This window comes from Equus quagga, chromosome 16, assembly GCF_021613505.1.
Source record: "Equus quagga isolate Etosha38 chromosome 16, UCLA_HA_Equagga_1.0, whole genome shotgun sequence".
Taxonomy (NCBI): domain Eukaryota; kingdom Metazoa; phylum Chordata; class Mammalia; order Perissodactyla; family Equidae; genus Equus; species Equus quagga.
The window spans coordinates 57,385,132-57,673,489 of record NC_060282.1 but is presented as its reverse complement, the minus strand read 5'-3'; the positions used below and the strand labels follow the sequence as shown (position 1 = coordinate 57,673,489).

Here is a 288,358-nt window from a genome sequence, read left to right as displayed (position 1 = left end):
GTCACATTTTAACCAGTAGATAAGTAAGTGTTTCAGCATGATTCAGTACACTGTGTATGGTTGGAAATTTCTTTATTGCTCACTACCTTTTACACAAAGAAATTCAGTAATAAACAGACCTCCAACTAATGTAACCATGTGTGAGATTTCTCATTACAGAACGCCTCACACGGGTCTCTCTCCTCCTCCCCTGGGAAAGTCAGAATGACCTATTTATGGTCAGTGATATATCAGCTTTAAAAATTAAATAATGCCACAGGACCCAATTCATAGAAATGTGGTAGAGGCAAAGTGATTCATGATCAGTAAATCTTTTAAAGTATATGGGTCTATTATGTCAGTGCTAAGTGTTACTGTTGCCACTGTGAAGAGGTTATGAGTTACACAGTTGGAGTCTTCATTGCCCAGAGGAAGCAAAACCAATCCTCACCGCAAATGCACCTTTGTATATACATGGGCCATCAAGATAAGAGTTCTATTACCGTTAGCTTGTAAATGTCATGCACTGTTAGCCTGGAAAGGACACACTCATTCTTGATATCATAATCAGAGATATCAAACCAGTAACGTGTAGGCATATTGCCCCTTTCATTCCTGCAGGTAACCCAAGGATCTTTTTCTTTTCTGACACGTAAATAATTTATTTTTCACTTTTCTTTAAAAATAACACAACTTTCAAGATACCACCTAGGACTTTCAGACAGAACAGTGTTTTATCTATTCCATAGTGCTGAAGGGCACCAGTATATTTTAAATTATACCAGAAGGAATACAATGTGGAATTCATTTTTGATGTTATGTTTTATCCGATGGCTAATACACTACTAAAATAGTGCTACTACTATCAAGTTATGTTAGGCAATGTAGAGGGGAAAAATGAAAAATAAAGTCTGCTAAAATAGCTATTCTGTTTGTACAGTAGAGCAATGTGGCTTCAATTGAGGCAGGTGGATGTGGTGAAACTACAGAGATAACAATGCCTGAAGCACCATAGACCAGTACAGACATAAATAGCTGCTTATCTGCGCACACATCATTTTCTACCTTTGCTTTTGACAATCCTTTTAAGTTAGATACTAACTTTAGTGTTTTCTAATATTGCCTCAAAAATTGCTTTTATGTCATGTTCTTGTATCGTGAGGAAGCATCTTAGGAAACAAATTACAAGCAGGTTAAAAAAATCGACTTTGAAGAAGTTAGAATCAAATCTATATTACATCCTGTAGAACTCCCATTCTTTATTCTTCTAGGTTATTCAATTCTTCAGTATTAGCTAAGCTATGTTTTAGAAGTTTGAACATGTTGCCCTCTTGCCATTGTTAGATATGGCTTCCAGTTACCAGGAATATTGCTAGTAGACATTATTTTCACCCCAACTACAATCATGTGATAGCTTTTGAGCATAAAGCAATAAGTATTTGGTTCAGTTCAGTGATATTTGTCTTATACAATGAGACCTTAGGTAAAGGTAAACTAAGCTAAATAAGTCTTGCTCCTCATCCGCAAGGAACTCCCAGTCTGGTGTCAGTGCAAGACCAATATATGAATATTAACCACATGATCTGGTATGTACAATGATGGGTGTAAGCACAGACAACTGAGTGCAGAGGAGGGGACCTAAACCAGCATAGATTAAAATTATAAAGAACCTATAGCGAAGCATCCAACTATGAGTTTTTGTGTTCTATAACTCAACTCGTTAATGGTCATGATATCAATTTATTTGGTCACAAACTTTTTTTAATAAAGAAAAAATCAACTAGAAAATTTTTTCCTCCAGTCTCACCTTCCTCCAATCCATTCTCCACCATCTCTCTGAGATGCAAATTTGATGTGTACTTCTCTGACTAAATCCCTTCTGGGTCTCCCGTAGTCTGCCTGATGAGGTCTGAATTCCTCCTTCTGGTATCCTCCCTTCTCTGGCTCTCCTAACTTTCCAACTTCACGGCCTGTTACTCACCTTTCTTGTCCCAATTCTCCAGCTATACTCAGACTCTACATGTTTGCCAATTCATTCCCCCTAGAATGTTCCTTTGCTCTTGGTGATATCTTAATCATCTTACAAGACCCAGCTCAGAAGTCTTCCCCTTTGTGAAGTCTTTCCTCACCTCCCAAGCAAAGTGATCTCTCATCCTTTGTGCTATCACTGTAGCTTATTCATACCTCCTTATTGTAGCAAGAAGTGTGGGGTCTTGCAATTACTTATTTATACATCCACCTCCATACCTGGCCTCTAAGCACCTTGACAGCAAAGAAAATATCTTATTCATTTTTATTTGCTTGGCATACAGAAGGCACTAAAAAAGAAACTTGTGATGAATAACAAACAAATTACCCTCTTTGCTCTGTCACAGCAATTAATTCAGCATCTTGCAATTATTTATTTACATAATCCACTCTACTTCCAGTCTAAGTATCTTGAGGACAGAGAATCTGCCTTAAATATTTTTATCTGCCTAGCATATAAGATGAGTGAATAAACAAAGAGATGAGTTAATTTGGGAAACTGGAGTATCAATAATAAAATTTTATATCTGTAATGACCGTTAAATTTTCCTAATGAGAAGACTTACACATAAATACTGCATTACTTGAGAAAGGTATATCAAGGATGTTGTTTGCTGGAAATTATCAACTAAGGTGATTTTGCAAGAAAATAATAACCCTGTCTCTTTTCCCCCATATAGAATATTAGCAAATGATGATCTGGAAGAGATGTGGTACCAGATTCGCTGGAAGCAACCAACAAATGAATTAAAGTGAGAATTTAGGGCACACAGACTCTTGCAAAATGACTTCTCTTTGGCCATGCCATCACTCTCAGGGTTTGGGACAGATCTGAGTCCTGAGAGGTCAGCCCATCTTGCTGCTTGTAGCAATCTATAAAGGAGACTTACAAAACTCCAGGTGCCCTTGATTTGAGAGATGCTTTCAGAGCAGCGCTTGCTCTTGGTAAGACCTTCCTTCCCCTCACTAAGACTCAGCCCCAGAACATTTAGAGGATGCCTGCAAAGCTCCAAGGCCCCCAGGTTCCTGTCCTCATATGGCTCTTATCCAATGAAGGCAGCACCCCTAACAACTAGATGTCAAGCAGCAAACACTCTAAGCACTCACTTCTCTCTTTCCAGTTCATTTTCATTAGTACCCCTATTCCCACAGTTCGACCCCATCTAGATCTCCAAGCCATTTGCAATTCATCACATCCTCAGGTGTCCACTTCATACATGACCCAGCTTTGAGTCCATGGTTTATCACTGTAATAGGTCTCTTGGGTACACTCTCAATTCCCTAGACAATAGGTCAGTAAACTAAGGCCCTCGGGCCAAATCAACCCACTGACTTCTTTTATAAATAATGTTTCATTGGAACACAGCCACTCCCATTAATTTAGGTATTGTCTATGGCTACTTGTGCATTAAAATGGTGAGCTGAGTAGCTGTGAAAGAGACTATACGGCCCACAAAGAAAGTCTAAGATATTTACCATCTGGTTTGTTTGTTTGTTTGCTTTTTGAGGAAGATTAGCCCTAAGCTAACATCTGCTGCCAATCCTCCTCTTTTTGCTGAGGAAGACTGACCCTAAGCTAACATCCATACCCATCTTCCTCTACTTCATATTTGGGCCACAGCATGGCCTGACAAGCGGTGTGTATGTCCACATCCAGGATCCGAACTGGCAAACCCCAGGCTGCCGAAGTGGAATGTGCAAACCTAACCACTGCGCAACCAGGCTGGCCCCATGTCTAGTTTTTTATAGGAAAAAATTTTCTAATCTATGCCCAAGATCCTCTCTCCATCATCTTTACTTGGAAGAACACTAATTCTCCATCTACTCCTTACCCACCTGTGAACAGCAGAACGGGCTGAACAAAAACACGTGCCTAAGCCTAATGTGCTCAATTTAAATTTATGGCCCAAATTTTCAAGTAAACCTTCAATTATGCCCCAAAATTCAACTCTAATTCCCTAGTTTATTAATTCTTCCACTCTGTGAGAGTACTATTTCACGTCTTTTCTTTCCGCAAAACTCCAATTACCTCTTTTCTCTTCTCACTCTTAGATGATAACTTTACTTCTTATTTCACTTAAAAAATAATAATTATTAGGAAAAGAACTACCCTGTCTATCTTCATCAAATCTGCCGACCTATTGACATCTCTGCCCATTTGCTCTGTGTACCCTTCTCTTTTGATGCTTAAACTGCATCTACTTCTAACTGAGGCCAACCGCGTGATGTGTGTGTTGGATCTCATCCACTCAAGGACTGCCATTCTGTAATTATTCCCTCTCTTTCCTGTTTCGTCAATTTATCTCTCTGTACTAGCTCATGACCATCAACAAGCATGCTACAATAATTCCCCTAAAACTGAAAATACTCTCCCGCGAATCCTCACTCCCTTTGGCCTCAGCCCAACTTCTCTGTTGCCTTGTAGCCATCTATCTAGAAACATTGTATCTATAGCTCTCTCCACATCCTTATCTTGAATTCTCTCTTCAACTCACTCCCCTCCAGCTTTACCCATGCCTCCAGACTGAAACATAATTGTCAAGGTACAAAGTCTTTGTACTCAACCTCTTGGGAGCATATGATGTAGGAATCACTCTTTTCCTCCTGAAACATTTCCTTGTTTGGCTCTCAGAGCACTGTAACCTCCTAGTGTTCTTCCTACTTCCCTGTGCTGCCTCAGTGGTCACTGCTAGCTCCTCCTCTCCTCAATTGCTAAACTGAAAAGTCTCAGAGCTCTGTGCTCAGTCTTTAGACCTCTTCTTTATCTAGGCTCATTTCTCAGAGGGTCTTGCTCTGTCCCATGAATTTAAATAACATCTATATTCTGATGCTTACCAAATTCATATCTCCAGCCCAGATCACTTCTCTGAACTCTATGTTGACTTCTCTAAGGGGCCTCTCAAACTTAACGAGGCTGTATGAAGCCTCTCTCAAAAGATGCTCATTCCTCACTCTTTCCTGTTTCTGTAAATAATAACTCCATTCTTCTAGTTATGATCCTACAAACATCCTCATCTCTACTCTTAATCTCCCCCTTCATATCCAGCCCATCAGCTTTTCCTTTGGAATACAACCAAGTTTGACATCTTCTTGCCACTTCTGCCTTGATTGCCTCGTCTAAGTCTCCACCATCATCTCTTGCCTGGTCTTTTTTGCTTCTGCTCTGTCCCCTTGTCTCCTCTTTTTTCCTCCCCTCCTCCTACATTCAGTTCTTCCCATAGCAATCAGAGGGATTTAATTTTTAAATATAAATCTGCTAATGTCATTTCTATGCTGTAAACTTTCCAGTTGCTTTCCAATTGCTGAGAAGAGAATCCAAAGTCCTTCACATAATCTACATGCCCTCCATGATCCGACTTTGGTCAGTCTCTCTGACCCCATCTTGAAGTCAGCATCACTTGGTCCCTCAGCATTTTTACTAGTCCTTTCATGTCAAGGTTCTTTCATTCTCAAAGCTTTAGACTTGCTGTTCCTTTGCCTTGGGATGTCCCTCCTGAGACCTTCTTCATGTGGCTTGCTACCTTACCGTCATCAGCATACATTTGTGTTCAAATGTCACCTCCACAGAGAAGTCTTCCCTGACCACATACCTCTCTTCTCCCAGGTCATCCTCCACCACCACTACTACGCTTTGTTTTTCTTCAGAGCATTTGTAACTGTGACCATGGCATTACACATTTACTTTTTTATGGTCTGGATCTTCCCCTAGAACATAAACCGTACAAGGTCAGTGAGTTTGTCTAATCACCACTGCATCCTGGGGCCTAGAATAGTGCCTAACACATAGTAGGCTTACAGCAACTACTCTTTTGAATGAATAAACAAATTGTTTATACATAATTTTATGTCCTTGTAATCATTATAAGAAGAATGAACTTCTGCAAACTTAAAATAAAAATCAGCAGGGGAAGAAATGATTTCACTCTGTGAAACACTGAAATGCAGTTTTAATAATGACTTAATGATGTTCTATTAAAGGTTCATTAAATCTCTACATTTTACTTTTATTTTGGCTTCTCCATTGAGGCCCTTTGATGCCACAGAGATCCTTGTCTTGATTACGTTTGTAGATACCAGAGGATTCGACCAGGGCTTATGTTGGGAAGGGAAAAAGATGGGTGGTTAAAGGTTAAGTGAACTGACCTACATAAAGCAGTGGGGACAATGGGGATCTTACAGGATGTGTTTGGTTACCACAGGAGAGACTTTAATTTCATTAATTATCCTAGGTCTATGTGGCAGTCATATTTGCTATCAGTCTGTCACTTATGCAAGAATGCATATTTTCTCTCAAACATCCATTGAGGGAGAGAAAGGCTCCATAAAACTGCCAACTCCCACCAAGTTCTAATTCATGGAGGTAGACTTCCCTTCATAAGGGGCCTCCATAGTTCATACTTTGCCCGGTATAGAGCAGAAGTTCTAAATACTCTTCATCTTCTATTTCTGATAAACAATGACCTTTTAATAAATATTTATTGAGTTACAAAAAAGAAAAAGATAACATATTCAGAGGACAGAAAACTAACCATCTGAAGAAAAGCACATGCTAATTATGTACATTCAAGAATTTACTCTGAAAATACAGTGAAAGAAGCAGCACATGCATTTGATTATCTCATATTCCTATACTCTAGGCTGCCCTTTGCATTCTTTTCCTGCACAGATATTTTTCAGGATCATGATTCTGATAGACAAACAATCTCACTACTTCTGCATTAACAGTGTCACAGAGGCAGCCAATATAAGGCCAATCGGAAATGAATCACAGTTCTGATTTTATCCCAACAGGAAAGAAGATATGTTTATAATTTCCCAGTAGGAAATCAGATCTTTTCTCTGCATTGCTTGACAGGATGATGGTATGTCTTTTCCCCCTCTATTAACCTATATCAAAAAAAAAATGGTAACCAGAGGTAAACAGGAAGAGACTTCTAATGTCAATTAAAATACATGCCAACCTCACTTCTACTGTCAGTTGCCTGGAATTCAAGTTCATTACTGAAAATGCTTATAATTTTGTTTCTCATTATCTTAATTAGAGAGAAAAAATGCCAGGCTACAATTTTTGTCATATCATTTCATTTGAAGAATTATCTTATAATTTCCCCCAACTGTCCTCATCCAATGGAACCCCCATCCTCATTTTTAGCTGGAAGCTTACATATAAAATAGGTGATGTGCTGCTTGTATTTACTGAAAATGTGAGTATAAATCTATTTATGCAAAAGTGATTCCTTAAATCAAATTTTCAGACTCAGAAACCTCTTGTTTAATTTTCAGAAGTAGCCTCAGATTAATTTTTCCAGAGATACATTCTGTTGCTTTCCAAGTTAAAAACATATTCTAGATGACTAATGTTTCAGCGCTGTTTTTCCCTTAGCAACATAAAATGGACTTTACAATAGAAGGAGCCAGATTTACTAATAACAGCTCTCTCTCAGTGGGGGGGGGGGGGGGCATTGCTAAGTGCCTCCATATGTGCTGTATTTAAGATGCTCTTTCTAGGACATCAGCAACATAGTGGAGTGAACTGTTCCCTTTATCTCTCCTTTTTTGAACTACAACTAAATGGACATTCATTGACCAACAGAGGACACCCACACAGCTCAATAGGACACCTGAGAGATGAATGTAGCTATACACCTGAAGGTGGATAGACTGGTTCTCTGGGAAGTGGTGGAGACAGATGAGCACTCCCTTACTTTTCCCCAGCAGCCCTGTGCATATGCCCAAATACTTCCCTAGCTGGCACGAGAGCCCATAGTACTGTATCAGCCCCGCAAGTGGGAATACACTTTGGTGCAACTATGGGAAGAAGTGGTGGCAGCCCTGGGTCCACATGTGAATGCTTTCCTAGCAGATGGGAGAGACCATCCTGCTGCTGCAGTCCCCAATGTGTGGTCCAGGCTGGGAGACCACAAAGAAGCCCCACTCAGCAAGCACAGTGGCAGATGTGACCAGAAGAAGAGGAGGTGGCTGATATATATTTGCATGCAAATACTTTCCTGCCGGCATGAGCACCCATGGTACTGCTGCAACTCCACAGTGGGACTGTGCCTCAGTGCACAGGCAGCCTTGAGCCCACATGCAAACGTTTTCCCAGTTGGTGGAAGAACCCACCATACCTGCACAACTTCCAGTAAATGGGGTGGGATCATAAACATTGCTCCTGTTTCCCCTCAGCAGTAGCGGGTGGAATCTGTGACCTGATACTACCACAAATGTGTCAGCAAAAGATTACTTCATCAAAAACCATAAGAAACTATAGCAACAATTTCCTACAGCAGAAGGAAGATGAAAAATCTCACGAAACCAATGCTGAAGTCACAGAAATTTACGATCTAAATGACAGAGAATTCAAAACAGCTGTAAAGAAACTCAATGAATTAGAAGAAAACTCAGAAAAACAGTTCAATGAGCTCAGAAATAAAATTAATGAGAAGAAGGAATACTTCACCAAAGAGTTTGAAACTATAAAAGAAAACCAAGCAGAAATTCTGGATATGAAGAACACATTTAATGAGATAAAAAATAATCTAGAATCCTTAAAAAATAGAGCTGAGGTTATGGAGGAAAGAATTAGTGATTTAGAGGATAGAAATATAGAAATGCTACTGGTGGAGGAGGAGAAAGAATGAAGATTTTTAAAAACTCAAGGAATTCTTTGAGAAATATCTGACAATTAGAAAAGCAACATAAGGATTATAGGTATACCAGAGGGAGAAAGGAAGAGAGAGCTTGTTCAAAGAAATCATAGCTAAGAATTTCCCAAACCTAGAGAAAGAACCAGACTTAGAGATAAATGAAGCCAACATAACTCCTAATTACATCAACACATCAACACTAAAAGACCTTCTCCAAGGTATATAATAGTAAAACTGGCAAAAGTCACCAACAAAGAAAAAATGTTAGGGGCAGCAAGGCAGAAGAAAATAACCTACAATGAGAACCCCTATCAAGTTTTCAGTGGATTTCTCAGCAGAAACCTTACAGGTTAGAAAATGGAATGATATATTCAAAATACTGAAAGACAAAAATTTTCAGCCAAGAATACTCTATCCAGTGAAACTATCCTTCAGATGCAATGGAGAAATAAAAGCTTTCGCAGATAAACAAAAGCTGAGGGAGTGCATTGCCACTAGACGTCCCCAACAAGAATTGATTAAGGATGCCCTCACACCTGAAACAAAAAGGCAATGGTCTACAAAGCTTTGAGCAAGGAGATAACGAGACAGACAAATCAGAAAACTGTGGCTCTCTTTCAGAACAGGGTAGCAGAAACGTAATTATAACTTAGAAGATAAAGGGAAGGAAAGCATCAAAAGTAACTATAAATACTTCAATTTAGTCATAAATTTACAATACAGAATCATTTGTGACAGCAATAACTCAGAAGGAGAAGAGAAAAGTGATGGAAACCTGCTTAGGCTAACGGAGATAAGATGCTATCAGAAAATGGACTATATCATCTATGTGATCTTTTATACAAACATCACAGTAACCACTAAACAAAAATTCAGAGGAGAGCCACAATTCACAAAAAAAGAGAAAACTGAGGGGGCCAGTCCTGTGGCTGAGTGGTTAAAGTTCTGTGCATCCCACTTCAGTGGCCCACTTTCACTGGTTTGGATCTGGGCATGGACCTACTCCACTCATCAGCCATGCTGTGGAGTCATCCCACCTAGAAAATAGAGGAAGAGTGACACAGATGTTAGCTCAGGGCTAATCTTCCTGACCCAAAAAGTAAAAAAGAGAAAACTGAGAAAACCTCCACAGAACACCACCAAATTGAAATGGCAGTCAGAAATACAAAGGAAGAGAAACAATGGGAATATAGAACAACCAGAAAAGAAGAGATTAAAATGGCAATATTAAGCCCTCATATATCAATAATCTAAATGTAAATGGATTGAATTCTCCAAGCAAAGGACACAGACTGGCTGGATGGATTAGAAAACAAGACTCAACAAATGCTGCCTCCAAGAAATATATCTCAGCTCTAAAAACAAACACAGGCTCAGAGTGAAGGGATGGAAGACAATACTGCAAGCAAATGGCAAACAAAAGAAATCAAAAGAAAGCAAATGTACTTATATCAGACAAAGTAGACTTCAAGAAAAAAGACAATGAGAGGCAAAGGGGGGCAAGATATAATGATAAAAGGGACTTTCTACCAAGACGACATAAAATTTATAAATATATATGCACCTAACACAGGAGCACCAAAGTATATAAAGCAACTATTAACAGACCTAAAGGGAGAAATTAACAGCAATGCAATAATAGTAGGGGACCTCAACACCCCACTTACATCAATGGATAGATCATCTAGACAGAATGTCAACAAGAAAATAGTGGATTTAAATGAAACACTTGATCAAATGGACTTAATAGATATATACAGAGCATCCCATCCAAAAACAGCTGAATATAGATTCTTCTCAAGTGCACATGGAACATTCCCAAAGATAGACTATATGCTGGGAAACGAGGCAAGGTAAGAAGATTGAAATCATATCAAGCATCTTTTCTGACCACAATGCTATGAAACCAGAAATCAACTACAAGAAAAAAGCTGGGAAAGTCATAAATATGTGGAGATTAAACCACATGCTACTGAAGAACCACTGGATCAATGAAGAAATCAAAAGAAAAATTAAACAATACCTGGAGACAAATGAAAATGAAAATACAACATACAAACCCTAGTGGGATGCAGCAAAAGTGGTTATAGGAGGAAAATTTGTAGCAATACAGGCCCACCTCAACAAACAAGAAAAATATCAAATATGTAATCTTAAACTACACCTAAAAGAACTAGAAAAAGAAGAACAAATGAAACCCAAAGACAGCAGGAGGAGGGAAATAATAACAATTAGAGCAGAAATAAATGAAATAGAGACTGAAAAAACAGTGGAAAGGATCAATGAAACTAAGAGCTGGTTCTTTGAGAGATAAACAAAATTGACAAACTCTTAGCTAGACTCACTAAGAAAATAAGAGAGAAGCCTCAAATAAAGAAAGTTAGAAATGAAAGAGGAAAAACCACAATGGATACTACAGAAATGCTAAGAATTATAAGAGAATGCTATGAAAAACTATATGCCAACAAATTTGACAATCTAGAAGAAATGGATAAATTCTTAGACTTACACAACCTCCCAAAACTGAATGAAGAAGAAATAGAGAATCTGAATAGACCAATCACAAATAAAGAGATCGAAACAGTAATCACAAACCTCCCAAAAAATAGAAGCCTAGGACCAGATGGCTTCTCTGGAGAATTCTACCACACATTCAAAGAAGATTTAATACCTACCCTTTTCAAACTATCCCCCAAAATTGAAGAAGACAGAACACCTCCTAACTCATTCTATGAGGACATTACCCTGATATGAAGACCAGGCAAGGATAGCACAAAGAAGGAAAATTACAAGCCAATATTGCTGATAAATGTAGATGCAAAAATCCTCAAAAAAATATTGGCAAACTGAATACAGGAATACATTAAAAGGATCATACACTATGATCAAGTGGAATTTATACCAAGGACACAGTGATGGTTCAACATCTGCAAATCAACCAATGTGATACACCACATTAACAAAATGAGAAATAAAAATCACATGATCATCTAGATAGATGCAGAGAAAGCATTTGACAAGATCCAACATCTGTTTATGATAAAAATTCTCAATAAAATGAGCATAGAAGGAAAGTACCTCAACATAATAAAGGCCATATATGACAAACCCATAGCCAACATAAACTTAACAGTGAAAAAACAAAAGAGATGCCTTTGAGGATAGAAATGAGACAAAGGTGCCCACTCTTGCCACTCCTATTCAACATAGCACTGGAGGTTTTGGCCAGAGCAATTTGGCAAGAAAAAGAAATAAAAGGAATCCAAATTGGAAAGAAAGAAACGAAACACTTGCTGTTTGCAGATGACTTGATTCTTTATATAGAAAACCCTAAAGAATCCATCAGAAAACTATTAGAAATATACAACAACTACAGCAAAGTTGCAGGGTACAAACTCAACTTACAAAAATCAGTTGCATTTCTATACACTAAACGAACTAGCAGGAAGAGGTCAAGAATACAATCCCATTTATAATCATAACAAAAAGAATAAAATATCCAGGAATAAATTTAACCAAGGAGGCGAAAGATCTATACATTGAAAACTATAAGACATTGAAAGAAATTGAACAAGACACAAAGAAATGGAAATATATCCCCTGCACATGTATTGGAAGAATAGGTATAGTTAAAATGTCGATATTACCTAAAGCAATCTACAGATTCAATGCAATCCCCATCAAAGTTTCAAAAACATTTTTCACAGAAATAGAACAAAGAATCCTAAAGTTTATATGGAACAGCAAAAGACCTTAAATAGCCGAAGCAATCCTGAGAAAAAAGAACAATGCTGGAGGCATCAGAATCCCAGACTTCAAAATATACTACAAAGCTATAATAATCGAAATAGTATGGCACTGGTAGAAAGACAGACACACAGATCAATGGAACAGAATTGAAAGCCCAGAAGTGAAACCACAGATCTATGGACAGCCAATCTTCGACAAAGGAGCCAGAACATACAACAGAGAAAGGAAAGTCTCTTCAATAAATGCTGTTGGGAAAACTAGACAGCCACAAGCAAAACAATGAAAGTAGACCATTATCTTACACCATACACAAAAGTTAACTCAAAATGGATCGAAGACTTGAATGTAAGATCTGAAACCATAAAACTCCTAGAAGAAAATACAGGCGGTACACTCTCTGACATCAGTCTTAGCAGCATATTTTTGAATACCATGTGTACTCTGGCAAGGGAAAATAAAGAAAAAGTTAACAAATGAGACTACATCAGACTAAAGAGCTTCTGCAAGGTAAACGAAACCAGGAAGACAAAGAAAAGACAACCCACCAACTAGGAGAAAATATTTGTAAATCATATCTCCAACATGGGGTTAGTCTCAAAACATATAAAGAACTCATACAACTCAACAACAAAAAACAAACAATCTGACAATAAATGGGCAGAGGATATGAACAGACATTTCTCCAAAGAAGATATACAGATGGCCAACAGGCACATGAAAAGATGTTCAAAATCACTAATTATTAGGAAAATGCAAATCAAAACTACAATGAGTTATCACCTTACACCTGTCAGAATGGCTATAGTTATCAAGACAAAAAAATAACAAATGTTGGCGAGGATATGCAGAAAAGGGAATGCTCATACACTGCTAGTTGGAATGCAGACCAATGCAGCCACTATGGAAAACAGCATGGAGATTTGTCAAAAACTTAAAAATAGAAATATCATAAGATCCAGCTATCCCACTAGTAGGTATTTATCCAAAGAACTTGAAATCAATGATCCAAAGAGATGTATGCATACCTATTTTCACTACAGCATTATTCACAATAACCAAGACATGGAAGCAAGCCAAGTGCCCTTCTACTGATGAATGAATAAAGAAGATGTGTGAAATAAATACAATAGAATACTGCTCAGCCATAAAAAGACAAAATCATCCCATTTGCATCAACATGGATGGACCTTGAGGGTATGATGTTAAGTGAAATATGTCAGACAGAAAAAGACAAATACTGCATGGTTTCACTCATGTGTGGAAGATAAACCAACACATAAACAAAGAGAACAGATTAGTGGTTACCATAGGGGAAGGGGGTTGATGGATGGGTAAAAGGGGTAAAGTGGCACATATGTATGGTGACAGATAAAAATTAGACTACTGGTGGTGAGCACAATGCAATCTATACAGAAATTTATAAATAATAATATACCCCTGAAATTATACAATGTTATAGACGTTTATGACCTCAATAAAATAACTGGAAAAAAAAAAGATGTTCCTTCTAGGAGGCTTTATCCAAACAATGTGAGAAGCAGTGACGCTCCTGAGGCAGTTCCCAGAGAAAGAGAGAAAGCAGGAACTGATGCCCAAGGCTGGCCTGGGCTCCTATTAGGAGATCTGTGAATTCTTCAGATGAAACTTTCTGCATCCTGGGTAGGTGGTCATATGTTTGTGGTGAGTATGGAGCTGAAACTTAAAAATGGAGAGGAGTGAGGCTCAGCTTAGACACATGTTACACCTTGGACATTTATTCAATGGGCACAGAAGGACCCTGTGTTCCTCGATCCCATAGGGAACAGGCAAAGGGTGAAGGGAGAGAAATGGAGTTTGTTATGTATTTTCACATAAATGTGCCTGTCTGTCCCTATCTATTATCTATCTATCTATCTAATTATTTATCTATTAAAGACAGTATATACCCTTACTATTTATTGATTACAGAAATGTATTTGAAGAATACACTACCTAAAGAAAAAATTTCTCCACTCAGGGCTTGCACTTCTTAAATGTGTAACTATGCAGTTAGTTAGAGAATGACTTTGTTGCTTAAACTATAGCCAAGCACTTTTGAGCTCTAATGCTGAAAATATTTTTGGAGAAAAGATAAAGATTCAGTGGTTTTCTAAGTCCAATTGTCCTCCTGTTTTTACTGTGTTTTTGCATAACCCCTTGCTACATCCTCTAACCTTACACCCTTTCAGAAAGCCTTATGAAAGGCAAGAGGAACTCCGAACTTTGCCTAGTCCATCATGAATGATACAGCCATTAGCTACAGCTAGGGCTTAAATTAAATGGTAGAGTAAGATCTTCTAGAATCTCATATATGGATCTCTTCCTATGGGTGGCTCCTTGAAAGTGCCCACAGAGTTAACATGATGTTTTGGAAAAGTCGTTAGAATCATGTCTTCCTATTTGGTTCCATAAATCTAGGGAAGGATGAAGCCTACCAACTACAAATAATGGCTGTATTTAATGTATTATATTAAATTGCATCTTTTTCTTAAATAACACTACATCATAGACGCCTCACATAAATCAGTTTTCCTTTTGATTCTCTGAATTTGATATATTAAAACCTATTTTATGGTTTATTAATTAAAATGCACCTCTTGGGGCTGGCCTGGTGGCATAGTGGTTAAGTTCACGCACTCCGCTTTGGCGGCCCAGGATTCGCAGGTTTGGATCCTGGGCATGGACCCACACACTGCTCACCAAGCCATGCTGTGACAGCATCTGGCATACAAAATAGGGGAAGATTCTATTCCATTCTACCATAATTCTATTCCATTCTATCATATTTCTACTGCATGGGTACAAAAAGAAGGAAAGAACCTCAAGAGCATAGAGTATAGTAAAATGCAATAAAATAATCACAAAATTAGAGAAAATTAAACCAAACTTTTCAGTTATTGTCAGATCATCCAGTCTGATACAGGAGTCTCAGTGAAATCTACGCCAGCAAACAAAAGGAGCCACTGTAAAGTTATAATCAAAATCAGCTGATTATCAACTCCTTGAGATTCCATGTTTGGGAATGCAGATGGCCTTGGCTTTGTTCTCCTGGGGGCAATGTTTCTGGGGCGACTGCTATTTAAATCTGGTCTACATCCACTGGTCGGAAAAGTTCAATAACAAGTTAATTTAACAGCAGCACATAAACATGTCATGGCAAAACTACTGTGGTTAGAAACAAATTCATTTGGATTTTATAGGTAAGCTTTCTCTGTCAGGATGTTTTTATTAAGAAAAAAAATCACCAAAGTGATAAAGCAGTAAATACAAGTGTAAACATAATACATAGAATGTGAAAAGAGCCATGTCAGTCTGTGAATATGCAACTGAGTTAGGAAGAAGCCAGTTTCCAGAAAATTGAGATTTATTGCTTATAATCCAGAAATACAGAATAAAATCCACATTTTCTAATAAACAGTGGTGTCCAAGCTAAGATTCTGAGATTTTGTGAATATATGACTACTAGAGTAAAATTTTTCCCAGAGAAATATTGGTTTATAAGATGTTTTCAGTTAAAGGAAATGGTCTGGCTGTTCCTAAATAGTGTTTTTTTTGCAATGAGTGCTAATATGGTGCTGTCACTCTTGAGGGTTTAACCTCTAAAAAGGAGTCCTATAGACGCATTTAACAATCTGTCTGCCATATTTGCAATTAACAAGTCACACGACAACTGGTTTGTATTGTAGTTAATATTAAGTGCAATACCCTTAATCAATTTTTGTCATAAAAGGTACAGATAAAGTAATAGATACTATCTATATAAATATTTAATAACCAGTTCTTGAAGCTGAGGGTAGGAGCGTTGCTCTGATTTGTAGCGTTTACCTATATTTTGGGTGTAAATATACCCACCATGGCCAATTTCAAGCTACCAACCGGACGTCACAGATTGTGGAGCTGGGGAGAGACATACAGCAGCTGCCATTCTATCGCATTTCTACTGCATGGGTGCAAGAAGAAGGAAAGAACTTCAAGAGCATAGAGTACAGTAAAATGCAATAAAATAATTAGAAATTGTTGACTTTTAAGTGTTTATACATTTTTATATAATTCTGTAATATTGTATAATACATAACTTTTAATAAGGGCTGTGTTGGACAACCAGCTTGAAAAATTCCTGAACACTGAACAATTGAGCCTTGTGAACTAGTTTGAGCTGGCTCCAGTGCATCGTGGTAAGACTTTCAGAACTAAGTAATATTTTCCCTGAGAAAAAAACATTTCATTTTTAAAGGATGAAAATTTAAAGGGCCTTCAGGTAGTATTTATATTAGTGCTTTCAAGACATGCTATTTCATTCAGCAGCCCTTCCCAGTTCTTTACGTATCTTCTAACACACATCTTCAGTGAATGGGATCCAATGAGGAAATAAATGGTTCCTGTGGACAAATCCATTATCATTGATCCATGATGTTTCACAGTTACATTCTGTCCTTTGCAGGGTGTACCCATCACAGAAAAAGCATGTCCAGTCACTGCGCTTTTCCTTTTGCCCTCTCCCGTCCAGACCACAGCCCATAATGCTGCCCTAACTGGTCAGGGTAGGAGGGCCTCCACTTCCATCCCTGGACATGAAGATTGATAATCTTCCTCAAGTGAAAAAAAAAGAGGAAGATTGGCAACAGATGTTAGCTCAGAGCCAATCTTCCTCACACACACAAAAAGGTGTAATTTACCTATCTATCCCTTCTCCTCCTCCATTTGATTTTTTGTGGCAAACGGTAACTATAAAAATAGATTTCTAAAGATTAAATGGGGCATTTAACTCTAGGTGTGCAAAACCCTCTTATACAGCTTTGGAAAACTTCCCAGGATGTAACCTAACACAATGTCTCCTGAACCACAATTTAATGAAATATTTCATGGGGTAGATATGGCCATTCATTCGCTGCTCCTTTTTTCCACATTCTCCCTTAACAATTTGTCCTATCTTACAAAGTCATCTATGGAGATGATGTGGTTGATCATAACTAAGAATCACCATCCATCCTGGTTTGCCTGAGACAGCTCCAATTTATGTTTATTGTCCTGGTGTAGGTATTCATAGTGTCCAGCGCATTCTCAGAGGGGTCCTGGTTTGGATGATAAATTATATGGTCACTCTTTCCCTCGCCCAACGATGATTTCCTGCTCTAATTCCTGACACTCTTAGATATCTCAAAAGACCTCAAAGCTCAGTTCATCCCAATCTTAACCCAAATTTTTCTCCAAACACCTACACTTGCAGGATTCTGTTTGTGTCAATGGTATCTCAAATTTACTAATCAAATTACTGAGACCTTTTTTAAAATTTCCCCTTCTTGGGGCCAGCTCCGTGGCCGAGTGGTTAAGTTCGTGCCCTCCGCTGTGGCCCCCCAGGGTTCGGATCCTGGGTGTGGACATGCCACCACTTGTCAGGCCACGTTGAGGTGGCGTCCCACATCCCACAACTAGAAGGACCTGTAACTAAGATATACAACTATGTAAGGGGGGCGGGGGAGGGGTGTTTGGGGAGATAAAGCAGGAAAAAAAAAAAGAAGATTGGCAACGGTTGTTAGCTCAGGTGCCAATCTTAAGGAAAAATAATAAATTTCCCCTTCTTTTCCACATAAAATGATTTATTAACTTTATCAACTTTCCATAGTTTTATAACGCAAAGCCAGCGCAACTGCTCCATCCCCATTCCCACTGCCACTAACTTAGCTTAGGTTTTCTCTCCTGTACTGCTGAACATGTTCCCTAACTGCCCTCATTATCTTTCTTCTCTATTTTATCCAATATAGTCTTAGACTAACAAAATCTCTGAGGCAAAGGACCATACGACAGTCTTTTTGTGTTGCCAGCACTTAGGATGTATCTGGTACATTGTAGGAGTTCAGCAATATTTGTTGAATAAAAGAATGAAGAAACACATGTTAGAGTAATCTTCCTACACCAGTCACTGCTTATGCCTAAACCTATTGAAAAACCTTCTTTCAATAGCCCCCTCCGTTACCTACAATGCAAAGTCCTTCTTTCCCTGCATCCAAGAGCATCACGCCTGCGCACATTCTTCTACCCTTCAGGTCTGACCATCTGGGCTCCTGCGCCAGAGGCTCCTGCTGTAGGAAAACATATGCCCTTCCCACTATGTGCCCCTTGCTCTTCTGCCTTCATACTCTGGGTCCTGCCAGTACCTTCACGCCCATCATCTTCCTCCTTAACTTTCCCCACCCCCTCTTCCAAGAGTGTGATAAATCAATAAACAAAGGGAGTGATTATGGTGGCAAGCATTTCATGTTGATGCAAATCAGACTGTTCGCTCCTAGTTTGCTGGAGGCATGTTTTCTGTTTCCATAGGTAATCAACTGTGCCTGTGGAGGGGGGAGTGGTGAGCAGTGTTTTTACAAATAATGCATTTCATCTTTCTAAAGTGAAACTGGGCAAAAAATATGATATCCAAAGAAATGATTTATTACATCAGAATATCCCACTTCACAGCAGATTTTAGTCTTAAGATTAATATAAAATACTCCCATGATGTACTTTATGTATTTTTTATGGTTCCATTGCTATATTTCTTTCTCTGGTAGCTTTGTAATAGATACCATAAAAGTCATCACCAAAACATTAAAGTTAATATTCGTAGGTAAGGTTTCTAGTATTTGAAGGTAAGACAAAATTCAAGAGATCTTTTGTGTCTGGCTTTTTTGAATCAGGAGTCTACATAACAAAGAAGTAGAAACAAATATCAACAATATTTTAAACAAATAGAATACTAGCAAAGATAGAATTGCTTTACTTGTGTACTTAACTCATATTTTTTAGAGTTATTTAAGGAAAATTAAATTAATAATTTTGGTTCTATTTATAATTATTTAGTGAGTTTTGAGAGAGAGATTTTATTCCCAGTATTTTTTTCTGTAACTTTTTTTTACAAAAACTGGAATTTTAATAATTCGAGGAGTAAGTATAAACCAAACCTTGATGAAGTCAATCGTAGTTCAGGATTTGGAAGATTAAATGTTTAAATGAGTTTTGAGGTTAGTGTAACACACGTGCTTCTTTATCCTTTTTACAGTAATACCTCAGAGCAAATAAAACCAACTGTGCAAATGAAAAATTCAAATTAGATATGTTTAGAAGCAGCACCAGTACCAAAGAATCCGTTTGTAAATCTATTCTATTCCTTCTGTTACTGAATACAAGTAAAAACACTGTCACTAAAACTTCATGAGTACCTGAATCAGGACATCTCTGATTTGCGATATAAACTAATGTAACCCAAATGTTATTCTCTAGCAGAGCTAAAAGGTATCAGAAAACAAGATGATGATAGATAGATACATAGATAGATAGATAGATAGATAGATGATAGGTAGAAAGAAAGATATAGATGAGTAATGGGTTATGTGTCTAATATTATGAATATAAAACACTATCCTGAGAAATATAGTAAAATACAAAGAAATAAATGTGATATATTTATTGTTTATATATATATATCTATATGTGTATGTAAAGTATTTTGACAGTTCATTTAAAATTGGCCTAAGAAGTTTAGGAATTGTTTACTAGCTAAATTGCAAGTTTTATTCATTAATTCTAATGAAATGATCTGGCTATAACAAGTAAAGACACAGTTAAGTTAAGATTGGTACTGTAAACACAGAATGATGTCATTTTTCCACGAAACATAGAAGTTCTGAGAGATTAGTCTATATTCCCATCTTTGAGAAAGTCTGTATACAAAGTCATTCCTTAAAAGTAGATGACCTGTCTTGATAGAGATGTGGGTTACCTGGATGTTGCCATTTGTCAAAATTGGCTGTAGCACGGTGTGAGTCCCTATGCATCTCACACAAATGTACACTGAGCCAACTCAGGAGGAGCCCCAAGTTATTCCTCCCCATCACATCCTTTGAGGCCACAGGTATTAGCTAAGGGAGATGGCATACTTACGTATCTTACTTAGGCTCTCTCTATCTGCTCTGGCAAGATCCCCCACTGTTCCACTTCCATAGCACAGCAAATTGCTCCCAGACCTGCTATACCTTGACAAATCCCAGTCCCTGGTGGGCAGACTGGTCACACTGTCACTTGATATCCTATCATCAAGTGCCCAGTCTCTGCTAGGTCCAGTAGCATACGGGAGTTGTTGTTTAGTTTCCTGCTACAGAAGGCAGGATCTTACCCAGAACTCCAGGGATCTGAGCTGCAAATCTTTGACTGCCACACAAAGAATCCTCTAGCACTATGGGTCTGCTGGGCCATATGGCCTGAGTGGCAGGGTATAGGCCTACAACAGAAGTCTCCTTGCCTTGGGCTCCACTCAAAACAGGTAGCCTTCCAAGTCATCTGATAAATGTGTTGGCACAGTAGTCCCAAGTCTGTTATGTGCTGCCTACAAATCCAAGTGACAGGGGTACAAAATGCAATATCTTGTCCTTTGTCATAAAGGGGATGACCTGGTTTGCTCAGACCATTCTGCCCCTTACAACTTTACAGTGCAGAGGCCACTCTATATTTGTAAGGTGTATCTCCTACTCTTGGGCACTCTGTCGTTTACCAGGGCACCAGAGTACTTGCTCCTTCCTGTTTACCAGTTTCCATCAACACAATGTCATTGACATAGGGGGCCAGCATGATGTTCTGCAGGAAATTAGAATATCAAGGTCCCTGGAAGCTTAATTTTTTAAAGTATTACGTAACTCAAACAGAGAACAGTTTATGACATCTATGACATGTAGTGGTATATCTTTCGTTTTCACCCAGCACCATTCATAAACATTTTCTCATGTCATTTAATATTTTTTGAAAAATAAATTTTAAATTGCTATATAACATTTCACCATTTTGCTGTATCATATTCCTTAAACTATTCTCTGATTACTGGCCATTTAGATTTTTTAAATGTTTGTTTCAACAACAAATAAATAATGTTGTGATAAACTTTTTGCATATAACTTTGTTTCCATCTCTATTGCTTTAAAAGAAATTACCAGACATGAAATTAGTGAACTTGAGTATGAAGATGTTTAAGGCCCTGGACTCATACTGACGAGCTGTTCTTCAGAAATGGCGTAGTGATTAATATCCCACCAACCGTGCTTCACGGGGCTCCCTCCCCACATTCCGGCCTGCACTGATACTGGCATCTTTCTGAACCTTTGCAAATTTGAATGTTAAAATTTCTCATTATTATTGTTCTAATATATATTTTATTGTGATATAAAGTTGAATATTTTCATGAGCTTATTGGAAATGCTTATTTCCTATTTTTTTCCCAAAACTCCCAGAGAAGAAGATAGTATAATCCCCTTCCATATTACTCCATGTCCTTATAGGTGTTAACTCTTTCTCATCTTTAACTTGGTGTCATTCCCCATATAATTTAAGACTCTAGCCTGTTACCATGTTTTCAGCAGAAATGAGAATTACTCCCCCTTAGTCAACAAAATATTCAAGATACTCATTCAATTACTACTCTGTAAACTGTTTCACCATCCTAATCCTGTAGGATGAGTCCCTCCATCTCTTTCCTTCCTTACTCTTACACATCCAGCCTAGTGGGCACTGTCTGGTTTGACGTCTCTGAGGGGTTCATGGTTGATCATTCTGGAGATGTGAGAGCTATGAACAGTAAGGAGCTAAGCCCAGTGCTTTGCATTTGCAAATCTAGGACTTAAATGTGGATGCAAACCAATGCTTGACTAATCAAATTATAGTTATTATTTTATTCTTCTCTACACTCAAAGATTTCACTGTTTCTCTTCAATTACAGAGATAAAAATTGAATGGATGCTACATGCAACAACATGGATGAATCTCACACAGTGTTGAGTAAGAGAAGTTACTCACAAAAATGTACATACTACATTTATAAGAAGTCCCACTGATGTGAAGTTCAAGAATAGGCAAACCAGGGCCCGCCCGGTGGCACAGGGGTTAAGTGCACACGTTCTCCATCTGCAGCCCGGGGTTCACTGGCCCGGATCCCAGGTGCAAACACGGCACCGCTTGGCAACATGCTGTGGTAGGCGTCCCACATATAAAGTAGAGGAAGGTGGGCACGGATGTTAGCTCAGAGCCAGTCTTCCTCAGCAAAAAGAGGAGGATTGGCAGCAGATGTTAGCTCAGGGCTAATCTTCCTCCAAAAAAAAGAGAAGAAGAAGAAGAAGAATAGGCAAACTAATCTACAGCGATGGAAGTAAAAATAGTGGTTACCTTTTGCTGGGGGGATATTGGCTGCAAGGGGCACGAGAGAGCCTTCTGGGATGTCCTGTCATTTGATCAGGGGTGGGCGGCGTCATTCATGGTGTATACACATGTTAAAATTCATCAGTTCAGATTTGTGCACTTTACTGTGTATATACCTCAATACAAATGTAAATAAAAGGGAATAGTGTGCTCTAACATGAGTCTTCTAATACGTGCATAATAAGGAATTTTTTCTTTTTTCTTTCTTTACCTAGATGTCTCTGTAACTGAATAACCTTACACCTCTTTTGCATGACTTTCATTTTTGAGGTTATTATCTCCTTCCAGCTGAAGTTCAATAAACTCATTTCTAACTAGAGTCTTCAGGAGTCACAAGGATAAAGGCCTATATAGTAAGTTTTTGCAGATTTTTTTCTCCCACTAAAGCCCAATATTTTGCAGCAATTCTCATATGTATTTGCCCATCTTAGATCACTTTAGAATCAGTAATTTCTAATATGGAAATGCCACAGAAATGCACTTTAATATTAATTATTCTAGATGCTAATACAATTAAGATTTATAACCTCACCAAACAATTTATGAAGTAAGCTGTCTCAAGAGAATAAGAAAGCAAGACAGAATCTTATTACTGTAATTATAACTACATAACTAATTTACGGTTTTTAAGAACTCTGTATTTTTTAAAATGTGTTTCTCATCTACTACATATGTAGTTTTTTCCCACTCTCAAAAAATAAATGGTAATAACGTTTTGTTTACATCTTATTTCTCTTGCCAAGCAAGAGAAATGTTGCATATTACTTTTTTCTCAGAAACGGAATCCTAGCCTGTATCAATACAGCTGGCACACTGGAAAAGCTACTCACTTAAAATATAAGAAATATTTTAAAGGAATCATTTTGAAATGATCACTTACATAAGTCACATGAAGCTCCAAAGAGCATATGTGTGATTACAGTTCCCAGGCCTGGACGGAATCAACACATCAAAATATCCGCTTGATACTTTCTATGGAACGGCTGACAATTATTATACATTGTTCTTGAATTGTTCCTGTGAACAAATCTCAACAGCCATTTGGGAAGGCTTGATTCTATTTTCTTCCAGGAAATATTTGAAAACAGTGAATTTTATAATGCTTGTGAGGGGACCTATTATGATCCATTTACATGTGCCCGGTATTGAGTAAGCAGTGGGAAATTGTCTCAAGAATACCTTTACTACTTGGCCTGTCTAAGAATGCACCTTTTCCTCTATTGCCCTCATTAAATCCCAAATTAGTCTATAAATGCAATAGAAATTCTAATCAGAAGCCCTTTGGAGATTTTTGTAAACTGAAACAGAACTCTGAAATTGAACTAAAATAATACATGCTCAAGAAGTGAAGAATGTTTAGGGGGAAAGAAGTGTAAGATAGGAGCTTTTCTATCAGATCCTGAAATGTGAACTTGTAATCACCAGCCACCATTTATTGAACACTTACTAAGGTCAACTGGCTGCTGAACTGCAGCCGCAATGACTGCCATGAGTCCCAATAGAGTAACATATCTTGGGTGGACCAGCCAGTCACCTGGCAGCAGGGTGGCGTGCCTCTCATGGAGGATCAGCAATTTGTCCCCAGAGAAGTATATACAGATATTCTCTTCATGCCCCCATTCTGCCAGTATCGCTATCATTGATTTGCTGAAGACTTTATTCTCTATCATGGTGTTCCAGACAACATTATTTTTGATGAAGGAACTCACTTCAATAGATGTAAGATGATTTTTGAGGTTCATGTGATTTACCAGTCTTACTATCTACCTCGTGACCCAGAAGCATATTATTGATAGGATGACCATATGTCCTGACCATATGTTTGCCTAGGATGACCTTGGTTTATGCCTATTTTTCCAGAAGAATTATTCAATGTGCTCCCTTTTCCTCTCAAAATGGCCTGCTTTGGATGATAAATTATATGGTCATTCTACTTATTGACATTTCAGTTACAGCTTTAACTGGGAAACCACCCTTGCAAGGCTGTAATGCTGTCCTCTAGGATTCAGTATTAGGTCTGAACCCATCTTCATAATGGTGCTGTTCTTCCTATAAATAAAATACGATGGTCCAGGAACCAATGGATGTAAGGAGGAATGACATCTCTCACTATTTAACTTAATGACCCTCTTGCATAATTTTTTTGCTTCTCATATCCAAGACTTGGACTTCACTCATTGGAGATCTTATTGCTCAAGGGACGTGAATTAGTTACCTATTGTTATAGAAAAAGAATTCACTCCAACACTTAATGGTTTAAAACAGTAATCATCATTTATTATTTATCATGATTTCTTTGGGAAAAACTTGGGTATATTTGACCTAATAATTCTGGGTTGGGATTTCTCATGAGGCTGTAGTCAGATGGTAGCTGGGGCTGGGGTCCTCTCCAAGTCTTCACTCACAAGTCTAGTGCCTGGACTGGGAAGACTAGAACATCCAAGGGCCGGAACAGCTGGGGCTCCTTGAGCATCTCACTATGTGGTGTCTTCATGTGATCCTTCCGGCGGGGCAGTTTCAGGATAGCTCTGAGTTCCTCAGGATACCTCAGAAGGAGGAAAGGAGGGAAGGTGGGAAGTAGAGAGAGAGAGAGGGAGCACAGCATTATGTTGGTCAAACCAATTCCCCAGGTTCGAAGGGAAGGGATGGACATTGACCTCACTTCTCACTGGGGGAATGTTAATGGCACATTGAAAGATGAGCATGTGGAATGGAATATATATTGATGCAGCAACAAAATACAATCTACTGTAGGATACAATACTTGTTCCACTGAATTCAAACCTGAGACCCAGGGCCAGCTCAGGGACATGTAGCCACAGCAGTCACACAGGGCCCCAAGCTTAGAGGGGCCCCATGAGTGGTTTAATGCTCAACTGTTGCCATCTTGAAATTCTTAATACATTTCTAACAAGGGTCCTACATTGCATTTCACATTAGGCTCTGCAAATTACGTAGCTAGTCATGCTGAGATTGTTATCTGCCTATTTCAGACTCTTCATTCACTGGACAAACAGGTAAGAAAATAGGATTGCGGTTTACTGGGGTGATTAAGGAAACCAGGTTGCCAATAAACTACAGAGGTAGTTAGGAAATGTCTGCTACTACATGAAAAACTAAAGAAAGCCCATAAAAGAAGTGCCACCAATGGAACACAGCCCTTAGGAACAAAAATTGTCATCATCCCATAAAATGCTGGCTGCAGGCAAAAGGCCTGGGTAGGGCAAGAGGCAAGATATAACTATTAAATAAAGCCTGGGGACTTGTTGCAGAAACAAGAACAATAGCATGTAATTGCACTCTATTCCTTGTATTTGCATGCATAAATATATTAACTACCATTGTTCTTCTTTTTTCTCCTTTTATCTTTGTGTGTCTGTATGTATGTGTAGTTTTGTTATTGGTCATTGACTGGACCATTTAGTCCATAGGCTACAAAATAAAAAGACAGCATTATGACATAGCTAAAGAAAGAAGGTACACAATTTTGACATTCTGGCTCATGATGGCTGCAATAAATAACGAGAATTTGGATTGATCGCTTTTAGAAAGTGGTGAGCATATTTTTGTTGTGAGAAGGTTAATTGCATTGTATATTGCATTATAATTGCTGTGTGTGTGTGTGTGTGTGTGTGTGTGTATGTGTGTGTCTGTCTGTCTTAAGAGGTGAGCTGTAGTGGAAATTTGTCTTTTATTTTAGGCCCTTATCATCTATGAGGAGTTACATTGGGAGAATTTCTTATCATATGGACCCCAACTATAGAAGCTGAAAGTGCCAGATACTTGTTTTCCTGGCTCTCTTGCAGCTAAAGTGTGTGTGTGTATAACATAGGCCTTTGCCAGTCACGTATTGGATTGAAAGCTGGTGATGCAAAAAAATCCATTCTGGTGATGGATTGCATGAGTGGCAGTAGCTATATCCATTCTTTCCAATTTTGTGGTATCATTTTGGGTACTATTTTTGGCCATGGAGCTCCAGCCCTATTCTCCAGCCCTCTGGGTTAGTCTGTGAGCTACTCAGTATCCTTTTAATAAATTCTTTTTCTGCTAATTTCAGCCACAGTCAACTTCTGTTGCTTGCAAATAAGAACCCTGACTAATACATATGGAAAGATGATTGCAAAACATTAAGTGAAATTGGGAATTTACAAAAAAGTACAATGTAACTAAAGATGGGGACGGGAAATACCCATAGTAAAAAGACTGGATAGAATTCACAAAAATTCTAACTGATTATTTCTGGCTTGTGGGACCATAGGTGGTTCTTCTTTCTCTTCTTCCTCCTCCTCTTTTTTTTCTTCTCTTTCTCTCTCTCTCTCTCCTTATTCCTTCTTTTCTTATCTTTCTTTTCTTCTTCTTCTTCTTTTTTTTTGAGTAAGACTAGCCCTGAGCTAACATCCATGCCCATCTTCCTCTACTTTATATGTGGGATGCCTGCCACAGCATGGCGTGCCAAGCAGTGCCATGTCTGCACCCGGGACCCTCACCAGCGAACGCTGGGCCACCAAAGTGGAATGTGCACGCTTAATCGCTGTGCCACCAGGCCAGCCCCTCTCTTCTTCTTCTTAAAAGATCCTTTCTGGTATTTCTTTACTGTATGTAGAATAATTATTTGAAATGTCTTTAACGATTCTTAAAGAATAAGGCAGAATGAGCGTTTACATTTGCAGATTTAACAAATTGTAGAGATGGATAAGGACTTAGAAATTAAGTGCTCCAAGTTCTTTACTGATAGAGGGCAAAGTATTCAGGAGCAGAAAGGGGACGAACTCAAAGCCACTTAGCAAGTTAGAAGTGGGGTTAGCACTGGAACACAGATCCTCACTCATTCAACAAATACGTACATGTCAGGCACTGTTGTAGGCACTGGCGATAGAGTGAGGAATGAGACAGACGAGGTCCATGTTCTCCTGAAGCCTAAATTCTATTGGGAGAGCAAAACAATAACCAGGCAAACCAATAAATAATATAAGTTAAGTAGTGATAAATGTTATGAACAAAATAAAAGAATTATGCAATAGAAAGTGATTGGGTGTGCAGATATGAAGGTTAGGGGAGATTCTTTGTGGAGTTTACATTTCAGCTGAAAGCTGGATGATAAGAAAGTGGCAGATGGGGAAAAGTTGGGAAGAGTATTGAGGAATAATGGACAGTCAATGTGAGGCACTGAAGTAGATGTGTTGGCGTAATCAAGGAAGACAGAAGGCCAGTGAATGGAGCATTGGGGTGGGATGGAGCATGTGTTATGAGGTGTGATCAGAGACATAGAAAGGGATCAGAACAGGCAGAACTTTACGTGCTATGGTTAAAAAAAACTTAAAAATTATAAGTTGTAGCCATTGGAAGTTTTATTGCAAGACAGTATGATCTAAGACAAAATTTAAGCAGAAAGATGGGCCGGCCCTGGTGGCCTAGTGGTTAAATTTAGTGCACTCCACTTCGGTGGCCCAGGTTCAGTTCCCAGGCACAGACCTACACTGCTCTCTTAGTGGCCATGCTGAGCTGGTGGCCCACATACTAAAAAAAGTAGAATATTGGCACAGATGTTAGCTCAGGGAAAATCTTCCTCAGGAAAAAAAAAAAAATGAAAGAAAGAAAGAAAGAAAAAAAAAAGCAGAAAGACAAATTAGTCTTCTGGATTGTATCAGAATCACCAGGAGGGCTCGTTAAAACAGATTTCTGGGCACCACCCAGAGTTTCTAATTCAATATTTCAGAATTTGTATTTCTAGCAATTTCACAGATGATACTGATGCTGCTGGTCCAGGGACCCTTCTTTGAGAGCCCCTAGTCTGGTGCAGTATTCTTGGTGACAGACAATAATGTTTTAGACAAAGCTGGTAGCTGGGGGCGGGGGTGGGGGGGTGGTAGACAAGGGCAGTAGCTGGAAGGGTAGTGAAAAGAAGTACAGAGTTTGGCAATACATTTTGATGATGAAGCCCATAGGAGTTAGTGATTTGAAGTGGGCTTAGTGAAATGGCTTGAACTGCAAGGGGAGTAAGTGATGCCAATTACTGAGACAGGGCAGACTGCGGGGTGGGGAGGTAGGTTGGGAAGTTAAATCAATAATCAGGTGGTTTTCGTTGTTGCATATTTCATTTTTGGTTTTAAGTTATACAGGTGGAGAGAACAAGCAGAGAGTGAGTTTTTTAAGTCTGCAACTCAGGTGAGATGCTGGAACTGAAGAAACAAATCTGTAAGATATCAGCATACTGATAAGACTGAATGAGAACATGGGAAAAAGGAAGCACGGTAGGAAAATGGGCTCCAAAGGGAGCTCTGAAGCGCTCCACCATTTTTAAAGTTTTGGCAAAAGTGAGCAAAGGAAACCGAGAAAGAGCGGCCAGCAAAGCAGGAGGAAAACCAGGAGAGCGAGGTGCCATGAAACCAGAAACGCAAGGAGGGTGAGGGCAAGCCAAGAAGGAGGAGGCGCATGCAGGCGCCATTGCTGCTGCCAAGTGGTAAGAGGAAGGCCGGGCTGAGAAGCTCCGGTTTGATCTAAACACAGGGCCCACGAGGAACCCCGACAAGGGTAGTTTCAGTGACCTGGAAGTATCAGAAGGTTGACTGCCATGGGTTAAGAAGCGAAAGGGACATGAGAAAGTAGAAGCAGAGAATGTGGGCAAATCTGAGAAGTTTGACTTTGGATAGACAGAGAGAAATGAGGTACGGTAGCTGAAGGAGGAGATGGGTCACCCCAGGGAAGGGGGCTTTTTTGTTTGCTACTGTTTTTCACTTCAGGGATTCCACACCAGGATGAAGTGCTGAGAGCCATGACCACACAGCTGCACAGGACACAGGGTCACTGCAGGAACTGTGTCGTTGGCCAGTGGGAGAAGTCACTCCAGATCGGAGCTGGGAGGGCGCAGAGTGCCGCAGCACACAGCTTTCCTGCTACCCATGTCAGCAACAGCTACAGGCTCATTCCTCCCGACCTCCCCTTTGCAGTGACTGCAAAGTCACTGACTGCAATAGAGCACTAGTTAATTGCCAATATCTCTGTCAAATAATTTGAGAAGCCACAGGAAGAAATGGATTGGTTAGGAGGTAGAAGAGAGAATGGACTAGAATATTCATGATGAAAGGAGGTAAAGCCAATGAAACTTGGACACATCCAGTGATTTTTGGAACTTGTTTTAATGCACAATAAAATAAGAACATTTTGAGTGACAGGGAAGAAAACAAGATTCCTTTATAAGGTGTGTTATATGAATAATCAGGGTGGAAGGGGTTGGCATAAAATGTTTTACTTCCTCTATCCCAAGGAATAAAATATTTTTTAAAAATGCCCTATCATGCCTTAGTCTCTACTCTTCCATGATTTGTGGTTTCCTTAGTTAATCTCAGTACAGCATTTAAACATCTAATCAAGGGGGTAAGAATTATGCACTTTAATTTAAAACATTCAAATACTCAATTTGGTATTCAAAATAAACTAAATGGCCTGGGATTTAGATGTTTTAGTAAGTTCCAAGTTTTTATACTATTAGCCATCTGCTTATGCAGCAGCCAAATTGAAAACCCAGGAATATGTGTGCATCAAATATTCATAGAAATACATTCTTTAGAAAAAAGCTATACTTCTAGATGTACCACAACACACAAGTCTACTGCATTCTGTCGCTAGGTTTGCATCTGTTAAGGGTATGTCACATGCTTTTACTTTGTTTTCTATGTAAGCTACGTACGCTGATGATTTTGACTGATCTGTTCAAAATATTGTCTATTCTCCTTCTGTGAGAAGCCATTAGGAGAAAGAGGGCATTTACAGTTAAATATAATTTTCATTCATGAGCTCTCTCAGGCTTTCTTATTTGCTGGCTTTAGATCATTCCCTGTGTGACAGGTTCAGAGGTTCAGTCTTGATAAGCAAGCGAAAGTTTGGATGTTTATTTAAACCTCTTGCATCTGCAAAACTCTGGCCAGAATCTTTTGAGAGCAGCCTTTCTTGGCAGTTGGCTGGCACCTCCGGCTTTCTTTCACATTGGCAGTCCTATGCAAATGGTCTATCTCGTGGCATTTTGTCACTTCTGCTTTGAGCCCTGGTAGCAAAGGAGAGACACAGGTACTGAGTAAACACCCACACTTTGAGAGAGAAAGGAAGGATTGCATTTTTAGCGTTGGCTTTATGTGACATTATTGGGTGTACAGGGATGAAGGGATGGCTACGGCTATTTCAGATCTGAGACACTGAATTGCTATAAAATTTAAGGGACACTATGCTTTTAAGTTTGTAAATTTTACTATTAATAACTTTAATCCTTTAGATTAAAAAATTTATTCTAGCTCATATATATCACTTTATATTCATCTAATTTTTTGGTGTTCATTTATCTAACTGATGTTAGCCCCTTGTTTGGTGCTGGGCGCTGGGTGAAGCATTGGGGATCCATTCATGGATAAACTTTCATAAATAACCAACTCAAGGTTAAAAGGACTCCTTTCTTTCTCCTTCCACTGAGTCAGTACTTTCTCCATGCCCCCATTGCCTCAGATTCCTTATTCAACAAATATTTCTTGAACATTTTGTTATTGAAGTATTGTTGCAAAATGAACAATGATTTATGATATCTATGATCTTGGACAAGATTTTATATCCTCTCTGAGCCTTAATTTCCACATCTATAAATTGAAAGTGACAATAAGGTACCTATCCCTGGGGGTTCTTGTGGGGATTAAATACGTAACGCATGTAAAGTTTTAAATTGAGCATCTAGCACAATGGAAATGCTTAACAGATGGGCACTATCACCATTGACAGTAGACATCCCCAATGGCCAAGACGAGCAGCCTTACTTTGGAGGCGCTGGGAGTAAACCCGAGTAAGCTCTATCCTAGCATCCATCCAATTGGGTTACTTGAGTCGGTTGGGGGGGCTGTCTTCCCAATGGAACTGTGAGCTCCTCAAGGACAATATTTATCTCTCTTTCCTCGGCTGCTGGCACACAGCTGGCATCAATGGACGTTGATGATGAACCACTGAAATCCAGTCCCCTGCCCGCTGTGTTCTCCACAGCACTGCTGATAAACCTAGCTGCAGTCAAGGATCGCTTTGGGTTTTTGTTTTTGTTTGTTGTTGTTAATTTCACTTCCAATCTGTGGGAAATGACCAGTGTTTTTTTGTCTCCACTCTGTTCAGTGAGACAGATCCCTTGATCGTAAGCTTGAATGTTGCAGCCATGTCAAATTGCCATAAGAGCCTCTAAACTTTACTCGTTATTTCTGTACTTATTTCTTGGTGAATTAGTGACAATCAGAGAGCAGCACCGGTTCCCAGACCCCATTTTGAATACTGCTGCTCTACATTTTGTGAGTTTCCTCATTATACAGTTCGGTGGGAAATCCTTGCCAAGTAAAGTATGCAGAGAAGCAGGCGCACCCTTATAAGAGCCTTCCAGAAACTTAGGTCCAAGGGGCAAAACCATCACTTATCTTGTCAATACTCTTCTCTCAGATCATTTGTCTCCACTGCCTGCTTTTCCTGTAAAAACACAACAGAAGCTGCTACAGATGCAGGTCTGTGAGTCCAGTATTTGGCCCGCTCCAAAGAATTCTCCAGTGTGCAGTTCGGGGCCCCTGAGGACGCTTCAGACCCTCACACCTTTCCAGCAAGGGTCCATCACCACAGGGGAAGAGCTTGGCCTGTGCCAGAAACGTGTGAGTACTTTTTCAGAGGCTCCCAGGACCGTCTATAAAATTTGCTGAGAACCCAGACAAGAGCTACTGCCTGAGCATCAAGTGTTTATGGGGTTCACTCCTGTCTCCTTCTGGATTCTCCAGTAGCTCGCCACATGATCTAAGTGGATCTTCCCAGCTGTGACTTTATCATCAGCTCTTTCTAGCTAACCTTGGCATAGGGTGTGATCCAAGCTTCCCAAGGAATGCGGGGCTCCAGGCTTGGAACAGGGGTTCAAGACCCAGCAGAGGCAGAGCATGGAAACCCTTCCAGCTCACTCTGCTTCCAGGATCCGTTCAGATGGGAGGTTTACACTTCTGAGGCCATGGTCTGGACTCCAGTTCTCTTCCACTTTCCTGTATCATCCTTGCTAGGGGGCATTCCAAACATTGCAAAGTTTCTTCAGCCAGCATCATTTAAATAAATAAACAAGCAAACAAAACAACTCTTAAAGCATAGAACTTCTGCTAAAAAAGATCATCATCCTCAAGGAATCCTAAATGGCTGCAACCTAGAGTTCAAATTCCTTAACACTTAAGCTACCTTTCCCGCATTGTTGCCCGCAACTAATATTCATGTACTCTGACAGGAGACTGAACTGAATGACCAGGGGTTCTTTGTATAAGCCCAATACTTCCCACCTCTTATTCTTGCTTGTAGGGCCCCTAAGTACCATCTCCACATGCACAAGGTCTACCAATCCTTCATGCCCTCTTATTCAGGTCAATCAGTAAGCCTTCCTGGAGATCCCCAAGCATGAGGCCTTGCACATAATAGGTGTTCTTTAAATGTCTGCAGAATGAAGACATTTAGGCAAAAACTTTCCTCCTCAGGATGAGGGCAGCATCATTTTGTTGTTTGGTTCAGCCAATCAAGACTTAGGTTTCTAAGTTTTGGAGGATTTTTACATAATGAGGACTTTTTTGATAGAGATGTGGTTTTGGAAATTACTGTTCAGTGAAATGATTAAATGAATGAATGAATGATTTTGACCTGTTGTTGGGGAAGGCTGGGAGTTTTACTTCATTTTCTATTCTACCTGGAAGAGTTTTCCTAATGGGGCATGTTTCTCCTTTCTTTGTCCCTGTCTCAAATCTAAGATATTGTAGTCATTTCGTCAAAACATCTGACTCTGAAGGAAATTGCTTCTCTTAAAACATTCATAGCAAGTTTCCAAATCATACTGCAAAATGAATAGTTGCCAAGTCTATGAAATGAAAGTCTAGACAGGAAGATCTGCCTCTTAGAATCACAGGCAAAGCAGAAACCATCTTTTACAGAAAGGGAACCCGGGGCTGCAGAAGATCCTTCACCTGCATTCCCTTTGATAGCTGGTGTGGGGGCAGGACAGGAGCTCAAGTCCGCAATGTCCTTCTCCATATGCTAATCACTAGGCCTCCCTCTCATTGTTGGAGCCACTCACTCACCTTTGTGGTGTGTTTGCAGCCCTGGGAGAGGCAGCAGAAAACGGAGGGAAGATTTAGGCTGGAGTTGGAAGTCCTCATTAGAGGTCCAGCTCTGACACATTCTAGCATTGATTGTTGGCCACGTCATCTAATTTCACTGAATCTACTTCCTTGTTTATAACATGGGAATGAGTCCTTCCTATAGCAAAGGGGATTGTCACTTCCTATGTCACTTGGGTTGTCATGAGAACCAAATAACAGTCTTTCTGCTCCTTCCACATTACAATTCCTCTTCCATATGGACTCCACATAGGTGATGCTCTGTCATTTTTGGTGCATCCCACTAGGAATCACATGACATTGGTTTGTCCCAACATTCGTGATGTTAACTTGGATCCGTTGGTTAAGGTGGCATTCACCAGGTTTCTCCACTATGAGGTCACTATTTGTCCCTTTCTAATAAACCAGTAATTTGTGGGAGGATTCTTTGAGGCTGTGTAAATATCCTTGTTCCTCATCAAACATGCATCCAAAGTTTTAGCATCCATTGATGATTCCTGCCTGCATCAATTATTGCCCTGTTGGTGGTAAAATGGTGAGATTCTAAAACCATCATTCCTTCCACATTCATTAGCTGCCTAAATAGAAGTCTGATGATATAACAGTGAAAAAGACAAAGACTTCACCTCAGGGAATGTACGTAGATTGTTTATTCCTTCAATACATATTTATTAGTAACCTTAGCTATGTCCCGGGGACTGTGGTTAAGCACTGTGGGTACAATGGACAAGACATCACTGTCCCTCTCCTCATGGAGCTTACTCTCTGATGCCTAAGATAACAATCAACACACCAGCAAACAATTAAAAGTAGACCAAATCTGCAAAAAGTGCTGTGGGATCATATGACCGGGGTGTCAAGGAAGGCTGTTTAATTTCCATAAATGTGTTTAATCTGAGACATGAAGAAGGAGCAGGCATTTCACAGTGAGGGGGCTGGAGGGTGACAAGCACATTTGAGACAAAGGGACCCTCATGGGCAGAGGCTGAGACAGGCAGCCTTTAGGGGTTGTTCAGCATTGCCCCTCTTACTGAGTGAGGGTCCCCCTCCCAACCTCTCCCAGCTGCCTACCTCCACTGGCACACCAAATTGAGGGTCACTGTGCCTGAACTCCTGGCACCATGAGGGAACACCCATGGGTCAGCTTCGCCTCTCTGGAGGGACACATTGCCAGACCTCCAGCCTCTGGTCCCAGACAGCCTCAGTCAGAGGGATGTGCTTGTGTCTTGGAGGGAGAAAAAAGAAAGATCTCCTTGGAAGTAGTGGGTGAGACCTCAACATCCCAAGGGTTTTACTCAGGGAACTCAAGTCCTAAGAGAATGCTCTAGATTGAGGATGCACAGCCAAAATCCTCCCTAGGTGGTCTGAGTCTCGGTTTCCTCAGCCACACAAAGGGGTGAATCAGACCTTCCCTTTCAAGGTTGTTGCGAGGATTAAGTGTGGTTATGCTTCGAGAGCCCTCAGCTCAGTGCCCGCACCTAACTAACAAGATGCACATACTTAGGGCTGGCCCCCTTTATCACTTGACTTTACTTTTTCTCATTTAGAGGCAGGGTGTATTTTGGTGATTATTATTCATATGGCATAACAAACCATCTATTAATATAATATGGTATGGCCTAAGATAGAATGCCACTAACATCTATAATATAGCATCACATAATATATTTTATATCAATGCAGTATTCATTAAAATTGCTTTTTGATGTACGTTTACATCATAAAGAAAGAAAACCAACACAGTTTTTGAACTCTACTTTACTTCTGAAAAAGAATTTGAAGAGCCATAGTGTGAACTTAGGTTTAGCCAATGATTTTTAAAAGTTGACAAATATCAAAGTTAAAGAGTGTCCTTGCCCTTAATTGCTCAGGATAATAGTTGGGCTGTTCATAAAAGCAGACATCTAAAAATTGTTCCTTGCAGTCCCTTCCACACCTGGGACCGAGCGAGGCTGAGCAGGGTCACCAGGCTCTGTTTGGGTCAGGGGCAGGCAAAACACATATTTATTGGCTCTGCACTACCAATGCTCTCTCAGACCATAAATTGATATGACAGTGAAGGGACTCAACTTGATACGAACAATACTTTCCATGTTCCCAAACCAAGATGACTGGGTACTTCTAAAATGGTGGCAGTTGTAAGGTATTACGATGAGGACATATGCTTTTCAATAAACTGGCTGGAACTCATACATCTAAATGAGGCTCACCCTTCAGAGTAGTTATTGTGGGAGAGGATATACGCATTCTCCCAGAGGTGTCATTTCTTAAAATATCCCGGAACTTTGTTTAGGGAATGGTTCTCAAGATACATTTTGAAAAATTGCATGAGAATGATCAATGTATCATTTACTCTAGAATTATATCTTATTCTAAAATAAAAATAAAATTTGATCACTCATATTATTCTCCTTTTGTAGTTTTCCAAACCGATCCAATTTCTAAATATGAGGATGATCTATCCCAAATGAAATGTATCCTATTTCAGGTCTTTGGGCCCAGGTGCAAGTTCACACACCAAGGAGGACACTCCCTGTGCTGGGACAAGGGCTAAGGACAGCTACTGTGCAGCTGGGCTTTGATCCTTTGGGTGGAAAGAAGAGTCATGTTTGGGGATCTTGGGAGAACGGAATCCAGAATATGAGATCATTGCATCCGACACTGATGGAAGCTCAAAAGCCTAGTAAGTCTCTGAGCCAAGGCTGAATGAGAGCCTGACTCCAGAGCCAGCTGCTGTGCAGAACTACACCTGAGCTTCACAAGACTGATCACGAGATGGGCCTGAGACGGGCAGCTAAGTAGGGCTCGGGCACCGAGGATCCCTAACTTTGTGTCTCCTGAGTGCCCAGAGTGCCTTGCAAATATGATTTGTCATGGGGACTTGGAAGGTTGGGAAGTACTGGGTGTGCTGTAGCATTTCATTTATTCACTCACTCACCCGCTATTTTAATGGATTAGGATGCTTATCATGAGGCACGCATAGTGCTAGATTTGGGATGATCATAGTAAACAAGACACAGCCCTGTCTGTGTGTTTAAAGTGCAACAGAGGGATAGACAAGAATTAGCAACATCTTCATCTACATGCATAGTGAGAATTGGGGAGAAATGATACTTTTTTCTTTTTATCATCAGTTTTTTCCAGTTTTTCTATAGCCACTATGTATTACTTGCATAACAAGAACAAACAAGTTTATGTTTGAAAGTGCCTGTAATTCAGAGGGAAGCTTATCTCTTGGTAGAGGGAGCCCCCTGACTTGGGGGGCTGAGTGGAGCTCTTTGTCCAGACCCTTCTTAACAGTCCACTGACCAGTCCCTCTGGCTCTGCTCTAGCGCTCTAATGAAGTCTCTGTTTGGACGAAGTTTCCAAGGAGAGCAAGAGTCTAAGAAACTGGCTCAAGCCCTGTGCGATTATTCATTGTCTTTAAACTAACAGACTCTCTCAAAGACACCATACATAGTGCATTAGTCAGAACGCTTTTTGTTGAAAGCGACAGAAAACCCAATTCAAACTGACTAATGCAAAAAAGTGAGGGGAGTTTCTTTTTCGGCTCATGGAACTGAAGTCGGATGTGCATGGCTGAACAGCCAGCATTGCCTTTGTTGGGGCCTCCCTCTGTGGTGTGGCCCCCAGAAGCTCCAGCATCACCCCCGCTGTCTTATTCTAGTGGGGCCTCTCCCCACTTCTCACTGGGAGGACCTCTGATTGGGCTGTGTGGCCCGGGAGATGGGCCCTCAATCATTGAGCCTGCCTGGGTCACAGGTAAACCTTCTGGTGAGAGCTGGATAGGGTGACGGGATGTGGTGGTTCAGGGGGTAGCCTTGGCAGGGGGTAGCCTTGGCACCTTAAGGAAATTAGGGGTATTGTTTCCAGAACAGGGGAGAGGAGAAGAGAAGTGGGAACAGCATAGATGAAACCAACAATGTCCACAAGCCTGAGCTCTGAGGACTGTGGCACTCAGAGGAAGATCTGAAATTAATGTGGTTTTTAACGGACCATTTATTATCCCCTCATAGTAAGTGAAACAGAAACAGTTAATGAAAAAAGGACATCAGTGAGCAGGCCCTGTGTGTGCACCTCCCTTTTATTGGCTATGTGGCCTAAGCTCCAGGGCTAAGTGCCAGGGATCCTGGTAGTTTCTGTAGGCTGGCTGAACCCCTTCTGTCGAGAATCCACTCAGTGTTGTCACACTGGAGCAATCAGACCTCATCAGCGACAGTGCTGCTTGACAAAATATTTAGGTATTTATTTTGAAAGAGAAGAATAGTTGTTAGAGCTTAACATACTCCGAGCTCTTACAAATCAAAACAACAACAACAACAAAATCAGGCCAGGATCATTACCTGAACTGGTTAGACTCAGTTCTGGAAGTGCCCTTGGCTTGCCTCTCTCCGCCAGCCCTGCCAGTAAATTTCTTGGGTGGATGTCCCTGAAACTTTCCTCTTTGTTCTGTGGAGAGCACGGGTGTCCCCTCGTTAGCTATGCATCTCCTCTACCAAACTGACAAACTGCTGTCATTTAAAAGAAATGCCACCTGGCGCAGAGGTCAGTGTGGGTGGAGTTTAACGAGTTGCGCTCTTTGGAGAGACAGGGCCATTGTTTTGGATGGTCTGCGACTGCCTGGTGTGTGGGGAACAGCCCCCGTGAGTGGTCTCTCAGCTGCCCCAGGTGCGGTGCCGTTTGTGTTCCAGCCTTGTGTGTTATCTGTGAAACATCCATTTTATCTGCAAGGTCTCCGAGTGGAAATGAGATCAGTGTGCTTAAAATACCAGCTCCGATGGAGTAAGAAACGGTAAACAAAACCCACATCGCAGACTCCTGTCCCCTCTATTCACCCTTTCAAATTCTGTAATTATAGAGTACAGTTTCTCTAACAAAAGTGTAAATACACACGCGCACACACACACATCTGTAAAAAAGCATTCACACAAAAAATCCTTTCGGTTTCAACACTTCTAAATCTTCCAAAGTGTTGCCTTTCCAATAGCATCTAGAGCATCCTTTAATCCCGTTTGATGGTCTTGCAGCTCCTCGGCCTTTCTGGGCCCGCGGTGGGAGACGTACGCGTAACTGATCTCAAACATGCTCTGCAAATATGGGTGTTTTCACTCAGGTGCCATTCTTGGTCTGTTTTCCAGCAAACTGCCTCTTTCTAATTCAAGTTCAGAGCCCTAACACAATTCTGCACAGCTCAGCCCTGAATGACTGTGAATAGGTATAAATACTTATCCACTAGGTACTACTACGTCGTTTCTAGCCCATGGAAAGTTGTTTGAAATAATGAGTTCTACAAAAAGCTTCAATTCAAAAAAGTTAAGCTCACAACAGAATATAAGCACTTAGGGAAATCTCTCTCCTCCTTGGTTCCCTGTCCCCCACTCTCAAGTTCAGGAAAGTTCCTTTTCCTGTAACAATGTAACAATGCAGCACAATGGAAAACCTAATTGCTTTAAATGCTACTGACTGCAGGCATTCACAATGAAAGGAAGAGCAATATTCAATTCGGAGCATGGATTGTCTATCTAGGTCTTCAATTAACTCCACCCATCTGCACATCTCTATACCCCATTTGAACCAAAATGAGTTCTAGAACTACAGCTAATTTTACAGATAAACCAAACCCAGAAAGTCTTACAAAGGAAATTCGAGTTTAGTTAATGCTAGGTAGGGCAGCGCGTGTGAAAAGCGGATTTTCCCAGATGAAGCCACAGTGGGAACATTTAGATGGGTGGGTTTTCCCATTGCTTTCTCAGCGGGAAACGTTAAATAGATCAACTTAAGATTTAGAAGACAATTTTTAACAACAATTAAACAATGGAAGACATGCCACTGGGCCACACATGATTTATCCTCAATGTTCTCTGCAATGAATGAATACTTGTCATAAGCATAGGCAGGAGGGAGGTTGAGTTCTGCTGGGAAGACGTTGCGGGGGGAGTATGGGGTGTGGCAGGAACGGGAAGGGTAGGAACGGAGGTAGTTTGACTTGGGTTTCAGAGGATTTGAGCTGGAACTGGAGGAGGGGAGGGGCCAGGAGATCCAGCAGGTGGGATGCCTCTGGGAGTCCTGTCCTCGCTTATGCTTCCTGACCTGTTTCACTTCTCTTTATGTTCCACAAAATCCAGGACTTGCTGGCCTGCAGCGGCCTGCAGCCCTAATGATAATTCTTATTTAAGTGAATGAAAGAAAGAGGTTTTCCAGTGGCTAATCATTTCCTAAAGCTCAGGTCCCATTTATGGTGACAATATGTTCTGCCCTTGACGAAATGAAAGAGTACAGAGAGGAGGAAGGGAGATAACGGCCCCACCACCGTGTGCTCCTGTGTACACACATTTACCCCTCACAAAAGCACTATCCTAGGACCACTGTGGAGGAGGGCACAGGGCCTGTAACATGGTGACTCCATTTTACCAATGGTGAAACTGAGGCTTAGCACATTTGAGCGAGTTGCTGAAGGCTCATAGCAGGAAGAGAAGGAACTGGGAGTTGAATCCTCAAATCCCCACGCAGGGGGCCAGCCCTGTGGCCAAGTGGTTAAGTTCATGCTCTCTGCTTTGTTGGCCCAGGGTGTCGCTGCTTTGGATCCTGGGTGCAGACCTAGCACAGCTCACCGAGCCATGCTGGGGTGGCGTCCCACATAGCAGAACTAGAAGGACCTACAACTAGAATATACAAGTTTGTACTGGGGGACTTTGGGGAGAAGGAAAAAAAAGAGGAAGATTGGCAACAGATGTTAGCTCAGGGCCAAGCTTTAAAAAAAAAAAAAATCCCACGCAGGTTTTCCCTCCCTCTGCAGCCCTCTGGCAGGTGTGGGGAGGCAGGGAGCCCTCTGGCACAGAGCTCTATAGCACATGGCTCTGGAGCAGATGGGAGAGTGTGAGATGGTGCCACTGGCTGGGCCGCTCAGCCTGGAATTTCAAGTTCTCAGAAAAGCCTCAGCCTCTGCGGTTGGCTCCAGTCTGGGTTCCTGATTTTTGTGGTTCCGGGAGACTGCACTCTGCGACTGTCTTTTGGTCTCCACTGTTCTGTTGGTTTCTGTTGTCTTTGTTCTCCAAGTGGGGCTGGGGGCTAACATTTTTCCAACTTACCACTGAAAACTGAGCTCTGAGCTCAAGCAGGGTGGCCAGGTTTTCATATACACGTATGAAAATACAGTATATGTATGTACATTATCTATGTGTACATAGAGTATATGTATGGTATATGTATATATATAGTTATGTATGTATGTTAATATGCGTATATAGCATACGCTTGTATGATATATATGTAATACATAGTGTGTGCATATGTACAGTACATGCATGTTATATATGTATATATGGTACATACTCACTATGTAGGTATATATATGTATATATAATTATACACGTGTCATTACTTTATTATAAACATACGAAATCTGTGTTCAATTGAAATCATATATTATTTTGTATTATTTACTTTTCTGTTCCATAAATGTTAATTAAACCTCATAAAAATAGGACTAGCTAACAGCAGCAATTGGTAGTAATTAATAGTAAGACTAAGTAAACAAATAATATGTGTACTGAAAACATAATGTTTCTATAACGTTCCTTCTGGTGTCGACACAGCAGGTCACTTTAGCCCTCCTTTTTCTCTCTCTGGGACATGTGAACGTTGTGGTCTTGGTTAGGATGCACTGGGGACACAGCTGGTGATGAGAGTGATGAGGGCCACAAGTCAGCCTCCACTGCCACCCACCCTCCTGGCCCCTCAGCTTGTTTCTAGGATCTTTAGAGACCCGAGTCCCCCCAAAAGTGGTTCCTGACTCAAGGACACTTAGGAAACAGTTTGCACTAAAACTGACTCTTGGAGATTAAAGGCTCCTCCAGTGAAGATGCCAGAACCCACTTAGGTTTGTTTAACCTGGATCTTCCCCTAAATGGCATTGGATCGATAGGACGGTTCTCTTTCTGAGACACTTATTACTAAATAGCTCAGGCCCTGCCCCCTGGCCCTTCCCCTTCAGTCCCACAGGCCTCCTGTGGTCTATTTGATGGGCCTTTGCCTGGATTGCTTTTCCCAGATATCCGCATGGTTCCTCCCTCACCTCCTTCCTTCTTTACCCAAAGGACATCCCCAGGAAGGCCACTTCCTATCTCTCATTCCTGTTTTACTCCTTTTTCCTAAGCATGTGTCATTGTCTAACATTCTGTTTCTCTGACTTATTTAGCTTATTTACCGTCTGTCTCACACGGAAGCGAGCTCTCCTTGTGGGTGGGCCCTCCATCTGCTGGGCTCACTGCTGCATCCCCAGGCCTATAGCAGGGGCTGGTACAGAGCAGCGACTCCTGGAGGAGAAATGAGATGGAGGCAGCCAAAGAGGAAGAACAAAGAGCTCGTGTGTCTGGGGAGCCCTGTGAGGGGACAGGACACAACTGGTGGGAAGCCGCCCCGCTAAGCCTTCCTGGCCTATCCCCTCAGATTAGGACTCCTACAGTGATCTTGGGTTCCCTCTACAGCATACTCATTTAGCAAAAATTAAGCACCCACACCCAATACATACCAGAGCATTAACTAGGCAGCAGCGACACAGTAGAGGGAAGAGAGTGCCTGTCTTCAGGGAGGTTACCTTCTAGTGGGCACACGAACGGGGCAGAAAGAGGAAAGTGGGGCAGAAAGAGGAAAGTCGGGCAGAACTACGACACAACATTAGCTGCAGTTTTGTCTTCTCACCGGGCAAGATGTCTGCTCTCCATCTTTTTCCTTGCCCCTAAACCTGAATTGTGAAAAAGCCACCCGATCACCAGGAAAAGAGGGTTATGAGCAGAGGAATGCTAAAGAAAAGAAGAAGCCTTCTATTTCCCTTTCAGCTTGAAATGAGCCAACTATCTGCTGGTCTGCAGAGCATTTCAAATACCCCTCAACAGACCCCCCAAAATCACCAGGAGTTAAATTTTAAAAATAACCATAGTGTAATTTGACCCTCAGCACATTTGTCTGGAATAAATTCTTTAAGAAATCTAACATGTGCATGCATATGAACACATAATCATTTAAGTGCAGAAGGCACAAAAATCCATTTCAACTATTAAACTGGATTTAAAAGGCATCAGGTGGTGAATTAAATGCTGAAAACAAAACCTTGGGAACCTGAAATGCTGTCCAGATCTTAAGTCACAGATTCCTTAAACCAACAAATTCTCAGCAGATGGAAGCAAACCCATAAACTCAAGCAAGGGGTCTTTGGCGGGGGGGGCAGGGGGGTTGGTTTTATATCAGATGCTTGTACACTGAGAGGCTCTGAGAAATTCAAAACATGGGTAAAACACTTCAAGCCTTTGTCCAGACCAAGTGGAGTAATTTTCCTGTAGCCACAGACATTAGCACCACATTCCTAAGCCATGTGCAGCTGTCAATTCATTGGGGGAAAACAGGAAAGGCCTTTAGTAAAATAACCACACGCCCATGAAGTTACTAAATGAAAGTTACAATATCTTCCTCCAACAGAACATGCTCAGTAGCTCAAGTCCTTAAAATGGTCTTGAACTCAATAGAGGAAAGCGATGTGATGGAAACATTTGGAGTGTCTATCTGCCAGAACTGCGCTTGCGATGCGCATAAATAACTCACCTGGCTGCTGTGCTCCATCTCTTATCAAAAAGAAGAAACAACCGGAAAAGATTAGGATGTCTGGAAATCCTCGAAAGCTTCAAACTTATTTACACTTGGGAAGGCAAAACATGCTAACCCAAGCATTTCAGGAGGTGATGTAATGAGAGTCCTCCTCTCGTGTTTCCTTCGCCCAGTTGAACTTCCATATGTTATCAATTATGAGCCACCACAGTGTTATTCAGTTGAGGGAGCAATCGCAATCATGCATGGCTTGCTTTTTTTTTTTCTTCCCCAGTTAGCAGAATTTTCAGAGAACAGGATGGTGAACCCGTGGTTGAGAGGTCAGTGTGCACACATTGAAAGGCTACCATGGGAGGTGTTTCTGAACCAGATTTGCCTTGGAGACAGTCTGCCAGGAGGGCACTTCGGTGGCTACTATCTACTAGTGTCACTTGGAGTATGTAGTTTCCCCTAAAGGGTGAGCTTTTGTATTCTGGCAAAGAGAAGGGATATGCTACTTGTTGACCTTTGAGACAAATATAAGAAGTCAGGATAAAAATCACGTCTGCAGTCTTGGATTGCTGCCCCTCCAACACACACTCCCCCACACACATACTATATAGCTTCTCACTGCTCTGAGTTATAGTTCATTGTGAACAGGAAGGACTGCCACCTCCTTTTAAAGTAGGTGCACAGTGAGTGAGAATACTTGCTTAAAAAATCCTTTTGTACTGAGAGGTTCATACTGTGGACTCCCATTACCTTAAAAATGTTGTTTTATTCATTTTCCAAGAACAAACTAGGGAAAGAAACTCTTAGATGCCAAGCCAGTTCCCATGTGTAGAATGATGGTGTCATTGACAGAGACACGAGGGGCAGCAGGACAAGCTGAAGGGCCTTGCTACAGCCAGGAGGGGGGATCAGATGAGGAATTGGGTTTGGATTGATCCATTCCTTCCTAAGACACATATTCACCAACGCTGTGCCAGGCACTGAACTAGGTAAAGGGGGTAAAAGGCTGCCCAAGATAGACAATAAGTTAGTTAGTAAGAGAATTTCAGGTTGTAGTAAGAACCAGGAAGGACATAAGCAAAGGATAGAGATTAACACAAGGAATCTACAGAAAGTGACAGGAAGGGCCGTCTGAGGAGATGACAACTGAATCGAATTCTAAGATTATGAGTCAGCAACATGAAGATGGACTGCGAAGGGGAAATGATCTATTAAGGAAGGGCAGCGTGATCCTGGACCGTCGGGGGCGGGGTGAGAAGAGCTGGTACGTTCTACAAACGCAGACTGAGAGTGGAAAGGACAGGGAGCCCCAGGGATCAGGGGGCATGGTAGGCAGGAGACACGCAAGGTCTTATGGCCTGAGGTACCACATTTTTTATTTTGTTATAAATGCAGTGAAAAACCGCTGAAAGGTTTTAAGCAGCGGAATGACATTACGTGATATTCGTTTTTCAAAGATCTCTTTTGGTTGCTTGATGGGAATACATTGAGGGACGTGAGAACAGAGTGGGGCACACACTCAGAGGCTTTGGCAGTAGTCCAGGTGAAAGGTCACGGAGGCCAGTGCAGGCTGGGCACCGGAAATGGACAGAGGTTGCTGCATGATTCCAATCTGCTGAGTCTGCTTATCACAGCTGGCAGGTAGTCTTGTATGTGTTTTTCATTTCACAAAATAAGACTTCAAAAGGCTAGTGCTTGTAATTATGATTCTAAAATGCATCAAAGTTCTTTTCTTTTTTTTTCCTTAGGGTTGGCACCTGCGCTAACATCTGTTGCCAATCTTTTTTTTTTTTCCTTCTTCTCCCTAAAGCACCCCAGTACATAGTTGTATATTCTAGTTGTGGGTGCCTCTGGTTGTGCTATGTGGCACGCCGCCTCCGCATGGCTTGAGGAGCGGTGCCATGTCTGCACCCGGGATCTGAACCGGCCAAACCCGGGGCCACTGAAGCGGAGCACGCAAACTTAACCACTCGGCCACGGGGCCAGCCCCCAAAATTATTTTCAAATATCTGGCAATTTTGTTTTCTAGTTAGTAATATTGAAAGCTAATTAACTATCTGAACGTAGAAGACGCTGGAATTGTAACACGCCTAAGAATCATTTGGAGGGCATTTATTAAAAATGCAGCTTCCTGGGCCCACTCCCACCAATTCTGACTCAGGGGGCCTGGAGTGGAGCTGGGGAATTTGCTTTGTATTGAGAACCTCAAGGAATTCAAATACAGTGTTTGGGGTACACTTTGGGAAACAATGCGTTAAAGCTGGCTCTTTGATCTTGCCTCTTGCTGGAATAACATGGTGGTCTCTATTGGTTATTTTTCAACTGAGGCAATAGCCAAGTTTTGTCTTGCAGTAAAAAATCATCCCCAAACTCCCAGTGATTTTACGAGGATAAAGTTCACCCCTGGGGCCTATATCCATTATGGGGTGAGGGCGGAGGGCTCTGTTCCACATTGTCCTCATTGAGGATCCCAACGGCAGCTCCACCCTCTGGAACTTTGCTGGCTGCCGTGTTTGGGAGATGAGGAGATGGAGCATAAGGGCTTGGCTCTTCTGTGCCTCCTCCCAACTGTAACATGCGTCACTTCCATTCGTGGTTCATTGGCCACACGTAAGGCCATGGGGTGTGAAAATGCAATCCTCTTGTGAGCCCAGAAGGAGACGGAAATGGATATCTGAACCAGTGGCAATGTCTGCCCCAGAGGATACAGGAGGGAGAGGAATCAGGCCTAGGAAAATGGTTCCTAAGCTCTTGAGGAATACTGGGCATCTATGGACAGTGGAGTTACGAAAATAATGTTAAAATAGTAGGAATTACTTCCAAAATTGCTAAAAACTGCCTTAGAGAAATTTCCTAATCTTTAGTATCTTATATCTGCTACAGTTAATTGGAAAACAGTTGCTGTATATTAATGGAAAATCTCCTAATTAAGTTTCTTTAAATATCTGAAAGATAGTTTTGAGACAGGAACAGTGCATAGGAATAATAGAGTGTATATTAATCAGGCTGCTCCTATGTTGAGTGATGGAATTGTTCGTGGTACATAGTCCCACTATTCTGACCCTGGTACTTAGTGAGGGTGACGGAGCACCAGTCTCCTCTGTTCTAGCCCCATCTGCCAGCTGCTCGACAGCCCTGGCTGAGTCCCACCATCCCATTTCTCTGCATCTGTTTTCTCCTCTGTAAAATACGATGAAGAGGGACAGTTGATCACTAATGTCCTTCTCAGAAGAACCAGAAGTTTCAGTCCTGATGTGATCAAAGGATGAATAGTTTTGAGTCACTCACTGGATGGAAGAATCACAAACTAGCACGTGCAATAGTGTTTTAAGCTTCTCAGAAGTGTTCTGCAGCACAAATTATTGCAAAGGAACAAAAATGGCTCGTATCATACTAGATGCTAAAAATTCATTGTGGAATGAATCTTAAGATGTGCCTTATTAACCTGGGTTTTCATTTCACTTTTTCCACTTATTGGATGTGTGACTTTGAGAAGTTGCTTCATCCTCAGATCCTTAATCAGCAAAATGGATCCTTATTTACTTCGAAGGTTCTTGTGAGAATAAAATGAGACAATGTGACAAAAGGCTTAGCATTGCATCTAAGACATACTGATAGTTGTTTCATGAATATGGAATGACTGAAATGCCAAAGTAGTGAAAGACTGTATCACTATTCCTATTATCCTCGTAGCTTTGTACATTGGTGCTTACCTGGACACATTCAATTCTGTCAGGTTCTGAAACCTTTCATTCAGATTCCTTTCGTTCAGAGAAGAATCCTTTTATAGATTTCATTTCTTTCGCCAACCAAAATTCTTGGGCAGCTGGTGCATAAAATGTTACTCAGTGAAGTATTCGGCCCCCATCACAGGCCTCGCCTGCCACCCCACTTGGCACAACGATATGAACCCAGGCTTCTCTGAATTTTCATAACCTCACACCTCATCCTAATGCTCCCAAAACAGCGCTCAGTGCTGTCACAAAGCCATGAGGCCAAGGGAACACACACATCAGATGGCTTTGCCCCCATTTCATACATGAGGGAATGGCAATGAAGACAAACTTTTAGGTAGATGGGTCTCAGTCATTGGAGGAAGGGGCTCCAAAAGATTGCTGAGGCCCATCTCCCTTGGGCTTTTCCTTTTGCTGTGTTTCTGCCAAAGCAAGGGGGTGTGAACTGAACACACGAGAGAAATCCTCCATGAAGGTGACTTGTTCAGAGCAGAACATGCAGCCACCAAGCCTGTGGTCCTTCCTAGCCTAGCTCTTCGATGGCACTGCAGAAGCTGATAGAACTCCCAGTCATCTTACAGGGCTAAGTGGACAACGCGGGTTTGACATTTTCAAAATCGTGGTGAGATCGGTCACCTTTTCTAAGAATCTACTCAGCTCCTCTGGAGCACACTTAGCCTTTTCTGTTCCTTCCCTAATACATCTTCTGGTTAGAATGCACCATGCCCATCCTCAAGGCTGGGAGAACGAGGGACGCTGATTCACCAAATCGTCCAAATGTGTTTTCTGATTATTGAACTGTGGGCGGACACTTTTCTCTATTGTTTACCCTTCTAAAGTCCTTGATCAAAAAAGACAGGATGTGGCTTCAGAACACAGTACACTCAAAACTGAAAGAACGTGATTCTAACAGCCTTGTCTCTTTGAACTCAGTGGGCTGTATGTTACTCATAATGGAACAGCTGAGGTCTTTTTCTAAATGTTATTGTTACCATTTAGGTAAGAGCGAAATTGTTGAAATTCTGTCTGTGGCATGTTATTATACACAGGTGGCAGATAAAATTATCAAGACGAATTTAAGGGCACTTTGGTTTTTAAGTATAACCCACTCAGTCTGCCTCTCATTGTCTTGAGCTGGGTTGCAGGGAGAGCAAAGCTGGAACCGAAGGGTTGAGTTCAACTTCCAATCTGCCACTTCCCGTGGGATCTTGGTTAAGGGGCTTAATCTCCATGGAATTCAGGATCTTAACCTCTAAAATGGGGCAATAACTACCACCTTGGGTAAACTGTGATAACACTTGTACTGTAACTAGCACAGGACTTAAATGTGATGGGTTAAAAAAGTCCAGGCAACATTTATGAAGCATTTGCTATATACTCTGGGCTGCTGTGTTGTGCACTGCCCAACTCTGGGGCCATCGTTCACATCATCATCATTGGAGATTTGTTAATTTATTAGGACAGGGTTTTTTCCTGGCCGGAAATATAATGTTTTGAGGAAAGCATACCATTTAAAAACTCACACACAGTCACTATTTAGGCCAGCAAAGGCTGGGCCCGTGGTCATGACAAAAATTACCAGTTAATGGGAAAAGGCAACATAAAAACTCAAAAAAGTCTCCCTGGTTGATAGTTGTGTTGAGTCTTAAAAGAGCAAAAGTCTGTGAGGTCGAGGAGGAGGAGACAGCATTCCTCACAGAATGAAGAGTACTGAACATCAGCAGTAGTGGTGATCCTAAACACAGTCGGCTCTCCCTACCTGTGGGTTCCGCGTCTGCAGATTCAGGATGGAAAGGCCTACAATGGTTGTGTCTGTACTGAATGTGCACAGACTTTTTTCTTGTCACTATTCCCTAAACAATACAGTATAACAACCATTTACATAGCATTTACATGGTATTAGGTATTGTCAGTCATCTAGAGATGATTTGAAGTATACGGAGGATGTGTGTAGATTATATGCAACTACTATGCCATTTTTTTCTTTTTTTGAGGAAGATTAGCCCTGAGCTAACTACTGCCAATCCTCCTCTTTTTTGCTGAGGAAGACTGGCCCTGAGCTAATATCCATGCCTGTCTTCCTCTACTTTTACGTGGGACGCCGACCACAGCATTGCCAAGTGGTGCCATGTCCACACCCAGGATCGAAACCGGCGAACCCTGGGCTGCCGAGAAGCAGAAGGTGCGAACTTAACCACTATGCCACCGGGCCGGCCCCACTATGCCATTTTATATAAGGGATTTGAGCATGGGCGGATTTTGGTATCCATGGGGTTCCTGGAACCAATTTCCCACAGATAGAGGGAGATTGTATGTCCATAAATTCCCTGATATTCTTTCCTTTAAAAGACAGGGCCTAACTCTCCTCTCCATGAGGGTGGGCTCTATTTAGTGACATGCTTCTGATGAATTGAATGTGTGGATGTGTGACTTAGGATACTGGACCATAAAATGTGTTATGCAGCAATGGATCACTAATGCAGTGGTGAAAAGTTCCCAAGGGAAACCTCCCGTTGGTTGGAGCCTGGAGGCCTAGTCTGGGTGGCTGAAATGGACACAGAAGATGGGGTCTGAGAGGTAAATGCCCAACATCCTCTCTTAAGCAGTTAGGATTTTTCCTATCGGCAGCATATTCAAGCTGAAGGATGTTTTTAGACAGAAAAGTGACATGATCAGTCGATTATGATTTCTTTGGCATGAAATGGGGTGGGAAGAGATTGGCTGGGGAGGGTTGTGGGGGGGACTTCCAGTTAGGAAGCTCTAGGAACAATGGTCCAGGTAAGATAAGATGAGAACCCAAGTAAGGCAATGGCAGAGGGAGTGGAAATGAGAGAAGTGTCTTACCATTTGCTGGTTTTCAGAGAGAACCCACCACTTTCCAGGGTCATCTAGTGCAAGTGTGCCTCACTCTGCATTGTGTGGGTGAAAAAAAGTGTGAACTATATGACAACCCTGTGTTTATACCAACATTATCATCATACACACATACACACGAGATACTTACTTCCATGAGCTAAGAGAATGAGCATTTTGCAAAAAGGACAAAAATGTCTCACTCTTAGGATTTAATATTAAGCATTTGAAATAGTCCTTTTTAGAAACACTAATTTCAAGAAGAAAAAGAAAATAATGAACTCCTATCTTCCGTAGGAACCAAAAACCTCACGTTTGTCCATTGTACAAATAAGGCCACAGAAGATTAGATTGAATTACAGTGGGGTGATTTATAGCTCTGATGAAATACAGATTAAATGTGGTTTTGAAATGCTGGAAGAGTCAAACAGAATCTATGACTAAAGCAGCATAAACAGTGATATTAAATTAGCTAAGAAATGTTCATCTCCCAAAAAAACTGGTTTCCTTAGGAAAATAACATCTATTTTTGGTATTTCAATAGTCCCAGAAAGAGATGGATATATCAATGCTAAGCTATGAATATTTTAAATGGTCACATTTCTACCCCAATGTGAGAGAGGAAAATGTGTGTATATACATATATACATTTAAACTTATTTTCATTCTATCATCTTGAATGCATTGTACCATCACCACTCATAGCTGCATTTCAAAATGCTTCTTCTGGGAAGCAGAGTTTTAGTTGAACTGGAAATTAATCAGAGAACCAGAAAGAACTCAAAACCAGTAGAGAGAGTCAAGAAACCAAATTTGATTTTCAGAAAAAAAATGTTTATGAAAACTAATAGTTGGGAATCATATCATTTCTGTTTCTGAAAACAATTTTAAATAATGCTTTCTTTTACATTTACATATTATTTGGAACTTTTGAGGAAATGTTAATCTTCAAATAACGTGATGCAGTGAGTACTCAGTGAATACTCAATGTCCTACACGTCCACTAAGAGGAATGATATTTCTCTTAAAATAAATGTGCAATCTCAGTTGCTCGAGGCAGAGACTGCGCCGGGGATGGCGGCAGTCCCGTGCCTACGTGAGGCTTGAACGAGAGGGCCTCTCAACAAATGACCCACAGAAAGAGAGATGAATCACTGAGTGGACAAATGTACGAACACGTGTCCTGTGAATGATGCTGGGCTTGTACAAATGAGAACAAGGCTATAAATTTCAAAGGTGTGTCTCCACTGAAAGAACTCATAAATATTTACACCTGAAGAGTCTTGGGGAAGGTGTGAAGAATTCTGATGTTTAAGAAAAGATAAAAATAACAGGAGTGTGAACTAAGTAAAGCTGCAGCAGCATATTTTAGGAACCTTGATGAAACCACTTTAGCAAAAGCACACTGCGATAGCTACAATTAAGAACAGTGCTGTTCAGAATAATTGGGATATGGTGAAAATAACAAGAAATCATGTCTCTTCAAGACTATCGAAAATCTGCTTCTGGCTCACAGTTCAAACTTAACCTTCGTGGAGGGAATGAAGGAAAGCACAAAGAGAAACCACCACCACGAGTGCCTGCACCAGAACGATTTATTAGTGTAACTTTTTCTTGTTTTTCCTTAAAGATTTCATAACAACCGAAGTATGTACAAAGTCTTACAGCATTTACACCATAAAAAGTTTCCTATCAGCTGATGAAGTCTAAGGTAGTGCTGCTGAGAACTCGAGAGCACGACTACAAGAGCAATGAAGCAGACCACTGCAGGTTCCCGCTCTGGGACCACACCACAACCGGCCGTCGGCTGGCAGCGGACTGCACCACCTGGAAGACAGGCTACCGGGGAGCGGGAACAAGGTGATACGCAGCACTAGGAGCTGCAGGGTGGACAAGCTACATAGTGTCGGGTTTCTACAGTTTCCTAGAGCTGCAACGAACGTCCACAGCCTGAGAGTAACGTATGCAAGACACCGCCACCACACTGCTCAGACAGGGCTCAGCTCCCAAAGGGATCCACTTTGAAGAGGAGGCTCTCTGCGGATATGGCTGCTATTTCCGTTTGTGTTCATGTCTTCGCATAGCCCAACAAGCCCAAACCCCACTCCGCTCTCCCAAAAAAAACAACAACAACAAAGGGAGGGAAGAGAATCAGCATGGAATTAGTTCTTGATCAAAAAACAAACTTTTTTTAAAAAAAGACATTCAGTATCAACTTTAGGGTGATCATTCCTGTCAAAAGATTAATATAGAAATTTCTCAATCAACCCAAACCAGAACATCAATAAAAGCCCCAAACACCCAACCTCCCAGATGTAATCACCTCCATTGTATCTGATTGTCTTTCCTTAGGGTCAGTATTACATAGAACCACCAACATTTATACACCGAATAGGACACAAAACGTAGCTTTGTTGCCCCAACCGTGACTTTAGTAAGCAGCAGGGCAGGAGAATTTCAATATGTAAATGACTAACATCCAGGCTCACCACTTTCTTCCTCAGAAACCCAGCCTGATTCTTCTACCCTAGGTCAGTCACTACATCTGTTTGGTAGCAGATCCCATGTATTTTCCCATTGTTTCCATCTCACATATAGGCAAATTAGCTTTTTATTTGAAAAAGATTCTACTCTCAACTTAAAAGCCAGTTGATAAAACTTTTAATTAAGACACAATAGCGTGGGATATAAAAACACAAGAACCACATAAATATTGAAGAAGTTGTATACTGTATCGTGTAAACAGTTTTGCTTAAGATTGAAGCCCTAATTAGATTCTGGCCTGAAACTTTTGGCAGATGACTGAGTCAAGCCAGGCTCGGCAGCGATGGTTGACGCGGAAGCCAGGTCAGTCCCCATGTTGACAGGCATGCAACTTTAAAACATTGCACAACAAGCAACACAAAGAGAGTGGAGAAGCTCACAACACTTCAAGGAGACCTCACAACCTTCACAACTGCGGATGCACAAACAGAGACCCACCCCTCCCTCCTCCGCACGCACTTTCTCTTACACGTGGGAGACCTTCTGTGACTCTCTAGCTTGTTTGATGCTATATAACCACTTGATGATCCTAGCATTTCTTTCGATCGCAGAAATGCCATATGGCACCCGGTCATTGGCACTGTCATCATTTCTAAGGTCACTGTTACTGTCCTGAGACTGTTCACAGTCTGAGCTGATCATGCTTGCGCTGCGGAAGTTGAGGGATATTATGTCAGAATTAGCCCTTGCAAAGTTTTCCATTCCGAGGTTTTCCAGCTCTTCGGGGTCCAGTCCGCAGTAGTTGAAGAACCTCTCCACGTCTGCGTCCACCCGGAAATATCTGTCACTCAAGTCTGACTTAGACCGCTGGAGGGAGGGTCTTCGGCTGACTCCACAAGCGGGTTCCACAGGGTCGGCTTCGGGAGACTTCATGGTGGCGATGGCGGCGACCTTGGGTTTGGGTGGCAGGGGAGGGGCGGAGCTACTGCAGGGGATCGCTTTTAAGGGCTTAACACTGGTCACTTTGCGGATGTCCGAGGAGCTGTGGGAGACGTGGAGGAAGGACTCGGCCGACTGGTCCAGCAGCCTCCTGCCCACGTGGGAGCTGCTTTCCTGCGGGCTGCCGCGGCCCTGCGTCGGGTAAACCTTCAGGGACTCAGCGAAGGAGTGCCGGTGCAGGTCGGTGGCGTCCGGCCTGTGGGGCGGCCAGTTTCGGGAGCTGTGCTTGTGCCCGGAGCCCGAGCTGGAGCCTTCGGAGCTGTTGATGATGTTTTTCAGGATCTCGAGCTTCAGATTCTCCCTCTGCACACCGCTCTCGGTCTTGGCGCTGCTGCCGAACACTTTGAGCGTGGGGCTGCCCAGGGCGCGCTTGGTGGCGGGGCACACCGGGGGCTTGGCCAGCACGGCCGGCTTCACGGGCTCCTGCTTGGCGTTGATGACCTCCTGACTCTTGACATACTTCGCCTTATCCGCTTCCAGCCTCTCCACGGCGCTGAGTCTTTTCGGGTTGGGCTCGGCCTGCCTGCGAAAGTAGTCGGGTCCTTTGTTGAGGATGCGCAGGGGGACCGCCGAGGTGAAGGTGCCGGCGGGGCTGACCGGCTTCACCATGCTACCTGTCTGTAGGGTCTCCGTGGGCATGGTGGGTGGTCTCTCCCCGGCAGCCGTGTTGGATTCTCTTCTGGGCGCCTCCGGATGCGCTGAATAGACACATGTACATGAAGCACAAAGGGCAGCAGACGGATCCTGGAATCTGAGTGTCAGCAGCAGCAGCAGCAGCGCCTCATCTCACAGCTCATTAACCGCCACTGTGGCTTTAATTTACTTTCCCCCTTACAGGCAGCCCCTGCACAAAAAGGCCACAAGCCACAAGTTCCTTTAATCTGCTTCGCTGCCTCCTTTCTTCTCCCCGAAGGATGTGGGAGTCTCCTCCAGGTCTTTGTGTTCAACTGCAGGCAGAGCTGAAACACAAAACAACCAACCGCGGGTTAGGATGGGCGAGTGACATCACGGCTGTAGCAACAGAGAAACCCCGCGGCGCCCCCGCCTCCGCCTGCCGACCGCAGCCCGAGGGCGCCCGGCCGTTCCAGGAGGCGATTCCCGGTTCAGAGGACGAGGAGCGCCCGGACCCGCGCCGAGCCTGCGCCCCAGCGCCCCAGCGCGCGGCAGTCAGATGCCGGCGTCCGGGAGGAAGAAAGGGGCTGAGATTTCCCACGCGTGAACTCTTCCAGCCGTCTCCCCATTGGTGAGAACCGTCTCCTGATCACGCCCGGTTGGCATTACTTATAGCAAAACCCAGGAAATACTAGATGATGTAGAAAGGCGGGTTTTGCAAAGCCCGGTTCCCAGTTCATTAAAGGCTGCCGGGTTCCGAAGAACCCCTCATCTGCTTTAGGCTATTAGAGGGATGAGTTATAATATGTCTCTTTTGCAATGAAGCAAAACTTCTGACTTCTTACTACCAATCTCTCAATAACACTGGAAACAAGCACTTTTTGAACTCTTCAAAAACGGAGTACAGCAAGAAATGGGACTGGCAGTAGAAATGAAAAAAGTTTTCAAAAGTCAAATGTTTGTTATCTTATTTTTGCCAACCAAGATATTTGAAACCACTTTCTCCTGAAAACCAAGACTGTTTGAAGTTCAGCCCATTAAATTCAAGCTTCTTTAATTTAAAAATCTAGAAATACTTCTATATTAACCATATGGGTAGATAATTTGATTATAAATGCTCCATCATTTCTTATACTTAGTAAGAAGAAATCAAAAATTTGTTTGTGGTATGTATTTTCCCCAATCCTCTAGGTACTGAGAACAAAATCTTAAAATGTCAATCATACCTAAATATGTTACTTTGTAGAAAACTTGTGTAATAGTTACGCCTTCATGGGACTTAGTCACGGGCATTCTGAATAACTTGACTAGCACCACCCCCCAACCAAAACCACTCTAAAGAAACACTTATCAATACTCCTAATATAAATCTACAAGGAGTCTGCCTACTTAATACACAATATAATGTAGCATTTCTCTCTGCAGCCGTGGGAACAACTCCTCTCTGCCTGTTACTGCTGGCAGAGAACATTTACTAACACATCAGCATTCTAAAGCAACTGGTTAAAGACCTTTTCAGCATCTTGGGTTATAATTAGGAATATTAAGAGAGTACTGTATTTAACTAACATGTCAACTAATTTACAAAATAAATAAAGTGATATTACCATAAAATCACGTGCTCTCATGGTCAGAAAATCAAGTATCTATTAATAACAAGCTTGGAAAGGAACTGATATTTCTCCTTATCATCTCTAAAACTCAATCTCTAAATACAACCCATTCCATGTTTTGTTAGAGACAATTTTGGTAATCTGCAAAAGGATTTGTTCTAATAAAAATATTTTCCTATGCAGCATTTGAGAAGCCCCAAGGCAATTCCCACATACGATTTCCTGTAATTGTGTGGTTCTATCATGATATTTCAATTTAGTTTAATAAACCACCTCCTCTCCTGAAGATTGAGATTGTTTCTTTGAACATATTTTGAATGAAATGGCAGAAGGGGAGTGGCGATTCCCCCTGGAGCCTCGAAATATGCTCATCCACTCTGGGTCCACCTCACGGGAAGATGAATGGACCCTGCTTGGGTCAACACACCGTCTCACCCTCCTCCACCTAGGGGGCTCAAGCCAGAGCAGGCTGCAGAGCCTGGGCTGGGAGGCAACCTCAGTGGATCACACCCAGGGCGCTTAAGAGGGGGCTGCCCCCAGGACAGGCCATGTTTCTCCCATGTGTGTGTAACGTCTCCACTGATTACCTCTGGAGCTTCCAAATGCATCCACGGAGGGACAGAGTGAAGGACAGGACTGAGATCTGCACTCATCAGCTTTGTGTCTAATGACCAAAGCAAATCTCCAGCAAGCGGGGAGATGGCCCACGGGCTGAAAGGAGCCAGAGCTTGTACCTCTGCTCCCGCGGCCCTGTCTCCTCATCTATGACGTGAGGTGCTTGGACGAGAGTCCCACTATCGCTTCTCCCCCTAAAATCACGTGATTCTGAGGAGCTAAGAATGAACGAATTATTTCCAATTTCAAAATGGCACATGGGAATATTGGCCTGTGACGGAACTTCCCTATGGTTCCTGCATTTGCTGTTTCAGGAAAAGGCTTCTTGAATGATGAGTTGTGGTTATCATATAATGTCCACTGGCGTTAAAGCTCATGCTGGCCTGCACACCTGTCTAATTCCATCACATCAGGACCAGAAGCCCCAAATCTCCATCAGTACTGCCCCGACTTTCCAGCATGCCCGTCTGTCTGTCAGGGCGGGCAGGTGCTGCTGGGAACACTAAATAAAAACCATTACTCTCAACTCACAAGCCTGAGGAATGCCAGTCTGTTTTCTAGGAAGCATTTCTCAGAAAGTTCACTGTCCTCCTTTCACACTTTCGTTCTCCATGGAAGAGGCATGGAAATGGGCAAACAGAGGCAGACACCCTCAAGATGGCTCCTCTAAGCACTCCACACCATACAAGCCTAGAAGCAATTACTAGACACAAAACCAGTGGGAAAGGATTCTGTTAGAAAAATAGTAACAAGTGGCAACTAGTTTACATTTCATTTCCTTTTCATTCTACCCCTCCCTCTTTCCTCTGTTATTCCCAATTTCCCTAATAATTACCAACACACTGATGATGTTTAGAAATGACCATAGTCAGAGTTTAAAAGTTTTAATTTGAACTCTTTGAGGACAAAAGAAAAAAATAGAAAAGCTTCTTACTAGAAGAACTGAAACAACGGAAAAAGCCGTACAAACTAGCTGGGTGCTACAGGATGATAAGGCATAGTCTAAGTTTTCTACCTGTTTTAGGCAACAAACTGAACCTACTTCACAAACAATGAAGGTGGCTTAGGCAGCTCCTTCTCCTAATACTTATGTGGTCCTTAGCTTCTGTTCTTTTACTTTTCGATGTATAGACAGTGTCGGCTCGGACAGAGCAGCACAGTCTCAGAGTCGTGTAGTGTAGGTTTCGTTATGTCGACCAGGCACATTCCAGACCACTCCAATGGCAAATGATGCACCAGGACACGTGGAGCCACATCTCGATGTCATAAACGTGATCACCATGGACTGTGCTCAGGGAGCGCTGTGGCACGTGACCCTCCGCTGACGGCAGCCCTGCTGCAGGCCCCTGACACCCGCTCAGCCACCTCGAGTGTGGCCGGGCCGTGATGGGAGCAGGCCAGGAGGGCCTTCTAACTCCTCTCCATCTTGTTTCAGAGAAGGAAAATTAGATTTCAGCTGTGTAGGGTTTCATAAACAAAAGTAATTATACAGCCTTGCTTGATCCCTAACTTACAGCTAAAGAAAGAGAATACAAGCCTGAGGGACAGAGAAACTTCCATTCATAAACCACTTTGGCTACGTTCTACCCTGTTTAATATCCACTTGAAAATTTCATGAAGGGATAAAAAAGATTGGAAAAAAAACTTGGCAGAGCCGAGGTACAAAATGGCCCACTGAACGAGGGCAGACGTGAACTCAACAGCAAGCTGGCCTGGGGCTGACCGTGGTTGGTGGGGCAGAGCCCCGCCAGCTCCTTCCCCGTGGAGAACCGGGGCCGGTGGGATCGCTTCATCTGTGTGGGCGTCCCGGTCTGTGGGGACGGCTGATGTGGCACAGAGGCAGCTGGGGGACAGAGGGCACAGGGACAAAGAAATGGTGACTCCCTCTCACTCTAGTGGTGCTTCTCAAACTTTAATGTGCCTGCGCATCCCTGGGGAAGTCTCTGAAACACGGAGTCTGACTCAGTAGATTTGGGGTGAGGCCCAGATGGTGCATTTCTCACAGATCCCAGGTGATGCCTAGAAGCTGCTCCAGCACTGAGCGGGGAGGGGAAGGGAATGAAGCCTTCTCCTGCACTCGTGAGCATCAGATTAGAACCCAGACGCCTCTGGCACAGGGGAAACTGCCAAGCTTTCTTGTCTCTTAAGTGAGTAAAAGTCTGGGGCTTTTTAGGCAGGGAATAGCAATCCCAGAGTATTCCAGGCTTTTAAAACCAAAGTGGCCTGAATCCTTCTAACTTCAAATTTGCCTGCTGCTCACAGGGGCAGTTAGGTAAAGACCAGGACCCTCAGCTGATGTGTAATGTTGGGGAGATCCAGCACACTGGGTCTAAGAACATTTGCACCCTGGAGGCAGTTAGGGATAGAAAATGAGCCTCAATACATGCAGTTTATATGAAAAATGCTTAAAGCCAATGTTCCTGTAATCCAGGCAATACATGCGTCAGAGCCTCTGAGGTCAGGCAGGTCACAGGGGACTGGCCTGTGTGAAGGGGCCTCTGGCTGAGGACTGCCATGGGGAGTGTGGTTCCCCATTGATGTAGCAGATCCAGATCACAGCATAAACTCTCCTGATTTTAAAATTCAATATTATAAAACACTGAGGGCTAAGTGCTTCTGGTAAGTAAAAAGGAAAAGAGAGCTAATGCCTAATTAGTCTTTAAATGTTAAGTAGGAAAAGAGCACTGCAGCCAGAGCACCAACAGTCACCCCAGATTCACCCACAGAGGTTTCCTGAGCCTGTGAAAGCTGGTCCCTGCTTGTGCGTGTTACAGGAGGAAAAGGCCCTAACATTGTTTTAAAGAGGGACCCTGGGGCCACCCCGGTGGCACAATGGTTAAGTGCCCACGTTCCACTTCTCGGTGTCCCGGGGTTCGCTGGTTCGGATCCTGGGTGCGGACATGGCACTGCTTGGCAAGGCATGCTGTGGCAGGCGTTCCACATATAAAGTAGAGGAAGATGGGCACAGATGTTAGCTTAGGGCCAGTCTTCCTCAGCAAAAAGAGGAGGATTGGCAGTAGTTAGCTCAGGGCTGATCTTTCTTAAAAAAAAAATGTAAAGTGAGTCACATGCATAATTAAAATAAAAAAAGAGGGAGCCTGATGAATTCAACTCTAAGCCACCTAACATTTCAGTGTCTTGATTTTTATCTATAAAAATCAGTGTGTTGAATTTGGTGAGCCTGAAATGTCTTCAGCTCAAACATACTTGGAGGCAAATAGCAAAGGAGGCAGTTTACCTTTGAGGTTGGTAAGACTTCTAGAAGAACTGATTCTTCTAGTTTCCTAACATGTCAGATCACAAACATTTTACAATATGAGTAAAATCATCCCATGTTGCCTTTTGATTCTTTGTGACAGTATTTGTGTTTACTGACTTTAAGCACAAGATTCCAACTTGACTGGGGTCACTCTTATAACCACATTCTTGGTTTTTCCCATTTAAGAACAGAGAATCGTCCTTGTCAGTGAAGTAAAAATGCAGTCTCACATGACAACGTTAACTTTTGAATTCCTTACAAATCTAAGAGAAATGCACTCAAAATCTAAGAGTGCTTACTGAATTACAGGCTGTGTTCAATCAACCAATTAGTACCTATTAACTGAGCAATTATGTGTAAGATGTAAAGAAACAGCAAAGTCATGACAATTTAAAGATTCAAAAATACATAGATGAATATTAGTTGACTAATGCTGATGAGAAATGTGGCAGGACTGTCACAGAGGACTTCCCCACAACCCACTTCTCAGCAGTCAGATGAGGGAACAGTGAGGAGGGGAGGAACCGGAGTAAAGGCACAGGGGACCGGCACCCATCAACAGAGCAGCTCTCTATGGAGCTCCTGGCACAGTCAAGAAACTTAAAAGACATCCAACGGCCGCAGCAGAGCGCCAGGGGGACAGAGGCAAGAGACTACTGGGGGAGTGGAGGAGGGGCAGAGGGACTTTGGATTTCACTAGTAATGGGAGTAAATTAAGGGTAATGGAAGAGCACTAACGGGTAACGAAGCATTAGTGCCAGGGTCAGATTTGTATTTTTCAGAAATCCCCCTGGCCGCAGTGAGGGGACAGGATGAGAGGGAGCAAGCACGGCTGCAGAGAGGCCAGTGAGAGCCGTCCAGGGGAGGGGAGATGGCAGCTGGGCTCTGAGGGGTTGCCCATCACAGCCCTGCCCTTGGGTTTGAATCCTGGCTCTGCCTTGTAATGGATGAGTAGCCTTGGGCAGGTTACTTCATGCCCTGTGCCTCAGGTTTCCCATCTCTAAAATGGGGACAATAATAGCTGCTACCTCTTTAGGGGATGTGAAAAGGTTAAATAAGGGCCCAAAGACACTTTCATTCATGTAACCCTTGGGAGGATGGTGTCTCTGGGGATGGAGAAAGTGTGAACGATTTCCAGAGATTTTCAAGAGGTGCACTAGGCTGGACTTGGAGATGGACTGGATGTGGAGGGTGAGAGGCTGTGTTGAGGACAATTCTGGGCTTCCAGGTTGACTACTGAGAAGTACTTTATGGGGAAGTCCACACTCTTGTCTAATCCTTTACCCCTTCCTCCTTTGCACCCCAGGCCTGAGCCCCAGAGAACTGGGGCAGCCCCTCCAAACCAGCCCTGTACATTCACACATCTGCCCTGCCTTCCGCTGGAGACGGTTTCTAACCAAGAGGATTTTGTAAAATTTGTCACCTCCTTAATATGTATCACAAATAGTGAGCAATACTGCAGTTATCACCAAAAATTACATTTAGAATCAAAATGTGTGCATAAGTAATCCTTAGGGTTGAAGGAAGCAATGCCATTGCATTTGGAAGACATTACTTTATCCATTTCAATTAATGTGCCATTTTTTCAACATCTTCCCTTTCCTTCTCTTCCTAATGCACAGCCACTTTTATTAACTCCTTTTATACTGAGAGAATAGCTCATAAAGAACGCAAAAGGAGAATAACAAAAGTGAAAAACTGAATGAGGGAGTAACAAAAAATAACAAACAAAACAAATCTTTTTTATGTGTCAAAAAAAAAGACTGAATTTGCACACTATAGACTGAACAGAAACTAAGAAATTGGAGGGCCAGCCATCTGGAAGCATGAAGTCCGTACCCCCACCTTTCAGGACTGCGCTTTTTCGGGTACTGAATGACCTGCCCCCTTTCTTATCGCCTGGTGGAACCCTCACCATCCATAATTCTGACGCCGAATCTTCTCTTTCCTGACCTCGGCGTTTAAGTCAGCAATCAGCTCCAAGCTGTAGGTGAAATAATCTTCTTGCCAACACCACCATCGCTTTGTCTATTCTTGGAAACCACAGACTATTTCCTAATAACAGTGAAACTTCTGATTCCAGGATCCTAGCCTTTTTGGCTAATTCTTTCAGTTGGCTAGAGTAGGTCTTCAAACGTTATTTAATAAAAAAATTCCTGACCTGGGTTTCCATTACTTTGTTTTAAATTTTCACATGTTGGGTAAACTATTTCCCCGCTTTTTCAGCAACCCCTGTAACCTTGTTTCTTTTGACACATTCATTCTATCCCACCAGAGGGTGGGAAACAAATGTTGGAATGAGTGCAGAGATGCTCCCACTGGGGAGACCAACTCTTACCTTCTAACGACTTAATGGATTCGGACCAGGGAATAGTGTCTGCTGTGGTGGCTCCTGCATGGTGTGCTGAGGCACGCTGGTGGAGCGGCACAAAGTTGCATAAGTGTTTTGATAAATGTGTGAAAATTATTCTGACTATTAAGTATGCACTGTGTTATGGCAATATCCTTTAGGTGGCCCTGTGAACTGAGCAAGGCTAGAGGGAAGAGCGGAGGGGGTACAATTTGGTACCTATCGAGATTTTTCCATGATGTCAGGTGGGCAAAAAAAGACAGCAATGGGAACAAGAGACAACTCGGCCTCAGGAGAGCAGTATCAGGGCTGTCTCCAGCTCTTCCCGCAGTGCTGTGGTGTGGACAGTGGCCATGTGTACCTACTCTTATCTCAGACAGGCTGAGGTTGGCCTCAGGGACCACCAAGAGAGTCCAACACAGGTCTCTTGGAGCTGAGGAGCATGGACTGGCTTGCAGCTTGCCTCTGAGAGGTCTAAAGGCAGAGTCTGCGCCGGATTGTCCAACCAGAGCGCACAGGCAAGAGGAAGCCGTGTTTCCAGGAGTACTAGGGCGAGGGTTTTCTGGGCCTACATGTGTACTTGGGGAAAGGTGGTCAGGGGTTATCTCAAGAGGAAATGCCCCCAAAACTTCTCCCGCAAAGGAAGCCAACAGCCCCGCACTGAAGGGAAGGCTGTGAGCACCCCCTCGCAGTGGGAGAGGGTCCCCAGGGAACCCCAAAGCTGCCAAAAAGAACCAGCTCTGAAATCCCCCAGGCCCAGGGGACACGAGATTACAGGTGTGGAAGTCCAGGAGAGGAACCTGTCACCTTCCTCTTAACACCCTGCCCGCCCATCACATTCATATGCCCACTTGGGGCCTGACCCGGAGAGGTTAGAAGTGATGCCTCATAACGAGTGGGAGTGGAGCTGCAGGGAAAAAGGGAAAAAACCCACAACATTCATTAAGTGCGCTCCTCCACAGAGATTTCCAAGCCAACAAAGTCCTGAGCTGGGAGAGGGAGAAGCTAATTTAAACTGATCGAGAAGTTGGAGTTTTGGTCATGACGTTGGACTGGGCTCTTTTATGCCTACAACTGATCTTTCAATTATTTAAGATGAACCAAAGAGGTTATGCGTCCTGTCTGAGATTTCATCCCAGGGACGGAAACGAGAATTCAGCAGGGTGAATTCTTAGGGCAGGGGAAAGAGTTCACTTTCTGTTTATCCCCTAATGAATCCAGGCCAGAAAATAAACCGGCTCCACGTGGTATCCTTCAGGCATTGTTTGTGTGTCGGCGGACGCCGTGCCCCTCCTCAGTTCAGAGCCAGGTCCAGGGGTCAAGGTCAACTGCGCTTACCATAACCAGATCTCTTATGGCTCTGCCACCCTGAGTAAGTTACTCAGTCTTGGTGTACCTCAGTTTCCTCATTTATGGGCCATTGGTAATAGCGACTCCTACATTCCATGGGGCTGATGTGAGAATTCCATGAGGTAACACACTGAAAGTGCTCGGCATGGAGCTCAGCACAAAATTGGTTCAGTAAATGTGAGCTGTTATTAAATTTCGTCCCCAGTGTCCCCAACTTGGCACTGATAATCACCATCATTAGATTTCAAGTTTTACGGTAACTGAACGATCTTTTGTCTTTAAATGATTCCATTACTCTCGAGTGATAGTGTGTGTGCTATTTCTGTCAAAGTGGATTGACTGCGTAGTTTCTGTCTAAAAGGTCACTCACATGACCCCATTTTTATTTGAGTTACAAAGAAAATATGTGGTTTCAAATTTCAAAGCAAACAGTTATGTGAGTGAAACAGGCTTAGAGTAAATAACAAAGCCATTATTAAAAATGAAATAAAACCTAAACTTGGTAGGCGAAAACAGCAGGTCAAGTCTCAATTCATGATGGATTACTTACTTTAATGTCATTCTCCAGGGTCATTTAGGAAACTTGTTCACATGCTTCATTTTCATTTGTAAGTAAATCCATTTTAAAAAATGTTATGAGTTTCCCTTAAAATGTCTTTCTCTTATTTAAGACAGTTAAAATGAAATAGATAATCAGAAAAAAATATCACATTTCTGGTTCAACATTCTTCCTTGGCCAAAAGTAAAGAAAGTGTTGCTGTAAGTGGGCCCCCAACTTGAATCAATGTGGGCCTTGCCTTTTACCTGAGATTACAGAAATCGATGCTGTGTATAGTCAGCACCAAAAATCATTTGGAAATATAATGACTTGCTCGATGAAAATAACTACAAGTAATTAAAAAGCAGGGTTACTAGAATTCTTAATGAATATCCAATAGACTGCTTGCCTTACGCAAACAAACACAAAACGATCCCACTTTCTGCCACTTTTGTCCCCTCCTGGAGAGAGCTGTATGCAGCTCTATGTTTGCTGTGAGAATGTGAGGCCATGGCCAAACTCTAAATAAAAGTGGAGTTCAAGGGGTCAATGTCCTTTTCTATAACCAGTACACCGAAATCACAGTTTCAGAACACTTGCGAGTTAACATGAGTCTAAGAGTTAGCTGGTTTCCCCAGTTAGATGGAGCAGGAGTACCTTCCAGCAGGAGCAATAACAACTCAACGAACTCAGTGATTATGAACTCTAGTAGCAATCTGTGGAGTTCATGGAGAGATGGTGCTCGGAGCTAGCACTCACCACCTCATCCATCCTCACAGTTACCCCCTTAACAGGTAGTTTGATCCCCTTTGTATAAGCCAGAGGGTAAGTACTTGCGAGCGGCACCTGGAGAGCCCCGGACCGGAATCCAGGGCTGTGTGGATCTGAGAATGCTGTACCCAGTTCTCCCACCAACATCTATCTTCAGCTTCTGCCCTTAGTATATGACTGCTTTTCCCTTTAGCTGCGTAAACCTGTACTCTACAGCAGCTGTAGCACATACACACAACAAGAACGATTAGGATGGCATACAGATAGAACACTTATTTCCAAAAATATTTTTAATCTCTAGTGAACAGCCTTGGAAATAAATAATTTCTAGTGAACAGCTCTGAAATAAATATTAAAATGTGGTAAGATAAAATTGTGAAACATTTAAACTTAAAGGGAGAAAAAGTAAAGCAGCATTTCTTTGGGAGTGGAACAAGTTCACTGTACATATATTAGGGAAATAGCTGTATAAATTATGTTTAAAAAGTGGCCAATAATAATTTCTTATTAAGCACATATGATGTCCCACAACTGAACTAAATGCATTTCGCAGGTTTTTGAATTCAATCCCACCAATATCTCTAAAGCATGTCTTGTTATCCCTGCTTTACAGATGAGGTAACTGTACGCAAAGACACTAAGAAAGCTGTCTAAGATACTCAGCTACCGAGTGCTGTGGGCTCCACACCCGGGTCTGGATAGGTACGCCTTGGCCCACCTCACCAGGTCACATTGTCGCTCCAGCTCTTAAAAATATAGATATGATGTATTTTAAAATGCTTTATATTTAAATAATAGAGCTCAAGAATCCAAACTAATGATATTTTAGTTCCTAAAATCTACTCTTTTGGCCATTCACTGCTGAATACCAGCTTCCCCCAGAACGTAGAGGAGGAAAAGAAATCTTTTTAATTTTTTGTTAAATCAAATAACCATGCTACTTGCTAACAGCTTAAATGCATAAGCAGAGGAAGTAAAATGTTTAAAATTTGGGTTCCATTAATTTAATTTTTTTTCTTGACATCACAGACTGTAGATCTATCAAAGTTAGCTGAACTTCGATGAAAATCATGAGAGATCCATTAAAAAGAACAGTAAGCAACATAAGTCTGTGGTTTCATTCCATCTTACTACACAGAGCATTTGGAGAGCAGGGATCACAGGCTCCTTATCGCTGTGTCTACCAACGCCCTCAGCCACGTGCATAGGAGGCACTCACTCAAACATTCGCTGAGTTGAACGCCAGGGCTCACCACTGGGAAGAGTATCTGGCACATCATTGTATAGACTGTAAAGGCTCAGTGAACATGTCAGATAAACAACTTGGGAAGTGAAATCTGAAATACACTGTTTACAAATCTGAAACAACACGAAGTACCTCCTCTTGACTGGAGAGCATGGTGCAACGCACACGAATGCAGAGACACTGTTTATTCATACCTGAATGAACACATTAGCACTGAATTGTGCTTAGAACACAAATATGGTGCAAAGGGAAATCAACACAAGGTAGAATTTTAAAGCAGAAGCAGTAGGTTCACTTACAAAAATAATGACTACTGTGGCTGTCATTTGCCAAGGAACACCTAGAGCTATTTTCCACCTCTTGAACAGCTCTTGGTACAGCGGTTGTTAGAACAACTAGTTCTTTTCAAGTGTACTCAGAAAAGACAAACAATATTTTTTCATTTTTAAGGATTCTTCGTCTTTGGGACAAATAATAATTTTCAAACTAAGACATGTAAGTCGACAGACACCTATTTTTGCAGCACATATTTTAATCTTTAGCACTCAACACATTTTACATAAATCATTTTCAAGCCTAGAATGGTACAAGGTAAGCCTTCACCACAATTTTCAGTTGAAATATTATTTTTGGGTCCAAGTGACAAGGCACTCGGGAATGACTAATAGGTCCACTCCACCCTGCCCGAGCTCTGCCGCGGAGCTCACTGCTCTGCTAGGCAGTGTGGTCTAGTTGCGTCTGGAGGCAGGCATGGCATTAGAAGGGTGGGGGAGACGCTGGTGACAGAGTGATGCATCTGGGTCTGCAGCCACAGGCCCTCTCGCGCCTGGCACCTGTCCACCCTCACCTGTCACCTGGAGCCCTCCTTCTGGTCCCACTCTCTGCAGCCTGCCTCCACATTTGGCTCCCTGTCCTGGATTCCCTCTGCCTCCTATGCCAGCCCTTGACTAGAGTGTTCCAAGCTGAAGAAACTGTCCGCTGTGGGAAGCTTTTTCTGACCTCTCATTCTGTGTCCGATCCTTGCCCTTGGCACTTCCTCTACTGAGTGGGGGTGGTACCCCCTCCCCCAACCACGGGCACTGAGGACAGGCTGCCTGGCTCTCATCTGCCCTACCCCAGCTCCTTTGCTGGAGGACAGCAGAGCCCAGAATCTCCTGTAGGGACCCTTGTCGGACATGTGTCCAGTTGAGGATGTCTTTGCCTCAGTGTAAAAGAACAAAAAGCTGAAACTATCAAAAAGGCTTTGCATACTTCCCCACCTCCCTACCCCTGCTGCCAAAACAGACAGACATGCACACAGGGCCAGCTCACCCACAGGCTCTCCAAGGAATACGACCATCCGAAATCTACGTTAAAAGTAATCTGATAAATATTTAAAAAACTAAAGACACTGCTGGATGGACAAAACCCATCTCTCATTTGATCTGAACACTCCACCTGCAATGTGCACTCAAACACAAGGCCCCTTCTTCCTCTCTTCCTTCCTGCTTTTACTTCAATGTGATACTATCTGCCTCCATCCTGACTGAGTTGAGGCTTCTCACTCCTGTTTACTAAAGAAAAATGACTCATCCAAAGTGAGAAGAAGGAGACGGATTTTAGAAATAGTTTTTCTTCCTCAGTCTCTTGTATTTTTGTTTGTTTAGCAAGAAATGGAGTTTTCTATTACTTTTTAACAAGAAAGAATTATTTTGCTTGTGGCAAAAGCTGGTTGTTGATGTTTAGTGCTTTATGATCTCTCAAGCTTTTTTTGCTTTTGTTTTTTGAGGAAGATCAGCCGTGAGCTGACAACATCTGCCGCCAATCCTCCTCGTTTTGCTGAAGACTGGCCCTGTGCCAACATCCGTGCCCACCTTCCTCCACTCTATATGTGGGATGCCTACCATAGCATGGCCTGACAAGTGGTGCGTGGGTCCACACCCATATCCGAACCCGTGAACCCCGGGCCGCTGAAGTGGAACACGAGAACTTAACCACTGCGCCACCTGGCTGGCCCCTATGATCTCTCAAGCTTTTGATTCTGGGCTTAATTAGTTAAGTTTATGAAGAGAAATACTGTAACAATCATTTGTTGAGTACCTTTCCTCTGGTGGATCTCATGGCAGACGAGCTGGAGGCCTTATATTTATGAGTCTTGCCCAAGGTAAGGTATCATTTGTCCACACAGCAGATAGGGAAACTGAGCCTCAGGAGGTGTAAGTGACTTGCCTGAAGCTGGTCAATTGAGGAGCCGGTTGTCAACCTCAGGTCTGTCTGTCGGTATCTAAACCTGTGCCCTCCTACTGCTCTGAATAGTCATGGAAACATCCTTGATGGCAAGAAGTGCAGAGGGACCAGGTGTGGATGTCAGCCAGGAAGGGGGCGAGGCAGGAACACTAGCTAGCACCCTCCTCACCAACCCCAAATCTGAGGCCAGGCCCCAGGCTGCTTTCAGAACCAAACCTCCTCCCTGCTGCGGTGGCAACATCTGTGCACCTCTGTAGGAGACGTCATGGTTAGCAGTGATTGCTGTGAAGGCGGATGGAACAGTGAGGGGGACCAAGAGGCAGGAAGATGTTCTGAAAACTGTGGAGAAGGCATTAATAAAATATAAAAAATAGGCCCAAATAACCAATTTGTAGCAGTGACAACAAAAGCTCTTTGGTTGCTAAGCTTCTCTAAGGGGCTCTCAAAATTTCACTACATCCTCCTCAGTGAAAAATAATTATTCTAATAGCTTGCTAAGGAAATGAGAATATCTTCTGAACAACAGAAAATAACAATCTAGTCATCACCGGATTAGATAAAAATCAGACTCCGTCTTGACGGAGCTTGAGCCCGCCTCTGGGCTTGCCTACAGAGGGGCATGAATCCTCCAGTCCTTCAATGTGACAACGACAACTTTCTATAATCCTCCTGCTCTCAAGGGAACAGACCCCTAAAGGGACATGTTTAAGCAAGTTTATACAGACAGAAGATCTAGAATGCAGGAAGCACCAGCAGCCTATTTGTTCATTCAGAAAATGTTTACTGAGCGTGTACTATACACTAGGCAGAGAACAAAATGAACAAGATATGGAGTTCACATACATGGCAATAAATAGGATAAATAAATAAACTATGTAGCATGATAAGTGTTAAAAAGAAACGGAGAGCAAGGATTTAGCAAGGTAGAAATTACTGTTGACATCAACAAGAATTTGGTAAAGTGATTGGGAGGGTGCCAGGAGAGAACCGAAAGAAAGAAAGAAAGGAGACGATGAGTGTTGAGGGCTTGTTTCAGGAGCTTTGAGATGAGGTGCTCGCTGGAGGGGTAAGCAGGATCAAGAGTCAGCAGAAATGACAGCATATTGGTATGCTGACAGGCATGATACAGTAGAAAGAGGAAAATGCACACGATGCAGAAGAGAGACTTCACACTAATGTACTGAGAACAGGAGAATATAAACGAGAACCAGGAACTTTAACAAAGGTGGTAAGTAATGGCTTAGAGGTGTCAGAAGCTTGTGTGAGACTTTTCATAAGTGGCCTGTGAGATCGGAGGAGACATTTTTCAATGATAACAGCTCTAAGGGAATGGCCAGGGATGGTGCTGCTGTGGGTCAAGGCAGTACTTATACAGACCCCCGGAGCCTGAGCGTGGGCACGGGGCAGAGCGCATCTGGCCGATGCTGACAGATGAAAAGAAAACCAGTGATACTGCTGTGGGAATGTTACTAGACCCCAGTGAGTCAGCAGTCACCTCTAGGACAGATTATAAACTGTCGCAGAGGCAAAACCTAACAGTGACGGGAAGTGGTAGCTCTCCATGTGCTTCCCGTTCTGCTAAAAGCAGATCCTCTGATGAACTATAATTTATCTCCTGTAAGACAGAAGACGGGATTGTTTCTGTGCATTTAAAGTCTACCAATGGGGAATCAGAAACCGTAGGGAAAAACAGTTCAGAATTCGTAGACTATAGAATGACTAAGGAAGGGAACTCAGTCATTCAACAAATACCAATCAAGTGCCACGATGTGCCAGGCACTGTTCTAGGAGATAGCGACACAAATGAAACAGACACAATGTGGCGTTCACAACATTCCAGCAAGCAGACTGCACAATCCAGAGTAAATGCGGTGAGATTCTAAGGTTGGATTCTAAGGAACAACGGCAGGGGAGCACCGAAGGTAAAAGTGAGAGAATACCTACCTCATAACCATTCCAACGGCGAGATGGGGAAAAGGCATCTGAGAGAAACAGATCACAGAGCGGGACGTAAACAACCAGGAAAGAAGGGGCCCAGAGAGCAGGTGTGACCCGGAGGGCAGCGCCCATAAGGAGAAGGGGCTATTGGGGTCAGACAACACAAGTTTCCACCCTGCTCTACTCTCTACCTCCGTGTGACCTCAGGTGTCTCTAACCTTCAGGTTCTGACTTGTGCCACAGGGATGACACTAGGGCCTATCTTAGCACAGGGGGCACTACATGTTAGCCACTGTTCTTTTAATGAGCTGGAGAAAAGAAAATACTATCCGATGAATGTCATAGACTGTAGACACAATTTGCCAATTGATTTAAGGGAGAATTTTGAACAATTAAAACTGCCCCAAACCAGAATTAACTCCTTTGTAAAGAGGGAGCTTTTCATCCCAGGAAGGGTTCGTGCAGATGCAGGCTTACCATCCGTCCCAGAAATTTTAGAGGGGATTCCTGTCACGGGTGGGAGGGGGTGACAGATGAATGCCAAGTTTCTTTCCAATAAGTTCTGTGTTTCTTTGAAACTCTTCTCACTGCCCAGACTCAAATGACTATGTTCAAAGCAAGAGGACAGGAACATGAGGACAGAGAAAACATGAAGACATAACATGAAGACAGAAGAATAGTTTGAAGATAAACTGTAATAAGTTATTAAGCACTGAAAGAATAACTGAATAGAACATATTAAGGAAGTGGTAAGACTGTTTTTGATAAGTGGATTAAGTGTCCCAAGATATAGACAGTAAAGGGCAGGAAGGAGTGAGCGAAGTGGGCTAGACGAATGTGAGACAGAGGAAGGAGAGGGAGCAGGACATCTCATCAGCTATGCCCACGGGGACCTGATTGGACCTTGGTAAACTTGCTTTCCATGCCGTTCTAGAAGTCCTGGATCTGCACCACAGTTGATCTCTTACATCCTTTATGTCCCTGAAATTCTCATACTCCTTATAAAGCATGTTTCTGTGTAAAGAGTATGTAGCATCCTTCCAGCAGTGCACGGCTTCTGAAACTGCGCCATGAGTTTACAGGGTGACCAAGGAAATCGCCATGTAGGCGCCTTTCACTGGGCTAAGAGATGGTCTGCAAAGGCAAGGAGGGGGTGGTTGATACCTGGAGGACAGAGGCAGCCTCTAATGTTACCAAGAGCTGGATGGCTACCATAGTAAACTGTGCTGACAGTAGTGCTCTATTTGCATGGAATGTGTCTGCTTATTTTTGAGATCATGTTATCTTAAATTCTTCAGAAAACATTTTGCCAGCAACTGCAGTTTAGTAATCGAGTTATTAAATCCTGCAGTCAGCACCTGGTAAACCTGCGACAGGAGGCCACCGTCTCCCATCTGAAACAGTGACAGAAACCACTTTGGATGCAATGCCTACATCTCCAAATGAACATTTTGATTCATGTAATTTCCTCCTCCATTAACTCAAAGGGAATCTAACTCTTCTGTGACATTCTCTTTTCTTTATTGATTTCTAGAGGGAGGGGATTGGATTTTTCTCTTTTGTTTAATAGCTTTAAAGATAGAAGCATTTCACTTTCTAAGGTACTCTAGGTCACCCCAATCCTTGTTTCTAGAACTCAAAGAGGTTAGAGCTTTCCTGTGTTTACAAGTATATCTAGAAAAACATTTCAATAAATGAAGCCAATATATATATGAAGACTAAATTACTTTTTTTATCAAGCTACAATTGACCATTAAAATAAAATTTATCTCAGGGAGACACTGGAAAAAAGAAACTACCAAAAAAGCTATTGTCTGTCTCAGAAAATAGTTCAGTAGTCCATTTGTAGTCTTTGGACAAAGAACTACTCAATATTCAACTTCTCATTTTCCAATGCCAGCTTTTTCAAACATTATGGTAAACACTAAAAAGTGACCTGCTTCTTCTGACACCTAAGAAAAGTGATGTGTCATTCCAAAATCCATTTCTCCCACTGCAGGGCAAAAGACAATATTTCTATAGTTATCCTTCTCTGACAGATAGGAAAGCCTCTTTTATTTATTTATTTATCTTGGTGAGAAAGATCGGCCCTGAACTAACATCTGTTGCCAATCTTCCTCTTTTTGCTTGAGGAAGACTGTCACTGAGGTAACATCTGTATCAATCTTCCTCTATATTGTATGTGGGTCACAGCCACAGCATGGCTTGATGAGCAGTGTGTAGGTCTGCTGCCAGGATCCGAACCCGTGAACCCGGGGCCGCCGAAGCAGACTGTGCGAACTTAACCACTACACCACTGGGTTAGCCCTGGGAAAGGCTCTTTTAAATGAAGATTAAGAAAAGAAAGTTTACTCTGAAAACTATCTATCAAATGTTCCCTCATAATTGGACAATTTAATATAATCCCTGGGTTCAGCTCTCTAGCTGGAAGAGGAATGTTACGGTAGAAAATACTGGGAATACTAAAAACAGAACCTTGCAGGGAATTAGGGAGTGAAGTGATATGAGGATTACAGTGATTTTCAAAAAGCAGAATTATATGAGAGAGTACTTGGTATGAGTTCCCTGCTGACAAAAGGAAGACACCAAGACCCCTAGAGGGGCAGTGACACTGAATGCAGAGCTGACTTTGGACTCAAGCTGGTCTACCTTTCAATCTTGCTTCTTGGGGAAGTAAACCCCTTCTGTGTGCTTCCATTGTCCCATCTGTTAATGGGGATGATGACAGCACTTTTTTCACAGGGTGGTTGTGAAGGTAACATGACACAAAGGATGGAAGGCACTTAGCATGGGACCTGGCAGACAGGAGGCATGCATTACATTTTCACAATTAAAGTGTTCTTTCTAATTGAAAGTTTTGAAACTACCTCATATTATGAGAAAATCATTTCCCTGGTCAATTCATCATTTTCAAAACACACAGAAATTCCAGATGTTCTTGTAAAAAAGAAACACATCAAAACAGAAAATGCATCTACAAAAAAATCTTCCTGGGATTTTGACAGGCATTGCATTTAACCTGTTTAAAGACTTGGGGAAAACTGACATCTTTACTAGGCTGAGTTTTCCAGTTCATTAACATGGTATGTCTCTCCATTTATTTAAATATTCTTTAATCTCTTTCATCAGAGTTTTATAGTTTTCAGCATACAAGTCCTATATGTGTTTTCTTAGATTTACACTTAAGTATTTCATTTTTTTTAGCCATTGTAAATAGCTCTGTATTTTTAATTTCAGCTTCCATGTGCCCATTACCAGTATATAGAAATAAAATTGACTTTTCTATGTTGATCTTGTATCATGTAACCTTGCTGAATCACTTTCTTAGTTTTAACAGCTTTTGTTGGTTCTTTGTTTTGTAGATCCTTTGATATTTTCTAAGTAGACAATCATGTTAGAGAAGATAGACAACCAAGAAGCAGCAGAAACGAGCAAAGTGAACTAAAAGAATGAGAGAGGAAGGAAGAGGGATTGCCAAGCAAAACTTCCCAGGAGTTACATGCAAACATACAGTGATTATTCTAAACTTTACATGGAAAGGCAAAGGAACTATAATAGCTAAAACAATTTTGAAAAAGAAGAATAAAAGTGGGAGGAATCACTATACTCAATTTTGAAACTTATTATATAGCTACAGTTATCAAGACTGTGTGCTATTGTGGAGGGAGAGACACAGATTAAGGGAACAGAATAGAGAACCCAAATATGGACCTATGCACAGACAGTTAACTTATTTTGACAAAGGTGCAAAAGTAATTCAACGAGTCCTTTGTCAGATATGCATTTTGCAAATATTTTCTCCCAGTCTGTAGCTCGTCTTTTCATCCTTGTGACATAGTCTTTCACAGAGCAAAAGTTTTTTGATTTTGATAAGTCAAATTTATCAATTTTTTTCTTTTATAGATCATGCTTTCAATGTCATATCTAAGAACCCTTCATCAAGTCCCAGATTCCAAAGATTTTCTCCTGTGTGATCTCCTAAAAATTCTATAGTTTTATGTTTTACAAGTAAATCTGTGATCCTTTCTGAGTTCATTTTTGCATAAAGTGTGAGATTTAGGTCAAAGTTCTTTTCAATGGTGCTGGAGCAACTGGACATCCATAGGCATAAACATGAAAGGACTCATATCTAGAATATACAAATAACTCTCAAAACTCAACTTTAAAAAACCAAACAATCCAATTAGAAAATGGGCAAAAGATATGAAGAGAGGTTTCAACAAAGAGGGCATACAAAGGGCAAAGAAACACATGAGAAAGATGTTCAATGTCTCCAGCCATTAAGACCACGATAGGCCATCACTACACGCCTGTTAGAGAACTAAGAAAAAAGTAACATCACCAAATAAGTGCTGGGGAGGATAGAGGGAAACTGGATCACTGTTCGCATTGATAGTGGGAATGTAACATGGTAGAGACACTCTGGAAATGAGTTTGGCAGTTTCTTAAGAAAGCTAGATGTAAACTTACCTAGAACCCAGAAATTGCACTCCTGGGCATTTATTCCAGAGAACGGGAAACTATATCCACACAAAAGCCTGTACAGACTTGTTCAAAGCAGCTTTATCTGTAATAGCTAAAAACTAGAAACAGCCAACATGTCCCTTAATAGGTGAATGCTTAAATAAACTGTGGCATATCCATACCATGGAACACTATTCAGCAATGAAAAGCAACTACTGATACATGCAGCAAGTTGGATATATCTCAGTGGTATTAAGCTGAGTAAAAAAAGCCAATTAAAAAAAAGTCACACACTGTATGATTCCAGTTACATTACATTCTCAAATTACAAAATTAAAGAGTTAGTTGGCAAACAGATAAATGGTTGTGAGGGGTTAGGGATGGGGGGTTGTATGTGTGTGTATAAAGGGGTCTGGAAAGAGAGATCTTCATACTTTGGAATAGTATGGATAGTATCCTGATTGTGGTGGCGGTTACATGAAGCTACACAAGTGACAAAGTGTCAGAACTAGACACAACACATTGTACCACTGTCAAATTCCTGGCTTTGACACTGCGCAATAATTATAAAAGATGGCACCATCATGGGGGATACTGGTGACAGTATATGGTACCTCTCTGCTCTCTTTGTAACTTCCTATGAATCTGTAATTTCAAAATAAGAAGTTAAAAAAAAAAGCCTGAGGAGGAGGAGGAACAGTTTTCTCCCAAAAGAAATGAACAATCACGATTTAAAAAATAACACAGAAGGCTAAATTACAATAGAATTTAATTTGTTGGTCAGATTGTAAGTCATTTTATATGGATAAATAGGCTTTAACATTTTTCTTTTTTTTTTTTAAGATTTTATTTTTCCTTTTTCTCCCCAAAGCCCCCTGGTACATAGTTGTATATTTCAGTTGTGGGTCCTTCCAGTTGTGGCATGTGGGATGCTGCCTCAACATGGCCCAATGAGCAGTGCCATGTCCGAGCCCAGGATCCGAGCCCTGGGCCGCCACAGTGGAGCGCGTGAAACCCTGGGCCGCCACAGTGGAGAGTGCGAACTTAACCACTCAGCCACAGGGCCGGCCCCCAACATTTTTCCTATCTTAATCTTGAGAAAACAACCTAAGGCTTAAACTTTGGCCTCGAAATCAGAAAGATGGGACCATGTTTCCTAAATTCCTGCAAAATTCTAAAACGAAACTTTGTTTTGAAAAAAGGCGTTTTTGCCTTTTTATGGTTCAGAATATGGCATGGATTGGAATGTGTTCCTTAAATAGTACCGGAGACAGTAAGGCCCTATCGTATGAACTTAGTCATGCCTATGAAGATACGAAGTTGAAAGTGTGTAAGAAGATGAGATTAGAAACGAAGGAAATTTAATACATTCATAGTGTTCTTTGAAATCATTTGTCAAAAATTATTTTCATGTAAAAATTTCTCATAATTCAAACAGAACAATTCAAGATTTCAATGATTTTCTACTCCGAACTAAGTGCTTTAAATTCGTTTTGATAAGACATTTTAAAAAACCCAGCATCAAAGAAAAAGGATTTTGGGCAGAACTGACTTTTGGTCTACGAAACTTACAAAGAATGCATCATTTTCTTTGAAATTCCTCAGTCTCTCTGCAATCTACTTAGAAGAACAAGATTCAGAGATATTACATTTGACATTTCCTAAGTCTTCTTCATTAATTCTATATTTTAAATGACCATTCTAATAGAGATGTGCATAAAGTGTTTGGCAAAGTTTTAAAACAATACCTGCTTTGCAAATTTAAGTTCCATTTAAACATGGAAATCTGTTCTAGAAATAGCAATGCCTATTTCTTACCCTCTACATATCTCCAAAATGCCCCAGGCCAGCTCTGGATGCGTCCTACTTCTTCTTGTCCACCTGCCTTTACACGCATCACTAGGGTGCGGCTATTACGGCATTTATGGGATTTAAAGACTATAAGCAATGACTAGAAAAAGGTCTAATGAAAAAAGTCACATGTGCAGTGTAACATGGAATTCCAATCTTTAACTATAACTGCCTATTAGATCTGTTTGGCTGTGAGGATGACATTTTTCTGGTAGACAGTGCAACCAAGAATAGATCCATTAGAACTTCTCTTAGCAGTGGTCCCCTATGTGCTGCTATCAAGAAGGCCCAGGATTTCAGTCAGACTTTATAGTCAGAAGAGACTTAAAAGATCCATCTAGTCCAATCCATTTTACTGCGGAATGAGCAGAGGATCCTAATTAATCCAGTACTGAAGGTTCTGCTAGTGTATGTGGCCTCTAATATGTAGAAGAGAGACCACTCCTAATTATTAGACCTAGTGGCCAAGATGTTACTCGGGAACCCAGTGTCCCCCTTTAGGGCTGAATATTTCTATTATCACTTTCTTTAGGCTAACACTTTTATTAACTAACCAGGGACCCCCTTACTCCAAATAAGAAACTGAAATAGATACATGAGAGAGAAAGGCAGATCAGCAGAGTTACAAAAGAGGATATAAAATTAAAAAGGCCTTTTGTCCTATAGTGTAGCATATCCTCCTCATTTGTAAAGAATCAGAAAAACACATTTCTATATAAATAGAACAAAATTGAATCCCTGTCACAAACACTATTAATTAACTTAGAAATCTGCTTTTATTCTGTCTTTTAGAGGAAGTCTGTATAGGAAGAAACTGCATCTCAGAATCTATAATCAGGACAGCTATGAAAACAAGTCTGGCACAACTGACAAATCCTTTCTCAATTAATCTTTATAAAGCATTAGTCATGTTAATCAAATAATTTATAATTACTAACAGTGTATAAAATCTTTACCATATGTTCACGTGTTACAGAATTTAGCATTTTCCGCACAATGGTTTCTAAAGATTGAAGCATCATATGGAGAATATTAGCTAAAAAACCAGACTGCCATATGAATAATGTGAAATATATATAAAGAAAGTGAAAAAAATCCGAAATGTTACTTTTGGTTCAAAACACTAACATGACTTCTTTTGTTTATCTCCTTTCATTCCCCAAATCTTGTTGAAATGAGAATAAAATAATAAAAAGCATAAGAGAGACACAAAGCAGAGGGACGGGTATTAAGTAACCTAGTGAGACGGTGGAAGTTATACTCTAAGTGTCTGGTGGAAGATTCCAGTGAAAAGCCAGTGGATTCTCCCGGCACCGCCTTCCGAAGAGGCAGGACCCTGGAGCAGGACAGGCCAGAATCCGGGCTGAAACAAACCAAGCTGAAAATATGGGGCCTGTGAAACTCCAGACACAGTACTGGTGGGCCCGAGACCCCATCATGACACAGCACAGAGGCAAGCCGCCCCCCATCCTGCCTCTGCCAGCACCCACAGGACTCCCAGCTGGGCAGGAATGGGCTGAAAGCAGGATTGAGTTAAAAGAAGGTGCCACGGGTGGAGCCTTCCACTGCTGCCTCTGCTGAGCTCTCACCACCGAGAAAGGAATTTTTTTCCCTCTGAAGAAACTGATCAGCCCGGGGTAGGTGTGTGTGTGTTATGCCTGGGTAGGGGGAACAGGGCACCTATGAAGTTTAGGGGTTCTAATTTGGAGAAGGCTGGCTCAGCATATGATTCTATACAGTGCATTCCGCCATCAACAACTCTCACCTTCACACGCCGAGATCCCAACTCCATTCTCAGCAACTCCCTTTTAAGTGCTAATGGCAGCCAAGTCTCTAACATGAAAGTCAGAGACCCACATAATCAAAGAAGAAAAAGGAACCAGGAGGAAAAGAGATATTCAAAGGACATTTGAAGGAAACTTCAAAAGGCCTAGGAAATCGTCTAGAGGAAAAAGTAGAGCTATTGCAGCCCTAAAATAAAAACCAAATGCTCTTAAAAAAAATCAATGAAAAGGCAAAAATAAGCGTTGGGAATTAAATATTTAATCGAAATAAGATTCCATTGGAGGATATGAAGGAAAACCTAGGAAATCTCCCAGAAAATAGAGCAAAAAACCCCAAAGTTAGAAAATAGGAAAGACAAGATGATAAAAATGAGAGCACTCATCCAGAGGGTTCAATACTCAAGAAATAAAAATTCTAGACAAAGCGAATAGAGAATGTGGAAGGGGAGAAATTATTTAAGAAATAATACTAAAAAGACAGTCAGATGGAAGGATACAGGCATCCAGAGCCAGAAATAGCAGTCCAAGTATAAAGAAACAAACAAAAAATCCACAGCAAGTCATGCCACTGTGAAATTTCAGAACATCAGGAAAAAGAGAAGACCTTAAAAAGCTTCAAGAGAAAAACAGGACACATACAGGAACCAGAATGTCACTGTACTTCTTAACAGCAGCACTAGATTCCAGAAAACAATGGTACAATGTCTTCAAAATACTTTTTAATAACCTCTGCCCAGGCAATCCTTCTTCAAGTACAAGAACGGAATAAAAACACTTTTCAGACATGCAGGGATTTAAAAATATGCCTCCCAGGCACTTTCCTTAGGAGGCTTAGAGAGGATGTGCTTTGTAAGATGGGAGAATAAACTTAGAAAGAACCGATCCCGGAATCTAAGAGAAGAGGGGATCCCCCTGCAAGGAGCAGCCAGGGGCAGTTCCAGCATTAGGCTGACGAGAAGTCACAGCACAGCAGCTGCTGAGCAGCTTAGAGAGCTACTGGCCCAGAAATGACCCCGAGGATAAAGAGCTCCTGCAAGGAGGCGTGTGTGAGTATTTGTGAAATAGTATTCAGAGGCATATGGCAGAAATGTTGGAACGTTTGGGAAAAAAATTGACTCTAGGTATATTAGAAAATAAGGCAAAAGACAAAAGGAGGCCATTAATAACTCTACAAAACAGGACAGTTTTCTGAAAAAAGGAGCTGTGGCTGAAGTACAACAACTAAAGAATGTGAAGCTATATTATATTTCTCATAATAAAATTAACTTAAAAATAAACTAATTATAACGACTCTAAACTTTATATAATCTCTGTTGTCTGGCATATTCCTGGGCAATTCAAGGGAAAAAGCAATAAAAAATTGGTTTAAAACATGACTCCATTGCATCTGCATACAGTGCAGATTAAAGTTTTTGGATTCAAAACTTTATATATGGAGCATTCTCAGATGGAATGTTTGGAATCTGAAAGCCTAATATTGACTAAAATCCAAACGACCTTTCCTTCGTTTGATGAATTCCACCAGGCTTCTCAGACCCACATTAGAATAAACCAAAGGCTTCACTACACTGTCAGTGAGACAGTTTAAGCTGTTGTGTACGTATATGGACAAAGGAGATCAGCGACCCTCTGGTTTCCCTCATTGGGCCTCTGCTTAGATGACACCTCCTCAGACCAGCCACCACACAGCATCTGGACTCCCATCACTTCCCATCCTATTACAATGTTTATTTTTCTGCATAAACTTGCCACTAACTGAAGTCTTATTCGTTTGTCTCCTGCACCAGAACATATAAGCTCCATGAGGACATGACAGCATCTATTACTACCCCTGTATCTCCAGGGAGCATCATTAACAGTCGAGTAATTGAATGAGCAAAGGGTAAGTAGAGGGGAGAAATATCTATCTGATATGCCTCCAAAGCAGCTTCTGCTGAGCATCCCCTACACTGGTGCTTCTCATGGGGGATGCTCCGAATCACTAACCCTCAGACTCCATCTCATGCAGATGGGATGTCTGCATGGGCCAGGTAGTGTCTGCTGAATGACTGTCTCGGCTGATTTCAATTCTAGCCAGCCCTCCAGTGTTTCCAATAACTACCACCTAGTCTTAGAGCCCAGTTACACCCATTCCTTTTTCCTCACCTTGGGAATTTCATGGATCCCATCGGCATGCACTTAAGTGCTAGATTCTTTATAACCCATCTCTTTGGTAGATAAATCAAAACCTCAACAATACAGACAGGTACTCTCTCCCTTTGAGTTCCTGAGCATTTATCCTTATCTATAGCGACGGGGCAGCCACTTCTGGGATGGGATCCAGCAGTAAGTAAGTGCATATTCTGACACAAAAATAAATTACAGAGAAAGAAGTTCACCTGTTGAAATACCAGAGATGCCTCCTGAGGTGCCCTTCCCGGAATTTCTCCTGGTAGGGAATGGGTATCGGTGGGGCTATTCTCTTATTTCCACATCTTCCATCACTCTTCACTATTAAACAGTTTATAGGATAATTCAGACAAGAAAAGCTAGATCAGGAAGATCAAAAGGGAAGCACCCAAAGGGACAAACTTCTAGTTATAAGATAAATGAGTCCTGGGGATGTTATGTACAGCATGGTGACTATGGTTAATAACACTGTATTGCATATTTGAAAGTTGCTAAGAGAGTAGATCTTAAAAGTTCTCATCACAAGAAAAAAAATTTTGTAACTACATATGATGAGGGATGTTAACTAGACTCATGGTGATCATTTTGTGGTACATACAAATATCGAATCATCACGTTGTACATCTGAAACTAATATAATATTACATGTCAATTATACCTCAACAAAACAAGGACAAGGGAAGCATCTAGAAAAAGTAATACATAAAGAAGGTTTCCTGAAGCAATCTAAATAAGAGCGGCACATTATGTACAGGATATCTTACAAAATGATAAAATATTTATGTGCAAATGCAGTCTGGCTATTTACTTTAAACATGCTCAGGCCATGTGCCTTTCCTTAGTCCTCGTTCTAGCAGAAACCACATGCCCTTGTATAAGGTGCCCTTGGAGTCACTGAGTCAGGGACACAAGCCTGGGAGGCAGAACATTTTACCCACTTGTTCAACGACAGTACAAACGTTGACTCAAAGTATGAACCTGGAAGTCAGACGGACCTTGGCTTAACCCTGGGCTCCATCGCTTACTGGCTGCATGTCCCTGAAGCAGGTTATTTACTCACACGTGACCCTCGGCTTTCTTGACAGTAAGAGAACGAGGTGCATAAGCTACCTTACCAGATGGCTGTGGACTTAAAACGTGAAAACACGTGCAAAGCACTGAGCACAACGCCAGACACAGGAAGCACGAAATGGCTGCAGCAATCACAGCCAGCACCTACTCTCCTTTCACAGGTGGGCCGGACAGTCCCAAAGAATATCTGCCCACAGGTCAGTGGGAAGAACTGAAGCCATCGGAGCTGTCTGAATACATTTGACGGCAACTGCAACAAAAAGACTACAAGGAACCACAAGAAAAAGTAAAGAATAGATTTTAACCAACTTATCAAAACCTCGCAATGAGAAGAAAGTCATTTGGAGTGTTAGATCTTCCATCACAAAGAGAAACGTACATACCACTATTTCCCCCAAACTCAAATGAACAGAAAACAATTAAGAGAAGGGGGAGCATACATACTTTTTTCAGCAACACTGCCTGATCTTTATTCACTTCACCCTGGATTTCTGTGCAGGCAGCCTGAGAGTGCGGGCACGTGTATGAGCACTTAACGGACTGGGTTTCTTTTTGGAGAGGCTACTGTTTGTTATCCCACTTGTTGAGAAAAGTCACGAATAATATTAATTCTGAATGTTTAAAGGAATATATAAGAATAATGTCTGTAGGCAATGTTAAAATGAGAACCTAAAAATGAGATCGCAAGGCTAGGAGCACAAATACTGTCAAGCAGCTTTTTAAAATTTATCATTATTACTATTGTTACTTGTTTTAGAGTAGCAAAGTCGCTTTCCCTAGGCTGAACCAAACTGACATCTGCAGTTGTATCTATAAAAAAGAGGTACTTTTCAAACCACACTGTTAATGCTCAAAAGGGAATTTTTGGACTTTTTAACCTGTAGGTGGCCTGGGAGATGTTCACACCTGAAGCTGCTGCAGAGCCTGCTGTTTTGCAACAGAAAACATGAATGTGTTGAATAAAAGCCACCTCCTCAGAGCAGCCTCTCTGGAGCATCTCGGCTCCTCACACCACAGCCCGCTGCCGGCCACACCCCCCCCAACTCCGCCCCCGCAGGAGGAGCCACTGCTTATCAGTAACTCTCAGAGATGAAGAAGCTTTCCACCTAAGCTGGCCACCTGGTGAAACTTCCCACCACTAATCCCATACAGCACCATCCAGGGGGCCCCTCACACCCTGTAAAATAAGGACTGGTTTCAGGATGGGAAGAGTGTTTGGAATCTGAAAGACGGGGAATATGTGGCGAGCTTCCCTTCTCACAGTCAGTAAGGCTCCAGAGCTTTCTGGCACCTGAGACTCGACTGAGGCCTGCTCTTTGGCTGGATGTGCCTGCACTGCCCAACCAGCAGGGGTCTGGATGTCCCAGACAGAATGCACTCATTCATCAAAGGTATGGAAAATGATGTCACAGAACAAGGTCGGTGGAGGGAGGAGGAAAGAGAAAAGGAATATATTGAATTAAGTCCCTTGGGACAATGGAAATGGTATTATCAATAATGAGATTGATGATAAATGAGTAAACTTTCTGTTTCTTTTTGGTGAGGAAGATTGGCCCCGAGCTAACATCTGTTGCCAATCTTCCTCTATTTTGTATGTGGGATGCTGCCACAGCATGGCTTGATGAGTGGTGTGTAGGTCCATGCCCAGGATCTGAACCTGCAAACTTCAGGATGCCAAAGCAGAGTGCATGAACTTAACCATTATGCCACCAGGCCAGCCCTGAGGAAACACTTTTAAAACTTAATGATGTGTGCACACAAGATCTATCTTTTCCTATCTAAGGATCTTACTTTAGAATCTCTCATACTTTCTGGAGGCCAAGAGATTTCACAGTATTGCCTAAGTATTTATAAAGATACATACTTTTTGATTTAAATTTTTAAAACACTGTCCTATATTTAATCTCTTTTTGTTTTCTAATGAAACAGGAAACCTAAGTCCCTATTAAGATAAGCAAATTCCAAAAACGCCTTCTGGTTATAAAGACAGACTATGTTTATTAACATACATATTCATTAGGTACATACTACATAAAAATAATGATTATGGAAATAACTCCTAGATGGTGCTTACTGTGTGCCAGAACTGTTCTAAGGGATTTGACAAATACTAACACATTAATTCCTACAACAACTCTATTATACAGGGGCTATTACTGTCTTTGATTTTAGAAGTGAAGAAACTGAGGTCCCCAAGATATTAAGACATTCAATAATTTGCCCAAGAAAATGTTCACTCTACCTCAGCTAGAAAGAAGTGAGGCTAAATGTGAACACGGCAATCTGGCCCCAAGTTAGATGCCTCTCATGATCACCATTTGGCCAACAAAGAAACTGAAGTGCTCAGAGGTTAAGTACTCCCCCAAATTTGCCATGCCCGCTTTTGGCAAAGGTTCTGTGGTTCTGTGCTTACACATAAAAACAGGCCTCTGTAGCTTCCCCTTTCTAAATCTTCCCTGGCTTCTTCCTGAATGTTGGTTCATGGATTGTCCCACCAAGGAGTTAACGTGAACAAACTACTCTTTGTTCTTGTCTCTTTGTCCAGCTGCCACCAAGAAGGCATCACACAGAATCATATCAACCCTCTCATGTAGCTCAGCTTGCCTTCCGCTTTATTAGGCTAGGAGAAACGACTTCCCTTCGATTCCCTAATTGGTTTACCTACTATTGATCTTTTTTTTTTTTCAGCTTAAGGGATTCTGGACAGAACTGCACAAAAACGCTATAAAATAAACCGCCACAAAAGAGGCTCTTCGCTTTAAGCCATCCCCTGGGGTCCTAAGACATGCGCTTTTTGACTTCTCACTTGCTTTTCTTCAGGTCTTGAGGGAGCTGCTAGGCTTAGAATTCGGGACACAGCCCCCGTGTGCTGTGTGCATCACATTAAGGAGAATCCTGAAACGGTTTTGGGTTAACAAACCTTTCCTGATGCTCTGCAGGCCTCTGGAATCCAGAACTATAAGCCCGAAACGAAATAAATTCTGGACGAGAAAAAATAAGGTAATTTACTTATCTTTTCTTTATTTCTTCCTAAGAAGCTAAATGCTCTTTCATTCACATTCTCTGGGTTTACTATCATGACACAACCAAATTTCAGTGTTTGGGAAGAAGAGGACTCCCAAGACCTTCAAAATAGGCTAATTCATTCCACTGATGGGTTACAGAACTGTTACAAGTATTAAGGAGTGTATCTGGTCTGAATTTTAGGGTTGGTGTCTATGTATACTCATTAACTATGTCAGCTCCTCCCACGATCAGGCACTGTTCTGTGTGTCAAACAGGCAGTCTCACGGATAAGGGGATATCTTATCAAAAGCAAAGTTTTGAAGGAGGTGAGGGAGTGATCACAGAGATGTTGGGTAAAGACAAGCGCAGAGGCCTGGAGGCACACATGTGGCTGGCATGGGAGCGAGCTAACAGACACGACCACATGGGCACTGTGGGCTGCCGTAAGGACCATGACTATCTCCACATAGAACAGGTGCCACTGTGGCATTTTGAGCCCAGGAGTGAGAGCTTGGACTCAGGAGCTGGAGGGGGCTCTGTGCATGCTCTGTTGGGAACAGGCTGTGGGGGGGCCAGAATGGAAGCAGGGGCCAGTTAACAGGCTATTGCAAGGATCCCAGGGGTTAGGACCTTGATGACCACAGTGGGGTGGCAAGAACTGGTCATTTTCTGATATATGTTAAAGGTGGAGCCAACAAGATTATCACACATTTGTTTATTTACTGTCTCCCATATTAAGTTCTACTGGAGCAGCCTTGTTTTGTTCTCTGCATTTCCAGAGCAACAGTACCTGGCACATACGAATCTACAGATGTCCAGTGAATAAGTGAGTGAACCTGCCAAAGTTCAAAGTGTTGCCAAGTGGCTGAGCTAGGATTCCACTCCAGTCCTTTCTCACTTCCAAATTCCAGTTCATAATCACTATGCTATTCGGCCTCTGCTAACATTACTTTTTATCAGGAACAAAACCTTTTTTCCCCCACTCTAAGTTATACTTAGCATAACGCATTTCTCAACATCTGAATAAGGCGCACTGTATCATTAGTGGTCTGCGCACAGTACTGACACTGGGAAGATTAGGTCGGAGACGGCAAAGTCCCGAGAAGCTCCTGCTTACACTAACAGGCCTCCAGATGAGCCTTTGGTTTGTGTGTGTACAGAAGTTACTGTCTGGCACACATACTATTAACAGCATTCTATAGTTACACAAAATACATGCACGGGAATTCCTTTTTGTAGTTCTAAAGAAAATGGAAAACAAGCCAGAAAAGTAGGCTTTAAGAAACTGCATGAGGGGATAGGGTGGCCACGAGCAGGTGAGCAATGGAATATTTTAGAAAACAGTATTAGTCAAGATGAGTCACAGATTCTAAGGAAGGTGGGTTTTCCTGGAATTTACAGTGACCCAACTACAAATTAAAATAACAACAACACGACAAACTTTCCATTGGAGAGGAATAGGTAACCCCAGAGCACTCAGCTACTCCAGAGGGCTGATGTCAATTAAGACCGGCTCTCATGCTGCCTTCAATCACAGGACAGCACTGCACGAAGTCTGGAGGGGCACCTGCTGGCTTTAGATATTGCCTCTGCCTGACAGGCTAAATCTCCTTCAGCAAGATACTTAAATTCTCTGTGTTTCAATCTCCTCAACTGTATAAAGAGATAAAACATTACCCATCTCCTAGGATTATTAAGTCAGGATGAAATATATTAACACATGCAAAACATTTAGACCAGTGCCTGGCTCCTGACAGTCAGCCCTTACTGAATACTGGCTACTTCACCCAGCGGGCTGGTCTCTCTCCCAGGCACCAGCAGATGCATCTAAAGCCTCTCAACTTGTCCAGCTGACTAAGGGAGGAAACTCCCTTCAGGTGGTTGAGTCCAGAAGGAGAAGCCTTGCATCCTAGGCCTGGGGTTCAAGAGAGATGAACTTGGAGTCTCATTATCAAGAACGTAAAGCCACCGAGGCCAGTGTGAGGCTGGCTTCGATGACAGAGGCCACAGGGCCCAGGGATGAACACACTTGGACAGAAGGCCAATATCTCTTTTTGAGTGTTATACATAATTATAGCTTTCAAAGAAGGTTCTGAGAATTCAGAGAAATGTGCAATTTATTCTTGTATCATTACCAGAATAATTATTAAATATAAATCTGACTTGAAGAAGAGCAACTATGGCTTCTAGAAATAATTCTCTCACACTAAGATAATCCCTTGCCATGGAAAAAGGGACAAGTCATAGAATCTATCAGGACTTTTGATTCCATCTCACATCATAGCAATAATCTGGGAAAACAGTGTCTCCTTATACAAATGTTAGCCTTTGAGTGATTAGTGAGTCTTTCCCTTCTTAAGGGACAGGGTGCACTCCGTGAAGACCCTGAGGGCCGGCCAGAGCAAACTTACAAAGTCTGCAGATGACATCAATGGGAAGGCGAGATGTGAGTTACTTTAAAATACAGAATGCCAAAATAAAGGAAAAAGGGCTACGAGTGAGCATGAGCCTTTTAAAAAATGATAGAGAAGTCACTTCTACTCTCCTCTGACATTTATCTTCTTTCTTTGCTCACTAAGTTTTAGCCAAGACATGAATCCAAAGCAACTGTGGATACAGATACCTGTGAAATGCCATTAAAGATCCGTGCCCAGAAGACATTTACTAATGATGCACTCTCAGTCAGAGATTTGTTTCCTTCTTTTGCAGAAATCTTTAAGAGATCCCTTAAAACCATAAAGCCAGACGATATTTCCTACGGGAATATTCTTGGGAACACAGTACTGGAAACTGTTGCCAGGTTTAATGGGAAGCACTCATCTGGAAGGAGGCCCGATCAGGCCGGGGCTGTGGAACTACGAGGTGGGGCCATAAACCCTCGGGAAGCCCAGGGAGTTGGCCCCACGGCCCTCAGCACCACCCTGCACTGTGCAAAATGGAAATCACAGCCAGGTCGAGTGGGGGTCGTCACTAATGCTCCAAACGAGTGCTCAAGGTCCAGGTTCTGATACTCAGACTTTGGAAGCCTAGCTTCATACAAGGTGATACTCATGACTTTTCAAGAAAAATGAGTTACAACTTACTTGTAAAAATTACTAAGTAAGTTGTCTACGTGAAGATACTAATTTTAAACTTTAATATCATTATAATTTTAAACTGTACTAAAAACAACCGGAAACAGAATTATATTTTTTACCAATGGCCTTTTGCTTTTAGTGTGACTAATCCGAAGTACGGATATCCATGGGTGAATCTGTTTTCACTTATCTCAGTTAAACAAGACACAGAAAGTGCCCAGCACAAGGCTAGGCACCAACCTGGTGCTCAGTGAGTGGCGGAGAGAACACAGCATTATTCCCTCAACTACTGCCCACTGTCACGGAAGGAGGGGCTTGTGAACTCTTGGGGGACACAGAAAATAGGAGCTTATGTCCGTCCTTTCACTAATTCACTACATGTTTATTTAAGGATCCAAACAGTTTGCTTAAATAAGCATTTGTGATGGAATCTTTTAATAGCAGTTTATATACTTGAATGTGTTTATCGCCAATTCACGGCTATTACGTGACTACAGTTCACGTAAACACTGTCTGTAGACGTCGACTTCTTTAGATTTCTGGTGTGGAAAGCAGGAAGCAGGCTGTTAGTTATTAATTGTCTTGTCATTTTTCTTGTGTCCAGGACTCTCCCAACCCCTTCACAACTCCTGCTTCTAACCTACTGAGTTCAAAAACCAGATAATGAAATTTTAAAAATTCACATTAAATATAAGACAATAGGGCACTGAATGGACAGTTTAGAAGTGAAGCACGTATTTTTGTGCCATTATATTAAGAGAGCCATTTTCTGAGCATAGATTACCTTTTAAACTGACAGGCGGAGGAAGGTTGGCTCTGGTACAAAATGAATGTGTGTATTTAGAATTTGCTTTATGTTTGCAAAAAGAGATACAAAAGATGTAAATAAATAAATAAATACAAAACAAAGAATTTCTATAAAGATTAATTCATTCAAAAGTCTAATATTTCTCCTAACATGAAATTTATGAATTGCTCTAATCAAGTAATAATATCCAATCAAATCAGTTTTATAGAACTAGAAATAATGCTATCTTCAGAAAAGTGAAGTTCCAAAATAACATTTAGAAGGTTTTATGTTTGGCCTATTATAATTTGGAATCTATTTTCCTATCGCATCTCTTATAGCTATTTAAAGACTAAGCTTTTATTTGAGGAATAGTCACCATCAGTGTTTCCCCTTTGTGTTAGTCCTTAAAGTGTCTGGCACAAGTTTACAGCACTGCTCAAGTGACACATTCAAATGCCTAACATATTATTGACTTTTTTGTGGAAATTTCCTCAAGAACTGAAAAAAAACTGTGTCTGTTCTAACGTGGCTTTCTACTCCCTATCGGTCTGCATTGGAAAGAAAAAAGGAAGTGTAACACTTGGCTAATAACACAGCCCAAATTAAGGTTGGAAATAATTTATCCAGAATAAAAAGAATCCTTTGTCAGGGGCTCTGATTTATGGTAAAGAAAGAAATGATAAGAAAAACAATGCTAAATACTGTTACCTTTAGTTAAAACTGGATTTTCATTACACATAAATCAGTGTAACATTTCCCACTATGCTCACCTTCTGAGTCATTTTATGAGTCACTGATTCTCCAGAGAGTAATTTAAATTTTAATCGTCTTAACCAGTTCCTTTCCTTTTTCTCCTCTACAAATTAAAATGCATAATAATGTCATAAATAAATTTTGTAAATAAACACATTTCTTTCTCCTTTTTCTAATCACAGCATTTAGTAGCACTTTCTGGTTTGAGGCAAATAAGGCTATTTTCCTCCTCGAAACAAATGAGTATGATAATATAATCATCTGCCTCAACGAGGTTCTTGAACAAATAATTCTAAACAGTCCAAATATAAAAAATGGATTTTAAGTAGACAGTAAGTTTAATTCCTGCTAGCCCCAAATCACAGATTACTTCTTTTGGATGGAAGCTTCAGACCTGGCTGGTGTCCCATATCTCAATTTTTCAGGGAATTCTGTTCCCCATGCTGTTCAGTTGATAGTAATGGAAGAGAATAATCATCAGGGTAAACACAGAAGGCATGATGTTCTGAATTTTCTATTTGGCCCTGTCTCTGAGCCACTCACTACAACCTTTGAAGAAATAAACTGAATAGGTTACAGTAGACTGTTTCTCCGAGCCTGGCTCACTGTCATGATAAATCAGTTGCTCAGAAGGGCAGATTAATGACTCAAGGGCAGTCGGGTGTTAGGCAGTCTAAGGGTCAACAATCACGGCAGGCTGGATTGCACTGGCTCAAGAGGCCACTCTGGCAATCCCACAGCCTTCTGCTTCTCCGATGTCAGTCGGGATGCCTGCTGGCCCTCTGGATTCCCCACCCGTGTCCCGGGCACCTTGCCACTGTCCAGGATTGCTGACCTCGTTTTCCTGTCTGTCCTTCAACTGTGGCAGTGGAGCACACACTTAGGGAGGAGTGTGAGCCACTCTAGACAGCAGCAAGCCCTCTTCCCCAAAATGCCTTCCTATGCCCCCTGGCCAGTAACCAGAAAAGGTGCCTACATAGGAATAGTACTGGAGAAAATGAAATCACCATTTTTAGGAGCCCTTAACGAAACAGCTATTGTGCCTTTGCTCGAGACCAGTAAGGAAATTGAGCCCTGGGGTCTTTAAGAGTTCTATTTACATAGACTCTCATCATGGCCAAATTTCTCTAACAGAAAATTATTCTTGCACATATTATGCTAATTTTGTAAAACTGGATTTTAGTCTTTCTTGCTGATTCTGTTCTTACCCTGTAGCTCTTGGGAATTGATTCAAACTTTCATTCAGTCCCTCATGTGGTCTCCAATAAACTTTATTTATGGAACAAGGGCTGTGTGCCAAGCATGGGGCTGGATTTTTAGGGTGGAGATGGAAGTGATAAAGAAATAAGACAGAGAACTTTATAGTCAAGTGGGGAGGATAAAAATGAAGCAGGGAGACAATAATCATGCAATGTGTGATGTGCTATAAAGAGGACAAGTGTTTCAATTCAGATTCCACTATTTACTAGTGACATCTTGGGCAAGGTACTTGTCTCCTCACCTACTAGAGTCTGTAATAGGGTTATTGTTTGCTGAATTGAGATCATGCATGTCAAGTGCCTTGGCGCGTAACAGACAGCCAATAAACAGGAGGTATCATGGTGGTTAAGAATAAATTATTTCCAGAATCCAGGTGAAGAAGTAATGAAGTTCCTGGCAAGGGTGGGAAAGAATTCTTCAACATTTTGACTGCAGCTCACAAAATGACAAATTGGGAGAAGGGGCAGGCAGTCCTGGCAGAAGGAGCCATCTGGGCTAAGTCATGACCCACCAAAAGCCAAATGAGGGAGGATGGAATTCACAGCAGTAGGCAGAAAGTGAAGACAGCAGGAGCTGGAGCCTGAAGGGCTTTCTTGGAGCAGGCTGTGCTTATGATATGTCAGGAGCTCCTGGCTGCATTCGGGCAGCCAGACTGCAAGGTGCAGCCCCCCTGGAGCAGGGGACTCTGCTGGCCAGGAAGCCGGCAAGGAAGAGCAATAAATTCCAAGCCACCATTTTCCTGAATGTACCAGAAAGCCTCCTGTGGGATTCAAGCCAAAGGAGAGGCTTCATGTGATTTTTTAGATCAGGTCTGCAGTTAAGGCCTGTCCCGAAGTGGCCTCAGGGCTGCCTCCTGTGGTCCTGCAATGATTCTGAAGGTGTCACCCATGGCAGTGTTGGTTTAGGTTCATGTAGTCCCCATTTTCCTATTCCTGAAATTGTCCTTATTTATCAATGTGAGTAAAAGCATAGCCAGAATCTAAAAATTAGCACAGGATCTTCAAAATCACCATTTCTGATCCCTCTTTACCATCACTGGCATCTTCTTGTTGCTCCTTGTGGTAATCTTCACCTCAGGTTCAGGCAAAATTGTTTTGGAGTAAAAAATTTTATTTTTTCTTTATAAAGCTGATGAACATGATAAGATAAATTATAGGAAAAACTATAAAAATTCACGTATATAAAGAGGGCAGATCCCCAAAAGAACAAAATCAACTAGTCTCTTTGCTACATGACTAGTAAGGACGTTATTTTAGTAAAAAGTTGGAAATGGCAGAGCAGAAGTCAATCTTCCCACTCTGAGAATTACTCTGAGCTGTGTTTAAATCAGCTTCATTCCCTGGACACGATTAATCCAATCTTTAAAAGCACAAACATTCCCACACAGGCTTTTCGTTACTGTATGTGAGCAAGCATGTTGTCAGTGTGCGGCCTGGTGGGGAACAACACAATGACGTGGGCATGCTGGTGGCAATGGGGACATTCTCCAAAATGGTAATCACAGTTCCTTTCTCTTACACAGACCACAGCACAGGATCTGATGCATTAAAAATAACCCAGAAGCTCTTATTATTATTCATTAACATCTTTCAAAACCAACCAATTTGGAGGTTTTAAATTATAGGTACTTATTAGGAAGTTGAATGATATAAGACAGTTTTAAGTATTCTGGACATTTTAAAATCAAAACATTCTGCATGAATACTACAAAATAGACAACGATGCCCCACAGCTTGTTGACTTACACTAGCCAGCAAGATTACATTTCTCACCCCCAAGAGACCGCAGACATGAGCAGCAAATCTAGCAAACACTAAAGAACTGTCATGGAATATGCTATATATAAGGCAGCAGGTTTGGCTGTTTGCCTGTGGAGCATACTAGTGGGGCCTCCTTTTACAACGAAAACAAACAAACGACAACTTTTATAGTGCAAACATATTTCACTAAAAGTACCACAAAAACCTAAGCCTCTGAATATTTAATTTCTAGACTTTTTGAAAATCAAAAGTAATAAGTATTAGAAAGTCAGGTAAGTTCTAGAATCAATAAAGCATCTATTACCAGATGGATTGCCTTTAATAGGCTGGGAAAGTACCTGAAAATACTGACAATATTAAAGAGGATGTGTGAACTAATTTTTCAGTAATAGAAAATCCAAACGGCAACAGGATTCGCTTGACTATTTTTCACTACAGATGGTCCCTCGCTTTGCAAGATTATGACTGTAAAAAGAACCATATAAGCTGAAACCAAGCAATATGTATTTAATAATCAATGGCAACAATTACAATGGCTCTGTGACCTTTAAAAACTTACCGACAAAAGTTTAAAACTCTCATTATCAGTTATAAAGAGAAATGAACACTATAATTTAAATCACTCTAACTGACAACATAAACACATTGAGAATGTTTGATTTCTTTGTAAAAATTTACCAAGAGTAGTTTGAGCGACCCATGCTTGCCGTCCTCATCCCATCCTACAGCACACGTTATGGGGTGAGCATCTTTTCTATGCCTTAGTGAATCGCCTCACACCTGTCTAAGTTTGGATCAGCTGCCAACATTTAATCCTTTGTGCCTTCAATGGAGTGAATATGTCCAAGAAATCCTTTCATGTGAAGTTTTTGATAGCGTCACTTCCTCTGGGACATCTTCATCCTTTCTGTCACAACCACTTTCTTCATTCATGCTGATAAGTCCCCTTCACTCGGCTCCCGTGTGCACATCTACAGTCTCTCAAGTGATGGCAGTGTCAACATTCCCCGGAGCTATTTCTTCCATATATGTTTGATTTGAATTTCACTTCCAGCATCATCACTTTTCATTGCTCTGCTGCACTTCTACCTGGCTTGGCCAATTCCCTTTTTAAGTATCCATTTTTTATAAAACGTCACATGAGTTATCACTGCAAGACAAGGAGGGAACACAGCGACATGCTTTCCTGTCTGTGGGTGAATTGAATGATAGACGTGCAGTGACCATCACGGACAGACTTTGAAAGAAATGACGTGATTGGTCATCCATCACGATGAGCACCTGCTATTTATATAGTGACCTATGGACTGAAGCGCTAACTATCAAGTTGGTGCTTTACGCAATTACAGTTAATATACCACGCTAACTGAAATTCGAACTGTGGCCCGGGGCAACTGGTTTTATTTAACTAAAACATCTAACTGAAATTCATGCAGATTGGAGCCATGTAAAGCAAAGAGAAACAACTGGGCAGAATTCAAATCCACTGGTGATTTTTGTTCTAACTCCATGGGCTACAACAGATTATTTCATATTTGTTTACGCTCAGGAAACAACCAAACTCCCAAGCTTTGCATCAACATTCAGAGTTGAAAACGACATCTGAATATAGGAAAAATGAAACATTCTGAAAAATAACTCAACCATCCTTTACAATGCAAAAAAATTGGACCATCAAAACAATCTGTAAAACACTATACATTAAATGCTTTATATTCATCTTCTCATTTAATCCACATAACCCTGAGGAAATGTTAGCTTATAGACGTTAACTAGCTTGTCAAGATCACCCCACAGTGGCTGGTAGAGCTATGATAAAACTCAAGTGTTCTGGCTCCAGGACTTGTTCCAGAAGCTTAGGTAACATGGAGCCCAAAGCAATTTTAGGAAAATGGCAAGTCTCTGAAACTACTTACTGCCTTCCCCATACAAAAGAAAATGCCGCCCCAGAGCACCCAGTTCCATTGCTCGTTATCGCTCTCGGCCCGCATAGTTGATGGTTACCCATCGGAGGAAGCTATCATCTCCCAGGAAAGGAAAAGGAAAAGAAAGACTTCTTTTTCTGTAAAGAACTCCTGGTATAGAAGCCCACTGCCTGATAGACGTCAGTAACATGATGTGGCTGATGCAAGTTACTCAATTAAAATTCAACCTGTATTCCCAGGAGAAGATGGATGTTTGGTTTTCTCCATTAATAAGGTGTTTTTCTGTCCTTTAAGAAATCACTGAGCCATGTCATCTGAGAACCTTTTCAAAATATTATTCTATACGATGTAATTTTATATTGATTGTTTATATCTGTATGTAAAAACAGAATTTCAAGTATTTAAAGGATAGTGAAAAAGGCAATCAAATGATAAGTTTTTGAAAATACACAAATATAGCATAAAAATAAGAGTATCAGTAGAAAAAATGTGGGGAGTAATTACTTCAAAAGCAGTTGAATACTGTCTTACATCATAGAAAGCTGCAAACCAGTTATTTCATGTCGACATTTAACAATTACAATCACTTTTATATGTTACAAAGAATTCTACAGCCACTCCCTTTCAACCTAGTGTCCTGTACCCTGTAGTCTTCTCCCTCCCAGGTGCAAAGATGTGAATAAGAAAATAGTATATAAAAAGATAAACTTACATTTCATTTTATTCGTAGTTTCAATAGATGATTTTCTGCTCTGTCCTGGACCCAGCCTGCTCTCAAGTGTTCTATAATCTTTCTTAGACTTCCTTACAATTCGCTGCATGCACGTCAGGTTGTGAAGGCTTCACTGCAATTCTTGGAGAGGAACAGGTGGAATTACAGTGTCCCTTTTTAACCACACGATTCCACATTACACCTCCAAGAAACATCCTATCCAAGCAATGTGTTTCTTATGTTGACAGGTAATCCCTGAAAGACTAGTCTTCAGAAAAATCAAAGCACAAAATATAAGTATGCAGAGAAGCAAAGGTTAAGGAGCTGGACACAGGGTCAATATATCCCTGTCTTGGTCCTTCACTTGTTTATTTTGCAAATACAAACTGAGTAGGCCCAGTAATAAGCCCGGCATGAGGTGGTGAGGAGTGAGTGAGAGAACATGGTTCTAGTTTCTAATGAGCTGTGCTCTAGCTGGGCAAGGCAACCAGACAGTTACATCAGAGTGTGACACACAGTCTGTTAGAACTAGGAACACAGCACCAGGGGAACTTCAAGGAAAGGCCCTGAATGAACAGTGTGGGACTCGGGGAGGTGGAAGAGAAGAGGCTTTCTAGAAGTGGTGATGCCAGAGCTGGATTTCAAAGGACAAGAAGTCACTTGGGTCCTTATTCACATTCGCATACATTCTACGGAGTGCCAGATAAAGAAACAGGATGTGCTAGAAAAATAAAACTATTATGACTCACTTTTGTATCTTTACACTTCCTGGAAGGGGTCACAGTACTGAAAATGATGGGACCATGGGGTATTGCATGTGTGCAGTTTATCATGAAGGTTGACTGATGTCCAGGAAATGACATGGGTATTTGCTTATAGAAACACACATCACACTGTCTATACTGCATTAATTGAGTCAACTTTATAAATCTCTCTCTGTACAATCCTTACAAAGTTTAACACTTTTGAGAACTGAAACTTGCCATAAAACAAACACAATTTTTTTAAAATTCAGGTTTAAGACCCTTAGGTACATATTCATCCCTTTTTTGCCTTGTAGAGTTGCTTAATTCAATAGGTTTTTTAAAATAATAAGCACTGCACTATATAATATTGCACAGATAAAGACAATGACTGACTCTTCTAAAGCCCATGTCTGATCATATTACTCTCTTCTTGAACCTCTTCAATGGTTTTGAAGTTTCTAGCCTGAGTGACTGATCAATGTGAGGAGCAACAGCTGAGAGAAGGCAGTGGGCTAGTGTGGAGGACAGATGTGCAGGTCCCTCTGGGAAGGAGGGAAAGGCAGGAACTCAGGGAACTGGAGATGCCCCCACTGAACATATATGTGAAATGAGAATGAACGAAAGCAGAGGCTGCACGGGTGGTACCAACAAGAGATGGCAGCACAAAGGGAGAATGGCAGCTGATGGTGGAGCTGAGGAGGAAGCTCGAACAAGCCCAGCCCAGTGGCTGCAAGTCAGATATATTGTTATGATCCTGGTGGAAATCAACTTGTTTATGCAACAAATCTAATTAGCTTCATAGTAATACTTGCCCAAATAAATTCCTTTCCATAATTAGAAATCACATATCCTGGTTTAAAGTAGTTTCGTACATTTAAAAACTATTCTTAATTAGTTAATTTAGACATAATTTGAAGCAATATTGGACACGAGGAATATGTAATTTTATTGAAAATCAAATTATATCAACAATGGTAAACCTCTAACATTAACATCAAATCACACAATAAGAAGTTGGTACACCGTTCATTGATAACTTCCCAACTTTTCGCTGTAAAATAGAAGCAAAGTGACTTGTGGGAATACCCACTTGCTGCTCCGTCTCATCTTTTCCACGTTCTGTCAGTCAGAGCTCCTCCCTCTGTAACAGAGGCAGGCGACTCACCCTGAACTCTACTGAAGCAGTGGCTGAGCTACATGCAATCTGCGTCTCTCAACATGCTCACTCTGCTTTATCGTAAACACCTTCTTGAAAAGTGTTGGTGAATACGTTAGCATCGTTGAATGACAGGAAAGTAAGATGTGATGGTCCAGAAAATAACTAAAAGCAGGGATTAATACTGAAGACTTCCTTTCCTTTCAAGTTTTAGATGTAGGGCCTGAGCACCATTTAAATAGAATAAACACAGCTGGCAAATGCGATAGCTCCAGCTTACTGCTTTACTGTCTCCCATGGGGAACAAAGGAAGCACGTACCCTGGGACTCCAACCAAGACAGTCACTACTGCCTCACGGCTGGTGGGCACCGACCTGTAACTTTGAGGAAATGGTGCCAAGGGGCAGAAACAACGGTGAGCCAGTACATGCTGTTCGCCATTTAGAAACTGGCTGTCTTACTGGCTGGTGACTTAAATCCACCATGATTAAAGTACAAGGTAGCATAGTACCTCAAAAAATTAATTCCTGAAACAGCAAATACTAGATTTTGGAGGAAGTCAGATTATCTAGATTGGAAATAAATATAGCTCCAATAAATAATATACAGTGGTTTATTCTGACTAAAATTCATTACGGTCATTTTTTTTTGTATTAAAATGAAATTATCATTTGATAAAAAGGTTAAAAAGATGTTTAGAGATCTCGCTGGCATCCAGGAGTAACAATTGCTGGCACAATTTAGAAACAATTAATTTAGTCTTTAAATGAGGTTACGCTAGTATGATTAGGAATAAATGGGCCCTCCAAGTAGGAGAGCAATCAGAGCGCTGAGCGGAGCTGCCAAGGCATAAACGCTCAAGACTTCGCTTAGTAAATGCATCCGCACCAATTGTGTTTGATTTGTATTATGATCCTAACACAAGGTCTACTTGCTGTAAAATCACTGAATAGACTTAGGATATAAAACAAGTTTTATTGTAATGATATGTGTTGTAGGTCGAATTGTGTCCTCTAAAATTCATATGTTCATGTCCCAACCCCCAGTACCTCAGAATGTGACCTTATTTGGAAATAGGGTTGCTGCAGACGTAATTAGTTAAGATGAGGTCACATGGGAGTAGGGTGGGCCCCAATCTAATATGACTGGTGTCTTTATGAAAAGGGGGACTCTGGACACAGATACACACACACGTAGAACACCATGTGAAGATGAAGGCAGAGATCGGAGTTATGCTTCTATAGGCCAAGGAACGGGAAAGATTGCCAGCAAACCCCATAAGCTAGGGGAGAGGTATGGAACAAGGAATGAACCCTGGACACCTGAACCTAGACTTCTAGCCTCCAGAACTGTGAGGGAATAAAAGTCTGTTGTTTACACTGCTCAACCTGTGGTATTTCGTTAAGGCGGCCCTAGCAGACTAACACAATATGTGAAATGTATTCAACTGATAACAGAACCAAAATGTAACAACCTGCCTATTGCTCTCTTTGAAGGAGCCCGCCCACCTTCAGAATGTACCTTATGGGAATAACTACAAGTACCCAAAATTGAATTAATGACTGTTCAAAGTATACGAGGAAGCACCAGATTAAAATTTAAGAGGTGCTATGTCAGTATTTATAGTTTCTGAAGGTAAATGTGCCGGATTTTACACAGAACCTAGAGAAGAGAGTTTATATATAATCCCTGACTCTAAAAGATTTTCCTAGAATCTAAGTTCTAAGAGAAAAGAAAGAGACAAGGGCCAGGGATTAGGGCAAGGTAAAGTTTAGCCAGACACAACTGACAGAGCACTCCAGAGGCAGAAAGCATGGACATTCACAAACGTGACTAGACTAGAACAAAAGGGTAATACTTTTGAAAGCTTAGCAATCAGGCAGAAGGAGAGAGAATGAAGAGACTGAAAGAAATCAACAAAAACTTTTTAAATGAAAATGAAGCACATAAAACACACAGCCTTCATTCGGCCCACCTACATGTAATACCACATGCTACACAATAGAAAAGAAAACAGATATTAAGAAATACCATAGTAAGAAAATACATAAGAAATAGATGAGGTCTATTCTGAAAGGAAAGGACAATACAGTTCGAGATATGTGTGTGTATATATATATATATATATATGAGTATATGTGTGTGTGTATTACACAGTATTCATATCCACATACATTAAACACTTTAACAGCACATATATAAAATCACAATAAACGTCTGCAAATAAACGTGGTCGATGAGAGCACCAAATCCACCCTGAGGGACACGAGGGAGGGAGGACCAGAAGTGTACTGCATATTAAGCAAGAACCCAACAAACAGAATGAATAAACAAACTTACTTTGCTCAGTTTCAAAAATATATTTAAACACTGCAAATGAGTCAAATGTTTAATTTTTTAAACTTAACTATTCACTTTTAAAAACTACATTTAAATATTTAAGTACAATTCATTACTATAAAACTTTGAATATTTCGGAGCCTTCCTTTAGATGTTATTCCAAGTTTCAAACTAAGAAGTTGGTGGGAACAGAGACACTGTACACACGATCTCCTGACAACGGGAAAAGCACACAATTAATCGTCCTGTCTGTCCGGGGACAGTAGGCTTGACAAATATAGCATGTCTCCATAAGGAAGCAGAGATTTAAAAGAGAAAAATAGTACATAAATAGTAAAGTATGATTAAATAAAATTATGTTCTCCCAGATGAATCTAATGCCAAGCCCCAAATTACAATATGGAAAACGAAGGCTCAGTTAGCAGCAACAGATGTGAGTGCACCAGCAGTGGTCACTCTGCCTGTATGAAATACCAGTATAAATAATATCAAAGGTAACACTTCTCCAGATGAGAAGGGTCTATGTGTAATTTGAAATGAATGCTTTTCTTTCAACAATTACAACTATTTAAAAGCCAGATATTAATCTTAGATTTATTTTTTTAATATCAGAATAGAGCTAATGTTCCTGGAACCAGCCAGAAGGGTTTAGAAACTAGTAAGCGTGTTTCCATGGTAACAGACTCCTTTGCCATGGAGAGATCATTTCACACGTTCCCTATAACTCAGCAACCACGTGAGAAGAGGGATCTGCATGTTGGGTTTCCAGGGTCACTATCAATTATGATTTGGGGGAGGATTTTTATTTTTATGAGAATGCATATGGCATTAATGTTCACAAGTTACCTAAGCTTAAATTTTTTCTCTACTCTTTAGTGTGTGAACAACCATCAGGCATGTGTTCTGATGGAGGCATGGAGGTGAGAAAGCCATCCACAAATTTCGCTTTAATTCATGATGTGAGTCTCAGCACACCTGATTACAAAATTCTGATCCTGAGTCCTGAGAGAGAGGAGGGGCTGAGCCAAAAAGCTGGACATGGGCAACACCCTTCAAGTAGATGAAGCACAAGTGGTTACTGTCCAGCAGGGGCCTCATGAACACCAGCTGGACAACTGAGTTGTGAAAACGACCAAGTGATCATGAGAAGAATCAAGCAGAAAGCAAGGATGAGGGAGAGGCTTTTGTCCCACTGGAAACAAGTGCAGGAGATGCTCCATCATCTGAAACTGAGTGGCCACAAAACCCTGAACAAGGGCGCCTTCGCTGGGGGTTTTTTTTGAAAGGAAATGTTGTCATTCTGCTTTGCTTCAAATATAATTCTGGCTGGAGAGATGAGCACGAAAATGCCCTTCTCTCTTGTCTTACAGTGTTTACCTTCTGGAACAGCATTAACTTTTGGTCCACTACAGAGACTGTGTGGTCAACTAAAGGATACGATTTACTAGAAGGGCCCTTGCCTAGGAGGGTGAAGTCCGCCGACAAACCTGCAACGCATGGCCAACCCAAGCAGAAAGCAGTCCCATGGGGAGGGGACTCATGTGCTCCAGTTTCCGCATCTGTACCAAGGGAATGTTGTGAAGATTAAGTGAGAAAATCCAGGTAAATGCTTAAAAGGGGGCAAAAAGCATAGCAAGCATCAATAAATGTTAGCTGCTATAATTACTACTGTTAATAAGTATTGTTAATATTAAAAAATAGGCAGTTTCCTCTGCTAGACTTTGTGGGGAAAAACTCAAGTCAATCTGTATAAATGATGAGATGACAATCCTGAGATTCTCAAAGGAGCGTACAGATACCTTAGCCTTTATTTTGAATAAAACTAGTTATTTGAAGCTCTGCTACTGAATCTTGCTAATGTATGACATTTTTGGGGAGAAGGGCAGAAACCATACTTCTAAAGAATAAAATTTTCTGAAAGACTCCATAATGGCAAAAATATGTTTGTAAAGTAAGAATTAGTTTCAGTGGTATGTTACTTCTATGAAATGCTTTCTTCTAAAAGATGATCTCCTGATCCAAAAATAAACAAGGACAATGTGAAGTTTTAAAATGAGTAACTTTAACTTAGAAGTAAGTTATCATCAATGCATCCATATTATAGCTACTTCTTAAATTCTCTGTATCGTCATTGCATCATTAGACTGTTTACCGTTTTCCCCCTGCAAGTGTTTTTTGAAATTGTCAATAATTATTTTGGTACTAATCCATTTATCACATCCAACTGAATAAACTGCAAACTAAAATTATGGGTGCTAATCAGAAAAAAATGACCAGGGAAAGAAATGCACTTTGGGTAGTAGAAGGTAATGGCTTTGAGCTCAGATTCTATTATGTTTTTCCGCGGAAAGCAAGAACCATAAAACTAAGGCACCCACAAATAAGTCAAACCACAAAATTAAATTACTGTGAATCTCAGGCACCATATTTTAAGCACTACAACTGAGGAAGGCAGCAGTCAAATAAGCATTAAACATCTAAACAGATCCCCAATGCAAATGATAAGGTTGACAGAGATCTCTGATTTTCTCAGAACTGTAGAAATTACAGCTTAGCCATAGATGACCTTCAACTGACGAAATACTTTATCATCCTTGCACACTAAAGTTCACCAATTCATGTGGACGATGCACAAAGGCAGTAGTATTAGGACCACATAGTTGAAGAGAAATAAAACCACTCATCTGTGAAGGTTTTATTTTAGCTTCTCTCTGCCCTTTTTTGGACCATTTGATTGTCATCCTAAAACTTCAAAGCTTTATTGCAGAGTTCTCACCACTGCTGAAGGAATATTCATGGCACGAGGCTCTGCTCCTGTCAAAGGCAGTATTTACGTACATGAGAATATAAAACTGTTGTAACAAGCAAAAATGTCGCAGATTTACAAGGGATCAAATTTACAAGGCAGCAAGTTGATGTGCATGGGTTTCACCTTGTAAGCCCTCGGATCAAAAAGCTAGTATGGAAAGCAGAAAACTCTGTCCTTGATGGTTTTTGGACAAAATATCGCTTCCCCTTGGAAGGCGGTCATAACTCTCGTGCCCTCCTGCTCTCACTCAGAGGATGAGGCTGTACCAAGGATGAGGGCATCAGGCTGAAGGGGTACGGTGTTCTTGGAACTTCCACACAAAGTCTAGTGCACACAATCAACTGAGAATCATAACCCTTTCTAAAGTTTGGGAAATATAACTTGGTTTATTAAACTAAGTGCTCATATTCATAGAATCCCATAAAAAGAAGCATATACAATCCCTCCACTCAAATCTCTTTCAAAAATGAAGATAAGACAGACAACGTATTATGGAAAGAAAGACAAATATTTCTTTGAAGTCAGACAAACTATGAAAGACGGAGAATTCTGTCTGGAAATGTCATTTTATCGTAGGAGTTCTAAACTAGATATATGACTTGAAAACATCATTTGGGCCTTGATGCGACTAGGAATTCATCAAGTCAGTAAAATAATGAAAGCAGCTGTGGAGTGACTGGAAAGGTGTGGAAATTCCCTGTTTTATACAGACTCACTAAATATATGTATGCACATAGTAAAATGAGATTTTAACAGAAAAACTAAAAGTTGTGATTATCTTTTAAAATTAATTATGAAATCACTTATAATCCTAGCATACTATAAAAGGTGTAAAATACATAAAATCTTTTATATTCTGTGCAGTGCTTAAAATATATACAATAAAATGTATAGTTCCATTTAATTTCATTTAGGCAAACAGTTATTGGGCCCCTCCTATGAGCCAGGTGCTATTCTAACCATGAGGTATATAAAAATGACTGAAATCTATGCTCTGTCACTGAGGAGATCACAGATGGAGGGAAGAGACATCATTTGAATTGAAAGGGTCTGTTTCAGAGTGGAGATGAAGGTACATGAGAGGCTATGAAACTATCAGAGAGGGGTACATGGGGTTACATAACAGAGCCCAAGGGTTCAATGAAGCCATCCTGGAAGAAGTGAAGTCTGAGCAGACTCCTGAGGCCAAGTGCCAGGCACAGGAATAGAAAAAACCCAAGCCCAAAGGCATAGAGAGCCCGGTACTCACAGGGGCTGTGGGTCCTTTCACAGTCCTACAGGGAAAGTTCATGAGGGAGAAAGACAGAGCAGGAGAGGGAGACAGACCTTTACAGGGAATCTCTCATCCAAGTCAAGGGGCCTGAACTCGACCTTGTAAATGATGGGAGCCAGTGAAGGGTGGTGTGCAGTGAGCAACCTGGCTTTAAGTCGCTTGCACTCTCTGGAGTGTGCGGAGTGTATCGGAGTGGGTGAGGAAAGCTGCAAAACCCCAGACCAGGCAGGACTGGGGCTTGAACTAGGTACTTGGCACTGAACTAGGCATTAGGGAGCTCTGCATCTGGGGGAGTCTCTGGGCCTCACCCAAAAGATGTATTTTTGGAAAGCTGCAAATTAATTTTGTGAGGCAGATCATATTTTCCCATTGACAATTCTCTCATGTTTATATTAATTTCATTGACTTTTTTAATTGGCACAAGCCCCTAAAGGCTAGAGCTTAGAATATAATATGAACCTTGATGTTCAGGAGTCTTTATTTTTTAGCTCCAGAAGCTTTCCCTAGAGTAAAGGTTATGTGGAACTTCAGTATGTAAAATACACAGATGTGGTGGTTTTGGCTAACGCAGAGGCTGCAATCTCAATGCCCTGCTGGCCTTGAAGCCTCTGGTACTCCAGAGAACAGAGTTTGAAAGCCACTGGTGAAGTTTAATTCATTCATTCTACTGATGAGCAAATGAGGTGCTGCCCCCCGACAGAGGTCTCGATTTGGAGTTGTGATGTAGAAGGAGACAGACGAACTTGTATTCTGGCTTTTCCAGTTGTGAGCAATGAAACTTTGAGAAGTCACTTTTCTCCTACGCTTCTGTTGCCTCATCTAAAAGTTGAGATAAGAGTTCCCCCTCACTCCTCAAGGCTGTTGAAGTGAAAGTGCTTTATGAAATGTCTAAGTCTTTAAGGAGAAGGCAAATTGCTACTGCTGCATCAATAGCCTCAAATGAGAGAGCTGGGCGCAGAGTCCTGTGACCTGAGTCCCAGAAGTTAGGAGACCCATCTGAAGGCTCCCAGATGAGGATGAAGGTGATGGAGAGCACTGGTCTCTTTGGGGCCACTATCCAATAAACAAGCCTGAAGGGGAAGTCTTCGTTGGCATCTACAGCAAGTTCTTTTTTTCAGACAAACCTTCAGTAAATCTAACCTGTCAAAAGAATATGGTTTCTAAATAGGAAGAAAGCATTTACCTCCAAAGACTGAGAAACACCTGGCGCACAAAAACTATCACACTCGACACATTTTGGCAAGGTTTGTAAGAAGGATGGATCTGTAGCCAGAAAAACATGGGCTCAAATCTCGCCCCGTGATTACCTGCTTTGTTCCAACAACTACCTGTTGTGAGAATCAGGGGAGATGACGCATATAAAGGACTTGACACCATGACTGGCCCTGCAAAGCGCCCAATAAATGCCAAGAAAAACACCAGCTCCACATTGTTCTACGTGTGCAACATTATGTAAGTCACCACACTATGGAGCTATTACATTCCATTGTCTTCCCTGGGAAATATATTAGTATTGAAATGTACTCACAGAGCATCACCATCCATTACTGACTGGAAACCAAAAGACGCAGTTTGTAAAGTTATTTTACACATCACAGCAACAATGCACAAGTTTAAAAGAGAAGTAGCACTTTCTATGAAATATCCTAAAAAGCACATGGTAGTCCTACTTACGTACAAGGCTAAGTGCCAATAAAGTGGCTACTTAGTTTAAAACATAAGAAGACTTCAAATAGCACTTCAAAACCAGGTTTCAAAAGGCTTAAAAATAAGAGATCGATTGGAGGGAAATGTCTAATGATCATTGAGCTTGGAAACATAGTTGTATTTAAGATAATAAGATACATTGCAAACATGTATAATGTCAAGTATCATTAGCAAGGTATAATAAGAAACTCTAAAATGCTGCAAATTTGGCATAAAATGTCCTTAAGTGATCTCTTAATTTCCTGTTTCTTAATGGGAGACCTATAGTCACATATTCATATATTTTTCCTTAATCGTAAATTAGCATCTCTTAGTCAAATGCTTAGTGACCAAAGTATGTTAAGAGAGAGATGCTCTCAAACGCTCCAGATGAGGCAATTTACCTCGGCCTAGCACTCCTGGAGACTACCTGAGAAGGGCTGAAGATCCAGTTGTGAAAGCGATCACTGCACACAGCTGATAAACCCCAGTATAGTGGGCAAGGCCACATGTGCAAATGGGCAGCACACAAGGAATGCAGGGAGGAATCAACAGCTCCATGAAAGCAGAATGCAGCACACTGCATAACAGGGCCAAGTCCTGCGGAACGGTCAAAGCACAGAAAATATACGCCTGGTGGGGGAGAAAGTGAACATAGTCTTGAAATGCTTTGTAAATACATGTGCCAGGTGTATTTCAGGAAAATTCATTATACTCTCTAAAAACAACTAATGTGAAACTTTTCCGGGCCAGAGTTCAACAAATGCACAAATCTTTCTTGTTCATGACAAGCCAATGGTCAAAAGCTTAAATTAAATCTATAAGGGTATCAGTTTCCCAACATTTTTTGGTTGGCTAAGTGGAAGGGTATGACCAAAAATGGAAAGGGGGAGATTTTTTTCCTTAAAAACACAGCATGAAATGATGAACTACAAATAAAAGTAAGAGAGGAAAAGAAAACAAAGCCCTGCTTTTTCCTATTTTTGCTGTCTGCTGCCAGGTTTAGAGCAGAGCCTGAGAGAGAGGCAGAAACGGCGGTGGGCTGGGGTCAGGGAGGCAGGCCTCAATCGCGACTCTGACTGCCCGACCTGTGTGCCTCATATGATCAGGGATGACTACGCTGACGTACCTGTAAGACAGTGTCCTCGAGGGTGTCCTGGGAGAACAGAGGGTAGGAGCTACTCCTTGTGCTGTGCTTAGAATCTAATGCTACTTGGTGGCTATTTACCATAATTTGCCCAGTAATAACATTATAAAAACTCCACTGGCACCTGAGAGGAACCTCTGGAGAAGTAATCAACATTAACAGGTGAGGAGTGAGGTTTCACAAACCCCTCTTTACCTAGGAGATGGAGAGTGATAGGGTGTATGTGGTGCTAAGCTTTTAGTGAATATGTCATATTTCAAAAAATTGAGATTCAAGTCCACTGCTAACTGGATGGAAAGAAAGCATGAGAATCTTATAAAATCACTTAAAATTAGAAACTGACACTATTTATACGCCAACTGCCATTAAGTGATGCTTGAAAAGAGTTTGTCTCTTTTTTTTTGAGGAAGATTAGCCCTGAGCTAACATCTGCTGCCAATCCTCCTCTTTTTGCTGAGGAAGACTGACCCTGAGCTAACATCCGTTCCCATCTCCCTCTACTTTATATGTGGGATGCCTACCACAGCATGGCTTGCCAGGTGGTGCCATGTTCACACCTGGGATCCAAACTGGCGAACCCTGGGCCGCCAAAGCAGAACGTTTGAACTTAACCACTGCGCCAGCGGGCCGGCCCCCCAGATAGACGTTTTTCAATGGAAATGATGACCGGATTAACACAGAGACAGGACGTGAAGGTGAGTGTGAAGAGTGGGGGATGGTTGCGCTCACTCTCCATCCTTCATCAGCTCCGACGTGTGGTCCTTTGAGGTGGTACCTCCCCCAAACTGCAGAATCAAGGCAATTATTGAACTTGAGCCAATCACAAATAATTGAGTTTTTGAATGTTGAATTTGTGGAACACTCAATTAGAGCTAAAGAACAGAACTGTATCTAAACTTCATTTTGTAAATAAAACCGTATTTTAAATGCAGTTGAGGAGTCCAGATTTAAAGAGCCTTTTCATAAAACTAATTATGCCTTGATTATTCCCTACTTTGATTAGAGTTTAAGCTCAAGTTCTTAGAATTCCATACCATAATGTTCAACTACAAACAACTCAATTTTTCCTGTTCTTTTCTTCCTTTGTTTCTGACTTTGTTTTCTCCTTCCTTTCTCCACAAGCAGACTGTTTCTCACTCTTTTAGCAAAATGACACCACTGCCCCTGTTAACTCCCCGTGTCGCCATGTCTTATATCTGTAGATGCTGCTATCAGAGCTTATAAAAAGGCAGATGAAAAACTTACAGTGACTTTCCTTTACATGCACAAAAAGTCCTTCAGCCCTTTAAAGGTCCACAAACCATTCTTAATCCTTACGGTTTGCTACATTCTGTGCTGTATTCTAAAGATGAAAAGTTAAAACATAACTCTCACTCTCAAACTGCTTATAATCTACTAGAAAGAGGCAGAAGCAACTTATTGTAACATAAATCAGATTATGATAAGTGCCATTTACCTTCCCAGAGACTGAAAAAAGTATATGACTATGGACTCAGAGCCTTAAGGGACTATGAACCCACAGAATGTAAATTCTGAATAAATGGAGATTTCCAGATAAGAAAACCCTCACACAGGAGGGGAAATCTGAAACGGGCCTCACAAATGAGCGGGGTTTCGCTTGAGTTTCTGCTTGTGCTTCCTGCTGTCAGTCGGTCTGTTTTCCCTTCAGAGGCGATGCTGCTATGTTCCTCCTGATTATGTTTTCTATATGTCACTTTAGATATCACTCTATTATGGATATTTAAGAACTGACAACAGCTTTCCCTTCTGTGTTGCTGAATAAAATAATTTTTATGAAGAGCTTCCCAGGTTAGTAAATTACTTCGTTCCTACTCCTCGGAAAGTTAATCAGCTCACAGAACTGTGCTAAGGCTGCAAAACGACCTAAAATCTCCTCTAGGATTTCAACCCCAGCCCATGTTCTCACAGTGCACTATCTGGATGCCTGAGGTAGCTTGGAAGAGCACTGCTTGTTTATTCATCTTCTCAAACCATTGAAAGCCCATGCATTCACAGCGTTAAGGAAAAAAAAAAAATTTTTTTTACTTTTTATTAAGAGTATGATAGTTTACAACCTTGTGAAATTTCAGTTGTACATTATTGTCAGTCATGTTGTAGATGCACCACTTCACCCTTTGTGCCTACCTCCCAACCCCCTTCCCCTGGTAACCACTAATCTGTTCTCTTTGATCACATGTTTAACTTCCACCTATGAGTGGAGTCATACAGAGTTCATCTTTCTCTATCTGGCTTATTTCACTTAACATAATACCCTCAAGGTCCATCCATGTTGTTGTGAATGGGACGATTTCATTAAGGAAAATTTTTTTAATGAATTTATCATATAATTTGAGAATCATATAATGCTTAAAGAATAATTTCAAGACTACTTATAAAAGTACATAAATTGTGAAGAAACCTGTTCACTGAATGAATAGTAAAAATTCTGGGATTTTGCTTTAAAAAGCTTTCTTTAAAATAAAAAGTAACTTTGGATATGGGCTGAAAGGAACTTTTGGACTTCATGAGAAAGCAATTGAGAAGGAATTCCAGGCAAGAAAAAACACATAAACTCTGATGAGCCCGGTGTGTGAAGAACATGAGAAGAATAATGGTTACTGACTTTGGATAAATGTGGAGAGCCCAGTGGAGAGGCGGCTTTACCTGGCAGGCTCTGGAATTTAAATGTGATCTACAGGTAACTGGGGGGAAACAGGGTTTTGGAGCAGGGAAGTAATACAATGAAAAGAGTGTTTGTAAAAGAATTTTCTGGTTACTAAATGGACTGGTCTGAGAGCAGAGACTACAGGCAGGCTGACTAGCATAAGCTTAAGTCAGTAACGGAGTTTTTTGGTGATGAAGAGATGGCAACACCAATAAATGATGCATGATGCCGGAGGAAAAGTCAGCAAGGCTTGATGCCTGATTGGGCACGTGCAGTAAAGAACCGGGAGTCACTCAATGGGCTTCCTTCCCGAGGACTGACTGACTGTCATGGTGAATACTGCTTCTCTTTGACCAAGGATGATGCTGAGCTCTATTGTAAATGTCTCCTACAGAGAATTAGACCCATCAGACTCAAGTAAAGTCAAGAGATAAATATGTCAGGACGATGATGGACCAGTGCTATGCGAAGCTGTGAGAGTAGGTAAGTCCAAATACTACCCAAAGACCATGCACAGAGAAAGCAGCATCTCCTCCCCTGCTAAGTAGGAGGAGTTCTCAAAGAAGAAGAAATGAGGATTAAGAGTATGTTTCAGGTTTTCTGTTGCATCTCTGAACACAGATACACAAAAGAAAAGCAGAATGGAATATTTAACATACTTTTATCCTAGGTGTCTTAGTCTGTTCGGGCTGCTATGACAAAATCCCACAGATGGGTGGCTTATAAACCAACAAACATTTATTTCTCACAGTGCTGGAAGCAGTCGAAGATCAAGGCGCCAGCATGGCTGCATCCTGGTGAAGGGCCTCTTCTGGGCTGCAGACTACCAACTTCTCACTGTGTCCTCATACGGTGGAAGGAGCAAGGTATCCCTCTGGAGCCTGTTTTATAAGAGCACTAATCCCATCCACGAGGGCTCCACTCTCACGAATTAAGCACCTCCCAAAGGCCCCATCTCCTAATACCATCACATTGGGCATTAGGATTTCAACATACAAATTTGGGGGGATGGGACACAAACATTCAGACTACAGCACTAGGCTACTGAAGAGAGAGACCAGCGTGGAGAGGATACTCCAGTGCTCACTAATCACATGGTCCTGGGGAGCATGGTCTCTCTCTGAACTTCTCTGAGCAGTCAGAACACATGAACGCTTTCTCAATCCAAACCAATGATGGCAGCAGACACTTAACAGGTTGGAGAATACATAAAATGTGAAAATCCTGATATTCTAGTTTTTCTCCTGGCACAAATGCAATCACTCTGCACGTGTCCTCCTCTCTCTCTAACGTGTGTGCTCTTATGGTCTCTTTCTGTCATTCCTCAATGTTTGGTCTCTTCCGTTCTCTTATTAATTGAAGACTTCCATGGAATCATTCTAATATTCTAGCAGACATCCATGTTTTCCTGTAACTTTTCCACTCCACCTTTCCCATTGCCCAATTTCCCTCAACCAACTTTCCTGTTCCATTTATGACTCCATCATTGTAAAGAAATCAAATGGTGTGAAAGGTCTGGTAAGGGGTTTAATAGAAGAGCCTGGGGTAAACTTGGAGTTTAGACCCAGCGTCTGTCTTACCACATGGTTGCCTTTTGGAATGAAGTTTAACCTCTTTGGTTCTTATATCCTCATCTACACAAAGAAGATTCTAATACTTTCTCTGCAGGGCAAGTGAAAACTGAAGAGCGATATGATGTCTGTGAAATTAGTAGAAGAAATCGCAACTAAATTAGAGTTGGGAAGACCTGTAGGGGGAGCTCTCACACTCTAGCATAAGTTGCCAATTACTGCCAACAGGAAGAGAGGTATGCTTGCATCTCCAACAGGAAGGTGTTTTCCACTTTACCATCTAGCAGAGGAAGGAAGATTTCTCCCCCTGGCCTGGCAACAGCCCAGCCAATGAGAGACTGTAGCAACCTAGCCAATGAGAAGCCTCTACACTTTGGCCTCCCAGTTTCCTCCAATTGAGTTTTCATTTATTACAGCCTCTCCCAACTCCCCTTTTTCTCTGTAAAAGCAAGCGCCCCTCCTTTGTTCTCTGGATTTGCCGATGGTCCGCCATAGTGTGCATATCCTGAATTGCAATTCTTTTACTTGTTCCCAAATAAACTTGTTCTGTGGGTAAAACTCTGGCCAATTTACTTTTTTGAGTTCAGCACACTTCCAGCACAGTGCTCCTAGAGCAGGCCTTCCACAGATGATGGAGTTAACTTTTCTGCTGCTCTTTGTACAAAGCAATGACCACACTGACAATGAACTGACATTGTGACAGCCTAATGAACAACCACCACCAAAAACTTTCCACAGTAACACAAAATTTGTCTTTCACTTGATTAAAAAAATAGCATTTTAAATATACGAAGTAACTTAATTGGTAATTTAATAATTTAAAGTATGGCCTCTTGAACTTCGTATTAAATATATGTTAAATCTTCAAAAACAGAATTATATTTTCTAAGTATAGGAGTATTTTAGAGAGATGAGTATCTCTATATCTATCCTTCCAGAAGGCTGTACGATTTTTGTGGATAAAGAGAATAAAACAACTAAAAACCAAGCTACTTTTTCCAGACGAGGCCTCCTCTTCTTCCTCTTCTTTTTTCAAAAACCAGCAAGCAAGGTCAAAAGCCTGGCTGGGTTAGACCGCCCAGTGGGTCTCATTACTGTAGCTGGCTCCTGAGGGAGACCTTGCTCAAAGTCAGCTGAGACGGCTTCAGAGGAGCCACACCTGACGGTATTGTGGAACCTGAGCTCTGAGTCATTTGCTTGGCAAAGAGCTGATCTCGGAAAAGGCAAAAGTCAGAGATGCTGGCGTGAAAGGTGGATGAGTCATGGACAAGGAACAAATCACTCGCTATGGAGGACCAGCTTTAGGAAACACAAAAATGGAAAAAAAAAGGCGTTTGGGGAAAACTAGCATATATTTTTTGGTCAGGACTATTTAACACACAAAAAAATGTGCAAAGTTTGGTTTTACTCCCAACAATTTCTCAAGTATCTAACACTCACAATATAAAAAACAAAACTCCATCCCAGAGAAGTTTTCTAAAAGGAAACTTTCCAGGAGAAACTATCAATTACTTAAGTTTGATTAAGATAACACGAAATCAGAAACAAAAGGACCTTGTAAATTATTTCCTGCAATTGCAGTCACATGAGTAACTCACAGAAACTGGCGTTTGTATATTCCTTTAAAGATGGCTTACATATATACTACACAGGAGTGTAGTATACTTTTTCAACCCTGAGTTGAAAAAACTCAGAGGTTTGACGAAAAGAACATTACAAGGTCTTTTTATATTATGCCTTTATCTTCTCTTTTAGTTTCCTTAAACAGGGAACCACTTAAAAAAAAAAAAAGACCCACCTTGTACTCTGAAAATAATCTTGAATGCACGAGGAGTAATGAAAAATGTTAATGACAATAATAATATGTATTGTTATATGTCTTCACAAGGTCATTTATCTGAAATTTAAGAACTTAGAAAAAAACAAAGTTTTAATGAACTTTAAATACAATAATCGCCTGGAACAGTTGAAAATATTTGGGTAATAAGACAAAAACTCGGCTTTTCACAACATTCTTTAGAGCACTTTAAAAAAAATATTTCTATCTTATTTATGGGAAAACTGATAGAAAAACAACAGAAAGTGACCTGCACACAATGACCTGACACGATTTAAGAATTAGATATAGGGACCAAGATTTAGTGTCTACAACCCACTGACATTATGCTAATGAGTCGCATGGTTGAAATCTTGCTAATCTTTCTGATGCAGGACCTAGCCAAATAATAATATTGACAAAGCTCAAAATGGTTATGCCTGTGAAGGTACTGACTGTCTTCTCTAAATAGTTCGTCTTGAGGGGAAAGGAGGGGCCCCCACTTCTCACACACCTATGCTGTGCTAGGCACTTCCCAGAGCTGTCATGTAACCTTCCCCAAACTCCTATTGGCTTGCTGTTATTCTTATTGGTATACAGGAAGCAGAGGCTCAGAGAAGTCAACTCCATTTGCAGGGTTAGTAAGCAGTGGAGCTGAAGTTAGAACCACGTCTACTCAACCCCAGTTCCTTCCTGGCCACTAGGGCGGCAAATTCAACTGCTGTCAGGAGCCAGCTTGGTGAGCATTAACCTCACACGGCTGTGTACCAGAGAGGAGGGCTGCTAGGAATCAGAAGGGGGACCAACAGGCCCTGGTTTACTGGTGAATTTTCCTGCTTTTAGCACTATACGTCCCACGTCCCAGGAACCCCCTCACTTGAGGGCAGACAGGGATGGGCTCCCCAGAATGACGCAGAGTAGAGAACACAGCCCGTTAGAAGGCATTCCCCATTAAATTCACCTGTGCTCAGCTGCAATTCTACAAGCTCGGCTCTGTAAGGCCTGGGGATGGGAGAGGCTGAGTTCCTTCTAGCCAACCAGAGCCCAAGCTTTCATATCAGAACATCTTATATCTGGGATAAGAAAATAAAGTAATATGGTGATAAAAGCGATAAATTTCAGGGTGGATCACTGAGGGGTGTTGTTGGCTTTTCCTTTAATTCCTCTCTTTCCACAGATTGAAGAATTCCACCTGGCACAGGTTGATTCTTACTTGTCAGCCTAAGTTAGAGTCTGAGGTTCCTGGAAAGCAATAACCTCTTAACCTCTACCTAACAATGTCCTGCATAATGCAATAATAATTATATGCAACTATAAAATGCATGGCATACTATATAGGCAATGCCACACGACATATGGATGCTGAAAAGGAGGCTCACGAAGGCTGTCAATCAAATCAAAGCATGTGATCACTTGGAATATGGGCACCAAGGTTAAGCCTGTATGTTCTCATGAGGGCTGCTCTTTACCACTCCTCAGGTTACTGCTGGAGACTGGAGAGCTGTCTCCCATTTTCCTAAACATTCCCAACCTCTTCATTTGGTGATATTGAACTCCCAGCCCCTCTGTAAAAGGGAGGAACCATCTGGACCTTGACAACTGTTCATCTACTTGCTCAGCTCCTTCGTGGGAAGATGGATCTGGCTATAGGATGTTTCCACGCTTTCCATCAGCTTGTGGAAACTAGAAAGGAATCCGGGAATGGTGTGGACGTGGGGCCAAGTACCCAGTAGTGTCTTCCATGGAGTGTGCACATTCCCAAGTCCGCTGGCTGTCCTCCAACACCTGCCCTACCCTCTCAGTTTGTCTCCCAGTTGGCGTTAGCTTCTGCCCTCTTGACACAGCCTCCCTTGGGAGGCCATACTGCAAAAATCTCTCCCAGGGCACTTGCTGCCAGTCCCACACTATCTGGCCTGTCAGAAAACACCATCTCATTCCCCAACTACAGACAGTGTACTTCTCACTGGAGTGTAAATATGTTCATTTTTTAATTTTGTCTTCAAATCCATGCACTTCTAAATACCTGAGAGATTACTGATAAATATAACACAGCATTTAAGAAAGCATAATACTAGCAGATACATAGAAGACACATCATTGGAAACCCTTGGCAAAGCAAATCACCATTATTGGTATTGTGGTTCTGGCAGTGGACTCAAAGGTGGGACTCTTTTTTGTTGTTGTTGTTGAACAGCGAAATATCTGAAACCTCACCCTCTTTGTCTTAACATAATAATGACACCAGTTTTCAGAGTGAATCAATACCTTCTGCTCAGAATGGATCAAAGCAAAGCAGTACACTTACTTGAAAGAGAAATGAGGATTTTAGAGAAGGTAGGCAGAAGACACAGGGAATCCTTCCTGTCTTGAAGTACTCTCTGCAGCACGAAATATCTAAAAATAGAGAAGAAAAAGATTGCGACTGCCTTTGTAATTGACAAAAATAGGCAGGCTATTAAATACTATATATAGCAACAGAAAGTGATGATTCTTTTAAAAATTGGTTAACAAATTTAAAAAATAGATAAACATGTTAGTTAACCAAAATTGTTAGTTTTTACATACTTTTTCAGTCAGAAGATAAGTGTTTTGCGCACTTCAAATTTTTTTTAAAGGAGACATTTAACCACAGATAGCAATTATACAGAAAAAAGAATATAAAACATCAAGTTGTGAGAAGTCATATAAATAAAGGTTTACACAACATCATCTCATTTCGGAACTGCTGCTCTGCCCGTCACCAGTTTGAGTCTCCCCAAGGTAGGACAGAGTGTTAAGAATTCCAAAGGGCCTTAAAGCCCATCTGGTACACAATCCTCATTTCAGAACAGGAAACAGAGGCCCATTTAGGCTCTAGGGCTCGGTACAAACCACTCAGCTGGCTGGGGCAGAGCTCCTGACAGCCACGGGATCACCCTTCACCTGCACTGTAACACTCCCATGCTGGTAGTCATTCATTCAACATTCATTCATTCATTCAAGTACTGACTGAGCACATTCTACAGACCAAGTTCTGTTCAAGGCTCTGGGAGTTAAGACATAAATCTCTGATCTCCAAGTTTACAATCCAGACAGGAGACTAAATACAACAGATACTAACTCAGAATGTCCCACCAGGATGGCAGCTGGAGATATTTGAGCAAAATTTTGAAGGCAGTGAGGAAATAAGCCACGGCTCTACTGGGGGAAGTGCATTCCAGGCAGAGGCACAGCCAGGGCCCCAAGGCAGAAAGCACAAGAGGCCAGTGTGGCTGGAGCAGAGGGACATGAGAGGACAGAAGTGGCAGCTAAGTCTGTGGCAATGGATGAACCAACCAAGGGAAAGCAGGGGACGGGAAGCTGATGAACGACAGAACCTTGCAGAATGTCTACTTAAAATGGGGGTAGAAAAGGAGAGAGGGAAGGAACAATCAGAGATACGAGGAAAAGAGAAAGGAGCTGTTTCCCAGAGGCCACAGGGTCAGAGAGCTGCCGGCTTTGGCAATCAGCTCTGAAGAATGATACTTCCAACTCAGCGAGTAGGATGGGGCAAGGACGAGCTGTGAAAAAGTAAGTGAGGAAGCCTGACTAAGGCAAAACACTATAGAATTAGGAGGATCCTGCACTATCGGAAAGGCAGAGTCTCTTTTCATGTAGACATTTTACTGGCGGCAAGATCTAAAGCAAATATGAGATGTGTAAAGTGGCCTTGCCCTCCAAATTTGGCAAGATTTAAAATATGTCTAATTTAAATTAAATGTATAAGGAGAGCAGTAGGCCTTAAACACAGTAAGGTTAAATGCAGGTGTTATAATCCAAACCCAAATTTTATAAGCTTGTCTTTAATGAGTACATACAACATAAATAAAAGTCAACTAAATAAAAGAGTCAACAGGCATCTAATAGCAAATGATAATTCCAAGCAAAGCAAATAGTTCCAGAGTAATCATTAAATTACTTAAGAGTACAACAGTAATGAAAGAATTTTCTGATTCCTTTAAGATGCCTTTTTAAATTATTGGGTACTTTTTAAAAAAGTTTTCAAATCCCATGTGATGTAAATCCATTAAAATACAAATACTTCCATGGAATAATGTGCTGTGTATTCTGAAAAGAGGTAGTAGGAGGAAGAAAAGAAATGACAGTTCATATTTATTAAATTTATTAGAGATCACAAATAAGATGACATGGTGAAACCAAAAATCAATATAGAATATGAGACATCTGTGGTCCTCACCAACTCTTACTTAACATTAACAGTAGTGGATGTAGTGCAAAATGGATGGGAAACAGGCATTGGTCACTACTCTCTCTGTTCCTGCACACTTCCCTGGCACCCTCCTCCAAAAGAACTGGTCACCTCTCCTTAGGATGGCCAAGCTAATTGCCTCTGTTTTGCTCCCTGCACCCCTACTATTTATTTTGCTGTCTCTCCTCCTCAACAGGCCGCTTCTGGCAGGGCGGGCTGTGCCTTCCATCTTCCCTCACTAACGCTTAGCACAGAATCTAGTACGTGGAAGATACCCACAATTACAGAATAAAATAATGAAAGAAAAACTAAATACACTTAGATGAGAGGCCTAATGTTTCTTCAAATATTTTTCCAATCCAGGCAAATTTTGGAGGGTCAACCCTGAAATATTTATCAATTGCTAATGACAGATATCCCTCAGTTCTTTTGATATCACAGATGCCCAAGTGACAAACCACAAAGCCACCTATACGTATTCCCCTGGAACTCTTACATCCTTCCTTTTCACAATTATTTTCAGGCCTTGTTCAGCCCAAGTTGCTTTGTGGCACATCATATTCTGTATGGAATGATTTTTCATTTTTAAACTGATTACCGTTTTTCCTGCTGTGATTATAAGCCCCCAAGAGAAAAAGCTCGAAAGTATCACTTACAGCAGATAATGTTTTACTTTTAAAATGTTATGTTTTATACTTTAGTTCACGCCAATAGACCTATTTTTGATTGGTCAGAAATGTCATTCTCTCATCAGTAAAGAGCTACAGAATTAGAAGAAGGGAAGAGAAAAAAATTTCAGTGTCCAAGAAATTTATTTATTTTTTCTCAGAAATAAATAAAGATTCCCCTTAATGTAGTTAAAAAAAAAGTTAAGCTGTGATTTATCTGAAGCTAAAAGTGCAGATATTGTTACTCTGCAAAAATGTAAGTAACATTCTATTTAGTGCTATTAGAAAAATGCCCCTTTAGTATGTACGTTGAGAGGTCCTTTGGGATACCACAGTATATTACACAATATACACACACATTGATATTTACACTTGTAAGAAGTTCCTTCTAAATACAGAAAGTCTTTTAAGATCCAGCCCTTGAGAGTCATCACTTAGAACTACTTCCCAAGCTTTCCGTGACACGCGGCTTAACAGGGTCTGCTCACCGAAGGTTGACAATGTTTATGTTGGACAACAATAACTTACTTTTAAGGCAGTCTACTTCTTAGTAATTCTCTAAGACCAAGATAATTTAGGAAGGATTTTAGGAGATCAAGAGAAGGAGGGGGAGAGACAACTATAGAATTATATCAATTTATTCTTCCCAAAATGAGTGTCCAAGACTAACTGTTGATACACAGAAAGGTTACTCTCCGTATCCGCAGCAGGAAGCGCATCAGGCAAAGAATGAAGGCGGGGTCTGCACATGGGAAGAAGAGCAAAATTACACTATTCAGCTGCGCTCTCCCCCATGGCTCCGCACCTTCTGAAATCCGACAAGGCGTGGTTTGCAGCGAGCGAGTCCAAATGGGAAGCAAGTGCTCTCAGCAGAGTGACCCTTCCCATGCTCACTGCGCCACACATGGTATCTTAACACTGAAAACACTGCAGATTGCTTAAAGTCATAGAGACACTGGGGTGCAACGAACGACTCTCAAACTTCCTAATTATAGACAATACTGCATTACAACAAATGACAAACTTTCATAATATTCCTTATTTTTTTCCTTAAAACTGTTCTTTGAGAGAAATATTACACTGGACGATTTACCACTCCTCAGGATGGATTAGGGAGGGAATTTTGGGGCAGGGGGAGTGAGGCACTGCTAATATTCTGAAGTTTTCCTCTACCAAAGAATATACTGAACCCTCTTAACCAGCATATTGTTCTAAACCAAAGGAGTTATTTCAACCAAATACTTCAATGGCATCGTTTGGCTTTTCAGGAGCAGGGAACTAATTCCCGACAGCTTTCAGCTATCAGCAGGGCTCTCCACTGATACCAGACGCATGGTGGCAGCCTGCCAGCCGTGTGACCGTTGACTCAATATACAAGTTTCTGTGGGCCCCACAGTCTGATACGGTCAGGACATCAATTTTTAAGTCTGGGGACTAAATGGTAGCAGGGGGCTCTTCTGGAATAAAATAGAACTCCATGGAGGAGGTACACTGAGAAGCAAAATCTCGCATGGCATTTGTTTGGGTTTCTTTAAGCTCAGCGTTGGCCATTTAAAGATTTTTCCTTCAGAATGTACCATCTTTATTACAGAACTTAAGATTATTTATTGTTTGATTTGCCAAAAAATTCACGTGACCATTAACAGAAATTTTTAAATGTCAAACATCCGTCTAAGTGGGTAGAACCCCACCTTCCTGAGATTTCACTTCCACTCCAAAAGCAACGTCCCTTTAAACAAAGCCCAGAGTCAAAAATTCTCTTGGCACTTCTGAATACACACCTGTAAGTATTTTTGGCAGAATGGGATACTCTAACATTCTCTATATTAAAAAGGCTTAATGAGAACTACAAAAGGTGAAACAAAGAAAACCATCCAAAATGAAGGCTGCCCACATCTTTTGAAGAAACAATAGCACATTACTTCTGCTAAGACCCTCTGTCGACTCAGGAGGATCACTGCCCTGTCCTAATTAAAGTGTGTTTCTGAACTCTCCTTGATTGCTCATTATTCAAGAGAGTGTGGTCTCAAAGCAAACAAAGTCGACCGGATACTGAAACGCATCTCCAAAGACACCCAAATTGATGCAACATCAGGCTTTCCAAAACAGAAGAGAACCAATAAGAATCACTCCCCAGCACATGCACTCTTGAATCCAGGTAGAAACAATAGTCCTTCATGAACACGGTGGCTGTTTACCAGCCAAGCCTTTTCCGGGAGAACACATTTTAGCATGGAACGCTGGAATACGCATGATATTAACAAAAGCAAGATCAAATTAAACAGATGACATGATGAACACGCTTCATTTCATGCATGGCCCTGCTCTTCCTGCGAGATAAAGACTCAAAGTAATTACCATGAACTGAAACTTCTTCACTGATCTCCTTTGGCAGCGGGCAGCTGGAGACTGCTGATGCTCTGACAACAAAGACGAACGCCTTCTCTTCAGTGCCTTGTTCCTTCTCTAACGTTACCAGCTAAGCACCCCCACCGTTGCAAGAACACAGACGAGTATCTCTGTATCTATGTCTCCAATGCAGCATAGAGAGTACTGTGGAAACCTATCAAACCAGCGAGCAGCAAGGCTAGCAACCAATGAGGAGAGGCTCATGCAGAATCCAGCACATGCTCTCTGAGGCGCAGGCTGTCACCAGCGTTTAGCTGGCTGCTAATCTAATTATAGCTAGTTTGCTAGCACAGAGCTATTGGAGCAAAGCACATGAGCAAATTAGATTTTAATAAATTAAACCCACTGACAAAATCATCTTGATTTCCTGTCATTTTGAGGATTAATGTATCACCTTATAAACTATAAGTGATTTTTAAAGTGCATTCTTGTTTTTCCGCCAATCTAGAGAAACAAAGAGTGGTTAAATCAATGTACAGTACCACCAGCATACTTAAACTTAACAGATTCTAGCACTGGGGAATAAATAATAAAATCGATACCCTGAAGACATTAGCGGTAGTGCTATAAAATCTGTCTCACTTTATTTATCCCAATTAGCAATTTGCCACTTATTTGTCCTAAAGTGCTAATTAATCTCTCAATGTAGTTTGAAATACCATGCAAATTTCCATCCAGAGTGGAAAAGTGCTAATCAAGGTGTCAAAAATCATAATCTTGACTACAGTGATGAATAATAATTCAGAGTTACCAGAGACAGAAAAGAGATATCAGAAGTCACTGTAAAAGCAAAAATTAAAGAAATTTGCCCACTCTTGAATCCAGGTAAAATTATTATGGAGTTAAAGTCATTGTGGAGTTCTTTTACGATCTTAAGTAAAGTATTAAATAATTTGCCTAGAGTAAGCATAAAATGATGACCAGCTGTCAGAGAAGATATTTTGTTTTGAATCTGGTTCTGAGGCTAAAGATGACTAAAACTGTTAGCTAAGAAAAATTTGGAAATCCACCATCTATAAAATTTTAAAGTAAATTCTGTTCATTTCTATGATTTATGATAATCAAGCCAGACTTGACCATACAGTTAGTCTAATAATGTATTGGACCAAAATATAAACTTTCCTGGTCAGATTCAGAAGCATTCATGCCCACAAATTTTGGGGAAAGTGAAAAATAAAATCTTGGATTTTATTCCACATATTAAAATTTATCTTTTAAGTAAATGATCTGTATACTACACTTGCTTGTATGCCTTTTGACCTTTCTTGAGTTTTTCATAAGCCTTTAATTTTTATACTACCAATACCATATTTACATTATATATTTAAAGAACAGGAAAAAATTTGGCCACTGCACAATTTAATGGTAAAATTAATTCTAGTAGCCAAATCCTGTGAGAGGCAGCTTGATGCATAGGTAAAAAGCATGCATTCTAACAGCCAGACTGCCTGCATTTGAGTTCTGGATAAGGTACTTCCCACGAGCGTAACTTTGGGCAACTGACTGGATTCCTATGTGTCTCACAGAGACAGTACTGGAGACACCTTGCAGGATTATTGCCAATGAGCTATTAAGTACTAAGCACACAGCACCAGGCCTGGAACAGAGTGAGTTCTAAATTAATCTATTCTTAACAGTAGTGATCTTTTCATCATACCATATTGGTTATCTTCTTTTCTAGTACCATACTACTCAAAAAAGAAGTACCGAAACACTTTTCCATCGTACAGCTTTGTCAAAAACACCATTTAGAAATAATTCATGGTGACAAGCTAACGGCAGATGATTAATCATACAGAACCATTATTGGTATTCACTGTAGTAACAAAACTTATTTCACCTACTTCTTTCTGGATATGTAATAGTCACTAATTTCAATTAATTTTATATGAACCAATCTTAAAAGGAATTTTTAGGAAGTCTGGTCTCATAATTAATTTTCATTAATTTGCAAAATAGATTAAATGGTATTATACACTTGAAAAGTGTTTCCTATGGAATATAAATTGAGGAAAGTCTATAATGAAGAGGTTGATTAAATTTAAAATGACAAATTTATGTGAAACAGGGAGAGACGCCTAGTTGAATACAACCTTTGTCCCTGCAGCCTATTTATTTGTTTTCCCTTAAAGTCATTTCTTTCTTCTTGGTATGTTTTGCAAAATTAACAGTTCTGGGATGACCTTAATCAAATCTGTTAATCTGTTAAATTTATTTTTCCTAATTCCCAGAAATTGGTATGTTCTACTAGTCAAGTTCCAATCCAATGATAATATGCAAACTTCTCATTTCGGTAGTTTTGTTTTGCCTTGCTTTTTATTTGAAAACCTTTACAAAGCACTGACATCTTCAACAGCCATAAAGATTTACTCTAAGGAACCAAATATTCTCAGGGATTAATTAGTAGCCATGGAAAAGAAATATTGACTAAAGGGCAGTATTCATCCTCCAATCTTTGTGCACCACAATCTGTTTGGGAAATAAACCAGTGAGAGGAATGGCATGGCCCATAAACTTCAAGGGAAAACACAGAAACTCACGGCCCATAAATTCAAGAGTGAACAACTGTGGACACATCCACAAACTCTGGAAAATAGGATGGAGACAAGTCTGCTGAAGGAAATAACTGCTGCACGTGCTACCACGAAGCCTCGTCGATGTGAATTATCAAAGCGCAATCACCATCATCAGGAGCGAAAACTCTAAGAGCAACTGGCTTCAGTGGTTTGGCCTAAGGCACAGCTCCCTGGAGGCTGTCAGGATACAGACCAGTAACACTTCCAGGCATTTATCTAGGAAACATCCAACCACTTTGCCTTCCTCTTCATTTAACAGACTGCTAGCTCAAAAAAAGGCACTTTTAAAAAGCTGTTTGATTAATTTGTCTCATGCCTGTTTTGTATAAGACATTAAACAGACGCTTTCTAAGAGAAAGAAGAAACTGTCCTTTCTTAGATCTTATCTGTCAACATGCTGAGAACCAATATTAGTTCTGAAACTAAGTAACAGTTAATTGGTGATCTGTCTCATTGCCACCCTGCGAGGTGAGCCGATATATTTTTTTAACCTCTGGAATAGCACTTTTGTCTTTGAACTTCAGACAACTCATCCTTCATTCTGAAAAATCATTCATTTACTCAATGAATAGTTTTTGGCATCTACTACGTGCAAGGACTGTGGTGGACACTGGGAGCACAGCAGGGAGTGAGACCGTGCTCAGACTCCTAGTGGAGCTTCCATTCTAACGAGGGAGATAAACATTAAGTGATTCATTAACAAATGAGTAATTAGGGTAGACGAAACTGCTGTGAAATGCAGGATGCTGTGAAAGCACGTAAGTTGGGTGGAGAGTCTGGTCTGCGGCTGAAGCAGGCTTTTGGCTGGAGCATGGGTGAGGGCTGAGTGCTGTGAAGGTCCTGGAGAGGCCAGGGGGAGCCAGAGGACACAAGGGCGGGGGGGCACACAGCTGCAAACTGCATACATGAGAGGAGGAAAAGGGTCTGGTCCAAGCTGTCTGGAAATCTGACTGCTGGTGCATTCCTTCCAGTTCTTTCTAGTAATAGTTTCTTATTATTTCCAAATCAAAACCCTCACTTATCCTTCCTTGAAAAGAATGAAAATGTGTACATCTCACAGTTCCTACAACAGCCAAGAAGGAGCAGACAGTCACCACAGAAACAGCTTACCTCACCGAATGGGTTTCCCCAAGTTCTGTTTGATTCTCTAACCTTGGAGAGTGAGGAGAGGAAAGCCTGTGTATCAAGAATTTCCATACAGAACACTGTAGAGTTTTCTTCCTTTGGAAAAGAAATCAGGGTTCACACAATAAAAACGATTCTGTTTAAGCCCATGGCTCCCAGATAACTTTAGACTCGTCTGAAGATTCTGACTAAGAGTGTCTCCATTTCAGCTATTTATCAAACTCCAACTTGCTGAGAGGGACCCAGGGGGCCTGCTTCTGCTCTGAGGAACACGGACCTGGGCATGGGGAGGCCTGACCACAAGCTGGGCCACCATGGCTGACATTTCTCTCATTTGGCTGGGGGAAGCCCCAGCTCAACTCTACTCCCAGCTCTGCCAAAGGAGGGAGCAGGGATCAGCAGCCCAGGATGGTCCAGGACAAGCCAAACAACCCAGCCCACGCAGAGAGTGGGGGCCAGCAAGTGCTGGGATAGACAACTTGTAGCATTTCCTTAGGCCACCAACAGGAAGTTACTGCACGAGAAGCTGGGCATAGATGCTAACAGCTGGCTCCCTCAAAGCCATGCGAGGATCTCTAGCATGCCACCCACCCCATTTCGAGGAAAAGAAGAATGCCCAGGCTATGGAATTCTGCTCTGGTTACTGGGTGTAGGACAACCAGTGAAAAAGCATAAGGGTAGTTGGTGTCCCTTCCTTTTCTGTTCCTAACACCCAAACATCGGCTTTTCTTTTCTTTTCTTTCTTTCTTTCTTTGAGAACGTGGCATACGGGACACTCAATGCAGTTGTAATGTGGCTGGGCTGGGAACGATTGAATTAGGCTGCTGGAAATTACTCCAGCTGCTCCAAAGGCCATGCGCAGCTCTCATCTCCCTCTTTCTTCAGACTCTTAGCATCCTGTCCTGTTTACCATGAAGTGACCCCACTGCCTCAATAGGGCCTCAGAGGTTCCTTTGTATGTCTGCACAGAACACCATTGGGCAAGTCTGCTCTCAGGCCTCCTGGGAAGCTGCCCACTAAGAAAGATGATTATATTTGGACGATCATCTTGCCAGGCTGCATAAGCAGATCACCTGAGTCTCCTCTGTGGGGCTCGGTTTATAATCCAGTTGAGCATCTTGTAGTGTCTTGTGTACTTCTTATAAAAGTACACAAGACTCTTGCCCTGGAGGTGAGCTCTCAACCCTACTAAACAAATGGTAACCACAGCATTCAGTACAATGTCCCAAATTAAGAATCCACAGAGGTGCTTCTGTGCAGGTGGACAGAATTAAGAAGACAGCTGGAATACAGTAGTGCAAAAATGACTTTTCCCTGAAAATCTGAGAAAACTGAACAATTAGGGTAATATCAGAAAGCTTTGAAATTTTGATGCAAAAAGCACACTTATTTGCCTAACAAACAATTCGATTCAGAAAAATCTTCATTAAGATTGTTTTATTCTGCATCTCATGAACAGAGTATTCTTAGGAAAGCATCTTTTTTGATTCACCTGCCTTCCAGAACAGCTCATTTTTACCCAAATAATTGTTTCCTAATTACACAGTCAAATAATCAATTACAGGGAATTTAAAAAATCTCTCATTGTACACAAATTTAAGCACTGCATAATACAAGGACTTCTGTAGTCTCCAGAAATAAAAACTGCCACCATCCTTTCATTTATATTTATATAGGTCTATAAGTCAAACATGGGTTTGTTCAGCTGATAAGGTAGGATGCACATGGACATTTCATACATGTGTAAGCAGTTGTTGATTTCAGAACACGCATGTCCAAATGGCATGTGGACAGCAGAGAGCCCTGCATGAATGGACGTTCTGCCAATTAAAAATTACTGTTACCAACAACTCTCTTTAATAACAACAAAGCCACTGTGGTGGTTTAAGACATCAGTGATTTATATCTTAATGGGAGTGATTTTAAATAATGAATAAGATTAATCCTTAGCATCCTGCTTGTAGCTCTTAAGAAATAAAAGCTTAGGACAGAGAAGAGAGAGTTATTTGAGAACCTAAAACACTAAGGAGATATTGCTTCACTAATTCAGGAAATATATATTGAACCCGTTATGTGATCATGGGTTGGGATATGGCCCTCCCCTGACAGAGCCACAGGTGAGGGAGGCAGGAAGCACCTGCGGGCCTGCAGGAAGGCAGGGGTTTCAGAAAGGGGAGCCACCACGCTGGGTCTACCTTGAGATGCTGTCTGGGGCATTTGTGGCAGGCATTTTCTTCAAACACAGAATTTGTCCTAATGTTCTAGTGTGTTCACCACCACCGACCAATGACAAACCTGAGACATCGAGGACACAGGTTCCTGGGGACCCAGAGCAAGACAGGAGGTTGGAAGGTGGATAGAGTCCCAACTGGGGACAGCTTTAGACTCTCACAGCGGGGAGGAGCAGAGGAGCAAAGACCACAGTTTTGTGTTAGGAAGACTTGTCCTCTATATATGGATATATGGGTATATTGCTTTTTCTCCATAAATTGTATTTCCACTCAGACTTTCCACATAAAATGGGGCAATCTTAATATATATGTCATTCAGGGTGGTCTGTAAAGATTCTTGGCCACAAGAAAAACAATTACTTGAAACTGAAAGGATTTCATGTCTTTACTCAGGAAACACGAGTGCTTTTCAACGTGCAGGGCACCGAAAACCTGAAGATAATTACAAGCGCCTTCACCACTGAGGTGCTAGCAAGGAGGCTCCAGAGGCGCCGGCCCACAGTCAGGCATGCTCTGGACTCAGACCACAGGGCGTCCAGCTCCAACACCCGAGAGCAAGTTATTGAACCTCATGTGTGTCTCACTGTCCTCATCTAGCAAGAAAATGATACCAGCAGAACTTTCCTCGCAAGATTTTTGTGATGATTAAATAGGAATTACCTGTAAAGCACAGAGAACGCTGCCCGTTGCATGGCAACACCCCATGTTTGAGAGGTTACCATTGCTCCTGTGCTGGTGCCTGGAACTTACTCAGTTCTCAAATAGGGTTCCTTGTTATCTACATACTTCCTCCCTCTGCTCATAATGACATTTAACTAGTATTTATTGAGCTCTCATCATTTGTCAAATACTGTGCTAGGATGAGGACATGGACCTTCCAAACCAGGGAAGGAGACAGATAAAACACCACCAATGATTAAACCTGAACAGAGTCTTTAAATTGACAAGGAAGTTTCACATGCATTTTCTGCTTTGAGACTCCCCAAAATGCTGTCAGGGAGGTATTATTATTATCATCCTCAGTTTAGAGATGAGGAAAAGGGGCCTGGGATGGTTACAGGACTTGCTCAGGGACTCCAGACTCAACTGGCTCCTATTTTGCTCCTCTTCTCACTAAAACCATGTTTGTTCCTACACACAAAAAATTAATTACTGTGGGCATAATAATGGGATATTGTTAAATAATTTTATATATAATAATATAATAGATATTATAATATAATAAACAATTAGATATTATTATCTAATAAGAGCTATGAGTTAGGTTGTAGCAGCAGTCCTGAGCCACTTAGCTTCCCTTCTGTTCTCAGATGATACCATGTTTTCTGAACGCGAACAGGCATCTTCTAGGATGGGAAGCATTTACCTCAGAAATCATCTCTGTACTATCAAAAGGATTGGACTCTCTCTCTATTGATTCCTACAAAACTTTAAATTACAATAAATAGACTAATGTCCTAAATTTTCACTTTATCTGCCAAAGTGGAAGACCTACACATTTCAGTTAAATGAACTTTTTATCATTTTAAATAGTTCTGTACAACATCAGCACCAGTTCTTGGACATATCTCCACACTTGCAGCCCAACATCAAGGTATATAATCTTGCATGAGTAATGCATGTGGCTATTTTAAGCAAAAGCTTCATGGAAAAACTTCAAGTATGCATGGCACGAATGTTCATAATTATGTTTTAACGTTACTAACTTTGAAAGCTCAGACTTTTGTCCAAACAAATATGTAACTACAGAACATAATTTATTATGAAATTCATTTGGGGTCTTCCTGAAACTTTTAAAGTCAGTAGAGGTGAAAGGATAGTTGTCTTGAAAGGGTCATATCAAAACTTTGGAGGTTACTTCCTGAATGATACTCCTTGGGAGGAATTATGTTGCTAGAACAATATCGCCATATACTTCTCACAGTCTACCCCATTATATTTTATCTGAATCTAGCTACTTTCCAGCTGGTAACCTTGGGTAAATTACTTAACTTCTATATGCTTGAATTTTCTCCTCTGTAACATGAGGATGAAGATGTGTGGATTAAATGAGGTAATATACACAGAAAGCATTTAGGGAGTGCCCAGCATTTCGTAAACATTACAGAAGCCCCCTCTTATCTGAGGTTTCAGTAACCTTTGGTCAACTGTGGTCCAAAAATATTAAAAGGAAAATTCCAAAAATAAACCATTCTTAAGTTTTAAGTTGCAAACCGGTCTGAGTACTGTGATGAAACCTCATACTGTCCTGCTCCGTCCCGCCCGGGACATGAATCATTTGTCCAGCATATGCGTGCTGTGTATGCTACCTGCCCATTAGTCACTTAGTAGCTGTCTCGGTTATCAGATCGACAGTCGCGCTATCACAGTGCTTGTGTTCAAGTAATCCTTATTTTACTCAATAACCGCCCCAAAGCACAAGAGTAGTGATGCTGGGGATTTGGGTCTGCCAAAAAGAAGCTGGAAAGTGCTTCCTTTAAGTGCTTTCTAAAAGATGAAAGTTCTCAGCTTAACAAGCAAAGAAAAAAAATCCTATGATGAGGTTGCTAAGATCTACAGTACTCTTATTACAGTATATTGTTCTAATTGTTCTATTCAATATGTTATTGTTAATCTCTTACTGTACCTAATTTATAAATTAAACATTAACATAAGTATGGATGTACAGGAAAAAACACAGTATGTATATAGGGTTCTGTACTGTCCATGGTTTTGGGCATCCACTGGGGGTCTTGGAACATATGCCCACATTCCAAGGCGGGGGACTACTCTATATATGTTCTCCTTGCTTGGCTGATGGCAAAATTAAAACATCCAGGCCAAATGATATTATCGTTATTAGAAAAACTGACCCTCTCCCAGAAAAAGAAGTACGTGATGTAAACATATAACCATCACGTCCAGAGCACAAGCCAGATGGAACATGCTATACGGATAAGAGTTTGTTAATAACATCTAGAAATTCTGGAACTTAAATAAAGCACAACTTTTTTCCTGGGACAATTTGGAAAAGCTTCTTAAAATTTTACAAATGTCTCTCTCTTTACCCCTGGCCATTCACTTTGGGAAAATAATCCAGAGGAAATAGTTGGGATCACATGCAAAAAAACCTTACAAGTAATTAAAGATATGTGCAAAAAAAAATTGAAAATCTTAACATTAAACAATAGCCAATTGGTTAAATAAACGATGATGTATAAATAAAAATATGGAACATTATGCAGTTATCAAAGGTGATATTATAGAAGACTATTAAATGGAAATATAGCTGAATATTAAGTGAGAGTCATAAATCGATGTATATTATGATTCCATTTTTGTTAAAATTATCTCTATTATATATATACATATAGCTCTGTGAATATATATATAGAAAAAGGGCAAATGCCACAATGTGCATAGTTTTTATCTCTGCATGGTTTAACTTTTCTGAATTGTTTAATTTTTCTACTGTGTTATCACTAACACTGAACATAAACTATTTGTTAAAACTCTATTTTTTTCCCCACTTTTACCCAAGGAAAAGAAAAAACCGTGGCTGGCACATTTCTAATGAGTAGCCCCTCTAAAGCCTCAGGCTTGGAGATTCTTGCTGCCTCGGGCCCTGGTCATAGGATCTGGCCTACAGCCAGCTGACAGGGTATAGCTTAGCTTTGCTAACCAGCTAGTAAGTGGCAGCCTCAGCAAACAACGTTTTGATGTGCTCATCATTCCCAGTCATAAGTGAAACCACTAGGGTGGGAACCAAAACTTCAGCCCGGATTGTCAATCAATTTACTGATGATTATCAGACATGAGGGCAAGTCTCTGTTGGCCCTGGTACGAGTCCTCATCGCTAAGGAGGGCTCAGATATTCCTTTCCTTAGTTATTTATTTGGATAACTCTCTCCTTTTACCAAAGGGCATTCTTAGACATTTGGAAGATATGGTCAGGTTCAAACGTCTATAAAGAAGCCAGTAAATTTAAGTGACGGAGAAAATGGAAAATAATTTCTTTGGCTATAAAGTTAGAAACATTAGCATGATTCAAGATTGACTGGAACTGTGGCAAGTTTCTGAAGTATTAGGGATTGCTACTTTCTTTTACCATAGTGGAAGATGAGTTTAAAAAAGTAAAGCAGAGGAATCACCTCCAGCATGGCTGCCTATACTGCCTCTATTTTTACTTTTACGTTTTTAAAATCTTATGAACCATAGCTCAGTATTATTCATAGATAACGGTTTGATGGTTTTGTCAGAAAGATATTTCCATTTATATGTATACATTTTAAAGGTAATTTTATTATATCTGGGGACCAATTTTTTAAGTTCCACAATAGAAATTAATGTGCAAGTGGGATTTGTTTAACAGAAATTTGCCTTGGTGCTCTATTCCATCTATACGGTTAAGTGGGAAATTACCTATAAAACCAAGACTTTTTTTCCCTACTGAAAATAATCATACCCCAATTTCTTTTTTGAATAAGTTTTTCATAAATGGTGACTAGTTTTCTGTATCTAGATTCCCTATATTTCTCCTGTTTCTATTTTCATATGTAGAGATCCTTTTCTATGTTTCTTTTATAGCAAAGAAACTTTTTCATTATGTAATCCTGTGAAAGGCAGTGACGGTAATGATGGGACCTTTTTCATTTAACAAGTGTTAGTCTCCTGAAATGTTTACCACTCAGTGATTGCAACAGAAAACACATTAAGTCCTTTAAGAATGAGGAAGAAGTTATTTGAAGAGAAAGAATCCTTTGGAAATATGAATATGTGAATAGTTTCTAAATGAAGAAGAAAATCTTTGTCATTTATTTGAGGTTCTTTGTTGGGTTAATAATGTATGCTTTAGGGATACAATAAAGAAAAAAGTTCTTCCTCCAAATGTTACCAGAACAGTTTGTAAATCTCTGCTGATATTTGCAAGGCTTTTTTTTGTTTTTCTTGGTGAGGAAGATTGTCACTGAGCTAACATCTGTGCCAATCTTCCTCTATTTTATGTGGGACAGCATAGCTTGATGAGCAGTGCTAGGTCCGTGCCTGGGATCCAAACCTGCAAACCCTGGGTGACCAAAGCAGAGCGCACAAATTTAACCACTATGCTGCCAAATTGGTCCCTGAAAGGCATTTTTGCAGATGTGGGTTCTCTCTATGTAAGGCACCTTTTCTAAACTCTGTATCAGGGAAAACAAGCCCATGGAAAAGATAAGCTTCATTGCATCTTACTTGTATCATGTGTATGTCATTAGATTTGAAACTGCAAGTGATTTAAAGGACATTAATTCACCTTAAGGAAACTTTCTTGGGTTTCTCTTTGACTTTATTTCCAAAGTCAGATTACAAGCTAATTTAAATTTCAAGTATTCGATTACATTCCTCTCGAATAACTGCTCACGATCTTTGCCAAGTCAGTGCTCCCATTCAGGGAGAAGCTATTTTAATTCCACTGCAGGCAGGTCTTCTAATGAAGGGGACAGTTTAAATTCCTCTTACATGAAATAGCACAAGACAAAGGTTTCTTATCATAAAGGCTGAGTCAAGCCTACAAAATGCTTTGTATCCTAAATTATATACACGGCTTTTAAATTAACATTGCAGAAATGTTCTGTATTAGGAATAAACAGCATAAAGTACCTAACAGATTAGTGGAAAAGAACCACAGGAGTCCAGAGAGCAGTGACACAAAGCGGCCACTTGATAGCTTGATGTTATTCAGACTAAAGAAGATTTTCGTTTTAATCATCTTCACCCAAAGGGTAAGCATCATCTTCACATTTGTCTTTATTGTTGTTTAAGAAGAAAAACAATTTGAATCCGTAATTTGAGTCAGTGCTAGGCTTTAAAAAGATGGTGTCTGGTGTTCCATTATCCTAGAAAGGTGGGGGAAGGGGGAAAATGTGGGGGGTTAGTTAATTTCACTTTGTCTACAATGGGTGCAGCTCATTCTCACAAAAGAGTGGATCCTGGCTTCTCTGGGTAAAGTAAGTAGAAAACCTTGTAGGCCTGGGTCCTGCATCAGAAATGATGAGCGGTCCAGTTGATGAGAATGAATACTCCCACTCCTTGAGACGCTCCAGGCGAGAGAGCCTGGGTCCTGCATAACGGGCGGAGTCTCCTGCCCTAAACACCAGCCTGGGACAGGCCAAGGGAGGAAGGATGGAGAAAAGAGATTTTTTTTGATTTGTAATTACTCCCTTTCTTAAAATTTCCTCATTTGCAGCAAAGGAACTTAGAATTTCTTCTTTTTTTTTTCTTTTTGAAAAACAACAATTTCAGTCCTTCCAAAAGATGCTGATGCTGTGTATCTTTGGAGAGAAGGTATTTTACAGGAAAAAAAATACTCCATTGGCAACCAAGCAAATGCAATACTAAAGCATTATTTTAAACATTGGTTGGTCTCAGTGTGAGAATAACTGGAATTTCAGTTAGCCTATCCTCCTTTTTGATTTACCAGTTTTGGGCTCCTCTGTAGTCTGCTCGCTCACGCCTTCATACATATTTCTTTTCAGCATTATTCTCTGACCTAAATCACAGTGAAATGGAACATATTACACCAAATTTTTCATATCTGAACAAACTGCAGTCATTCAACCGCATAACACATTCCACCTGCAAAACTCCATGTCAGAATCTCAGATTAGGGACGTTTCCCACTTGGTGGAAATGTGATCCACTGTGAGGAACCTAGAAGGTGGTTCATCTGCATTCTCACTGAAAAGAAAGTATCCTCCACACAGAGGACAGGAAGCTGTTCCATAAAGACACGGGAATCCCAACATTGTGGTATTAATAAGAATAAAGAATTAGATCAATGAAGCAGAAGAGAGTCCAGAAACAGATCCACAAATATACCACTGATTTTTGACAAATGAACTCAGACAATTCAAAGGAAAATGAAAAGAATTTTCAACCAACGATGATGGAAAAATTAGATATTAATTTGGAAAACTGTCAACTTTCACCCCTACCTCCCACCAAAAATATAAACCTAGATAGATCATAGACATAAAAGTTTAAAACTGAAACCATAAAGCTTCTAGAAAAAAACAGGAGAATATTTTTGCAACTTTGAAGTAGGTAAAAATTTCCTAATTTCCTAACAAAAAACACTAACTATAAAAAAACAAATTACCAATTGGTCTTTAAAAGAATTATCAAATAACACTGTTAAGAAAATGAAAAGGCAAAATGACAAACAATTCAACTTAAAAAAAGGGCCAAAGACTTAAACAGATACATCACAAAAGTAGAAAATATGAAGGCCTATAAGTGCATGGAAAGGTACTCAGCGTCACCAGGCATAAGAGAAATACAAATTTAAACCAGAAAAAGACATCATTTCATAGCCCTCTTATCACTAAAAATAGAAAGACAATACCAAATGTTGGCAAGGATGTGGAACAACTGGAACTCACTCACTGCTAACAGAAAAGTTAATCAAACATCTACCCTATGACCCAGAGATTCCACTCAGGGGTATCATCCAAGATAAAAGAAAACACACGTCCACAAAAGGACTTGTTCAACAATGTGTATAGCAACTTTATTCAAAATGCCCAACTGGAAACAAGCCAAACATCCATTAACAGAAGAACCGACAAGCAAACTACAGTCTACGCACACAACGGAATAAAAGGACCGAGCTACGGATACAACGAGGATGAATCTCAAAGACATGACATGGACGGAAAGGAACTAGCACAAAGGGTATTTATTGCATGATCCCAACTGTAGAAATTTAAAAACGGATAAAACTAATTTATGGTGATAGAAATCAGAACAATGATTTCTTCTTTGGGGTGGAAAAGGAGGAATTGACTAGAAAGTGCCAAGGGAGAATTTGCTGGGTGATGGCAATGTTCTATACCTTTATTAGGGTGGTGCCATGACTGTGTATAATTTGTTAGAACTTATCGAACTGTACACTTAAGATTTGTAAATTTTACTTAAAAAAAAAACCCATATTGTATTAAAAAAACAATATTACCAACACTGTCTTACTACAAAGTTTTTAAAAAGATTTTATTACTGATCTGATATCCTAATAAAATTATTTTTAAATTCTTCTGAACCTTTCTACCTCTTATTTATATGTAGTATGCCACGTATTTATAAAGAAAACATGATGACTCGATTCCATATGAACTTATGACAGTTATAGTTTACTCATTTTAATGTCATATTGTGCCATTATCCATGAGATTACTTTATCAGGACCTGAGAATAATTTTTTCTACTTGTAGGCCCCTGGAAAGCTTATTTTAAACAGTTAGCCATCATTAATACCCATTTAAAACCTTTATTTTTGCCTCTTCTGCTTTTACTTGACCAATTTTCCTTTTATTTGTCTCATGTTTGTAATAAAGCAATTTTCTGGAAGAAATTAATATGCATTTTATATGAATATAATATATACACTTACCTCTTTTTCTAACTGACTTGTATATTACTCTTAAAAACACACAGCTAAGCATCTTGAGGTCAATGGAAACTTTAAGAACAGTCTTGGTTTTGAATATCTGTTCTGTTCCTTACTAGTTATACAAGTTTAGGTTAAATTACTTCATTTCTTTAAGACTCAGTTTCTTCTTAAATAAAAATAACTATTTTATGGCTTCAAAAGGGGACAGGAGGTAGGAGCTGGCCCCAGCAGCTAGTAAGGGAGGGTTCTGTCTGTAGAGAATTTAAAGAACAATAATAAAGCCTCATGCAAACAATTCTAAAACATACCAGTGATCAATTACCTGTCCCCATGGGGCAAAGTGATCCCAGTGACACTACATATGACAATTCAAAGCAACACAGTCTGGCAGCCACCTCTGAGGGAGGGAGCAGAAGTAACACAAGCCTGAGGTGAGTCTCACTCAGCTCTGGCCCAGGAACAGCTGACCTCCAATGAACACCTTCTCTGTGCCTGGCCCCCCGCTAAAACACATTAACCACTTCATCCTCACAACAATTCTATGAAGCAGATACTACTGCCATTTCACAGCGGAGGAAGCTGAGAGAGAGGTCAGTCACCTTCTCGGGGCTACCAGCTGGTGAGTGGTGGAATCTGGGGTCCCCGGCAGTTGACCCCAACATGTGCACTTGAACCTTGAAGCTGCACTATGGTTCCGAGCTTCCAAGGCTTCCCGGGGGCTTTAAAAGGTGACTGGGAAGGAGTGGGAAGGTCAGAAAAGAAGGACTCTCAATTTACAACAGTCTGTTTTGGAAAATTTGGATCCTCAAAGCTTGAATCACAACAGTACAAGAAATAAGAATAATTAAAAGGGCAGAGCCTCCAGTTATAGTTCTTAGGAAAATAAACTACGATCTAATTTCCCAATATCCAGGAAATGGAAAAGAGCAGCCTTGCCAAAAACCTTGCATTCAGCTGCCTAAATGCACCATGTTTGTTTGTTTGTGTGTGTGTGTGTGTGTGTGTGTGTGTGTTTGCGTGCGAGTGCCAAGCTCCTCTCAGGCGCTCTACAAGCTAGCCCGGCCCAGCACCGTGTCCGCCTGGAGCCTGCGCCTGGCTTCCCTGGGGCCATGGACCTGTGAGTGGGCCCAGTGCTCTTGCCAAGGAAAGCAGCCACCAACTGCAGGGGCCGGCAGAGGGGAGCAGAGCATTCCAGGCACGCAGGACTGCGTGTGTTTTCACAGCAGTGAACTCGCCCCTGGCCACGGTGTGAATGTGGCTATAAATCAAGTGGTAATTAGATTTCGCAGCATTTAGCACAACCCCTCTGCCCTCATTTACCAGCAATGGACAGGAAAGAAAGGCAGACCATTCCCACCAAGTACGCAGGCTTCTTCACTTTGAGCCTTGTGTTATGCTTTCACCCTCAAAGCACAAGGCAGCCCCGGAGAGAACATTCTCTCAGGGTCCAGGCTGCGTGACAATACCCTGTAATGACACCAAGGATGGGGATGGAAAAATCTCCGGGAGAAAGGGGATCTGTCCTTATCATAATGGAACAACCAAAAGCCTACGGAAAACAGAACAGCAGTTCAAATAAACTATGCATTAGTAGGAAAATTTAATTAACCTATCAGAAAAGCAACGGAATCTTCACAGATACATGCACAACACAGGCACCTAAGCAAACTAAGTTCTCATTTGATTTTAGTCAAGGCAAATTCGGCCTTCACTTTGGGCTATAAACATGCCATCTTGCGCGATTTATAAGGGAGACCTCAGGAGATGTGTGAATTATGCCTTTATGAAGATTTTAGCTTTAAATGTTATCAAGCCCCAGGAAAATGCAACTGAATACTTGGGTTTACGTAAAATGTCAGTGTTCTCTTTTTAGTGTGACTTGATGCTTTTTATTTTCCATTTCCACACTCTATGCTTCTTAACTTAAATAACTTTTGATAACAAGTAGAAATTGAAACAGTACTGGAAAGCTAAACATTTAATGTGCATTTATTTTAAACTACTGGCTATATTCTCAATGGACTCATCCTGACAACCTCAAAAAGCTAGAGATGTCAATGATTCCAAATTGCATTATGATTGGAAATTTTTAGTTTAAAAACTTATTATTTTAGACCATAAGTTGGCAAATCTTTTTGTAAAGAGCCAGATAGGGGATATTTTAGGCTTTGCAGACCACGCAGTCTCTGTCATGACTTCTCAGCTCTGCCACTGCAGCACAAAACAGCGAAGGTCAAAGTGTAAACAAATGATCATGGCTGTGGCCCAATAAAACTTTATTTACAAAAACTGACAGTAGGCTGGATTTGGCCCGTGGGCCATCGTTTGCCGCCCTCTGATCTAGACCAGACTAAAACAGCGCGGAAGGTGGTCTCTAACATATATGGAAACTGACACCTCCAAGTGAAAAAGAACTATAAATAAGCAACTCCTTGTACCCAATTGTATAAGGCAAATGTTTCTTGAGTTTCTGGAAGTTGCTAATTTTTATCACGAAACATAAGATTTGAGGGTGTTCATCCTTTCTTGCACGTAGCACATTAATGGGTGTTAATGCTGATCAGAGCTGGAAACCGAGCTTGTCCTACGTGTGACTCGAGGTGGCTAACAACGTTCTACTCACAAGGGAAGGCTTCACTTGACCAGCCCTGGATCTCAAGAGGCCCAAGGCACCTTAAAAAGAAAAACGCCACTTCTGTCACTTAAGAGCACAACTGATTTACTCAACTTCAAAAGGGCACTGAAAATGCCACGCTTTGAAAAACACAAAACACTAAGGGAGTGGGGAGACGCATGATGTACCCTTCCCAAATGACACAAAAGAATGTGTGTCCACAGGTGTAAGGAAAATTAATTAAAATGCAATCTTTAGATCAGGAATGGTGATTATTTAAATGCCAAGAAGAAACATAACCCCAAATGGAAAGGGAAAAAAAAGATACAGAGAGAGGAGGGAGAAGACTGAAGCTATTCAAATGAAGTCGGCTAACACAACATCCTCAGCTGGGCGCCATGCTGTCAGGTTTGCAAACGCTCTTGCAGGCAGAGTGGAGAGTCCCGCGTGCTTCCAGCACCACACCTCAGGCGCATACAGGAAAACACGGCTGCTCTCCAACCCTGCTGCTCACTGGCCCAGCGGACAAGGCCAGCATGGCCGCTTCGGGCTGATGCCCTCATTACAGAAAGCAAACTACTTGAAACCCAAACTCTCCGAGTTTGCCGCTGGAGTCCTTTTTGGAACAAGAGAGGGTATGAATAACTATCTCAGTTTCCAAAGATTTTATATCACAGTCTGTGTGATTCTTTTTTTAAGCCACTAGTTTGAGAATGCAGCAATTCAATACTACATACCATCTGATAACATGGTGTAGAAAAATGGAGAAAGAAAGGAAAAAAAGAGCTGAGAAGGTGCTATGAAGTAATTGTTAATTTTTCAGATACATGAATAAACATGTCATTAGCCGGAATAAGAAATTTATGAACTAAAGGGATTACTTGTATAAAAACAGATGTATACAGCAGTAGAGGTCTTTGATTTTTTTTTGGTGAGGAAGACTGGCCCTCAGCTAACATTTGTGCCAGTCTTCCTCTATTTTGTATGTCGGACGCCACCACAGCATGATGAGTGGTGTGTAGGTCTGTGCCCAGGATCCACACCCCAGAACCCTGGGCTGCTAAAGGGGAGTATGTGAACTTAACTACTACGCCACCAGGGGAGCCCCAGAGGTCTTTTGCTTTTTGAGGGACATGGTTCTCCCCACTCCCACCATCAACTCTGACAAGCTCTAGCTCCAAATACACTGGTCCCAAGCCCCTCGGGAAACACAGATGATGAACGGGTCCAGAGACTACTCTCTCACCTCCTCTCAACTGCTCTGCTCTTTGCAGTGTCAATCTTCTCCTACCGACTAAATCCCCAGAGTGTTCCCTCCTATTCTTGTGTATCTTTGCTTAGTTATGTCTAATTGAAGAAACACAGCAAACTATACCCAGCTAGCAACGGGTCTTCTGCAAAGCCCATTTTGAAAAACCACATTATCGTTTATGAGTCTTCGGTAATGAAGCAGAGGACTAGGGGGAGGTATATAAACACTCCGCTTGCTCTTGTTCAGTTGGGGTTGGAAGGAGACTTCAGACTTCTGCATCCATTTGCCCTCAGGGAGAAGGGATCTGGCCCCCTGGGTGTAGACTGCTCCTGGCTGGTGCTAGAATCCTCCTATCAGGAGGTGCCAACAGGGTTTCATATCCAACTTCACTCCCCCACCGCCAGGTATATATATACAATACATAATACTATATGTTGAAAGCAAACAGAAAAATTTTAAAAGTGATGAAGTGAAATGCCAGTGAAAAACAGAAAAACATTTTCAGGCAGGCCAAATATTGAATAGTTTATAGTAAAACATAAAAGGCACTGAGATAAAATAATTGAAAATATCTTACTGAACCAGTAAAAAAAAAAAAAAAGGTCTTAAACCTTTTTCTTGCCTATCTATAGTGACTGACCTAGGGATCTCATGGCTCTAGATCCCACAGATGTGCTAACGACTCCCACGTGTACCTCTCCAGTCCGCCTTCTCCCTGACCTCCGGACTGGTGTATTCACCAGCAACTCACCGTCTCCATTTGCATGGCATCAGCAGCTCAAACTCAAAGGGTCCAAAACTGAGCTGCTAAACCCACTCTCAAACCTCTCCCCACCATTCTCTCCTCCGCTAGTTAACCACAGCATCCTTCTTCTGGGTGCTTTGGCCAGAAACCCTGGAGTCACCCTTTATGTTTCCTATCACACCACACATCCAAATTGTCATTAAATCCTATACACCCAATTTTCAAAATATTTCCAGAACCTAACCATTCCTCACCTCCTACACAGCTGGACCCTGGCCCAAGCCACTGTCACCTGTGCTGTAAATTACTGCAACTGTCTTACTGGTCTCATCCAGTCTAAGCACAGCAGCCACAGAGACCCTGTTAAGATGAAGGTCAGACCAAGTCACTCCTCTGTCCAAAACCCTTTAACAGCCTCCCACGGCCTTCAGGGCAAAAGTCAAAATCCTAACAATAGCCCTACAGCCCTTTCCACTCTGGCTCCAGGTAAACCCTCTGACCTCAGTTCCGACAGCATGACAGCCCCCTCCACTCCTAAACACTGCTCTCCTGGCGGCTCCCAGGCGCACTGCCAGGCCCCTCCTGCCTCAGGTGCCACTCCTCTGGTGGTTGGCTGAATTCAGTCCCTTGTGGCTGGAGGACTGGCATCCCAGTTTCCCTGCTGGCTGTGCCATTCTCATCCCCTAGAGGCTGTTCACCGTTCCTGCCACACGGCCCTCCCACAGCTCACCTCTCTAAGGTCGGCAGGACAATCTCTACTCCAGTGTCCTGAGACTGAGCCTTACAAGATAGAACCAAATCATCACCTTCACTGGATCAGTCTCACCCACGCAGCACAAGGTCATCTCAGAACTCCGCCTACCACACTCCCCGAAGTGCACCCACCACCTCTCCCCTACATCATACATCCATCCTCAGCCCTACTTTACTCTCTTCTTTTTACCATTTGAAAGACTAAATATTTTATATATTTATCGTCCGTACGTCTGCTCCCTCTCACTGAAACAAGCCTCAGGAGGGCAGAACCTCCTGTGTTTTTGATTATTGCTATATCCCCTGCCTGTAGAAGAACAGTGCTCAAAGCAGATTATCGATAAATATTTACCGAAGGAATAAATGATTTACTACACAGGTTTCCTTTCAAAGCGTCAGCATCTCACATCCCTGATTCTATGGCTAAGCCGCAGATTGCTATGCCCTCTTCCGACTGTCACTGCATTGCAGCAGGACTGTGTTCAGACACAAAACATGAAGCTAAATGTTCTCTTTCCCATGACAACAGCACTATCCAGTTTTATTTTATTGATAGTTTTATCAGCCAACTATGTGGTGAGAACTCCACAGTGAATATTTGCAAAACCAGCATTTTATACTTATGTGAAAACAGAGACGTTCAGTGTCCGGTTCCCAGGCCCATAGATAATTTCTGTGTTTGTTTGTTTATCTTAAAAATTCTTCAGTGAAACAGTGGAGAGAATAGGAAGTAAAGACTAAACTCCCCTTGAATGCTGACTCCAAGAAAACCATGCATATATGACTGGGTGGGGGGGGGGGGTGAGTTAAACAAAGAGAGAAGTGTGGCATTCAGAAGCAATGAATATCCTATCGCTAGAGTAATATATATTACAGATCCATTATCCATCTCATTTAAAGGTATGTGGCTTTTTGCAAGAGGTAGGGGAACACGCAAGGCCAGAGGCTGTAAATGTGAAATACAAGTCCATGTAAAATACACACTGTATATCCATTTCACCCCACGTGCTTCTAGTTAGCAACGTTTTTTAGGTGATAAAAAAATGTATATGCACTTAAAACAATACTCATAAACCCACTGCAATTGCCAACTTCTATAACAAATTGATGATTTACCTGCCACACAGCCTAAAAACCATTCACACATGGTCTCCACTAGAAGTAACCAAATGCTCCTCAGGTGATCACAGGTCATAAAAGGCAGGCTGATTTTCTCTTTTACCTTGTTCAAGATTGCCCACTCTTCTTTATTTTACTAGCACTACTACTATTAATATAATTCAAGGAACACAATAAATTTCTAAATCTCCCTTGCCACTGATAAATGAGCAATCACTTCTGAATTCCTGGCAGGTTTCTGCTCTGGCTTATCCTCTCTAACCATATGTACAGTTCCCAGGTTCATCTGCCAAAAAGAGTGATTCTGGCAAGTCACTCCTGTGGTCATGAACTCAGGGCAGCTCCCTATGGCCTGCCTCGTCAAGTTCTTAACCCAGATTAAGCCCTTAACCTGGGTCAGTTTGGTTTCTACGTTAATGGCAAGACCCCGCACCCTTGACCAGGTCCTCATTTGACCAGGCTCCAGGGCAAATGGCTGAAAGACAATCATAAACCTAAACCCTAAGCCCTAACTGACTGTAAAAACATCCCTTTATACAAAGGACAGACTGCTTCTCTTTCCCTTAGAAATACACACGGTTAAGAAAGAAAAAAGTCCATAAAACACAGTCTTCAGCATCTCAAAGTACCATAAGCATGGAGGTAAATTCGGCATTTCCTAAGCATCTTAACCGAACTTTCTGTGGAAGCAGAATTCTAACACAAACTCCAGGAACTCCCCCTCCCTGATGGACTCACCCTGCAAAATCCCAGGACAGTGAACACAACCGATTTTACTCCTTTGATTAGGCACATTCTCTGGCACATTAACCTTAAGATAAGGAGATTATCTGGAAGGGCCCAGCCTAATCTCATGAATCCTTTAAAAGCAGAGTTTTCTGTGGCTGATCAAAGAAGAGAAACCAAAGAGATGAGAAATGAGGGGGATCTGACCAGGGATCTTGCTGCGATGTTGTAAGAGAACCTGTGAGAAGATACGTAAGAAGGCCCAACGCAAGGAATTGCGAGAGGCTTCTAGAAACTTCTAGGAACTGATGGTAGCCCTTGGCTAAGAGTGAGGAAACAAGGAGCTCAGTCCTGCCAAAAATCTGAATGAGCTTAGAAAAAGATTTTTCCCCAAAGCCTCAACTGAGAATGCAGTCCGGCCAACACGTCAGTGTGAGACCCTGAGCAGAGAAGCCAGCTTGAAAGACTTGTGACCTACAGAACCATGAGCTAAGAAATGGCTATTGTTTGTAGAAATTCGATATGCAAGCAACAGGGAACTAATGGGCTTTCTCCTAAGCCTAGCCTCTGACCTTTACAACAGGTGAAAAAGAAAGAAAAGTATGAGAGGCCTCCAAAGAAATCTCTATCCTTCCCACAAACCATGAAATCCGGCAACCAGCAGAACATACAAATCTTAATGATAGTGACTATTCTAAAGATTATACATAAGCAATATTTTTCAGAAATGTCAAAATAGGAATTAGCCCTTCCATGATATTTTATTAATGTTATATCAATAATATCAACATCGACACTAAAATTTATCTAGGTTTCTATGACATATATTAGGAAAAGTGTTCATCTTTTATTCATAAAAATAGCAATTGATTATCTACTATATACAGTAGCCTTTGTAAGTGCTTATTGAATAATGCCAGGGAATGCTAAGATAAAACATGGCATTCACATATTATTACAAGAAAAAGTAAATATTAGAGGATGTTGCCCCACTGTTTTTTTAAGAATAAACATTAAATACTAAAATATAAGTATTCTGCATCTCATTTTGCTTTTATAAGCAATCCTGCTGTTATTCCAATTTATAGACATTTGTTCATTTCTACTCCACGCTAGGCACTAAAAAAACATACATAACTATGTCAGCTCCTCATGTTCAGTCCCCCAGTCTACCGAGAGAGAAACAAGTCTATTAAGAATTGAAAAAAGCAATTTCAATCAGTATAACATTAGTGGTATGCATGTTGTGGAAGATGCAGCGTAGCCCAGGAATTATATCATGTTTGGCACGACGGTGGTGAGCGATCAACTAAGAAAGTGTACATCTCCATCCAGCCATCCAAAACTATTACAAGTGAAACAGAAACATCTGGTCTAATCAAGGGCAGTTCCAGCATTTGTTGTGTGCTTGAGGACTGAGACCAACTACATTTTTTTATTAGAGAAAACTAGCTTTTCATTAAATACTTGTATCCATTGTAGTCTGTTTAAATATGAAAGGCATATTTGACAGTTCTTCATCTGTCACAACTAAATTTGCACATGTCTAATACAACAGTCTGATCACAACAAAATTTTGCCCATCCACGAGAAGGAAACACTGTTTTGTTCACTAACTTCTAAACTTCCCCAAATAGAAAGTTATATTGAAACCAAACTGACTCCTCAGAAACAGAATGGAGTATATGAGAGTTTGGGACCTAAATCAAACACACTAAACTTTTATTCCTGACTCAACAATGTAAAATGACAATACAGTCACGCACCACAAAACATTTCAGTCAATGACGGACCGCATATACGATGGTGGTCCCGTGAGAGTAGTAGCATACCATCTAGGTTTGCGTAGGTACACTATGATGCTCACACGATGACGAAATCACCCAACAACGCATTTCTCAGAACATATCCTGTTATTAAGTGACACACAGCTTAACTGTATTCTTGGAGACACACCGTGATCAAAATAAAAAATATTTAACATTACAGTTCAAGAACATACACACACACTCATACTCAGTATCTTTACTAGTCCTGCTAGGAAGAAATAAAAATCTTAATCCTTATCACTCTATAATGGTTTTTCCTAGGTGAGAAACTTCCCCATGATAATGCTTGTCTTATTTGGCATTTATTTTTAAAAGGATGAGCGTGACTCCTCACACAAGCTGTTTTCAAATTCTACCACTAAAAATCATTCCTAAAAGAAATTTCTTAAACTCAGTCTTTAGATGTTTAACATCTGCTGTGTGCTAGACAAAGTTGGGGATGCAAAACAAGTGCTCAGAAATAACAGACAGGGAACAAACGCACTGCCTGGACGCAGCGAAACGGACACCGCCTGACCCGGGGCCTTAAGCAGTTTATACCGGGGGGAGAGATGTCACTAATAGACACACAAAAAATTAAGAAGTAATAACATAAAACAAAAACAAAGCATCACTGAGAAGTTTACACTTAGAAATTAAGACAGTAAATTTGACCTTAAAGGTTTTCTACCACATTAAAAATAAAACAAAAAAGAAACCACATTGATAATTCAAAACTAACCATGTGATCTTAAAACAGTAAACGCTATCAATTCAACCTGGAGTTTTGTGTTTAATCGAGGCATGAGAGGACTCTTCAGTTTTTCTGACTGGTCCACTTAAAGAAGGCAAGAGGCCAACTCTCCCTGTGTGCCTTACGTGGAAACCAGGAGAACTCGGCCCCCTGGAGAAATACCATGTAGCGCAGTCATTCTACAAACACATGAACTAACACAAGAGGAGCAGGCACAGAAGACCCCAAACAGATGATCCCTGCGGAGGGGCTCTGTCCCAAAAGGCAGGCATCCTGCCTGGCAACACAGTCCCCCAGCTGCTCCGTGGCCGTACAACGCAGAGGGGACTCAGGAAAGCCGAGTGGAGCACTCACTTTATTTAGAAATGGGGCCTCTTCAGTTAATGGATACCAGATTTTAGCTACTTTACTTCCTTTAACTCAGTTACTAATGAGTAAACATTTATTCTTAAGAAGAAAAATCTAAAGACTAGCAGCATATTTGCCAATGAGAACCAAAGAAGGCACCGAAAGGCAAGCTTGAGGGGTCCCTAGCACAGCACTGAGGAGCCTGGGGTCTACAGTCCACACGCCAGTGCCCACCCCAGCTCCCCCACATACCGCTGGTGTGGCCTGCACATCTGCATCTCAGGTCTCCACCTGCCAAAAGGAATAATGAAAGGGACAATGACAGTATCTATGAAGTGCACTATGGGTCTGGCACTGCATATTCACACTAGACCCTTATAAAGCAGGTACTGGGAGGACAATAATATAATAATCATAGAATGGTACTCACACTATAGGGTCGTTGCAAAGATTAAGTAACATAAATGTACTGTGCTCACTGGCATTTGCCAGGCAAACAGGACATGCTCAGTAAATGGCAAGTATTACCATGACTTGGCTAAGTGCAGAAAGGGGGCAGGGATTTTAAGTAAGGATGTGAGCAAAGAAAAAGAACAGGCCTGCAAAAAGCACTGAGGGCCTTAACAGATCAATCCAGATGAGGAGAAGGGCTCCAAGGAGAAGAACAGTGATGGCTGGAGAGGTGAGTTAGAACTCCACTACGGCAACAGGTGAGTGCCCAACCTACCATATCTATTGCTTTACCCCCAGGGTCTATGGGAGTTAGTAAAAGGTTTTCAAGAATGAAGGGGACATGAAGATAGGATTTTTATCAACACCTATATGCAACATTCAGGGTACACTGAAAAGGAAATACCTGAGGGACAGACTAGCCAATCAGAACTGGCTTCAGCAATACTATGTGATAAAAGAAGATGAGGGCTTAACCTGGAACATTCTGGAAAGAGAGAAAGGGTAAATAAGAAAGAGTCAAAGAACAAAAATACTTAATGAGTGAATGCCCAGGAGTTCAGGTGATTCTCCAAGGTTCTCCAAAGTTGGTTCCTTAGTAATGAAAGCTCAGTGGCACTCCAGGAGAAAAGCCAGGAGAGATGCTGCTTTGGCAGGAAGGTCAGGAGATCCATTCGTGACATGGTGAATTTGAGACTGGAGTGGAATATCAGTTAAGTGGATCTAGCAAGTGGCATAAATGTTGAGATAACCGATGAAGCACAGTTAGAACCAGCAGCAGGTATGATGTTCCGGGTGAAGAATGACAAGAGGGCTGAGACAGAGCCCTGGTGGATGGACACACTTAGGTCACAGGAAGTGGATGGACAAAGAGGGCAGGAAGGGGAGATGAGAAACTCTGACGTAGGAGGACAACAGAAGACAAGACGGAGCAGCAAATCACAAGGTCCTGAGGTCAGGGAAAAAAGGAATGAGTGTCCCTGGTTTGTAAAAGAAGATGGAGATCCTAGAGAAAGTATAGAAAAGAGGCAGAGCCGAGGGAAGGTAGACGGGAAAGGAAGGCAAAAGATGGCCACAGATAGGACGACAGAACATACAGACGCATTGTTAGATGGTGAGACAAGGAGGGGCATAGAGTGGAAACTCCACTGTGGGGGCGCAGGTGTCAGGGCTCAGCAGGGTAAGAACAATGGTGAGATCCATGTTAATATTCCTTTTAAAATAAAAAACGTTCAGCGCCACCCTATCAAACCTGCACTAAAGGAACATTCAATGCTTCTACTTTTACCCTCAAAATATGAACAGATAATTTTCCTGAACAGAATTTGCAGGTGCTTCTGAAAGGGACTAAGAGAAAAACCTTTGCAAAATACTGTGCTAAACAATTCACCACTGCCTGGCTGTGTCATAACGGACTGTGTGTAAGCACTCTGGAGCTTCAGGCTGGGTTTAGGATTATTACGCAAGCATTTAGAATCGACTCTGCATTTCAACAGCATGTATATAACCCAGGGAACGTGAATTCATTAAGCTTTTATGCTAATAACTGTTCTGGCGAAGTTGAAAGAGAGTTAAAAGCAAAGAAGCTAAAATTTAAATTAAGTCCTACTTTGACATTAAAAAATTTTTTTTTCAAAATTCTCAAATTGGTCGCCAAGCACACTAACCTCCTACATGAAGAAGCTATTTTTTAAAAGAGTAAAATCTCAATATTCATTATGCACGTTAAACAGCCTCTCACGTTTTACAAGAGAGCAGTCATTTACCAAAACACATATAAACTTACAAAGGCAGAACTCCTTTATTACCGTTTGATAGAAAGTTACCTCTTCAAACATTAAGTATCATTGCTTGATTAATATCAGTTTAAAAAGAAGAGAGAGAGGGAAAGGAAAAGAGGACAACAATTAATTACATTCCCATGAGGTTTCTGGTGCCTCAGGTCAACTGTTGAGCCTCAGTGATGGAACCACAGCCCAGGCCTGGTGGCCTCCAGGGATGACGCTGAGGTGAGGGAAAGAAGAAAGAAAAGCGGCAGCTTTCAAGTCCACCCCAAGATAGAGCTACAGTTTCTGAACACACTCTAGTCCTCAAGCCTCACAAGCATCCTACCCAAACACAGACCATGATGTCAAAGCTCAAGTTCTTAATATTCACCTCTTCCCTACAGATAGGCTGGAACTCCTGGACTAAGGCATAAGAATTATTTCACCATTTGAAATCCTACAGAATGCTCGTGTCATTGATTCCAAAAGACGTGGAGTATCTCATTCTTCTTGCACAGTCTTCACAGGAAAGAAACTGACTGAGTTTCCATTTTCTACCTAATTAGCTTCACCCCTGGAATACTATTTAAGCATTGTTTGAAAATGCTCCCTACCATGACCATGATTTTCTCTTCACAACTCTTCCATCCAGCTTTCTTCTGCTTTGAGGGTGTGCTGACATTATGGTTGTCAACAACATCAGCTCTAGAAATCTGTCATGTGTATAACAGCCCCCTCAGTTCAAGCCATAAGACCTAAGACCCTGTGTCCTATAAAGGAAATTCTCTGCAGCATTTGTAAAACCACAAGCACCGCACATTCAATTGGACCACCACCACAACAGTAAATCGTGACCCCACAGCCATCATTTGGCAGAACGCCGCAGTGTAGCGAGAGACTGGAAATGCAAGATTTAAAACTGCACAACTAAGGGCTGCCTGACATGGCGTCAATCACTCTTCTTACAAAAGTGAACGTGAGCAGGTGATACAGGTCAAAGATGACGAAGGGTTGTTAACACACATCGCTGTGTTCATCCATGGTAAGATGTGCACACAGATTTCCTTCTTCGAATCTCTGCTCTAAGGGGGTTCCCAAAGATGAACCAGCAGAGAAGAAATTATAAATGCATAAATGGTACTAAGACATTCTGGTTCTCTCAGGCTTGTTAATGGGTGACCACGCGCTGAACGAGGATTCTTGGTATACATAATATAACAGAAAGAACACAATACGTGGAATTATGAGGCGTCAGTTTACACCTGACAGTTAACGCCTGGGTTCCTACAATCTTTCTGTGCCTCAGTTTCCTCATTTACGAAAAGGGCACTCTTAGAAAATGCCACAAAATGTACAAAGGATTTCTGAGAATCCAGAAGTTGTAGAGGACTAAATTATTATGATTTTGTTTTAAAGTCTATAGTTCAGTATTAATATGTAGTAAGGGTTAGTTCTGACATTTTATCTGCATAAAATATGAAAATTCAATTACAGCTAATCTGATAATGCTAACTTGGTTACCATGCTCAATGAGTGTTGCACTTTACTTGTCTTATGTTATGCTCTTAGCTGAAAGAAGGAAAAATTCTCCTTAGAGGAATGCCTACCTTTTGGTATTACAATCTTAATATAATTTCTTTTAATTTTTTTATTGCAGTACAGTTGACATAGAATATTATGTTAGTTTCAAGCATACAACATAGTGATTCAATATTTATATACATTATGAAATGATCACCACCATAAGCTTAGTTACCACCTGTCATCATACAACTGTTATTACAGTATTACTGACTATATTCTCTATGCCATACATTACATCCCTGTGACAGATTTCTGACAGGAACTTTGTACCTCTTAATCCCCTTCACCTTTTTCACCCAAATGGCCTCCCCTTCTGTGCCCCGCCGCCCGCAACCACCAGTTTGTTTTCTATATCTATGAGTCTATTTGTTTGGTTTTGTCTGTTTGTTTTGTTTTTTAGACTCCACATGTAAGTGAAATCATATGGTATTTGTCTTTCTCTGACTCATTTCACTCAGCAAAATACCCTCAAGGTCCATCCGTGTTCTTGCAAATGGCAAGATTTCAATCTTTTTATGGCTAAGTAATATCCCACTGTATACATATACCGCATCTTCTTTATCCATTCATCTATCGATGGACACTCAGGTTGCTTCCATATATTGGGTATTATAAATAATGCTGCAATGAACACAGTGGTGTACATATTTTTTTGAATCAGTGTTGTTGTTTTCTTTGGGTAAATACCCAGAAGTGGAATTGCTGGACCATATATGGTAGTTCTATTCTTAATCTTTTGAGGAACCTCCATACTGTTTTCCATAGTGGCTGCACCAATTTACATTCCCACCAACAGTGCATGAGGGTTCTCTTTTCTCCACATCCCCGCCAACACTGTCATTTTTGTTGTCTTTTTGATAATAGCCATTCTGACAGGTGTGAGGTGGTATTTCATTGTGGTTTTGATTTGCATTTCCTTGATGATTAGTGATGTTGCGCATCTTTTCACATGTCTGTTGGCCATCTGTATGTCTTTGGAAAAATGTCTATTCAAGTCCTTTGCCCATATTTTAATCGGATTGTTTGTTTTTTTGCAGTTGAGTTGTATGTGTTCTTTATATATTTTGAATATTAACCCCTTATCAAACACATCATTCACAAATATCTTCTCCCACTTAGTAGGTTGCCCTTTTTGTTTTGTTGGTTTCCTTCACTGTGCAAAAGCTTTTTAGTTTGATGTAGTCCCATTTGTTTATTTTGGCTTTTGTTGCCCTTGCCTGAGGAGACAGATCCCAAAAATACTGCTAAGACTGCTGTCAAAGAGCTTACTGCCAATGTTTTCTTCAGGTTTTACATTTACGTCTTTACTGTATTTTGAGTTTATTTTTGTATACGGGGTAAGAAAGGACATCAGCTGCATTCTTTTGCATGTGGCTGTCCAGTTTTCCCAACACCATTTATTGAAGAGAGTATCTTTTCCCCATTGTATACTCTTGCCTCCTTTGTCATAGATTAATTGACCCATATAATTGTGGGTTTGTTTCTGGGCTCTCTATTCTATTTCACTGATCTATGTGTCTGTTTTTTGCACCAGTACCATGCTGTTTTGATTACTGTAGCTTTGTAGTATAGTTTGAAATCAGGGAATGTGATACCTCCAGCTTTGTTCTTTCTCAAAAGTGCTCTGGCTATACTGGGTCTTTTGTGGTTCCATACAAATTTTAGGATTATTTGTTCTATTTCTGTGAAAAATGCCATTGGTATTTTGATAGGGATTGCACTGAATCTGTAGATTGCTTTGGATAGTATGGACATTTCAATACTGTTAATTCTTCCAATCCATGAGCACAAAATTTCTTTCCCTTTATTTGTGTCATCTTCAATTTCTTTCTTCCACATCTTACCGTATTCAGAGTACAAGTCTTTCACCCGCCCTCCTTGGTTAAATTTATTCCTAGGTATTTTATTATTTTTGATGCAATTGTAAGTGAGACTGTTTCCTTAATTTCTCTTTCTGATAGACTATTAGTGTATAGAAATGCAACAGATTTCTGTACATTAATTTCGTATCCTGCAACTTTACTGAATTCATGTATTGGTTCTAGCAGTTTTCTGGTGATCTTCAGTGTTTTCCATATATAGTACCATGTCATCTGTAAACAATGACAGTTTCACTTCTTCTTTTCCATACTTTCGGTCTTACAAAATGAAAACACTCCTTGGTTTGTGCTCCACACTGCAGTGGTTTGCACAGGTGGCCCCTGAATTCTAATCAACAGATAAGACTTGAACTGCTGTAATCAACTAATGGATACGGCCATCAGATGGAGCTGGGGGCCGAGGGGCACAGTGCAAAATGGGTCCGATGCGATAAAAGGTGTCACATAAAGTAAAGCTGTTCACAAAACATGCAAGATCTATGCTTCCTGAGTACAGAGAGTGCACAGTCAGACCAGTAAACAGTTCAATCCATTCAATGAGTCACTATTTATGGAGCACCTACAGGGTATCAGGCACCGGTCTAGGCCGTGGGGATAGAGCAGCCAACAAACAGACAAAACTTGCTGCCCTCACGGGGCTTGCCGTGTAGCTCTACTAGTCAACTTTCTAACTGAAGAGGACACAGCGGCAAGGGAGAGTGTGATCGTGCTGTCAGGGACAGGGGACAGCACTGTGCAGCCGCGATCACTGCTGATGTATCCAGCGCTGCCTTAAGCGGTTAAGAGAACGTAATTCTAATGTGCTCTGAACACACAACCTGGTCGGCTCGGCGCCTCTCCTCCTCCTGCAATAAACGTGGCGACAGCCGTCCTGACTGCCCAGACCTACACCGCACCGACTCACTGTCGGAGTACAACTCACGTCACTTCACTAACTTTTAAAATAACTCTTTAACAGACTTTTAACTAATCAAAGCTGCTTTAAAAGAGCTTTTTATTTTAGCCAGCTAACTCATTATTTTCTAAAACTAAATAGTATAAATGTTGTATAACCTATTTAATACCGAACCTATTTAATTGATAAAAGAGTTTGAGGGCTTTGTTTCCATTCACCCGCACGGTATTTTGTCCTTTTCTCATGAGAATTTCCAGGTGCTGCCTGACTTTAACCACAGCTGGTACTTTACTAAAGAACATCCATGAATCCCGGAAACCTGATGTGTAAGTGAGTTTTGTTGGCTTGAAGCTAAGTGGCAGCTGAAATATTTCAAATTGGCTTTTATTTTATTGGATAAAGTCCATAATTTACAAAACTGCTAAGCTGATTATTTTGTAAGTATAACGTCCACAGTCTGGCCAACTGGTGTCCACCTAAATCAGAAATCAGTACAGGTACTTATTTTGATTCTTCGGTTGCAATCCAGCTTCTTTATTTACCTACTAGCTGCTGCCTTCAAATGGACACTGGAGCATATGAAGTCTGCGAAAGGTGGCTTTGATGCACTAAGGCAAGCTCATAAAGCATGGACTATTATCATAGATACAATACATTAATTTTCTGTATGTTCATGGAAATTTTCTAAATAAGGCTATCACTTTTATAAGTGTATTTATTGCTTATAAAGGGCTGTGCACACAGTTGTACAGGCTGTGTACTGCACAATCTGGAGTCGCCATGACCATAGTGGTCCATGTGAGTGGCGCCCCAGGACTGCAGATGATTCACTTGTATATATGCATGTGGTACCCTGGAGCACTCAGATGTGGGTATGAGCCCACACCATAGAGAAAGTAATTCCCAAGTAGCACAGACAAGGTGTTTCATGAAAGCCACCCCAAACATATGTAGGTACCAGAGAAATAGTAGCGATATTCACTGGTTCAAACACCTTCCATAAAAGGGTAAATGTATATTCACACCGTCAAACCAAATACAAAGGAATCAGGGACACTATACACATTTTTCTGAGAGGCAGTACAGTATAGCAGTTAAGAGCATGGCATTCTCGAGCCAGTCTGATTGGGTTCAAATCCTCTGTCACTACTTATTAGATGCACGACCCTGGACAAGCTATTTCACCTCTCCATGGCTCAGTTTCTTCATCTATAAAATGGGGATAACAGCAGGACCTAACCCAGAGCTGTTATGAGGATTAAATAAGGCAGTCCCTGGAAAGCAGTTAGAGCAGTGCCCGGCAACAGGAAACACTACGTCAGTGTTCAGATTTGGTATTAGCACCATTGAGCAAGAAAATCAAAGCGGAAAGAGATGAAGTAACTTCTCACGGCTTTAAGAATTTGTCAGTGATTCATCCCAGAATGAAATGAAAGCTCTTGATTTACCAGGAAGAGTCTTCCTCAGGCGTATCATACTGCTTTACCTTCCAACCTTCTGACAGAGGGAAAACCCACGACCTGAGGTGACGCATCTGAGAAGCAAACTCCTGTGAACCCAAGCACTTTGACTACTGACACGGGTTGTCCCTAACGGGCCACCTGGGCTGACCCACAAGGTGCTCTGAACCCATGTGACCCCAGCACCTGGGCTGACATTTACTAGTGTACAAACAGTGGACAAACAACTCCAGTTTACACAATCAGTCGTCAGTAAGACTTCAAGTCCTAGGAGGGCATACTTGGTGAAAAGCTCCTGCGTCCTGCCCTGGTAAGGCGTCTATTGCTTTCATTCACGTTCTTTAAATATCAGCCAATCCCTGGTGCATTATGGTCACACCTTGGAAAATCACCTCATTCATTTAGTACAAGCATTCGCTCCTGGTGCCCTGAGGAAGAAGTGTACGCATTATGAAGATGTAAATGTCATGCAAAGTCTCTGAGGCTGAAAGGAGCCAGGTGTATTTCCAGAACGTGAAGTGGGACAGCTAGAAATCAGAAGAAGTCCTGGCATGTTAACAAGTGGATGCTTTTTATCTATTTCAATTCTTTCAAGACCCAGGGAGACTCGATAACCAATTTTGACAAAAATTATAGCTTTTACGTAGTGGAAAACAAAACAACATATGCAGGAAGCAAGTTCTCCACCCACACCTTCATCTAGTGTACTAGGAAAGTAAGCCCTGCCCCATAAGCCTCTAGTACACAGACGGTGCCTGCATCATCTGGGGGGCCAAACAGTCCAGAGAACCCCTTAGACCATTCTCCAGGGGCTGCATCAGCATCCCCTATCTAGTTCCCCTCTCCTAAGAAATGAGACTGGGAGATCCCACTGGGCAAGATTACAATTTGTAAAGCAAAAGATCCAGGCTAACTAGAAGTCTGAATAAGCTAGGAATAGATATGCTGCGTAAAACAATCAGTGTAAAAAGTGGCCAAACGCAAATGGGTCACAAAATATCATCTCTGCATGACATTAACATTTCACCCACAATTCTCATTACTGTTGCATTTAGCCAGAAAATCAGGAAAAAGCATCTAAACCCTGTTTCTCAACAGCTTAATAAAAACGCCTATGTTCTATTTTTAAATCAATAACATCTGTGATTTTAAAGTATCTTTATCACAAAAGCAATTAGTGTAATATCCTGGATCAGGTATAGAGTATGGTATCTAAAAAGAAGGAATAACATTATTTTCAGTCCAATAACATTATGTGTTCAAACTTCTGCCTGATTATAATAGTCAAATCAAAAATTCTATGTCTTAGGGAAGCAGCGAAAGCAGAATCTATTTCTCTTCATGGTGATCATGGGGAAAGGAAAGCTTGGAAAGTTTACCAGCTTATCAGAGGCCAAATCCTACTAAGAACTGAAGCAAGCCCCTTGCTGATTTCATACCAGAAAGACCTGGGTACCAGGAAATAAGTTCAATTTTGAGTACTGCTTCTCGACTTAAAGCAGAAGTGAGCTGTCTGTCAACCACTTGGTAGTCAGATCAGCAGAGGATCACCGAGTCCTACCGCTTAAACTGAGAGAGTGCTGATGCACACATTACTTCAGGGAAAGTCCTCACTTCCCAGATGGTTCACGCCAGGAAGTGCTGTTGACCCAAAGTTCTTCCTCTGCCAATCAGTGTGGCACAAAACCTCATGCCACATGTCTGTGACAGCTGGTGACCACTATGGAGAATAAATTTCACCATCCAGAGTAACGTCCTCACCTTGCTGACCTGGCAACAAGACTCCTCTGCTTACAGCACGGCTGCTCTGATTTCCTCTGACTGTGGACTCCCCAAAATGGTCAGAAGCTACAGAATAATGACAAAGCAAAATGGGGGAGGGGCGACACACAGTAACACGAAAGCACACTTGCTAACACGTTGGCTGGAATATCACCACCAGTTAAGTGATGGGGACAACTGAAAATATATAATCATGATAGGATGTTTTAAGGTTTGGTAAAAGGTAGAATAGGAGAAGAGTGGGAAAGGTCATCATGTTTTAGATTAAAAGGGTGGTCCCACTTCTTGCTGGAATGAACATTTCCATGTAATGTTCATTCCTGTGGTTATGTTACTGGGGGGTGCCCCAGCAATTAAGATTTTCCCCCTTTCTAACTCCCTGCTTGAAAAAAAAAGGGTGCATTTGTCACTAAAATTTATTTTACCAATAAACCATCATACGCCAAAAAGGGTGCTCAAATATGGACAGCAGAGCAAGGAAACTTTTCACAAGTGAACATTTGAAGCCTCGTTTAAAAAAACGCTGGTCCTGATTTAGGGAGAGACCATCCAGGAGCTCCTGGGTCTCTATGTGCGCATACATCAGTTTCTCTTTGTGAGCATTATTTTAGGTGTTGTTAAAATGAAATACCTAAAGAAAAGCAAACTGCTTTTGCTTGCTATACGCTTAATAAATAAATAGTCACAGAATGCAGATGGATTAGCTTTTGGGACAGAATAATTTGTGCCCAAACCAAGAGTAGGAAAAGATAAAGGTTTTGCAGGGAAAAAAAAAGTACGGGGGGGGGGGGGACCATTCAAGGCGAGTGAGGCAGGTACAGTTTGTCAAAGAAGACACGACCTTCGGAGGAGGCTGACTGCTCTCCAGGTGACTCAAACCTCTGAATTCAGCTCTGAAATTCCTGTTGCACTGCCCACCGTCCAAAGGACTGGCCTGGCTCCTAACACAGCCTATTAAACAGAAGTAGTTTATGAAATTACTGTTTCTCAAATTGTGCAGAAAGAGTACCAGGGAATAAAATTTCAAGACCATGTCAATTCAAGGCAATCTCACCTTGGTAAGATTTTCTCTACACAGACGGTGAGAAGTTTGAAAGGGAACAGAAAGAAAATGGAGCAGGTGACAAAACCCTTCTTGCTCACTGGACCACTGCCCGTGGTACTTCAGAGTTGCCTCAACGCCCCTGCCAATCAGCAGAGAATCAAACAGGTATTGAACACATTAAATTCACTCTGAGGGAAATGAGTTTACTCTTTGAGTCAAATTAAGACTAATCTAAGCTCTTTTTGCATTTTTAACATGACCCACACACAGGGGGATCGCACAAGGAGCTGGTCCTCCCAACACTGCATGAGGATGACTCAGGGCTCATCTTACCTCCCTAGAGCAGAGCCACGGGGCCCTGGGATCCCCAGCCAGCCAGGTTAACTGTAACCTGATCCCGGGCACGGCAGACCACACCCCGCAGATTCACCTCAGAAGGACACTGGGGAAATGCCTTTCATAAACCCTGATGCAATGCTGACATGCTTTCCTCTGCTCCCTCAGGGAATTTCTGTCAAAAAATCTCTGTGGCCCTGTCGATGTTAAATTTAGCGAAATATGGGATCAGGTAACAACTCTGGCAGATTAACTGTGCGCTTCTCAAAGGCAGGAGCCCTGTGTTTCCACACGGTACTGTGGTGCCCAGGGCACATCTGTTAAGTGAACAACTGAATGAACAAATGCAGACCATGGCTGTTGAGGAAACTGCTGAATGCCAGCTCTGCTCCTACAGGTCCCAGCTGAAGCACAGCTGAGCCATACTGGGGTGGATATCGAAGGCTCATCACTTTTAATATGATTTAATGCACTACTTTCCATAAATACTTCAATCACATGAAAAATACCTACAGTAAGAACAACAGTAAAAAAGATATCTTTGTTGCATTCCTATAAATATATTAAATGAAAGTAACTGTAAAATGGTCTCGATTTTCTCCTCTGTAAAATCAAGGAGTTGAAGTCAAATGTGCACTATCTCTATCTTAAACATGCCATGAGTTCAGATGCAAAAAACGCACAGTTTGGACTAAACATTATCAATAATGTTCCCAGGGTTGATGAGGAGTGATGGCAGCTTCGCCACCTGATACAGGGTGAGTAATACCTGAGATTTAAAATTTAAGTGAAAAGAGGTCACAACACATTTCTATGTCATCAGCAATCACTCACAGAGGGAAGGACAACACGCGTTTTCAGTAGCTACAATTATCCTCCTAGCAGTACCTTTTGAAGATTAAGAAACAAAAACTGGGTGAGTTACTAGGTCAGAAAAACCTAGAATTCATTTGATCCCATACATCCTGCATTTGAAACCAGATAGTCCCTGCTTGTGTCCCGTTTTGGTGATGTCTATCTGTTCAGCTGACGGAGAGGAAAGAAAGAGCAGCCTCTGAGATGAAACGCTGACGCAGTGGGTGGAGAGAGAGAGGGAAATCAAGATAAGGCAGCACAGTGGCGGTGGCCCTGAACAACAATGAGAGAAAGAGAAAACAAACACCTGTGTTCCAATTCTGATCAACTTAGACAACAAGTCAGAAAACACAGCCCAGAGCAGTACTCTCTGAAAAGAGATGCTGCTAAAAAAAATGATTATAAACAGTATACCTCATTAAAACAGAACTTCGTCTTTATGACTGAAGTGTGCAACTTAACTTGGAAACATTTTAAATCAATAAAATAAACAAATATCCTTTCAGAGAAGGATAGCTTAATTACATATTTGTGTACAAAACCCTGGAAAAGTGCTAAGTATTGTTTTGTTTTTTAAAGAATCATATGAAACAATCAGAATTCATTTGCTGTAAATAACAGGCTTTGTAGAAGGTTAATCAGAGCCTAGAATTATAGACCACGTTGGGGGGAGAAAATTTTTAACATACTTGTATCTTAACACCACTAATACATCAATAGCTTAATGGTCTCAAAAAACACAGAAAAACCGAAACCTACCATCAGATGTTTTTCTCCTTCAACTAAACAATAAAACAAGGTAAAAATAAATAAATAAATAAACGTAGGATTGGACATCAATCAGGGAAAGTCAGGCTAGGAAAATCTAAGTTTACATTACAGAAATTCAAAAAATAGTATCCTCAGTACTTGGAGAGGGAAAATTCAAATTCTTGGGCTTTGAAGGGTCTGAAGAACTGTATCTCCTGCTTAAATGGTTTACTCTTTGATGGTACTGAGGTACAATCAACACCAAAAGTAAATAAGGAGGCAAACTCAATGAGAGCTTAAACCAAAGGTTACCTCTGGGAAGGGTGTGTATGGAGGGGAGGGTCTCACTAATTTGTCCCATTCAGAGCAGCAAGTGAACTACTCCATGGTTTTCAGAAACTTTCAGTTGGCGCTGATACAAATTTTGAGAAGTAGCTGTATTTTTTTTACATCTTTAATCTCAAGACAAACCATATGTGCAAACTATGTGCAAAGCTATGTGCAACCATGTAACAAAGTCAAATTTTTAAAGTTGCGTAAATTTCCAGAAAAAATCATAATAAAAAGAGGCTAACATCCACAGTTGGGAAGAACATTACGATAAGAACCGGCAGATAAGAGAATAACTCTTGATTTCAAACAGAACATAAATCTGGCTGAGCCTGGGTCTTTCCTGTGAAACGAGGCCACAACACTGTTCTCTGCCAGAAAATAAGGATGCTAATAGAGGCAGAATGTTTTCTTCCCAACTTAGCTGAGAAAAGATGTAGCAAAGGGCATTGACAAAACCACCTAAGAGGTAGATTTAAGTCAATATCAGGGATGTATCATCATAGATTCCAGCAGAGAGGCTGACTGCTCCCTCCCTTGGGTGTTCAAGCAATCAAGAAGGGTTTACCAGAATACAAGTCACAGCAGCAGAAAGGACAGGCGTGGGGGCATTATCGCTCAAGGCTGGTTACTGCTGTTAATCTGAATTCTCCTCAGGACCTCCAAAGAAGAAGTCCAGGCCACAGCCCAGGGAACACTGCGAGAGCAGGGACAGACGGGGTCTCGCTCTAAGTCCACCTCATAAGGAGGCAGGAGGTAGGGGGAAGAGGATAGACAGGGCATGAGAGGAACAGGGAGGGAGGGCAGAAAGAAAGAAGAGACAGACTCCAGCCCATCAGCATCCTAAACATAGGAGAGAACAAGAACTAATTTCACTGCAAATATACACAAAATATCACTCCCACCGAAATGTCTTTATTTACAGTTTAAATTGTGTTACAGCAATACTACAGGCACATTTGAAAAGTCATCCTATTCTCAACATTCTCACAAAGGCGTTTTCAGTTCTCCAATTCCCTTGCTGCGTTCTCAATTTAGTTCCCATCTTCACTGAGCATGCCTGATGCCAGGCATGGGTGTAAAAATAACAAGACAGGTCTCTGTTGCCAGAAGGGTTCAAAACATTCACCTTCTAGGGTGACTCAGTCACTGGAATCATACACTCTCTTCTTTAAAATACATTCTTAAGCCAAGTAATGTTACTTGTTTCAAGCATACAAAAAGCAAATGTGTAAAACAAATGGTAAAAAATTCTAATACATCAATGATTCAAATGTGTTTTGGGTTCAAAGTAGAGGGAAAAGAATGTCAAAGTTTTCCCTATAAGCCTCATTTAATTTAGGTATAACAGAATCAAATGTTATTAATTTGTTTCTCCTTTTATAGTTTTGGGACAACCACATATAGCACGGGTGATATTATTTCAGTATTCTTCACATTTAAGAATGATGAAAGAAAGGCATTATCTAATGAGAGAGACCAAAATAATTACGTATATACATTGTGATCAAAGACACGTGTAGGCTAACGGAGGCTAATGTTATTCAAGATCTAACATCCTTATTAAGTTAGTTTAAAATTTCATAAAAATCCGAGAAAATACTGCCCTTTATATTTAAAAAGTGGACACTGACAAAAATGAAAGGATTATAGGAGTATATAACTCAACTATTCACTCCAGTTGTCAATCATAACCAAACTCTTTATGAACTAACTTGTGACCAAAGTGTAGACAATGATGTAATAAACTAAGGATGAGATTTTAAACAACATAAGTTGCTAATAAATACATCCTGTCTGGTTGGCAAACTGAACTTGTAGCGGTTCTTGTCTACCACTGGTTGAGATTAGGCAGCATTTGGGGTCACAATATCTGTCCCATTCTGAACACATCTGCTGCTAATGCTACTGTTATTTTACCATTGTCACTCAGGGATACCACTCATTGAGTTCACTATGTGCCCGGTACAATGCATTTTATATACACCACTTCATTTAATGCTTATAGCAACCCTGAGAAGTAGATATTATTATCTCCATTCCACAGAAGATGATAGTAACAAAAGCTATTAACATGCCTTAAATATTTCCCATGTGTCAGTCTGTGTAGCAACTCACTCATTCAACGTTCACACAAGCCTATGACACGGGTACGACTATTATCCTGATTTGACAGATGAAGAAACAGAGGCATAGAGAGCAAACAGCTATCCCAACGTCACATATGTTATATGTGGCAGAGTCTGGATGCTGACCCAGATCCTACTAAGGCCAAAGCCATACTCTCACCCACCAACTCCGAGGAGTCTGGTTCTCCAGGCCTGCCCTCTGTCTCACAGATGAGAAGAGTTACCACAGCAGACAAGAGGGGACCAGGGCTGGTTTGGCCAGAGCTGGACCACCCAATCCACAAGCCAACTCATAAACCTGCCTGGGACCTCCCCTAAGTTTCCGTGAAGAAACTCACAATGAGAAAACTGAAGTCCTGCCTCAAAGCTGGCACAGCTCAATGTCCCGGAAGCACATGACCTAAAGGCCAGGGCTTCTAACTGACCAGAGCACAAGGCATCACAGAACAATGAGCCTTGGTCTGGGCAGATGCCCTACGTCCATTCAACGGTCATCATCGCTGTGTAGTTACTATGGCCCACTATGTGCCCGACCACACTAGGCTCTCTGTTAGCGCGCTAAACAAGCCTGAGCGACTGACAGTGCAGGAAACAGACAAACTGGGTAAACGGTGGAACAAGGGCTGTAGGAATTGCAACAAATCGTTTTTGGATAGAGTGGGGGCATCAAGCGTGGGGAAGGGGCCAATTCTCAGGTATGTGAGGAGGCAAACAAAGGCTAAAGGAAAAAGATCATAGGGGAGCCAGGTCTTGGAAGTAAGGTGATGCTCCTGCATCCCAGGAGGGAGCCAGGAGGCCATGGTAAGAAGCAGTCCCATTAGGAGGAAGACAACTGGAAATCAACCAACTAACAATTGTCAACTTCAGAACAGACAGAGGCACGATGAAGAAATGACACTTAAGTCTCAAGAGCCATGCTGGAGTGGACATACCACAAAAGAGGTTTTCAGCTTAGGGAGAAGTTCCACCCACCCAGCACCCAAGACAAGGGTGCTCGCCTTGACTGGGCAACACCTGGGTCCAGGTTCTCCACTGAATACTAGAATGACGAATGCATTATTAATGCAATGGGAAGTAAGTGGCAGCTCGACTACAAAGTGACTACAAGACACCACCAAAATGAACCAAGTACGTGGGGACACCACTGGCCCCCAACTCACGGAAATTGACGTTTCAATTAGCAAGGGCCAAGAACAAGAAAGAAATGAGGTGCTATTTTTAGCAGAAATTATGAAACCATCTTTACGCCAGATATTTTTGCTCACTGGGTTAAGGCACTTATTACAGACTGCACAGCTTTATTAACAACATTGGCATGGAGAAGAAAATAATTAAGGTGTGTGCACCCAAATTTAACCAGGATTATCTCTGGGGAGTAGTGGCTTTAGCGTTGATAGTCACATTCTATGCTATAGATCGGTAACATTTAATTTTTTTGCAACATATGTACTATGTTAGTTGGCTGGAAAAAATATACCAGGACTCATGCCAAGTGAGAATATTTGTAATTTCACTAGTCAGGAGACAGTATGCTGCTGCTGCTTTACTTGTCCCCAAGAGTGACCGAGATTCTAACAGTCCAAATTAGGAAGGTTCAATATCCCTTGAAGTTGCAGAAAAAGCCACTGCAGGCAAACACCCAGGCCGCTTCCAAGAGGGCCTGAGAAGTGCATGCATTTCAGGGCCAGCAGGGAGAGAGCGAGCGAGGGGCAGGAGCTGAGGCCAGCCTGGCAGCCAGATAGCAGAGCAGTGGTCAGGGAGGCGGCCACCTTCACTGAGCTGGTTTTGGCCAAGCCCTCCCATTCCTGCCCCGGCGTGGGAGATAGGGATGAAGAGCGTGTGCCCAGAACAGTGCCTGGCACAGGACAGACTCCACAAATGTTTGCTGAATGAATACAGAGAAAGGAGGGAGGGAGCAGAGGAGGAGAGGAGAGAAAGCTGACGGAGAGAAGGAGGAAGGAAGAGAATGGAGGCAGAAGAGGAGGGGAAGGAGGGAGGGAGAGTAAATAGGAATGGACAAGGGAGGGGAGAATCAGGGAGGGGAGAATCAGGGAGGGGGACACCTAAACCACACTCAAAAAATAAAAGGTTGTATTTGCTTTATAACCATCAGAGTTATACATGAATTTAATAACATAATTTTTAACATGTAATTACCTTTTATTTCCTTTTCAGGTCTTAGAGAGTCTTGTCAACTTTCGATTCAAGACCAGAAAGAACAGGACAGGTGCTCTGGATGTCCAGTTGGGGATTTCTAAAGGAAAAGGACACAGATTAAAAATTATTCTGGAGACTAAAAATGATTAATTTTTAAAGTATCATTAAATGAAACCAATTTTCACTTAATAACAGACAGATCATATTTCCTAATATACCTGGGGAAAAATTGGGTCTAAAAGCCTCTTTCAAATATAGTTCCTCTAGCAAACTTTAAATTGATTCTAGAAGGAAACAAAAATCAACCCTAGGGTAGGCTTTGTTCGTGCATTTAATGGAAAACAAACCCAAGGAGCCTGTGTACTGCCATCAGCCGTGGAGACCCCGGGGTGCCTCCTCACCCCTGGAACCACCACATCCTCTAGTTCACAAAATCAGGCAGGAAAGGATGCAGCCCCCTCGCAGACAACTGTCTAACTGGGGAGGGAAACAGAGAGACTACACTTCAGAAACTCTGTTAATGGCTGAAGGGGAATAATATGTTACAAATCAGCATCTCATCTTGTCTTGTTTTCCAAATGCAGTTCCAACAGCAACTCATAAGCACGTACCTAGTCGTCCTGGGACTCCCCTCCCCTGGAGCAAGGACAGACCTTGGAGGCTACACCGCCCCAAATGAAATACAACATTTCATTTCCAGGAAGGAAACAATTAACCTTGACCGGGCACACACTCAAGCTCAGAAACGTGACTCCGCTTTACAAAGAGGGAAGAAACTGAGGCTTTCTGAAGGGAGTCATGTCGCCAGGTCTGTCTAACACATAAAGCTTTTTACTATATTTGGAGACACTTGAATGAATCAGGAAAGTGATTGTTATCTGGACATCTGGCAACGCAAAAGAAAATATCACGGTGGAAGATTTAACCGTCTTCTCCTCTGGCATCTGCTCTCGTCGTATGCCATCAGTCGAAATAACTACCTCTTTATGTTGACTTGAAAGTGGGAGCTAGCAGGCAGGGAAGGAAAATGCTCTGATTGCAGTAGCTATCTTTTTTGTTGAGATTTACTCAATATTTTGCATGGTCACAGGAGTAATACACAGTGAAATATTTTAAGGAGGCACTTGGGACTTCCACAGATGATGGCTAACAACCACTTCATTAACATCGATGCCAGCTTCCCGACCATCGTGATCTCCTTTCTGGAGTGATGTGTAATGAACCATATGCCAGGAGTTTATCAGTAAGGCTGCAAATCTTGACCTAGATTTTGTACAGCCTCAAAAAAATGAAAAGAAAGCCTGAAAATGTCTATTTAAGTAACAAGACTGATACCTCCCACTCTCACATTTAAAACACTTTCAAAACAATCTACTTTCCCCTGTCCCATGACCTAACAATGTTCAACAAGAACATAAAGCAAAAATTAGTACTAGATTAAAATAAAAATAAAAACTCCAATTTCTATGGCTCTTTTTGATTGCTTACTACCGGCAATTTAACATTTTATTTTCTCTGCCTGCTGAAACATATGGGATTCCAGGAATTCAAATGAATAATATCACACACACTTAACAAGACGTTGGAGAGATTTTAATCCAAAATACCTTTGGGCCCAATTGAAATTGATTGTGACTCACGATAACAAAGTAAAAAGGTTTGTATTTCACTATTTTGCAACCAGTATTTTTTGTTTTGCCCTAAAATTCTATCAAAAATTCCTTTTCATCTTTATCATCAGTTTTGCCTTTTCTTTCTCATACTTTTGAAAAGAGAAAGTAACAGAGCTGAACCCTTACTCTAATGATTCAGAGATAGAAAAGTCATACAATTTTGATTGGAATGGAGAATAATACCACCTATGAAGAATTTGATGATTGGATTTATCTTCAAAGTTGCCATGTGATATCCAAACCATCCTAATAAAAATAAGTCACAGCACATATTCTTGAAGCTAAGGGATCATCTTCTGCTCCAATCTACTCATCTCATATCTGAAGACATGAAAGCCCAGAGTGGTCAAGTGACCTCTCCAAAGTCACAGAGCTAAGCTGGTCCTAGATCTCAGACTTCCTAGGTGCCAATCCAGAGCTCTATTAGATCATAAATGATCTTTAGTTTTCATAAACAACCTCTTAAGAGCTTGTAATTTCATCTATTTTTCTATATATCTATTACTCTACAGAGCATGAACACGACTTGCTGAGTCAATTCAACTTTATGTCAATATGAAACAGTACTCAAAATTATCAAGAACATTCTCTGCATTTTGTTCCGCTGATAAAGCTAGATTAAACCATTAAAGCCCATGAGAAATCTGAAATGAGATTTGGGACACTCTTAGGTTGTCAATCCTAGATAATCTACTCTAAAAATAGAATTTCCCTTTCGTATTCATAGTCAAATCACAATCATAGCTTTGCTACAATACATTTTCAAGCAGATTTTATAGATAGCTATCAAGCAAAATACAGGTATTCTACAGGCAAAGTTTTACATCAGCAGTTTTTAGAATAAGAATTTCAATATAATTTACTATTCGATCCATCAGTTGAGAAAGAACTCTTATTCTCTAAAACTCTGGAATCATTCAAGAGCACTTAATTTACCTAGATCAGCAGTTTATTACATTCCACAGTCATTTGTGGACTCCCTGGTTATCTCCATGGTACAATGCTACATGCAAGAGAACCAAAAAGCAGGAGATGACGTCCTTGCCTAGTGTAGCCTGATGACTGAGATCATTAAGGAGGCTTTCATGGTGGCAACTGAGCCAAGCTTTGCACGTGATGAATATATACGTATGAGTGTGCGGTTAGAGGGTTAGTTAGTAAATTCACATGTGGTTTTCCCAGAGAATATGAGTTGACATTCGGTAGAGAGTGGAGAAGCAAGGTAAGACTAAGTTAAAATAGGCAACAGAGGACAATAGAATCCCTCTACACACACCCAAAGGGGCAAAGAAAGGGCAGAAACAAAACATCCATTGAAAGGGATTCCTTTCATGAAAATACGCCAGCAACAAAATACCTTCCTTATATTTCTTCATATAAACTCATTGATGGTATTAAAACTCATTGCCAGACAAACTCCATTAAAAAAAAGATTGAAACACACACTTTCAACAAAGAAAATAAACAAATGCCAAGTAAGCACAAGAAGTTATCTTCAACTTAATTATAGGGAAATGCAAAATAAAACCTTAATAAGATATCACTATATACTCAATAGAATGGCTAAATTTCAAAGGGCAAAAATATCAAGTGTTTGCAAGGATATACAGAAACTGGAACTCTCATACAAGGCTGGTGGAAAATTTAAAATGTTACAGGTATTCTGAAAAATAATTTGGCCGTTTCTTATAATGTTAAACATATACTTACCATATGACCCAGCAATTCCACTTCTAGGTATTTACCTACGAGAACGCTAAAGACACAAATCCCACACAAAGACTTGTACAAGAATGTCCATAGCAGCCTTATTCATAACAGTCCAAAACTTGAAAGAACTCAAATGTCCATCAACTGTTGAGTGGATAAACAAATTGTGGTATATCACATAAGGGACTACCACTCAGCAATAAAAAGGAAAGAATTACTGATGTGTGCAACAACATAAGTAAGTCTCAAAAACATTATACTATGGGAAAGGAGACAAACACAAAAGACTAAATGTATAATTCCATTTATATGAAATTTTAGGGAAGCAAAACTATAGCAATAGAAAGCAGATTAATTGCGGCCAAGGGTAACGGGGCTGGGGGAAGGGACTGACCACAAAGAAGCTTAACAGAACATGTTGGAGGGATGGAAGTGTTTTATATCACGGTTATAATTGCTGGTACATGACTGCATATTTGTGAAAATTCACTGAATTAGACACTTAACATCAGTGAATTTATTCATATATGCAGTATACCTCAACAAAACTGATTAAAACCAAAACAAAATGCAGTGCCACCATCATTTAACCTGAAAATCATTAACTTCATCGATAAGACCTGAAATTCCTTCAGCAGATGGTACTCAACATCCTCAAATACTTATCAAGGATTACAGCAATCAATAATGACTAAGTACCTTGAGACCACCGAAAAAGAAAGAGAAAAACCAAGTCAAAAATAGAGATACTAAATTATTCCATTTTTCTACAATTTCCAATAGGTTCTGCCTTTATAACAGATTTCCAAAAAGTGGCCTAATAATATTTATTCTAAGATAAACTTCCTCACCTCAATGTAAAAGGATAATCTTCCTAACACTACTGATAATCCATGGAGGGAACATATAGAAGACAGAAAAATTACCAAGAGATATTAGAAAAAAACCAACAAGTGTAGAAACTCGAAGAAATATGGCCAGATTATGAGTTGACTCCAAAATGATTCTTTAAAACGCTTTGACATATTAACTGGAAAACTGGACACAATTCTCTATGATGTAAATAAAGATATAAGACAGGCTCATCAAAGTTATAGCTGACTTTACGTTAAAAATGGCTAAAATGTTATATAACAGAATTGTGATTCAAAATGTGTGGCGATGGAACAATTTCATAGCATTAATATCAAACACAGGTCAAGAAAACCAAATTGCATTCCTTCAACAGATATTTCCTGAAGGGCTACCATGTGTTGGTCACTACACTAGATAGAGAAAGACACCAGGATTAAGGGCGAGCCCTTACCCTTCCAAAGTTAATCATCCAAAAAATGTAAGTAATGCACCCCATGGTAGAAGTTATAAACTAATTAATCTGAAAAAGAACTACGAGTTTGCGTGTATCACTCAACTCTTAAGTATGGCAATAAAGACTAGCAAAACTGCAGACTGAACTAAAAGAAGTATCGATTTCAATACAAACACACACAAGTCTGACTCTGCTGAATTATTGGGGTCCGGGTAACATTCTACCATGCTCTCGATGTACTCATTACAAGCCCCCTTCCAAAGCCCAGTTTAGGTGCCTGAATCTTCTGCAGTGTTGCCATCTCCCCACTACTAAATCCCTCTGGTGATGCAGGAGCCTGGAATTACCCTGCACCTGCTACACGATGCAAGCTGATGTGAGCACTATCGGATCTTGACAATCGGAGGCATGGGCAGACAGGAAGGGGAAGTGCCTGGGAGTCGGGGTGAAAGGTGAACTGTCATATGATGGAAGAGACATCATTCTGAGTGGCAGAAATTATAGAGAGGCAACATGGCTCACGATAAGAGCATTCCAGCATTGAACAATCTCAAATTTGAAATACAGCCTCATAAGGTAGGGAGCCTCATAAGGTAGGGAGACCATAAGTTTACTGAACTAAGAATTTAGCCATACTCTATTCCCAATATTTCATCGTAATGTGCTACCTGGATCACTACCATCACCTCACAACCTGTTTCCCAATGCCCAGATTTTCAACCTTGTAGGTGGTAGCAAAATTGATCTTTCTCATATCCAGTTATGATCACGCCCTCCTATTGTGCCCCCATGCTACTGCCCTTACACTCTTTCAGTGACTCTCCACCACCTACAGCATGAAGGCCAAGCACCACTCAGACTGGCACACAGGGCCCCCCATCAAATCTTTGCCACTCTCCCTCATATGCTGCATCCAGCAACTCTGCACCACTGCAGAACCCTCTCATGGTGCTATGCTTTTTTTTGCCTTCACACCGTGCACATACCATTCACTGTCTGAAATATCTTTCACGTCTCCTAATGTGCGTCTGGATACTGTAACCCACTCGTCCTTAGCCCACAGTTGAGACAATCCCTCCATCGAGAAGCACTCCCTTGGCCTCTCCGTGCTTTTACCACTTCCTCATCTCCTCGAAAACATTCACCCTAGATCTAGAGATTAGTTATGGCTGTTATCTCCCCAATAAACCATAAACCCTTGGCTGGTTATCTTAATCTCCAGGACTTAGCCCAGAATGTGACACTTTATAGATATTTTTGAACACGTCAGAGATTCCAAGATAGTCCAGTTCTATATGTCCTGTCTGACCTTATACCCATCAGCAATGTATCCACTTGGGTTATGCAAGAGGTACAGAGTAAGTTCAGGCAAATGCTGTCATCTTGAGGCTACAGAAGCTAGAAGGTGGACAACTCTCTAAAGGATTCAGGCAGCCTTAAGTTGGGATACAGCATTGGAGCCAAAATGATTACTGAAAGGACATCAAGGGGCATTCTGAAGTCAGCTGGGTTCAAATCCTGCTTCCACGCCTTCACTATGTGACCTTGAGTAACTAACTTCAACCTCTCAAAGCACCAGTTTCCCAGTCTGTCAGATGGAGATCACTATAGCCCTTACCTCAAAGCATCACTGCGAGGACTAAATACCAATGTATCATAAGGGAGTCAGCAAAGGAACCAGTACATGGCACTCCCTAAATGTGGGCTGACTGCTCAGCAACCTCCTGCTGCTCGCTTCTTCACCACCAAGTGGAAATAAAATCTACTTTGGAGTAAAGTGCTTCAACAAAAATGTGTAAAAATGCCAGGCACATAGTCACTTAAGAAAGGTTTCTTCTTTTTCAGTTATGGATCATTGATTTGTGAACATTCTAGAAAATTACCTTTCCTTTCCAAAAGGCAGGATTATACAATTAGAAACATCTTCTGGAGGTTCAAACTAAAAAGACCATTATCACCGTAATGCTCTGCAAATGCTGTGAAGACACCTTAAAAAGAGGCCTTTTATGCATTTCAATAATTAATTGATTTGCACTGAGTTAAAACAGATCCCTATATTTCTCTGGGCTTTACAAAAGAGAAAAAGCACACTGAAAAGTTTCATTAAATTCACTCAAATGTATCGCATCACTTTCGTTCACTGATTTTCTATAAACAGTAACACTTAGCAAACCCACATAGGTCAAAGAAATGTTGTATCTGAGAGAGAAATTTCTGAAAAATGTCATAATGGAAAACCTGTAAAATGCTTACTACAATGTCAATATCACAAATTTCTTTTAAGGATAAATGCAGTTGGTTCCAAATAATACATTTTTTACAGAGTGTTGCACACACCTCAAATGTTCATTTTTAACACTCTTAAAACCGATACTCAGACACACAACTTATTATACAAATAAATGGTTTTAAAGCTAAAACGTTATTAACTGGTTATGATCCAATTACTAATATTGTCATTTTCTAGGTTTTAATGATTTTAAGTCAGTAGCTGGAAATAATACCTCATTTGGAAAAGATCAATAAAATTACAAAGAAACACAGTTTATAGCAGTCTCCAGCCTAAATGCCAGCAGCAGCTGCATGGAACTGTTATTTAGACGCAGGAGCATGAATATAAACAAGAGTGATTTTGATACACTCTGTGGGACTCATATGCTACTCTGGGAAGAAAGAAGCGAGGAGCTGCTTTCCTCAAAAATTTTCGAGCTGTACACCCCCAGTGATGTCCTAAATCCCAAAGATAGGAAGAGAGATTTTCTTTTTGGTCAGCACGGCTCTTCAAAAGTCACTGTACTTCTCTGTCCAGCAGAAACTGTTGTAGAAAATATGTATTTTACAGTCACTCAAATCTTTATGTGCAAAATCCCTTATTCACCTACATGATGGAAAACATCTTCTTCAAGATAAAACACAGGAGTAAGCAACTCACTACAATCTAAGTAGAAAGCATTTATCTTATTTGGAGGCTGATCTTAAAATTTTTTTCAATTTTTTATCATGGTAAGATACACATAACATAAAATTTATCATCTTCACTATTTTTCAGAGTACAATTCAGTGGTATTAAAACATTCGTGATGTTGCATAATCATCACCACCGTCATTTCCAGCACTCTTTTTGTCTTGTAGAACTGACACTGTACACCCATCAAATAATAATTCTCCACCCTCCCCTCCCCTAGCCCCTGGCAGCCACTGTTCTACTTTCTGTCTCTATGATTTTGACTACTCTTAAGTATTTCATACACGTGGAATCATACAGTATTTGTCTTCTTGTGACTGGCTTATTTCACTTAGCATAATGTCCTCAAGGTTCACCCATGCTGTAGCCTATGTCGGAATTTTCTTAACTTTTAAGGCTAATATTGCGTTGCACGTAGATGCCACATTTTGTTTCTTCATTCCTCTATGGATAGACACTTAGGTTGCGTTCACATTTTAGCTACTGTGAGCAACACTGCTATGAACGGGTGTACAAATCTCTCTTCGAGACCCTGCTTTCAGTTCTTTTGGGTATATACACCCAGAAGTGGAACTGCTGGGTCAGATGATAATTCTACTTGTACAAATAATCATTTTTTAATGACTATATTAAATCGGTCACTATGTTCCTTAAAAAATAAAAATAGAAATTATGTAATATTAACTAACGCTAGAATATCATAGCAAGAAATCATGCCAACAAATTTCTGTTTTCTGCTACAATTATAAACTGGCAATTTTCCATCCTTCCAGGGATCTCCAAATAACAAATAAGAGTGTTGATGAGATTCAAATCTCCCTTCTTTTTTCCTTAAAAACTTAGTCTCCATTAAACATTCAGTACTGGACTACAATAGGGACTCTAAGCATCACGTAAGCTGTTTGAAAGACACACACGCTCCCCATTCTCATCAAGCACGTGGGCATGACTTTCCCACATTGTTTCTTTGGTCCTCAAGAGACCAATCTCTGTTTAACAACGCTGAGGTCTGGAGCTCTCCTGTCTAGGTGAGAAGCATAATTGGAGTCCCTTTCAAGTGCTTGCCAGAGCAGGCGGCAACGATTTGAGGCCAAAGAATCTCTACTTTTAGCTTTCTCTAAAAAAAGCTATTCGTCTCATTAATAAGCAAGTGTAAGACAATGCTAACAACAGCACTGGTATTTTCTGCTATCCTACAAAAATTAAGCGTAATGTTAATAAAATGTAATACAATCTACTGTGCACTTCTCTTTTTTTAATGCCTAAACACAGGCTTTATTGAGACAACATGTTTTATATTATGACTTTTTTTTTAATTGTGGTAAAATACATACTTATAAAATTTACCATCCTAACTACTTTTAAGTGTATAGTTCAGTGGCATTAAGTACATTCACACTGTTGTCCAACCATCATCACCAGCTGTCCCCAGAAAGCTTTTCACCTCGCAAAAGTGAAATTCTCTACCTGGTCAACATTAACTTCCCGTTCTCCTCCCCCCAGCCCCTAGCAACCACTGTTCTGCTTTCTCTCTATGAATCTGACCACTCTAAATACGTCATATAAGTGGAACCATACAGTATTTGTCTTCTTGTGATGGCTTATTTCACTTAGCCTAAGTCCCCAAGGTTCGTCCACAAGGCAGCAGGTATCTACTGGGCACTTCTCACTTCTCATGTGACAGGAAAGCCTTAGCCTCAGAACAGAAACATACAGCCAGGTGCCTCTCCCTGTGAAGCCTTGTGAATGGCTAAATATAAGCCGTCATGTTTATGAAAGCGAGAGCCTGATTGCACTAGGAGGATCCAGAGAGCCTACCCGCATCAACCGCGTCACAGAATGCTGCACACAGCTCCCTTCTCCCTGGAGCACCCCTGAAACCCTCAATGCTGGCTCCCAGCAAGGGAGCAAGTGGAGTGTGTGAGCAGGCCATCTCTGTCAAGTAAGGTAAGGTTTCATATTGACTGTCTGCTATATGCTATCTTTAGGGCTTCAGGGAAATTAATGTCAAGATAAATGACTGGACAGGAAAGACTGACACTGTGAATAAACACCAGATTAATGGCTCCATTACATTTAAGGCAATTTTGCTATCTTAACGGCGATATTAAATTGCATGATAAAAAATACAACTTGCTCCATAAAATACAGCATTTGTTATATGACCTTTTGCAGTGTTTCTTTGGCTGTTTGGCTGTTTTAGGTAAGCCTTGTTCCTCAACTAAATTAAATGTTTCACAAACACAGTCTGAATTCTTCTATGTCCATTATGTTCCACACTCAAATCAATGTCCACAATAAAGGAGCTACCGGATAAACTACTACTGGCTGATCAAAAAGTAATTGATAGGACAATCAAACACATAAAAAATAAACTGCTTAATCATCAGGAAAAAAAAAGTAGTTGAACAAGGTAGTATTTATAGCTTAGTGGTTAAAGACATACGTTTTGTAGTCAAACAATCCCAAATTAGAATCGCAGTTCTACTCAGGGTTGCTCTGAATTAAATAACAATACATTGAACACCACTGGCTTGTAACCTAAACAGAGTAAATAATCAATTACACTTCAACCATTAGTAGCAGAAATGTTATTGCAATGGAGTGAATGTTTGTGTTCCCCCAAAATTAGCATGCTGAAATCCTACACCCCAATGTGATGGTACTAGGAGGTGGTGCCTTTGGGAGTTGATTAGGTCATGATGATGGAACCCTCATGAATGGGATTAGTGCCCTTATAAAAGAGACCCCAGAGAGCTCCCTTGCCCCTGCTGCCCTGTGAGGATACAGGAACGTCACGTCTATGAACCAGGAAGTGGGCTTTCACCTGGACCTTGGACTTCCCAGTCTCCAAAACTGAGAGAAAGAAATGTTTGCAGTTTAAGCCACCCAGTCTACGGCAGTGCAAACAGACTGAGACACTTACGGATCTGCTGTATGCATCTTCAACTTTTCCTGTTTTCTGACTTGCATTTGATTGGGCAGCTTCATAACTGAGAAGGAGTTGGTCTCACGCAAGTCCTAGAGAACAATGTTTGATTTTACTTTTTGTTCCCTTTCAGATAGCCTATTTTGTTGGCAGCCATCACTAACTAGGTGTGGTTCATTAGTATTATAAATTTTAGTCCTGGAAAAAGGAAAAATTAGAAGAATGTCACTCAATACTTCAACTGGGCACTGATCATCTGCCAGTACTTTCCACGGTCAAACCCAACCAGAAACCAGAGGGCAGGAGAACTCACTGATGGTCTACATACTTCTGAGCATTTACTTTAAAAATGCATATGAGACTTCCATTTCCAGTTAGGCTACAGAGCACGTGAAACGCCTTTTAACTTATGGTAACAGTAAATTTCACCTGGGCAAAATAAAAACATACTGTTCTGTGGGTCTAGGGAAGAGTAATAAAGGCAAAGCAGCCTGATGACCCACACTTTAACAAGAAACAAGGCCTTCACAGGTGAGCTGAAAGTCAGTCTAAGCTGCACATCTGAGGGCTGTGCCTAGCTAGGCTGGATCAGGGCAAAGGGGAGCCCACAGAGAGACTCACAGGTACGACGAGAGAGCCTTACATGACAGTGTGAGCTGGCAGGACAGAATAGAATCCGGAAGAACAACAAATGCAAAAAAGCAAATTACCTTTCCTAATAAGTCTTCTGACCTACCCTATCCCCAAAATGAGATAAAAAAGCAACAGTGGAAAGGTTGGAGGCCAAGGGAAATCACATGGCCCATGCATTCTCATGCTGCTTCAGTCTCGGAATCCAAAGGCGAATCAAAAGTGTCTAAAACCCTAGTCCAATCCACTCCCAGCTGAAATCCTGACAAAGATAAAAAAAAGCATATTAGATGAGCTCACTCTAATTAAAGTGCAACTCACACCTTAGCTAAATTCTGAGGGATCTGAATGTTCAGCTCCTCACCCTAACCTCCATTAAGAAGGAAGAGCTTGGGTCAAGCCCAGTGGCATAGTGGTTAAATTCAGGTGCTCTGCTTCACTGGCCCAGAGTTGACAGGTTCAGATCCTGGACACAGGCCTGCACACCACTCATCAAGCCATGCTGTAGCAGTATCCCACATATAAAATAGAGGAGGATTGGCACAAGCGTTACCTCAGGGACAATCTCCCTCATCAAAACAACAACCAAAAAAGAGGAAGAGCTTGTGCTCTCTGAGCAATGAAACAAAATACTATACTTCAGTCTCTACCATTTTATTCACAACACCTGGAATACAATTTAAATAACAAAATATATAAAGAAATAGGAAATTGTGATCCATAATTAAGAATTAACACAGTTAATAAGAACAGAATCACAGATGACTCCATGAATAAAATTAGTAGTTAAGGACTTTAAAACAACTATGGTATATATGTTAAAGAATTTATAGGAAAATAAGTATAGAGTAAGAGAAGAGATGGGTTATTTTAAGAAAGAATAGAAACTCTAAAATAGAACTAAATAAAAATCGAGGACTAAAAATATAATATTTCAAATAAAAAATTTATTGGATGGGTTTGTTAGCTGGACATTAAAAAAGAACAAGTCAGTAATCTTAAATTTTCCAAATTAAAGAGAGAAAAAGAACAGGAAAAAAATTAACTAAGTATCAGTGACTTGGAAAATAATATCAATCAATCAAAAATATGGATAATTAGAGGAGAGGAAAGGAGAGAGATCAATGAGATTAAAAATATTTCATGAAATGTGACTGAACTGTATCAAATTTGAAAAACATCAACCCACCAACCCAAGAAGCTCAATGAATTCCAAGCAGATAAATATAAAGAAAACCAGAACTAGGTATACCATAGTCTAATTGCTGAAAACAAAACATAGAAAGAAAAATTTTTTAAAAACAAGGGGATAAAAAAAGACATCACCCAAAGGGAAACAAAGATAATAATTAATGATGGCAAGTTTCTCATTAGGAACAAGACAAGCAAAAACGCAACAACATATTTAAAGTGATAAAAGGAAAAAAGAAAGCTGTCAACTTAGAATCCTAATCTTGGCAAAATTATCCCTCAAAAATGAAGGCAAATTAAAGAAGTTTTCAGCTAAATGGAAGCTAAGAAAATCTGCCACTGGCAGACCCACTTTATAATAAATGATAGAGGAGATCTTCGAGTTGAAGGCAATAATACCAAATAGAAAAACTCAGATGTACAGGAAGGAATGAAGATTGCAGGAATAGTAAAAGTATCAATAAATATAAAAAAGTATCTTTTTCTTTTAAAAAAAAATTTAAAAGATAATTGGCTGAAAGCAAAACATAATAATATATTGTGGGGTTATAACATATGTAGACATAAATATATAACAACAGCACAAAATATGGGAGGAAGGTAAACGAAAATTTATGGTTGTAAGATGCTTAGATACAATGCAAAGTAATAATATCAATTCAACGTAGAGGACCATATATATGTAAAGAATATGCATATACTATATACTATATACATGTTCTAGAACAACTAGTAAAAAAAATAAAACCAAAGCTGGCCTAAAAAGCCAAGGAGATCAAATGAAATACTAAAAAATACTCGATTAATCAAAAATGAAGCGATGAAGCAGGAAAGGACAAACACATCAGACAAAGAAGAGAATACAAATAATAAGAGAGCAGACTTAAAATGAACTGTGTCAATAATTATATTAAACGTAAATGGATGAAACCCTCAATTAAAAGGGAGAGTTTTTAAGACTGGATTAAAAAAGCAACAGCTAACTATATGCTATTTATAAAAGGCACACTTTAAGTATAAAGACCAGATAAGTTAAAAATAAAAGAATAGAAAATACATATATTTAAAGTATATATATAAAAAGTATATATACCATGGTGTGTGTGTGTGTGTATGTCATGCACATACTAATCACAGAACACTGGTGTGGCTAAACAAAGTAGACTTCAAGATAACAAGTATCCCCAGAAATAACAGAGGGCAATATATAGTGATAAAAGAGTCAATTCAGCACAAAGACATTAAGAGTTTTAAATGGGTATGTATCTCAAACTAAATGAAGCAAAAATCTAGAAACTAAAGAGAGAAACAGACAAATCCACAATCATAGTTGGGAGATTATCACTCTACACTCAATAACTGATAGAATAAACAAAAAAAACTGATAAGCATAAAGAAAACTTTAATATTTGAGCATTCAAAGACATAATAATTAACTAGCATGTACATTCTTTCCTAAATAAACTTTAATGTTTGAGCATTTAAAAACATAATAATTAACTAGTATGTACATTCTTTCCTAAATAAACACTACATTCTATAGCCCTGTGAAATGGAAACAGAAGCCTACTCTTTCAGGTTTGAGAATAAAATGATCGAAATATGTGAGTGCTAATAACAGTGCATTATGAAATACAGGGCAATCCCAAACACTAAAATATCCTTTTTTTAATAATTCTTATGAATCCTATTCTTTATGGCTTTCCCCAGTCCTAGGGAACTACACGACATTAGTATTGGTCTGGGCTCTTGTATTCAGGTATTTTTCAGCTTTGGTTCTGACACAAGTATTAAATACATCATTAGCACCTTTCAGCTACTTACTCAAATGAAATATCAAATCAAATCTATTATCAAAAATCAAACAGTGTGTTGCTTTCCAAGGTACTGAGGCTTATCAGTATCTTCTTTCACAATTTATTTTTTAGAGACTTTGGAAATCTCTCAGAAAACATTGTTATAATGTCTGCTGTCATTACACTCAGAGTTTTCCCAATTAATCAGCCCTTGGTCTTCATGCCCCTCAAAGCCACACAAAGAAGAGGCTGCTTCCCCTCTCCACCCACACTGATGCAAAGTTCAAGCCTGAAGCAAGGCTCGGCTCTCAACCCCATCCACAGTAAGCACCACCTGAAGCCCTTCCCTAGAGATAAAGAAGCCTAAGGTGGGGCCCTGAAGTCTTTATTTTAAATATGTATCTCAGGTGATTCTTATGAAAAACCAGCTTGCACCTTAACTCTACCTTCAGGTTTTCACAAAGATGCAGATAAACACTCAGCCCTGCACTCACTGGCCACAAGACCTTGTGCATGTCAATGAATCTCCTTCCACCAGTCGCTCATCTTTAAAATGGAGACATCCCCACCCTGCAGGAGTAAAGGACTAAAGGAAGCAGCACAATGCCGTAAACCGAGCAGGTGCTCAAACCTTTGTTGAAGGAATGGATGAGAAAATACGTACAGCAGGCAACACGGTCATGCCCATGCTGCGTAGTTCAGAAGCAAAGACTTACAGGATGATGTCCAAACTCCGCTACCCACCACACTATGTTTCTCCACTCCTCGAATCTTTCCCCAATTCAAGCATTTCACTTTACACTGCAAAACTAAACTGCTTGAAATGCCCCAGACTTGCCATGCTGTTTCACGCCTCAGTCCCTTGACTTGGTATGACCCTCTGGCTAGAATTTCCCTCCTGAATTTCTCCCTCAGCTTCCCACTCCCAGCTCATCCCGCCACCTAGCTAACACCTTAAAAGGCTCAGCTCAGATGGGACCTTCTTCAAGAAAGCCTCCCTGGACACATCTCCTCCCCCACCTTTTAGGCTGAGCACATTGTACTCACTGTACCATCTTCTCCTGGGCTCCTGGAGGGCAAAGAACATGGCAGATGTCTGCCTGGAGCATTTCCCAGTGCAAGGCAGCACCTCAGGAAACTTGCTGATATGTGGTGTTAGGCAGCAAGCCAGTCTGGGACGTTATGAAAGATCATCCTTCCGGCAGTTCCCTGGCCAAGAATTTGACCTATAACCAAAGCAGTTCCAACAGCTCCCGGAAAGGCCCCAGGTGGAGAGGAACGGAGCTCCCTCTGCCCACCAACAACCAGCATCGCCTGTCCCCTAGCTGAGCCACCTTGAATGCAGCGCCTGCAGGCCCGGTCCAGCCTTCAGGAGACTGCAGCCCCAGCAACACCCTGACTGCAGCCTCCTGAGACACCCTGAATCCCCACGGAAATGTCAACATGGGAAACCTTTATCATTGTGAGCCACTAAATTTGGGGTCACTTGTTATGCAACAATAGATAACACAGATTTTACTTCAACTCCCAGGTTTCTTTTTGACCAGTATAATCATTTATCTAAAAGTATCTATTTCACAGATAAAAAAAAAATCATCAAAGGGGCAGAGAGAATACATGTTCTAGTTCCCTCACCAAAGAGACATCGGATTTCTCAGATTCTAAAATTGTTTAAAAGATACCCTAGTTTCTGTTTTGTGAGGTTTTCAGATTAAATGGGTCAACCATATAATTAAACCATAAAAATAGAATGAGTCGAATGATATAATAAGAAATAGTTCAATATTCCATGAGTTAAATTTGTTTCCAAATAGGACTTATTTTAATTATAGAATACACGTCACTAGATGTCAGATTAAATCCTTGTAACTTTTTAAAAACATGCTTCAGTTCACTAAGCGCAGTTTTACTTAAGGACCCAAGACTAAACTTCAAAATTATCTCCACTATATTCCTCCAAATTTAATCAATTTAATAGTATCTACATTAACTTCTGTTGAAATAAGAAAAAGTGTTCCAAGAATGTAAATTTTATGTACTCTAAAACAAAAAAGAGCCAAGCTGTCTGAAAATAAAGAACATCAACTCATCAGCTAAAAAAATGACAACTCCCAAGAAAAGGATACTCTTTCATAAAAATATTTTTTTTAAATCTTAGGAAATAAGTACATTTTCACAGCCCAAAGTCTTGATGTTAACAAAGATATCTCTTAATCACTACATTTAAAAATATTTTATAAAAGCTGAATATGCTCCAAGAAGAGATTTCCACTAAAAATTTTTCTTTTAAAATAAAATATGAAGATCATAGTTTTGCTTCCCAGTGTCTAAAAATGCTTGATAAATGGCAACCCCAAAAGCAAATTATAACTGTACTAATATTTTAAACATGAAAATCTGCACAGACTAAAAACATATGCAAAATGGTTGGGGACAACACACATATGCGTGGCTTATTAAGCAGAAGTGTTATAAGAAAAATTACACACTTTGTTTCAGATTCTTGATGAGAAGGTTAAAGCCTGTGACACCACAGGTCGTCGTCTCTAGGACTCTTATAATCCTTTATGCCCTACTCAGCATTTTCCCTACAAAACTTCCACCTTTAATCATCCTCCCTCCTACCCAGGATCCTGCAAAGCTCACCGCACCGGGCGGCTCTCCAGTTTAGCACCATGCGCCTCTAAAAGGAGGCCTTCACCCAGACGAGCAGTTCAACATCATCAGGAAGCATGTTACAATGCAAACTGTCAGGCCCTCCCTGGACCCACTGATCAGAAACTCTGGGGAAAGACTGGCAATTTGTTTAACCCTCCAGGTGACTCTGGTGTGCTACAGTGTGCAAACCACTCACAGAGATCACGGCCTCCTAAAGCCACCTGTGTGTCACTGTCACCTCAGAGGCGACATTCACAGTCCCCTCAATTCCCACTTGGGGGAGGGTAGCCCAGGACACTACACAATCCCAAGTGTTCTTACTGGCTCGACAGTGGACCACGGAGTCGGTAATCCTGAAGGGCCTTTCAAGGAAGAACTGATGGCCCCAATAGTTCCCATTTTGCTTGGCCCTTTGCCAAGCCAGAGAGAACAGAAGGCAAAAGCATTAACTACACACGTAGATGCCGGGATCTTAATGCACAGAAATACCCTGTTCCCAGGAGGCCCACGTTCCAGTCTCATTTCTAGCATAGTGGCAAAGGCTCCAGAACTGAAGGCCGGCTACCTCACTCCTCTCCTCCTCAGCTAACAAGCATTTATCAGTTTATTTCAGTGTTAAAGAGAGATGTGACTTTGTTTTCCAACACTGTGGCCCTCAGAGAGTGCCCTGAATAGACTCCGTTAAGTCTACCATGGAGCAGAGCTTCTAAAGAAGGATGAAATAAACGCAAAATGAGAAGTAAAAAAGATGGTGCTAGAAATGGCAACAGCCACGGTGGGTTATGGGTGAAGTTGACATGTGTCAGGATAAAAATAATTGCGGCCTCAGCACGGCGGACAGAAAGCCAACTGTCCAGCCCTTCCAGACCCCTCCTCCCCATCTCAACAATAGAGTCCACTTCATATGACAGCCCATTCTGGTCTGGGGCACCTCTGACCGTCATTAAGTTGAAACCTGCCTCCCTATCACTTTCCCCCATGGGTCTTGGTTTGACAATCTGCAGAACACACAATTCGATAATCCCTCCACCCCACAAAGGCCTTCCCAACACAGTCAACTACTGTGTATGAAGCCCAGGTGTGCACCAGGCTGGGGTGGTAATCTTGCACAAGACAGCACTGCACACCCACATGAGCCCCTAGTGTGGATCTGAGGATAGCCATTGGGCACATCCCAAACCCTCCCCCTTCATACTTTTATGCTGGCCTTGAGATTTCTTGCTGTTATATTCCATCTTTGACACATTTAGGTAAAGATCCTGGAACAGGTATTTGTCTTCTCTTGCAGTATTGAGACAAATCTTCATTAAGCAAAGCCCAGCCAACCTCAGTTCGAGTATACAGCCTAATTCCAAACATGGCCTTTCAGGAGGGGGAGATCCTCTAGGAAAACCCATCTGAGGGTCATCAAAAGCACTCCCAGGCCTGCAGAAGGGACATCCCAGAGTGGAGTGGAACTCAGAGCCTCTCGGAGCAGCAGGCAGGGAGGCTGCAGGCAGGGAAGGCAAACATGGGAATGCTCACTCCACCCTGCCAACTCAGGGGGATGAACACGCGCCCCCAGGAAAGGGAAGACCAGGCTGGGGAGGGCAGTGGGGGCCTCTCTAGCACAGGCAAGGCTGCAGCCCTGGCTCACTGAGTGCATGTGCTATACCAGCTCTTCCACTCCCCAACAACTTGAAGATTCTGTCTCACCTCTGGTGTCCCCATTAGTAAGATGGGACCATAGTCATACCACCCCTGCAGGGTTGTTCTGAAAAAGAAATGAGATAACCCCAGGTGAACACCATCAGCCCCACACATGCACAGGAACCCAAAGGTCTGGCTGCCAGGCACTGCGACCACCCAAATACGCCCAGAGAGTGCCCTGTCACGGCCCAGAAACATCACCAAATCTCCCTTTTTTTCTACTTAGGAGATAATTAAGTTGTAAGAAGTTTTCCCCCCTCATAAGACTTGATAAAACTTGTAATTTTGAACAGAAAAAAAAAAAACGTGGCCTCTAAATATTAACATCTACAAAAAAAATACACAAAAAATAAAAATGCTGCCCACCACTGTTTTGATATTTAATATGAAAGCTTCAACAATATATATAATTGTTGCATATATACAATTATATAATATATATATATTATACATGTATATATACAATTATATATATAATATATATAATTATATAAATTATATATATAATATATAAATATCAAATATATAACTCCTACCTCCCCAAGGTAAAGAGTCTAAACAACCAACTTATAGACCAAAAAATACAAAGAAAGCCTCTAGTTTTACTTTAAACCTGGCCTTCTTTCACAAAAAGATGAGATACCTTCAAGAATAAAATAAAATAAAATCAGAGGAAAACAGAAAATTAAAATTCCAGGATCTCGAGAAAATTAAAGCCTAGAATAGAGGTCAAGATAGAGAAGAAACCAGCCATAATTCCCTACTAAGTTGCTATCGTGGAGCTTCAATTTTGCCTAAAGTTTATTGTTTATGATCAAATTATTTGCCTTGCATGTTTTCGACAAACTTTTAAGCGTGTAAACCGTAGACAGGTGATAACAATGCAAAAGGTACTGACAACATCTCCACCAAAATACAGGGAGAGATGGCATGTGGCCACCTCTGGAATATCCGTCAACCAAACTGGATAGCAGCACGGACAAGAGGGCCGCTCCGTCAGGAGGCCATCCTGGGAGGGTCTGGGGTAACTCCTCACCACCTCAAAGTTCCCAGAGCCACTCACTACATACTTAGGAAATCAAAGTTGAAGGAACCAAAGCAGCGATGGGCTATGTAAACTCTTGAAAGAATTTTCCACAACAAATAAGCCCCTTAGATTGCTAAGAGCTCAGTAGGTTCATAACTTTCAACTAAAGTTCAAAAAGCCTGACCAGAAAGCAGAATTATCGGCTTCTGTATGGATGCAGCCAAACAGGCACCTAGGGGCCAAAGCCAGAATGTTCTTTGAGAAATAACAGTTTGACGGCCACTCTATCTAGTACATGGGACCTTACCAGTAAACCCCCAAAAGTACATTGCCAAGATGATTTTGTCCTGGAAATTTTTCAAAGCAGGTATTACCAAGCTTTCTACCAAAGCTTTAGAAAAAAATCTCACATATTTATATGTGGAATCTAAAAAAGTCGAACTCACAGAAGCAGAGAGTAGAATGGTGGTTGCCAGGGACTTGGGGGGGGGGGGGGGGGGGGTGGGAGAAATGGGGAGATGTTGGTCAAAGGGAGCAAACTGTCGATCATAATATGAATAAGTTCTAGAGGCCTAATGTACAACATGGAGACTACAGTTAATAAGAATAACCGTACTGTATACAGTTTTTATTGTTGTATAAATTGTTTATATATTGTATAATAACTAATAATACTGTATTGTCTACTTGAAATTTGCTAAGAAAATAGATCTTAAGTGTTCTCACCAAAAACAAAGTAACTACGTGTGATGATGTATGCGTTAATTAGCTTAATTGTGGTCCTCATTTCACAATGTATACATACACCAAAACATCACACTGTATATTTTAAATATGCATAATTTTTATTTGTCAATTATGCCTCAACAAAGCTGGAAACATAAATAAAACCGATTAGGATAAAAAAACCTCACACAAATTAAGTTGCTATATATTAAGTTGTTGGATATGAACCATTAAAGATAATGATTTTAGTTTTAGACCAATTAATACTAAGTCATTCTTTGTGGCAAGAATTAGAAACCAGGATCCAGGCAAGTGGTCTGAAATCAGCAGAGGTGGGGACATTCTCTGACTGCCCAGCACCTGACTCATACGTGCCTCTGTCGCCGTGCTGCCACAGGATCCAGGATTTATTTAAGTTTTCTCTCCCCCTGGATGAAATTGTGAGGTTAGGGCCAACAGAGTATTAATCTTCATTCCCAGCACCAGCGTAGTGCCTGGGCACATATGCAGTCAATAAATGTGGTCCATGAACGCCTCCAGACCATTCCGCAGACACGGCCGGTGTGGCACAACCTTTCTCTTAGACCACCGAAGCCTGATCAAACTTGACCTCTTCACAAATGATCTTAGTCTATGTTCTCTCATGTCACTGAAATGAAACAAGCTCTATGGGGAGCCCGAGAGCATCCCCAGCCCGTCAGACAATCAGTACAAGATATTCTGAGAACTGAGTTCAACCAGCTCCAGACACAGCCACGCTATCAACCGCACTCAGTTCCCTAAATTGTCCTTGACTTATGAGAGGAGATGCTCCAAATGCATCACAGAAAGCCAAATAGAAATCTACAGAATTGTTCTGATCTCTTGCCCAGTAGCCTTACGGAAAAAAATGAGGTCAGCCTGGCATGATTTGTTCTTAGTGAAACTATTCTTGCTTTTAGTTATTACTACTTCCTTTTCTACAAGTACACAACCATCTGCTTAACACTATGTTTTAGAAGGCTGCCAAGGATATGGAGTAAAATCAATGAACTGTAGTGTCTTGAACAGCATCCTCCAATGGAAATATAATGCAAGCCATTAATGTGAGGCACATATGTTATTTTAAATTTTCTTATAGCTACATAAAAAATTTAAAAGAAACAGTGAAATTAATTTTGATATATTTTATTTAAGCAATCAATCCAAAATATTACCACCTTAACATGTAAAATAAAAAACTATTAATGAGCTATTTTACATTCTTTTTTCAAACTAAAGGTTGAAAATCTGGTTATTTTACACTTACAGGATATCTCAATTCAGGCCAGTCACATGCCTAGTACTCAGCAGACACATGTGGCCAGTGGCCACCATACTGGACAGTGCAGGTCTAGGATCTCTTGGTGCTTTCTGAAAAATCAGGGCATATATCCTGATTCTGGCACTTCTTGTTTTCTCCAGGATCTCTCAGGATATTATCAAGAGGGGTCCCTTGAGCCCATGTGCAAACTCCTTCAGCACCTGAGAGATCACTTCTCCTCAATCTCAAGACGCACACTACTCTAGAACAGCAGGGTTGAAGGCTGAAGCAGATATTCACAAGCTGCTGCTGCTCTGAACATGATTTATGTCCCTCTGTCCAGCCTTACAGGAGTGAGCAGGAAGATATACTTTTATGCCTTTGCGTTCAAGTAACTTTAGCATCATAAAAGATATGATTGTTTCTTCTGTTCTTTTTACTCAGACAACATAAGGTCAAGGAAAATAATTAGAGAGGAGGCAGGATGGAAGCATTATAGGATGACCAGGATTGCACAAAGCAGGGCCGAGGTGAACAGGCACTTCAGGCAGAAGAAACAGCAGGGGCAATGGCAGGGAAGGGGCTGGAAGGGCACGGAGGCCAAGAAGGTGGCAGAGTATGTTAACAAGACTTTGTTCTGGGTACATGGTCAGGGCTTGGAGCAGCTGAGCAATGTGACAGACGGATATTTCAGCTAATTCTGGAGGCAGTACAGTAGCGGCAGGAAAGGGAAGAAGGTTGAGACAGGGCTATCAGAGGAAAGGAAAAGATGACCAAGGCCTGAACTAAGGTGGAAGGTGCACCAGGAATGCAGAGAGGGGCCAGGCAGGAGAGACATTTCAGAGTCAGACAGAGGGGAAAGCCCAGAGGGGATGTCAATGGGGAGCAGGGTCCTAATTTCAGTATGGAGGTGATGGTGAGAAGCTAAGTATCAGCTGGCAGGAGCCCAGGCTGATGAATACTGGCCTGTCTTCCACCATCAATCTGGAGGCCGTTCCTGCTCAAAGGCCACACTCCTGATGTCAGTCTCAGCTCAGATGCAGGGGGAACAATTCATTCCTCTCCAAATGTAAGCTTTTCAGGATTCCTATACCGTCACTTCACTAGACCACAAAGCACCAATCTATTAAAAACCTATGAGAACAGACAAAAGTTGTCTTGCTTGCTACTATGTTTGCTATTTTAGTCAGAAGGAAGCTTCTTATAGGAGTTTTGCTACTTGACATATCAAAATAAAAGAAAAAAATACCTTCTGACATAATGTTCCTTTTGCCTTACTTTTTGTTCAAAGAGGGGATGGAGGGGCCGAAAAAGCGATGGTAAAAAGAAAAACTGATGAAGTTTTATTTTTCTCCTATAATAAAAAGATGAATCTTTGCTTCATTGATGCTGCATCCCCCATATCAAGGAGACAACACCGTGATGCATGTGACCCCATTCACAAGGCACACTGACAATTTCATCAAGGGCAACAGGATGTTTCAGAGGATGGATGAGGACAGGAGTACAAATGAGGTCACTTCATTTCTCCTACAACAGGCAGTGACTTGGTTAACTGGAGTTCTAAGACATGGCTAAAGAGGAAGATGAAGTTCTAAGAGAGGAGGCCCATAGGGCTTAGAGCTACCCACAACTTCAAGACCAGTGAAGACTTGACTTCCACCCAACCAGGTAGCAGCATGGTGTCTGGCAAAGAGCAGGCACTCAAATATTTATTGACCGGGAAATGGAAGCGGTGTCAGTGACTAGGGACACTGCTAGTCACTGTATCAGCTGACCAAAATCTGAGCAGTGGTTTTGGAAAACAGTTCAACTAAGCATGGCATCCGTGTCCTAATGGTGAAACTGCTAGGTGAGAAGTTTCAGCTCGTACCCTTGGCTCCAGCCAGTTTCATCTTAGGAGGTCAGGTGTCTAGAAAAAACTCTCCCCTGGGATTTAATTAGGACCCACAAGTCAGTCTACTGGAATCTACCAAGGCCACACTGCCGAGTCATGAGGCCACCCAACAGTGTCACGGTCCCCGAGGCCTTGTAGCAAGCTGCTGCCTGTGGTTGATTCTAGTCTCAAACCAACTCATGACCCAAACAGGAACACATAAGGAGCCTAAGGAAGCTCAGATCATTCTAAACAAACAAATCTAAAAGTGAACTCTTATAGAAATTAATGTTTTAGTTATATGCAACGAATCAGTTCTTCACCTCTTAAAGCAGAATGTCTCAAAAAACAAAGCTAAAATCGTGTATGAGCAGAAATGCATCAACTATTTCAACTAGAAGATGACGGAGCCATCAGGCAAATACAATAAATATCAGTAAAATGCCAAAAACAGTGCCAGGAACATGAGAAGCACTACATAAGGGTCTGACTCAATAATCATATCATTATCATTATTACTATGGTTGATTGCACATGCTAATAGAGGAAAAATCAGAGGTGTGAATAATCTAAATTAATCTAATTTAATCTGTTCCTAAAAATGATATAGCACTCAATTTCTTCCTATATTTACTACGTTAGGCAATAAATGGAGTTTCGAGAACATCTCCCTACCTGGCTGAAATGTGAAGGCCAAATAAGAGTGAAAATTGTAAATCAGACATACTTATACAAAGTAACTACTATCACTTTAAACCTGAATGTAAACTGTCTTGGGGGTAAACCACACGTGGAGACTTAGTCCATCAAGCTCATCGCCATGAACATCGCCTCCAGGCGCGTGCACCATGCAAAGACTGCACAGAGCAGGGAGGACAGGCATGTCAACACCACCACCATTTTCTTGCATAGGCAACACTCATGGAGAAATACAGACACTGTCTCTGTCCCTGATGAACTCACTGTCTCAATAAAGAGATGCCACAAAGCCAAGAACACATCATAAAATACAGCAATCAATTGAACCAGTAAAGGAAGTACCGGTGAGGAAGGTAAGGTGGAACGCTGCCAGAACTTCTGAGAAGGCCTTCACGGGGGAGTAGGACTTAGAGAAGGGCACCTGCTCTTAACACTCTGGGAGTCAGTTCACTTAAACAGGCTTGGGAAACAGTACTTTTACAAAATGTTTTCAAAACAGCTTACCTAATTCCTGAAACACTCTGATTATACTACAAGTGTGTGGTGGTTAATTTCATGCATCAACTTGCCTGGGCCATGGGGTATCCAGATATTTGGTTAAACATTATTCAGGGTGTGTCTGTAAGGATGTGTGTGGGTGAGATTAACATGTGAGTCGGTAGACAGAGTGAAGCAGACTGCCCTCTCCAATGTGGTGGGCCTCATCTAGTCTGTTGAGGGCCTGAATACAACAAAAAGGTAGAAGAAGGGAGAATTCAGATCTCTGCCTGGCTGGTTGAGCTGAGACAATGGTCTTCGGCCCTCACAGTGGAACTTACACCATTGGCTCTTCTGGGTTTCCAGCTTGCAGACAACAGACTATGGGACTTCTCAGCTTCCATAATCACAGGAACCAATTCCTTATAATAAGTCTCCTTGAGATGATAGAGATAGAGATAGAGATAGAGATAGAGACAGAGACAGAGAGACAGAGATTGAGATCCTATTGGTTCTGTTTGTCTGAAGAACTCCAACTAATATAAGATACATGTGAATAATAAATACTCTCTGGTAAAATGAAAAATCCAAATTAAAATGAAGATATTTAAGTATTTCAGACACAAAGTGTATAAAAATATTTGTTAATGTCTTGGTATGCTGATTTAAAAGGCCATGCGATGCGGTCTCTTTATCATTAACTCACCGTACCTAAACGCCTTTTGAAAAAGGTCCAAAGAACGAACAGAGCTTTTCAACAGCTGAATGCTTCACCCTGAAATTACTCTGGAAAAGGCATGTGGAAATAGCAATGGGGGATTAACAGCCAAAGCAGTTCAATCCTGTGCTGGTGAATTCTGAAAGGAAAAATACCTGTGGGAGAAATCAGATAAGCAAACCAGGCCACATGAACTGGAACACATCACACAGGGGTGAGGGCAGAGCCACTTCCAACTGGGACGACGTGGCCACTGGAAAGCTCATACTGAACACTGGGCCTTCACACACACGTACATACACATACACACTAAGCACATGATTCGTGTGGGGCTTCCGTTACTTCTACGGAAAATTCACTTAAAACCAATTTGCAAACAGTACAAGTAGACCACAAATCTCCAGCACTACCTGAAAGAATATTTCAACCGCCTGCAAAATACAGATTTACACGACTGTAATACTCTCCCTCATAAGAGCTGTAAATACACATTTGCTAACAAGAACTACAAAAAACAAAATCTTCACTAAATTAAAGAACTAAGTCACTAGACAGCCAGTCTATCTCCTCAAAGACGGTGGCCACTTTGACCAAAATTTGTAAAAAGGTTTATGGTTACACACCCGAGTCATACTGTAGGTCAGAAGAAAGCCTATAGACTGGGCAGAGCGCCCATGACCAGTCGTATTCGAAACCAACACAATCATTCCTCTTCTTCTCTCAGGGTCATTAAACAAGAACAAAATTTATTGGGAAGAAAAACATCTGATTCTTAAAAATCACAACATTCCAATTAAAGCTCATCTGAATGAGCACAGGCCAGAGATAGATTAAAAGGATTTTAAAGCTCTTCAACTTCCAGTCAAGTGTACAATGAACCTCCCAATTCACCTTGTTCTAACTATGTAGTCAAAACACAGAAATGCCGTCAGGATTCATTGGTATCCCCAACACTGCTGAGTTTCCAGTGTCCAGCTGTCTGTCTGTGACCACCAGTGGAAACGGTGGCCCCATGGTAGCCAGGAAAAGGAAGGTAACTAACAGTTTGCACACATGTGCAAAAAAATATGTACAACACACCTATGATTGCGGAGTGTCTGCTCAAGGATTTGAAAATAAGTCTGTACACTTTACTCACTAAACTCCACCCAAAGACTGTGGTCAACAAGCAGCCCTGTAAAAGATAAAAGCCTGGAGAATATTTAAACATTCTTATTTCTAAAATGGGTAATGATTTCCTTTTGAAAAATACAAATAGCATCGAAATCAATGCACTAACAAAAGTCATTATAATGAGATGTGGTATCATCAGTAACACAACGTAACTTAGAGACAGAGGGAGTCACCACAGTCCAGAGTGCTGACGGAGCAGTCTATCGGGCTGCAGGCTAGGCCCCAACTTCAGCGCCAGCTAGCAAGGTGGCCAGAGCAGTTGGACAGGCATCGGTCACTTTTACAGTGGTTTCCCCCTTGTGGGTTTCAGAGAAGGAGTCATGTGCCTGTAAGCTGGCATCTCAGACAGTAGGTAGGCCTCAGGTGACATTCAGCTTGAAGCCAAAGCAAGTGACACCCTCTGAAATGCCAAAGCAAACGACAAGCATGTCCTGCTACCCCAAGAAACCCAAGTTTCCAAATGTAAACTCTCCCTCTCCTCCCACCCTGCTTCCCCAAAATACTCTATCAAGGACGGGTCGGACCCTGCCCACGGGACAGCAGGCAGATTCGCGGCAGCTGGAAAGCCAGTCATCTCAGAGCAAAAAAACAAAGTCAAGAGCCAGTCCTGACCACCTAGTGATTAAAGTTTGGCGCACTCTGCTTCAGCAGCCCAGGTTCGGTTCCCGGCTGAGGAATCACACCACTTGTCTGTCAGTAGCCATGCTGTGGCGGCAGCTCACATAGAAGGACTTACAACTAGAATATACAACTACGTACTGGGGCTTTGGGGAGGGAGAAAGAGAGAGAGAGGGGGAAGACTGGCAACAGATGTTAGCTCAGGGCGAATCTTTCCCAGCAAAAAAAAAAAATAAAAAACCAAGTCCAAGAGAAGAACTCTGTTTTAGAACTGGCCTTTTTGCTGTGCCTTCAAGGTCCCATAGGCAAACACCTCAAAAATCAGCAGTGTCACCCACACCCTCCACTCAGCAAATATGTCTTAAGCCCTGCGATGTGGCCTGGTACAGTTCTAGGTGCTGTGGATAAAGCAGCTTACATGACAGCATCCCTTTTAATGTGGAGAAATGTACTTTCAACATGTAAACAAACTATACAATCTCAATTAGGAACGAGGGCTATGAATACACTACAACAGGACAACGGGAAAGAGAGTGGCTGGAGAAGGGGCTACCTTAGCTTCTGTGGTCTAGGTGAGTCTCTGAAAAAGTGACCTTCATCCTGTGACCCATAAGATGAGAATATATAAGACAGAAAGAATGACATATGAAATCCTTGAGACAGTAACACTTAACGGCAACTAACCTCGATGGAGAGCTCGGCTCTTTGCAAGCGTCACCTTACTTAACCCTCACAACAATCCCAGAAGTAGGTACGGCAGTTATCCCCACTTTACAGATGAGGAAACTGAGGTTCCAGAAGCCTCAGTAACTTGCTCAACCTCACACAGAGCCAATCTTCACACCCAGAGAGACTCGACTAGAAAACCTGTACTCTCTCAGTCCTTAGGTAACTGACTTTCCTCTTTGCTGGCCCGCAACTAAGTGTCTGGCCTGGAATCCCCACAGCTGGGAGGGAGCCCTCATCCTGCCCAGCTCCCAGTGTGTGACAGAGAGAAACAAAGACTGTAACTCCCAATGGATCTACGCCCCCTTCTGAACATGCACACAGGGTCTGTGCCTCCCCTTGAACCTGGCAAATCTGGGCCGTCCCAGTTTCCTCGATCTCTGACACCAACAGTCTGCAGTGCAAGTGGAAGCAATAAAATCTGTAAATGCCTCTTCTACATGATATTAAAGCATCAGAAAGACTACTTGCACCAGATGCACTTTTCTATACCAGATTCCAATCTTGAGGTTGGTGACTCCACTACACATGACCCCCAGGTCCTTCCAAATAACAGGATTTGTATTGTTCAGATACAAATAGAGAGAAAATACAAATCGGCAAAACCTCTCAGCTTGATCTCCAGAGTACATTGTATTTCACCAATTCTAAGACTTCTCCTGTCCCATTTTAATACCTGAAATCAGGATGCATATGACAATGGGCAATGTGCATCCATGTCTTGTTTCTTAGTGATATATAATGAGGACGCATCTTAAGATCAACGCTGTGTTAGGTTAGGAGAAATTCAAGATCCTACAAACACAGGATTCCCTCCATCTCCTCTCCTTTCCTTCCAGCCCAAATGGCACTGATCACCACCTCAGCATCCTAACTGGCTCTCCACTTCCACTCTTTCCAATGATCCATGCTCCACAAGGCAGGCAGAGTGAGCTGTCAAATCTGCAAATTAGAGCCTGGCCCTCTTTGCGTCACACCTCCAGCAGCTCCTACTACATTCAGCACAAACAGAAATGCCCCCCATGGCCTACAAGGCCCTGCTGACCCGGTTACTCTGCTGTTGACCAGGTTACTCTCCTGTTCCTCACAAAGGCAGGTTCCACCTGCCACAGGGCCTTTGCACAAGCCATCCTCCCTGCCCAGAGACCTTCCAGAGGTTGCTCCTTTTCTTTTCACTTAAGTCTCAGCTCAAACATCCTCCATGAGGCCTCCCAGACCACAAGGCCAGATGGGAATGCCACCCTCCTTCTTGACCGCACTTATTACTACTTTAAGTTAGCTTTTCATTTATTTATTTTATTTTATTTCCCCCCCACTTTACACTGTAAAGCCTCAAATAGGCAGCAACCATGGCTTTCCTGGCCACTGCTTATCCCCAGTATCTGGCACACAATGAATTCTCTATAAATATCCATTTAACATAATAATCAAAATAGAAGAAATTACAAAACTACATTCTTTTCCATAATTACTTCCTTTTCATTAAGTTCTAGTCAATGAAACAAAAAAAAAATTGCTGGCAAGAATGATCATTTTGAAGCATATCTGTGATTCCTTCTGAAAAAGCCAAAAGACGAAACAAACTTCTAATGGGACTACTAGGAAAAAATGCTTTGCATTACAACATAACCACTCAGAAATTCCCATATGCTTCTGAATTGTATTTTAAAAGCTTTATCTGGAACTGGACAATTTCAAAAACCATTGATCTTGCTCTGATGCCTAAAACACACCACAAAATTCTATAATTCTTCTAGAAACCTGTCTGCCAAGTGACATATTGTTTCCTTTTGCTTAGAGTTCACCTTTGAACTTCTCTCTAAAGTGTTCACAATTTCAAAATCGCAGCTTTAGCACCAGTCTCAGTTTAAAATTGTTTAATCATCCACATGGTCACTATTTTTATCACCAAACATACTGGAAAAAGGAAGCAAATTGCTTCATCTACTGAAGTTTCCTAAAACAAAAGAAAAATAAGGCTTATGTCTTTGAATGCTATGTTCCTAGGTGATTCTCCTTAAGATACTCAAACTGCAAAATGTTAATGTAAAAATCACACACAGTGGGAGGAAGCCTAAGGTGTAAGAATAGGAGTATGCACGATTTAATGAAGTTCATTAATTTTGCATCACAAAAGATCACCCAGAAACAAACGCAGGTCTAAAAACAGGAGGAAAATGTATTCTGCAAAAGTGTTGAAGCCTTGTCCTATCTTTAATCATCTGTAGTTAACTGGTTGGATTATGACATTCACAAACAATGAAAAACTAAATTTCTTACTACTATCCTCCAACTTCCACCATCCCATAAGGCAAATCATCCCACACATTCATCCTTTCAAAGTTCAGAGTCAATGCTACGTTTAGCTTCTTTAATAAACACGTGGGCATAATGTGTGTTCTCCTTTGAACAATTCTCAGATACTACTTTTGGAAGACTGGCCCTGAGTTAACGTCTGTGCCCATCTTCCTCCCCTTTATATGGGGGATGTCTGCCACAGCATGGCTTGACAAGCAGTGCGTAGGTCCGTGCCTGGGATCCAAACTGGCAGATCCTGGGCTACCAAAGCAGAGCCTGCGAACTGAACCGCCACACCACCGGGCCGGCCCCTCAGATACTACTTTTTTGTATTTCTTTAATTCTTTCAATACAAAAAAAAAATTCACCATTTAAAAAATTAAATTAGGTTCTAGCTAATTTTAAAAAAATGAATACTCAGATTGGGGATTTGATCCAACGTTTCATTAAGCATCACAATCCCTTCAGATGTTCTTAATCAATAAAAATGAATAAACTCCCTTAAACCCAAGGGAAAGAAAGTCGTTGGGGGTATAAGGAAGTCAGAACTTTCTCTAGATCACTTGAGCAACAAAGCCAAAAACAGATCCAACATTATTAGTTCATAATCTGAGCCATTTGCATCGGTCTTTACATAGTTCAAAGAATTTAACCCTGCCATCCTTCTCCTCAACCCACCTAAAATAAGCAACCTTTAACAAGGTATTGTGACATCTTAGGTTTCCTCTGACAATTAAAAACAGCTTAACTTCTCCTGTTTTGGACTTTTTAATGACCAAATGTTACCCAGGAAATTCAAAGCACATCACTGAGTTATGAAGAAGAGATTTATTGGTATCAAACTCAAAAAGAATACAGTGAATGCATCCTGAATGGGCAAAACAGAGGATATTCCACATAGCGTGATGGAAAGATCCAGGGGCTCCAGAGGGACACATACCCCTGGGTTAAAATCGCTTTGCTATTAGCCATGTGACTGAGCCAAGGCACTTGCCCCCACCTGCCGACAGGAGACAGCAGCAACTCCCCTGTATCAGAGGAGAAAAGAGAACACAGTCAACTGCCGAGGACTGGCCAGTCCCAGAGTCAGCCCACAGAGATAACTGACTGCAGTCCAGAAAACCCTTCTCCCAAGTGTCCTTATTCACTCTCTCCACTTGGTGCTCTACTAAATAGAACGCGTATATTTTTCTTGAATGAGTCGTGGCTTTTAAAGCAGAGCTTCAGAAGCTTCATCCTGAATATCCATTCTCACTGCATCATACGGGGAGTCAGAAAAATGGGAAAAAACAGAATAAATGAGAATTCACTCCAGGAAACTGTTTTCTTAAATAAAGTCAGGATGCAGGTAGGTTTCTTATCATTTGTTTCTCTCTCCTAAAAGTTAAGTATTGAAAAAAATCCAGGTGAGTTGGAGATCCTCTAGGCTCAGAACAATCAATCTTACTCTATTACGGGAAAATAAGAAGAAAGAGTCCAGTTGACTAAATAATATCGTTACAGGCAACGTTTGTCCTAACACCTGGAATACTATGGTTTTCAGAGAGAAAAAATCTGGCCAAGTAACTAGTCTTAAAAAGTTGAAAATATAAAGGACAAACGTTTTAAAAAGTTTATTCCTAAGAAGACTGTTAGACAGTGTCTGTGAGGTGAGTGTCTATTTGGGGAGAGGGCAAGCAATGGGACTGCGAAATGAACCCCTCCCATTCTACTTGACCACACATGTGCCTTGTACACCAGCATTATCCACAGCACCATCTACTGCCACACTGTGCCTACAGCAGGTTCGGCTCTGCAAGGCCCCAAGGGTTAACGCCATGTCTTTGCTTAGCGAGGTAAACTGTTGAGGAATGAAAAAGATGTCACTTCAAAGTTAAAACAGGGATTAAAAAACCTCAAAATGAAAGTAAACTCCTGACATCTTTTCAAATGACTAGGTAGCAAACATAATCTTTTGGTTACTGACACACGGCAAGTAATTAATTTTAATTTTTTTCTCTTAGCTAATTAGGCTATAAATCCTCTAAAAATTTTAAAGCACGAGTAAGAATTACACGCTCCGGTTGATGTATATACGTACAGATATCTATCTGTTATTACCTTGTGACACAGTGTGAGTTACCTAACTGCTGTGCCAACATGGTTCTTTCTGCGCTAGGAACTGGAAGTATTACTCTAAACCTAGAGAACAAGAAGGTTCGGGATGCGCTTCCGAGCCCACGTTCCCCCTAATGTCTAGGCTTCTCCTTAGACAATTAGGCCCTTAAGGATAATCAGCTGTCATTATTATGAAATGTACCTGGATAGGGCTGAGTTCAGGACTTTCCTGCCCTTACAAATCCACTATATGTGGTACATAAGAATATACAGAACAGCTCATCAGTCATAAGCAAAACAACAACCCAAGCTTCATTCTGACCTGAAATTATACCATAGACTTAAAATGGACCATGATTTAAAAGATCTGGAATTAAAACAAAACCACCATTTTCCAAAGAGAAAAAACACATAGACTGACGATAAAAATTAGAAGGAAAACTAGCTGACACTTACCGAGCACTATGTTCCGGACACTGTTCTAAGTGCTTTACAGATTACCAGGTTGACAAAGCATCGCCACCTCCCTGTCCAATCAGTGACTTTACTGTTGTACGACCTATGGTAATACCACAGGCTAAATGCCATACGGTAAATCAATGGGATGCTACCGAGAAAGAATTCTGGCTTACCATTAACTCGCTCTGATGTTAAAATAACTATGCTTAATAAGTAACTCATCTGAATCACCAGAGGTTGTGATGTCACAAAATAAGCACAACAAGTTAATACAGGTATTTTTCATGGAATGACTCTAAGCATAAATTGGGGGGCCAATACTAATACTTCAACGCCAACAGGGAAATGAAAAAATGGAAGTGACACTATTTATATTGCAAAAATGCTTATTCTCCTATCATAGTCCCCTTCTCAAAAACAAACATTTGTAGTCCTTACAACGCCAGCCACGCAATGTTGTCACAGATGTGTGCCAGATTTTTCACAGGACATGGCCGTGAGGAAAAACCCAGAGTTTGCCTGCATCTTAGGCAAGAAAGAAAGCCTGCTCGTTTTTGTGGCCCAGCAAATGTGAATAACAACTTGAAAGGGTTAAAAAGCGGGGCACCAGGTGTTTTCGTTCCACTTTCCAGAGTCATTTAAGCATCCAGCAAAGTTATCTCTGCTTCCCTCCCCACAAGCCTGCACAGAGGGAGAACTGTCACTGCTATTTACGCTGTGCAGCAACTGTTCTCCCAACAGTCACAGGGCACTAGGCTGGCCAGCAGGCATCAGCCGCTTCCCACAGCCTGCACGCGCTTTGTTGCCAAGTTATGAGCTCCGCTGGGTGATGGGGGCACGAGTGAGCCAAGGATAATTTAATTGTATTTCAAATCTGTATGCTTTCAAAGAAAGTAGAGATAAGTGAGGCCATGGGTGGAGCTGGAGGGGGTAACCAAAAACAAACTTTCAGAGCCTCTGAATGTGCATTTCTCGCAAGACTTCCCAGCCAACGTGCAAGAGATACTGATTAAGTATTAACACCCGAAGTGTTTAGCAGCCGAGATTAGAGACTCTGCAAGGAGACGCGGGGTTACCCACTCCACCTCCACCCATGACCCACCCTACAGCAACGCCAAGCAGGCGCGCCTTCGGAGCCCGGCGAGCGCCCGGCAGCCCACCCCGCTCGGGCCGCCCGCGCCCGGGCCGCGCAGCGCAGGGGCGCAGCGAGCCGCCACCGGGGCCGTCCGGGCCAGGGCGGCCGCGGGCCGGGCTCGACGGAGCCCCAGGCCGGCCGGGCAGGCTGCAGGGGCGGCCCCGGCTTCGTTCGGGCCGCGCGGCTTCGGTATTGTCCGCGGCCGGGGCCCCCGACCCGGCCCCGGCCCCCGGCCCAGCCTTACCTCGGCCGCGCTCCTTGGCGTGCGGTGCGGTGCGGCCCGAGCCGGGCGCCGGGTTCCCGGGGACGGCGGGCAAGGAGGGTCGGGGCCGCCGGAGGGCCGAGCGCGGGCCGCAGGGGCCGCCGAGTCCTCGCCGCCGCCACCGCGGGGCCGCGGGCTGAGAGCGGACGGCGCTGGCCAAGGGGGCCCGGGAAGCGAGGCCACGGAGAGCCCGGGCTGGCGGCGGCCGCGAAGGTTCCTTCGCTCTGCACCGAGTGGGAGGGCTCAGGCAGGCTTCGCCGGAGAGCGAGGGAGGGAACTTGGGGCGAGTTGCTGTGGCCCAGAGCGCGTGTCCCTATGCAGCGCGCACGCCCCCAGAGCGGCCCGCCCCGCCCCCTCCCCACCCCCTCCCCACCCCGCCCCCACCCCGCTCCCACCCCCTCACCCCACCCCCACCCCGTCCGGCCCCCGCAGGCAGCCCTTCCCCCTCCCCAGCTCCAGCCCCTCCCCTCACTCCCACCTCCAAACCCCTCCCCCCCCCCCCCCCCCCACCCCCGAAAGCCCTCCGGCACCCCCACCCCCATTCTCACCCGGGCGAAGAATCCGCTGGATCGCAACTGCTAGGAAACCCGAGACCAGATCACGCAGCGCTGGAGACCTAGAGCCTCTTTCTTGAAGGTGATAACCCCACCTCATAGTCAACCCATCCCGGTGATCTTGGTGCCGGACAGCATATTCTGCTGACTAACTTTCGTATACTCAGATGGGCCATCTTATTATTTGTAGACTTAATTTCTGAAGGCATTTTTAAGATTCAAAACAAAAGAGCAAAGAGTGAAGAATATAGAAAAAACCTCAAGCACAATGTACTGCCTCTGCAGCATGTGCCAGGTCATTTTTCAAAATTAAGTAAACGTTTTTGGGGTGCTTCTTTACTCATCTCATGATGTATGAGTTGGTAATGCTTTTTGTTTATTTGCTTAATAATTAGATTGGTTTTTGGAAGATTTGGTTGTTTTAGGAAGACTAAACACATCCGGTTTAGTTTTTGCTACTGGGAACTCTAAAAGATGAAGCCCATCTTCATCAAAATGATTGAATTTGAATGAGATACAAATTCACAGCATAATTACATCTTTAAATATTTCTCCTGACTGTTGTTTCATTCTAGTTCCGAAATTATCAAATAAATAAAACTGAGACTTCCATAATAAATTTTTGGTTATTTACAAGAGAACCATTTTAAGAAAGTGACATGATGCTGGGTTTTAAGTGGAACTTTCCTTTGGCATACTACTGCATTCCATGTGATCACAGATTATGTTGTGGTCTCCATTAACTCCAAAAGTCATGTAACAGTAGAATGAAGTTATTTTTCATCATTCCCATAGCAAATGGAACCAACTTCTCTTGCTCCAAAGTAGGCAATTTTTTTTTCTTAAATTTTTATTGTAGCTTCTTTTGTCCCAACCTCTTCCTTTGGGGAATTGCTCCCTTGCCATTGCAGGGGCAGGTGACCCAGGCCTGCCAGTTAGAGTATGTCATCTCCTGGGCACAGAAGGGGTGGGTGGGGAACACACATGATGTAATCACGGAAAGGGGGTTCCTTTTTCGGACCTGATAGGGCATTGTCTGAGACCATGCCATGTAAGCCTGCAGCAGCTGGAGTTAGCCTACTAGAGAATAAAGCCAAAGCAGGAGAAAGCCAACTGAGCAATTCAGACAGAAAGAGTCCCCGTGACATTAATGAGTGCCTCCAGACAGCCATCTCTGAAACCACTTGAAACCCCTGGACTTCTGAAGAAATGCAACAATGAATTGTCTTTCTAGCTTATTCTATTTTGAGTTAGGTTTCTTTCCAAAATACTTATAAAGCCATAAAAGATTCCCATATGATCTGTGCTCTGAAAATCAAGACCATAACCAATGAGTCCTAACTTCTTTATCGCCTAAATTACTTCTTCATAATAAAGTATGGGCCGAGGAGGTCACTTAGCAGGAAGACCTAACTTTTAATAGAACTGAGATTCTCATTTAGGGTGTTAGTATTGCCCAGTGTAATTTAATATTTTCATATTGCCCTCCTCAAAACAAAAAATTAATAAAAGATGTGGTTAGAAAACCAGAGAGAAAACAATAACACATCTAAATCAGAAATCCCAGTAAATTTTTTGTCTCATCAGTTTTTTCTAATATAACATAATCTCCAGTATTTGCTGATATAGGACATTTCCTCTTTTCTGGACTGAAAATTTTAGGGCCTACTACAGAGTTTCTGGGACTGTTGAAACTGGTCTGTTGTGCTGGAATTTTACTGTGTTGCATATTGTTCAGGAGAAGTGGGCCATTGGCCTATGCTTGGAATTCTTTTGTTTCACAGAGATTTTTGTCTCTAAAAGTATGTAACAGTATTTGACTAGTACCCTAAGAAGCATCCACACACTAATCAGTACGTTGCTTAACCATTATTCACAGGTCTGTGACTGTAGGAGTGTTGGTAGTGAGAGAGTGAGCCAGATGGATGTGAAGGCGTTGCTCTGAGCCTCTGATTGCAGGAACAATTTCTTATAGGAAAATACGATACCAGTTCAGAGTTTTCATTAGTCTTTCTTCAGATGGGAATGTACCTCATTGTGTCAACAACTAGTGAAATTTCATGTATAAAAGCCCATGAGCCAAATAACAATATATCGTCAATAGATATGAGCCCCAGGAAAGGACGGTACAAGGAGGTGTGCTTGTATATGACAGGGTAGCCTAGGAGGAAAAGTAAAGAAAAATTAGTTTTGGAATCCAGGCCTATCTCTGAGTGACACTTGTTCAAATGATTGGCTATGACTCCCCAGGAAAAATTTCAGTCAAATTTCCAGAGTTTCCCCACATCCATGTGCTGGATCCGTGTGACATCTGTACCGTTTCCTTACCCAAGAGTGGTACAGCAATCTCTCAATTAACCTGAGCTCAGACAACCTCTTCTGTCTGGAACCCACCATGGGAACATGGTGTACATCAGTAATTTTCAAAACATGAAACAAAATCGCCTGGAGTGGTCCTAACAATGTCGTGTCTCCAGGTTGAGGGGAGGAGGGCAAGGCATGTGTATTTTTTAAACGTTCCCCCAAGAGATTGTGACCATCAGCCAGGGTTAAGGTAAATAAGGTCTCTGAATCTGTGCTCTTAATTCCACAGAAAAAGACGTGAGAAACCCTCCGGTCAGACTCCATTGACTTAGAATTGTATGTAAAATTAAAGTTATCGATTGAACAAGCTCGATTTGTTTTTTCCCTTGAACAGCCTTTGGTTCTTCCCAGGTTATAGAAAAAGCAGTGAGGAATGCTACTTAGACAGAGTGGGGTGGATTTGCTAAAAGCAGTCGCACTGAAAAGGGACAGCTCACAGCAAGGCTGAGATAAGAGAATCACCAACTAGAAAAACATTGTCAGTTACTAGAGAAGAGGCTCCTGCAGCAGAGGCAGCAGCCTCTGGAGGTTCGCTCTTATGGCATACTTCACAGTTTATTACACGTTCGTGCTGATGATCAGAGGAATCAAAACAACTGAATTACGTTCATGAATTTTGACCTACATCATTTAATACTAGTAAGAGCTATTGTTTATTGGATACTTGGTCTGTGTTAGGCAATTTACATGCCTCATTTTTAGTCATCACAATGGCTCTAAACCTAAATATTATGACCCCCATTTTATGAACAAGAAGCTGAGGCCAGGAAAGGCGAGTAGCATATACAAGGTCACAGAGATGGTAATTAGGGGATTTAAAGGCAGACCCCAAAGACTATGCATCTTTTACTCTAAACCCAACTTGCCTATAAGTCATATGAATCATCTATCCGATAACATAGCCCCTAGCTACGTGTGGCTATTGACATTTAGATGAATTAAAATTAAATTGGATGAAGACTTCAGTTTCTCAGTCACACTAGCCACTTTTCAAGTGCACAATAGCCACATGTAGCTAATGGCTACCCTGTGAGACAGTGCAGGTAAAAAAGATTTCCATTATCATCACAGAAATTTCTATTAGGTAGCACTGATGCTTCACATATTTGCCTATCATCAGTGAGGGCAGTGTTCTCTGTGATTGAGTTTTTCCAGTAAATTACTCCAACTCCTTTAAGTTAACTGTTTTGATGGAATTCTTTCTGAAACATTTATATGCCTGTGTCTTAGTCCGTTTAGGTTGCTGTAGCAAAAATACCATAGGCTGAGTGGCTTATAAACAATAGAAATTTATTTTCTCACAGTTCTGGAGGCTGAGAAGTCCAAGATCAAAATGTCGGCAGATTCAGTGTCTGGTGAGAGCCCGCTTCCCGGTTCATGGATGGACATTTGTTTACTGTGTCATCACATGACAGAAGGGGAGGGGAGCAGGGAGCTCTCTGCCGCCTCTTCTGTAAAAACACTAATAGCATGCATGAGGGCTCCACCATCGTGAACTACCCACCTCCAAATGCCCCACCTACTAATAACTTAGCGGGGCTAAGAGTTCAACATGTAAGTTTTGGGGTACACAAACATTCAGACCATAGCAGCCTGCCTTAATCAGCAAAGCACATGAACTAAATGCCTCTTTAAGGCATTCAGGGCAAGGTGCCCACCTCAGTGGACCCTAATGGCATGCTATGGAGCCTCTGCTTCTCTCCCCCTCTGGCATCTCTGTTCTCCACCTTCACTTCTGGTTTCTCTCAGACCGCTTGCTTTTGGCCACATCGTGGTGCTCGCTGATGTTCGGCCCACAGCCTGTGCCTATTTCTGTCCATGCACTCTTCCTATGGGATTTTTCCTGGTTCTACATCTCTAACTACCACTGATTTGTCAGTGACTTCAGAATTTTGACCTGTCACTTCTGCCTCGTTTTCTAATCTTCAGCGCACTTTCTTTTCTCTAGCTCTCTGCTTGACTAGTGCTGCTCAAGGTGCTGCCTGCAGCCAGCAGTGGTTTCTGAATTGTTACTGCCCTCGGACAAGATGAGTTTAGAAAGTGGGAGCCTGTGTTTGGAAACTTTTATAGCATTTTGACATCCCTGGGACATTATATGGTATTGTATAGTATGTATGTAAATAACAGACTGCAATGGATTGGAAATTAAAAACAAACAAACAAAAAAGCATACGGTGTATCTAACTCCACTCAGCTATCTCCTAGGCCCCTAATGCCCATTACCACTACCTGTCATTAACTGACGTGATTACTATCCCCCCATGCATCATCAGTCATGCTCCAGGCAGGAAACAGGGAATTGAATACAGGGAACTACTTACAAAAGTGTTGGAGAAGCTGAAAGGACAAACAAGGGAAGGTGAGTCAACCTAGATTTTAGCAGGCACAGGAAACTCTACCATAAAGAGCACAGGTGAAGGAGAAGATGGTGTCATTGGCACCCAGGAGGTGGAGCCGGTGAAGGGAACTGATCAATTACAAAGAAGAATGCAGACTGCCCCCCAGGCCAAGACCATGGAGGGCACACAGAAGCTGTCTGTTCACTTGAACTGAACTGAACTGAATTGATTCTCTTATTCTGTTATTGACACCAAGCACAATAAAAAATTTCCTGAGGAACTCTAGATTGCCAAATATTACATATAACAAGTTAATTATGCAGAGGGAATTGAAACTGTTCGGGTCCTTTTCAGCTATAAAACTGATCTATGCTTCAGAGCTGAGAGGCTGTGTCTGCTTCTATGAAATACATACATGAGCTCTTATTTTTATTTCACACAGAACTTTCACTTACTTCCAGATTTTCAACTATTTCGAAAGGATTAAGCTGTCAAAATTTGCTTGCATAGTATGTGGGATATGAGGTTAATATATACGCTGTCTGTGTTCTCATAGTGTGAAATAATGTACCAAGTAGGTGGAGCATTTTTAAACTATTTGTGGCAAGGTGAACTTAGAACGTTAAGCTACTTACTTAATAGAAATATATAATCCATCTATTTTGTGCAGAGCTCACTAATTATCATTTTCCCTGGAATCAAAAACCAGAGGTGGCATGAATAACTGAAATCTCTAATTTCATTCAAACCTCTTCCTGATCAAATATTAAACCAGTTCATTAGTAGCCAGAAAAATGAACTAATTTGAACTCCTCTCCTCCTTTCTACCATTATGTAGTAGAGATGCTAATGAGCAAAATAGGTAATAAGCAGGAGAGAACAAGGAGAAAAGGACCAGTAAGGGAATAGTAGGTCTCTGAGCCACAGATGGTAGATGCGTAATAACCGTTTTCCTCTATTTAACTCACGTTTAAAGTAGGTACACAGAGTCATGAGTCTTAGGGTTCAACGTGTTTTTTTCCTGAACTCTTTTTAAAGCGTATGTGATGGTTTCTACATGTTTGCAAAAGATATATTCAGAATTTCATGTAGGCATTCTATTTTTCAGTCACCTGGTATTAATCTAAAGGATGAGCAATGGTATTTCTGACATCTGTAGAAATCACCTGCAAATTATTGGGAAATTGTAACAAATGTCAGAATGCTTTTGGTATAGATGTGAATTTTAGCTCATTCACCCACACATTCCTCCCTCACTCATTCTGTCACCAAATCTCTCATTTTCAGTGTTTTCACTCATCCATCTATTCACATCTTACCTGCACTTAGTACAATGGCTTTCCCGGTTCAGTGTATAATCACACCACCAGTCAAACGTATTCTTCATTACCTCGTCCATGATTGTTCTTCCATTCCTCAAATTGGTAAAAATCAATCTTTTGAGCAGTAGTTCAACGACTCTAACTTGTTTTTTTGAATCATCACAGTAAGTCTGGTTCACATCCATCACCATACATAGTTACAAATTTTTTTTTCCTGTGGTGAGAACTGTTTTTCCTCTCTTAGCAACTTTCAAATATGCTGTACAGTATTATTAATCATAGTCACCATGCTGTACATTACATCCCCAGGACTTATTTATTTCATAACTAGAAATGTGTACCTTTTGACCCCATTCACTCATTTTGCTACTTGCCCCCCCCCCCCGCCCCCCTACCTCTGGCAACCACCAGTCTGTTCTCTGCATGCAAGAGCTTGGTTTTCTTTTGTTGTTTAGATTCCACATATAAGTGAGATCATATGGTATTTGTCTTTCTCTATCTGACTTATTTCACTTAGCATAATACCCTTTAGGTCCATCCATGTTGTGCAAATGGCAAGATTTAATTCTTTTTTACTGCTGAATAATATTCCATCATATATGTATACCACATTTTCTTTATCCTTCACCCATGGATGTACACTTAGGTTGTTTCCATATCTTGGCTATTGTAAATAATGCTGCAGTGAACTTGGGGGTGTATATATCTCTTAGAGACAGTGTTTTCATTTTCTTTGGATAAATACCCAGAAGTGAAATTGCTGGATTGTAAGGTAGTTGTATTTTTAATTTTTTGAGGAGCTCGAACTCATTTTATTTACTCACAAATTATACGTATCCTTAATTTTCTGCTAGTTTGGCCACCGGCAGCCAAGACTTCTAAGTAGATATCCTTTTAGAACATCAACATTTGAAATTCCTAGTCAGTTTGTCATAGAAGAGGGATGAGGTAGAGGAACAGAAGGAGGGAGGTTAGGAAAAGACAGAATGGGGTGAGAGAGAGAGTGTCTCTACTCCCCAGCTCACCAGGCCACCAAATCCAAAAAGCTTTGTCTTAACTCTGCTGGAGAATGTACAGGAAGACTAAAACATGGTATGTTGAAATCTTCTGGGTAAAAACATCAGCAGATGTTGCCATTTTGGTGTTTTTGATAGAACAGAAGTATGGATACACACGCACATTCAGCATAAGGTACAAAAATGTCAGTGTGTAATTATGGCGTTTATCAACCTGCACGCCTTCCTCTGACAGCCTCTACCTATTTAGTTAGTTGGAAGTTTTATGCAAAGTAGCAGGTAGAAAATTTAAATACTAGCACAATTTTCTTCTAATCATAAATTATAATAACCTTTATCAATTTTGGATTGGCTGGGTTCCCAATCTCTTCATAAACGTCTTAATCATGCCTCTCTCAGAGGGTCTTTCAATGTTACATTTGATTAGATCACATATTTCTCAGAACTCAAATCTCACTATGAACTGATACATTGTCCTGCTCAGTTAATGGTATTTGGGTGGCTCCTCATTAACCTCCCTAGGTGGTAAGCTGTATGAGAAGGAGGGATGTAGCTAACCCCTTTTGAAATTTCCCACACTACTTAGCAAAATTTCATCAGATATTAAGGTAAATTCATGCTGTGATAGTGGCATAATTTCATAATTATTATGTCATTTTGTGTTCATTGACTTCCCATCCCTGGGAACTGGTATAAAGTCTCTAAATTGTAGTATTTCCTGCACGACTGAGTGCTGAGCACTGAGAATGCAGTCACCCTGGAGAAGCCCCTAAGATACGTGCAGCTCCCGGCAGCCACCGGGGCATCTTTCCCACCTGGCAATACACGTCAGAATCCAGGAGAGAATGAGACTGGGGGACTGCAGGAAGATCTAACTCTTCCCTGGATTTGAAAAGATGCATAAAGCCATTCTTTGAGAATATGAATAGTAAAAGTGTTTTTGTTAATCTTCTCTGAATAAGGTGTTATTTTTCTCTAAACACAAATGCTATATCTGAGAAAATAGAGATGTGATGATAGTTCTTGTATCAAACAAGATATGAATCACGGGGGGGGCGCTGTGGAGGTGGTGGGGGAACCACAGGAGAAGGGGCTTTTCAGGATACTGGAAGTCTGGAGGCAGAGATGTCCTTTGGGTGTGCCTGACACCTCACTCTACTTTCTCCCCTAGGAGTCTGTGGCCTTGTTAATATTTTCTCCCAACCTCCTGATTTTATTGAGATATAATTGACATATGACATTGTATAAATTCAAGGTGTACAACATAATTATTTAATATATTTATATTGTGAAATGATTGCCACACTACGTTTAGTTAACATCCATCACTTCACATAGTTACAAAATTTTTTCTTGTGATGAGGACTTAAGATCTACTCTCTTAGATCTTGTCACAAAAGGCAAGATTTCCCTCTTTTTTATGAATGAATAGTATTCATGTATATGTAAACTTTTAATTTTTCCAAGAACTTCCATATTGTTTTCCATAGTGGCTGTACCAATTGACGTCTCTATCAACAGTGCACAAAGGTTCTGTCTTGTCCATATCCTCACCAGCCCCTGAGATGATAAGTCTTTTTAATGATACTCATTCTAATAGCTGTGAAGTGGTATCTCATTGTGTTTGATTTGTATGTTCCTGATGATTAGTGATGCTGCACACCTTTTCATGTACCTGTTGGCCGTTTGAATTTCTTTTTTTTTGGGAAGAATATTTATCGAAGTCCTTTCCCATTTTTTAATTGGATTATTTGCTATTAAGTTGTATGAGTTCCTTATATATTTTGGATTTTTACTCCTTGTCAGATATGTAGTTTGCAAATATTTTTTTCCCATTCCACAGGTTGCCTTTTTATTTTTTTAATTGTTTCTTCTGCTGTGCAGAAGCGTTTTAGTTTGATGTAGTCCCACTTGTGTATTTTGCTTTTGTTGTTTGTGTTTCAGGCATCATATCCAAAAAATCATTGCCAAGGCCAACATCAAGGAAATTTTTCCCTATGTTTTCTTCTAGGAGTTTTATGGTTTCAGGTCTTGCATTTAAGTCATTAATCCGTTTTAAGTTATTTTTGTGAGTGGTAGAAGATAAGGGTCTAGTTTCATTCCTTTGCATGTGAGTAAGAATTTTCCTACCACCATTTATTGAAGAGGCTGTCTTTTCTCCAGTGAGCATCCTAAAATTCACTTGGAGCCGCAAAAGACTCCAAATAATCCTGACCCCAAAGCAATTCTGAGAAAGAAGAACAAAGCTGGAGACATCACACTTCCTGATTTCAAACTACATTACAAAGCTATGGTAATCAAAACAATATGGTACTGGCTTAAAAACAGACACATGGACCAGTGGAACAGAATTGAGAACCCAGAAATAAACCCATGCATATACGCTCAACTAATATTTGACAACGGAGCCAAGAATGTTCACCTGAGAAAAGACAGTCTCTTTAATAACATTTTCTTAAATCATATTTTTATTTCTTCCAGAGTGGAGATGTGAGCCCCAAGTACAACAGAGCACGGGCAGAAACATCACTGAGCTTGTAAAATCCTGAGAGATGCTTTCCTGTATGACGCGGGTATCTGTGGCTTCATCTAGGTGGTTATATACACAGCATATATTTTATATTCTTGGTTAATTAAATTGGCCTAATTAAAGTGGGAATGAACCTAATATGCCTACTTTTTTCCCATCAGTCTACAGCCCACCAGATGAGTTGCATTTTCCATACAGCTTTATAAATTCAGAAAGGTTATCTTATATAACTACATACAATCTACTCCTTGACTTGGATTTAGCAGAGTAAAATATTACTGTAATAAATATTATCTATGTTTTCCTGTGCCTCAACTTCTAAAAAAGATTTAAGTTAGACAGCATTTTTTTCTTCGATATGTTAGGTAACAAAATTTGAATTTGAGTATCTTTCATGTCTAAAAGACACTGTTATATAACTGAGAAATAGCCCAGAATGTATACTTAATATGAAAGCTCATAATCTGCTATTACTTTAGCATAAAATAATTTGAACTTTCCTGGATCATAGTTTTTTTGGAGAATGAAATGTCACTACAAAATCTTTTCCTATTTTGAGACATAAGACTCATATAAGCAATACACATTTTGAATGCTTATGGTATATTTGTAAACAGTTTAGATTATGAAAAGTACTTAATTTTATATATTCATTTTTTCTTTTTCCCAGCTTTATTGAGATATTGTTGACATATAACACATGTAAGTTTAAGTAGTAATTTTAGATTCTAGTCCATATCACCTTTTGTGCTTTATCCCTTAATTCTGTCTTATTTATATGTATCTTAGATAATTTACTTTTTACTGTTGCACCTTATTTTTCTTCTCTACTAAATAAAATGACTGGTAAGTATCATTGTGCATTTTAACATCATCGATCATAACAGATTGACTAGACATCCCTAAGAATTTCAAAACTACTTAACTAAGGAGTGGCACTAAAGTTTAAATTTTTATAGTATCCTTCTCTATACCCTCTGGTCTCTGCCGGGCTGCCACACAAAACCACGCAGCCTCCCTTGCCCAACTCCATGGGCCATGCTGCAGATGGTGCCCCCTGGGGGAGTGCACATGCCAACCGTGGTGCCAGAAAATTTTATTTTGTGAATTTTTCTGGCTTTTCTCTAGACAGACTTTGATTTCCTCTCTGGTACAATAGACCCAATGTTATAAATGTAAATGTACTATAAATCATTTTGCAAAATGTTTTGTGACTTATTGACAATAGTCAATAACCGTATTGTTCATAAGTTTCTATGTGTATGCTAGCATCTCGCTATCCGCCTATCTCTGTATATGTACATGTATTAATAATTTCATTGAGAAAGCCTTTGCTGTTCTTAATGATAAAATATTTCAAACATGGAAAAATCTATTTAAATGCAGGAGTTTACTATATTTTAAAAGGCATTTTAACAAACCATTGCATGAGGAATAGATTGGTACATGTAGGTTGCAATCTTCTGCCCTAATTGTAACACTAAAATAAAGCAATTAAGTAATTTGTAGAGAAGTATTCTGTCAATAATTGTGTTCTGTCATAATGAGAGATTTTCCAGTGATCCAGTCACTAAATTGTATATTGTCCATTTGTGCTATGATGCAGAAGGGCTGAGGGAAGTCATAAGCAAATTATAAGAGGTGATTTTTATCCATGAGTAATTTTCAATTTCTTTAAGTAACAGAACATACCTATGAAAAAATTGAACAGATGAACGAGGTCAAATAAATATAATGCAAGGTCATTTTCGATTAAGTGCCTAACAGATCCTGTATAGAGAAATCTGGTGGTGGATGATTATGGAAGTTTTGAGGAAATTAAGTTTTAATGGGACTTTATATAATAGGGAGATTAAAAAGAGGAGGGAGGGATTTTCCTAATAGAGAAATTACAATTGTAAATAAAATAAGGCATAAATTAGAAAAAAAAAGATAACTGCTCTAAAGAGTCTATGGTAGGCAAAGATTTTAAAAAGCAAGATAATTTCAGAAATGTCAAGAATAAGAGTCATCAGTGAATGGCAAATAGAATGCCAGCCATTTGGATGGTTGCTTCTAAACAGTGTTTCAAAAGATTCTATGTGGTCATAACAGTCATTGGTCATTTATCTCTGACTTTAATATAGAATATTGTTGTTGAATATTTTTGACCTCTGTTGATAGTCATGATTAAATGGTCAAGTAAGACTTTTAAATGTACAAATAAAGACAGGATTAGTTGAAGCATACAGTAATATGAATCATAATTATACAATTTAATATTCAACAAATTTTTGTATAAAAATAGATATTTTAAAATTATACATGGAAACAACTATAAGATTTTCAAGTAAGAAAAAGTTTTAGTCTGTTTTTCTCCCCTAAGGAAGATTGGCCCTGAGCTAACATCTGTTGCCAATCTTCCTCTTTTTTCTTTTCTCCCCAAAGCCCCATTACATAGTTGTATAACCTAATTGTAGGTCCTTCTAGTTCTTCTATGTGGGAGTAACCTCAGCATGGCTTGATGAGCAGTGTATAGGTCTGCACCCAGGATCTGAACCTGTGAACCTTGGGCTGCTGAAGCAGAGCACCCAAACTTAACCACTATGCCACCTGGCCAGTCTCTAGTCCATTATTTTTGAAATCATCTTAATGTTATATTCAGATGAGAATGTCTGAATCAGAATACTACAGATATAGCAAAATAATATTAAGTTCCCAAGAATTCTCATGATTCCAAAGAAAAATAAAGCAATAGATCTTTAAGACCTTCTGAATCCTCAAGACCAAATACGAAAAGAAGTGGTTTTTTTCATTAGTGAAATGATGAAACTATTGTAAGTGGCAAACTAAATCAAATATTTTGATGATTTCTGGGAACTAATGTTTTCAAAAATATTTTATATTGAAGAAAGTCATATGTGGAACATAAATTCTGGATGCACTGTACACATTAATTTCCCCCTCCCCCCAATAATACTAGAGAAATTATGCTATCTGCAGTAGGAAAGTTGTAAATTTCCTGTTGTAAGCAAATCTGGTATAGTAATAACTCGGAATTCTTCCATTCTTTCTTTCCTGATGGACAGATCTGCCTTACTCCATATACTCCCATGAATAAAGAACTTCAATAAACCTAAAGGCATTTTTCCACATTTGTGGAGTTGGAACTTTTTTAGTAGAGGTAAGGATCAGGCAGAAACATACTTTTTAAAAAGAGCTTTTATAGATTAAAAAAAAATGTTTCTTTAAGCAAATAGAAATTAATTATTCAGAAGATTTCAGCATACTGTGTGTTTATCACAAAATATTTGCAAGGAAGAATAAACCATCTAAGTTACACGATACTGTAACTACACCCCATACAATGGAGGACTTACTGTATTTTTCCACACGTTGAGGTAAACCACATAATGTACAAGTAGTGGAATAACTCAAGCCACAAATATGCCTGCATATTTCCAGCTTCTGTTCCTTCTAATTTACTTGGATTTCTTTCCTCTGCAATGATAAGAAAAGCTTCAAAACTCTTAAAAGAGGATCTGAGAATAATATTTTATATGTAAGAAAAATTCCAGGTATCTGTAAGTTTAGTTGGATTGCAGCAATAGTTGGAAGTATCTTTGGTGCTTCACCAAATGAGAGGCAAAGGCTTCCAGTCATTGACAACAATGTGACCAATCAACCATTAAAGAATCTAAAACATTTATATACTGAAGACAATGTTTGTATGAGTGTATGCAAATAGACTCATAGAATTCACAAAGCAAGATGAGACCTTAGCAGTTATGTACTCAACAAGCTGAAAGCATGAATTACGTGTATTGTCATTTTCGCAATAGCAAATCAGAATTAGGAAGAAGGCAGTAGAGGAAAATGCAGAAAGAATGGGCATAACATAAAAAGAGTTCCCTCATTCATTGATTTGTTTATTAATTCACTCATTCATTCAGCCAGCATACATTGCAAAGTTTCTCTGTGTATGGTGATACAATAGCAAACAAACACGCAAGATTCTTGTGCTAATGGAGCTACTGTTTTCTCATGGCAGGAGAGCAAAAGTAGTCAAATAATGATAGATGTGTAAGATAATCTCAGATGAGGATGAATTTGTTTGTTTTAAATAGGATGGTGCTATGGAAAGCAGATGACTATGGAAGTGTGGAGTTAAGTTAGATCACCTGGTCAGAAAAGTCGCACTGGGGAGATGGCATTTGAGCTGAGACCTAAGGAAGCAGAAGGAACCAGCCATGCACAGATGAGGGGAAAATGCATTCTAGGCAGAGGGCATAGCTATGGCAAACGTCCTAAGACAGGTGTGAGCTAGGTGTGTTCGAGAAAAAAGATGAGTCTAACCGGAGTTTAGTGAGCAAGCAGTGGCAGGAGAAGGTGAGGCTGGAGAAGAGGCATGGCCATGGTGAGGAATTTACATTGTATTCTGCATGTGATGAGAAACCCTGGAAAGTGTATAATCTGCTTTATGTGACTACAAGATCAGGAGCTGAGATGTCACAAATGGGAGAAGGGAGAGAACGATGGAAGCTGGGAAGTCAGTTTGGAAATTTCACGTGGTCTAGGGAAGCAAATGGAGGTGGCTTGTACCAAGGTGGCAATAACGAAGACAGAAGAACTTTTAGTGAATTTGGGTTATCTTTTTGGAGTAGAGCCAATGGGATTGAAGATGGATTGCATATTTAGGTGGAGTGATATAGAATGAGGAAAAATGATAACCCTTAATGATACAGACTGACAATAGAAAATGTAATGTAATGCAGGCTAAGGAAATGCTGAAAGGAAAATACTCTTAGCCTCCGATCTTAGACAATATCTAGTCCAATCTCATACCCAAAGTGGGCAGATGGTCAGGCAGCTTTCGCTTAAACATTCTAAGGACGAAAGCACCTTTGGAAACTGCTGTTTCATTAATGAGGGCCCACCTCGTTCAGCTGAGCACAAGCTGACTATGAGATAGTTTTGAGACCTTTTGTTTCAAAAAATCAATATGATACTGGAAAGGTATATTTGAAAAAAATGTTAATTTCTTGCTTTCTGTGTTTAGTTTTTATCATCACATTTTAAAGATAGCAAAGATGCTTTCTAAGGGAATTGGAAATGGGTCATTGGAGAACTGAGAGGAGAGAAAACTCTTAAAGTTTATGTGAGTTTGGGTGGTGGGGCAGACCACAGGCTGATCCGTTGTTCTGAATTTCTGTAAAGGTCTAAGTATGCAAAAATGACATCAGTTAGAAATGAAAATATTCTCTTTTGCTGTCAGGAAGAACTTTGTGGACTTGAGAAGCAAAATATGTCAAAATTCTTTTGAGTCTTGTAGCTGTAGAAGACTAAGTTAAAAGACTATTAGTTCTGGGTAATTAAGACCATCTATTAAAAGCAGAGGGCCATATGGTTCTCTAATGTTAAAACAGGGTTATATGTCTACTAAGTGAATTGAAACTCTCCCAGTTGCCCAGATGTGATTGATTACAGACCAAAGTGTAACAGAAATACTATTGATCCCATTTTGGGGTCAGCAAAGACTTTAATCTAGTTAACAGAAAAGAACAGAGGAAGAGAGATTTTGTCACATAGATGTGAAAATTTCAAAATTTGTAGATGATTTTCCTAGTAAAAAATCATGATCCTGCCTTTTAGTAACTTGTAATCTATTGGATAAAAAAATGCATAAAGAAAACAACATTTCAACAATTTTATTCAAGATTATCTTGAAAAATAACAAAGTGGGAGGAATTTTATTACTAAATACCAAGACTTGTTATAAAGCTACAGTAATTAAAACTTAAAATAAGATTAATAAAATGGACTACATTAAAATTAAGAAGTTCTGTTCATCAAAGGGAACACCACAGAGTAGGAGAAGACATTTGCAAAAATATGGCTGACAAAAGGCTCCTACGCAAAATATGTAAAGAGCTCACAGACAAAGAAAAATGAGCAAAAGACTTGAACAGGATTCACAAAAGAGGATATCCAAATGACCAGTAAGCATAGAAAACCATGTGTTCAGCCTTATTAATAATCACAGAAATGCAAATTAAAACCACAATAAATTACCACCACACAACTGCCAGAATGGGTAAAATTAAAAACAAAAAACTGACAGGTTGTGGAATAACTGGAACTCTGATTCATAGCTGGTAGGAGTGGAAGTTTGTACAAGCACTGTGTCAATGTCTGTCAAAGTAAACCATACCCATACTCTAAGACCCAGCAGTTCCACTTCTAGATATATGGCCAAAAGAAATGCATGCATATGTAAACCAGAAGACACGCACAAGGAGGTTCAGAGTAGCACTATTTGCAAGACCCAAACCCTGGCAAAAACCAATGTCCTTCAACAGCAGGATGGATAAATCATTGATAGTATATTCATACAATGGAATACTAATACTATACTGCATGAAAACAAATTAGCTACTGAGATATGCAACCACAAGGATGAAACTCACAAACACATCATTAAATAGAAGAAGCCAGATATGAAAGAATGTGTACCATGATTCCACTCGTATAATGTTTTTAAAAAGGCAAAACTAATCTGTGGCTTTAGAAGTCAGGATGGAAAAAGTTGCTTTGGGGGCACAGGGTGGTGTTAGTAATTGGGAGGCAGCATGAGGGGTGCTTAAGAAGTGCCAGTAATTTGATGATTTTTTAATGGATGGTGGCTACATGGGGATTCATTTTGTGCTAATTCAACAAGTTTACATTCAAGATTTGTTTATTGAATTATACTTTAAATATATATAAACATGTCAACTTTCTGAGACAATTTTACGTAAAGTATTAAAGAAAAAATCAGTGGAGTTGAATTAAGAATTGCGGTTGCTAGCCTGAAGCTATTTGGTCAGATGAAATGAAGCAAAGCTACTGGCAAGAATCAAGGTTGGAATCCAGCAATTTCTCCCTCACTTCCTGCCAACCAAAACAGAAAACAAGAGTCTGCCCCATTCAGAGAACAGACAATGGCCTTTCTATTTGTTCTCCCCACTTTCACCAATGGCTCTTTTTCTAGCTTGGAGATGCAAACTCCCTGAAAAGAAGGAGGAAGGAAGTGGAATATGGGGCTTGCAGGGCACACTCTGAGTCTAGGTGGAGTCTAGATGTGAAGAGTCCAGATAACAGTGTATACCGGGCCTTGGATTTGTGAATGCCATCAAAGAATCTTGTCAGGGACATATGCACTAGGCAAAGGGAAACACCTGCCATATTCCGATTGAGCTTCGTAAAATAAAAACCTGTTAGACTTCGATAAATACAGTAAAGGCAATGATGTAGTGTGATACGGTAACTTGCCGTCAGGTAGGAGGATGGTTCTGTTTAAGATGAGATGCTCAAGGAAGCCATTACAAAAAAGGTGATCTTTGAGCTGAGCTCTAAATGACACAATGGAGCCGGCCAAGTGAGTGAAACATTCCTGGCAAGGAAATAACTAGTGCAGAGGCCGTAATGCAAGAATTAACTCAGTGTGTTTGAAGAACAGAAAGAAATTAACGTAGGTTTATTCTCTCTCTGTTTTAATCTGTTAATTATACCTAATAGTCTAACTTGCAAACATTTTTTGCTTCCTGTTTGAATCCTAATTTGCTATGAAACATACTTTTTCTCTGAGCTTGATGTCGTCCGTGTCTTTAATAAACCTGTATTCTATTTCTCACTAAAGCTATTACTAATATTTTGAATAGGACCTAATCGAGAAAAACTCAAAGAGAGAATCAATTCAAAAATCTTATTTCAGGACAACATCCTTTAATTATCAGTTTCAGGGAGGGGTCCACAAATTTACATAACTACACCATTCTTCAAGTTACTGTTATTAATAATTGTAATAATAATTGCCATTTGTGAGCAACTAGGACAAGAGGGCATGGAATAGGATTTTGCATAGTTCTCTATGCAAGCTTTAAAGTGTGTGCCTAAGAGGAACGTGGACCTGAGAGAGGTTAAATGAATTAATTGCCTGAGGACTACAGCTACGAAAAAGAACAGTTAGTACTCAGTTATGTATGTGGGTCCCACTGTTTGCATTAGAATTTCCCAACGTTTGATGAACAGTGTTATTTCTTCCCTAGGGGCTGATGTTCCCCAAGATTATCTTGTACTTGGCCATATTAACCACTAGTGGCTTCAGTCATTGTACATATTCTGATAATTCTTAAACTAGATCTCTATCACCAGGTTGCTCTTTACCTACAATGTGCCTTCTCTTCTTTTTTTAATTATCTCTTAGTTATCTACATATTTTTCTAAGACTCTGTAAGTATTATCTCATCTTTGAAACTTCTCTTTTGCTCCCACTCCTGTAATACCCCTACTCTGCCCCTAGTCTAGTCTAGCTTGAGAGGAACTGACCACGACTTCTTTTAAGCTCACTGAGGAAGAACTTGTGTCCTCCTGTTTCCAGTCCCTTCCCCCTGTGTTCCATAGTCCACATCGCAATGAGAGAAACTTCTATGCGTACTGTAAATCTGATGACATCAGTCTTTTCCCATAAGCTTAAGTCTTTTCAATGAGTCCCCACTATCTCGGGCAATAAGTCCAAACTGCCAAGCCTGGCACGCCGTAAATATGATGTAAAGGGATGTATGAATGAATGGTTTCTGAAATATCTGGGCAGGATTGGTCACTAGTTATTCCTCTTCAGGCTTCTGGCATCTTTCCCATTTTCCTTGATTTCTAAAAACTTAGATAGTAGAAGTTCTAAAATAGAATTTTCTTGGTCTTTCAGTAACTTGGAGGTAGAAACCTGGGCTGGGACTAGGGTGAGACAAGTGAGGTACCTAGTGCACAAATTTAAGGAGGCTCTCGCTCTCAGGATAGTGCAAATGCCAGCCATCGGGAGAAGGAAGAAGTGGAAAGACCCAACAGAGTGGGCAAAGAATGTGAATCGTTTGTGTTCCATGTTAATGCTTGCTAAAGGGTGATCTCAGCAGAGGAGGATCTTAATAATCAAGTGGAGAGCATGACCTGTTCTGTGGGTACCAGTCCACTTCATGCCCAGCCTCTCTTCTTATTGCCTAATGGGCACATGAACAAAATGGCTGTGGTGGCAGGGATGGAAGCTATGCATGGGCTCAGCAGCATGGAATTCCCCTTGCAAAGGCCGACCTCATTATAGCCACTACTCAGTGCCCAACCTGTAGCAGAGACTAACACTGAGTACCAGCTATAGCACCATTCCCCAGAGTGATTAGCCAGTTGCCTGGTGGCAGGTTGATTACTCTGGCCTACTTCCATCATGGAAGGGGCAGTGCTTTGTTCTCACTTCGATAGACAATTAGTCTGAACATGGATTTGCCTTCCTTGCCCACAATGCCTCTGTCAAAACTACCATTTATGGATTTATAGAATGCCTTATCCACCATGGTGGTATTCCATATGTCATTGCTTCCAATCAGGTAACTCACTTCATAGCAAATACAGTGTGGCAGTGGGCCCAGGCTCATGGAATTCATAATCTTACCGTGTTCACCATGCTGAAGCAATTGGTAGAGTGGCCTTTTGAAGACTCATAGCATCAGTTAGGTGGCAGCAACCTTGGAGAGCTGGGAGAATTTCCTCCAGGATGCAGTATATACTCTAAATCAGTTGTTTCTCCCATACCCAGGAATGAGGGATTGGAAATGTCTTCCTCTAACTCTTATTGATCAATGCAAATACTTTGTGCCCTTGTTTCTGCAACTTTAGACTCTGCTTGTCTGGAGGTCTTAATTCCAAAGGGAGGAATGCTTACACCGTGGAAAACAGCAATAATTCCATTAAACTGGATGTTGAGACCATCACCTGGCCACTTTGGGATCCTCTAGCCGGTGAACCACGAGACAGAGAAGGTGATTACTATATTGGCTGGGATGATTGTTCATGAACATTAAGGAACAATTGAGTTGCTACTCAACAGTGGGGGTAAGGAGCAGTATTTTTGGAATGTAGGAGATCCCCTGGGGCCCTTCTTAGTACTTTCATGTCCTGAGATTAAAGTCAATGGAAGCTACAAAAACCCAATTCAGGCAGGACTGCTAATGACCAGACCACTCAGGAATGAAGGTTTGGGTCGCCCAAGAGTCCCCAGTCACCACCAGCTGGGGCACTTCCTGAAGGCAAAGGGAATTTTGAAAGGATAATGGAAGAATTTAGTTATAAATACCATCTATGACGTGACGATTTAGAGAACTACATATTGTAATAGTTAAGAGCATTTATTCCTTACTTGGATATGAATATTTGTATTAACCAATATTTTGTTCTCTTCCCTCTTCCCAATATCCTCCTATCTAACGTAAAATGTGTTAACAGCAGTTTAATTTATATCTCATGTTTAAGTTACAAGCTATCAAATTAAGAGAATGCGAATCATCTGGAAGAAGAATGAACATCAACCTAAGACAAAAAGGGTCTTTGCTTCCATTTTTGGGGAAAGAGTTACTCTGCTTTTTTGTTGTATCCCTCATGTTTGGTGGAAATGTGACTTTGTTATTATTTCTATTTGAAAATTAAATATGGTTTAAAGAGATGTGCTTGAGTGACAAGTTGGCAAGGAGTGAACTGGTATGGTTTTATAATGTGTCAACTTATCGAGGATGAACTGTTTCCCAGAATTCCCTTCCCTGTATATTTCCAGTTTAAGTAGGTCGCAAGAGATATTTCCATGCAAGATTTGGGATGCAGAAGAAAAGAAGCAGCCACTTTGAATATTTGCTTGTGAGGTTGGGGCAGACATCTTTTATAGCTCACTCACGTTGTTGCTCATATGCCTGCTCATCTCATTGGCATGGGGCAACACCTAGGCCTGCAACTGCTTTACTTGCCCTTGAATTCTCCTTCAGCTCCTACTGCTGAACCAGGTGTATATTTATCTTCATGATTCAGGGTGTCAGCTTCTACTACAGGACATGCATTTCATCACAGTGATTGCAGTGAGAACTGACTCACTGAAGGGGTCCAGTATGCCCTTGTGGGTTTCAGGCAGCTCATACTCATAAGTTCCAGTTTGTACTCATGGATTCCAGCTTGTCTTTGTTCTTCCTCACTTTACACCTACCTTCCATTCAGGATTACCTGCCCTGTGTTTTCAGGCTCCAGTGTTAAACACAAAGACAACAACCTTAGAGATTCCCACCATTGCATTAGATCAAATTCCTGTTAGAAATTCATATGCAGTCATGTTCTGCATAATGATGTTTTGGTCAATGATGGACCACATATATGACTGTGGTCCCCTTAGATTAGTGCCATATAGCTCAGGTGTGTAGTAGGCTATACTATCTAGGTTTGTGTCAGTATACTCTATGGTGTGCGCACAATGACAAAATTGCCTAACAATGCATTTCTTACTACATATCCCTGTCATTAAGTGATGCATGACTGTCTATACAATGGCTCTGCTTCTCTGATTGAACTCTGATTGATACAGATACACTGAAATAGATCTAACAAAAGAGATTTAAGACTTTTACACTGTAAGCTATAAAACACGGCAGAGAGGAATTAATGACCAAAATAAATAAATGGAGTGATATATACCATGTTCGTGGATTGGAAGACTCAGTATTGTAAAAATGTGTTTCCCCAAATTGGTCTATAGATCTGACACAATCCCAATGCTTATTCCATTTGTCTTTTTGTGTGCAAATTTTAAAGGTTGATTCTAAAGTATATATTAAAATGCAATAGACCTATGATAGATGAAACAATATTGAAAATGATGATCAATCTCTCATAAGTAGGGCTTACCCTACTTGACTTAAAGGCTTACTTTAGATTCATCAAAAAATTTTTGTATTAGTGAAAAGGTTAACATACAGCTCAAGGGAACAGAATACAGAGTGTGTCTGGGATGTAGGAGATTCATTGGGATACTTCTTATTACTCCTGTGTTCTGTGAATAAACCCACACATATGTGTCAATTGATTTTTGGCAAAAGTGCCAATTTAAATTCAATGCGGAAAAGATAAGTCTTTTTAACGAATGGTGGTGGATCAACTGGATATTTACATGAAAAAAAAAGAAGAACCTCAACTCTACATCATAAACAAAAATTAACTCAAACTGGATCATAGAGCTAAATAAAAAATCTAGAACTATAAAATTTCTAGGGAAAAACATGGGGAAAAAATCTTTGAGACCTTAGTTTAGGCAAAAACTTCCTAGATAGATCATCAAAAGTATGAAAGACAAAAAAAAAATTGATAAATTGAACTATATCAAAAATGAAAAGCAAGTTTGCGATGGTTTTCAACACCAAGAACCAATTCTCTGATTCTCCAGACACTAAACTGAGTGTTGAACAATTCAGTTCAATTCTCACACTAACTACTCAGAATTAGCACAGACCCTACAGCTTAAGTGCTCAGTCCCACAAGACTGTCCCCCACTTCAGATGCCAGCTGGAAGTCTCGGGCCTCCTAAACTTTTCACCATATGGCTATGAGTCAGGGCTTCCCACTACCCTCCTAAGGTTTGATAACTTGCTAGAGTGATTTATAGAACTCAGGAAGACGTTTTATTTACATTAGCCAGTTTCTTATAAAGGACACAAATGAACAGTCAGATTAAGAGGTACATAAGGCGTGGCTGGAAGGATCTCAAGTGCAGGAGCTTCTGTCCCTGTGGCGGTGGGGTGTGCCAAGCTCCCAGCACATGGATGTATTTACCAATTCAAAAGCTTTCCATATCTCCTTGTTCGAGAGTTTTTATAGAACTCAATCTCCAGGTGATCCCTTCCTGTCAGGTAGATGGGCTGAAAGGTCCAATCCGCTTGGTCTTTCTGGGAAACAGCCCCATCCTGAGACTATCTAGGGGCCCTAACTCAAGTCACCTCATTAGCATAAACTCAGGTGGGATTGAAAGGAGCTTGTTATCAATAATAAAAGACACTCCTATCACTCAGGAAATTCCAAGGGTTTTAGGATCTCTGTGACACCAAATTTGTTTATTTTTTCATTTTACTTGAACAAGCCACAGACTGGGAGAAAATATTTACAACATGTCTATTACACAGATAACTTGTAAGCAGGACACATAACTCTTACAACTAATAGCAATTCAATTAAACAATTTAATTAAACAGGATTTAAGTGTATACTCCAAATATGCACAATACACACATTAAAAGATGCTCAATACGTTAATCATGAGGTAAGTGCAATTTAAAACAAAAATGAGATATCACTGCACACCCAAAAAAATAGCTAAACTTGAGCAGACTAATCTTAGAAAATGGCGAGGATGTGGAGCAACTTGAATGCTCATACACTGCTCATGGGAAAGCGAAATGGTGCAACCACTTTGGAAACAATTTGTAAGTTTCTTAAAAAGTTAAACATACACCAACCACATGAACCAGTCATTCAACTTTTATGTAATTACCCAAGAAAAACAAAAAATGTGTTCCCACAAAGGCTTGTGCACAAATATTCATAACAACTCTATTTCTAATAGCCTCAAATTGAAAACCCCCAAATATTTATCAACAGTTGAATGGATTAAAAAATTATGGTATATCCGTACAATGGAATACAACTCAGCAATAAAAGGGAACAACCTACTGATGTACACAATAACAATGATGATTCTCAAACACCTTATCTTGAGTAAAAGAATTCAGGCCAAAAAAGAGCTTTCACAGCATGATTCTGTTTATACAAAATTCTAGAACATGCCAACTAATCTATAGTAACAGCAAGCAAGTCAGTGGTTGTTTAGGTAAGGGTGAGTAGAGAAGGATAAGTTGCAAAGAAGCATGAGGAAACTTCTGTAGGTAATAGAAATGTTCATTATCTTGATGGTGGTGATGATTTCAAGGGTGTATACGTATGTCAAAACTGATCGAATTGTACATTTTTATATGTGAAATTTCATGTGCTTCAATTATACCAAAATAAAGTTGTAAAAAAATCTATACCTGCAGAGAAGGTTAATACTGACCTAGCAACAGTTTTGATGCTTTCAGGCATTTGCAGTAAACACATGCATTATATTTTCACCATCTCTTCTAAAGCATCTGCCCCTTCCTTTCCTCCTACTCCAACTGTGGAGACAAGGATATGTGATCTAGGCTGTGCTGATCATATCACCCTTTCCCCTGCCACGGAGATGGGCATGTAACCCAAGACAAGCCTTTATTCTTCTCAAGATTAAAATGGAGCTAGCAGAGAAGACACCTTTTCTTTCTGCTGTTAGAGCCAATATGGTGCGAGTACAGGGCTGCTGGAAGCCTTGTTCCCCTCCTGTGTGGAGGATGTCTGACTGCACTTGGAGGGAATAAAACCGACGTGCAGAAAGGAAAATGAAAGAAGAGATAGAGGGTAGAAGGTTGGGAGAAAAGGAGACAGGAAGGAAAACGGGAAGAAAGAGAGGAAAGGAGGGTGGTGGAGGAAGGAAGGGAGGAAGGGTGGAGGGAGGGAGGAAGGAGAGACACTGGGATGTAGTTGCCCCTGACGCCAGCTTCACCCCTGCCCTTTCTGCAGGGTGGAGATCTGAGCCAGTAGACTTCCCTCTTTGGCTTAAGGTGATTTAGGTTTCTGTCGTTTCCAACAGAAAGAGTTTTGACTGATACAATATTTATTCAGTACCATTCTTTTAGACTAAGGCGAGAAGTGAAATTTGTGTTATTCTCTTTTACCTGCTGCGTTTTCATTGCTTAGACAGTAGTTGTTTTTGGTCCAGGTAGGAACCTAAAAGACAAGATCCCTTAGTATGCATTTCTGTGAGGACTTTTTTCTGGCCTATAGTGTTTTTTCTTTCCCTTCTAGGAGGCAGGCTGTATTTTTAACTGGCAGTTTCAGTCTCTGATGGCTAGTAAGGATGGAAGTTTAAAATAAATGAGGTAGCAGAAATCAAAATGTTTACTAATTCCTTCTTCCGAACCACACTGTACTGGTTCGAGTGTGGGGTGACCCATGATTCTTTTTCTCAGTTGAACCCTATTAATGAGATAGTTAGTAAAAATTTGCCTAGACTCTTTGGCATATCATTTTCTGTCATTCTTAGCTTACAATGTGGATATAAGTTTTTAAGTTTTTTTTCCGTATATTGTCTCAAGATATTAATGGAAATTTGGGGAAAAGTGAACCACATGGTGCTTGGACCCTTTGTTAAATGGGAAGCCTGGCAAATTGTTCTTTTAATGCGTGAGTTATTCCCTGTGTCCATCAGACTTGTAAGTCTGGAAATATTTAGACTTCCAGTGGTGTTTCCTTGTTGTGGAAACTCAAAGATGTGAATTTTTCTTTGAAGATGAAATGTCAGTTGTCTTAAGGGGATAAAGGGAGACAGTTCTAGACAGAGAGCCAGCCCAATAGCTGCCAAGAGACAGTACATACTCAGTTGACTAACACTGTAGAGTTGGCCCTGCTTCTGAAAGGTCAGAGAGCGGAGTGTAGAGGAAGAACTCTATCTGAGGGGCTCTGGAACCAGGAGCACACGTCTGGGCAACTGAAGGCCCATGAAAACCATCCCTAAACTGGACTCAGGGGGCTCACCCAATACTTGCTTCTCAGACACTCTTTCCCAGGGAGGAAACTCCCTTAGCAGATGCTAGTTGGGGAAAGTTATGGTCAGAGAGAGGCTGGGAGAAAAGTTGTGGAAGAGGTAACTTGCCCTTGGGATATTTAGGTGTAGGGGCTTAGCATATTTTTACCAGGAATTCCAGGCTTTATAATTTGACCCTCACTGTAAGAGATATTCTTATCTGAATTTTGAATTGTTGAAGGAACGTTGCCTAAGATTTATACCATGCTCCTATAAATCCCTTATATGCTCCTCTAAAAGGAGCAAATGGACTTAGGGGCAAAAGAGTCTGCAGATGGTGTATACAGAGCTCAGTGAGGCAGACTGTGCAGGGAAACCTGGCTTTGAAAAACTTGCTTGCTCAGACCTCACCAACCACAGGGTTCTGAGAATTCCAGAAGAATTCCACCCATATTCTTAAAATTCATGAAAAAGGAAATAATATCGTAAATTGTGAAGTCAGAATACTTGCTATAAATCCTGGAATATTTCTTCCATTACATTCTGTCAGAAAATCTGCTTTCCATAATGGACATTTAATTAATTACCTTGCTGCTGACTGCCTATCTTTGTCTTGATAACATTACGAATGTCTTTTATTTATGCTCAGAGAAATTATCCTTGAAGAATGGATTTCTAAATGAGCAATATTTACACTCTGTTAAATTCAGGATGTGAAAGAATGCACAACAAACTTTTACTCTTTGTTAGTTCTCCTTAATTTCACACGTCTTTCAACTAGACTGGGAGAATATAACATATTGATTAATAATCTATGTAAAACTTAAAAACTTTTTAAACATATGTGCAGAAAACACATTAGACAGTAATTAAATTCAGGTCAGCAAGATGGAAACCTTCACAGACCTCTAAAATAATTATACGTAAATTTACTAGGGAATTCTGAATGTAAATTTTAATTGGTTTAGTAATGTTTCTAGTCGCTATTTATTATGTGACTCAAAAATTATACTGTGCCTTGCCGATGTTTTATAAAGCTGTTATTAATATGATTTGTTAAAGAAAGTGAAAAAACTCTACTGCTAATCCTCATGACTCAGTCATAAATCTTTACTGTTTTGCAATAAAATGCGTTTCGAATAATGCTGAATATGCTTTCCACTGCATCGTGTTCTCTTGGGCTTTAGGCTCTCCGTGTTCTTAAGATTATATATATGTCCCCAAATGAGCCAGATGCTCTTTAGACCCTGAAATAGAAGATCTCATTAAAGTGTTCGTGTGCACGTGTGTGTGTGCATGTGTGCATATGTATTTTCTGCTATCTCGATTTATTTTTTCACACAGTATAAATAAATGCCAAGGATTTTCAATTATTTATGCTCATTTTTTAAGCAGCTCAGAGCTCTATGAAGCATTAGTCCTGGACAAAGCAACTCTGAGAAAATCAAACTACTTGTGTCTAGGGATGATGCCAACCGTGTGGATGTGCACTGCTTCCTCAGTCTCCTCTCCAGGTGCTTTCAAACGTTCAGCTACATATATTATGGGCTCTCTCTAAACTATTTGGTACAACTTGTGAAAATAATACAAAGGAAAAAAGATAAACATTCTCTGTACTCAGAGTTAACAACTGAGCGATACAAAAAGTACAATACGTGGGAAAAAAACATAAGAATATATTTAAAGAAAACACATATACACATGCAAAAGAATTCAAGAAACTTTACTAAGATTATTTTTACCTAAAAATTATTTTTATATAGAAATATACGTAGGATTTCAGCATCACTCACTGTTTGAGTTAGCTTCTCATAGATGTCTGATGCGTATAAATGTTTATAGCAATGGACCATAGAGGGACTAAAAACATGCTTGTATGTTCTTGTTTCCTTTATAGGGTGCACGTTATTCACATATTTAAGATTCACACTGGATTCTCGGCACTTCAAACACGTGAAATCCTGATTAGAAGTATGTTGCACCTTTCAATACATGTTAGTAAGAAAAGTGTTTTTTAATTTTCCAGAAAGTATTGATTTCTACACTGCTTACTGGATAAACATGCGTTGCTCAAACTTAAAGGAATAGAGTCTTTCATTCATTAAAAAGTATTTGCTGACAGGCATTCTTCTTGAGGCTAATGAAACACGAGTGAACAAAACAAACAAACATCCCGGCCTCCGTGGAGCCATCATTCAAGTGTGGGGAGGGGACAGGAAACGAAAGAAAAAGTAATATGGTCATGTGAAGGGACAGATGCCATGGGGAGATGTAGAGTAGAGGAGGACAGGAAGGTCCAGGGGCGAGGCTGTGAAGACTTGAAGGACATGAGGGAGCAGATGCTGTGGTTATCCACCCAACAGCTTCCTGGCCAGAGGGCACAGCAGGAGTCGGGGCCATATGGCAGGAGTGGCATGTTCAAGGCCTACGGGCAATCAGAGTCACAGGAGCACGTAACATGTGGACAGAGAGCAGAAGACTAGGTCAGGCAGGTAAGGAGGGGACAGGGAGTGTGGGCCCTTATAGGCCAGGGGGAGCCCCTTGGTTTTTATTCTGGATAAGAAGGGAAGGCTTGCAAAGGTTGCAAGCAGAAAAGTGACATGATCAAGACCTCACCTTCATTTTAACAAGATTGCTCTGAATTGGCTTTTTCTCTTCCTTTTTTAAAAAAATTGGAGTATAGTTCTATTTTGGTGTCAATGTCATTCTTCTTTTTTTGAAGACTTACTGTTGTCCTTTTCTAGCATGTATAAATATATTGCATGTTATGATATCGTGCATCGGTCCATTACATATCAGTGAGCGTAACAACACTTTATCACCGGTGTAAAAAACATTCAGGATTATGAAGTTATGCAATATAAAGAATTTCGCTCAACAAATATTTTAGTATTTATATATGGAAATGGTATGTCAGACTAAAAGCTTCACTTTTACGTTTCCCTGATATAGTTGGTCAAAATCGTTTAAAAAAATTAAGCAAATAAAACATTTCACTTTATTATAGTATATTAAACTCTTGTGACATTCTGCATATGCTCAATCAAATAAAAACTACAATTTCTCTCCAGTCACATATTCCCCTTCGCGAAAAATGTGAATATATGAGTTTACTACTAGCATCTGTGAATTTATTGAGGAATCAGTCATTAGAATTTGGGAACTATTAAACTGAGCTGAAGTCCCTTTCTGGTAGGGAATAAAAATAGGAAATTTGAGAGTGAAAATAGAATAAGGAATGATAAAATAGGAATAAGAAATAATAGAATAAGAAAAAGTAAGGAAAAATCTAAAGGATAATTTACCTTCTCCTCCTTGAAATTCTGTTACCTTTGCTCTGTCATTTTTGTGGATTCTTCCTCCCTGGCTTGACTTTTTAAAAAGAGCTTTATTGAGGGGCTGGCCTAGTGGCGCAAGGGTTAAGTTCACATAATCCGGGGTTCGCCGGTTCGGATCCCGGGTGTAGACATGGCACCGCTTGGCACGCCATGCTGTGGTGGGCATCCCACATATAAAGTAGAGGAAGATGGGCACGGATGTTAGCTCAGGGCCAGTCTTCCTCAGCAAAAAGAGGAGGACTGGCAGTAGTTAGCTCAGGGCTAATCCTTCTCAAAAAAAAAAAAAAGCTTTATTGAGATATAATCCACATAGCATACAACTCACTCATTTAAATTGTAGAATTCAATGTTTTTTTTTTAGCATAGTCGCAGGATTGTGTTGCCTGATTTTAAATGCTACCCAATCCTATCCAAGTTCACCATTGGTCCTTCCCCCCCGCCCCCCCAACACCACCCAGTCTCTTTCCTCAACTCAAATTCTCCACACCTGTTCCAACTCTGTTCTTTCTCCTGCGAGTAGTTCACTTAATGCCATTGTCCACACTTTTCTATCAAGGTAGCAAGCCCAGGTAAATTAGATGTCATGTTTCTCCTCTCACCCAGTTGAAAAATCCAGTTCATTCTGCTTTTGAAATGTCTCTCAAATGTCTCCCCTCCTAACCCTACTCATTTCCGAATCTTGTTTGAGGCCTCCCTGAGTTCTCACTTGGATAGTTAGGAAGGCCTCCCAAATGACTGCCCACCAGCCAACCCTTCCCCATTTTAGTCTACTCTTGTCCTTCCCTTTCTCTTCTATCTCGAAACATTTTGTGTCTTCCAGGGGCTGTGAGGCAAATCCAGATTCTTTGCTGATTGTCCAGGTCCTTCACCTCTGGCCTCAATCTACATTCTTGTCTCATACCTACCCCTTTTCTTGTCACGCATCCTAAAAATTCCAGCCACTGTGTTCCGCACCACTAGACTTCAGTGTGTGTATGCACGTAGGCACTTTTGCACATCTTTGTATCATAATTGCCCCTTTTCTCTCTTCTCTGCCTAGGGAATTCTTCTGTATCCTTCATATACCAAACATGATGTCAGCTTGGTGAAACATTTCCTGACTACCCAGGGTTGTGTTTCTAGATCCTTCAAGCTGCTGCTGCACTATGTACAAACTTCCTTTTCTGCACGGATATTATACTGCAGTAATTTGGTCCATATCTGTTTTGATTGCTGGGGAAGTTCTTCGAGACCAAAACTGTCCTGTCTAACTCAGTACCTTGTGCACTTCTCAGTTCATAGTGGGACTCAATGTATAATGCTGAGCGAATGAAAGCCCACATTCACTCCAAGTACATCTTCACTAAAACTGATGTCACAATTTTCGGGAACTTCTCAGCACAGTAACAATCATATAAATGAAGTTAGGCATTGCAATCCGATACTTTGATTTTACCCAGGGGCATTATTCTAAATGTAATGATGCTTCATAGGCCACTAAAAATATTTTCATAAGTGGATTCTTCTTAGCTAAGAACCAGTCCATTAAAATTTCTACTAAGAAGTCCCTTGAAAATATTTTTTCTGTTATTTGAGTGTAACTCAAGATCTCTCAACCGATTTTTTTCCTACTAAGCCTTTGAAACGAAAACAGAAGAGGAACATGTGTTTAACCTACTGATATTTTGTAGTGAGTAGCAATTATTAGTGTAATTAAGCAACCTGACATAAACTTTGTAAGCAAGCAAATTAATTTATTACCTATCCTTCTGAATTATTTTCTTAAATGGCATGATTTGAGACGAGAATTTGTCACTTCTGGAAGTGAAAATTTATGAATTTGATTCCACTGTGATTTTGGAGACTTCAGAGTTCTGATTTGAAAACTTTCCAAGTTCAACTGTGCCTGACTTGCTTCCTTGGGGTGAGGAAGTTATTACTAGACGCATTCCTGAGGATGTACGGTAGATGATATTCCCTCAGAAGATTCCAAGTCCTAAATTATGAGTCCAGGTGGGGGTGGGGGTCTGGCCAGGAGAGTGTGTGTGGAGGGGCATGATTCTGAGTGCAGAGAAATTTCCACAGAAGGTACCAGGTCTGCTTGGTGACAAGATTAAGTTCATCTCTCCCACCTTTAAGTTGGAGTAAGTTCCTTGCACATTTATTGGACAGAGCTTAAGAAGCAGCCTTGTTTTCTGGAGAGTGCGTAGGAACAATTCTTTCCCTGTTCATGAGGTGGAAGAGAGAGGAAGAGGAGGAATCCAACGTCCTTCTCTCCTCGCTGAGACCAGAGGAAGCTTGGTGAGCCCCTCTAGAGTATTGATAAGGAAGAGACTCCTAGGCACTGGGGAAAAATTATAATGAATAAATAATTTAGGAACTAAACAATTTAGCCTTGGGGTGAAGTTGGTTGGAGGAATCAAAAGCCAAGAAGAAGGAAAAGATAAAGGAAAGAGAAATGGAGAAGAAAACCATGAATGACCATTTCAGCAGATGGCCCTTATAAACTAAGATTTGTCTATAAACAGATATTTCACTTCATGTAAGGGAATAGAGGAAAGAGGATCAGAGAATCTGGGGGAACAATTTGAATCAAGTTTCAAATTTATGTACCCACCTCATTTTCCCCCATTTCTCTTAAAATCAAATGGAATGAAATATTTCTTTGAGTATTTTTTCCAGAATTAAGTACTTTTTAAAATGGTAGATCAAAGAGAATTGCAAAGATTTGCGCTTCATCAACTGGAGATCTAAGAAAGTCGGTTTTTTGTTTTGTTTTCCTTTGTTTTGAAGTTTCCACAAAGAACTCTCTTTTATTTTTGAGTTTGGATTATATGCAAAGAAGTGCAGAACATTAGAGTAAGAATTCTTCCAGTAATTCTTCTATCTCCATGGAAAATAGGAAATCTTAGAAACTTATGTGGAGAAAAGGGCAGATTTAAGCTTTCTCCAATAACTTATACTGTCTTTACAGGCCACGCTTTGAGAAGATGTTTGGAGAAAGGAGCCCAGTAAAGGGACAGTCTGGGAATTTTTCATAGTTCCAAAATAGGTGGAGAACTTGGGTAAACAGTGGTTTACTTTCTTCCCTGTGTTAAAAATTGTGTCCATGAACAGTAGCAAACACTTGCAGAGCAGGCATTTCTGACCTACTAGAAGGTATTATGAACTCGAAGTGGACCCCATCTCAGCCAGAGTTTCCTTCTGTGTTTACTCCATGTCCAACTCTTGTAGTTTGAGGGGAAATTCAGTACCACCAGAATTCACCCAGGTCCCTATTGGGAAAAGTGCTCAACTGGATTGACAAGTGGATTGGTACAAAAACAGAGTTAAGGAATTCTCAGTGAGCAGGGTCACTGGATATTTCCAAAAGGACTGGGATTGGTGGTGTTTATAGAAATCTCAGCAGTGTCGGGTCTACACTGTAGCAGTGATTGGTGATGACAAGTCAAGCTAGAATTGTAGCTAGCAAGGTAAAGGGACACCTCCAAGCTCTCAGAACATGCAAAATATCTCCCTGTTCCTCCTGTGATATGACACGTTTCCATGTGGGAAAGGGGTCCAGGCAAAAGTATTTATGACAAAGAGGGTGTTTTAGGAGACCGTGTTGTACTGGAACTATGATTGGTCCATTATGTGGCCCAGGAGCTGTGATGAGTGGAATGTTTACCTTTTGGAGTCCAGATTTTTGAAAAGTCTAATGAAAGCCATGAACCCTCTCCCAAAAAAGAGTACATATGTATTCAATCAATTTTAAAGAATTCACAGTGTCTTAGTCTGTCTGGACTGCTATAACAAAAATACCATAGACTTGGTGGCTTATAAACAACAGAAATTTATTTCTCACAGTTCTGGAGGCTAGAAGTCCAAGATCAAGGTACCCGCATGGTCACATTCTGGTGAGAGCCCTTTTCCAGGTTCATAGCTGATGCCTTCTCACTGTGCCCTCACGTGGTAGAAGGGGCGAGGGATCTCTGTGGGCCCTCTTTTATAAAAACCTTAACTCCATTCACAGGGCCTCCACCTTCATTTTCTAATCACCTCTCAAAATTACCACCTCCTAATACCATCACATTGGGGGGTTAGGATTTCAACATATGAATTTTGAGGGAAAATAAACATTCAGATCATAGCACACAAATTACTTGATTCCTGACCGTGTTCTACATACAAGCAAGAGCTGGAAGGTTCTGCAGAGGTTGGCTAATCTATTTTTATGGGAGAGGAGACAGAGCCTACATTGACTGGCACAGAAGAGTCATAAGAGGACCATGGAGGGAAATATTGGGGTAGAAGCAGAGCATTTGACCCTTATCCCAGAGCTAACGCGAACATCTTTGAGGGTTTTGAGTTGTGGAGCAACATAATAAAAATGCTTTTTGGGGAACAATCACAAGAGCAAGGTTTGGAGTCCAGATTATGCAGCCTCTCCTCATCTCCTTGGATGGTTCCTGAGCCCCATTTCACAGAGCCCTGTTCGTGGCCCCCAGGGCTACGATGGGAAATCAGTGGCACATACTCGGTCACTCACCTTCCTGTGCCTGTCTATGGCAGATATTACTAATCCATCGTGATACTCTTTACCACAGAGGATACATATGTGTTCACCATGCTGACCAGTCAGTGCTCCAGGAAGACTGTCACAGAGCTTAGATTTATCAAGCAGGATGAAACCTGCTTGCGGTCCTTAGATCAGACAATAAAAATGGTACAGTCCCAGACCTCCCAACATTAATACAGGACTAACCTGATTGTAGTCTTCCCAAGGACAGCGTTAGAGGATGAACCCATCCTGATGTGCCCTTCCAGATGGAAAAACATCAGTGTATATCTATGTCTCTTAATTATTCTATCCCTAGAGAGATGGAGTGGCCCATCTGGTTATTTTCGAAGGAGAATCTGAGCATGTTAGCCTGGCCACTTTCATTTGAGATTTGTTGCCTATAAGGAACGAGCATTCTCTTTCACTGCTTCTATAGGAGAACGCTCTGTAGGGGAGAAAAACGTAGGGGAAAAGTGAGGGGCAGGCCTGTCTGGCCCCAAGTTTTTCTTCATCCCAAGCTACCTTAGTGAATTCAGGTCACTGTTAAGAAATCCATTTGTCTGAGGAATTGAGACACACTCTCCAATCATACCTTATTCTTCATCTGCCTTGTTCCATCATATTATTTTTCAATTATTTAGAATTTTGGTAGACATGAAAGTAATGCTGATTTTTGCACCATCTTAAAAATTCCAACAGGTAGAAGAGTATAAACTGTAGAGAATAACAAAGAGCATTCAGGTAACCATTCTGTTCCACTAATAAGTGGAATTTAGTTGATTTGTAAAATTACATAATCCTAGAACTGGATGGGTCCTTCCGGGTAAGATCTGTGCAGAGTACGGTTATTTAAGGCTTAGACTCATGATGACCCCTCTTTCCTGGGCATAGGTAACAGACTGTCAACATAGTCCTAAGACTCTTTAGCCATATCCTACCTTCCCCTTCCCAATAGTGAGTGCCAATCAATCCCAAAATAGCTACTTATTATACACTCAGAGTGAAGACATAAATTTGATGAAAATTACACATTTAAGCTGTCAACATATCAAACCTATTTATCTCATTAATTTAATCAAAAAATTCAAATATTCTTCAGTATTTTCGGAAATAGATGAATTATCATATTTCCAAAGCACAGTTTTATTTTTATTTCTTAGGGAAGGCTGCTGAAGAACACCTTACTATATTTTACCTTCCTTCCCAAATAAAAATGTGTTCATACCAAAATAGGAAAGTTGGCAAATTATGCATATGTTTTGATTTTACTTTCATGTAATGGCCTTCTAATCTATCTTGAGGACTAACTTTATTGTGAACCTGCTTTACTGAAATACTACAAAAATTTTTTTGCAAGAAAAAATGTATTTTAAAAATTAAAATTTTTTTAATTTGTATGATTCTTTCTTTTTTTTTAGAATAAATGAATTTCCTGATCTCACGTAACTGAAGATCTTGACTTGAAAATATGTTATTTAATTGCTAAATCCATAAATTGCAGGAAAATAGCCATTTGAATGTGAATTAATATATTGTTCAACCTTATACCTAATTAGGAACTTACAAAGGGTAATCTCATTGATCACACTTAATTAAAAGGCCTCTGCCTTTCTCTTAGGCAGACAAAAGAGCATTAAGCTGAGAGGGAAGAGCTCACACAGTCTGAGTTCCAGTTAGCAACTGTTTAACTTGAATGCTCCTGCTCCTTGCATGTTGTGCTGATAGTAGACAGGACATGTAAAAAGCCTCCCCTTTAAATGTAAAAGGAAATATAGAGGGAAAGAGGAGAGGCTTGCATTTTCCAAATCTTTGGATTCGAATTTGACATGATGCATTGATTGTGCTGTGTTTCTCTCCATTAACCCTCTGTTCAGCGCTGAGCACTGGCTCATGGAGAACACCCAGTGCAGCGCTAAAGAGATTATTTCCCCACCGTTCAAAGACCCATTTCATCATTTACAGATGCTTTTCTCAAATACTGCATATGACAGGGACCTGGCTAGGCTCACAGCATTTCAAATACCACAGATTTTCCCATTAGAATTAAATTCGGTTTTATCCTTTTCTGTAAGAACTAACGTAATTCCGAATTATTTAGTAACTGAGCTATATGCAACTATTTGAGTCCCATAGAGCTTAGGTACTGTGTTTCCTTCTATGCGCAAGCACATATTTAGAGTCAAAAAGGCAGTGCACCACACTGGAGGGGACACAGAACCCCTGTCACCACCCCCCTGTCCTACACGTGTCTGGGATACTTCTCAGGCACATGGACTAGAGTTTCTACAGCCCAGCACTCGTCGCAGCTGTCAGTCCTGTTTGCACCAATAGCTCAATGCCACCAGGACTTTGTCCCCTCTGGGGTGCCTGCCTACTCCATCCTAGGAGCAGAAGCCCAGCTAGGCAGGGGTGCAAGTCTCCTGACTATACTCTCTGAAACTAGCACCTTTTCAGCAATTCTTTGAGATGATATTTTGTTGATTTGTTGACATGATAGATAAAAAATTATGAAAAAATGACATTAGAGGAGGTACTGTGAAGCAAGATGGTCCGACACAGGGAACTTTGCTAGCTTGCTGCCTTATGTCTGGCTGGCTTCCTGCTGTGTTAGAAGTTTACTTTCTCTGCTTGGGAATGCACCCATTGTCCCTGATTCAGTTTATCAGGGCTGTCACCTTGGCCCAGAGGAGCCTCCTATGTTGTACAGGATGGACTAGATACTTTTTCTGTCTTTTCTTGGAGGAGACGCGCACCAAAGGCCTGTGCTGCAAGTGAAACTGCTCTGCCTGCCAGAAGAATGAGGAAGTGAAAAGCATTGAGTAACATTTCTGTATCACCTAACTTTCTAGGCAAGGAAGGACTGCCTCCTAGGATCAAAAAACAATGGCAGAAGCTAGCCAATGCAGAAAAAAGGATTTCAAGGAGGGAAGGGAATAGGCAGAGGAAACTGCACAAGCGGGGCTCTCCCAGGTTGGACATTCTTCCCAGGAAGCCTGTATGAGGATCTTCTGAAGGAGGAGGCGCTCTCTCACCAGCAAGGGACCTGCACAGGGTCCTGGAAAGGGCAACCGTCCCATTCTGGGGGAAGGGGTTGTCCTTGTATCCGGTGACTCCCTGCAGGGGCTGTGATCCGCCTGGGTCTTACAGGGAAGGAGAGCCAGCCAACATGGGAGAAGAGAAAAGGCACCTGACAAAGACCAAACTTGAGGCAGGCTCCTCTAAGCCCTTTTGAGACTAAGCCCCGTCCTTGGGCCTTGTCCTCAAGAGCAAGAATCCTGCTAAGTCAGTTTGCTGAGCATCCCCTCCCCTCACTATCTCATCACCCTTGATATCTGATCAAATACCTCATCCTCCACCATCCCCCAGGTGATGTCTGATCCCCCAGCCTGCCTTCTGCAAGAATCCTGTCAAGTGGATTTAGCCAAAATCTCCCCTTACCAGTAATGTCGCCTCAGTAATTTCCACCCTGCTCCTTGGCCATAAATCCACACTTTTCCTTGTTATATTTGGAGTTGAGCCTAGTCCTTTACTGAGATTTCTCTTCCCCTATTGCAATAGTTCTTGAGTAAAATCTGTTTTTACTGCTGTAACTACTGTCCAGCTCTGGTTTTTCTTTGACACACCCTGTGGAGCTGTAAAACTAGGTGGAGGACATAGGTAAGGCCCAGAAAAGAGCAGTGATGGAGAAAGTTCTAAATGATTCTCAAGAGGCAGCAGGCTGGGCAGTCTAGATATGGATGCTAACCAGAATGAATCTAACATTTTAATTCAGTTCACCTGCTGTTACTGGGGGCGCTGGGCTCAAGAGGTGATGAAGCGATGAAGCCTGGCCTTGCTCTCCTGAGAAGGTAAGAAAATCACTACAGGGGATGAGAAAAGCACATACATGGCTTTTGTCCTTTTTAATGAATGGATATCATTTTTACTTTAATCTTTTCGTACCACTAACACTACATATAATAATGGAAATACTAGGTTACGCAGAAGAACAAAATAAAGGAAGTAAAAATCACCCTTAATTCTACCACCTGGGCATTACAATGCTGATATGTGCACTCCTGGATTTTTTTTCTATTTCCATATTTACACGTTTAAGAAATCAACTTTATTGAGGTATAAATTCCATACATTAAAGTATGCCCATTTTAAGGGTGAAGTTTGATGAGTTTTAACAAGCGTATGCAGCCACGCAATTTCCACCATTATTGAGACATAGAACATTTCCATCACCCCCAAAAAGTTCCCTCTTGCCCATAGAAAGTCAACCCCACCTGTACTGCAGACCTGAGGCATGCACTGATCTATTTCTGTTACTGTACGTTGTTTTATTTTCTAGAGTTCCATAAATTGACATTATACAACATTCACTCTTTGGTGTCCGACTACTTTTGTTCAGCTATTTTAGCTTCATCCGTGTTGTTGCATGTATCAGTACTTCATTTGTTTTCATTGCCAAAGAGCATTTCATTAAATAGCTACACCATAATTTGTTTATCTATTCAGCTGTTATTGGACAGTTTTTGGCTGTTATGAATAAGCTGTTGAATATTCAAGTGCAAATCTTTGTGGGAACATACATTTCATTTCTTTGGGTAGATACCTAGGAATTGAATTGAGTCATACTGAGTGTATGTTAAACCTTATGAGGAACTACCAAACTGTTTTGCAAAGTGTTTGTGCATTTTGTAGTCCTAAAAGAAATGTGTAACAGTTCTAGTGGCTCCACATCTTTGTCAACACTTAGTAGAGTCAATCTTTTTAACTTTAGCCATTTCAGTGACTGTGTAGTGATAGCTCTTTGTGGCTTTAATTTGGATTATCCGATGACTAATGATGTTGAACATTTTTTCCATGAGCTTGTTAGCACACCACTGTATTTTTTCGTGATGAAACTATTCAGATAGTTTGCTCATTATTTGTTAGTTCTTTTGTTTTCTTATTGAATTATAAGAGTTCTTTATATATTCTGGATACAGGTTTTTGGGTGAGATGTATATATTGTGGCTGTGTTCGTCTAGTCCATGGTTTGCCTTTTCATTTTCTTAACTGTACCTTTCAAAAAGCGGATTTTTAGAATTTTGATAATGTCCAGTCTGTCAATTTTTTATTTTACGGTTTATGCTTTTTGTGTTCTATTTAGGAATCTTTTCCAATCCCAACTTCATGAATGCATCTTACCATGTTTTTCTTCTGGAAGTTTAGTAGTTTATCTTTAAATTTTAGCCTATAATTCATTTCAAATTAATGTTTGTATTTGGTGTTAGGTAAGAGTCAAGGTTCGTTTTTATTTCATTTTATTTTTATTTTGCATACAGATATACGATTTCACCAGCATCATTTATTAAAGGCACTATCCTTTCCCCATTGAATTACCTTGGTAGTTGTTGAAAATCCACAAGTTGCCCATAAGAGCGGAGATCTGCTTCTGTGCTCCATTATTTCCCATTAATCTATTTGTCTATCCTTATGCTAGTACCACACTATCTTGATTACTATTGCTTTATAGTAACTCTTGAAATCAAAGAGTGTATGTCCTGCAATTTTTTTCTTTTTCAAATTTGTTTCACTCTTTCCAGGTCCTTTGCCTTTCCATATACATTTTGGAATTAGCTTGTCCATTTCTAGAAAAGCTTGTTGAGATTTTGATTGGGATTGCCTTGAATCTATAGATCAGACTATGCTGTTCAGTGGAAATATAATGTGAACCACATATGATTTTAGTGGCAGGATTTTTAAAAAAATAGAATTACTATACTGACAGAACTAGAGAATGAGAAAAATAAAGAGTATTTGGACAGGCAGTATGGTTTGTCAGAAAGGACGTGGAATTTGTACACGGAAGATCTAAGTTTGAATGCTGGCTCCATTCTGTGTGTACCTGTGTAGTGAGCAGAAGTATTAGGTTTATAATATTTCATCATTACTATGTAAGTTGAAGCCTAAGATGGTGCTCAAATAAATTATTTTTATTAATGATTAGAATCACCTCTGACAGGTAGGCTGGCATGATGGAGAGGATTTCATGTGAGAGAGAGATGACAGAACCGTCATTATCAATGGCCCTCAAGAGATCTAAACCAAATAAAGCATAAAAGCAGTGGCCAGCGCTGTCCTGGACTGGACAGATAAGCTTCACTATAAACCTGCAGAGGGGCTGTCCTTGCTTTGTTGGTTGCTAAGTGCAGAGCATTCCAGTTGCTTCCAGCAGCGGTAAGTGATCCCATCTGTCCCCAGCTAAATAGTTATTGCTTTTATCTTCCCCTCATTCCTTTCTGCTGGGCTCAGAAGAAGGGAGAGGGAGGCAACGAATGATTAACACCACTTATCTCAGCGCTCTGCCTCTGTCTTGGTTAACCGTCAGCTTCTTTTAGACTAGCTTCCAGGTAAAACACTGCTGAACAGACAGAGAACCATAAAGTTTTTTGAGTCTCTGAAAACCATGAAAAATATTTTTAATCATTTTGGTTAGTACCAATGATGTCAGCAAAGCATTTGATAATGTATCCAATGATATAAATTCAGATAAGATGGAATCAAAGAGTCTCAGAATTAGAAGAGAGACTTTCCAATGGGTGCCATTTGCATAAACAAGGGTATTCAGATTTTTCTTTTGAAGGAATTTTCAAAATCTTTCATGTGCTAACATACTGTAAATCTCTAAGAGAGAGAATGTAGCAATATTTCACAAACTTATAGCATTAATCCTTTTTTCCCTTCCACGGGTCTAATATTCCTTAGAACCCATTTTGTGAATTCTTAGAATCCCTTAGAATTCCATGTTCCTTAGAACCTGCAGAGGATTCAGGAAGCCTGTGCATAAGTATCTCCCACAGAGATTCTTCTGTGTTTGAGTGTCGTCACTGTTTAAGCACAAAGTGATGGGGGATTTCATATCTTATAGGACAATTCATTCAATTTAAAGTCAGCATGGATTTTTGTGAGTTCTTTTCACCTTATGTACTTGATTTGCATTATCTACAAGTCATGGAGTTAAATAGATTTATTGCTAGTTGCCTAATTGTACTGGTTAATGAATCAGTGTCGGGGAGGTGTGGTACCTCGCCAATGGGCTTAGATCTAGCCTTGTCATATTTTACACATTTTATCAAGAACTTAAAGCAGGGGTTGACAAACTTTATTTGTAAAGGGCTAGAGAGGAAATATTTTAGGCTTTGCAGGTTATATGGTCTCTGTTGCAACTACTGGACTCTCCTGTTAGCACGAGCAGCCATAGACAATATGTAGACAAATGAGCGTGGCTGTACTCTAATGAAACTATCTATAAAGCAGGCAGCAGGCCAGGTTTGGGCCGTGGGCTATAGTTTGCCAACCCATGACTTAAATGAAGACAAAGAACATGGTTATCAGATGTGTAGATAACACAAAACTGTGAGGGATACTTGTTACTTCGATATACTACAGCTCCAGATACGCGTAAAATAGTAGCTCTCTTTATTATTATTGTCATTCCTACTACATGACTGAGTTTTCAAATTACCTTCAAAGGGTGAAAAATGGGCAAAATGCACAAGATTAAAATGTAAAAGTATAGATCTCTACTTTTTTTTTGAGAAGTAGATTGGAACATATAAAATATGAAAAAAACTTGTCATGAGAGAAGTTCATGTGACAAAATATGTGAGAAGTTACCAATTAAAATGGCAAATTAGACATATGTTTACTTGTGCATTTTGTCAAATTCATAATAAATTGGAGTACTATAAAAATTATATATATATATATACATACATGTATATATATATATAAATACTCACAAGGGCAAAGAGAGTGGAAGAGAAGATAACTGGAAAGCTAGAAAGCAGCTGAATGGATGGTTACTCTTTTAGCACACTTAAGAAAGCTGAGTCTCAGCTGAACAAACTCCTGGAAGCTAAGGGTTGGCAGCACCAAGTACCCCCGGAAGATGGCTGAAAGTGAGGCTAGAACATGGAAGACTTCATGAAAACATTTTCTTTTTCTCAAGATCATTCTTGTTTATTTATTTATTTGTTGTGAGGAAGATTGGCCCTGAGCTAACAGTTGTTGCCAATCTTTCTCTTTTTGCTTGAGGAAGACTGTCACTGAGCTAACAACTGTGCCAGTCTTCCTCTATTTTGTGGGATGTTGCCACAGCATGGCTTGACGACTGGAGTTAGGTCTGCACCTGGGATCTGAAGCTGCGAACCCCAAACCCCAAAGCAGAGTACATGAACTTAACCACTACACCACTGGGCTGGTCTCCTATTTATTTAATTTTTAATTGGGGTAACAAGAAGCTGGTAGCTCCCCAATTCCCTTCCTGCTCTGGTAGAAAACTGGATATTAGTCTTTTGGGAAGGGTAAAATAATGGATCTCTGGCTGAACTGGATGACTCCTGGTGGAGTTGAAAGCTGGTTTGTTCTATTGAAAATTAAAAGACTATTCCAGAAGTGTCATCATCTGAATAACAGGGGAATCAGGAAGAAAGATGTATGAAAACAGAGGCGAGGAAATTATTAAATAAGTTCAAGACAATGTCCCAGAATGGAAGGACTCAAGTTTTCAAGTTGAAAGGGCTCACAGAGTATCCAGACTCAGTGATGAAATAGATCCATAGCAAGATATATTATTGTAGAATTTCATTGTACTGGGGACAAAGAAAAGATCAACACATTTTTTTCTGAGAGAAAATTATACATATGAAAATTCAAAAATCTGATTGATATCAGATTTTTCAATAGCAATAGGAAGACAGTGGGGCAATGCCTTCAAAATTCTGAGGGAAAATAATTCCAGTTTAGAATTCTATGTTTACAAAACCATCAATTACTTGAGAAGGTAGAATAAAGACATTTTTAGACACTCAAAATCTGAAAAAAAAAATTTGCTTTCCATGCATCCCCTTTTAGGAAGTTACAAAGGACTGTATTCCACGAAAGTATGGGAGTAAACCAAGGAAGAGGTTGTGGGATCCGGGAAAGAGAAGATCAACAAAAGAGAGACGTGGAAAGAATACCCAAGATGATAAAAATGTCCTGAGTGAAGCTTGCAGGTCCCGTTAGAGACAGTCAGATGTTCTGGGAAAGAATTCTTTAAAAGGTGTGTTAAGCTGATAAATACAGAATATATTGGATGAATTGAGAGGAGGTTTAAACACGTGGGGAAGAGTTTGGGGTTTATACAATTGGGGGAGGTAAGAAGAGTGAAAACTAGGCAAATAAACAAACACAAACAATGATGAGCTCCAGGGAAAACAAAGACGTTTGCAGGACCACAGATACTCCATGACTCAGCTGTGATTATTGCACTCCCCATCCAGATGAGGTGCACACAAACCAAATATTTATAGCCAGAATTGTGCTTGGTAGGTTGTGAGGATAGGAACAGTCACGTGTGTAGTGTGGGCAAGGGTGTGTTAGTAAAAAAGAGATCCATCTTCACTTTCTGTAGCGGGAAGCCAACAGATAATGCTTAAAGCTATACAATGAAGCAATGAAAACCTGTTGTTCAGAATAGGAAGTCATACGTCAGCCGAAAGAGTTGAAACTGTTGCCTCGGGAGACAGGAAATAGAGAAAAGGAGGGGTATGAGACTGTTGCTTTTTTTAACAAGGCCTTGACAAGACTGCTTGAATCTTATGCTGTTGAATAACTTGGATTTAAAAGAACTAAATTAAAAAGATAAGGGTTACAGTCAGTCGATCTCGTATTTCGCTTGACTCTCCCCATTTCTTTTTCACGCAGTGTCCTGTAGTTACTCCTACAAAGTATGTGCAAAACTTAGGCTGCACTGAAGAATGGACTCTGTGTAGGATGCAGGGGTCTGACCCCTGACATGTTGAGAGCATTAGGCCCATTCGTTTTTAGTACCATTTTTAATAATATTTCTATTACAAAATAGTACAATGCACAAATCCTTACAGAATAATCTAGAATCAGAGATGAAAAAGAGAGATAAATAAAAAATAAACCATAATAAGCCTCTGAGAATTGCTGTTAGTATTTCATTAAAATCCTTTCCAGATTTTTTAAAAAAATGTAATCATTACAGATTTGTATTTTATTCTCTTATATTCAGCAAAAAATCATGAATATATTTTCATATCAGTAGACACATATATCATAAATAACTCAATCAGGAATTGGAAGTGACCTTAACTTTGCAGATTTAATTTACCCTGGGTTTTTTTTTTCCCAATCATAATCATTATTACATTAAAAGTACATTGAGCTAAATCTTTGTGTATAGCCTTAATTATTTGCTTGGGACAGTTATTTGGAAAGTGAATTCTTCAGTCAAAATGCATGCATGTACATTTTTAGAGTAATATGCAAATGGCACAAATGTGAAATATAACACACATTCAGAAAAGTAGACACAACATATATGCACAGTTAATGAAACTATAAGATGACTATCATGAAATCACCACTAGGATCAAGAAAGAGAACATTGCTGATGCTCCAAAATATCCCCTAAACTAGCCCTCCTTCCCTAATCACACCTCTGGTCTTTCTCAAGAGGTAAGCACTGGGGCCAGTTTGGTGGCGTAGTGGTTAAGTTCATGTTCTCCCTTTCAGTGGCCCAAGGCTTGCAGTTCGGATCCCTGGCATGGACCTACACACCACTAATCAAGCCATGATTTGGTGGCATCCCACATACAAAATAGAGGAAGCCTGGCATGATGTTAGCTCAAGGACAATCTTCCTCAAGCAAAAAGAGGGAGTTTGACAACAGGTGTTTGCTCGGGGCTCGTCTTCCTCAGCAAAAAAAAAAAAAAAAAAAAAAGAGGTAAGCACTTATCATGACTTTTATAATAATTATTAACTGCCTTCTCTTTATAGTTCCATCATCTATATATGCAGTCCTAAACAAGTTAGGTTTTGAATTCATGTAAGTGGAAATATACTATATTCTTTTGTGTCCTGATTATTTTACTAAATATTCTGTTTGTGAGTTTCAGCAGTGTTTTTGCCTGTGACTGTAGGTCATTTATTTTTACTGAACTGTACAGTATTTTATTCTTTGAATAATTTTTCAAAAGAGGAACATTCAAAAAATAGAGAACATGCAGAAATTAATAAAAATGATAGTAAGATGCATGTAAACCATTTCACATGAAGAAACGGTAAAGTTTGAACTAAAATTAACCATTTGTGGTCAGAGGAGAGCTCTCTTCATATAGGTAAACTGCTGTTATAAAGAAAATGCATGAACTCATTCTACCCGATTCTAGATCACAGAATAAGGTCCTATAGAAACTATAGTGGGATTCCAGTTAAATATAAGAACAATGTTTCTAACAATTTAAGTGAGGTAACAAGAACTGTGCTGCTTTGGGGAGCATGATCCCATGTTCTACAAGTGTTTGTGCAGAGGCCAAACGGTGGCTGGAGGATGGAAGTTACAGATGGGCCTCCTGCCTTGGGTGGAAGTTGGATTAGATGATTACTAAGGCCCCACTCAACTTGAAAATTCTTCTTTGTGATCTCTTCAGGTATTGGAGGTGACCTTAAAGACCCCATAATACGATGTGCACAGAGAACCTATTATCCAAAGGATTGGTGAGCAGCTGTTTTCAATTTCCACTGTTGACAGACCAAAAAGGAAATGGCCTTTGGTTGTAGCGGTGGAAATGTCAGAGGAGAGGAAACGTGAACACAGAGTGTGATACAGTAGAATAATTGCTGGAGAATTTTAAAACATTGACACTGGCCTTACTCTAATGCTCTAGGCGCACAATGCCATTCAACACGTAGAGGCTGTGTACCATCAACTTGCAAAGATTTTTTTTTTTTTTTAATATTGACAGCCAATGTCCATGGCAACCTCCTAACAACCTGGTGTGGGGCCATCACTCCACTTCCCATAAGATTCCAGTCACTGGAAACAGCTTGATACCCCATTAGAGTGAGATTGTTTATTTAGATGCAATATCCTTTCATTTAGGGAGCCCTGTCTCTCTCACCGATTAGGAAAGTGGAGTCCAGAAGAGTTGAGTGCTTTGTTTAAAGTCACACCTTCAGTAAACTGCCAGAAATGCCATACCATTTCTTCCTTGCCATATTGCTTTTGTCTCCCCATTCAGGGCTATGGACTAATATCTTGAGAATTCACAGAATTTGGAAAGGCAGCTGTTACTGAAAGCAAATTGCATCTCTCAAGCTCTTAATAAAATTTTGTGCAATCCCATTTTAATTGCTTTTTAAATTTTCCTTAGGAAAAATTCTATTTACATTTTTTTCTATGTGCATTTGTGAATATCTTGAATGGAACAAAAGGTGAAAATTCAGAATGAAAATTTTTGCAAATTGTGATTATAGAATGTGAAGCTAGGAAGACTCTTAGACAACATCTAATTATAACCTTCTTCCATGGCTGAGAAAACAAAGGTTAATTCTTGGATCATTTCTTTGAGTATTTCCTAGAACAAATTCGTGCGCTTCCTGCCACCACCAAATCGCATTCATTCATTCATTCATTCATTCAACAGCATAAATGGAGCACTCCTGTGTGCCCCTATTGCCAAAAATGATTTTGAGGACACTGATTTCTTCTTCAGAATACATAAAATTGTTATAAATTCTTGAACTATTCATTAGGGTGATGTAACTATGACCAATTATACAGTTTAATTAATTTAGCTTATCTCTAGGAAATATATTTGTATCCCACCTAACTTACTATCTGTCTAAACTTGTATCATTGTGCTACATGTAAAATTGGAAGTAAAATTTAATCATATTGTTGAAATTATTTTTATAGAAAGTTTTATTGATAGTCAAAGAAAAAAAAGCCAGCAATTAATACATTAATATAAATTTCCTATCATTCAACTCAATTAATATATTTACAAATCATAAAGGGATGTCATACAAAGTAGTACACTCACTGATTAAAGCATCTTTTTATTAGAATTGTACCTAAATTCCTAGTTTCAATACATTTGTTGTTAATAACTAACATAGCTATTTAGTTGGAAAATACAGAATGTGAGTAACGAAATTAAAACACACAAAAGTTTTTAACTTCTGGTTAAGAAAACATTTTTTTCATGTTTACATTTTGAGGGTCAACATGCGTGCTTGGCAGAATTCTAAAGATGCCCCCAGGATTCCTGTTCTCTGGTTATTCAATCAAACGCTAATCTAGATACTGCTGTGAAGGGATTTTTCAGAAGGAATTAAGATTGCTAATCAACTAACCTTAAAATAGGGAGATGAGCCTGGATTATTGGGATGGGCCCAGTGTAATCCCGTGAGACCTTAAATGACAAAAAGGAAGGCAGAAGGGTCAGAGGGATGAGGCACAAAGGGAGGTCAGGGGATTCCAAGTGGGAGAGAGAAGAACGCTACCACCGTTGCTGGGTTTTAAGATGGAGGAAGAGAGCCCTGAGCTCAGGAGTGCCAGAGGCCTCTAGAAGCTGAGAAGGGCCCCTTTGTTGCCAGCCAACAAGCAAACACCCACCACAGTGCTACAGCTGCAAGGAACTGAATTCAGTCAACACCTGAGTGAACCCGGAAGCACAATCATCCTCACCGCCTCCCCAAAGTAACATAGCCCCTCTGACACCTTGATTTCTGCTTTGTGAAACCTGGAGCAGAAAACCCAGCTGAGCCTGCGCAGATTTCTGACCTACGAACTACGAGATAATAAATTTGTGTTGTTGAACTTTGTGGTGATTTGTTCTGATAGCAATAGAAAACTAATAAAAGATGAACAAAATATAACTGCTTTGTTACCATGTAAATAAAAAGAATCCATATACTGAAAGAAAAGAAAAAAACAAGAAAAAAGAAAAAAACCGAGAATGTGACATTTTCTGATACCCCTACATGTACGCAGCCGTTAGGACTGGTAACAGTACTTGTGGTTAGTCACAGCACTGAACTGCTAGGCACAGGCCAGGTCATCCTCAGCTTCTGTCCTAGGCTGTGGGAGACTGTGCCAGAATTTAATTGGTATGGTACTAAGTCTTAATACTCTGAAAACAAATTTGCATCTTATGAGGCTAAATAGGTTTAGATTTTCTACACATAAACACACACACACACACACCCTACAAGAATAAATTGTTAAGAATGGGGGTCTTTAGTAAACTTTTCATGATCCCATGGCTAATTTTGGTTTTCCAGGCAGGTCCCAAGTCCGTGACCTCGGGAAACTTACCTAACTTCTCTGTGCTTCAGTTTCTTCACTGGAAAAATGGGGAACAAAGTAGTACCTCCCTGAGGGATGCAATGAGAAAGACGTGAGTTAATATATCCGCAGTGCCTAGAACGGAGCCTGGCACGTGGTCAGCGCCGAGTACCAGTGTGGGAATTCAAATGTGAAGAGTCAGTCTTTGTTCCTTATGGACAAGGCTGCTGGGATGTTTGCCACAAAGTATGGAAAAAGGAGAGAACAGTGAACTTTCAGAGTAGGGAAAGCTCAGGGACGTTTTCCTGGAGGAAGTGGCATTTTAGCTGGACTTTCATGGAGGCAGGATTCTCTGAGAGAAGTGGGAGGGTCCGGTGAGAAGGACAGGCGGTCAGCTTGAGACACAAACAGACCTCTTGGCCTCCTAGAACTTGGCGGAGAGCCCACAAATTCTGATTTCACTTAACTTTGAGCAAGCAATTAACTCCAAAGCATGCTTTCTCAAAAACCTACATCAGGCTACCAAGCCTAATTTTGACTTGTTATGGCATTATGATTATTCAATGACAATAATGGAGCTTTAAGACATCTTTTAACACTTTCAATAGTTTTTACAGCTCACTAATTTTATTAGTCTAGAGAATTGCTTGCACCTGTTTCAACAGTCAAATTTACTTTTTGCTTTACTAAATTAACTCAATTCTGAGTAAAATTTTCACAATGCTTATATTTTAAGAAGCAAACAGAAAAATTTAGTCAGTGTCTTCTGTACTATTGAAGCTATCTTGGAAATGCGTATGGGAATGTTGTCATTAGTGCCCTAAGTGTGTTATGTCGTCTCCCACCTCTCCTGGTCCTGCGTAAGGGATCTGGGCGCTAGGTCACTTTGAAATCCTCTTGTTCTTCTTCGCATCGTGTCACAGATTGTGCCATTATTTCATTCCTGATTTATCAGGGTTTTTGGTTGAAGCCATAACATCTTAGATGTCTTAATGACTAATTTGTTTTTCACAATCCATACCCTCTTTAAAACCTAAAATCATATTTAACTGGTTTCAGCTGAGCGTCTATTGACACAGAATGTGTCAAAGTGAATTATACTGCAGTTCCTTAATCCTCAGAATTCATATGAGATTAATGATAAAGATAGATGATGATGAAATTTATGAGCAGCTAATGGATTTTAATATCTTTTAAACACATACATATATTAGGAATATATATTAGAACACAAGTGCCCTTGAGCTGGAACTTTTCTTGGAGATATGTGAATGCCTTTGTTTCTTGGTAATGCTGAGAATTCTGACAAAGAATCATTTTTTATTACCAAGTAGAACTGATGCTGTCAAATTATTATATTGATGACCCTAATTCAAAGCTTCAAAGTGCTTTCTAAATCAAGTGTTAACACCAAGATCCTAAGCGCACACTCGGAGACTGTGTTAGAAAGTGCTGTGACACAGTTCAGAGAGCAGCGTTTCCATTTTCCCTTCATTAAAATGTGCTAAAGTGGGCTGACAGCATGGGGCTCGGCTCAAAGCCACAGATTTTGGAAACTTTGGGGAAAAACAACACTACCATTAAAATTGTGTGCAGAAAGTTTAAATTCGTTGCTGCATCTTTAGGAGATATTTCTATCATTTACTGGTTTGATTTTGGATTTTTCCCTTTTAGTTTATAAGGGTGATATAAATAACAATTTACCGCTGAGAGAACCTGGATTTCTAATTCTCTCTCTATTTCTGTGTTAGGATTAATTTTTGTTACTCTTTCTCTCCTAAACTAGGTTGCCATGGGCATAATGAACATGTCTTAACTCATATGGGTTTTCATTCTATACTTTTAATAATATAGCTACAGTGCTGGGAAGAGCAAAGCTGGCAAATCAACTCCAAAAGGACAAAAGCTATTTCCTTCCTTACTACCTGTCTTTTCTCTATTCTTTAGCTGCATTTCATGATCATCAGTATTTTGGTACTGAAGTTAAAGAGAAAGGGGTTAAATATTTACTATTGGTCCTGAGATCATTTGTTTATACTTAAAATATCTTTACCTTAATGATTTGCTCTTCTTTCCAAAGTGTTCAATTTTTTTTTGCCACTAATGCAACCAGGAATGAATCACTTTGATTGGAAAAGTGTAAACCGGCTCCTAAGTACCAGACCAGGCATTCAGGGAGATACCATTTATCTCTAATATTTAAAAAAAGTGGTATTTGCTCTTCCAAACAGTCTTGTTATCAGGGCATGACTTCAGTCTGCTCACTCATTATCAGTTATTCATAATCAGCCTTAAACAGATGGGTCCTCACGTCCTACCCTGGAGGCAGGCTCGTTCTAGCCTAGTTCATCATCAAAACCCAGTCAAACGCGGCCGTCAAGGGCGGTTATCTAACTCCCCAAATGCTTGTCCACTATAATGGCAGACGGTGCTGTTGGAGATCACACACTGACTGCGCCGGGCTCAGGAATAACACAGCCACACACGCGGGAGGACCGTTAGAGCCGCTTTGGTAGTTCCAGAAGCAGTTGCCAAACTAGAAGTAACTCCACTGTGGCTTCCATGAAGCCAAACGTCTTAAGGCTTTAAAGTTGAAGGCTTGACTTTACCAAGGAGAAGAAAGTGATGCAGGTGGGCAGATACCCAGTGCAGGAATCTCAGCCGCCCGATAAAGTCTCTCCTTCTGTCCCTGGGGTGAATTCAGTCCCTATCCTGGAGAAGTTCCAGTCTCGTGTGGGGAAGACAGGCAGGTAAAGAGACGGTTGCAATGGGACTGACATGAGAAAGTCTTTCTCCTTCCTTAGAAAGTGTGGCCTAAGGGCCACAAACAAAGCTTTCTCCTTCTCTCCCAGGGCTGACCTTACATGCGTATGACTCAGTTGCTAGTAATAACTAGAAGAAGCAGATTGAGACAGTTTCATATTATGCCTGAACCACACCACTTACCCATTCACCGGGGTTAAAAAGCGAACACTGCTGCAGGAGTTAAGATGTGTCCCTGAGTGTGTGTGTTAATGTGGGTCAATTTATTCTTGCCTTTCTGACTTCACGCATATAGGAATTTCTTACTTTTATTTTTTATGGCAGCGGAAGAAAGGAAGAAGAAAGGAAGAAGAAAAGAATTTTCCCAGAGGCCCTTTTGGGAGAGAGTATGCTAAATTATTTCCTAAGGCATGATACTCTTACTTGCATCTGGGCTGATGTAATGCTGATATCTGAACAAATTTTCCTTATATTATCCCATTTAGGGACTGAATTAGTCTCACAGTTTGATAGTGGCAGAATTTACAGCTTGGAAGTTGAAATTGAGTTAAGTAGAAGTGGTCAGGTGCGTTATCATGCCCACCTATGAAGTGTAGAATATATTTTAAATACATTACAATATATATTTTATCATAGATATTTCTGCCAATTCAAGAATTGGCTAAAGATTAGCCTCCTTCAGGAAACCTTAATCATGAGCGCTTCCGGTTCCGGCCCACCCCATCCTGCCCGCCCCCATTCATTTGATGGTCATTCCAGTGTTTCGCGTGGGTTTGTGATTTTGGAGAGCTTACAGGACTGTAAGAGTTGACTAGATCAGAACTTGAAAACAAGGTCAGCTTCAGTTTCTTTGGTTTACTCAGTAGCACAAAGCATTGTATGCTAATGGACTCTTATTTTTAAGAATCCTGTTTTTTAAAAAGATTTTTATTTTACCTTTTCCTGAGACAATTGCTTACTTTTTGATGAGAATAAGCTGACTTTTCCTTTATTTCCAGGTAAGAGATAATGGCACTTTTCTAAATAATGAAGTATTATGTCCTGTTGAACCCAGGACTAAAGCTTTGAATAAAACCAATTGTAATTTCCAACTCGACGTGAGCAGCATAAAGAGGATTGTAGTACATTTAATGTACAGTGCGGAGGAGATTGACTTGGCGATTCAGTAAAGGTAGCATCCAAAAAAGTTAAGTATTTCAGAAATCAAAGTCCTTAAATGCCTGGAAGTGACAAAACTAGCTGGTAAAAATTAAAATGAGCTAGTTACAAAGTTGCTATCAGGAAAATAATATCATACTGTTTTATTTTAGGACAATTTTTTTTAGAGCAGTTTTAGGCTCACAACAAAATTGAGAGGAAGGTACAGAGATTTCCCACATAGCCCCTCCCCCCGACATGCATTACTTTATAGGGTTTTGCCGTCTATTTTTTGGGTACTATCTGAATCCAGTTAGGCAGAACTTTGTAAAAGTGGGGGAAAAAACCTGATAACTTTGCAACTGTCAAAACCTTCAGAGATTTAAGATAATATTGAGTGTGGTTATGGGAGTGTTTTCACTGTAGTATATACTGAAACCAGGCCAATGTCCTTATTTCTAATCTGTGGTTGCTGAAATAACATTCTTTATTAGCACTAGAATTTCACTGAGTGTTTTATGTAGGAAAAGTGATATTTGTAGTCGTTTTTGGATCTAATTGCTTCTTCATCCTTTTTTTGGGAAAAGCTTATTTTTTTAAGAAACAGGGAGCTTCTAAACAAAATTGCATTTCATAAGAAAGCAATTTATTAACCCACGAAACTTTGTCTTTGGACAGTCTTTGGGAATAAGTTAAGTTGGATTTCTTTGTAACAAAAACTAGAAGTAGCATTCCAAATACCTGAAGAATGTAAATTAGGATAAAAGATGGTTTATAGTTAAGTGTGAGAGGTTGAATAGCCCAACAGACAATGGCCAGACCACATAGGACAATGGGACTCTGGCCCACAGCCTCTGCAGCAACTGGCCCAGGAAAGTCAGGACTCGGTCAGTGACTGCCCGATCCCTGTCTTTTGCCGCTTTCACCTATGTCATTTCAATTCAAGGACAACCAGAGAAAGACAAGTATGCTCCCCAAACCAGTCACATAAGACATCCTGTTCCAGTCAGGCTGCCTCCAGCTACCCCAGGCCAACAACCTGCAATCAGGGCATTCCTGGAGCTGCCCTTTTCCCCACTACAAAGCTTTCCCACTCCCCTGCATGCCATGAGCCTCTGCCAAATGCAAGTGGTGGTGGCTGACTCCCTCACTTTAACAAGCTGAATAAATGGCCTCCATTTGCTCTCGTTTGGGTAGTCTTCGTTTATTTCCCCAAGTGGAAAATGTGAGGTAGAACTCCAAGGTTTTGAAAATAAGCTGAAGAAATTGTCAGTGGTCTTGGAAAATGTGGTCATGTGCTCTGTTATTCATTGAGATACTGAAAGCTTGTTAGGCTAATTATATGACATTTTCCTGTAGTCAATCAAGCAACAGGTATATACTGAGACTTGAGACTCCGCTCTGCATTCAGAGGTGTGGAAGTTATTGAAGTTGTATTAGAGAAAATTGGTATTAAAGACTTATCAACAATCAGCTTTGTGTTGAATACCTGCTAGAGTCAAGACTCAGAGATCAGAATTTTCTGGAATCACCTCGGGGTTTTGCTGTTTACTAGCTCTCTGACCTTGGGCAAGATTTGTCTTCAAATCTCAGAAGACTCATCTCTACAATGGGGAATAGTAAAATATCTACCATATAGGATCGTTGTGGGTATTAAATTAAATAATTAAGCTAAAATGCCTAGCAATTTGCCTGATAGTAATAACTGTGCACTATGTGATAACCTGTTATATTACATGTCCATCACTAATTTAAAATGTGGGAGATGATTAAAATTTAGTTTGTATTCTTGAAGAAATTACCTACTGGAGAGGAAAGGATAACATACAGGAAGTACACATGGACTGGTCAAAGAACTTTGTGAGACAATGCATAATTAAGTGTTGAATTGGGTGGCACAGTATTCAAGAGCTCTGAGGCTTGGGTGAGGGGAAATTAATGTAGGCTAGATTGATTTGGAAAGAATATTTGAAAGAGGAGGCAGTTAGTGTGAATCTTGATGGCTGGTAATACTGGGATTGGTGGAGCAAAAAACTCCACCTATCGCCTATTAAAGCTCCACCCATTTCTTACTTGGAATATCACTCCTGAATTCCCAAAAGCCCTTGTGAATCCATGAAGAGTGTGGCTTGCTGGGAATGGAGAATTTTTATTGGCGAACTGTGGGAATTAAGGATGGCTAGACAGGAAGAGCAGATTATGGAGGGTGGTCTTAAGAATCAGGTACATAAATGTGTTTAGATTCAGATATCTTAAGAAAGTGGAAGGCAATGAATGCTACTATAAAGTGATATTTAAGGAAGTTTGATTTAGCTCTAAGGAGGATTAACAGAAAGGTCAAGGAAACTGAAGTTAGTAGGAAAGTATCTGGTTTGAGATGATGCCAGCCTGGATTAAGGTGGTTGTGGTAGAAATGGAGAGAGCGAAACTTTTTGGAGAACTATCTAGGACTTGGCGAGTGAATGGTTATGGGGAATTAAGTAACAGTAATAATTACTACTTATTAGCACTTGCTATGTGGGAGGTATTATATAAAAGAAATATCCTTTACATAAGTATCTGGCAAAAAATGATGATTATGTTGCCAATTCAAAGTAATTTTCTTGAAAATTGTAGGCAATTTAACTCCATGAGTGTGGACAGTATGAAGTTTACAATTTGCTAAGTTTGGGTGGTACTTTTTAGTGGAATACTCAGAATCATTATTGAACAAATGGACTCATTTTATTTATGAATTTCAAATAATATTAACTTTTAATAACTCACATAGTGAGTTATTAATAAATAGCCTTTAATCAAATGTGAAATTAAAAATACTGTGGGGGAGGCCGGCCTCGTGGTGTAGTGGTTAAGTTCACATGCTCCACGTTGGTGGCCCGGGGTTTACGGGTTTGGATCCTGGGTGCGGACCTGTGCACCACTCATTAAACCATGCTGTGGCGGTGTCCCACGTACAAAATAAAGGAAGATTTACTTTGGCAGAGATGTTAGCTCAGGGACGATCTTCCCCACAAAACAAAAAAAACTACTGTGGAAGTGGATATTGCATTCACCCGAGAGACAAGGAAAGGACCCCTCTGTTGGAACCTTTCACTGCCCACCAGTTGGCCCTTCACAACCATCAGTTGCCACTGCACATCCTCCTCTGACAACTCTACTCTGAATAATGTTATCATTTCTCCTCTCAGCCTGGGTGACCTTTAAGTAGTGGGTATAAACCAAGATGTTTTCTTCTTATCGAGTATTTTAGTTGAACCCTTTCTTTGACATAAATTGCATGTGGCAGCTTATTGGTGCAATTTCAAATTGACTTACTATCTCCATGGCTTGGGTAAAAAATCAGGCACATTTTTCAAGGGCTCTTTTTCTCTATTTGTAACAATAAGAACCTAAATACTTTGAGCTCCTAATATGCATAGGCCCCATACTTGATGTTCTGAGTACTTTATGTCATTTAATCCTCACAATAATGCTGTAAGGCTGACTTTATGATCCCTATATTACAGATGAATACACCGAGGCTCAAATTGGTTAAAATAACTTGGTCAAGGGCACATAACCAGTAAGGGGTGGAGTCAGGATTTGAATCCAAAGCCCATTCCCTCAGCACTATACTTCCTCTTAAAGAAGATTAAGTTTAGAGATGACTCCAAATTCAATATGGGAGTGGTGAGGCCATTGCCAGGGAGAGGTAAGCCAAGAAAGAGAAACGGTTTGAGACAAAGTAAGAGGAAAGGAGCTGGTACATTTAGTCTAGAATATGATGTTTTTGGGGTGATGAGAAAACATCCAAATAAAAAGTTGCTCTGGAATATTACTTCCATACACCAATTTTCAAATAGTATGTATCAAGACAATGGAATATTTATTGGCAATTACTATCAAGAGATGTTGCATAACCTTGTGTTAAGATCCTTAGGGGGAAAATATAGACCAGGAAGAGTTCTTTTTTTCTTGTCAGACAGACTCAATTTGCAATTAACCACAAAGAATATCTTTTTACTCTCTGCCTCTTTTCCTTTAGTGCTGGCCACTCTTTCTAACTTTCGCTTCTTATAGCTACATTTGAGGTATTTATTACTTTGCTAAATCACACAAGCTTTGAAGGTTTTATTCAAATCCAAGAATGATGTAGAACTGATTAGATGGGCTATTCTCATCTGAAAAGAACCAAGGGAGTCAGAAGAGAGATTCACTTCAATACTTGCTGAAGAAAATAAGCCAGCTGGAGAAGGTCTCAGATTAAATCTAATTCAACATTATTTAGAAAAAAAACCCACTGGGGACATAATTCATCAGTATGGCTCAGACTAGAATGCCTTGCTACACCAAATGAATTCAAGGTACACTACCACTTTGAAAAGCAAGAATTGCTGCCAAGACTCGTGCATAACAACGCCGAGCTGGGCTAATTTTACATAGACGTGGAAAGCCTCTCCTCTTACTCAACACCCTTAGGATGAGTCAATCAAGATAGGATTTATGAAAATTCCTTTCGTGGGAAGAGAGTTTTATGGGAGGATGGGGCTCATTCTTTAGTTTTAAAGATAAAGACTCATCATGGAGAAATAAAGAACATGAAGCCAGCCTTGGAGCTAGTAAAACAAGTAAAAACCACGTTACCCACGTGACTGTAAACTTTAGGATGAAGTATCATGGTAGATGATATGTGGTTACAGTAGAATTATTGTGGGCTGAAGTCTTAGAAAAATCTGGCTTCAATCCTGTGTTTGCCACTTAGCAGCTATGTGACTGTGAGTGGGTTACTCCCTGAGTGAAAGATTCTCATCTGTAAAAGGGGGATAAATACATTTCTGGGCGGGACTATTGTGAGGAGAACATGAAACAAGTACAGTGGAGTGTCTGCACCCTGGTAGGTCCGCTTCACTCCAGGATCTAGAACCTATGCTTCAGCAAACTGGTTAAGGTTTAGACAACTTTTTCCTTTCTGCTTTCATACATTTTCCTAGTATCAAAATAAGATGTTGCCACCACTGACCTTTGTGCCAATCTTATGAACTCAGAGATTGGGCAGACCTTTTTGAATTCCCCAAAGGCCTTGATGGCTTCTTCACACATTACGTCACATAGTTAAGGGTGCTGTTCTGAAAAGAATAGTCTAGAAGTCATAGGTAGCCTGAGTTCAACTTGGTTGCTCATCTAACAGGACTTTGAGGGGTGAGGCCAAAGGGAAATACAGAAAGAGTTAAACTAAAGTAGTACTTGGAGATACTGAGATGCAGTTCAGAGTTGTGGCTCAAAATGAAACTGTCTCATTGGCTCCCAGAAACACTTGGGGATATCTGAAAATCTACTGGTGTCTGGGTCAGGGGTATGTCCCAAACCTACTGAACTGGAACTGGAGTTTGAGGAGGATACTGCAGATAGGAACCTGCATTTCTAGTGCCTTCTCTCTCTCATCTCTAGTGCCTTGTGGGAAGTATGTTCATTTCACCACTCTGTTCCAACAACTAATTTTAGCTTTGTTGATTCTTTATAGGATGTTTTGCTTTTTAAAAAAATTTTGAGATGAGTTTAGACTTAAAGAAGAGTTGCAAAAATAGGAAAACCTGAACAACAAATAAATGATACTTCTGGATTATAGATCAAAAATATTTATTTATATCAATATGAATTCATGGATGTTTATTTTATTCTTTGGTCTGTAATCCAAAGGTTTTCTTATTTATTTGTTGCTGCACTTGTTCTAATGTTGGCCATTGGTAAGTCTGTCAGCTTGGCTCCTATGCCTTTTGCTATGTCACATTCCTTCTTTCTGTCTTTTTTTCCCTCCCTGCCTCCCTCCTCTCTTTTCCTTTCTCCCATCCTTCCTTCCCCACCCCTTTCCTCTTTTTTCTTTTTCAGCTCTTTCTTACTTTCTTAAGTCACATTATGTTCCGGGCTCACCTTGTATTTTCCCAACCTCATCCCCGGAATCAATGAGGTCTCCAAGAACCCCTGGTTTCTTTTGCTGGAGAATGGTAGTAGAAACCAAGATCTGGGCATAAGGTGTGCTCATTGCTACTGGGCTGTTCTTGCTTCTAGCCCCTCTCACTGGACAGAGCTAGGAAACACATGTGTGTATACTGAGTCACACACATATATATATACACACCTATGTTTATTTTTTAATCAATTTATCTCTGTGCGTGTGTGAAGATAATAAACTATGACTCCATATTGACATGTCAGGCTCCGAACTAGTACCACAGGGTTCCTTCTAGGCTTTCTCCTTTCCTTATTCGTAGCTTCTTTGTCTAACAATCAAAAATCAGGTTCTCCTTATCTATGATGTATTTGCTTATTTGTTCAACATTAGTATACAAATAAAAATGCTTCAGAATTCCTAATCCATACTCTGTGAGAACAAAATTTACCAATTAGACTACAATGTTTGGGTTCAGTTCTGTTTGTGTACAGTATTCAGGCAAAACACCCCTTTTCAAAGTTACTTAGGTTAGCTCCTTTCTTCCCCATCCCCTTTAGTGAGGTGTGAGATTTATATGTAAGACAATTAGAGCCATTTGTCACAGTCTGTATTTCATCTTTATTCACGTCCTTGTTGAATCTTCTGTTAACGTGCAGTAATAGCTTTTCATTTTTGTGGTGAATGCATCTATAGGGTTGGCAAATGTATACAGTCATGTAGCCACCACCACAGTTCCATGTGGAACAGTTCTGCCACTCCTCTCCCCAAAATTCACTCGTGCTACGCCTTTATAGACAACAGTTCTGCCCACCCCATGGCACCTGGCGTCATTTATTTCTTATCCTTCCTATAGTTTTCTCTTCTGCAGAATGTCATACAAATAGAACTATATAACATGTAGCCTTATAACTATACAATATGAGCTCTTTCATTTAGCTAAATGCAGTTCAGATCCATCCATATTATTGCATGACTCCATAGTCCATTCCTTTTTATTGCCATAGAGTATTCCATTGTATGGTTGTACCTGTTTGTTTATCTGGTCACCAGTTGAATGATATCTAGTTGTTCCAATTTTTGACTACTATGAATAAAGCTGCTATTCATGTGTGGGTTTTTCTGGGGGTCATATGGTTGGTGCGTATTTAACTTTACAAGAAACTGCCATACTGCTTTCTAAGATGTACTGTCTTCCATTGCCACCAGCAGTGTAGGAGAGCTCCAATTGCTCCACATTCATGCGAACTTTGGATGTTTTTTTTTATTTACATCTTTTTTAGGCATGTGGTAGTGCCTTATTTTTGTTTTGATTAGCATTTTCCTAATAATTAATGATGTGTAGCATCTTTCTATATACTTATTTTCTCTCCATACATCTTCTTTGATAAAGTGTCTGCTCAGATATTTCCCCTCTCCTCTTTTTGGGTCATTTGTTTTCTTATTGTTAACTTTTGAGAATTTTTTATATATTGGATATAATCTCTTTTTCAATAATATGATTACAAATATTTTCTCCCAGACTGTGGTTTGTGTTTTCATTCTCTTACTAGTGTCTTTTGCAGAACAAAAGTTTTTAGTTTTAATAAAGTCCAGAATATCTTTTTTTTCTTTTATCAATTGTGCTCTTGGTGTCAATGTAAAAACTCTTTACATAGCCCAAAATTACACAGATTTTTCTCCTATAATTTCTTCTGGAAGGTGTATAATTTTTTATTTTACATTTAGGTTTATGATCTCTTTTCACTCAAGTTTTGTATAAAGTATGAGGTATAGTTTGAGGGGCTTTTTTTGGGCATATACATGTTCAAATATTCTATAACCATTTGTTGAAAAGATTATTCTTTCTCATATTGTCTTTGTAAAAAACCATTTGACTGAATTTGTGAGAGTTTATTTCTGGGCTCTTATTCTATTTCATTGATATATGTGCCTATTATTTCATCAGTCAATGATTATTCATTATTCAATCAGTACAATTGATTATTGTATTTTGAATATGTAACTGTGGACCACTTCGACTGACTCCACCTTATCAACAGAGCAATTAAGAGTTGTCTTTCAGGGGCCAGCCCAGTGGCAGAGTGGTTAGGTTCACACATTCCACTTCAGTGGCCCAGGGTTCGCTGGTTAGGATCCTGGGTGCGGACCTACCCACTGCTTATCAAGCCATGCTGTGACAGGTGTCCCACATATAAAGTTGAGGAAGATGGGCATAGATGTTAGCTCAGGGCCAGTCTTCCTCAGCAAAAAGAGGAGGATTGGCAGCAGATGTTAGCTCAGGGCTGATCTTCCTCAAAAAAAAAAGAAAAAAGAGTTGTCTTTTAGGAACTGAGAACCCTTGTCCAGTTCAGGCTGGTTGAGACCACCAACCCCTCAACTGGGCCTGCACAAATGCTCGATAAGCGACCTTTTTGACATCAAGTTGCTAAAAATCCCACCCTCAGATCATGGTAACACCGCCATTTTGCGACTATGCATCCTATGAAGAGGCATGAAACTTGTGCAGATCATCAGTTACTCCACTTCTCTTTATGTTCAATCGTCTCGCCCCGCACTTCAGACTGCCCTGCCCTTCCTCCCATAAGTAGTGCCCCAAGCCCTGGATCGGGGAGACAGATCTGAGTGCACATGCTCCCTGTCTCCTTACAGATTGATCTCGCAAAATAAAGCTACGTTTCTTTTCCCCAAAGCTAATGCCATAATAATTGACTCGTTTATGTGCATCAGGCAAGAGAACTCCAATTTTATGTGGTAACAAATAAGTGTAGTGAGAGTCTTCTGTCCTTTTTCCCTTTTTTTCAAATTTATTTTATATATTCTAGTTCATTTGCCTTTCCATGTACATTTTTAGAATCAGTTTTTCAATGTCTATAGAAGACCATGCTGGGATTTTGATTGAGATCACGTTAAATGTATAGATCAAATTGGAAAGAATTAATATCTGTCATGGCTTTTTTCATGTACCAGCTTGCCTAGGCTACAACCATCAGTCACTCAACCAAACTCTAACCTCAGCGTTGCTGCAAAGGTGTTTTGCAGATATAATTAAAGCCTCTCTCTAATTAGTTAACTTTATGTAAGAGATATTTTCGTGGATAATCTGGGTGGATCTGACTCAATAAATTGAAAGGCCTTAGTATGAGGGCTGAGGCTTCCCCAAAAGAAAGAAGAAATTCTGCTTGTTGACAGCAGCTTTGGTAGGCTGTCTGTGGAGTCCATCCTGCTCATCAACTTCCTTTCCTGGCTGCCTGTGGAGAACAGCATGAGCCCATGCCTGTGAGTTCCAGCTCACCAGTGATCTTCCTGTCTCGACTGCTAGACCTATGGATTTCAGACTTGCTTAGCCAGCACCTGCAATTGCATAAGCTGATTTCTTGTAATAAATTTCTTCCTCTCCCTTTCCCCTCTTCCTCTCTTCCCCTCTCCTTCCCACATCTATCTACCTCCTACTGACTTTGTTTAGATATTAAATATTATTTGATACTTGTAGATAGCCTTCTTATTCTGTAACCATGCTAAACTCATTTATTAGTTCTAGGAACTATTTTGTAGAGTTTTTTTTTTAACTTTCTACATAGACAGCAATGCTGTCTATGAGTAGAGATATTTTTATTCTTTTCTGACTTATACAACTTTTTGTTTTCTTGCAATATTGCAATGGCTAGGACTTCCAGTAGGATGTTGAACAGAAGTTGTGAGAGAAGATGTCTTTGTGTTGCTGTAGAACGTATGGGAAAGCATTTAGTTTTTCTCCATGAAGTATGATGGTGCTTTTTATTAGTAGACACCCTTTATCAGGTTCAGAAACTTCCCTTCAATTCATAGTTTTCTGAGAGTTTTTATTATGAAAGACTGTTGAATTTTGTCAAATGATTTTTTCATTGTTATTAATGGATTCTTTCTGTTCATTTTTATTTTTAAATTTATCTTGACTTTTCATTTTGAAATAATTACAGATTCACGAGAAATACATTGATGGATTTTTGAATGCCAATCTAGCCTTGCATTCCTAGGATAAACTTAACTTGGTCATGATATATTTTCCTTTTTATACATTGCTGGATTTGATTGGTTAATTTTTTCAAGGTTTTTTGTGTGTGTCTATGTTCTTTAGGGCTATTGGTCTGTATTTTTCTTTTCATATAATGTCTTTCACTAGTTTTTGTATCAGGGTAATGCTGGCTTCATGGGTAGGTTGGGAAGTCTTCCCTCCTCTTTCCATTATAGAGATAGTAGTTTTTCTTCCTTAAATGTTTGATAGAATTTACAATGAAATTGTCTGGGCCTGGAGGTTTCTTCTTGGAAGTTCTTAAAGCAGGAATTTAATTAATAGATATAGGACTATTGAAATTATCGATTTCTTTTGGTAATTTGTGTTTTTTCAAGGATGGGTCCATTTCACCTAAGATGTAAAATTTATGTACATAGAGTTTTACAATAGTCCCATATTCTTCTTTCAATAACTCTAGGGTTTGTACTGATATCCTCTCTTCCTAATATTGGTTATTTGTATAATCTATCTTTTTTTTCTTGGTCAATATGGCTAGAGATTTACCAATTTTCTTGATGTTTCAAAGCATTAACTTTGGTTTCATAGATTTTTCTCTACTGACTTTTGTTTATGATTTCATCTGTTTGTGTACTTATCTTTATTTCCTGTGTTCTACTTGCTTTGGGTTTAGTTTGCTCTTCTTCCAATTTCTTAACATGAAAGATTAGATTGCTGATTTTGATCTTTTGCCCCGTTTTCTTTCTAATACAAGCATTTAAATACTATAAGTTTCTTTCCAAGCACTGCTTTACTTGCATGCCACAAATTTTGATGTTTTATTTTCATTTCAATTTGGTTCAAAGTATTTCCTAATTTTCTTGAGACTTCCTTTTTGACCTACAGGTAATTTAGAACTACAGTTTTAATATTCAACCATTTTGAGATTTTTCATGTATCCTGTTACTTATTTTCAATTTAATTCCATTGTGGTCTGAGAACATATTTTCTATGATTTCTATTTTTTAAAATTTGTTGAGGTTTGTTTCATGGCCCAGCATGAGATTGCCTGGGTTTGAGGTTTGCTGTTGCTATGACAACTATCAGTATATCACAGGCTTCAAAATGCTCTGAGAGATACGTTTTGTTTAGGATGGGGGCCTGTCTGCTGAATTTTGAGTTTTAGGTCTTCCGTTTGCACTGTGCCTCCATGAAGATTGCTTGAATCCTCTTGCTCTTCTCCTGATCCCTCCCATCAATATTCTACTGTTACTCATCATTTCAATTTTTCAATTATTATTAGGTTGCAGTTGGGGGTGTTGTTCTCTGTTGTTTTGATTAACCCTTTGACTTAGGCATGCATTATTTATCTGGGTTGTTATTTATTGGAGGTGTGGACTTCTCCTTGCCCTCCCTTGGTGGTAGTTGTGAGGTTGGTATAATCCTGCTCCTCTCTAGGCATAAAGTTCCCCCCAGCTGCCATGAGTTTTCAAAGGCCCCTAAGGGCAGCAGTAGTTTCTTGCCTCTCCTGCACTCCTGCTCTTCTCCTTCCTCCATCACAGTGATTGCTTCTTAGAGCTCTTTCAGATCTTTTCTGTGAGTGGCCAAGGGGATTTGTAGAGAAAGAGTCTGCAAGAGGGTGCATACTCAATTTTTGCAGCCTCCAGGGGTTTACACTCTCTGGTTCTTCCATACTTGGTTTTCACCAATTTTTCACCTCTTCTAGCCTAACACTTTAACTAGTGTCTGCTTACATCTTCCACAGTTGATATATCCCGGTTGAATGTTCCCATCTCTTCTCTCACCCTGCGTGTGCCATCCTCCTTGGATTTTGGACCAGTTGCTGCTCTTCAACCTCAGTTCTCCAGTGGGTTCAAAGATAGTCATGAGCTTGAAGTGAGTATGGATGAAGTCGTTGTAAGGGTGGAAGCAAGGCTCTTCCAGCTCTCTGCTTCCTGGGGCAGATCCAGGAACTCTTGGCTTTTTAGTTCCTAACTTTTTGCACTTATCTTTATGCACTACAACCTTTATTCTTTGGGTTTATTTTGCTGTGTTTTTTTCTCTCTCATATTTCATAAGGTGTATGCTTAGTTCATTGCAACAAAACAAACTCAAAGAGATCTAAATGGTAAAATAGCATTCTCGCTGTGTCTCTGTAAATAGTAGAGCCAAATCTAAAGAGACCAGCCTTACTTTGTGATATTGAATAACCCTTCTGTATGGTATTTTTGATCATAAGGAGGTGACTATAAGGAAAAATTTGTGCTTCCATGGAAAACTATGCATTTCCAACATACGGCACACTCTCCTGGTTATCTGATTCTACTATAGTCATTGTCTTTGACCTATTTTATAAAACAGCAAGTAGCTGATAACAGCACAAAATAATTCTTGTTTATGGATATGCAGATTCTGTCCTGCTTGGTCGAAGTTCAACTGACTTCCTCTTCTCCTCTGGGAAAACCAGTTTTACTTCCATTCCCACATTCTTTTCAATATTCCCGGTGTATAAATGTGTTTATTCTTTGGATTCTCTTTTGAACAGTTATAACATCAGCTTGATTCCCTTGTTGATTACTGAATAGAATAAAATAGTTAACATGTGTTCAGTTTTCTATCTGTATGAGTCATGATTTTACCTTTCAATGAAACTCGTCTTTTAACATGGGCTGCATTTGTCACTAAGCAATGCTTTTGCTACATTCAACAAATTTTCTTGCATAGTATTTTAGTTACTGCTCATTTATAAACATTTTATAATTTGCATTATTCTTTCTTCTTTAATCTCTGAGCTGTTTAGAATTTTACAAAATTTGTAAATGTGTTTTTTCTCTTGTTTTATTTTGTTATTGTTTTATATTGTAATTTGTTATTTACATTGTGGTCAGAAAATACATTCAATATCTTACCATCCTTTGAAATTTGTTAAAGCTAGCTTTATGACTTAGAATGTGGTCAATTTTCAAACCTGTTCTATTTGTACTTTAAAAAGTCATAAGTTATTCAATGTTGGATGTAATATTCTCTACATACCCACTAGATAAAGCATATTAATTTTTCTTTCTAAATCTTTCATTGCTAATTTTATTTTCTTTTTTATCTGTTGATTACTGAGAGAGAAGTGTTAACTATTCCACTGGAATGGTGGATTTGTTAATTTCCTGTAGTTCTGTGAAGATATATGAGTGTGGAACTGAAGTCTATACAAATTTAGAATTATTACATTTTCCAGTAAAACGAGCCTTTTATCATTATGACCTTTTTTTTTTTTTTGAGGAAGATTAGCTGTGAGCTAACATCTGCCACTAATCCTCCTCTTTTTGCTGAGGAAGACTGGCCCTGAGCTAACATCTATGCCCATCTTCCTCTACTTTATATGTGGGATGCCTGCCACTGCATAGCTTGACAAGTGGTGCATAGGTGCACACCCGGGATCCGAACTGGCGAACCCTGGGCCGCAAAAACAGAATGGGCAAAATTAACAGCTGCGGCACCAGGCCAGCCCCTCATTATGACCCTTTTGCTGTAAAGCCTATTTTGTCTGATATTATCACAGCTACATGGCTTTCTTTTAGCTTGCATTGCTTGATATATTAGTTAGGATACAGGCTAAGTTACAGTAACAAAGATCACCTCCTTGGCTTAAGTGAAAGAGAAGTCTATTTCTGCCTAATCTGTAATGATCTGGAGGTGGGCAGTACAGGGATTATCAGATATCTCTGCTTCTATAAATTGTCTAAGGACTCAGGCTCCTGCTTCATTACTTTGCTAGCCTCCAAGCAATGACTTCATCCTCATGATCAAAGATAGCTCACTCCATCCCTGGCTCGTTTTTCTCTCTTCTGTAGGAAGGAGGGAAAGTAGAGTGGGAGGCATCTGTATCCTTAATAAAGTCTTGACCTGGAAGTTGTATAAGTTGCTGCAGTTAATTTCCTATTGGCTGTACCTAGCTGCAAGGGAGGCTAATAAATGTGGTAAGACATGCATCTATCCAGCTAGTATCCAGATATTGGGGGAAACCATCCTCTGTCCTAAACCTGTCTCCTCTAAATCTGTCTCCATTCTGTCTCCCCTCTGGACCTTACGATTTTATATTTTAAAGTACGAGTTGGCAAACTTTTTCTGTAAAGAGCCAGATAGTAAATATCTTAACCTTTGCAGGTCACATGTGGTCTCTGTCACATATTTTTCTTTTTTTCCATTCATTTAAAAGTGTAAAACCATTCTCAGCCTAAGACCATATATAAATAGGCAAGGGCTGGACAGAGCCTGTGGGATGTCGTTTGCCAGCTCTGTTTTGGTGTTCTGTATAAACATGTAGTTTATAAAAAAGAAATATTTTGTCTCACAAATTTTTATCTTTTAACTCAATGGTTTAATCCACTTACTTTTATTGTGATTTCTCATATGTTTAGGTTTATTTCATATTATTCCATATTTTTCTATTTCTTCTCTTCCCTGCTACTCCATTCCCCCTTTATTTGCCTTCTTTTGGATTGAGATTTTTTTTTTAAACTACTTTTTAAAAATCAACACCTACTGGGAAATTATATACTTTTTGACTCTTTTGTTATTATTCTAGCTATTTTTAACATGTATTCAATCTGTTATGATATCACACATTAAGTAGCCTATGGAAAACTCCATTATACACTTAAGGGAAAATAAGAGTGAAAAGTGAATAACATTTATTGTTTTGAATATAGTATTGTTATGAAAATAGTTTTGAAAATGAGTATGAAAATAGTCTTGACCTGGTAGCCTTCTGATAGTGTCTCAGGGATCCTTAGGTGTACCTAGAACACACTTTGGAAACCTGAAGTTTCAAGAACTTGCATTCATTTTTTTAAGCTCTATGAGTTACTCTCCTGGGCATAATCTGGCTGAGATCCACTGTGGGACCCCGAGCAGCTTCAAAGCATTAGGTATTCAAAAGGGAGGGGGCATGAAGTGGGAGACAGAAAGCTCAGCTTTGCTTTCTTCACTATTTCTCTTGGGATTGACGTTTCTGATCTTCTTTTCTCTTCAATTTCACCCTCTTTCCCTGCCAGACTCTCAAAACCATTTTGATAGGCCCTTTATCAAATTTCAGCTTAAGATCCCGGATAGTCTGTATTAAGAAAAAAAAAAGCAGGTAAAAATAGTCTCAGACAGTCGTGCTAGTAAGAACGAGCCTGCCTGTGTTTTAGTTTCAAAATTCTGATTTGTTTACATAAAAATTCAGCTTCACACTACACGTAAGAATTTCTGACTTTCGTCAGTGACAGTCAATTTCTTTTATTTAAAAAATGATTCCCTAATTGCTAAAGCCAAGTTTAAGTCATGAAAGGTTTCTGAAGTCACTTTATCTTTTAAAAATATGGGCAAATGGTATCTGAAAACATCAATATACTGGATATTTATGTACAGAGCAAGCTCTTGGCTGAGATTTTTACATTTAATTGTCTTTTAAACAAACATACACGCTAGCTAAAGCATGTGGTTTTCTCACAATAAGTCTTACTACTCAAAATTACAGTGTATGATTATCTCTAAAAAATGATAAAGCCTTGATTTTTATGGTTGATTAACTGGGTTATTGCAAATCACGTCAGCTTTGAAGTTGGCATGTCTCCCAGAACGCACACTTCCCAGGCTCCCCTCAGAGTTCCTTTTTCCATAACAAAGATCTGAATCCATAAAAGCCCTTGAGATTTCTTACATCCAAAACAGACATTTCCCAGGGTTTCATATGGTTTTCTGGAAAGCTCTTGACCCAACAAGTAGTTCCATATGGAGGCATCTGAGCTAATGAAGCTTGATTTCCTGTGAATTCATCTTACATTAGATATTCTATTCAAGTCATTCTTTCAGCAGTCATGGTCCCTTCTGCTTCTGTCCCAGTCTGTGTATGTTGAGGGAAACCACAGGCATCACCAGTGACCTGACAAAGTATGTTACTTATTTTTTTACTCAATCAAGTTAGCAGGGCATGTCATTTTATCTTTCAGGATTTATTAGGTGACTTTGGTAGCTTTGTAATAGAGGCTGCACAGAGTGAGTGGCAATTAGGTCTCAGGTATATGCCATAGTAGGAATAATAGGAATGTTCCGAAAAAGTGTGGTTTCTAGACAATGGAAAACTCAATGCAAAAGTGACAGTTGAAATTTGAAGACCTGTAGTTAATTTCAGATTCACCTGGGAAAATCACAGTCTCTTTGTAGCAGATACTGCCAATGTTCCACCCAAACTCCTTGAGTACCTTTGACCCTGTGTTTGCACCATCGGCTCCCTTCTTTGTGCTTTTGCTTTTAATGGTTGGCACCCATGGCTTTCTTTGGAGAGCTGTTCTGGGGCTCCTGGACCCCGTTTTCCCCATGCCAGACAACCCAAAGAGGCTGGAGGTCAACACTTTCCACCCCTTATTACCCAGGGGCAGCTCACTGCCAGTGACCAATGACGGGGACATAGGGTGTGGGTGGTGGAGGGGTATAAAGAGTGGCTCCCTTGCAAAGCTCTCCTGCTGAGTCAGACTAAGGCTGGGCCTTTGCCTGAAATCACACCATTGCTAGATTCTTCCCCTTCTAAGTGGGTACAAATTCTTATTGTACAGGCCTACTGCAAAAATAAGGTGACATAGCACTTGTGGAAGGATTGGTAAATATTAAAATGTCCTGACCAAAATGACTTGTTCTGTCCCTAAGGCAGGAATGTCACATAGATAGGACAGCTTGAAGCACTGAGCTGAGAATGTAAGCCCTAGTCTGAGCCTAGCGAATTTAAATAAAAGGTATGATTAGTTAGCAGGCAGATCACTTATTAGTCACTCTTTTACTAAACCTAGATGAAATTGAAAGAAATAGTCCTTAGTTTTAGAAACTGGATGGAGAGAGATTCTGGTGTGCCTAAAGGATCCACCCTAAAACCTGACACACCTGAGAGCTTTTTGACTCTCTAGACCCTGTTCTGTGGCGAGGGAAAGCCCTAGGCCTTCTCAGGAAAATGCACGTACAGTATTATAAAATTTGTATTCTATCTCCCTGAAATATGGTTCTTTGATAAAGAAATCCTGCAGGAGTTTGCACATTTTTTCATGCCATGGACTCCTTCTCAAGATGATGTTTTTAAACTGTAAAATAAAATCCATACAATTACAAAGGAAATAAATGATATTGACATACAGTTCTATCCACAGATCACATGACTGTCTGTAGACACCAAGTCCAGAAGGCCCGCACTGAGGGAAGGGGGCTATTGACAGTTCAGGGCCTTGGTCTCCCTGGGATACCTGCCTCGCTCTTGCCTAAGCCCTGGGCCCAGCTGGTGAAGCCACTCCTTGCTCCTTCCCATCCTGACTCACGGCCTCTGCTCTCAACTGCTACTCTGGTGGTGCTTGGCACACGGACAAGCTTTGGGGAAGTCTAGAAAGGTCCAAGCTGAAAACATTTAGGTCTCCTTGGAAACTGCCCAGAGAATGTTCAAATGATTATCATTGGGTTTACATCCTGAGTTAGGGACCAAAACAAAATAAAATAGATAATAATATTAAAAATCAATTAACTTCTTAGTTGGCAAGATTTCAAAACAGAAGTTTTTGATGGGAATATTTTTAAAAATGTATTATTTCAGTATTTATTAACAGAGATTTCTGATGATTCATGGCTATTAAAAGTTTGAATATTGGGCATTGCATGGTGCATGGAGCTTTCCTGTAAAGACAAGAGTGAGCAGTGAGGACAGACTGTGGCTGCTATGGGCTGAATATTTGTGTCTTCCCAAAACTCATGTGTTGAAGTCCTAATGCCCAAAGGTGATGGTTTTAAGAGACAGGGCCTTTGAGCGGGGCTTAGGTTATGAGGGTGGAGCCATCATGAATGCGATTAGTGCTCTCATAAAATAGACCCCACAGAGCTCCCTCACTCCTTCCTCTATGTGAGAACGTAGCTGTGAACCAGGAAGAGGGCCCCACCAGAATGAGACCATGTGGGTGCCTTGACCTTGGACTTCCTAGCCTCTAGAACTGTGAGAAATGAATTTCTGTTATTCCTAAGTCACCTCGTCTGTCGTATTTTGTTATAGCAGCCAAAATAGACCAAGGCAACGGGAAAGAAGGAACATCAATGCCAGGAAATTCCCTAGATTTTGCTTGATGAAGAAATCTCTGATATAAAATTGCATATTCGGTATCTGCTTTTTCTCCTAATAGTGAAGTATCGAATGCCACAACTGTCTGACTTCCTGGGCAGTGCAAAAACAGCTTCTAGTTTCCAAATTAACTGTTAAATCAAATGCCCAGATAACCTTCTCTCGATTGGTTTTCTTTTCACTCTGAAAATTTCCTTCTTTATCTTTGTGATGAATATCTTGACTATCAGTACCTTTCCAAAAAGTATCTCATCTTTTTATTTCTCTTTATTTCAACACGTTTATTTAGTGACTAGTATGTGCAAATGTCTCTGCCCCTGTGGATCTCTTGTTCTAGAGACACAGATTAACACATCAACAAATAAATTGTAATATAACATTGTAACTGCTTCAACAGTATTAATAAAATACCATTGAGGCACAGCAATACAGAGCAACTAATTTAACAATGGGAATATGGTAAAGCACACTGAGAAGGTAATATTGAACTAGACATAAAAAGATGAGTAGGTTGACAGATAAAGAATAGGGTGAGATGTGATCCAGGAACAGAGAATAGAATGCCAAGGCCCGGAATGAAAGGTACTGAGTTCAGTTTGGGTGCATGGTGGTGGGTAATGGAAATGAATCTGTAGCCAGATTTTCAGCAGAATTTTGAGTTTCAGTTTGCAGGTCCCAAAAATCCAACTGAGTTTTTTGGATGATAACTCTGGCCTACATGTGCAGTGAAGAAACTGGAGACAGATGAATAGATTGTTGTGATAGTTCCAAGTAACAGATGATGAGGCCCTGGATTCAGGCAGCGGCAATAGGAAGATAAAAGGAGATGCTGGGTTTGAAAGACCTTTCTGAGACAACTGGCAGCATTTCGTGAGCAACTTGAAATAGAAGGTGAAAAAGAGGGAGGAATTAAAGTATCAAACACTGCTTGAAGTGCCTACAAGAACTTCTAGGCTGCTTGATTCTCACCATCTAACCACTTAGCAGGTGACTGCTGGGATGAATTCTTTTGAATAGGACATGCCTAAGTGGGTGCTTTCTTAGCACTTGTCCTATTTGGTGTTCTCTGAGCTTCCTGCATCTGTATCTGTGGTTTGGTGTCTGTCATTAATTTTGAAACATTCTCAACCATTGTTACCTCAAATATTTCTTATATTCCATTCTCTCTTTCTTCTTCTTCAGGTGTTCCAATTGTATGTATGTTATACCCTCTGATGTTGGTCACAGTTCTTGGATGTTCTATCTATTTCTCTTCTATTTGTTCTTTTTCGTCTTTGCTTTTCAGTTTGAGAAGTTTCTAACTGACCTATTTGAAGTTCACTGATTCTTTCCTCAGCCATGTCCAGTCTGCTGATAAGCTCGTCTAAGGCATTCTTTGTTTCTGTTGTGATGTTTTTGATTTCCAGCATTTCTTTTTGATTTTTTCTTAGCATTTTAATCTCTCTGCTTAAATTACATTACATTAACCATCTATTCTTGAATCTTATCTACTTTTTCCATTAGTGCCTTTAACATATTAATCATTGTTATTTTAAATTCCCCATCCAAGAAGTCCAACATCTGTGTCATATCTGTGTGAGGTTCTGATGATTGCTTTGTCTCTTCAGACTGTGTGTATGTGTCATTTTTTCTGCCTGTTAGTGTGTCTTATAATTTCTTGCTGAAATTCAAGCTTCTTGCTTTGGGTAAGAAAAACTGAAATAAATATGTCTTTAGTGTGAGAATTTATACTAATCTGATCAGATGTTGGGTTGTATTAATATTTATTATAGCTATAAGTACCAGAGGCATCAAATTCCTCTCCATCCTTGTTTTTGTCTGCTCTCTTCACTTTGGGCTTACCACAGTGCTTTTCCTCAGAGAAAGTGTCTGGCAGTTCTTTCACCTGGGAACCAGTGTTAATATACTGGAGCCCTGTGGGTGTGGTGGTAAGGTGCAGGGGAAAGAGAGCATCCTATAATCTTCTGATAAAATTTCAATCTTTCTGAGGGCCTGTGTCTCTGGCCTGTGACCTTCATATGTGTTTCTGCAGTGGTATATCCTGCATTTACCCTTTGCCCCCTACTCCCTTCCCTGACTACAGGGTTGCCAATCTATTTTTTCAAAGTCCTGTCCCTTGTTGACTATGTGTGTGTGTGTGTGTGTGTGTGTGTGTGGCCTCAGGTGAGACAGGAAGGTTGGAGGGACTGGAGTTGGAAAGAATCTTCTTTTTCCAACTGAGATGAAGTTTCAGAATTGAGATCTTACAAAGTCTTTTTATGTAAAGAGTAGCCCTTTGTTATGGAGAAGGCTCTTCCCCTCCATCTGCCAGAGTCAAGAGGGGGTCTCTTTGGGATTCTCACTGAGAATCTGGTGGGGTTTCTGGAAAGAAAACCCATGAAAGTGAGGGGATCTCCCTAAAACTTCCTCTGGGACTTTCTTACTTTCATGATGTTCCACATTGAGGCCCCAGCAATTTATCAACCTTACCATTTAACTGTTCCTACCGGTTTATGGCTCTAGTGGCTTTTGCTCTGGGGAAGATCTTGGTCTCTGTATCTCTCTAGATGTACCTGACTGTCAAGAATCCAGGGTGACAGTTTGCCCAGTGACTTCAGTTCTCCAACAGGTCTGAGAGAAGTCATTGATTTTTAGTTTGTCTGGCTTTTTCTTGCAAGGAAAGTTGTTGATAACATCCACGCTCTTTATATGTTGAAGCTGAAACTGGAAGTTGATTAATTCTTTTGAGAAATGGGGTGAAATCATCTCATTGTGTGCCATTATCCTTGGTCACTCCCACCAATGTCAACCCTGAGTGACTCTGATAGCCTCTCTCATCCTCTTAATTTCCATGTGCTTCATGCTTTTGCTTTAAGACTCAAACTCTTATTTTTTCCCTTCCTTCTTCCTCTTCCTTCAGGGTTTTCAGTGTGACCTTTCAAATTTCTGTTCCCAGCTAGACAGACTCCATTTCATCCCAACTACTGATCCAGCTTCCCTGGTAACTCTCATGTGGGATTGTTGCCTTCTTCCCCCACATCTCACTTTCCTTGGGATGAAGTGAAGACATAGTACTTCTAGTTCTGAGTGCTGCTTCCAGTCCAATATGCAAAGTCCTCATTATTATGGAAAAGAAAAACCACTTCCTTCTTTGGCCTCTGGCTATCAATGTGACAGATCAACTTTAGTATTTTAAAAGACTGTATAGAATTCATCATATTCCATTGAATGTACATACCAAATCTTATATAACCATCCCCAACATTGGGGGGGGCGGTCCCTGCATTGCTGGTTCCAGAAAGGCAAGGAACTTGATTGCTTTGTTCATGGTTGTACCCCAAAAACAAGGTCATGCTAAGAAAAATTGTTGAATTTGAAAATAAGCGTGTAAGAGTGTGCCATATCCTTTCAATGTCATATTAGGGCATCATTTAACAAGCCTACACAGAAATCATTTAATTTTCTAAGAGAATACACCATTATTTGACTGCAATTTACTATTAATTAAGAGCTTAGTTTCTATAAAGGCACATGTTAACTTGTTGATTTGTGTCCAGTCAAGACGCAAATTATTTCTGTCTGGTAGAAAAGATATCTTCAAAGGTTACAGTTTATTTCCCTACAGAACTTAAGAGTCTGTATGTACCCTAACAATCTTATTTTAGCATTCTCTTTTTAAAGGATCATATAAACCTCCTTTCCTCAAGGTTTCCTTTGATCCAGCTTTACTATATTACTCCTTGTCTCAATCATTACTGTGTTGAATTAAGTTGGTGGCATGTTCATTCTCTATTTCTTTGAAGTCATGTTTCTCACTTTTGAAAATTACCTTTTGACCATCATGATCTAGACCATGTAGGTGCCCAGTAAATAACTGCTGAATGAGTAAATTCGTGATATGGAGCATGTCCCTTACGTGCGTTTTGGAAAACTTGTCTAAGTCCTTAGATTAAATTCTTAGCTATGGAACTGCCTGTTCAGTCAGTACGCCCACTTGTAATTTTGGCAGATATTGCCAAATTATCCACTTTAGAAGTTTTGTGCCAATTCGTGGTCCTACTAACGGGGTGGAATGGTGCTCATTTTTCCATATTCTCACCACATTGAACCCTTCATTATTAAACTTACTTTTTGTATGCCAATCTGAGAAGTGGAAATATTTTGATTTGCATTTAAAAATATGCTGAAGCATCTCTTACAATCTTACTTGGCTATTTATTGAAAACTTGCCTCTGTCCTTCAGTCTCCAATCTGCCCAGCTCTTTTTATACATGTGTTTCTCTACCAGTCTCAGACTTCCAGATCTTTGACCCTTCTGCTCCTATTCATCAGCTCTCTTCTGTCTTCTGTTCGTCTTCTGTCTGGTCTCCAGCCCATTGTCCATTATTTCAACCTCTTACTCATATTGTCCAAGTCCTTCCACTAGGTCACCTCCCCTGTACTCACTCTGGATCCATACAACCGACCTCGCTTTTCTTGTGTCTATATCTGGTCTGCTGAGTGATGCTGAAAAAACCCAACCAAACCAAACCCACATGACCCTGCTGACATTTGGCTCTCCAAATTTCTGGACTCCAACTTCTTCCACCAATCTTTTTTAGTCAGCAGCTTCTCTTTTTCTGCAAAGAAGCTATAATAACATCTACTCTTTTTTTAAATATCTTCTAACCCCACCACTTACCCCTTCAGTTTTAGTAGATGACTCACTTTCTACTCCAATGAGAAAAGAGATGTCATTGTATTCGCAGTCAGGACTGCCCTCCTACCTGCTGCTGCACTGACAAGCTGATTTGCGCCTGCACCTCTGCTTTGCCTCCTCCCCTTGGTTACAATGAAAGAGGTGGTCCCCATCCTGTCCAAGGCTCAGGTCTCTCAGGCTCAGAATCCATCTTCTCCATCCTCACAAGAAACATCTCTCATCTCACCTTCCTGCATCTTCAACTTCTTTCTATCCCCTGGATCCTACTATTAGCATTTCAATGTACCAAGTCTCTTCTGTCTTACCAAAGTCACTTTTGGACTCTGCTTTCTCCTCCGGCTTCTGCCCTGCATCTCTCCTGGGCACAGCTAATCTTCTTGAAAGAATTGACAAGTTCTTTTTCCTTGGCTGCTGTGAAATCTGTGAGCTCTCTGGTTTCCCTTTCTTAGCTTCCTTCGTAGCTCTTCCTCCTCTGCCCATCCTTACATTTAGGGTTCCTTTTGATTATTTCTCCTCCGTCTGCCTATTTCTTCCTCAGTCTGCATACCGTGCTGTCAGTTTTACCCTTTACAAAGACTGACGTTAAAGTCATCCACTGATGTCTACATGGTCTATATGTCCAGGCCAGATCTCACTTCTGAAATATAGACTGATAAGTGCAACTGGTTAATGAGCATCTACATTTGGATGTCTGTTCTCCAGGCACAGACCTAACCTACCGCACCTTCAACCTAACCTACCGCAAAGAGAAAGAACTTTTCTTGTTCACAGTAACAAGCCCACCTCCACTCCCACTCACCCTTCACCACCCCCAGGAAAACCACTTCCCCTCTGTTCCTTATCTTGGAAATGGAGCCACAGTCAACCTTCTTTCCTAAGCCAGACTGCGAATGGTATCTTTGACTGCTTGTTACTCCTGACCCTCATTCTCTATCACAAGATCCTCAGCCCCAAGAAAGGTTATAAGAAGACCAGGGCACCCTTTCTGTTTGCTGGAACAGTTTTCTGGTTGCTCAGCAGGACCCTGGATATGGGCAAAAGCCCTTCTGTGTTCACACTCACCCACCAAGTGAATTGTGCCTCTCTCCAGAAGCCAGGTTTGCCAACTATGGAAGCCTCCATCACTGGCACAGTTTTGTAGGTATAAAAACACTGGGAATCAGCATTTCCTTGTGCTTTATTCTAAACACTCTTTCTGGTGGCTAGTTTTTTCTATCATCTAGCTATCTTTTTTTTTTGGTGAGGAAGATTGGCCCTAAACTAGCATCTGTTGTCAATCGTCCTCTTTTTCCTTGAGGAAGATTGTCACTGAGCTAACATCTGTGCCAATCTTCCTCTATTTTGTATGTAGGATGCCGCCGTAGCATGGCTTGATGACTGGCATGTAGGTCCGCACTTGGGATCCAAACCTGTGAAGCCTGGGCTGCACAGCGGAGCGCACGAACTTAACCACTACGCCACCAGGCTGGCCCCTCTATCTATCTATCTGTATCTATCTATCTGTATCTATATCTATCTATCTATCTATCTATCTATCTATCTATCTATCTGCCTATCTATCTATCTAATTCTCTATCTACCTTTCGTCATCATCATCTATCCATTGTTTTCAACAGGAAATAGATTTTTATAATGCAAGATTTATAAGGCACAAAAGGTTATCTAGAGTGAAGCAAAAGTCTCCTTTGCATCCGTGTCCTACAATTCACTCCTTCCCTGAGAGGAAAACCACTGCTGTTAGTTTCTGTCTGTTCTTCCAAGATACAAGCACACAAACACACATGCACATCCATGCAGGGGTTTTTTCTTTCTTTTTTTATTTGCTACACAAACTGTACTGAACTTTTTTTCTTCTTACTACGTCTTGGAGATCATTCCATATCAAGATATAGACCTGCTGCCTTATTCTTTTTAATAACTATGTTGTATTCCTGTTTATCAGATTGTTTAGCTAGTTCTCCAATGATAAACATTTAGATTGTTTCCAGTCTGTTGCTGTTATAAAACAATGCTGCAGTTAATATAATTATCTTATTGTCTATTGCTTTTCTTTTTTCTTTTGGTGAGGAAGATTGGCCGTGAGCTAAAATCCGTGCCAATCTTCCTCTACTTTGTATGTGGGATGCTGCCACAGCATGGCTTGGTGAACAATGCATAGGTTCATGCCCAGGATTTAAACCTATGAATCCCAGGCCACTGAAGTGGAGCACAGGAACTTCTCCCCCATGCCACTGGACCGACTCCAATTCCTCTCTATGTTTTAAAAAAATTCCCCTTATTTTAGTTGTGTTCACTATTATAATTTAGAAAGTCTGATTTCAAGCCTTTACTACTACCCTCATAAACAGCATTATAATATACTTAATCCTCTGTTCATCGGACAGCATCTATTTATTGCCCACTGTAAGCAATAACAATATTAGTGTATTTTCACTTTTCACCAGTCTGCCTCTCACTCCTCTCAATTTTGATTATGTCATTATCATTAGTTTTTCAAGTGTTTACTCTTGTATTTTTAAAGTACTCATAATTCTATTAATTGATTTATCAGTTTTAAATATCTTTTGAAACTCTACTTTACTACATAAATTTATCATTGTCTTTCCACTGCTCCTCCTCTCTGACTACCACTCCAACGTTTTCATAGTTATATTTATATTTATACATCATCACAGTTTATAATTTTTAAAAATACTTGCGCTTTTCTTTATAGCCACAGGCTGGTTGAATCTCAGTCCTACGTAAGGGATCCAACGCTCAAGTGCTCCCTGTCCTTTCATCATGATTTCCCATCATCTGTTCGTTGGCTCAAATTCATCTTCTAATGTTTATTCAAGAAGAGCTCATAGGAATTATATTCTTTAAGTTTTTGCATGTCTAAACATAATTATCTGCTTTCTTACTTTTTTAGCATTTTATTTTGACTCATTTTAGACTTACAGAAAAATTGCAAAAGTAACATTAGATTTCTCTAGTGTAAACATTTTACATAACTATAGCACAATTACCAGAAAATTGGCTTTGGTCCCATACTATTAACTATAGACCTTATTTGGATGTCACCAGTTTTTAAACTAATATCTTTTTTTTTCTGTTCTGTGATCCTCTAAAGAATCCCAAATGCAAAAGTCAGGCAGGTGAGTCCCAGCATTGACCTGTCTGCCCATCAGGAATAACCTTTGGGCTCTGGTTGACTTAGCTGCCTTCCTTTACAAAGTGGTAAAGAGATTTCTAAGTTACTGCTGCCTGAAGTATTTTTCCTGCATCCCATATGGCCTTCCTGTTCCCCAGTGTCACCTCCTGAGAAACACAGATTCCTGGGGTCCCATGTGGGTTTCAGAGTACATTTGTCTATAGACACAAAGTCGAAGATGGGCTCCACATCATTGAAACTGTGCATTAGTATGTTAATTTTGGTTCATTGTGGATTAGATAGTCTTTGTGGGCTTGTCTTAAAACTACCATATGTAATAACGTTTCCATGGGGAAATATATTCCAGATCCAAATTACTGCCTTAACACATTAGCTTAGTAACTATATAACCTGTTTCTAAATTGGACTCTGCCTACAAAGCAGAGAATACTGATGTATTTGTAGACCATTCCAGCTGAACCTCAGCTGATGAAGTTACAGGCTCAGGAAATGTCTTGAGTGGAAGTTTCATAGCCAAAGAGTACAGTGGAGCTGGCAGAATCCTGTGAGCTGGGCCTGCAGTGATTTTCCATAGCTCCCTAATTAGGTGATTGTCTACGTGGAAGATTGTAAAGCCGTTTCCTGTATTAGTAAAGGACAGAGAATAAGCAATAGAATTTAAAGATCTGCCTATTTCTGTATCATGAGTGGGAGATTAGAGCTGGAAAAAATTTGGAAGATGGAGAACTTTGGACCAAACACCTAACTTCTCTTCCTTCATTATTTCTATCTGAAAATTGGAGATTAAAATGAAATGTTATCTTAAAATTAGCTGGAGGGCCTGGATGAGAGGCAGGTGAAGTTACATCGATAAGAAACTTTTACAGTAAGGGAAGATGTTACTTCCTTCTCACGCTTGCTTACATTCTCTCCATCCCACCCATTCCATTTATCTATCTTATTTACACAGCTTTTAACTTCTGAAACCACTATAATGTTAGTCCATTTAGACCTGTCCATTTTCTACTGCTGGATATTTATAGTCACAGCAGTTTTCTTGAGCTCTCGATTAAATATACACCTTCTGACTTTGCAGACTCCTTATTTGATGTCTTCTCAAGAGGTGGAAATGGATTATTAATGGTTTATTTTCAGCTGAAAAAAGTAGCCAACAGTATGATAATATTTTCATGAATATTTAAACATTGCTGCTATAAGTGCTCTGTATCAATTGCATCCTGAGACCTTATTAAATATAAAGAATTCCTATCTCAAGTGCAAATACATTTAGAACATATACAATTCTTAGTGAGAATACTTCCCTTCTTATTAAGAGGCACACACTCTAGTACGCCAGCTTGAGAAAAGAGAGTCGGTATCTGTACTTGAGAGGCTTGATGCGGTCAATTCTGTCTGCAATGGCCCTGTTAAATCTAACAAGACGCTTCAGGTTGGTGGCTCTGTGATTCAAGGCTCGAAGATGAGAGAGAGTAAGCTCCCCAAGTTGCTGCTGTGAACAGCAGGTTGTGTCCAGAGCATGATGTATTCCAGAGACGCCCGGACTCAGCAGGCAGCAGCTGGGAGAGGCCAATGGAGGTGCTGAGAGCCAGAAGGTCCTGGAGAAGCGCCTTAATGTAACCTTCGGGGAGGATGATGAGTGCTCTGAGGCCCTCTACCCTGGATTGGGCCAACATGACTGCTATTTAACCTGTTCTATATATTTAGGACTTGATATTTTGTGTGCACGTGAAGGGAAGGTTTTGCTGCAAAAAATGTTTAAATGGAAACCACTCAACCCTGGTTTTCAATGTTAGGGATTTAGTTCTTTCCCTCAACATTAAGGCCTCTGGGGTCTAGGCAGACATTGTGATTTGGGGTTTGGACTCTAGGAGAAGCTCTTTCTAACAGTGTTTTGTTGATCAATTAGTCTGTTTATCGAGCATCTACAAGTGTCATCTGGTGTTCCAGGTGCCGGGGCTCCACCAGTGAACAAAAAAGACATTTCTTGCCCTTTGGAATTTACCTTCCAGTGGTAGAAAGATAAAATGTGCATGAGTCTGTAATGTAATATGAGAGAGCAATAAGTGCTGGAGGAAAATAAAGCAGAAGGGGATGGAAGGGGCTGAGGTCACTGTCTTAGGACATTCCTCCTGGGCAGATGACATTTGCAGGGACCTAATGTAGTGACTGAGAGAGTAGGCCATGCAGATGCCTGTGGGCAGGGAGTGGCAGTCAGAAGAATGAGTAGATTTAGAGACCCTTGGGCGGGATTGGATTTACCCTCTAAGAAGGCCTGCAGGAAGGTCAGAATCGCTGGATTGGAGTGAGGGCGGCGAGAGGGGGAGCAGGTCAGAGAAGTGGTCAGGAGCCAGATCAGGTAGGGGCTGGGGGGTCCTGGTAACGACTTCTGAGTTCCTTATCAGTGGATGGGAAGCCAGGTTTATGCAGCCGAGTCATCATTTTAAATTCTGGGTTATGGCATTGCAGGAAGTTAGGCATTATTCCTGCCCTCATGGAGTTTATAGTCCAGTAACGTGGATTTAGGAAGAATTACTGAGAAAAATTATGTCTTAGTTGGCATTATGTAATGTATTTTATGGCCTTTGGTTCTCAGGAGGAGGAAAAATTGATACAACCAGAGCACAAAAATGGAATCATTTTTATGTAAAGCAAAAAGTCATAAATGCTTATCAGATAAAGTAACACTGGTTTTACTAATTTGATTCTAAAATATGAGTTAATTGCATCACAAACAGTCAATATTATAACCTAGAAAAGGTAAATACAGATATTTTGCCACTCTTTCTCATTTCCTCACTGGTGACAGGCATTGCTAGTCATGTACAACACCTTCTCTCATCATGTTTGTGTTTTCAGAATCTTTTTCAACGCAGGAACCTAAGCACCATCTAGCCATCAGCTGGACTTCAGCACGTGAGACGTATGTACACACTTACGTGCTATCTGACAAGTAACTGCAGACGAGGAGTAAATTGATCACTTTTCAAGCAGTTGTTATGCCACTGTAAAACAAGGATGGGCTTTCTTATTTCAACAGAAATCAATCAATTCACTGAAAAAGTTCAGCCAATTGTTTGGTGTTAAATGTAGAAAAATGGTTAATTTTCTTTTGCCTCTTCTACACATAGAAAGAAAAGTAGATGAAATTTGAAGATAAGAGAGAGAAGAAGGCAGAAGAAGATATTTTTCTGTCAATTCTAACATTCCCCAAACTTAATTTCAAATAAAGAAAACAGCTTTAAAATCTTACTAAGTTTCCAAATTAAATACTCCACAATGTGGAAATTTTATCTTGATCACAAAACCTTAAGTGAGGAAAGTTTAGTCTCTTTTAGAAATTAGATTTTGTTGTTTTGGTCGGTATTCTACCTTGAGCTAGGACAGTATATACATTAACATATTTAATATATTCACTCCTTCTTAACCATGGTAAATACATTCAGCGACACAAATGACTAATTTATTTACCTTTGCTCAAAACAGTCTGTCAGGTCATTATATGTCATACAACCAAGAAGAAAGGAAAATTAAGCTGGAGGAAGCACTATTTAAAGTAAGTGCTACAGAGCCTGAGGCAGGTGGCCGGTAATTAAAGAGATGCTGAGAATTATTAATAAGAACCTTCATTTCCGATCAACACTGTGCTCAAATTTTTAGTTTAGTTTGAGAGTTGAACTTACAAAGGATATATTCCTTAAACTTTGGTAGCTAAAGAAGCTTTAAGCTATTATTTCACAATCTTATTACTAGTAACCAAAAGTGTGTTAGAAGAATCTATTTGAATATGTGACTATATTGAACGTAAAAGATAAATTAGGCAGCTGTGCTCTCTCTCATGGCTAGTCTACAGGAGTCTTGCAAAACACTTCCATCATAAGGGTCCTTTCCTTTCTCTTTTCCTATACTCTCCTTTTATTTATATGGCTGGTCTGTTGATACAAGATGGTAGCTGGGTAGTTAAGCTTAAATAAAATCAGTGTCTTGAACTGCTGTGTTCTAAATTTCTCTTTGAAATATAAGAAAATACTTCCTGAGGCCAGCTCATTGGCGTAGTGGTTAAGTTTGCGCTTTCTGCTTTGGCAGCCCGAGGTTTGCAGATTCGGATCCTGGGTGCAGACATACACATCGCTCATCAGGCCATGCTGTGGCAGCATCCCACATACAAAACAGAGGAAGGTTGGCACAGATGTTAGCTCAGCGACAATCTACTTGTGGAAAAAGAAGAAGATTGGCAACAGCTGTGAGCTCAGGGCTAATCTTCCTCACCAAGAAAAAAAGGAAAGAAAATATTTCCTTACAGAGCCTACTTGTCTAATTCTTGTTGTAAAGAATTTGTGTTTTACATAAAATATTAGAACTGTGATCTGCATGGTGAGTTTTTCATTCCTGCTTCAACTTTATAATTTGTAAATGGAAACACCAAAGTGTACAAGTTTACTGGCTGATTTTTCCTGCTTTCTTTCTCTTTCGAAAAAAGAGTCTGTTGGAGGTGGAGGGAAGGCAGGTGCTAACTTACGTAATTTCAGAAAGGAGTGGAGTCTGTAAGACTCAGGCAAAAGAAACTGTCCGTAAGCACTGTACTCTAGTTGATAAAAGTCTTTCCTGTGGGGATATGTGTTAACCATTCTCATACTGCTATGCATGTGTACTGCAATTGAGCAATTAAGTAAGTGGATGATGGATAGTTCTCTCACTGTTGGAGTGGGAGGTTACTGTACGTAAGAAGAGGAGGCTAGAATGATCCATGGTGTAATGGATAAGAGTTGGAGACATCAGTATGAGCTCATATTTAGCTTAATATAGACATAGATGGTTACATATTAGATCTACTTATAGATATGTTATATACACAGATTACTATACACACATATATTTCCTTGCTCTGTTAGCTGAGAGGGCCTAAAATAAACGATGCTACAGTAACAAAAAGCAGACCTAGTGCCCAGATCTTTTTTCTAATACCATTCTCTAATAAAAGGAATTAGGGCTCTATGGAGATGTGACTGATTCCAGGACTGAGGCAGGAAATAAACAAGATGATCTTGGAGCATCTTATAGCACCAGCAAGTAAGAGAGTTCTAAAAAACAAAACCAAACCAAAAAGCCCATACACACATAATGCAAGGATCATGTCAAAGGGAGGCAATGCAACTGAAAGAGCTCTGATTGGTCAAAGCTGGAACAATCAGAACAACAAAATAAATAAAGTAATACTGCACTATAACCCAAAGTATAAAATGAATATCCATGAGTCCATATGGTTATAAATAAAAGAATAAATAAATAAAGGGGGAGAATAAACAAATCTCCTGTGCAGAAGAATTCAAATAATTTATGTAGATGCTTTACCCTCAAGGAGATGGAGCATAACTCTACTCCTGAAGTGTGGGCTGCACATAGTCGCTTCTTTCTAAAGAATACAGTATGGAAGAGGACAAAGTAGAGTGACTTTAAGGTGACAAACCTGACAAACACTATCTCAGCCACGTGATCAGGTTCAACATCACATGATCAATCATGTTGATGGTACGTACACTTGATATGATGTAATTAGAATGGCACTTTGTCTCTCTGATCTTCCTTCCCAAAATACATAACCCTTGACCAACTGTGAGAAAAACATCAGGCAAATTCAGATTGAGGGACACTCCACAAAACACCTGGCCAGCACACTTCAAAACTGTCAAGGTCCTCAAAAACAAAGAAAGTCTGAGAAACTGTCATCACCAGTTGAGATGCTGGCCTAGAAAAAGAACATTAGGTAAAAACCAAGGAAATCTAAATAAAGTATGAATTTCAGTTAATAATAATTTATCAATATTGGTTTGTTAATTGTACCAAATGTAAGATACTAATATGAGATGTTAATAGTAGGGAAAACTGGATGTGCGGTATATGGGAACTCTGTAACATCTTTGCAATTTTCCTGTAAATCTAAAGCTGTTCTAAAATAAAAATTTTATTTAAAGAAATGGATCCAATTAAAGCTTGCAAAAGTAATTCAAATGCTTTATTAAACTTAGATGGTTATTCTTCTTCCTGTTTTTCATGTGCTTTGTTTTAGTGTAATGGGTAAAGTACAAGAAAGCGAAAGAGAATAGAACCCTTAATTACCTGCTGAAAGTTTGCCAGGCTGGCTGCCTGTTCTGTGTCCTCTGTAAGCAGTAAGGACATTTTAAACTAAAGGTGAGCTCTGAAGGGAATATTGTACGTGAAAAAGAAGACAAACGCTTTCTCTGGTGTTTTTATACTGCTGCTGGAAAAATGTTGTCCCTGCATATGAAAACATTTTATCTACTATGATCCCCAAAGAATAGTCTTTATATATGTGGTGGTAAATAAATTCATGTTAGGTTTGAGTTATTCTCCTATTGCTATGGGATTTCAACTGGCAAAGCGTATGCTTAAGAATGCTAGAAATAAAATGTTTAAAATACTTAATAATGGTTTGTAAAACTGTTGAAACAAATGATCTTTTTGAAATTAAATGGGAAGAAAAAATAAATATTCAGTACATACGTAAGTACAGTCAGAAGGTTCGTTGACCTTTACTAGACTTTGTAGCATACACAAATTTCTTTAAATACAATATTGACAGTTTTATTAGCAAATGTATAAACCAGAATTCGGTATTTTTTTTCCTACACCTATTATTTTGGAACATTTCGAAAGATGATGTTCTTCGTGTCTGGAAACATAAAGGGTTATAATTTAAGGCACACTGTGCAGTTTGCCAAATAGATTTTGACAGTGGTACTCCATCAATATTTTACTGAGAATAAAAAATGAACATCAGACCATTTTATTTATTCTCTCTAGAGCCTAGTAACCTATTGCTTTGCTCCAAGGGAAGTCCTAGTTCTTCTAAAGAATATGGTCTTTTGAAACCTCTCAGGAAAACTTCAATGCCATCTGTCCACTTTTTATTTATGCTTTAATAAAAGCCTTTTAGTCAATCAGAGACTGGTGACACTTTGCTAGGGCAAAACTCGGTAAATAATGATCCCTTTCAATATACTTCATTTTGATTTCAAAGGAATAGATAATTATGTTTGACGTCTGACCTGCCAGGAGGAATGAAGGTTATCGTCTAAGAGCAGGCTATCTGTGGCCATCCCATTAAAGCATGGCTAAATCCTCAGTCATGCCTGTGGCTGGACAGAGCCCTGGACTGGGGGTCCCGGCTCTGACACAAACTCTGGCTCTACTCCTACCCACTATTAACGCCATTTGGGTAAATCCTTCCATTTTTTGGAAATGAGTTGTCTCACGTCACAGTATGGAGTGCTGCCCGCACCGCCCCATATCTATGAATTTCCTTCTTTCTCAGGTTCTGATGATCCCATAGTACAAAGTCAGGTAAAGGAATCATAAGCCACTCCTCCTTGTAATGCATTTGGGAAAGAATCACAATACGGACAATGATATAGACAGCCAACAGATAGATACGTGTGAATTTCATTGCTGTTACATAGTGTATAGAATCAAGAGAAAAAAATGACAAATTTCTTTTTCTTGACTCATCAAAACATCTAACACAAAATCTTTACCCCAGGCCTTGAAAAGTACTTAACGCAATCCTGGAAAGACCTTGCTTATAAGTGAGAGATAAGGAGTGAACACTTAGTGGGCATTTCTAATGATACTACCAGATATTTTTCAAATATAATCTACTATTGCTACAACCATAGCAATAATTTCCTAGGCAATGAAGTTGATGATGATTTTATAGAATCTTAGATTCTGTATCTTTGTGAAGGACTTAAGATAAATCTGTAAAGATAAACCCCATCAATTTTTAACTTTTCTATTAGAGACTGATTTTAGCTGTGTTTTATAGAGAGAGATATATAGATCCATGTAGGTCTCTACATATCTCTCTCTATAAAACTTACCATTATTTGGAATAAAAATGGGATATAACTATAGATGCCATAGATATTATTACCAAATCTGAATAATTTATGAAAGTAATTTACTACATTAAGTGATTAAAGGAGAAAAATTACATGATCATCTCAGCAGGCTTAGAAAAAGCGTTAGTTACATTCAGCAATCATCCAGTTTACAAACTTTTGGCAAATTAGGAAAAGAAGAGAACTTTCAAAACCTGATGAAGAACATCTACAGAAACCTACTGTAACATCATACTCAGTAATGAGATTTTAAAATCAGGGACAAGCTGAGGACAACCACTATCACAGCGTCTGCTAAACCCCACTCTGCAACTTTTATTCATTCTAATAAGACAAGAAAAAAAATAAAGTTATAAAGATGAGAAAGAAAGGAACAAATTGTCATTGTTTGCAGATGACGTGATTATCTATATTAGAAAAACAAATAATCTATAGACAAATTATTAGCATAAGAGAGTTTAACAATGTCCCCAGATAGACGAAAAATTTACAAAAGGCAGTTATATTTTAACTGACTAGCAACAAATGCAATTTTAAAAAGCTGCCGTTTATAATATCAACAAAAAGGAAAAAAAAATACATAGGAACAAACCTAACAAAAGACGTTCAAGAACTTAGTTGAAAACATTATGAAAAATAATCAAAAGATATCAGAGAGTAGCCATTTTGTATTTTGAAATACGTCACTTACGCAAAAGAATGTATATAAGTGTAAATATAAAACATAATTAAAAAAATGGAATACCTGCCTCCCAGCCTAAGAAGTACCATAGTAACAGTCTGTATCTTTGGAGTCCCTTCTTGCCTTGCCTGCTCCAGATCCTTTGCTTTCATTTATTCTTGAACACATAGTTATGTCCCCTGAACTGTTTATTTAGCTTCGTCTGTTCTGAACTTTATTTAAATGGAATCGGATCATATGTGCTCTTTCCCAGCCAGCCACTTTGGACATGCCTCCAGAACCATGCACGTGATCCTAGTGCACCCACTTTCTGGGCTGTGTGGTTTCCCACTCTATGCTTCTGTAACGTCGTTTCTCTCCAATCAACTCTCGGTGGATATTTGGGATGTTTCAGTAATTTGGGTATAACAAGCAGTGCTGCTGTAAAGTTCACTGCACAGGTATTCCTGGTGTGCCTATGCAAGAATTTCTCTAGAATACATGCCTGGAAAGAGAATTGTCACACTGAAGGGTATACAGATACTTCCACTTTACCAACTAATGGCAAATTGTTTCCCAAGGTGGTACCCTTTTGTACTTCAGTCATTAGTGTATGAGAATTCCTATTGCTTTACACTCTTGGCTGCACAAGTACCATCAGACTATTTAATTGTTGCCAGTCTGGTTGGTATGTGATAATATCTCACCGTGATTGCATTACCTTCCTGTTGCTGTTGTAACAAATTACCACAAACGTAGTGGCTTAAAGCACCACAAATTTATTATCTTACAGTTCTGGAGAAGTCCAAAATCAGTCTCACCAGGCGAAAGTCAAGATGTTGGCAGAGCTGGCTCCTTCTGGAATCCCAGAAGGGAGAATCTGTTCCTTGCTTTCTTCAGCTTCTAGATGCCATCTGCATTCCTAGCCTGGTTACCCTTCCTCCTATAACTCCAACTTCTCGCTTCCACTGTCACATCTTCTATTTCTTCTTTAGATCTTCTTCTCTGTCGCTTATAAGGATTCTTCCAATTACATTGGGCCCATGTAGATAATCCTGAAAAATTTTCCCATCTTAAGATCCTAACTTAATCACATTAACAATGCCCCTTTTGCCCCATAAAGTAACATATTCAAGGTTCCGAGGATTAGGATTTAGACATCATTGAGAGGCTATTATTCCGTCAGTAAGAGTAGTTTTATTTTATTATATTTCATTTTATTTTGTAAATTGCAATATAATTGACATATAATATTATGTTAGTTTCAGGTGTACAACATAATGATTCAATATATGTATATACTGCAAAATGATCACCACACTAAGTCTAGTTAACATTCATCACCACATAGTTACAAATTATTTTTTCTTGCCATGAGAGTTTTTAAGATCTACTTTTAGCAACTTTTAAATATACAATACAGTATTACTAAGTATACTCACCATGCTGTAAATTACATTCTCAGGACTTATTTATTTTATAACTAGAAGTTTGTACTTTCTGACCGCTTTCACCCATTCCACTCTCAACCCCACGCCCTGCCTCTGCAACTACCAATCTGTTCTCTGTATCTATGAGTTTGTTTTGTTTGTTTTTTTTTAGATTCCATATATATAAGTGAGATTATATAGTATTTGTTTTTCTCTGACTTATTTAAGATAGCGTGATGTCTTTGCGGTCCATGAATGTTGCTGCAAGTGGCAGAATTTCCTTCCTTTTTATGGCTGAATATCCATACATCCATCAATGGACATTTGGGTTGCTTTCATGTCTTGGCTTTTGTAATTAATGCTGCCATGAACATAGGGGTGCATATATTTATTCAAGTTAGTGTTTTCATTTCTTTGGATAAATGCGTAGAAATGGAATTGCTGGATCATATAGTAGTTCTATTTTAATTTTTTGAGCAAACTCCATGCAGTTTTCTATAGTGGCTACACCAGTTTACATTCTCCACATCCTAAAACTTGTTGTTTCTTGTCCTTTGATAATAGCCATTTTAACAGGTGTGAGTTGATGTCTCGTGGTTTTTATTTGCATTTCCCTGATGATTAGTGATGTTGAGCACCTTTTCTGGTATCTGTTGGCTATATTTATGTCTTCTTTGGAAAAATGTTTATTCAGATCCTCTGCCCATTTTTAAATCAGATTGTTTGTTTTTTGCTATTGAGTTGTATGAGTTCTTTATATTTTGGATATTAACTAATTATCAGCTACATGATTTGCAAATACTGTCTCCAATTTGGTTGATTACCTTTTCATTTTGTTGATGGTTTCCTTTGCTGTGAAGAAGCTTTATAGCTTGATGTTATCTCACTTGTTTATTTTTGCTTTTATTACCTTTGCTTTTGGTGTCAAATCCAAAAAAATCATTGCCAAGACCAACATCAAGGAGCTTACCTCGTGGTTTCTACTAGGAGTTTTATGGTTTTAGGTCTTACATTCTAGTCTCTAATCCATTTTGAGTTGATTTTTGTGTATGGTGTAAGACAATGTTCCAGTTTCATTCTTTTGCATGTGGCCATCCAGTTTGTCCAACACCATTTATTGAAGAAATTGTCTTTTTCTCATTGTATATTTTTGGTTCCTTTGTCATAAATTAATCGACCATTTATGCATGAGCTTATTTCTGAGCTCCCTATTCTGTTTCATTGATGTGTGTGTATGAGCAGTTCGAATATGCGCCTCACTGAAATGTCCTCTCATTACTTCTCCCTTTAAATTTCCACCTTGCTCAGCAAAACATATTTTCCTCGCTAAAGGATGTCTTTTTGCTGGGAGGCACATTCCATTTTGAGATGGGGCTCATTTCTGTTGATTCATTAAACAAATATTTTTGAGCACATTTTTTTTACCAGACATTTCTAGGAGTTCAAGATAAGTAGGGAAACAAGACTGACACAGTACCTATTTTCCTAAGTTTCAATCCTGCTGAGCTACCAGTCAGGCACTGCCTGTGGGGCCCACCACCCCATCCCTGACAGGAGCCAAGCCACGTTCCTAAAATCATACCTTCACCTAGATTTCTTCACCCATACATGGGACATTTTCCTGTGTTCACTTCATTTATCCTTGAAAACCATGATACTCCTTTCTTTGAAGGACTGAGTGTGAAATGTATATTTTGGATGACTTATCTAGAAGGCAAAAGGTATTAACCTTTATTTCTCCTAAATTTTACTTTTTTACCTATCTGATCATATAAGTTACAAGAATATAGGCTCTAAAATGCGAAAAACAGAATTTATTGCAATTAAGAACTTAGGTTCATCAAAAAGAACTGTAGGAAGAGGACGAAAAGGCAAGTTAAAGGTTTGGAAAAGATGCTTTCAATAGATGTAACTCATATTCATATTTCAAATGCATAAAGAATACTTATAAATTAATATGAGGCAGACATTAAGTGAAAGGATGGGTAAATGACTTGACCAGGTACTTTACAATGGGCTCTACACATATGAAAAGATACTCAATATCAGTTCTAATCAGGGAAACGCAAGTTAAAAACATGCTCACCCACCAGAAAGATTAAAATCTTAGTCATGGACAACACAAAGTGTTAACAAGGATGTTAACAACTGGAATTTCCATTCACTGCTGGGAGTGTAAATTGGTACAGCTATTTTGGAAAACTCTCATTATCTACTATCTCCTGTCTTGTGTCCCAGCCATTCTGGTCTTAGTTTAATACTAAATAGAAATGAGTGTTTTTGCCCACCAAAGGACATGAAAAAGAGTGTTCATAGAGCAGAATTTGTAATAGACCCAATATGGAAACGACCCAAATGTCCATGAAAACTAGAACGGATAAATAAAATTATGGTATATATTTTTAAATGGAATGCTGTGCAACAACAAAAAAGGAACCACAACCACAGAAATAACATGGACCAACCTCATAGACAACGTTCAGTGGAAGAAGCCAGGCACAAAAACAGTACATGCTGAACGACTTCATTTGTGTGTATTTTAAGATTCAGCAAAACTAATCTATGATGATAGAAATCAGATAATAGTGGTAAAAAATAGTAGTTATTAAAAGGAAAATAGTAGTTAAAAAATAGTAGTTGTTTTTGGGGACTCTTCTGTGCAGAGAATGTTCCGCATGTTGCTCTGTGTGGTATGTATAATAATGTGTTTTATGTATACACATACATGCATGTATGTATTCACTGAGCTGTTTACTTAAGATAGGCACACCTTACTGAACTGATGTGTGCCTCAAAAATGCCATAATAGGCTAGGATAGATTTTCTGGGTGGTGATTTTAAGTATGTCCACAAAGTCTTTAATACCCTTCCCTTAGAAGGTGGCCCTCAATTTCCTGCCCCTTGAGGACTTAGAGACTTACTGCTGCTGAACAGAGTGTGGCAGAAGTGAAGCTGTGTTATTTCTGAGATTAGGCCGTGAAGAGCACTAGGGCTTTCTCCTTTCTCACTCTCTTGGATCACTCACTCTGGGGGAGCTGGCTGCCATCATCTGAGGACACATAGTCAGCCCTGTGGAGAGGGCCATATGGCAAGAAAGTGGGCCTTCTGCCAACATTCAAAGAGAAACTGAGGCCCCTGTCAACAACCTGTAGGTGAGCCATCTTGGAAGTGGTTCTCCCTATCCTGGGCAAGCCTTTAGGTGACTGCAGCCCTGGCTGACCTCTTGACTGAAACCTCATGGGAGACCCTGCAGCTGGATCCACTCAGCTGGGACACTCGAATTCTTGATCCTCAGAAACTGTAAGATAATGAATTTTTGTAACTTTAAACTAAATTTCAGGGTAATTTGTTACGCACCTGTAGATAGCTAATACATCCTCCGCTCACGAATCAGAGGATTTGGGTAGAAAACTTGCGCTTCAGTTTCCTCACTATACAATGGGGATAAGGATAGAACTCATCTCATGTACCCCGTGTAAATATGCTCCTCCCGGAGAAATACTAACAGTATTATCCAAAACAGCTGGTCACCAGGACATTCTTCAAGTATGTCGCCGTTAGAAGGAAACAGAAAATTATTTGCTCAATTGTAAATCTCTCCATAGTTCCTTAAAAACTGCTATGATTTAATTACTTCTTGATTTCAGATTCTAAAGTCAGAACATTTATCTGGAAAACAAACAACCCAAAAATATAGCATTAAAATCCCAGGCACAGCCATCTTGGAGGGCCGGGGTGGGGGGTGGGAGACAAGACATTCTATTCAGACCAGACCTTACCTGTAAAATATGAACTCATCCTTGTTGAAAGATAAAAGCTCTATTGATGTAGTTAAAAGATATCAACATCATTCTTTCAAATGTTTGGTTCCATCTGTCTTCTGAAGCACATTCATTAAGTTATACTTTCTTTATCCTTTATAAAGGATACTTTGTATGCTTGCTTTATACGTCGTTCTCCAGAGCTGAATGCCTTACTTACACGGCAAATGGAAGGGTACTTTAATGAAGACTTCAGTCACAATTCCTAATGATAGCAAAATGAGACACAGCTCTCTTACGTTAGGAAAGTTTGGATAAAATACAAAGGGTAAAAAGATACTGCTTGATGAAATTATGATGATTCCTATTATCTTCTTATATTAAATAGATCCCCTCAAATTAAATAAAGAATACATGGGGATAATTGAAAGGAAAAAACACAATCTCCCCAAAACATGCCAATATTAATAGTGTATTTAAATTATGTTTCAGAGGCCAGCCCAGTGGCGCAGCCCTTAAGTGCGCACGTTCAGCTTCTTGGCGGCCTGGGGTTTGCAGGTTCAGATCCAGGGTGCGGACATGGCACCGCTTGGCACACCCTGCTGTGATAGGCGTCCCACATATAAAGTAGAGGAAGATGGGCATGGATGTTAGCTCAGGGCCAGGCTTCCTCAGCAAAAAAAAGAGGAGGACTGGCAGTAGTTAGCTCAGGGCTAATCTTCCTTAAAAAAAATAAATAAATAAATTATGCTTCATTTTTTTCCAACTTATATTCCAGTTTTATTTATTTATTTCATTACCACTTCTTATGTTAAAGTCTATGGAGATTTAAAGTTCTTGCAACCACTTGAAGCTGGATAGTATTTTTAAATTTTCTTTTTTGGAGGCAGATTAGCCCTGAGCTAATATCTGCCACCAATCCTCCTCTTTTTGCGGAGGAAGACTGGCCCTGAGCTAACATCCGTGCCCATCTTCCTTCATTTTATGTGGGACGCCTACCACAGCATGGCTTGACAGGTGGTGCATAGGTCCCCATTCGGGATCCGAGCTGGTGAATCCCAGGCCACTGAAGCGGGACGTGTGCGTTTAACCGCTGTGCCACCAGGCCCGCCTTGTATTTTTAAATTTTTGAATTCAAACTTCTTTTTCGTATAATCTTTAATGTGGGTAAAACACTTAGATTATACTTTTGGAGTATAAAATTGTCAATACTAGGTAATCTGAGAATTCTTCTGGCTAATGCAGATGTGTTCAAACTCCATTTTATCTTCTGTTTGTGCCTGAGCTCAAGTTTGAAATACAAGCTGTTAAAAAGGAGGTGAGCATCAACGAGCTATGAGAACAGCTTTGATGATAGTGATTTCTGTGAAAGGTAAGGATGATTGATCCTGTGCTGGTTGCAGGCTTACTTTCCTCTCAGGGCAAGCTTTCAAATCGTTTCCAACTTTACAGTCGTGTTCGAGGAAATCATGTTTGCATTTATTCTTCCTGAGAAAAATTGACTGGAGATAGAATAATTTTTTAAAACATATCAGTTGAAATGGCAAGAGAATTCAGTTTGGGGTTAGGTCTTCAGTTAAAACCTGCTTTTGCCTTTTCCTGCGTTACTCGAGATCTGTCACTTGCTCCATGAGCCTCCATTTCCCCGTCTGTTAAATGGGGCTCATGAGAATCGCTTCACTGGGTTCTGAGGATTAAAACTAAAATGATCTTTGCAAATCTTACAGGGTACTGTGTAACTAACAGTATGTGCTCAGTAACTAGTTTTTATTGTTAATGTTTTTAATTATAATTATTACTATTATTTCTTATTTTTACTACTATTTTCTTCATATTGGTTTCCTAAAAAAAAAACTATAGTTGTCATTTGCTTATTGAAAATGATTTTTATGTAGATTGTCTTTTCCTCAATGAACGCTTTTTCTATACATGTATGGACAAAGGAAAGTGAAGGCATAAATTGCCCCATGGGGGTAGTGCCTGTGCCGAGGTTCATCCTGACCCCAACACTCATATCCTCCTGTATTGTTTGCTAGGGCTGAGGTAACAAAACACCCCAGGCTGGGGGCCTTCAACCGGGCATGAGAAATTTGTTTTCTCGCAGTGCTGGAGGCTAGAAGTCTGAGATCAAGGTGTCAGCAGGGTTGGTTTCTTCT

General features: G+C 40.4%; 1 protein-coding gene across 7 annotated transcripts; it reads right to left on the bottom strand.

Moving 5' to 3' along the window:
- Positions 1-50,912: 50,912 nt before the first annotated feature.
- Positions 50,913-195,426, bottom strand: FAM110B (family with sequence similarity 110 member B). Of its 7 annotated transcripts, none has more exons than XM_046641587.1 (5): positions 195,076-195,426; positions 171,554-171,648; positions 160,971-161,067; positions 114,097-114,185; positions 50,913-54,401 (listed from the first exon to the last, which is right to left on the bottom strand). In XM_046641587.1, the coding sequence occupies exon 5, from the start codon at positions 54,079-54,081 to the stop codon at positions 52,969-52,971; it is 1,113 nt and encodes a 370-aa protein (XP_046497543.1). In that variant the 5' UTR covers positions 54,082-54,401; positions 114,097-114,185; positions 160,971-161,067; positions 171,554-171,648; positions 195,076-195,426; the 3' UTR covers positions 50,913-52,968. The 7 variants fall into 7 exon arrangements, with proteins under 7 accessions (XP_046497543.1, XP_046497545.1, XP_046497544.1 ...); XM_046641589.1 differs by lacking the exon at positions 171,554-171,648 and adding an exon at positions 143,804-143,842; XM_046641588.1 differs by lacking the exon at positions 171,554-171,648 and adding an exon at positions 100,312-100,383.
- Between the last annotated feature and the right edge of the window lie 92,932 nt (positions 195,427-288,358).

Excerpts from the sequence above, each read along its gene's own strand:
- FAM110B (XM_046641587.1), bottom strand. The coding sequence starts at position 54,081 with ATGCCCACGGAGACCCTACAGACAGGTAGCATGGTGAAGCCGGTCAGC.